This window comes from Macrotis lagotis, chromosome 8, assembly GCF_037893015.1.
Source record: "Macrotis lagotis isolate mMagLag1 chromosome 8, bilby.v1.9.chrom.fasta, whole genome shotgun sequence".
Classification (NCBI taxonomy): domain Eukaryota; kingdom Metazoa; phylum Chordata; class Mammalia; order Peramelemorphia; family Peramelidae; genus Macrotis; species Macrotis lagotis.
Window position 1 is genome coordinate 196,525,327 of NC_133665.1, and position 219,330 is coordinate 196,744,656.

Here is a 219,330-nt window from a genome sequence, read left to right on the forward strand (position 1 = left end):
ATTACTTTTGGCAAGAAAAAAAAATGTTTTAATACTTTTCCCATGCCTAAAGGAGTGTCTTGCACCCCACTTTGGGAGGCCCTTCTGGGACAATGCTGGGGAGGAGAGGGGGAGATTGTAGGTGCTCCCTGTCCCACTGATCCTCCTTGGCCTCCTCTGCAGGTTCATCGGTTGTGGGCAGCTGCATTCTCTTACTCATTCATCTCCCGTGTACAGTGAGGTGTGACTCTCAAATCTGCATCTGCAGCCCTGGCTCTCTCTTCCCTGAGCTGCAGTCCCCATCCCACTGCTGGACATCTCCCCCATGTCCTGTGGGCATCTCCCGCCCCCTCATCACCCATCTTCTATAGCCTAGCACTTCCAGGGGCACCTCACACATCCAGTTCTGCGGAGCCTAATCCTTGCTTCTCATCTCCTCTCTCCTGAAAAAGCTTCGGGGATTGACCATCAACTCCAGTAGCATCCAGAACTTGGTCAGTCTATCTCCCTTCTGATCATGGGCCTCCTCTTTCAGGGTCTCTCCTTCCCTGGCAAACCAGTCAATTGAAGGACAAGAACTCCTCTATCTTCTGGCTCAGGACCCTTCCTGGTTCTCCAAGTTGTTAGCACCTCTTTCCCCAAATCTGGGTTTGTTTTCTATGTAATCTGTAACCCAAAATGCGGATACCCTCACTCTACACAAAGCATGGAAGATGGTCCCTACCCTCCAGGAGCATCCTGGAACCTACTGGCAGAGGCCACATTGAAAGTGGACGGAAGCCATGGCCACTGAGATGGAAGATGGCTGGACTACCAGCAAAAGTTCCTGTCTTCACCAGGGCTGCCTGCCAGGGACAATGGTCCTGAGCATCCTGTTAATTGCTAGTTATTGGACTTGGTTGTTGGCAGAGAAAGTGGGCCCCTTCCCCACAAAGGCTGCTCATTCCATGGCAGCTCGTCATGGGGTTCTTGATATTGTCAAGGCTAATGGGAAAGAGTCCTGCCTGGGCTCTCTCCACTGAGTCCAAGAGTTGATGAAGCTGTCCCCTTTGAAGCAGGGCACAGGGAAATGATGCCGCCTTTTTGCCACATTGGTCTCAAAGGTCATACTCTTTGGGCAGGAAAGATGTAGTTCATAAGACACCACACATAGTTTTAGTCACTACTTGAGGACCGCCCTATGGCCTCAGCATTGGAGAACACCTGGAGCCAAGTGGTGAACCACTCCTCAAGCACCATCCTAAATTTGCCTCCAACTCTAACCAGAATGTAAGATTTCTTATTGAAAGATAGGGCCCTTCTAAGTAGGTAGGGGGAAAAGTGCATTTCAGGACTTTCCCAAATGAGAAACAGGATGTTACCCAATTCCCCCAATACACAGTTGTTCATGGATCTTCCCTATTAGAATGCAAGCTCCCTGAGGGCAGAAACTAATCTTACCCCCTTCACCCCACACTTAGCTCAGGACCAGGAACACGTTTAACAGAAACTTGATGATTAATGAAAATTGAAGGATGAACAAAGAGAAAATGCTTCCAAGTTAACAAGAAATAAGAATTCAATCATACAAGTAAGTAAGAATCTTTTGACTTTTATTTTTAGGGTACAGTCATTGGAACATTTTTATTTCGTCATAATCTCCCCTAAAAGAAAGACATACAATAAAAAATATAATCCAACATCCAACAATGTTTATAATCTGAAAGGAATATGAGGTCCCTGCTGTGGTAAGAAAGGATTGTTTTTTAAAAATATAAATTTTAAGCCAGCAACAAAGCCTAAACATTCCTTTTTTTCTTTAAAAATAGAATTCTTTTCCCATTCATTCCTGAAAGACTCATCTCTCTGCTATATCTGGCCTCAATCTAAAGACTACTTCCCAACCAGCAACAGTATCTGGGATTGTATATTAATTACAAATTACAAATTATAAGATTGTGCCTTGCTTCATTTGCATCTTGTAATACATTATTTTAATATCAATTATATACTGCAAATAAATGAGTTTAGTTTTAAACTGTTCTTAACTTGAAAGAGAAATTTAAAAAATATTTTAGAACGTATTGGACATAATATAAGTAGCAACTCTGCTCTTTAGCAACAAGACCAGAGATTAATGAAGTGATGAGTCTAATAGATAGTAGGGGGCCAAGGGAGGGGATCACCAGAGTGGGTGGAGGACAACATGCTGGGGGATCCATCATAAGGGATAGCAGCTGGGATACAACAACAGAAAGGGCAAACCCACTTAAGCATCAGAGAAGCAACTAATCTGAAGTCTTACTAGTTACTTCCCAGTTAAAGTCCTAAGGAACTACCAACAATTGTCTTAAGAGATCTCCTGTAGAACTAGTAAAATTCCCCCCCCAAACTGGGATAGTACGGACTTTAGAATCCCCCTTCCTAAAAATAAAAAGGGTAACCAGGTGGTACAATGGATACAGCACTGGGCCCGGAGTCAGGAAGATCAAGTTTAAGTCTGACCTCAGACATTTTTCCCAGCTGTGCAACCATGAGCAAGTCATTTAACCCCTATTTGCTCAGCTCCTCATCTGAAAAATGAGGACACACTGGAGAAAGAAATGGTGAAATATCTCCAGCATCCTTGCTGAGAAGATCTCATTTTCACAGGTCACAGCTTTCAACAAGCTGGAAAGGATATTGGAGGCCATCAAGTCTAATGCCTTCATTTTACATAATGACTGGGTCAAGGTCATCTGAATGAATGGCAAGGCCAAATAGAGCTCAAACTCAAACCAAAAGCCTGTTCCCTTTTCCTTTTCTCTAGTAATTAAACAAGTCTAGGATTGACTGGATTTATTGTTAGGGAGAAATGATAAGGATTAGAGTTATTAGGGGGTCTCCCACCAGAGAAGACACTCCAACAGTGTCCCTGATTAATGGAATTCCTTGAAGGTCTAACCAGTTTTTCTCTACCAGAGTGAGCTCAGGGGACCTGGGGGTCCAGAGTGAGCATCATCATTAAAGACCAAGCAGATGCTGCTCACACTGGCCGTGGACAGGCTCTCCTCACAGAGGGGAAGGCCTGCTGTGTCTCTCAAAAGTGGGGAGCAGCAGGGGCAGGGGGCAGCTAGGTGGCACAGTGGATAGAGCACCAGCCTTGGAGTCAGGAGGACTGGAGTTCAAATCCAGCCTCAGACACTTCATAATTGTGTGACATTGGGCAAGTCATTTAACCCCACTGCCTCACAAAAACCCTCCCCCCCCAAAAAAATCACAAGTCAATACTGGAGAGAGTTGGGCCATCAGTCCATCAATGAAGATTACCTCTTCCTAGGTGGTTTTTAAGAAACCCCTTTCTTTTCTCCTTTTCAAGTGAATTTCTAGTTATCCTTCTAAAACATTCTTGGGTAGATGGACTAATGCTGTCAAGTCCTTTTCCATAGCGGTCCCTCACTTGAACTATGACTCTCTAACATAAGAAAACAAACTAGGGAAAGAATTTGGAAGAGTCCCATTGGACATTCCAGTGATGTCCACCGTGGTACTCCCATTCCTTAGTCAGTCACATCCCACTCTGCTGATGCCAAAGCACAGGTAACCTCAAGAGGATTTCTGTATCCCATACAATCCAAGGCTACTGACAGTGATAACAGCATTTTCCCACATTTCCCAGTTAGTCAATATAAACAATCTCTCTGACCAAAAAATACTAAGTACACTTGTGGGCTTTCCAGGAAAATCTGTTCTGCAAAGAGGGATGAGCGGGGACAGTAGGTGGCGCAGTGGATAAAGCACCAGCCCTGGAGTCAGGAGTACGTGGGTTCAAATCCGGTCTCAGACACTTAATAATTACCTAGCTGTGTGGCCTTGGGCAAGCCACTTAACCCCATTTGCCTTGCAAAAAAAAAAAAAAAAAAAGAGGGATTAGCATAAAGTACTTTCCCCGAATCAAGTGAACCAGGGGCATTTGTCCCTGGAAGGACCTCCTTCCTCACCTACAACACTTCCTCTTCCTGCCAGGTCCTACTTTAAGGAGTGCAAAGTGGGCTTTTTTCCTACCAGGAGTGCTCCTGGACCCAGATGCCCAATGGCTAGAGGCAGGAGGCCAGAGGTAGACCTGCTTCCCAAGCTCCCTGCACCCTCACTTGACTCATCTCCTAGGAGGGAGAACAACGAAATTCCTCCTAAAGAAAGAAAAATGAAATAACTGGGTGTTTAATAGTAATTACTTTGTATTGAAAAGTCCTGTCCAAAAAGGGATTCGGGGTTTCCAATGAGTCATAGAAAACTCCAAATGAAAAAAAGGAGCTAAGCAAAGGTCTTTTGATCAAAATCCTAATTTTTCTTCTACACAAAAACAATTCCTTCTAGGATTTGGGGGCCAGTACCTAACCTGTCTGCTTCTCCCTGGGACCCTGCTGCCATGGCCCTCAAGACTTTTGAGAGCTCAATCTTCAATTCTAAAGCATCTCAAATAGCCCTGTAACACACACCCTACTTCTAGGAGGCCTGACCCCCAGCATGGTCAAGGTGGAACCCACAGAACAACAGCAGACCAAGACCAGGCATCACAGCATGAGGAGAATTAATGACAAAGCATAATAAAAACCCAGTTTAGTCATTTATTTTTTTGAAGTTGTAAGATTTACAAGGTTTTGATTATTTCATAAAATAGCATATTGAAAACTAAATCAAAACTGCAACCCCAAAGGAGACCCCATATATCCCTAGTGAAAGTCATCCCACCCCCTCCTCTCCTCATTCACCCCCAGCCTCGAGAAGGAGGCTAAACCAGCTCCAGCTCCGCCTTCCTTTCTCACTCCGCCCCCCCACAAACTGCCAATCAGTTCTAGCCTCGATCCCTTGCAGCAGACCCCAGCAGGACAAAGCGACGGTGCCTCGAAGCACGGACAGGTCCCAAGGACTGCCTGGGACTCGGGGAGCTAATATGTTGAAGACTTATTGCGAGTTTTCCCCTAACCTTAAGCCGAGCTTCCTCTGCGCCGTTCTACTGCTGAGGGTAATGAGGCTGCTGGGGAGCCTGGGGGAACGGGTAGTGAGGCTGCTGAGGTCCCGGGTAGGGTGCTTGTCCGGGGTTCTGAGGGTACACGGGAGGATAAGGCAAGGTGTACTGGCCATACATGTAAGGGTTATAGCCCATAGGCATCGGCATCTGGCAATACCTAGAGAGGACAAAGGGTATCAGTGAGGTGCCGGTGAGCCCAAGAGGCTGAGGATGTTATTCACTGACCCCCACCCATCAGCTCCCATCAGAGGGAGCTCCACAGCAACTCCCAGTCGAGCACCAAGCACCCTGGGAGCATTACCCTGGGTATCCCGGATAGGTGGGGTACGGCGGTCCCTGGGCCTGAGATGGGGTCACACTGGGGGCTGTGCTGGAAGCAGGGACTCCAGGTGTAGGGGACGGAGTTGGAGCAGGGGTCCCGGACACAGTAGAAGCAGACGCAGTACGGCCGGCTGAAATCACTGGAGGCGGAGGGCGGGCAGGGGGCTGGGGTTTAGAAGGCTATAATAAATCACAAATCACTCATCAGTGAACACCCTAAAGATTAAACAGGAAAGAGTCCTTCCCCCTTACTCATGACCACCCAGGGAGAAAGGAACCAAGCCCTCGTTGGAGTCCTGGCCCTCTTTGGGCAGGTCATCTGGGGAAACCTATGGACCGCTCCTCAAAAATTATGTTTGGAAATGCACAAAACCAGAGGATTCCAGGGAAAATGGCTGCACCGAAATCCAGAGATCTGGCACCAAACCCAGGTTGACGGCCCTGGTAGAATCAGTCACTCACCAACATGGTCCTGGGTGCTGGCGTAGGAGGGGGTGCATTTCCCCCCGTCGGAGGAGAGGTTTGATAAGCAGGGGCGGGGAGAGATGGGGCACTGGGCTCCCGGGCGATGCTCTGCTGCAAATCCCTTTGAGAGAAGAAAAGAATCAGATGCTCGAAGGAGGAGAGGACCAGATGCTTGAACGACCCCCTGTGCCGCAGGTCTAAAATGCCCCAAAAGGAGAAATCTGGCACCTGGGTCTGGGGAGGGAGGCTGGCCTCTAAGGGCCAGTGTGGCCATGGCCTCAAGGAAGGCCTCCAGCCAATCAGTCATCCGCAGGCAGGGAATAGCCCAGGGGGTCCTGCCAAACCCCAGAGGGCTAAATGCAGCTCACCCTGACCTGAACAAAAAAGTGCAGTTGACGGACAGCCAAGCGACAGCCTGGAGGGCAATTTCAAAGGAGGGCACCCAGGAAGCCGAGGAGGAGCTGAGGCAGCGCCATGGGGCCAAGCCAAGATGGCAGCCCCAAGCTTTTGTAGGGCCACAGACCCCACCCAAAGAGATACCCTGGAAGAGCTGCAAACAAGTCAGTCTCTTCTGGGGTGAAATGGTGAAGGGGTACCCAGGCCTAGACTAGGCAAGAGAGCATGGAAGCAGAGGGAAGCTCCCAACCCCAAAATAGTCCAAGTCTGGGGAAAACTGGGGCCACATCAAAGAGGAAATGATAAAAGCGCACTAGAGGTCTCAATGGGTGGCGGCCAGCCTCAGGCAAAACAGTCCCAGAGCAGGGAGAAAAGCGGTTCCAGGTCTAGGCCGAGGAAGGGGCCAAAGGTCAAAGCAGGGGGTTAGAAAGAGGCGGGATATGAGGAGGGCTGCAATGTGAAAGGGAAAAAGACTCCTGGGAGGCAAAACCAAGGATGCAGGGGTCCTGCCAAGGTCTGACCATCAGAGCAGCTGGTTCTGCTACAGACTCACACTCGGCCCCAGGGCCATGTGGGGATCCAAAGGTAAGAGTGATGTGACACGCATGTGTGCCCACAACCCAAACAGACACATTACACACGCACACTACACCACATACACACAATACTGCACACATGTACACACTATATGCATGCAAACATGCCCCCACAACTACATGCCTGTGCCTACACCCATGCTGGCACACATACTTGTGCACTCACTTTACCCACACATGCGCACTACACTCACACTAAACATACAATACTACAGACACCCATGTGTCACACATGTGTGCATGCATGCTGCACATCCATGCTCACACCCACACATACACACACTATACCCACACTAAACACATGCTATACCAGCACACTACACATATGCACACATGACACATCCACACACTGCACACATACCATACTACACACACACACACACACACACACACACACACACACACACAAACTCCCCCTCCCACCAGGTCACATACTTGAGGAGCTCGTCCCTCTCCGTCTTCCGGGCAAACACGATGTCGCTGCATTTGTTCTGGAACTTGAGCAGGATCTCTGTCAGCTCATTATAAAACTAGGAGAGAGGGCAGGAAAGCCAGGTTCACAGTCACCCCCACAGTTCTGGACAGGGGAGCGGCCATGCTCTGGGTCCTGTGGGCAGCTCCTCTCCCCTGATCTTATGACATCTGGGGGCCAGGTGAGCTGGCCCAAGGTCACAGAAACCTGGGGGAGGGGGGTCCTGAGGCCATGCCAGTTGACACACAGCTCTACTCCGCCAGGATCCTCCATCCAAAGTCAGAGGTTCTCCAAGACCCCCTTCTCCAGAGAGGCCCCCACTCCCCCAGTACAAGGCAAGCCCCCTCTCATGGCCCCACTTTCCTACTCAGACAGGGCATCATGAGACCTCCCAGGGAACCTCTTGGTCTCCAGAAAGCAAAGCAGGAAGCCATGAGAAGGGGTTGGGAGGCTTTGACTGGGTAACCCAGGGTAGAGTGGGCCGTGGTCACAGTCTTGGGCAGTGTCCACCAAGCTACCTTTGTGCCTTCTTTCAAATTGGCAACAAGCTCCACGAAGTTGTCATAGGCGGCAGCCAGGTTCTTGAGGACCTCCTCTCGCAGATTGGCTTCGTTGTTGGACTGCTTCATCTTAGAGAATTCCTGGTGTGAAACCTTACCCAAAAAACACAGCAGATGCCATGGGTTTTTATCCAGGCGAGAGCTCTGAGGATGTCATGTGCAGACTGCCTCTTTGAGTCTCTGAGGCAGAGATTGCTGGAGCCCAGGCCCTAGTTGCCCAACAAGAGTGCTTGGAAGCCCCACCTCCAAGGAAGGCAGTGAGGCAGGTGTGTCTGGGGAGGAGCAGAACCCAGGCTCATGGCCCTTCACCACCCAGAGACACCCACTTCAGGTGAGTCTTCCCCAAAGCCATGCTGCCGGGTCTGACACAGGTGGGCCAAACACCATCAGCACCAGATAGCTGCCTCCAGATACACACAAAAAACCAGTTGTGTCCCTTTTATTCACTAACAGCCAGCTTCCGGGCCACACTGTTCGTACCAGGCCAATTCTCCCTGTTTTTACAAGTTAAAAAATGACTATCGTTGCAGAGCTTGGAGACACTGATGATGCAAACTGAGCCCAAGCTGGCACTGGCCCCTTGGTCTCCTTCAAGTTGTTCAGCCACCACCTTTCTTCGCCCCACTGGCCCACATCCCCTCCCATCCACTGGGCCCCTGCAGAAAGAGCCCTCGAGAAACCCACCTGAATACTTTTGAGCAGCTCTTCCTGCCTCTTCAGGGACTCCTGAACTTTGCTGCTGAGGCCCCCATAGATGCGGTCCAATTCCGTCACTGAAAGGGCCTCTTCATTTATAGCACCATCCTGCGCCAATGCCGACAGAAACTTGCTTCTCATGTCAAAGGTCACAGACTTCAGGTCGTTTTCCAAACGCTCTCGTTCCTTCTTCACTTCGTCCAGACTGGCCAGCAGAGATTTTAGCTCATTCACCACCTGAAAGAGATGGACCCCAGGTCACCTTCCCACAGGGCAGAGAGGCCAGGTGGGGGAAGGGAGGAGAGTAGTTTGACTCCTGTCATGGACTCCAAGGGTCCCACAGAAAAATGACCACTGGGGCATTCAACCAGTTTTAAGGGAAGGACGTTCCAGATCTCCTGCCAACAGAAAGGAGCGCACTTCTCTCTTCTCAGCCAAGTCTCCCCAGCTGTCCAGTGCCCTTGGAGAAGAGCCAAACAGGAGAAAATACCCCCAATTCTTTACACCTCATGAGGCACCTGTGCCCTCTGAGGAACCCCCTCCAGAGGAATTCATGACTTGCAGGAAGAATGACAGACCACACACACACACACACACCCATTACCAGTTTGAACAGGGCCAGAGCTCCCATCTTTGGCTTTTCTTTCTTTTATTTTTTTGCAAGGCAATGGGATTAAGTGACTTGCCCAAGGTCACACAGCTAGGTAATTATTAAGCATCTGAAGCCAGATTTGAACTCAGGTCCTGATTCCTATGCCAGTGTTCTACCCACTGCGCCACCTAACTGCCCCATTGGCTTTTCTTTCTAACTAACCCCCAGCCCTTGGCAAGGGGTCCAGTATACAGGAGGGCCATTGCACAGGCCCGGCCCTGCCGTAGGGTCAGGCAGCAGACTAGACACTACAGGACAACTTTTCCAGGAAAGCCACAACATTGTTCATGTCCCTGTGGTCTCTAATCCACCACACATCTGGTGGCAAGGCATGGGCCTTGCCCTGGCCCCGGGCCCACATGGCAGCTAGTGGAGTCAGCCAGGCTTTCTGGCCCCATATATCTCTGCTGTGGGTTCGTGGTCACACAGGCTCTGAGGTTCGTCATCTCCTGTAGGATCTAGTCTGCCACCTAACCCACCTGCAGGGCAGGGAACCCTTGCTAGGCCTGTGCTACGGCTCTTACCCATCATCAGGAGTACTGCTGAGAAGTCTCCAGGACACAAAAATGGGCAAGGACGGTCACTGCTCTTAAGCAGAGGGGCAACTGGGGGGAAGCTAGATAGTCATGGCCACCGACGGCTCAGACTGGTCCTTAGGAGCCTGCGAAATCCTATTTGTGACAAACTAAGCACTAACTACAGGTCTGACAATCAATGGAGATCACAAGGGAGGGTCCCCGGCATGATGGGGTGGAGAAGACCCTTCTTTCAGAGGAGGGAAGAGTGGCCACTGGGCATGATCACTGGCTCAAAGTTTCAGAGAAAGATAGAGAGGGGAAGGGATGAAGGGACAAGAATCATAGAGGAGGATGTGAAAGGAGGTGGGAATTCCAACCAGCTGGCTGGGGTCTAGTCCAGAGAGCCCAAGTGCAGCCAGAAAGCTGTCCCTCCTCCTTCTGTCAAAATCTAAGCTTCAGGATCCAATGATCCATAAGATTTCTGGTGGTGCCTTCAAGGCCACCTCAAGTTCAGCCAGGACACACAATGCTGTCCTGGACTGTTTAGCCAGTCACAGTACCCAAACCTCCTCTCCCCTATGTTCTTCCCTGGACAAAGTGTGTCCCCCACCCCACCCCCAAGCACTCTAGGACTCGCCTCCCTTCAAAGAGCCGGGGCATGTGAGGGCGGACCTGTCTCTGGGCACAGGGTCCTGCCCTAGGGGCAGCAGCCTCACCTCGCTGCCCTGCATCGTCTTGGCCGGGTTGGCCGAGGGGATGGCCGCATTCAGCTCAGGCTCAGGCTTACACAGCAGGGAGATGGTGTCCCGATGAGCTTGATAGCACTCTCGGACCTGTCCATCAGCCTGGACGGCCTTGTCCAGCACCGCCTGGAAGTTGGCTCCCTCTGAAGAGGAAGAAAGAGCGTGTTCCCAAAATCCTATGTCCTATGGTGGGTGCTCTGGCCTCCAGTCCCACAGGGACCTGGGGGCTTAGGAAGGGGGTCGGGCTCGACTGGGTTAACAGCTGATCTCAGCTGACTGCCAAATGGAGTTTTTAGTGAGGAGGTTGCTTGGCTCCTGGTCAGGGTCTCACTCTGGCCTGGCTGAACTAAGAAAACAGCTCATGACCTCCAGGGTAAACTCCAAACTAACCCTAACCCCAATCCCTGTGGAAAACATAACTCACCCCTAAAAAGCATCTTACCAAATCACCCACTGCTGAAATCTGCTCAGACTCAGACCCTCTGGTCCTTCCTGCCTTCCTGCACCACCCCCCTCCATTTGCATTTGCATTGCCACCCTCCTTATACCATGGACTTGAGGGGAGGAGAGCCTCCACCAGGCCAGGCAGGTACAAAGTCTCTGACCCATCCAACAGATTTGGACATAGCCTCCTCTCTCAAGATCCAAGACAGAGTGCAGGGTCAGCGTTCAGACCAATCTAAAACCCTCCATCTGTCACAGATAGCACTGGCACCCTCAGTTCCACAAGTACACAGCTGCTCTATCTGATTTTAAGGGGGCAACACCTTCCCAAAGCTCCCTAAGGTCATCAACCCTTGACAACCAAATAACCCCCCCCCCCGTTCTGACCCAATGTCACCAAATGGAATGGGGCTCACCTGTCCTCAGGGGCTTGTAGAGCTCAATGGATGGGGTTCTTTGCCAGCGCTCCTTGAATTTTGCTTTCAGCTCGTTATCAGTCGCTTCCTCTTCATTCAACAGTCTTAAGGACTGGATAGAAAACAAGAAATCTGACATGTTCTAGTCTATGAAAGAACCAGGCATCTTTCCATCTGAACCTGCAGCCCCCCTGGTTCCCTAAGAGAAAGCCGCTTTAGCTGACCAAATTCTGGAAGCAACCTTTCAGAAGGAAGGATAACCAAAAGAGGGGTGCCCCAGGAGCTGGTGAGACATGAGCCACCAGAGTTCAGTCCATGGCTCCAGCCGGTCCTCATCCCCTCTACCCCCTCCTCCATCTCCAGGGGCTCCCCTGCAGGATCCAGGACAGAAGGAAGGTCCCAATATCCTTCCCAGCCCCAGAAGCAGTGGCGGTGGTCAGGGTCAAGACGTTTCTCCTAACCTTAAAGCCCTCTCCTGTGGGTGCCTTGTGCTGTATCCCAAGGCCTCCCATTCCTCCTAGATGGATCCTAGGGTGCTGCCTTCCCCCCACCCCCAACCATGACTTCCTCAAGAGCTAGGCCCTGGGCACGACACCACTCTTAGCACCACAGTCCCAGCCTAGTGGGCTTCAGTAGATGCTTGCTGACCGAGCTTCCCAGAGGCCAGGGGACAGAATCATACTGCCAGGCCAAGAGCTTCTGGACTCCACATCTAATCCTCTTGCCCCTCTGCAGCCAAGTCCCCAAAACACAAGTCTCGTGGCCCATCTCAGGGACTTCTGCCAAAAAGCTGGGGCTCTTTCCAACCCCCGGAGTCCATTTCCTGAATTCCTCTCTCTCTCCTCTGACTTTCCTTTGTTCACCCAGTCTCCTCTTCTCAGGGGTCAAGACTCCCCATATTCTATCAGAAAAATTCATGTTCTCTGAGTCAAGGCTATGCCACTTTAGGGCTCTGATCATTCCAGTCAAGGCCCAGAAAAACCCAGACCTGAACTACGGCTTAAGGAAACAATTTCTGCCTAAGCCCAGGATCTTTTCCATCCCTGGAGTTCCAGGGATCACAAGATTTTGTGCCCCTCCACAGGGTGAGGCCTGCATATGGATTAGGGAGCACCTGTAATGGGAAGGGCTCTGGCCAAGGCCTAGCTGGCAGGATCACCCCAAAGGATGGGACAGGTTCAAGGGCTGGCCCAGTCCAAAAAGACATGCTGGACAAAAACATTTATAGCAGCAACTTATGTGGTTGCAAAGAATTGGGAATTGAGGGGATGCCCATTAATCAAGGAATGGTTTCACAAGGTGTGCTCTATAAATGTGATCGAACACTTGTTTAGAGGAAATCAAGAGCAGACAGATTTCAGGAAAACCTGGAAAGACATATGTGACCTACTGCTGAGGGAAGGGAGCAGATCTAGGAACACAGCATTTACACTAACAGCAATGCTGCACAACAATCAACCATGACGGACTTGGTTCCTCTCAGCAATTCTAAGTCCTGTGATAGAAAAGGCCAACCACATCCAGGGGAGGTCCTATGGAATCTGAATGCCAGGCCCTCCCAACCTGTCTCCATTTGCCCCTCCACTGACTGGTCACGTAGTTGGGTGGCTAAGTAGGGGCTCATGGCACTAAGACCCAGAAGGCTGATGCTGTTACTAGAAAGGTGAGGGGGTCAGATCTCATGGGATCAGAGAATCAGAGCTAGAAGATCCCAGAGAGGGTAAATGACAGTGCCATAAAGGCGGGATTGACATGATGCCAAAGGAGCTAAGGGAGCCTTGGGCTGCAGAGAGGACAGTGCTCATCCTCAGCCTCAGACCAGCCAGAGGGTGCAGAGGAGGGTAGCCAGGACGGTGAAGGCCTATGGGGCTAGGCCTATGACCTGGGGGAGGTTGGACATAATGGGGTGGGGGTGGGGGTGGTGAGACATTTCTGGGATAAGAAGGGGGACTTGTAAAACAGAGTCAGAAGAAGTAGGAGCTCCCTGTCCTTGGAGGGCTTCAAGCAAGGCCTGGGCCCAATGTGGGGAAGAGCTTATGAAGTGTGGGGGTGAGGCCCCCCTCTACCTGCAAGCCTGCAATTCCATGATCATGTCTGTGTTAGAGAGGAAAGGCTAAGTGACTTGTCCTCCTGGCTTCAGGTCCAGGATCCTTTAGACCTTCTCCCCCACCCACCCTCATTCCCTCATCCCAGAAGGTCTCAAGCACAATGTCTCAAGGTTTTCCCAACTCACCTCATCAAGAATTTCTCGATTTCTCTGCAGCAGTTCAGGAAGATCTTGGATCAACTGGTCAACTGTGTGGATCCCTCCCTGTTCAATCACAGAAGTTGATTTCCCCAAAATAGACTGGGGAACAGTATCCCCAGATATATCTTCTATTGCTGCAGGCAGATTGAGGGAAGCCAAGACCCTACAAGGAATTCAAAAATCACACACAATGTCAGGGTTTATCATGAGAACCCCATGTTCTTCATGTGAAATCATTCATGACAACACAAGTCTATTAAACCAAAAGCCCAGTTCTGACACAAGTTACCAAAGCCGGACTTCACACCTGCACACAAACACCACAGGATCCTCCAGGCTCAGTCAAGAATGCAGATGAACTCAGACAAGGACAGAGTAAAGAAGATTCAGAAAGGGAAGTAAAGTCAGAAAGCATTTATAGGTCAAATGCCCCAAGTCCACCTCCAAACTCTGCTGCTTCAGGAACACTGCCACCCCACTCCCCACACCACAAATCCAGGGCCCAGTACCCAGGACATCTCCTGCCAGTCCCAGTCACCCAGGGATAAACCCCAACTGCCTCTATTCAAGGTCAGGCGCACACACTCCATGCTAGAGCCAGGAGGTGTTTCTCATCAATCCCTCCTTTTTGGGGTCAGATCAGTCCAGTGAGCATCAATCAACACCAACCAACCAAAAGCAATTCAATGAAACCTAGAGCCTCTCTGTCTAGGAGGGTCCACAGGCCGAGCTCATAGATTGGCATGCTAGTAGGGAAGAGTCAACAGATATGGGAACAGGAAAAGAAAAGGAGGCTGAGGCGACCTGGGTCACAGACAGATGGAAACAAGAGATGAGGGAGCCCAAATGGCAAGCAGAATGACTGCTTAGCAAATGGGATATGTGGAGAAGGGAAGCCGATGGCAAAACTGCCAAGCTAGGAAACCAGATGGAAAAGACTAGGAAGAGAATGAGATCTGTCTAGGAGACTGAGCTTTACAAAGCCGGACATTTCCAAATAAATGACCAGGGGCAGCAGAAATGGTTTGAGAAGGAACTCAAGAAAGAAATCTGGGTCATCTATGGGGAGATGTCAGTTAAATCCACAGGAAAGACAAAGTAACCAAGCAAGAGAGCAGGGAGTCCAGGACTAAGCATTGGGAGGCATGACACAGATGATGAATCAGTGGGCAGAGTAGAAGGAGAAGAGTTGAGAAAGTACCCAGCAAGAAGAAGAGGTTCTGTCCATGGAGGACAAGAGGGAGAAAAATTGGGAAAAGGCCACAGAGGGACCATGGTCAATCCTAGGAGAGAGTGAAGGTGATAACTTTTTTTTTGGGGGGGGGGGGGACACACAAGTGTATAGGCAGCCAGGAAGTACCTAGGAAATGATGACAAGACAGATTAGACAGAGGGGGTGGAAGGGGTGAGGAAGAGATGGGCCAAGAAGGAATTCACCACAAAGCTCGTGGGAAGCCTACAGCCAAGAGAGCCTGAAAGGAGATGCCAGGCAGCAGGCTAGCTGCAGAATCAGAAGAGAATAGGCAGGGGCAGACCAGGTGCCTGGCTGCCCCCAGTGCCAGAGGGCCCTACGAGATTATGGGAAGAGAACTGAAGCATGAAGGGAGAGAGGGTGGAGTACACCAGCATGATCCCCTCAGAGCCAGTTAAATGGCACTCACCCATTGGCCAAGTTGGTGGATTCTCGCATTTGGGCAATTAATCTGTTCACCAAATCTGCTTTCCTCTGATTAGAGCAAGCCAGAGACTGCTGCACAGCCACCGGGACCATCTTCTCAAACAGGTCTGTAAGCAGAAGGCAGCATTTCAACAAGAGGGTCAGCAAGACCAAGCTTGGGTCTTCTTCTAAATCCGCCTGGGCCTGGGTGGCTAGCTCCCATGCTATGGGGTAAAGGCAGGCCCAGGAGGGTGAAGGAAAGTTGGCTGAGTGTGTTTACTGTGGCTCATCAGCCAAGGGAGATTTCTTTGGGGCCGGGGAAGGACACCCAGCACTAGTGATAGATGTGAACAGAGCCAGAGAATGCACTCCACAGTGCCATTCATCAAAGTGAGCTCTGGAGAGGGTGGGCCTCAGACCTTGAGGCTGCTCTGGTATGTAGAAGCGTCTCTGCATGTATGCATGGTTACGTGGGTACACCCTAGCAAAATCTCACCAGCCTAAGAAGCACAGTTACTACCTAGTTCCCTCACGCTACCCTGCCCACAGCTTTACCAAAGCCCAATGAGATCTTGTAGCTGGAGCCACTGAACTGAACACTTCACACACCCTCCTTTGCCACTTGTGTATAAAGTAATAGCTTTTGCCAAGACCACTTTCTAAAAATTAAAATATTTTAAAATGTATTTTCCAGACTCTGTGATCCCTTCCACATCATGGTATTCTCCATCAGTTTATGGGTGGGAATTTGGGGGGAGTTTTACAGAATCCACAAATAATGCAGAGAAAGTTTAGAAACTCAGACCCATTTCTCCCCAATAACTCAGACTGGTACAAGGGGAGGGCCAAAAGTTTTATGAGAATTTTTCAGCTCACAGGGGCAGCAGGCCCATCTCAACCTCTGCATGTGGAAGCAATAACGATCTAATTCACAAATTCGAGACAACTGAAGCTACAGATAGGCTTACCAGTGAATTTCTGACTGAGAGGCACATGAATGGGTGTTGCTTTCACAAGAGTGGCTTTGCCAATAGGCTCCAGGTCTTTAAGGTCTGGAACTCGATCATGATAAATGAAGTCATTGTCCTTCTTGGCTGCTGTAAGGGCCCGGTTGATTTTGTCAGAAAAATCCTTCACGCTGATATACTCATCGTACCGAGATGCCACAGTTTTAATCAACTCCGCGGCATGCTGTCAAAGAAAATGTTCCCACTGAGTTAGTCCACTGAGGACGTGCTGGCCTGCCAGGACTTAACAGGGAACCAAGTCAGAGGTGAGTCCCTGCTTGCTTTATATCTGAGCTTTCAAGGTCCTGCCTGTCAGGGCCCAGGCCAAAGCCCAGGCAACTCTCAAAGACCAGGCAGAAACTGAGGGAAAGAGAGGGGTTGCTCATCTTTACTGAAGTCCACTCCTTGAGCTCTTCTCAAGAAGGAGGTCAACAAGGCACTTGCTGCTTCTGCCCTCTCTCCTTGGCCCTCCCACCTGGACTCCTCTGTCTACTGGTCTAGGAGTCAAGAGAATCCCGACAGCTCCTGTGTGACCCCAGAGAAGGCACTTAACCTCTGGAGCCAAAAGGCCCTTCTCTGGAACATGGGGTAGCCCCATGTTTTTTGTCAAAAACAAAAAGCCTACATAGGGATTCAATGGCCAAGAAGAGGACAAATGACCCAGAATACCTCAGTGTCCAGCTCAGCCTGCTTCTTCATCCACAGGTCAATGGGCAGGGATTTGGAAATAAAAATAAGGCCAAAGCAAGCCAGGTCCTGGCCCCTCGGGGGTCCCCAACCCCCCCCCCCCCAAGGAGGCCAGCTCACCTGCAACCTGGAGATCTCCTCCCCAAACCTCTTCTGCTGCTTAGCCAGAACGGCCTGATGGAACTCCGCATGGGCCTGCATCATGCAGTGCTTGGCAGCCAACACCGGGAACACCTCCTGCAAATATGGACACTGACCAGGGGAGCGTCCATCCCCAGAAAGTGCCACAGACCGCAGGGGAGGCCGAGAGAAAAGGGAGGAAAAGGACATCAGCACGGGCCGGGGAGAGGCCAGAGCGCGAGGTGGACCCAGTGGCTCCAGGGACCACAGGCAGGGGATTCCAGGGTTTTCTGCTTCCAGTGACAAGGGCCTTTTGATAGTTCTCTTGGGCCAGGAGAAACTCAAGTAAGCTAAGAGAGGAAGGAGCCTCCCCAGGCCTTGCAGGAGTAGTCTCCATCCCTTCCATGAGACAGCTGTGACCCACCTCATGAGATTCAAAGATGAGGCAAGAAAACAAAGAGGCTCTGGCTGGGGAAAAAGGCAAACTAAAATCTTCACACACAGACACACACCAACACAGACACACAAACACATAGAGACACAGACACACAGACACAGATACACACATACACCCCAGACAGGGTCTTTTTGGAACCATCTCTCCAAACTCTGAGTCTGAGGCCTGGCTGGGGGCAGGTCCAAGCCTGCAATCCCAGCTCACAATTACACCCCACCACAGAAAGTCACATTTACTGCATTCAAACAAAAAAATCAGACTATCCAAACCTGAATCACTACAAGCTTCCTGGATCATATTTGCAGACATTTCAGTTCTGCCATGACAATCTGAAAAGGCCTCCTGAGCCTTGTGAGCAGAGATAAGGACCCCAGCCAAGCCCAGCCTGAGCTGCAGCCTGCCCCATGGCAGGGTCCTGGCACCCCAAATAGATGTCTCCTCCTTTCCTTTCTGGCTAACCTGCGGTTCAGCATTCAGGGCTACCTGTCCCCCACATGCTGGATTCAATGTCAACCCCATACCCAGGGAGAGGTTCCCAGAAGCTTAGTAAAGTGCAATGCGGCCACTTCTGGGAGACCCATTGCTCATCACTCTGTGACAAATGCTGAGATTTTCCGTCACATAAGACAAGCCCAAGACTCTCCTGACTTAAACAATAGAGTTCAAAGTTTCTCTTGAAGAAGTTCCTTACATTCTTTATCTTCACATTTCAAGCACAAAAGCCCATCTGTCAGGACTCTGCTCCTATATCAGTGTTTGTATCAGACAAAATGACCAAAAGTGGTGACAGCACAAATCCCCTAAATGCTGGGATACATGGCTCAGCACAATCTGCTTAAGAGATGTAGGATTCTAAGAGGCATACAGCCTTCACTCTGGTTCAATTATTAAAAGGCAACTTGGGTTTTTCTTTGGGGCTTAAGGTCTGGGTTTGGTACATTTCAGTATGGTCATAAATGTGCATTCATCAACATGGCAAGAATTCCTGCTTTGGCCAACCTCCTACAATTCCTTAATCTGACAGACACAGATCCAGAGAAGTTTCCAGGAAAGAATAAGTTTGAGCTTAGCAAAGAAGGTTAGGGCAGAGTTAAAAGAGAAAGGTAAGCCTTAAACCCAAATCAAAAAGATCCATCTATACCCTAACAGCAACATGGGAGTGATGATCAACCTTAATGGACTTGCTCAAACCAACAGGGCAAGTCATGCACAATTTTGCAGTATCTGCAATGGAGAATACCATCTGTATCCAGAGAAAAAACTGTGGAGGTTGAACAAAGACCAAAGACTATTACTTTTTTTTTTAGGTTTTTGCAAGGCAAATGGGGTTAAGTGACTTGCCTAAGGCCACACAGCTAAGTAATTATTATGTGTCTGAGGCCAGATTTGACCTCAGGTACTCCTGATTCCAGGGCCAGTGCTCTATCCACTGTGCTCTATCCACTGCACCACCTAGCCACCCCAACTATTACCTTTAATTAAAAAAAATTATTTTATTATGTAATTTTGCTATCTTTTATACTTTATTTTCTTCCTTAAGGATATGATTTCTCTATCACATTCAACTCTTAGATCAATGTTTACCATGGAAACAATATAAAGACTAACACACTGCCTACTGTGGGGGTGGGGGGAGGGAAGCAAGATTGAGGGGAAAATTGTGAAACTCAAAATAAATAAAATCTTTCTAAAATTAAAAAATGTCTTTGGAATACAAAATAAATAAATGAATGGATGGATGAATGAATAAATAAATGAAAAGATCCACCTTCAAAGAGACATTTAGTCTGCAGAACCCTAAGGACAAAGCTGATCTCCATACCACCATCCCTCGGCCCAGTCTTCAGGGCCATGGGCAGGCCAAGACACTAGGGCCTCCAACACTAGCAACAAGAAGAACTAACCTTGGGAAGGGTGTCCTTGTACTGACACTGCTTGAAGACATCTCCATAGTAGTCGGCAGCTTGGTTGGCCAATTTGGCTATGATGGCATCTTTCATTTTATCTGAAATGAGACCACAGAAAAGAACCACTGAATTAAAAAAAGATAGGGCTCAGTAAGCATCTTTAAGCCCACATGAGCCCACAGACATGCACACGACCTGTTGAATAACACTATGCTTAGGACAATCATAAGTTATTCTAGTCTTCCTTGCCAAAGAGATGCCGCAGAGGGCTAGCTGTCTATTCCCATCCACTCACTGGCCCCTAGTTTCACAAGATTTAGAAGCCTAGGTGACTCTGGGAGCAACCTGGATTGGTGAGTGCACATTCTCAGGTAATGACAATTGGGTGGCACCCCTCAGAGAAAGCTTGGCCAAAGCACAGGTGTGCAAGCTCCCCAAGAGCTCCCCATCTTCTCTTCCCCAGTTTGGAAGACTGAACCCTAACTGATGATGTCATGGTTTTCTTCACCCCTAAGCTCCAGCTCTCCTAAGCATCTGTGCCCAAACAGTGCCCAGGAAGTTCAACCCAGAACCCACCCTTGGCCCTGCACAGGATGGCTTTCACAGGGAGCCCTGGATATCCTATAGTATCCTTACCCTGCCGCAGCCCAAAACTTCCAGGGTCCCATTTCAAATCCCACCTCCCACCCTTCCACTCCACCCTCAAGCCCTTGGTCGTCCATCTCCCTCTGAGCTTTGTTTCTTACCCTCTACATCCCCTCCTACTCTGCCCTCCCTCAAATCCCTACCTTCACATCAAAAGCCCCAGTTTCCTTGAAAGCTCCCTCTGACAGGAAGCCCTTTTAGATTCCCCCCCCCCCCAGAACCTTGGTCTCTCTGGGGTATGGTAGAAGGTCAGGAGACATCTGAAGACTGACTGACAGCTCTCCCCCACACAGAGCCCAGACCAAATTTTCCATCACCTCTTGTGGCCTTGAGAAAGAACACTTCCTGGGCTTGGGCCAGCATGATGAGACTCAAAGTTCCTGTGGTGTCTGGAGCGATGTCGGAGGTAGGTTCCCGATTCAATGCAGACAAAACCGTCTCCTTGATGTGCAAGAAGGCACCACTAGCAAACTGCAAAAGAAGATCTTTTGTGGGTGCCCAGACATGCATAGGGACAGCAAGATATCCACAAAAGCCAAACACGACAACAAGAACCACAGCAAAGGTGAAGACCATTTAATGGGACAGAGTGTCTATCCTCCACAAAGCCCAGCCTGGACAGGGTGTCACCAGGGGCCCTGGCTGCTTCCCTGGAGCCCAGTCCATGTCAGAACATCTGAGACTGGCCAGATGAAACTGGACCACGTGGGCCTCCTCATGTCTGCCCCCACTGGTCAGTTCCCTCTTTGGGGCTGCCATCAGGGGACAGAAAGGGCAAGCTCTGAAAGAGATCTCTGGAGGGGCAGGTGTGACAAGCAGGGCTCAAGGTTCCTCATGGCTGCCAGGCCGAGTCTCACAAGGGCATGGAGTAGAAGGGGAAGAGGGGCTGCTTCTGCTGCCCTGGGGAGCTCTTGAGACAGGAGGAAGGTAGCTTCTAGAAAGCTAGACCAAAAGCCAATGAGCGCCAAAGAGCTGGGCCCACTGGGAATCCTCCCTTCCATTGGTCCCAAGTGTCTTATCTGACCAAGAAGACAGCCTGCTGAACAGAATGGCTCCAGAAAGAGGAACTTTCCCCAATGGAGATGGGATACCAAAATGAACCCTTGCAGCAGGTCATAAACCTCCCTAAGAGATAGAGACAGACACACTTCAGTGGCTTGGAAACCTCAATGGAAACCAGACTTAGGAAAAGGAACCACATATCAGAGGTGTGCTATGACTTAAGTTCAGGAGGATGAAGAGTTAAAACTATACTTCAAATTCCTGAGAATTCAGTGCCATCAAGAAGCAGATTCTGCAAAAGGACAAGATGAATGTTAAACTTCCTCCAAAGACATAAAAAGCTGTGCAGTTTTTTACTGTCTGAGTAGATAGATGATGTTCCTTAACATCAGTTCTATCACAACTGTGTTGACAAACTTGATGGTCTTTTCCTCAGTCTTCAGCCTTCTTTCCTGACCTCCCTACAGCCTCTGATGCTGTCAGATTGATATCCCATAGGCTGATGAGAAACTCCAGGACATTCCTTGGCTGGGGAGGGCCTTCCAGACTCTGCTTCAGGTCCTCCAGGGACCTTTCTCTCCCATCTCGCTTTTCCCAACCCTACTCTCTCCTGGCCTCCTCCTGACCTCTTTCTCAGTCTCACTGGTTGAATCTTCATCCAGTTAACTCCCCTGGGGGACCCCTCCCTAAGATTCTGTCCTTGACTCTCTCGTCTTCATCAGATCTATCAGGTCTATCCATCCAATCCTAGTCTTTCTTCTGAGATCCAGGGCAACATCAACAATTGACTCTTAAGACATTTCAGAGTGCATAATACATCCAAAACAGAATTTGTGACTTTCCCCCTTCAGCCTACCCAATTTCAGTTGAAGGCATCACTCTCCTTCCAGTCTCCACTTTCATGATCTGATCATTAGTCTCAGCCCCTCATTTCCCCTCATTAACATCCTCAATTAATTGCCCAATGTTGCTGTTTTATCTACATTCACCATAGTGACTCCCTTTGGTCAGATCCTAATGATCTCTCAACAAGATTACTACAAGGGTCTCGTAACTGGTTTCCCTGCCAGAAGTCTCTACCCACCATCACCTGGGCCACAGGGACTAAATCCAAGCTCCTGTGAGTGGCCTTCAAGAGTGGCCTCCACCTCCATCTCCTGCTCATCATTTCCTTGGCCCATCTGTCTTCCCCGTTAGAGGGCCATCTCCTGGCTCCACTTTTTGGTGTGTGACCTCCCCCCTGTTCCTGCTCAGCTCGGCCTCCCACTGTATGCAGCTGCCTTCTATCTGACATCTATCTGCGTGTGGGTGCAAACACACACACACACACACACACACACACACACACACACACACACACACGCGCGCGCTTCTTGCAAGCAGAGACTGTCGCCCTGTGCCAAGCAGTGTGTGGCACTGGATGGATGGATCCAAGATGAAAGTACAGAGAGAAAGCCTGAGTGACCTTGGGCCTTCCCCAGTCATGCTACCTCCTTTCCAGGAGAGTAAGGAACTGAGCACTGACTCAAATCCAGCCAGTGTGACTGTCCATCTGGGTGACACCGAGGCCAAGAAGAAAAAGGTTAAGGAATTGAGAAGGCTGAGGCACAGGGAAGTCACTTCATGGAGACTGTCAAGTCCCAATGTAGGAAGGTAGGGCTAAAGGGTTTAAAGAAGATTATGCTCCAGGGCTGGATTTCCTGACCAGGGAGAAATGTTCACCCCACACCTCTGCCACTTTGTGACTCTGGTAAAGTAAAAACTTCTCTGAGATCCCACTTTTTAATTTATAAAACTTCCAATTTGGAATCTGTAAAAAAAATCATCAATTTCAATGACATCATATTTACAAGCAATGAACAGATTCAATCACTGTGGCTAGGAGAAGAGACTTACTTGGGGGAATCAATGCAACAGATACTTCTGATGAAAAATCTGACATCCAACAGACTCAGAAAAATGGACACAAATGTCAAAAACCAATAGTCAATCCAGTCATGTCTTAAAGAGACAGTTTCGGGGTGGCTATGTGGTGCAGTGGACAAAGCACCGGCCCTGGAGTCAGGAGTACCTGAGTTCAAATCTGGTCTCAGACACTTAATAATTACCTAGCTGTGTGGCCTTGGGCAAGCCACTTAACCCTATTTGCCTTGCAAAAACCTAATAAATAGATAGATAGACAGATAGTTAGATAGATAGATAGATAGATAGATAGATAGATAGATAAAAAAATAAAGAGACAGTTTCCAAAAGAAAAAACGATGACTTTTACAGACCACTTGAAAAAAAGTTTCAACCCACTAAGAGAAATGAAATGATGCCAACTCACATCCAGTCAACTGCTCAAGATGACCAAAAGGGGCCGAGCTGGGAAGTGGAAATGCCACTACTGGGTACTAACCCAACAGGACAAAGGCCGAAAGGTCCTATATGTCCTGCACATTCTATGACAAAAGAATGTGACCAACTGTTAATGACTGGGCAGGGGAAAGAGCCCCATACGGATTTGTAAGGATTGGCATGCTAGGAAATAAGCAGGGTTAGGCACCAACAGGCCAAGACCTTGGTCCTGAGAAGTGATGGGAGAGGCCACTCTGCTACTGGCCAAGAATAAAGGAACTGTGGGGGAGGGGGCACTCCCTCAGTTGCTCTTTCCTGGTTTTTGTTAGGCTTACTTTTGTTACAAGGTGTGATGCTGGGATGGGGAAAATCGATTAATGTAAAAATAAAGGTATCACTTAAGTTTTGTTTTTTAAAGGGAAGATGAGCTAGAGGCCCATAGATGCCTGGGGTATCTAGACCAGAGGATCTAGATTCCAGAGAGATGCAGAGGACCTCACTGGAGGACAGGCTTTTGAGGAAGACTGAGGACTATCCCAATTGGTTTCCCCCTCCCATCCCAAGAACAGATGGCATGGGAGAGGGAAGTCAGAATGGCACAGTCTTATGAAAGGAACCAGACAGAAAAAAGAGAGAAGGTGGGATGGTCAAGTAGAAAGCAGGGTGTTCAGAGGGCAAAGGAGGATCCAAACTGGGCTGGGGAAAGGCTGCAGTGGGGACCAGACAAGGACTGCAGGAAGGAGTAAGAGAATGTCACCTGCCTCATGATCTCATCATACCACTGCTAAGCCTTCCCCATCCGAAGGAGAACAAATAAACAAGTTAAGAATTCATCACTACAGACTTAACTGTAGCATTTGTAGAGAGTGTCACAGAAGCCTGGGCAGACTTAGGCAAGAGAACACTCTCTACTGAACTAGGCACACTCTAAAAATGCCTCAAGGAGCCAGCCCCCTGATCAGGGACCAGGTGGCCCCAAAGGACCAGTGAGGAAGTATGCTCCCACCACCTCAGAAAGGGCAGCAGGAGAAAACATATTTGAAAGGAATTTACTTGGCATGGTGAGGCACATTTGTTACAAAGGCTTTGTTTTGTTTTGTTTTTTTATCTCAGTACAAGAAGGGAGAGAGCAAAGAAATGTTTGCTGAGGGAAGAAATCTACATTTTTTAAATGAAAACTTAAAAAAGAAAGGGAAGCAATGCTTTGACCCTGAGTCTGTGAGGACATAGCTATGGACTTGGCAGCACCCAGCTGGCAAGGGTCTCATGACCTCAGCGAGTTGAGGGGAACTCTTGTGTTCCCCTCAGGTGGGTTTGGGGAGCCAACCTCAGAGCCTTGGCTCAGATGGTCCAGGCTGAGGGGCAAAATGGGATGCCTGGGATTCCCCCTCATCAGAGGACTTGCAATGAAAGCCTGGCTAACCACTAGTCAGGGTCAGCAAAGATAGGCACCTGTTCAGGGAGGAGTAGATTGGGGAGGGGTATGAAATCCCTTCCCCTAGCATCCCCACTCACACCCTCCCCCAAAGGCATTTCCAATACAAGTATATTTACAGAATTCTGATGGAGGGGAGCCCTAGATTGTAAGGGGTAGAAAATGGATCTCAGAAACATGTGAATCCTTTTCCAGGACATCCAAACCTCACAATGCCATGTCCTACCTGATAATGCTTAGCAGCAACTTTCAATCCTTCATCGTTATCCAGATTCTGGTCTGCTGCAATCTGGCTTGCTAATGCCGCACAGTTGAATAACACACATGTCTTTTCATAACCTAAACTTGCAAGAGCTGTTTAAAAAACAAGAACAAAAAATTGAGAAGAAAAAGTTCAACCCACTGTGTCCTCCAATGAAGTTTCCCTAGATTTTATTTATTAAGGTCTTTGACATTATCTCTCATGATGTTTGTGTAGAAAGAGAAATGTGAGCTGGACTCTAAGAACGCTGAATGGCGAGAAGCAATTGACATTTTGGCAGGAAGTCTCCAGTGAAGTGCCCAAGGGATCTGCCATTAGCCCCATGCAGCCATTTTAAACTACAACTTAGAGAATGGCACAAGCAGCATCCCAGTACAATTTGCAGATGACCCAAAGCTGGAATGAGGTGTTACCAAACTGGTCTGTCAAAAAAAAGTCTTTACCAAATGCTGACTGGAGATGTGCCAGATAGATACAGACTCAAAGCAAAGCAAACAGGCCAAGTTCCTGCTCTCAAAGAGACAACAAAGACAAAGGATAAAGAACCCAGGCCAGAAGGGAAGACACTAGGAGGCATAATTCGGGAGGCAGCAGGTGAGCAGGTGACAGGAGGCTAGAGCAGGAAGAAGCCCAGGTCTCTTCAAAGCCGAGCAGCTCAGCATCAAGACAGCCAAAACAAAGCCAAGCAAGTGTAAGGTGATACAGAACAGAGAGAAAGTCAAATCTCAAACACTCAGGTTCAAAAAGAACAAACTAGAACCTGTACTGTGGACATCACCATGTATAGCGCGGGTTCTAACTGGTCGGGCCCTTCCCTAACTCTCTACATGTGTGCACATGTATGTGTGCACACTGGGGGTAGGGAAGGCCTGTGACTTCCCTGAGAGAACTCCTAGGGAGGAAAACATTCTCTCCCAGTGCCAGTCAGCGAGCCCTCTGCAAGTTGCCTAGCACAGAGTTCTGTGAGGATCAGGGATTATCCAGGCCAAGCCAGCCAGGACAGGCTGTCTCTCTGAAGCAGTGCAGCTCAGCTCATAAAAATGTAGGCCTAATAAGTACAATGACAGAACTAGACACTCATATTACACAAATATTATCTGTGCTACATCTCTCACTCTTGAATGAAGGGCTACAGATGTGGCCCACTCGAGAAAGCCTCATGGGGCAGAGAATGTGGGTCAGACTTGAGTTGAGGATGCAAAGAAAGATCCAAGCAGGAATGGCAGCAAGAAAAAAAAAGCAGCAGAGGGATTCACTAGTGGACATGCAGCGGCAACGACAGCAGCATCTCTGATCTTGCCATCTGAGGGGTGGTCGATGATCCCCTGGCTAGGAAACTGAACAAGGTACACACTCAAACCCCACCCCTCCTAAAGATGACTATGGGGGCCTGTCCATCCACCTTTCCCAATGACTAATCAACCTGTAGTCCAGGAAGACCAACGAGAGGCTTGGGGAAAACTTTGTTGAAATGATGCAAACTAAAACCCATCCAATTAACACTAAACCTTGTAAATGGGCAGGAGATGGGGGAACAGTCTGTGATTTCACTGGCTTCCCAGATCAGTGACAGGGGCCAGGAACCCACCAGTTCCCTCTCCTCCACACCACAGCGAGTGGAAAGGAAAAGCAAAGCCCTGACCAAGCCTGACTCACAGAGATGAAAAACCACTTTTTGTGCTCCTCTTTGCTGAGTTTGAGCATGAGGGTGCCAAGGAATGCCCACCACGTCAGACTCAGGGAGGTGCTGGCTAATTTTGCAGAACTGAATTTCCTTCTCTTTTTCATTCTTTGTTACAGGAAGATAGTTCTCTCTCAGCAGAGGAAGAGGCAGGGGATAATGGGAAATAAAAGAAACTTTAAAAAGTTTAAAAAACTATATGGGGGATGGAGGACAAGAATCTTCTGGGGGGGATGGGATTGAACTTTTTTTAAATACATTAATAAATAGTTTGGAGGGATGGGAATAACTAAAGACATTTCCTCTCACTCTTGGCTATTTTTCCCTACAATAACCAGCTAAGTGCTGCTGGAACAGACCAATGTAAAAGACACAGACGATAGTATTAGAAGGGAGAGGGGATTCAAAGTGCCATCAGAAAGCAAAGTCACCAGAAGCAAGCAATGGGCAACAGCCCAAAGAAAGGGAGGTGAGCCACAAGATCATGCAGACATAAAGCAGATGGAGAAGGAAGCACAGAAACCAGGAGAGAATCATTGGAAACTAGACCTGACTTCAAGATTCCCCTGGAAACTCATGAGGCAAGTCCCAAGAGCTTTCTGGGTCACCCACATTTCCTGAGGTGGTGGGCCCTACTAAAGGACAGATGAAAGGGTTGCTTTCCAGTTAACAAGGGATCCCTACTAACAGACTCTGTCTGGAAAGTAACAAGAATTTACACCAAATTTCCTAGCCTTTATTTTTATTAAAAATTACCTACCCAGTTTTACGGATCCTCCAAAAAGCGATCCTTTGTCAAAAGCATCCTTCCAGGTAAAGGTCAAGCAGATCTACATTGAGGAAGAAGGGAAAAGCAATCCCTGAAGGTGATGTGGCCCATGGCTGGAGGGAGTGGGGGAGGGGAATGGAGGAGGAGGAAGTGGGGTTCAGAACACACTCTAATGAAAGGGAATAGGCTAAGAAAATCATCAGACCCAAATCCAAATAGAGAAATGCCCTCCTGCCCACAGCAAATGTCAAGAGTGAGGCCTCCTCCCCATTCCAGGAAAAAAAATAAATAAACCACACTCAATTCAGCAATCAACCTCACTGGCAACCTGAGTGGTCTAACTGAAGACATACTGAGTCCCCAAAACATAAGAATAAAAATGCTTTTGACATGGTCAATGTTCAAGATGTCCTTGGAGAAGGAAATGATGCTGAGCTCTTGGCAGAGTCTGAAATGACTCATTCTGTTTCTCTTTCATACTTAAGAAAACACACCCAAGAAAACTACACCCCATATGAAATCATGCTCTATAATTCCTTCTGTGTTAAGGAAAGAAATTCAGAGACTTTTTGTGGGACAGGCAGAAGCCAAGGGACACAAATGAGCCCCAGATTTCACCAATCACAGAGTTCTAAGTGAGCTGATTTTCAGGAGAAAGGAGGCACTTGCAATCCAAATCAGGATCCATAAAAAATCATCCCTAAGGATGGTTCCCTCTCCCAAAATATTAATAATATGTGCCCCCCTAACCCCCCACTTTCAGCTCTCTATCCCATAGGTGGAAGCTAGGAGATGATTTCACAAGCCATAGTTTTTAAACAAACTAAAATAAGTCTTTACCTGATTTTCAGAAAATGGGAATTTTGGCTCAATGGAACAAATCTGATCATAATACCTAAAAAAGCAAAATCAAAATGAGTAACCACCATAGTGAGATGCTGTACATCATTTCCAACCCATTCTGTACAATTCAAAGCCAATATTCTCCTCAGCAGTTAATTTACCCCTTGACCTCTTAATAGAAAAGTCAATGGGTTCCATGATCTCCCTGGGGGCAGGGTTGGGGGGAGAGACCATCCTCAACTGTCTTCTCCAAGAAGATCCTACCCAAAGTGTTGCGAGCCTTTGGCTTCCCATGACATCCCTAGAACACTGAAGGGAGATCTTGGGCACTGCCACTGGCATCTTCCTTTTCCATCCATTTTTTGAATGATAGCCTTTGCTCAGATTCTTCTAAACAAGGCCTGGGTTCAAAGCCCATTCACACTCACCATGCACTTCTCCAATGTGCTAGGAGTCCAGGGTCATATTCAATCAAAATTCCTTGACCACTATCACACACTCAGTGACTCACAACCACACAATCCCAGCACACCACAGATAATCAATGGACAGATGGGTCTCCACTTCAGGGACAGTGTAAGGTCAGTTACTAAAGCTCTGTGATCTCCCACTGACAATGTTAACACAACCAACCAAATTAAGTCATCACATGAAGTGACTGATGTCAACAGGTAAAGATTAATCCCATAGTCTCCCTTCCCCTAAAAAATTCATGTATTGCAGACTATAAAAGTATTTTGGGGTAATGCTCCAAAGGCAGGCAATTCTCCTTCCTGGGAATATCCTCAGCTCCAGGTCAACCTAGGACACGGTCCTGGGTCTTGTCTTTTGTTACTTTTCAGCTCACATAACTCCCACATTACCACCTGTCTGGTAAATATTTCACACTGCATAGTCCTGAAGACATCATAATCTCAGCACATCCAAAACTTTGTTCCTCAATTTCCCCCTGTCTCCAAATTGCCCAATTTCTACGGAAGAAACCCTATCATCCCTCCAGTCTCCCAGATCTGTAACCTCAACATTAGCTTGGACTCCTCATTTGTCTTCACCCCACATATTCAAACCATTGCCAAATCTTAACACTTCTAACTTCACAGCATACCATCTTACACCCAGTCCTTTTCACAGATAAAATTACAAGTCTAATTTTTTTTGGAGAATCTGAGACAAATTAAAATAGCAAAAACGTTCATTTGTTCCTAGAGGCAACAGAAAGTTTTGATCAGGGGAGTGGTCTGGTCAAAGTATCTATGCTTTAAGATAGCAAAAGTAGAGGAAATATAGGAGAAAATTGAAGCTTGAGATAATAAACAAAAGCTCATATCTTAGGTATTTGCAGTATTATGAAGATTAAAATAAAAGAACTTCCCAGAGAGAAATAAATATTCCAATACTCCTATATTCATATGACAATATGGGCATGTGGTGCAGAGGAAAAAGCATGAGCCCTGGAGTCAGGAGGACCCAAGTTCAAATGTGACCTCAGACTCTTGGGCAAGTCACTTAACTCTGACTGCCTGGCATCCAGGGCCAACTCCAGTTGTTCTGATTCATGTCTGCCCACTGGACCCAGACAATTCTAGAAGAGAAAGTAAGGCTGGGGACTTAGCACAGCACCCTCTCATTCCAATCCAATTCACTTGCTTGTCATGGCATCACCTCCCTGATGTCATGGTCTTCTTCAAGGAGGAACAAACATCATGTGAAAATCAAGTGTCAAGTGTGTTAGACCCAGAGGAGACAAACACACAAAAAAGGAATACACCCTTCCCTCCCAAACCTTACATTCAACCAGAGTAGACACCAAGTAGAAAAGTAGACATAAACAAAAGAAAAATAATTTGAGGGTGAGAGGTGGGCCCTTCTGGCCTCTTGGAAAAAGAAATTGGCTCTAAAACCATCCTTTTAGTAAACCAGACAGTCTAAGACTGGAGAGAGGGGACACTGAGGCAGGGAGACTGCTGCAATAGTTCAGGCAACATATAAGGCCCTAAAATGACATAGTCCATAGTGATCCCCAGGAGGCTAGCCCCCATGTTGTGACTAGGGAAAAGGTATGTTGTGAATAATCCTTGGCAACTCATCTGACATATGTTGGGAAGTGGGCTCCCCAAGACCATGGACCCAAGTGACTAGAGAATAGTGGTATCCTCAACAAAGACAAGAAGGTTCAAGAGAGAGATGATTGTGGAGAAAAGATAATGGTCCCTAAGGGGCGGCTATGTGGCACAGTGGATAGAGCACTGGCCCTGGAGTCAGGAGTATCTGAGTTCAAATCTGGCCTCAGACACTTAATAATTACCTAGCCGTGTAGCCTTGGACAAGCCACTTAACCCCATTGCCTTGCCAAAAAAACTAAAAAAAAAAATAAAATGAAATAAAAAAAGATAATGGTTCCTTCTGGACATACAGAACATGAAATTAAAACGTCCCATCCACAAAACTTGGAGAACAGGAGAGAACCTGGGGCTGCATATATCCAGAACCGAAACAAGGGGAGGGAAGAAGGAAAAAGAACCAAGAAAGAAGAAAACCCAGAGAGTAGAGAATGAAGGAGAAAGCATACCTTAAGTAAATACCATGTGCTGAGAGAAAAGCAAAATAGGCCCTGCCATTACAAAGAGAAGTCCTCAGGAAAAGGAAAGCTGGTGTGAGGCCACTTTCATTGTCTCATCCACTAAACCCTCTGTTGGGGTCGAGAGATTTTCTTGATCTTGAGGAGCTGAGGTTCTAGAGAAATTATCCAGAGGACAGACTGGTTGTCAAGAGGGTCAAATACTGAATACTGCAAAGAAAAAGAGTAGGATGAGGACTGATGTGGCCATTAAGAGAACCCAGGTAACTTTGGAGAAACATGTAACAAGCTACCCAGCTTCTTCTGTCAAAGTCAGGCTGGAAAACCAAGGTGGATAAAAGAGGAGAAAGGTCAATGGATGCCAAAATATGCAAAGCCTGGAGAAGTGCCAGAGACTAGAAGTGCGATGGACTAGGAGGTGGCAAGGCAGTTAAGAGTAATGCTGATCAGGGCAGCTAGGTAGTGCAGGGAATAGGACACTGGTCCTGGAGTCAGGAGGGCCTGAGTTCAAATCTCTGCCTCAGGCACTTAATAACTGCCTAGCTATGTGACCTTGGGCAAGTCACTTAAGCCTTAAATAAAAAAAAATTTTAAATTCTAAAAAAAAGTAGTGCTAATCATGAAGCAGAACATTAGATACACTAACATTAGGGGCTGATGTCAACCAAGATGGACTTGCTCATGTCAGTGTCACAACAGTCAAAGACAATTTTAAGGGACTTGTAATGGAAAATACCATTTGTATCAGAAAAGAAACTGTGAAGTTGAAATGAAGACCAAAGTTTATTATTTTCAATTTTTAAAATCTGTCTTCTGTACTGTGTCATTTTGTTCTAATGGTTTTTTTTTTCCTTTTGGATCTGATTTTTCTCTCACAATACTCAGTATCCATGTTTAGCATAGTTACAAATGCAAAGCCTTCATCAGATTGCTTTCTGTTAGGGAGGAGGAGGGAGGGAAGGGGGGGAAAGAAAAACTGTAAAACTCAAAACCTTGCCAAAAAAAAATTGGTAAAAACTACCTTTGTATGTAGAGTAGTGCTATTCATGAAACATCATCATTCAAAGACTCAACTCTGTGGGTGACTCCTTGAGTGGTGAGTAGAACCCCATGTGAAATAAGGCCAAGAAGGCAGTCAGAACAGGTGGGCAAGCCTGGCTGGTCAGACAGCCTAAGGCTTGATGTGGCCCTTCCACACTTAAACACATCACCTAAGGAAGATGTCACACAGCTTCCTGCCTAAGCCAGGTCCCAGCCCATTCCTGCTCTCACCAGGGACTGTCCCCCAGATTTGAAGAAGGCCTTTTCCAGAGTCTCCCACTGCCTGCATTCACAGAGTTGAGCAGAGGGGCTCCCAGGTCAGCTAATCCTCTACATAGTTAGCAAATGATGACATATTTAAAGTGGACAGCTAGGAAGAGCACTGGTCTTGGGAGTTGGGAGAGAGGGAGTTTGAATTTAGGCTCAGAAACTTAACTAGCTGCATGACCTTGGGCAAGTCACTTAGATAGTCCTGACTCATATCTGGTCCCTAGACCCTGATGGCTCTGGAGGAGAAAGTGAAGTTGGTGACACAGCTCAGCCCCTCTCACTCCAATCCAATTCACGTGATTGTCATGGCAGTGTCTCTCTGAGTCATCTTCTTTGAGAATGAAGGACAAACATGAATTAAATGAAAGAATCAAGGATGGGGGTGGCTAGGTGGCACAGTGGATAAAGCACCGGCCCTGGAGTCAGGAGGACCTGGGTTCAAATCTGATCTCAGATACTTAATATATTATTACCTAGCTGTGTGGCCTTGGCCAAGCCACTTAACCCCATTTGCCTTGCAAAAATCTAAAAAAAGAGAGAGAGAGAGAGAGAGAGAGAGAGAAAGAATCAAGGATGGCTTCCAGGTCTGGTGTGAATGCTCCATGTGGGGTTAAATTAAAGAAAAACACAAGATGAGAAGATGTAAAATGACTGAGATCTTCACAGAAGGAAGACCCATAAGGGAGATTATAGGTGAAAAGAAGCCTTTCCAAAAGTAACCAGATCTCCAAGGAAAAAGGGTTTTCTCCTTTCCTGTTCCTGAAGCGGTTCAAGGTCAGTCTGGATGGGGTCTGGGTAGGACAAAACAAGGAGGAGTCCAGAAAGGCCCAGGATGAGTCCTTCTCTTCCTGGGTTAGCGTGCAGGTGCCAGAGTGAACAACAAAGGTCATCAACACAAAGGAGCCTGGAATCGAGATTTCAAAGGAAGTCTCTAGGAAATGAGGCCAAATTGCTGACCAGACTATGGTCTTTTCATAGTCTCAAGCGAAACACTGAAGAAGTAAGTTAGTAATATGTCCCATGGGGTCTCTTAATGGACCACCCCCAGGGAAACACGGCCCATCAGAGAGGAACAGGAGTTTGCTCTGGGGCTTCTGGCGAAGTCCTAGCTTCAAAATTAAAGGCAGCACCAAGGATCCTAGGGATCAGATTGCATTCACCCCCCAAGACGGTTCCCAACAACAGCGAGGTCCCGCTCGGCAGAGCTGATCAGAGACAAGTGCAGAGAGCCAGCTGCCATCCACATCGCAGGCTCCCCCGCATGGGCATTACTAGGCAGTCCTGGCATCAAAGGGAAGCCTCGCGGCACCTCTCTTGCCCCTTGCCCTCCTCCACACCAGCCCTGCACTCAGGTCAAAGACAACTAACTGTGAGTCACCGTCACCCCCATCCTGGCAGGCAGCCGCCTACCCCCACCCCGGCGCCTGTCCCCTGGGGCCCAACAGCCTTCGGGGCCCAGGCCCGGCCGCGTCCGCCGGATGCGATCCGACCTTCCCTGGGCCCCGCCCCCCCCCGCCCCCCGCCCCCCACTCCCTTCTATCAGATTCCAGAGGCCCGGGTGCCCCCCGGGGCCGGGGTCGCCGGGGGTTAGGCTCCACCCGACACCAGGCTGGGCCGCAGGCGGGCCCGGCCCCCCGAGGAGCCCCGCCCGCCCGGCTGCGGAGAGCGGGGTGCGGCCCAGGAATGCGGAGGGCGGCGGCGGCCCGCGGGGGCCGGGGCCGGGGCCGGGGCCGGGGCCGGGGCCGGGGCCGGGGCCGGGGCCGGGGCGGGCTCCCCTCCCCCCGCCCGGCGGCCCCCGCCCCCCTCACCGCAGCAGCGTGTCCAGCGCCGCGTCGTGGCGGTCCAGCGGGCGGCCCAGCGCGGCCCGGCGCAGGCGGTTCAGCTCCTCCGCGGCCTTGCCGAACTGCGCCGCGTCCTCGCCGCCCGCGGGGTACGTCTGCTGGATGAACTTGCTCAGCGGCCGCGCCACGTCCACCTCGGCCGCCTTCTTCAGCTGCACCGTCACGAACGTCGCCATCGCGACGACACCGAGCGGCCGTCAGCCAGCCGCCGCCGCCGCCGCCGCCGCCGCCGCCGCCCACTCCCCGGCCGTCACTCAGCCCCGCACTTCCGCTCTCGGTCCCGCGCGAGCGCGCGCGGCGACTGCGTCCGGGCGGCCCGGCACAGCTCCGCGCGCATGCGCCCGTGGTCGGCCGGCTTCGGCCCCGCCTCTCCGCGAGGCCACGACCGAGGGGAGGGTGGAGCCCCGAGAAGACGCGCCTGCGCAGACACCTCTCCGCCCTTCCTTGCCCCTCCATGCGGAAGTATGCGAGGGCGCCGGACGGAGGAGCTGGGAAACCAGCAGGGGAAAGGACGCGGATGCGCATGTGCGAGCACTCTCTCTCCGCCCCCCCCCCCCCCCCCCGTTCACTGAACCTCCGAGCTTCGAAGGACTGACGACAGAGCGCGTGCGCGGACTCCTCCGCAGCCCGGAACCCCCGGAACCCCGGGAAGAGCGGCCCCCAATGCGCTTGCGCAAATTCTTAACCCTTCAGCGTCCCAAATTCCGCGGAAGAGTCCTTGAAAATGACCCCGCTTCCGGGTCCGAGGGGCACATTTGAACCCAGGACTCCGAGTCCTAGTTAGGTCTCTGCCCCGCACCCTGCAGAACACCTTTCCTGAGGAGGGTCCGGGTGCCCGCGCCGGGCCGCCCGGGGCAGCCGACAGGAGAGGCGGCCCCCCACCCGGCAGAGACCCCGCCCCGGGGACTTGTTCCCCAGGACCCCGAGCTCCCGGAGCGGGGCCCCCTGGCCCTGCGGCTGCGCCCACGGAGGGAAGCGGCTCCGGGAGTCAGGCCTGGGGGGCCTGGGGGGCCCGGCCCGGCTTCACACACTTGGAGGACGGCGCCGGGTGGGCCCTGAAGGACGAGAGAAAACGGGGCGGCGGGGCCCCGGCACGCGAGGGGCAGCGGCCCCCGAGGCGCCAGCGGCCCAGGCCAGGCCCTCGCTGAGCCGCCAGGGGCGTGGGAAAGGAGCCGGGCAGCGCCCCGGTGTGGCTCGGATTCCTGGCAGAACTCGAGACTGGCCAGCAGGGCCCTGTCCAGACCAGGGTGCCCACGCCGAGGGCCATGAATGCAGTCTTGGCCCAGTGATAATCCACCCGGAAGAGGCTGCAGACCCTGCTTCCCGGTGAATCATGAGGCCGTAGAGCGGAGCGTGCCTTGGAGAAACGCTGGGTCCTGTGTGGACGCCCTGCTACTGCTTCTGCTTGATTTGCCACTTGGGGCCACGGTGAGAGAAGAAAGTTAACCTGCTTCTCTCACCCTCCCTCCCTCTCCTCCCTTCCTCTCACTTTCTTTTTTCTCCATCTCCCTTACTCTCTCCTTCCCCTCTTCTCTCTCAATTATTTTTGCTTATTTCATGAACTATTTCCCAGTTTCATGTAAAAAGAAATTTAGCAATCTTTATTCTTAATTTTGAATGCCAAATTCTCTCCCTCCCTCTGAGAAGACAAACAATTTGATTTCAATTATATACCAGGTCAGGCCAAACCTATTTCCATATTCAACAAAGTTGCAAAAGAAAACACACACACACACACACACACACACACACACAGAGAGAGAGAGAGAGAGAGAGAGAGAGAAAGTGATAAAACTCTTGCTTCTAGCTGCAGTTAGAGTTCCTCAGTTCTCTTTCTGGAAGTAGGGAGCACCTTTCATCATGAGTCCTGTGGAAGTGGGTACGTGGATAGTAAAAATAGAAGTATAAGATAAAAGAATCACAAAGGGAGAAAAATCCTTCTAAAAAACAACTGACATCTTTAGTGAAATCCAAGCTGAATAGGAGACTGTATAAGACTGATGCCCTTGGGCACCTCACACTGACCTCTGCCCTGGTCAGACCTCCTCTGAAGGGTCTTGTTCAGGTCTGGAGTGCTGTAGTATACAGAACACCACACCTGGGGTCAGAAGACCTGAATTCAAATTTGACCTCAGACACTCCCTAGCTGTGTAACCCTAGGCAGGTCCCTTAACCTCTGCCTTCCTCAGTTTTCTCAACTGTAAAATGGGAATTGTCATAGCACTCACCTCCCAGGGTGGTTGTGTGAGGATCCAACAAGATCATCTTTAAAAAGGTTTCAGCACATGCAAAGAATAGAGTCAGGGCTCTAGAAATGTTTATTATGATTAGTCATTTTTTTCTGGCCACAATGGCATCAACTCATTGATAAGAGTAACCAGGAGACAGTCCACGACTTTGTAGGAGAGTCATGGAGGACTGAGACAGCTGTCTTCTAGTATCTGAAGCTCTGTGTTGGGGTGTCATTGCTGACCATTCAGCTCCCCTTCCCCAGGGGAGTTGGGATCATTCCAATAGCCAGCCTCTCCAGACACAGGAGAAGCATTGGACTTCTGACCAGACATTCTTCGGGCCCAAGAACATCCTGCAGGATGGGATAAACACCCCCACTTTGCCAAATCACAATCCAGTTAATGCTACCCTTGCTGTTGAAAAAGGAACGACAAAGAACTTCTCCAGGACTCCAATCTGAATTCCTTGGGCCTCTGTGGCACCAGACTGGAAAAGCCTTGCCTCCAAGGCTTCAGACAACGTCAAGGGCTTCTTCTGGGCCCACCCATCTTCTTAGACTGTTCATTTATTCCACCAAGACCCCTGCCTCCTGCCCACAATACTCCAGCAAAGCCCAAAGGTTCAGTTCTGGGTTATGATACAGTTTGGCCCTAATGTCCAGGCACACCTTCCCTCCTCATCATGGTCTCTGGATCCAGTCAAGGGTCCTGACTTCTTCAGCTACTCTCCCCACCACTACCACTCTAGTGTGTTTTTGTATACAGCTCTCTAAAAGAAGGGTAAGGGGGTGGAGACTGACCCGTGAACCCAGGCCTTGTGAAATCATGAATTGTTTTTTTCCTGCCCTGAACCAGAGCTTTGAGGCATTCAAAAGACACTGGCCCTTTTCCCTCCTTCCTATCTTTGAGTAGGGTCTTAGGGAAAAGAAGATGTAGGCCTTTACTCCCCCAGCCAGTAGCCCTGCAGTTGTTTCTGGCTCTGCCATGCCTATTCTTTTCTGTTCTTAGGTGATCTTGTGAACTGTCAAGAGACCCGGTCAGAGTCTGGAGTCTACCAGTGCAGTCCTGTAGCAGCTGGGACCCCTTCCAGCAGGGGACTGAACCTTCTGCCATAATGCTGTATCCTGTAACAGTTGGGGTCTTAGTCCAAATAGATAAGAAAGATCAAAGTTGAATCACATGCAAAGAGTCAAAAGCAAGGGAACCCACAGGCATCCCACCCTCCACTAGAGCCACCATTTGCAACAATTCAACCCAGGACATATCAAGTGACATGATTGTACAATTGTCTCCCTGTCTCCTTCCATTCATCCTTTTGAACAGGTCCTAATTTTTTTTTGCAGCCACAAAACAATGTAGAGTAGTCAGGGGCTAATTTCTCTTTTGTATCTGGAGAACTTTTGACCTGTCCTTCAAAAGCTTACCTCCTTTTCTTCTCTTCCTAGGCATCCATAGGCACAGCTCATTCCTATGCAACATATCCCAATCTCAACCAAACCTTGAGGTTGAACAAATTAGCAGCAGCCAAAAAGAAACAGCAGCATCCCAGACACCCTAAGACAGAACAGGCAAGAGAGCATAAAATATTAAATCAACAAATCGAACCCAATAGTCCCTCCCTTGAGCTCTCACAGTTCACGCTTCAGACCACATGGTAGGAAGGTTGTCTACCACCTCTACCAGGATCCTTGCCCACAACTTCTAATCCCTCTGGGTGCCCCTCAGCACATAACTCCCGTCTCTTGCCTGCTGCCCCAGGGCTTAGGAAGGGTATTTCCTAGAACAACTCTATTCTTGCAACTCTGAACTTGGTATTCTCAAAGGTGTCTTGCAGGCTCACTTCAGAACAAATCACTCACAAATGTCTTTATAAAGACAAAAGAAATTCAGGCATTCTTGAATTCCACAAGCAGACAGATGCTCTGAGCTAAATCCCTATTCATCTTTCAGTATTACAATCCTGCAAACACGGGGGAGGGAAGTGCCTGGGTCAACACTGGACTTTAGCTAAGATGGAGTCCTGCCCTGGAAAAGAGGGCTGGCTTTCCCAGGAAAATCTCCTGCCTGCACATTGCAGCCAGAATTTGACATTGGAGGCTCTTTTTGGTCTAGGTATCCTCCATACCAGCCGTGTTCATCCCAGACACTTCATAGATATTTATAGAAATGAAGACTACCAAACCAGCTTGTCAAGTAGCTGAGGTCCTTGGGCTTTGCGGCTGACTGGTCATTTTTTTGAGTAGTGAGTCTGGATCAGAAAGCTGGTTGCTGGGGAAGGTGACCAGCGCCAGCTGCTAGAGTGTGACAGAAGCTCCTTTTAGAATTAGAGTTGAATTCAGTATTTGGGGTAAATGTTGAATCACTCACTACTCATTGAGTGTATGAGGACTCTAGCAACACAATCCTCTGGACTGGTTCCCACCTTTTCCTGGCATTTCTCCTGGGTGCTGAACGTCTCTGTGTCTTCCTTCCCATTCGACCTAAGTCTCTCCTTGTGGTCCTGGCTCTGCCGTTCCTGATGGGTCTATCCTGAAGGCAGAGCTTCAGTCTGTCTGGGATCGGCAAATGAAATTGGGTTTGAGTTCATCCTCCCCAGGGACTGAGATACCACAGGGAAGAGTGAACCCTTTGATGTTGGGGAGAAATGCTTATACTTCCGTTCTTGATACATCTTCTCAAATGATTTGTTGTTGCTATTGTACAGTCATGTCCAAGTCTTCCATGACCCAAAGGAGGGTTTTCTCAGCAAAGATACTGGAGTTGTTTGCCCTTTTCTTCTCCAGATCATTTTATAGAGGAGGAAACTGAGGCAAACAGGGTCAAATGACTTTTAGTGTCTGAGGCCAGATTTAAACAGGAAGATGAGTCTTCCTGAGTCCAGGTCTGGCATTCTATCCCCTGGACCACCCTGCTGCCCCTCTGACAAGAATAGCTTTCTATAGCACTTCAATGTTGCAAATCATTTATTTTCCAATCAAAGTAGATGCTTGTAGAATTGAATGACTTGCCCAGGGTCATATAATTAGTGACAAAGGTTGCATTTGAAGCCAAGTCTTCCTAATTCCTCTGCTCTTTCTCCCATGCTAAGTCATCTAGTTTAGCAGAAGAAAAATGTGAAATGTGAAATTTGGAACTTCATTGATAAAATTCCCTCTACCAGTGTCTCTAGCCCCTTTACTCTCTAGTCTGAGATGTTGCTGAGAATACTAAGGTCAAATGTCTTACCCAGGGTCACATAGTATGTATGAACCAGGGTCTTCCTGCTATCCAGGATGCCTGCCTTTCTGATTAAACTGAACATTTTTTCTGTAATGGTATAGAGAACTTTTCAAGGTCTTGTATTTCCTCAGAACCACTATTTTGAGTACTAATTATGGTGGTAACAGTAAAGCAAGTATTAGTAGAGCTCAGTCATGGGCAGAATACTGGATTAAAGATTTTTGTTTGCTTATTATAACTATGTCATGACTAATTAGATTCATCAGTATAGCTTCATTAATGTCATCCTTCTTCCTATCTATTGCCCAAGTTTCAACCTGCTTTTGACTGGATGCTCTGTGGAGCCTGTCTTATGGTAGGGTTGTTGGAAGATGGACAGAGAACTGCAAGAAGAGAAAGGACTGAATCACCTTTACCAAAATGCAAAGCCCATTCACTGACCTAAGTTTCACTACCTTCGGAGTGAAAACATTTGGCCACTGTTGAAATGTGGAAGGGAGAGCAAGTATACCTGAACAGTTAAAGATAAGTATTATGGAGGTGAGGTGTGAGATGGGTGCGTAATGTGCAATGACACAGGAAAGGATATTGCCAAAGAATACTATAACAGGAAAAATGATGGACTCCCCCGGCAAAGGATAGTATGAGTGGTCACCTCTCCATGTGAGGAAGGCTTCCAACACATTAGGCAGGTCCTTACTGGGTTCAAGATGGTGGGAGGGAATTGCTGAATGAATGAAATTAGAGATGGACAGTGGGCTATGTGAGTACTGAGTCCATAATTCTGCCATACAGAGTTTTCCAAAGATGCCCCATGGTGGCCACAGAAGCTTTGAATGCAACACCATGGAGAAATAATCTTAGTTTCCCATCAGCCATACAGAACCAGAAGAAGCCCATGCTCTGGTGCCAACAGAATTTCAACTAGAATCTCCAGCCACCAAAGACTGTGTCTCCTGTTTGAGCTCATTCTGTAGCCAAGGGTTGTTTTTTTCCTTCATGGGGAGGGAGAAGTCTTCTCTTTACAGAAAGGGAAACTGAGGTCATTAAAAGGTAAAATGACCTGTCAAAGTTACCAAGACAAAAAGGAGAAGCCAATTTGGACTGAGATCAGGGGTGTGCTAGAGTTACCTGAGCTACTCTACTTCCACATTATATATTTGCCTCTCATCCAACTCTTCATTTCCCTGACTGCTACCATGGAAACATCAACTAGACCACTGTAATAGCCAGCATCTTTTCCCTGCCCACATCTGACCCTCCAGCTTCCCCAAATCTACACTTCACAAAATCCCTAAAAAAGGGGAAAGCAAGACAAGTTTGAGGCAATTGCTTCCTTGCTCAAGACCTAAGACTCCCTATGACCTGTAACAAAATATTCTCATCCCATTCCCTTAACTTGAGAGGTTATTGAACTTCATTGAAGTCCAAGTTTGGAATCTTGGCATTCAAGACTCTTTGTAAGGTCACTCTGATCTAAATTCCCAGCCCTAGCTCACTCTTTCTTGTTAGCTATCTAACTGAACTCTTTACAGTTCCCTGAATTGTTCTAGACCTTGATTCATATCATCCCTGATGTCTTTTATATGTCTGGGTGCCCTCCCTTTAACTCAGAATTTGTGACTCTTCTCTTTCCTTCCCATCACAAAGAGTTATCCCAGTTATTACGGAAGACTAGCCATGACCTCTACGTGGCTACCTTTCTATTTTGCCAATATCTCATTCCATTAACTAGGTTCTCTCTCTCCCTCTCCCTCTCTCACCTCCTCCCTCCTTAGGTCCTTATCCTAACCATCAGACCACTTCTTTGGTTCCTGCTCATATGATCCCATCCAATTTAGAAATTCTAGGGATAGGGGAAACTGCATGTTCCTCCCTTTGATCTATGCCATCAAGTACTAGAACCAATGGAATCAAAGGCAGGTAGAACAAGTATCTTTTGCCTTTGCTCCTATTACAATGGGTTGCTGGCCAAGTAAAGAAGTCCTGAGAAAAAGAAGTATGGGTGTGGTGGGTCCCCACCATACCTATACAGGCTCTAGCCTTTCTTTCCATTTATATTCCAAACTTCAGGTGCTCTTAGAAACCAGGGAAGTCAGAGATCTGCCTTGGTAACTGGCTAAAAAGACTATGTGGGAACATATGTATGCATCAGAAGACTCCAAATCCTTACCACTTTTCCTGATTTTCTCTTTAACATACTTGTTGCTACTTGTTGATTAAAAAAATGAAAAAGAAAAAAGGTCATTTTTCCTCCATAGAACAAGCTACTAGTCTGGACAGGATAAAATGGCAACCAGTGGATGGAGAGCTTCCAAAGTGCAGACACTGAAGGCTGATCCAAATCTACTAGAAACCAAAGAGAAATGGTGCAAAACAAGGAGTAAAAGGGGAAAGGGTTGGGTACAGTTCAGCTCCTTAAGCAGATAAACCAGCAATGACTCACAGAGAAGGAAGAATGAATCAAAGAATGAAAGAAAGGAATGAACAAAGAGCCTAGAAAGGGACACAACTCAATAAATAGTCTGCAGGGAAGACACAAATTATTGCCTTTACTCCCCAAGTCAACTCTATACCTTCATTTAGGACCTTCATTCTTTTCTATGTCTGAATGTTTCTGAAAATGAGTGTTTCTAAAATCATCATTGCTGGAGTTACTAAGGAATATTAGCCCTTAATAACAAATATTGCATAGAGTCAACAGCATAATTGATAAGGACATTCTTATTAGGAGGCAGCTAGATAGTGGAGTAAGAAGAAGACAGGTCTTGAAGTCAGGAGGACCTGAGTTCAAATCTCAGACACTTATTAACTGGTTGACCTTGGGCAAAACCTGATTGTTACATCAGGGTCATCTCCAGTCATCTTGATTGCTATCTGGTCACTAGACCTAGATGGATCTGAAAGAGAAAGGGAAGCTGGTGACTTAGCACAGCGCCCCCCCCCTTACTCAAAGCCAATTCATATGCATGACTTGGCATCATGATGAGAATGAAGGACAAACATCATCAACAAGTCACTTCTTTTAAAGAAATATCTGATATTCAGATCCTCTTTCCCCATCCTGATTTGCTCCCTCATCCTAAGTTGAGGACTGCTTCTTTGATGGACAAAGTCTTAGATGCAACTTTTCAGATTTCACCTTCTGATATTGATAGAAAAATATTAACAAACATGTATGATAATTAATGTATTTTCAGAAGAAAAGGTTTTTTTGCAGGTTTGGGTATCCCACCCTGGAAAAACAAAAGAAGAAGGGGGCATCTCAGATCTGAGAGAGATCTGAGGTCCATTTCATTAGAGTGCCATTAGCTCAGAGCTTTGCCTCAGACTCTTTTATTTTAGGTGGGACAATTTTAATCACCACAGGGCTCTGAATTAAATAGAATCAGCTCCTTTTAAGAAGAGGTCCAGTCATCTGCCTGCTGGGAATCAGGCATAGTCATCCCATTTTGAGAGAAGGTTAATCTCAAAGACTGAGACAAAGAAGATAAAATAATTTCAGAGGACAGATTCAACCAAGGACCATGACAAATCTGAGCAGGAAGGAGCAGGATAAAGCAGATGCCAAGGTTGTAGAGGAAGGAGAGATGAGAGAGCCTCTGGGGAAGTAAGCCAGGAGAAAGGAAACAATGCCAGTGGGAGAAGCAGGGAGGGAATGGACATGGTCTGAAGAGAGTGATCGGGATGAATAAAGAAACTACCAAAGAACCCAAGTGCCAAGAAGATAAGAGCAGAAGCATGTTGGAAGGGTAGATAACAGGATAAATGCAAAATGGAACTGCTAGAGATGAAGGAATTGTTGGAATGGACTGAGACTGGGGGAGGTAAAGTGTTATCATGGGATGGGGGTATAAAGTGTGTCTCAGTAGTCCTTTGGAGTGAAAGAAGGTCCACAGAGGAAGATAAGGTCATGACTAATGACAAACAAGGTAAAACTGTTCAGATTGCTTTTATTCCCGAAATGACAGAACCCATACAGCTGTAAAGTCATTTGGTCCACATGGATGATCAACTGGTATAGATAATCCCTGAAAGATCAAGGAGAATGGGAGAAGTGCTGAAGGAAGGGAGAGGGGAAATGGACCAATCTTCCAGAAATGGCCAAGAAGGGGACCTGAAGTCTTTGGGCCACGGAGATTAATTTCTGTCCTTGGCAAAAGTCCAGAACCTCATCAAAGAGACAGTTGATGAATATTGAGAAAGAAAGATTGCAAAGCCAGCAAGACTTTGTCAAGAACAGTTCATGTGAACAAAATGGTTGGCAGAGTAATCCAGGTTTCTTTTTTTGGCAAGATGGATAAACTGGTACATCAGAGGAATGCTGCAGATAAATGTTCCTCAGATCTTGGGGTATAAACTAGTAGTGGAATCTCTTGAGTCAAAGGACTTGGGCATTTTAGTCCCAATTTAGGCCAAATTGCTTTTTTAAATGACTGTTAGAAAGCTCAGCTTCACCAACAATGTACGAATGTGTTCATCTTTCTACAGTACCTCTCCATGGACTATTGCCATAGTTTGTCATTTTTGCCAGTTTATAGGACATGTGAAGCGAAACTGCAGATTTGCTTTGATGTGCATTTCTCTTAGTAGTGCTCTTAGAGATGTTAATAGTTTATAATTCTTCTTTCAAGAATTGTTCATTTCTATCAGTTGACCTTTCTTTTTTAAATTGGGTAATGACCTTTGGTCTTCTATGTTAACTGTCTGCACAAGAAATTAAATGGATTTGGTATCATTTAAGAAAGGAGTCTATTTAGTAATCTATCCTAGCCTGCATTACTGACCCATTCTGTATGATCACTTAAGATACATTTTTGTGTCCTTGAGTTGAGCTCAAGAATTCAGTTTTCTCTCTGAGCTAGTTTAAAGATATAATTAAAGGGAAAGTTGCTATCACTTCTCTTTTTTCCCCAAGGCAATGGGATTAAGTGACTTGCCCAAGGTCACACAGCTAGGTAATTAGTGTCTGAGGTCAAATTTGAACTCAGGTTCTCCTGACTCCACTGTGCCACCTAGCCACCCCATCACTTCTCTTAATAGCTCCTCAGACATCCACTTACTTGTCTTTAAGCCCTAACAAACTTGATCTGGTGCCACCCTCCAAAAGTTATGTCCTCTGTTCTTACCTGTCATTATGTATTTAGGGGAGATCTCATTATAAGAGACAAATGGGTGACATGAAACAATTGTCCAGAGGGGTCTAATTAGCTTCACCTGAATGCCAGTCCATTTTTCCTAGTATAACAAATTGTAATATTCCATAATTACCCCACCCCCTTCTTTCTTGTCTGCCAATAAAGAGGAGTCCCACCTTCTCACTCGGGCTGCTGACTTTATTGAGCTGGCAATTTTGTCTCTCTCTGTTAACATCATATGACAGTCAATAAAACAATTTTGCTTAAAGTTTTCCCTGTTTGATGAAATGGAAATACTGGGTAGAAAGCAAATGTTAATTTGTCTTATCTCCCTACAAAATCCATCTTGTGTAACGTAATGCTTTCCTAACATTCCTAAAAATTTTGTGCCCCTCTGAACTGCCTTATGACTGATAGACTATCTTAAAGACTTGTATCTGATCAGAAACTTCAGCATGTAAACATTTCCCCATGCCTGATGTCAAAGTTGTCATGCCCCAAGATATGAACCAGAACCATCTGGCCCACCACTGAGGCACACAAACAACATTATATAACAATGTTAACCAAATAGTGAGCCAACTATCCTCTGCTATTCCCTAAACCACACTTGTGTAGAAAGCATCAACCCCCAAACCCTCCCCAATCTCTCTTAGCTCGCTCTCCTTTTTTTTTTTTTTGCAAGGCAGTAAGGTTAAGTGATTTGCCCAAGATCACACTGTGAGGTAATTATTAAGTATCTGAGGTTGAATCTGAACTCAGGTCCCCCTGCCTTCAGGTCTGGTGCTCTATCCAGTGCACCACCTAACTGCACCCCCCTTTTCTTTTTGTAAAAAAATATTTCCTTTTTCCAACTACATGCAACAGTAGTTTTCAACAATCATTTTTGCAAGGTTTTGAGTTTCACATTTTTCTCCCTCCCTTTCTTTCCTCTCCCCTTCCCCCTGAAAGAAAGCAATCTAATTAGGCTCTACCTGTATAAACATGCTAAATATAGATACATATTAATCAAATTGTGAAAGAAGAATCAAATCAAAGCAGGGATAAAAACCATAATATACAAGACAACTTTTAAAATTGAAAATAGTCAGCTTTGGTCTGCATTTAAATTCCACAGACCCCTCTCTGGGTATGGATGGCATCTTTCATCACGAATCTTTTAGGATTGTCTTTGATTATTGTGTTGCTGAAGTGGTCTTTGATTATTGTGTTGCTGAAGTGAACAAGTCCATCCTGGTGGACCACTGTTTCAATGCTGCTGTTTGTCTATACAATATTCTTCTGGTTCTGCTCACTTGGCATCAATCCGTGCAAGTCTTTTTTTTTATTTTTTTTTTTTAGGTTTTTTGCAAGGCAAATGGGGTTAAGTGGCTTGCCCAAGGCCACACAGCTAGGCAATTACTAAGTGTCTGAGACCGGATTTGAACCCAGGTACTCCTGACTCCAGGGCCGGTGCTTCATCCACCTAAAGGCCCCCATGCAAGTCTTTACAGGCTAATCTGAGTTTCCTTCCTTCGTGATTTCTTATAGAACAATAGTACTCCATCACATTCAGATAAATATTTTTGTACATGTGGGGTTTTTTTTTTTTACTCTTTTTTGCCTTTCCTTTTAAAAGTTCTTCCATCTTTGAAATTTGCTTCGAAACTTGGAAATGTGCAATAAACTGTTATCAATCCCCGTAACACTGGGTTATTGTCTCTGTGAATTCATCACTCTGCTCAAACCCCAAATCATTTATTTCATCAATTTTACCTTTATTAAATTTACTCCTGGGGTGGCTAGGTGGCACAGTAGATAGATCACTGGCCCTGGAGTCAGGAGTACCTGGGTTCAAATCCGGTCTCAGACACTTAGTAATTACCTAGCTGTGTGGCCTTGGGCAAGCCACTTAATCCCATTTGCCTTGCAAAAATCTAAAAAAAAAAAAATTTACTCCTAACAATTGTGTGCCTAAAAACTTTTTAAAATTGGCAAATGCTATAAAGCAGTGCTTAATTCATTGCTTTTTGGATTGTCTGGCCTTAAAATGAAGAAAAATTTTAATGCAGATTAAGCTTAAAAGTATATCACATGTCTTTTTTTTCTTACTTTCTGGAGAGCTGTTGGTTAAATGTTTACCAGCACAGCCACTCCCAAGTCTCACTTAGAGGAATATGATACAAAGATTTTTCCCCCCATTCTACCACTTCCCTTTTTATCCTAGATTCACTGTGCAGCTGCTTTTCAATTTCAAGTAGTTCAAATTATCCATGTTATCTCTTATAATGGCTTCAATCCATTGTTTGGTTAAGAATGAATCTCCTCAAAGCTGTGAGTTATGTGATCTATTCTTCGAATTCTTTAAATAATCTGCTTATTAATACTGAGATCACATGTCCATTTAGAATATCGTATTTTCCCATGTATAAGACACATCCTTTTCTGAAAAATTTGGGGTCTAAAACCTGGGAGCATCTTATATAGTGCAGATATAGTGTAGATTTTTTTTACTTGCATTCCCACTTTTTCATGCTTGTTGTCTTTGTGCTCATTGTTTCACATTTGTTACTGGGGCCTTTTGCTACTTTCTGCCCAGATATGGCTCAGAAAAGATTTTCATCCAGTGAGGAGTTCAAGTTCAAAGTGATCCAGTTTGCCAGAGTGAATAGAAATCATGCTGCTGAATGTCAGTTTGGTCCTCCTCCAAGTGAGAAAACAATCTGAGACTGACTACAGGAAGAAGAAACCTGACTGAAAATGCCTAGGCAGAAGGCGGCCATGAGAGGCAAGGCAGAGGGAATTGAAGAGATGGATGGAAGAGCAAAGGGCCATTGGAGTTCCTGTTTCCAAGCTAGCTCTGCAAGAGGCCAGAAGAATGGCTGATGAACAAAAGTGACTGATTTCCAAGGACACAACTGGTGCTTCAGGTTCAGGAACCAGAATGGACTAAGTATGTGCTCACACACCAGCCTTGCCCAAAAGAAGCATGAAAGCTAGGAGCAAAAGGTCCTTGAATTCCATGAGGAATAAAACTTGAGTTCAATAATTTTAGGTAATATATTTTTTTTTCAAATTTCAGGCCCCAAAATTAATGTGCATTTTATACATGGGGGAAATATGGTATATATCCTGGAGAAAGTGGTAGTCTAAGGCCTTTTTCTGCCAGATGTTTTCTGGTGATCCCAATTCACGTTTTGAAAATCAAATTCTGACCCCTTCATAGTCCAGTTCCCTCCTTCTTTCCTGACTTCTTTTATCTTATTTCCCCACACCTGCTCTTCCTTCCATAGACACTGGCCTCTTCTAAAAATAAATCAAGGGTCCGATATCCTGAAGGGGAAGATTCAGAGGCTTTGGGGAGACCTTAGTAATACCGACATGGTGCAAGGATCCCCAGTGGGCGAGTCCTTCCTCAAGGCTAGTCTTTCTGGGTTTACCACCTAGGACCTCTGTGGCAAGCTCCATCCAAGGGCAGGGCCGCTCCCTGAGGGGCCCTAGGCTGATAGACTTGGATAAGAGCACCTCGCCAAAACTCCGCCATGCCTGTTACCAACTAAATTAGAAAAAGTGTAATGGGTACGTGGGTTCACCTCATTGTGTCTGCGTGGAGGTTGGCACCCCTTTAAGCCCTCAGCTGTGCCCTCCCCTGGGCTGGCTCCCGGCCTCCCACACCCCTCCACAGGGCGCCTTCCCGCCTTGCTCTGTGCACCCCTGTGCAGGTTGCCTCCCCCTCCCCCAGACCGGGAGCCCCTCCAGGGCAGAGGCCTCGGGGGGGGGGGGTCGGGAGGCCCCGAGGAGGCCTGGAGCTTCGATGGACGTCAGGGCCCCCCACCTCGGGGTGGCCCACCCGAGCGGGGCTCCAGCCCCCCGGCGGCGCCCCTCCACTCCCTTCCAGCAGGGCCTCGGTGTGTCGGCCGTAGTGGAGGAGGCCGGCCCGGCAGGGGCCCGCGGGGGCGCGGGCACGGGGCGGCACCGGCCCGGCAGGGGCCCGCGGGGGCGCGGGCACGGGGCGGCACCGGCCCGGCAGGGGCCCGCGAGCCCGGGGAGGAACGGCGCCCAAGGCTTTCGGAGGCGGGGCCGGCGGCCCGAGTGCGGCTGCGCGTGGGACAACGCCTTCGGGGGGGCGGGGCGGCGAGCGAGCGCCTGCGCAGACCTCGCGTTGAACGGCGGACTTTCTTTAAAGGGCAGGGCTCTCCGCCCGCGCGCGCCTGCGCGAGCCGCGGGGCGGGAACGAGGCCGTGTGACGTCACGGGGCGGCACGGCGCAGTGGCGCGTCTGGCGCCGGGCCGCGGCGCGCCCCTTTTAAGTGTTAGGGCTCTGCGGCCTGGGGCGGGGGGGGGGGGGGGGGGGGTATCTCTCTCGGTCCAGGCCGGAAGCGGAAGCGGAGCCGGAAGCGGAACCGGACCGCGGCCGCGCTCTCCTCCGGGCCGCCATGGAGGCCCCCGAGGACGGCGGCGGGAGCGGGGACCCGGGAGGTCTGAGCCTGTCGGAGCTCTGCGCGCAGCTGCTGGGGGCGCGGGACGCGAGCGGCCGGCTGCACGCGGGCCACGAGCTGCTGCGGAGGCTGCGGGCGCCCGGGCCCGGCCCGGGGCCGGAGCAGGAGCTGGACGAGGCCGCGCTAAGCCGGGTGGTGGACGAGCTCGGGGCCTGGCTGCCCGCCAGCCACAGCAAGGTGAGGCGGCAGGGGCGGGGCGGGCACGGCCGGGCCTGCCTCCGGCCCCGCCTCCTCTGCGCCCCGCCCCGCAGGGGTCCCGAGGCCGGAGCCGGGGCCCGGAGAAGGCCCCCGAGGGGGCGCCGGGGTTCACCTCTGCCCGGGCGGCCAGGGCCCCCCAGCACCCTCCGGCCAGGCCGGGCAGCGTGTCCCGGGCTCCCCCGCGGCATGCCTGGGGGGGGGGGCTCCTTGCCCCTTCCGAGGGAGCCTCGGGGGCCTTGCCAGGGGCTGCCCGGGCGCATTGGGAGGGCGCCAGGTGAGCCAGCGGGCAGCACCCCGGGCTGGCGCAGGGAGGCCCGCCTGCTCCTGCTCACTTCTGCCTCGGTTTCTCCTCCTTCCCAGGGCTTTGGGGAGGGCCCGCGGAGCTGTGGCTGTAGAACCCTTAGCCCAGGGGCGGGGGAAGACGGGTTGTCAGTGCAGCCGCTGCTCCCTGGGACCAGCTTTCCCCCACCCGCCCCGGGACTTTGCTCGCCTCGGTGGCCATCCTCCGTTGACCCATTAGAACACTGGACAGGGGAACCTTATGAAACAACCAGGCTTCCAGCTGACCTCATGGGAAAGTGCCTCCTCAGTTGATTCTGTCTCCTAGAGCTGCTGGCCCCAGGCATAATCGCACTCAGGAATAGGATGCCAAGATGGCATCAGAAGAGTGTGGAGAAGCAGTTTTCCATGGCCCTTGTTCTGTTAAGAGTTTAACCCCTCTTGCTCTGGTCACAGAATCTCGGGCCGGTTGTACTAGCATGGGGATGATGATCAATGGTCGTTATTTTTAAGAGTCTTCAGCGAAATGACTCAAGGAAGAATGCTTTAGATGGAAACACAGCCAGTGCAATGAAAAAGAAGCTTGTTACCACATTGGAACAGAAATACAGCATGATTGAACAGAAGCAAGAACTGGGTCATCATAACTCTAAAAGAGGATTTTTATTGGAATTTTCGATGCTGAACTATGGGTAGAGAGGCATCCAAAAGGAAGGCTGTGTCACCCACCTGGTGGCATCCCTCACTGCCATGAGGAGGAGCAGGAGGCACAGTGACAGCAATGGATGTCTTCGCTGTGGTGATCCAAGGCCACCATCGCCCATGCTGCTTTCCAGATAAAGGCTCCGATTTGCTTCCAGTAGTGACGGAAACCAGGATGAGGTGATGGTGTAGATGCATTGGTTGTTCCTTATAAAAGCCGAGCTAGCTGCAGGTGTGGAGTGGAGGTCACTGCCCTTGGAAGCCTGTCCCTTTGGGCAGACTGTGATTGGAGAAAGAAGTAGAAAATGGCGATCTGGGAATGAGTCCCACTCAAGAGAAGAAGCTGCTGAGAATTGAAGGGTGTGCAGATGGAGATGTCCACTCTCTGGGAGCAGTCAGAAGCCAGCATTGCAGTAGGAGGAGTGGTGAGGGCTCAGATTGAGGCTGATGATCCTGATGTCAGAGGGAGCTTTCTGCACCACCCAGTACATGCATGGAGTAAAGAAAGGGAAGGCAGTTCTGGAGAGGCTGCTAACATGCTTTCCACAAACATAACAAGAGTTTTGTCATATCAACAGGTTTTTCTTGGTGTTCAGGATCAGCAATTTTTGAAAAAATTAAGCTTTCACAATTTTGCTTTCTATAACTGCTTCATTACTTTATAATAAATGCAAACAGAAATAATTTTCTTATCTTTTGCTGTTCTATTACATTAATAAACAAAACTTATTAACAATTTTCATTGCATTTTTTCCATTCAAAGTGCAAACCTGAATACATGAGCAACTCCAAGAATTCCTCTTTGCCCCACTTGAAGCTTGCTGGGGTCAGGCATGATGCAGCTATTCCAAACCTTCGGGTCTCTCTTTAAGCCTTGCCTGGCACTCCCTCCATTTGTCCTCACAGCTGATGGCCATTCTCAAATGATTACCCCCCCCACCTAAAGCCTTGCCTTACCCCAGCCTCATCCGATACTCTTCTGGAGGAGAACACAGCCCCCATTGAGTGTAGCAGCTTGGGCAGTGACCACTGTGACCCCTTGTTTGGGACTGGGGTTGTAGGACCCAAACCCAAGCCTTCCTTGCACCAGCCTCCTTCTCCTTTGGGCCCCCTTTCCCATTGATAAGGTCTTCTCAGAGCCTCTGATTTGGAGAAGAGCCTCAGCCAGCCACCTGTTTCTCTAGACTGTGCCTCCACACTGTGCTTGCTCCTTTACCTCTAGTAGACTGGACACTTCCTTAGAAGTGGGCTTGATTTGTCTTCAGGTGTTGTCCCCCAGCACTGAGTAAGAACTGACCCTGCTGTGTACTGGAGGCCTTGCCCCAAACCCCTTGGAATTGCCTGGACCTCTCTCCATCTGGGTCTCTAGCATAGCTTGTGGTGGTCCATCTGTCCCACTCCCTTGGATGTCTCTCCATTGCTCCTGGGTCTGGCACTCTCTGGGGCCTTTGTTCCTGAGAGGTGGGATAGCAAATTACAGCTGTTTCCTCCTCTCTGCTCTGAGCCATTTCTCCAGTGCCAAGGGGTCCCTGGGTTCTGAGAATGTCCCTAGCCCAGCTGACTCTGCCAGATTTGAGTGTCTCTGGTGGGGCTGGAATCAAAGATAGGGGAACCTGGAAGCAGCTTGGCTGTCTAAACTTCCCACTGTTGGGAATTCAGAGAAGAGCCAGGTGGTTGTTTGGGGGAGCCCTGGAGGGGAAGGGGGCAGGGTAGGACCCTCAGGGCAGTGACTAGGCTAACTGCTAACCCTTCCTCCATGGGAGCTTCCCAGGTACCTCAGGATTATGGACTGACTGCAGGGGCAACTTTTATTCTTTGGCCTTTATTTCCTCTGATGAGGGGACAGAAATAAGCAGTGATTAAGCACCGTGTGTGAGGTCAAGTGCTGCACACACAGCTCATTTAATCCAACAACTGAGCAAATATACCTCTGTAGGAGAGGATTCTTAGGCAGCAGTTCAGGGGTCCAATCTGGCAGCAGGAAGACCTTCGTTCAAATCCTACCTTCCTAGGACTGCGACACTGATGATCAAGATCTCGGTTTCCCCATTTGTAAAATGGGGATGATAGTGCCCACCTCCCACAGTGGTTGAGGGGACCAAGTGAGTTAAGATAGAGGATGGGCTTTGCAAACTTTAGATTGTTCTATAAATGTTCCCTGATGTTGGGTTAGAGGAGGAGCCTCTAGGGATAGGCAGGAGATCATGTTTTGAGGTCTGGTCTGGTGGCAGTGGAATAGGAATGGGAGAAACATCAGAAATGGATAATCCTTAGGATTTTGGAGGAGAGGGAGGTTTTTGTTTTAATGAAAGAGCCAGGCAGGGCCACCCTTTGACTTTTTTTGAAGTTTGTCAGTCCTTTGTCAGATCTGAGAATCTGTCCGATCTTAGCAGTTCTCCTTGTATTTTTAGCATTAGTCTTTTTAGGGTTTTTCTGAATCATCTTTTTTTTCCCAAGGCCTTTCTTTTGTTCCTACTCACTTGGAATCTGGAATTTCCTGGGTTTAGGAGTTATGGTTTTGAATGTGTGCCATTGTAAAGGTTCTCTGATCATGAATCTAAGAACAGGCTCTTCTCTATATCATTCTGGATGATTCTTGGCCTGGTTTTTTGTCAGTTCTAGTTGCTAAAAGTTCATTTCATGCATAGAACCTGCGAGCTTGGACAAGTGCCTTCCTCTCTGGGTTCTGGGCAGCTCTCTGATTCCACATGGATGAGGAAGATGACTCAGGCTAGTTTTGAGACAGCAGTTGGAAAATACCTCATTTTGTTCTGAGAACAACCCTGGGAGGGTGAGGCCATTCTGATCCTGCTTCACCTGAAGAATCTGAAGCCACCAGAGGTTATGGCCTGTTTGTTCAGGCAGAGTATGCTTGGGTCTTCCTGCCTCCAGACCCAGTGCTCTGTCCATGGCCTTGATGCAGAGAATTCTCTCAGCTAGAGGAACCACAGGTCCATTTGCTATTTGTTCTAAATTTGTTGCCAGTGATTTTAAGGAATAAAGCTTTCTGTGAACTTGTTCTGTACTCTTTAAGACCCAAAATATCTCCAGAATTAACAAGATCCAGAAAAAGAAAACAAAGAATACAGCCAACCTCTTAAGCTTGTTGGTTCTTGGATGGTTGGTTGTTTCTTTTCCTTCGTTAACAACAAATTAGAGTGTGTCAGACTGTGGGTGAGCTCTGAGTGCTCCACCGCAGGTCGGGCACCCATTGTCCATGTGAACACTTGGGATGTTCATTCTAAACCTGGGAATCTCATGGTTCCTTTGATCTGCTCCCATTCTGCCTTGCTTATAGAGTACAGCCCCATCTGATGAGGTCACGCCATGCTGGGTGGTCCTGGGTCAGGGTCTCCCATGTTGCATAATCAGTTCTAAAGTTCTTAAGAAACCTTCAGGGTTTCCCAATATCACATCTTCTGACTCCCTGGGTGAGTTCTCTTAAGTGAAAACAATGTAGACAGTACTCAGTCACAGCAAGCCAGATAGAGGTCTTGATTGGCACCTTAGCATGTGACCATTCAGGAGCTTCCTTAGGATATTTTTTAAAAAACAATATTCTTTAAATTCCATTTTATCTACCCCCCCCATTGAGATATCATGTACAGCAAAGCCTTTTTTTTCTTTTTAAGTTTTTGCAAGGCAATGGTTTAAGTGACTTGCTCAAGGTGACATAGCTAGGTAATCGTTAAGCATCTGAGGCCAGGTTTGAACTCAGGTACCTCCTGACTCCAGGGCCGGTGCTCTGTCCATTGTGCCACATAGCTACTCCAGCAAAACCTTTTTTTAAAGAAAAAAGGTATTTTTCTTTTTAAGAATCAGCAAAATTGATTAGTACTTTAAAAACCTCTGACACCTGTACTTTCCTACAGTCATGGGGGAAGGAAGAAAATAAGCATTTCCAAAATATCTGTTGTGTGCTGGGCTCTATGCTGTCTTATTTGATCCTCATAACATTTCTGGAGGGGGAAGGTACTGTCATTATCTGCCTTTTCCAGTTGAGGAACCTGAGAATAACCTTCTGATGCCTTCCTCCCCTCCCCGTCCCCCACCCCCAAGGAGTCAGTACAGATATCTTCTTTCTCTTTTTGTGCTTGTGCTTTGTATTTTCACAGCATTTTTGTTTAAATGCTTTGTCGTTGTTTATGTTATTGTATTTAATATGCAAGTTGTTTTCTGGTCTGTTTGCCATTCTATCCACACTTCTCTTTAGTCATCAGGTTTTTTGTTTCTTAAGCACAGTCCTGTGTTCCATTATGTTCATGTGCCAGTTTGTTTAGCCATTCCCCAGTGGATGGCTACCTATTTGTTTCAGAACTGTATTACAGCAAAAAATATAGCTAAAACATGTGTGTGTGTGTGTGTGTGTGTGTATGTGTAGAGGGTTCTTTTTACCATAAACTTCCTTAGGACATATACATATGTCATAGGGTACAGACATTTTAGTTTCTTAATTTTCCTAATTCTAAATTGCTTTTCGGAAAGATTCAGTTCTACCAATAATACATTAGTGGGTTTTTTCCATAGTATCCCCCACCTTTGGTAATTCTTATTTTGTCATCTTTGCCAGTTTGATAAGTGTGAGGCAAATTCTCTGTCTTAGACAATTTTGAAAATATTAAGGCTATTCACCAAGAGTTCTCCTTTTTTTCCTTCTTTTTTTTTAGGTTTTTTCCTTTTTTAGATTTTTCAAGGAAATGGGGTTAAGTGGCTTGCCCAAGGCCACACAGCTAGGTAATTATTAAGTGTCTGAGGTCGGATTTGAACCCAGGTACTCCTGACTCCAAGGCCGGTGCTCTATTCACTGTGACACCTAGCCGCCCCTCTTTTTTCCCTTTTTTTCCTTCTACTTCTCTCTCTCTCTCTCTCTCTCTCTCTCTCTCTCTCTCTCTCTCTCTCTCTCTCCCTCCCTCCCTCTCCCACATGAAGAGGACTCCATGAAGCCATGACTTTAAAGGACCTGATTGCTTTATTTCTAGAAAAAACAAACAAAAATTGCTTAGAACCAGAGGCCAAAGAGAGGATAGAAAAAATTTCCTGGTCCTCTGAAGGGGAACCCCAAAATGAAAACATCCTAGGAATGTCCTCACTTATATCTCTGGCTCTCTGGTACCAGAGAGACCAGTGGTCTTTCCAGAGTCTTCACTGTTATAATAGTGTAAGTAAATAATGTGAATAGAGACAGAAATCTGTGACTTTAAGAATTGTACTTTTCCTCATAATGAACTTATTAAGAATGACAAATGTAGTTTAAAATTAAATTACTAAATACTGCAAACATCCTTTGTAAAGAACCAGTTCAAATACAGCCAGGATCATAGAAGACCAGGTAGCTACCACAGTTCAGGAACAGAAATCTAGGAATATGGTGTTGCCAAAAGTTGCCAAAAGCACAAAAAGAAAAAGAAGGTATCTGTACTGACTCCTGGGGGGTGGGGGTGGGGGGGGGAGGAAGGCATCAGAAGGTTATTCTCAGTTTCCTCAACTGGAAAAGGCAGATAATGACAGTACCTCCCTCCCAGGAATGTTATGAGGATCAAATAAGTTGGCATAGAGCCCATAGAAGCTTTTAACTAAAATTAACTTATGCAAAACTGAGAATATTCCTGTAAGGGAAAAAATGATCTAGAATAAAGGACTTCTAAGCATTTTTGATGAAAAGGCAAGAACTCCTTAGAGTCTTTGAAATGCAAACCCAAGAGTTCAGAGAAGCCTGGAGAGGTTGATCTATTTGAGCAACTGGAAGAATCTGTAGGATGATATAGCGATAACATTTTAATTAAAAGAAAAGCAGGGGACCCTCAGAACCATCATGTCTTCAAATGAGATTGAAGGAGTTAAAGAAGAGAAGCAGAAGTGTAGAGTGGATTCATTCCTTTTTTTTTTTAGTTTCTTATATTTTTAATTTAATTTTTTTTATGGGAATGTGATTAAGTGACTTGGCCAAGGCCATATAGCTAGGCAATTATTAAATGTCTGAGGCTGGATTTGGACTCAGGTCCTCCTGACTCCAGGGCAGGTGCTCTGTCCACTGAGCCACCTAGCTGCCCCGATTCATTCTATTTTGAGGGTTTTACAGCTATTCCTTGTCACTGAAACCCTTCCCTTCTCTTATGGGGCAATAGTGTGAATGGAAGTGTCAAAGGAGGAATGCCTCCGTTTAGAAAGGGGGGGTGGAGCTTGCTCTTTGTTATGAACTGGACTGGGTGAGCTTCCTCTTTGTCCATCCTGTTGACAGGTGCCTAGGAGGTGGGCACAGCTGGGGGAGCAAAGATCACTGGGGGTACATTTATAAGGGGACAAATCACAGGGCTCTCTGGCCCAAGAGTGTAAGAAAAGCCATCAATTTTAATTCACGAGTGACTGCAAAAAAGATTACTGATAAATTCACAGAGTTCTTTAAGGAGGCAACAAGGTTAAAAAAAGAAAACACCTGAAGAAGTGGAGTAAAGTTGAGAAAGGAGAGGAGAGACTTGAACAGTCACAGGGTTGCAGCTAGGGCCGTTGCCTGGCAGAGAGGGGGCAGAGCTTTTCAGGAGGCAGAGCCCACCCTCAGGGCAGGGAGGGACTGGGACCCGGGGCTGAGGTCAGGCATACCCCCTTGGCAGAGCTTGTGGTAGGTGCCCAAAGGGCAAGAGAGGAAGATGGTCAGAGAATTTACATCCCAGCACTGGCTGTGGTGCTGGGGAGGGAGCAATGGGGAGGAAAGCAGGGGCCCACAGGATATACCAGGGAGCATAGATATTATTTCCCTTCATCACATCACAGTCATTTCAGTTCCATAGCCCTCTCTTTGTTCTCTCTCTCCCACTTTTTCTTTATTCTGGTTCTGTGTACTTCAGTTTGCTCTGGTCCATATAAATAACTCATTTATATAAAACTCCACAGACAACTTCTATTTGTTGTTTCTTTATTTACTAATATTTGATTATGTTTGTGTTCCACAATCTGTTTAGTCATTCCCCAATTAGTGGGCATTTACCTCATTTCCAGTTCTTTGTAACCATAAAAGGTGCTGCTATAAAGTAATGGGAACGTATTTGGGGCCTCTCCCTTTTCTCCATTGATTTCCTTGGAGTATGGCCTTGCCTTTGGGCAGTTTAGACCCTTTCTTAGCATAGTTCCTAATGGCTTCTCAGGATGGTCAGATCAGCCAATTGCTGCCTTTCAGGGCCTCTGTCTAGGCTGGGCTTGCTCTTGGCATCTTGTTGCTGCTGCTCACCTTGCCTGCTGCCTTTGGTCATTCCTGCTTGTCTGCTGTTTGAAATGTTGGAGAAGCAAAAAATTCCTTCAGTTCTTGTTTTCTTTCTTAAAATTTTTCCATCTCTTCTTTATTATTGCATATCCATCTTTTGTCCTGTCTGGTTAAGTTCAGTTTTGCAGGATGGGTTGCCCTGGGTTACATTCTATGCCCCAATTGTTCTTTGGAACACATTCTTCCTGTTCCTTCTGTGTTTTCTAGTGGGTGCAAAATAATCTTGCATTATTCAGATATCCTTTCCTTTGTCTTTGAAGGTCGTTTGAGTTTGTTTCTAAAGTGAATTGTCAAATTTAACTCTGTATCTTGGAATTTGCAGCCTTGGATTTTTTTCCTGGAGGCAGTCTGTGAATTCTTTCATTTGGCATTTCATTTTCATTTTCTATTTTCCCCAAGTTCTAGACCAGTCTTTTCCTTTTAAGTTGGGTTGAGACTTGAGGGGACATTGCCCCTTTCAGCTTTTTGCCCTTGGTACTTTTGGCTTGGTGGTTGTCTTGCATTTTGGCTCTTGTTTGTTGGCTTTTCCCCCAATCATTCCTGCAGTTGTGCAGGGGTCTTCTTCATCATTTTCTTCATTCTTGTCCCTCATTTTTTTTGTCTCCCTCATCTGTTGGAATCTATCCACATTAGCATTTGCTGCTAGATCCTCCTCCACCCAGAGGTTTGGAGGTACCACAGACTAAGTGGTGGGCTCCAAGTGCGCTGTCTTTCATCTTGCTGTTCTCTTGAATTCCTTCCCTGTCCTCCCATTCCTTCGGGATTCAGGTGCTGACCTGTCTTGGGATTCCAGCTCAGGTGGAATCTAGGAGCCTCCCCATTTGGTCACTCTTGCTTTTCTGCCTTAGCCTTTGAGCTCCCTTGGAATTGTGGGACTTTTTTTTTCTTAGGGGACAGTTGGTTTTTATTATGGTAAGGTCTCACATGGAATAAGGGCAGACTTGAATCTGAATCTTTGGTACCAGAGACCAGTGGTCTTTTCATAGTCTTCACTGTTATAATAGTGCAAATAAATAATGTAAATAGAGACAGAAATCTGTGACTTTAAGAATTGTACTGTATTTTTCCTCATAATGACATTGCTAAGCATGACAAATGTAGTTTAAAATTACTTGGACTATTGATCTCAGCTTTTGAAACCCCTTGGTGAATGGGGGCAGTTGGATGAATGCAGATCAACAGTTGGATTTTGAATGTGTTCTCTTGGAGTACTTAAGGTTTTCCTTGTAGTCACTCATGCTTTATTTTTTAACAGGTGACATTACTTGGATTAGACATTTTAAGTGCCTTTGTTGACAAATTATCCACAAGATTTAAACCCTACACACCCACGGGTAAGTTACATATTTTTATTGTATTGGGTTTTTTTGGTTTGTTTTTGTAAAAGCATACTTGTAAGTTAGAGTATTGAGCTTTTCTCTGTCAAATATTTAGGGGATTTCTTTTTCAAGGGGACAGTTAGCATGCCTTGGAATGAATAGAATGTCCTGGTTGTCAATGAGCATTAGACCAGTCCTTGAAGGGGAGTGAGGCGAAAGTTGGAACCAGTTAGCATACGTTATAGCTGTGTTTATCTAGAGATGATTGAGACAACCTTCATTTTCAAAGAGGTTCAATGACAGTAGAAGGATGGTGTCCTGACTTGCAAGTGAATTGAATTTAAGTGAGGGGGAGGACTGTGCAGAGTCTCCAACCCCCTTTTTCCTCCAGAGTCAGCTGGGTCCAGTGGCCAGATCTAGATTAGGACCACTGGAGACGGTCCTAGATTCAGGGGGAACCTTGGCCTTTTTAAGCTAAGGTCTTCCCCTGGGGTCAGTTTGTCTGAGGCAATGCCCATTAAGTAATCACAGTGTTTAAAGTCCCAACCCACCTTTCCCACTTTACACTTTAGTCCTCTTCCTTCATCCTCTAGCCCAGCCAGGCTGCCTTTCTTGTTTTACTCACACATGGCTCCATCTCTCCTCTCCACACCTTTGTTGGATTTTCTTCCCTCAACCCTTCTAGCTCTTAAGATCCTGCATTTCCTTCCAGGCCTACCTTTGAGACAAGCCTTTTCTAGCTCCTTTTCTAGCTTGCTATCATTTTCTTGTATTTGTGTGTGTTAATATTTTTTAAATTTTACCTCAAGGACCCAGCACATTACCTGGATCATAGTGCACTCTGAACACATGCTAATTAATTGACTGATTGGAGTGATTGACTAAGAATGTTTACTGGGATACTGAAAATTAAAACCCTTTGTCCAGACTCTCAGAACCAATATACATCAAAGATCAACCTTGAGTGCCGGTCTTTTGGACATTTAAGTCTTGCTCTCTAACCATTAGGCCACAATAGGCAATAGGGTGCCAGGAAGATGTGGTGGGACAGGGGTGAAGGGGAATATGGCAACCGCAAGAAAGTCAGGGTAGAAGGAGCAGAAAGGAGAGAGAGCAGGAAGCGTGGGAGGAGGGCTTGTGGCTGAGGATGAGTGGGAGGCAGAGAAGGCTGGGATGGCTCTGGTGGGTCTTGGCCGGCAAACAGTCTGGTGTAAACCGATGGAAAGGATGGGGGTCCTGAGCGGACATGTTGATGAAGATATTAGCAGACAGAGGCAATAGGCATCATTTGTTGGTGCATTGCGAGGCTTCTGGAGAGGTCTCAGGGTTGGGTCTGAACAGAGATGGGAGTTATGAAGACTTGACTGTAGCCAGGAGGAGAGAGAGTTTGCAGAGAGCATTGAAACATCTAGGGTCCACCACCATGGCCAGACTGTTTGACTGGACTGAGTTAGGAGAGTTGAGTTCAAACTCAGCCTCAGCCACTGACTCCCAGTGTGACCCTAAGCACAGCATTTCCCGTCTGTCTCAGCTTTCTCCACTGTAAACTGTGGAAACCCCCCCCCCCCCAGGGCTGTTGTGAGAATGCCCTGTTTCAGTGTGAGTGGCCACTGTCTGTATCCACATACATAGACAGACACATGCCTACGTCCTGCCAACTCTCCATACCCACATGCACACCCACATAACCCTAAGCCTGGGCATCCTACCCTGTGTCCCTGCCTGGGACCTACCCCCCTCACACGCACATTAGCTGTATTAACTTCTTTTCCTGCTCTAGTTCTTTCTCTCTGTTCAGCCACCAAAGTGATTTTCCCAAAACACCACACGTCTGCCAGTGGCTCCTCCTACTCAGTAAACCCCAGCAGCTCCCCATCACCTCCAGGTGATGTTTGTCTCCAGGAGCCTGGCTTCCCTGCCCCTTGTCCCTCACTACCTGGGCTCCCATCCCCCCGTCTCTCAGCTCTGGACATTCTCTCCGGTTGTCCTCCTCCTATCATCGGAAGCATCGAGGGCACCCAGGGTTCCCTTCCTGTCTTTGTATCCTCTGCACTCAGCGTGTTGCTGAGGCCAGAGTAAATGCTTCCTGGGTGCTCTTTGATGGAGGTGGCTTTGACTGGGGGAGACGAGGCCAGGCCTCTGAGGGAGGGCCTGGAGGTGGGAGGGGCTAAAAGATAGAGAATGTTGTCTGAAGGCCAGAACAGGGACTCCAGGTAGACCGCCAGTGAAGGCCACCCAGGTGGGCATTACCGACTTGGGTGAGAATGCTCTGCGTCATCCTGAAGCTCTTTCTCTGTTTCTCCTCCCCCTCCCCAACACTCAGTCCTAGTGACCTCCCTTCTCAACCCCACCTGCACTGGACACCCTGGCTCCCCCTGCCACCTGTACCCTCTCCTTCTTGGAGGCTCCTCACTTCATGTCTACCCCCTTCTCCAGATTCTGGGAGCTGTGGTCTGCTGACCTTCAGGAGTTTGCTGCCATCTTCCCAGATGCTCTTTCCTACCTTACTTCTGACCTTGTACTTGGGGTATCCCAGTATCCCAGTGCCTCGGGGGCATCCTGGATCTAGTCATCTCCTACTGATGCCTCATTTCATGATATTTCTTGATGGTATGGTGCCATCACTTTATACCATGTCCTCTTTCCCTCCATCTCCTGCTCCCACCAAACCTAAGACCTCAGGGCGTTCCCAAGCTGTACCTGTACACTGACTGCCCTCACTTCCCTGTCCTCCTTTGCTCCCTGCTGAACCAGGTTGATTCCACCACAGCCCCCAAATCCCTTGCCCCTCATTCTTTGTGTCCTCTGAACAGGACCAGAGTACACTGGAAGGCCTTGAGGACTTGGTCCATTCTCTCATCTCTTCACTTTCTATCCTTCCTTTGTGTCTCATTCTCCCCAGCTGCTCTTCCCATCCCGAGTCTCCCTTGACTCCCCTCATGTCCCATGGCCCAGATGTTGTCCACTATCATCATATGAAGTTATCCCTTTCCCCAGGGTTCTCTACAAGAGATTACCCTCTTGATTATCCACCTCCTTTCCTTGCTTGACCTTCAGTGTCTCTTGTCTCCAGACAACAGCCCTCCTTGGATCCATCCCTCCATCCTCCCAGCTGAGCTCCCAGACCTGTCCTTCCTTTGGTGTCCTTTTCTTGATCTCACTCTCTCTCTCTCTCTCCCCCTCTCCCTCCTCTGTTTCCTCTTTCCTGTCTCTCCTCTCTCTCTCTTTGTTTCTGTCTCTGTCTCTCTCTCTCCCTCTCTCTCTCTCTCTCTTTCTCTCTCTCTTTCTCTGTTCCTAAGCCCCCACCCTTTGGCTTCCAGTCATCATTCACCCCAATGGCTCTTTCTAGGGTCAGCATCCCCCTCTGGGCTTGGTTTGCCAGCCTCTCCCTCGTGGCCTCACAACCTGATGCTGGCATTCATTCTTTTCTTGGTGGCCTCTTCCAAGGGTCCTGTGACCCTAGTCTCTCCCTGTTCTTCTGCCTGCCTTTCCCTGTCTCCACTGAGGCGGGGCAGTCAGCATTTCAGCAAGCCTGGACCCAGGCCCAGCATCCTTAGTCCCTGCCTTCATGATGACAAAATAGATGCAGCCTATCTCTGGGTCAGTTCCTGGAGTGGGTGACATTGCAGTTCAGTCATGAAGGAAGCCAGGAAATGGAGACATCCTAGGGATCAGTGGAGGGACATGTGGGGGGAAAACCTGGAAGAGGAGGAAGGGGAAAGGCAAGATCTGGGCCTGACGTCCGGATCATCTCTCAGGGGGGCCCAGGAGAACCTAACCCATCTCCATGAAAAATATGGCTCCTGACTTGGGACTGTTCTGCTCGTCCTTCTTTGGACCTCCTTCCTGAGGAGCAAGGCTGCTGCTTCCCCCTGCAACGCATTGCCTCCAGAGGCAATGGGCATCCTTAGAGCCCTCTGGGAGCAAGAAGAGGGGGTGGGGAAGGGAGGGAATTCCTTTCCAGGTGTGCATCACCTAAGGGCTGGGGACCCTAGGCTCATTTCCCCGCTGCCTGCCACCCTGCCAGGGCAGCCCAAGGGAAGTCACAGATCTGGTCCCTGTCCCTCAGACTGATACAGCTGGCTCATACTCTTCCTTTTCTTCTCTCACCCAAAGCTTTGGTACCTCTTACAAAGGGTCACCAAGATGGAGGCAAGGCAGAGTTGAGGCACTGACCCTCGGTCTTTCCAGTGTGGTCATTGTGGTGAAACTCCTCTCAGTTCTTCTCTTTCTAAAGCCACAGCTATTCCTTGCTGCTGTCCTAGAGGCTGCTTGTCATGGGTTGTCCTTAATTGTTTTGCTTTCTCCAGTCATTTCAGCTTTAATAGATCGGCTGGGAGATTCCAAAGACCAAGTCCGAGAACAAGCGCAGAATCTGATCTTGAAACTCATTGATCGAGCAGCTTCACCTATGGTAGGCTTCCTTCCCTTGGAGGATGGTGCTCTTAGGTGGAGGGGGCGGAAAACCTGTGCAAAGATTAAGATAAAGGCTCTGGAAGACCTGAGGTCAGATCTGGCCAGTGATAACAGCCCCTCCCCTCCTTGCTGGGAGGCTCCAATGAAATCCTATTTGTAAAGCTTTGTGCAGGACAGGGCCTGGTGTGGAGCAGGCCCTGTTTAGCTAGGCCAGCCATTGGTCTTCAGACTTGATAAAAAAAAGTCAGCTACTAACTAGTCACACACTGAACTTGCCAAGGTACTGCAAAAGGCTGCATGATGTTGCTTCCTGGCTTTTTTGTCCCTCTGGTGTTTTGGACTTGATAGGGACTTCATCAGGGCACCAGGGACCCCTGGGGCTGGGAGTTTAGGCCTAGATTTGGATGGGTAAAGGAACTTCTGGCCCCAGTGTAGCACTCCCTCTGAAGGCCTGAAGGAGGCTTTCCTGAGACCAGGTCTGGGGAGGGGTTGGTGGTGTGGACCAGCCTTTTCCTTTGCTTCTAACTCCATTCTTGATGGTCTTTTCTGGCTGGTCAGTTAATGTCATGTGATCTTGATGATACGTGGCCTAATGTTTTAATTGGCCTTTACATGACTGACAGTTGTGAAAAAAATTCAGTGTAAGAGTTTTATTTTGAGAACTTAAGAATATCTTCATTATGGAAATAGATTCTGTGATAGTTTGGGAAAAGGATCACTAAACTAAGCCAGCCTATGGCAGAATCTTTTGTCTCACGGATACAGGAATTGTTTGGACTGTGCGCATGCGCGCGTGTGTGTGTGGGGGGGGCAGGGTAAGGAACAATTCAAAGAGCTGTGAAAATGGGAAGTCTTCGTTCCTTTAGAAGCCGGCATTCTCCTCCTTTGGGGAACCATTTTGGACTGTTGCTTAGTTGTTTCAATGTCTAGTGGACTCTGTCAAAAAAGAAATCAGCTGTTTGTCAGCCCAGGAGTCAGACAGAGATCCTAGTGTTGGGAACCAGGGATGGCCAAGGCCTTTCTCATCACCCTGCAGCTGTTGCCAGGCAACAGTGACCCAATGAAATGTCTCCTGGACCTCAGAGAGTCTTTTGGCTGCATTGCAAGGGAAAGACAGTGGGATCCATTTATTGGAGTTTCTGGGGTAGGCCCTGGGTGGAGGCCCTTAGAGAAAGTGTTGAGAATGTGTTAGGTGTTTCCCAGGGAGGGGCTGCATGCAGGAGAAGAATCCAAATTCAGGGTCTCCATTAACTAGATGACAAAGCAAGGTGATGCAGTTGTGGCTTAGTAGTAGGGGAGGAGACAATCTCTTCAGGAACTGAATGTTAACAAGATTTGGTCAAGTCAGAAGCAGTTCTGGTAAAGGGGATAGATACAAAGTCATTTTGTTTTCAATAATTCATGATTGTTCTTTTTCTTTTTCCCACTAGTATGTTTGGGAGCACTTGACTGTTGGTTTTAAACACAAGAACTATCGGTCCCGGGAAGGTGTCTGTCTGTGTCTTATTGCCACCTTAAACACGTAAGCAGAATAATTTAAAAACATAATGTTCCCTTCTTCCCCACATCCAATCTCCCCACCTTGGCTTCTGAAGCTGCAGAAATGACATGTTTTCATGGGTATTGGAGACCTTTATTTTTCACCAGTGATACCTGTCACTTCTGAGAGACTTTTTTGGCTGTATAGATGTTTTTGGTTTTACATTAAGTTGGGGGGGGCAATATTTGGCCTCAGGGACAAAAAAATCTCTCTTGGGGAGTCTCTTTTATCATCCCTTGTGTTGACCCCTTGGATTAGTTTACCCTGACTTCCTGCTGATTCCTGTGGACCTTGAGATGGAGGAGTCTTGATTTCTGGGCCAATTGTGTTGCCCACTGACTTTCAAGAATGATCATTAGTGGGTGGTGGTGGTTGTCTCTGAGCTCAGGACTGTCTTTGAGAACCTGTCAGGGGAATGATTTTTCTTTCTGATGGTGAGCAGTTGATTCATTTTTAAGGTTCTACATCTTTCAGAGACTGCTCCATTCTCTTCTCAGATGACTTTTCTCCTTTGTCCATGGGGCTTTCCCAGCATGACCGGTCCTTGAAGTCTGGAGGGTATCTTGGAGGACTGCCCTTAAAACATATTTTCTGTGCGTCCCTTTTCTCTCTCTGTTACTTCTGGCCCTTGAGATGATGGAATTGTTTTATAAGTGTTCTAAAACATTAGTGGTGATCTCTGCTCTGCCTATTTCAAGTCTTGGTGGATTTTAAACATTCTCTTGTATCTGGTATTTGGGCTAGTTCCCAGTTCGTTTTGTTTTGCCATGGGGTCTCAGGTGAACTTACCTCCCCATGACCTTCTTCCTCTGACTGTTCTTTGCTTCTGTCTTCCTCTATGTGTGGATCACCCCAGCCCCTCCACACCTTCTTCCTGAATCCTTCTGGTGCTCTTGTTTGGGCCCATCCCCTAGATCTCTGGAGCCTTTGGCTGCCCCTCACCTGCCAACTGTTGATTACAGATTTCTGTGACACCTGGCTCATAGATGGCAGAACATATGTCAGTGGAGAAGTTTCAACAACGTCTAAAGGTTTTTATTTTAAAAGCAAAAAGCATTACATTAAAGATGCTCTTGCCATTGACTCATGCCCAAAACCTGGTGACTGTTGTGGGCAGGGTTACCTTGGGGGTTCAACTCTTGTCTTTGTTTTAGAGAAGACCTGGCCATGTTTGTTGTGCCCAGATGATTAATGGTGTTGATTTTTTTCTAGGAAGTTATATTTCCAAAATTATTAATTTGATACATCCTTTCCTTACTTATTTCATGCAGTGTCCATGATTCTATATGGTCTCTGCTTGTATTTTTTCTCAGTCTTTTTGCCCCACCTTTCTTTCATTATCCTAAATTGAATGATGAGCCTCTTCAGAGGCTAAAGGTAGTGGGCATGATGGCTTAATACATGATTCTGTTATTGTTATACTAAGCTTTTTCTCCCCCTTCCTTTTTTTTTAAAGCTATGGTGCACAATCGTTAGTGCTCAGCAAGTTGGTGCCACATTTGTGCATCTTATTTGGAGATTCCAATGGTCAGGTAAGAAAAGTATTTATGTTCACTGATGAAATTACTGGCTTTCTTTTACCCTTGGAAGTATGCAACCAAGCCCTCCCATACCTTCTTTGAAGTCCCTAAATTTCAGTTAGCAATATTTCCTACTGCTGATTATGCAGCCTTGCCAAGTGTGTTGTTAGATGCGGGTGAGTGAGTCAGAGTTCCCAGCAGGTTCTAGCGTGAGAAGTCCCTGAGCTGTGCGGCTACTCTTGTCATGACTCCTGAGGATGGGAAGAGGGCTGCTCCCCCTCTCTTCTGGCTTCCTCCCCAAAATAAAGTTGCTCTTGTTGCTAGAACATGGTGAGCTTTGGCTTTGGCTGCACACTACTGCCTCGCAGCTCACATTCCTACAGAGGGACTCCATTGGGAGAGGCCCACACTTTACAGAGAGGATAGGATGATCACCCCCCCTATAGATGAGGAAACTCAGGCAAGCAGAGGTGAAGTAATTTCTCCAGAATCATGAATTCAGGTGGCACCAAGCTTCCTCCAGGCTAGCTTGCCTCATTCAAAGTGAATTGAATTGAACTGGCAGGTTCTAACCAAACTTTGTGAGCTTCAAGTATGGACCTAGAAGCATTCTAATTGACTCCCTTTTCCCACATCCTAGCAGTTCTTCCCAACTTCTTCAGCCCTTCTCAAACCTGTGACTCCCTCTCTTCCTGTCCTTTCAGCTAAGATCCTGCCTCCTATTTTACAGGAAAAAATGGAGGCTATTCATTGTGAACTTCTTCTCTTCTCCTCCCATCACCCACTGCCTTTGATTCCTCTCTCCTCCTTTACTCCCAGCTCCTCTAAGGAAGTTGCCCTTCTTCTTGTTCCATCCTCTCTTCCCTCAAAAATTCCTACCCACCCTTCATCTTCCCTGCTCTAGCACTAATTTTCAGTTTCTTCCTGCCTTCTGACTGCTTCCCTCCTGCCTACAATCATGCCCATGTGCTCCCTATTCTGAGAAAACCCTTCAGTGAACCTTCTGTTCCTATTACCTCATATCTCTCTTTTTATGGCCAAACTCCTCAAAAAAGCCATCTATACCTGGATCTGTACTTCTTTCCCTCTCATTATTTTTTAACTCTTGGTGATCTTGCTTTTGCTCACCTTTCAGTTAAGCTGGTCTCTTCAAAGTTGCCAGCAATCTCTTAACAGTGACCTCTCAATGACTAGATCCAGTGGTCTTTTCCCAGTCTTCATCCTCTTTATCCTCTCTTCAGCCTTTGACACTGATGCTCACCTTATTTTCCTTTATATTTTTTTTTTACCCAGGTTTTCATGACACCATTTATTCTCTCCTGCTTTTTCTTGTCTTTCTCTTGACTGTTCTTTCTCAGCCTCCTTTGCTGGATCCTCCTCCTGCCCACACCCTCTAATCATAGGTGTCCCTCAGAGTTCTGTCCTGGACCCTTATCTTTTCTTCTATACTATTTCACTCGGTGTTCTCATCACCTCACATGGATTTAATGATCTTCTTTATACTCACAACTCTCAAATCTACCTTTCCTGCCCAAACCTCTCTGCAGACCTCCAGTCTCATACCTGGCTTTCAAATATCTCAAATATTTTTCTTTTTGGAGGGTTTTTTTTTTTTTGCAAGGCAAATAGGGTTAAGTGCTTGCCCAAGGTCACACAGCTAGGCTATTATTAAGTGTCTGAGGTCGGATTTGAACTCAGGTACTCCTGACTCCAGGGTCGGTGCCCTATCCACTGCTCCACCTAACTGCCCCTTAAATATTTCAAATATTGGATGTGCAGTAATCATCTTGTACTTAATATGTCCAAAACTTCTTGAAAGTTCCTGTCACTTACGTTTTCCTGTCAGGGGCACTTCCATCCCTCTAGAAGGCTTTCAGGCTCACAACCTAGGAATCATGCTGGACCCCTCAGTCTCTCCCCCCACCCCCAACTCTATGTCAAAGCCTAGTACTTGCACCTCTGCCACACCTGCTTCACCTCTGCAGACCCTCCCCATAGGCCTCTTCTCTCCTCTGATCTCATCCTTGCCCTAGCACAGGCCCTTATCACTTTGTGCCGGGACTGCTGCAGTAACTGCTGGAGCAGTCTGCCTGCCTCTAGCCCTTCTCCAATCCATCCTCTATTCATCCACTAAAAGAACTTTCCTAAAGCATAGGACTTCTACTCAATTAACTCTCGCAGTTTCTCCTTACTTTCAGATTCAAATCTAAAATCCTCTGTTCAGCAGTCGGTGTCCTTCCTGCTCTCCCCTGTCTCACTTTTCCAGTTTTTTTTATTCCCTCCAACCTCAATACTTTGGGGTCCGATGACACTAACCTGCTCGTCAAGCATTTTCCCTGACTGTCTCTCTTCACCTTGTACTCCCTCCCTCCTCATCTTTGTTTCCTGGCTTCCCTCATGTCCCACCTTTTGGAGAAACTCTTTACCAACCCATCTCCTCCCCTGCTCTTCTCTCTCATGCTATCTCCCATTTACTCATGCTGTACCTTGTTTATTCATCACTTTTTGCATGTTAGACTGGTAGCTCCTTGAGGGTAGATACTGCTCTTTTGCCTTCCTTTTTCACTCCAGTGTTTAATGCAGTTAATGATTGTTCATTGGCTTACCTATGGACTCTAATTTGCGGAAGGTTATTTTATCATGAAATTTATTATGGCTGGTCCCATAGAGACTGCGGGGTGACGGGGGAGGGTCCATTTTCTCACCTGTCCTCTTCTAGTATCTGGAGAAAGAAGCAAGACCTTGAGGGCCTGGAGTTTCAGATAGATAAGACCTGTTTAGGGGGATAGTATGCATAGAGGCTCCTTAACCAAGCATTTGTTTGAACTGTGGAAATGAGGGCTAGCAAATGGACTCAGCTCTAAGTCAAGTTGGAACATTGGTCTTCCAAAGTCCCAGGCATTGCACTTGCTCTGCCGTCGTTCCTAGTTTTTACTGACAATTCATATGTGGCTGCCCACTTCTCAGGAAGTAGAAAGGGAGGAGAGTTGGCATGGCCAGGCATAACTGGAATATCTGTCTGGTTTTCTTTGAATGAAACTTAATAGACATTAGTGTAAAGTTATACTTTGGGGTATAAAGAAGTGCATGAATCCACAGCAGAATGTGACATAGTGAGCGTTGAAACCCCCCAGCCTCAGATTGCACTCAGGCCAAGGCTTTTCACAAGTGACTCCCTATGACCCTCTGGGGCCCCACCCCATTGACTCTACTGTGAGCTCTGACCACACCCTTGTCCCCCCAGACCATTCATGAGGAAGGAGCAGCTCTTATGGGAGAGAGCTTTCCTGGCACTGCTTTGACCCGCCAGCATCAGGGGACCACCATAGATGATCCTGGTGGGGAGAGGCAGGCCCTTGGATTGCAGCCCCAACCTCCCTCTACCAGAGCTCTAGTCCTGTTATCTTGAAGATTTCTGGTCTGCTGGGACTCAGGCTTGGTGGCCTTTGTGGTCCCTTTCAGCTCTTGGAATTCCTTATTCTTAGGAAAAGTAAGCACCTGTGAGCCCTCAGAGCTCAACTCACACCTGGTGGAAGAAGTTGGGGGATCTCAATAAGGAGTACCTGGTAGAGAGTCAGACTTGAACCTACACAGTCTATCCAGGTGCTTGTAGGTGGAGATGCAGGCTGCCTCCCCCTTATGTCAGGACTAGCACAGGAGGGACTAGCTGGTGTTTTGAAGCCTCTGTCAAAAAGTTGTCCTGCTTCCCAAACTTTCCTCTGCTGGTATTTTCCCAAGCCTCCTCAGGGAGCTCCTTGAGTCACATCCTCAGTAATTAGGCAGGGCTGAGGATCTCTTGTGGGATCCACAGAGACCAGCATTGGCTGGAGAGGGTCCAGTACAGACCCTTCATGATGTGGGGGTGGGTCTTTTGAGCCCCAGCATTAGGTAGCTTCTGTCTTCCCCATGTTCTAGCATTGGAGACAGCTAGGACCCTAAGCCAGAACTTTGTCTGAGGCAGAAGTGATCTGGGAGGCCTGGATATGACCCCACCAGCTTGGTCTTGGTTGAGGCACTGAAACCTCAATGGGAGATCTTACCCCAGGTGCTTAATTGTGTGTGCTTGGTTAGGAGACAGTGATAGAAAATATTTCAATTCTTTTTATCTCCTGATTCCTTTTGACAGGTGAGGGATGCTGCAATACTGGCCATGGTAGAGGTTTATCGACATGTGGGAGAGAAAGTCAGAGTGGACCTCAGCAAGAGAGGCCTCCCTGCTGCCCGGTAAGCCTGATGAGGTTTTTAAACTTCCATATCTCTTAGGTGCCTCAGCTTACCCCCTCTGAGAAGTGTCTCTCACATCTCCAGAACCCCGACCTCTAGTCTTGGGTGGGAACTTGGTCAGCCCTCCACAGAAAGGATGAAAGGGTGGAAGAGCTCCTAGCCACAGCTGGTCACAGGCCCCAAGGTCAAGATCTGCCCAGAGTCATTGCTGGTACTAAAGGGGCGAGGAAGAGGGCACTCAGCGGAGGGAGAAGAGAAGAGAGCCTGGCCCAGGGTCCTGGGGCGTGGAAGCAAATGTTAGTTGAAGAACTGATTCAATAGAGTAGCAGGAAGTCCCACTGAGGGAAGGGTAGCTCATGCCTTCTTTTGTTCCATCAGGGTCTGGGGGGGGGCAGTCAGAAGCATTGGGGTTTTTTGGTTTTTGGTTTTTTTAGGATTTTTGCAAGGCAATGGGGTTAAGTGGCTTGGCCAAGGTCACACAGCTAGGTAATTATAAAGTGTCTGAGGCCAGATTTGAACTCAGGTACTCCTGACTTCAGGACTGGTGCTCTCTCTGCTGTGCCACCTAGCCACCCCCAGAAGTATTGCTTTTTGATAATGCTAGGTTATGAACCAAGAGGCAGTGCCGTGGTGAGCACATTCCCAAACCTAAACAAGAGGAAGCTCTTTGAGGCAGAGGGAGAATCTTTGACCTCCTTAATGCCAGAAAGGGTGATGGGGAGGAGACTGGCAGGGAGATATGTCCAGGGGAATGAGGCAGAGGTTTACAGAGGACCCTGGAACACTGGGGAGTCTCCTGGAAGAGAGCCAGTCTTTCTCAAGAGTCTGCAAGGACCAAGTCCATGAAGCTGGCCTGGAGGAGGCTCTGACTTGAGATAGATCAGAGACAGAGCTCCTTAAGGACCCCTCTTCCTCCCCCACTTCTCCAGGGGAAATAGGCACACAGAGGCTTTGAGTGTGAAGTTCATCAGGGAGAGGACAGAACTTCCCAATGAGGCCACTAGTAAGGTGGGCAGAAGACCCAAGGCAATAGGCAACCTCTTTGGGCTCAGAAGCCTGTCCATGATAGAAACTTCCTCTGCCTTTGAAGGAGGGCTTTCACTAGTAAAGATAGACTTTGCTGCTATTCCCTTCCTGCCTCAATACAGTTTATCACCCTAGGTCTCAGCTGGGGACTTGGTTTTTCACTGAAATCATCAGGTTTTAATTAGTTCTCATTGAGCAAAAACACAAGAAGTAATTCCCCCAAGAAACAACCCTGAGAAAGACTGGGCAGAACCCTGGCTGCAGGTGGATCCCTGGAGCTCAGGGGGAGTCACCTGAATGATTGGCACCCACATGAAAGAGGAGTGAGCAGGTCCAGACCCAACAGTTGTGGGAGTGCTCCTAGCCTGGGCCAGTTTGAGAGATCCAGTCTCACCAACAGAAGCGCTTAGAGAATGGATCTGAGAAATGCTGAAAGTACTCCTGCCCACTTCCATTTACCTGATCTTGGTCCTGGGCCTGGCCATTGAGGGGCTCCTTTTAGTCACCTGGCCAGGCCATGGAGGGGCTTTCTCCTCAGCTCCTGACTCTGCCCTCTCCAAGCTCTCAGTTTTTTGTAGATTTTTTTCCTCCCATGTGAATGTCAGCTTCCTTTTCTTCCTATTTCATAGTATCTGGCTTCCCACTTTCATGTCATTTAACTTCATCTTGGTGATCCTCTTCTTTTTTTGGTGGAATAATAAATTTTATTGAGGGAGTCATTAGAAAAACTGAATTCTTTATCTAATTCTGCTTTCTAGGCAACTTTTGAGGAATTCTGTTCCATTCATCTATTATTTACGGGGGGCTAAGCACTATATCTGATACCTGCACTTGGGTCATAGTTCATTGCCCATAGTCCTCTATCCTAGAGATGCTAATAATTCTGTTCTGTTCATTAGTTGAGTGAGCTTGAGAAAATCACTTTCCCTCATTCCAGACCTCAGTTTCCATGCCTTTCTGAATGTCAACTTCACCTCTGCTTTTCCTATGAAAAAAGAAGGTTTGATTTAGCCGCTAGCAGATGACTAGTCTATTCATTTTCATGATGCTCCTGTGATATATACGCCTGGGGCTTGGGATGACCCAGACATCTGGTCTCCACAGAGGTAGACTGAGGGCTTGTTGGCCTGGCCTCTTATACTGCCTTGAACAAGTGCCATTGGGGGGACAGCATCCTCTTTGGGAGACAAAGAACCTTCTCCAGTGCTTGCTCTCTGTGAGGCCTTAGGGAAGATGTTCATCCTGGCTTTCATTTTCATTTCTCTTGGAATGGAGGGAATTGTATTTGATGACCTCCGAGATTTGTTCCAGCTTAGATCTGGAATCTAATTAGGCACTTTATTTCTCCTTGGCCCAGATGCCTCTCCAGAATTTAAGGGAAAGTATTCACACCTGAAGGGATCCCCTTGTCAGTCAAAAAAGTAGACCTGATCCAGTCCCCTTCCCGTTGATCTTCTCCACTCCAATTTCTTTTCTTTATAAAAATGCAGTAAAGTAGCTGTACTGGGTTGTCCTTTTTAATTTCTTAGTCAGCCCCAAGAGTTAGATAAGCAGCATGCATTGATTTGCCATATGTGTGCATGTCTATCCATAAAGTTGCATTATATGTATGTAATAGGTCTCTAATACATGTTGGCATGTCTATGTCTTTGAGGAAATTTGTGAGTCAGAAAAAAAAAATGAATTCTGCTCTTCCTTTCCAGGTTACACGCAGTGTTTGCCAAATTTGATGAAGTGAGAGACTCAGGCAGCATGATCTTGAGTGTCGTCAATGGTAAGAGAAGTTATTCCATTCCTCTGTCCCTCTATTGAGATCTTCCGACCTACTGTGCCCCAGAGCCTGCAATTGTGCATTCTGGTGGTTGGAGGGGGCTTGATTTCATATCATTCAAAATTGTTTGATGCTATTTGGCTGTTTTTCTGAAGGTGAAAAAGTCATTCTTTAAGTCAGAATGCGAACCCCCAGGGACATCTTTGTTTCTTGTCAGGAAGTGTTTGTGGCTGATGGACTTTGACTCTTTTCTCTTTGCTCTCTGGGTGGGCCAACCTCCTCCCTTGGCTCGCCTGCCCTCCTCTGCTGTCCTGTCATGGTTTGGGGCACTGGAAACTGATGGTTCTGCTAGGACCATGACACAACTGCATTGTCTGCTGACGGATGACCTTTGGTGGTGTTTTTGCTAAGCCCTCTCCTTCTGAAATGTGCCCAGTGACTTCTAACAGTTTGGTCTCCCCATGTCCCCTGGGATGCTGGCGTGGTCAGGCATGTTCACACTGCTTTAAAGCTTTTCCCTACACAAAGTCCTGGATCATTTTCCCTGTAGTTGTACTATTGACTCCATTTCTTTGTGCATCTTATTTTTAGTGATTCCCTGAGAAGAATCTTGCCTTTTCTTTTCAGACCTATGTGAAACACACTAGAGATCCATAAGCACTGTGGCCTTTTACTGTGTCAAAACTTGTTCTAAATCATATTGCTTGGAACCAGGTTCCTCAGGGGGTTGTGTTTCAAAGATCCCTAGACATTCAGTCAATCAGCCAGTCAGCATGCACTGATTCAGTGCACTGGGGACAAGGCACTGCATTAGAGAGATGGACTCAAGGAATAAAAAAGGCTCTAGTATCAAGGCACTTTCTGTGTGTATGATGCCTAATGTTTTAAGCATGTTTTATTTCATTTATATTTATATTTATTTTATTTATATTTTATTTAACTTAAATATTTTAAGCCTACGTAGAATATATACAGCTCTATGTAAGGGGTAGTTAGTGGTTTGGAGGTAGGATCATCTCATGTAGAAGTTATTGTTTGAGAAGGAGGAGTGGAATTCTAGGAGACAAGTGAGGGAGGAGAGCACTCCAACCATGGGGGATTGCTAGGCAAAGACCTGGAGACAGGAGATAGCAGTGTTTGTGTTTGGGTCCCTGGAAGCTGGAGAGAGACTAGCCTGTGAAGGACTTTCAGAGCCAAACCAATGGGCTGAGAGTTCATCCTGGAGACAGCAGGGAGCTCACATAGTGAACATTGAGTATGTTGACTGCACTGGAACTGGCCTGTATCCAGGAAATGACTGATGCCAAACAAAGCAGGCTGGAGACCTAAGAGTCAAGAATCAAAGAGAAGTTGAACTGATTTCTGAGTGAGGAAAAGGCTTCAGGTGACACAGCTCCTCCTCCGAGAAGGAGGGCTTCTGGCTTCTGGCAGAGGGAGAATTTACAGACATGCAATCCACAGTGCAGTCACTCTTTGGACTTGAGTCAGCATTTCCCATGGTTGGCATTTGTTGGGACAATGCAGGTGTTCTTGGGTCCCATGGGAATAGTGTATAAGCATCATGTATAATCATGTATAAGCATCGTTGAGCCTTGAGATCATTCAGTGAGGTTCAGAACCAGAGTTAGCACATTGGAAAGAAGAATATAGTACCTGGTTCAGTTCACTTGGTAGTAACTAAGCACAGTATCTGGGGGTGTGATGGATGGAATTAGACTGCAGCACCTTGGGTGCTTCTGGCTCTCAAAGTCTCTGAGAAATAGTTATTATCTAAATAGTTACTGATTAATAGAAAAGTCATAAATCCTTCTATGAACACCTGATGTCTCCAAATATCTGGATAAGTAATTACCCTAGGCAGATCTGCACCGACAGCTAAGGGGTTAGGGGAAGGGTTAGAGCAGGGAGAGATTCCACAGGCTGTTAGGGTTTAGGGTTAGAGCATGGTGGGCCCCCTGTATATGGCACAGTCAAGAAACAGACCCAAGAGATCATGTCAGTGTCCTCAGTGGTAGGAGAAAGGAAGTCACAGAATCAGAATTTGAAACAGTCCTTGGATGTCTAATCCAGAACAGGGAGGGGGGAGGAGGGGAGGGAAACAGCGGGAATGGGAGAGGAAGAGGGAAAGGAGAGAGAGAGGAAGCAAATGGGAGGAGAAAAGAGAAGAGAAGGGAAGGATAAAAGAGAGAGAAGGAAGGTGGGGCCACATCAAGGGCTTGGCCTTGATCAGAAGTGTGCTACTGTGATCAGGGCCTGGGCTCTCTCCCCAGACTGTTGGCCATATGTCACCAAAGCCAAGCTGCTTTGAGGTTCTGCCATGACACCACCACTAGGGCTCTACCCTGAAGAGAGTGTGCCTCAGTTTCCTCCACTGTAAAATGGTCATCAGTGTAGTGCCTGCTGCCTGTCTGATACTTAGCATGCGGTGCTAGCATAAAGTGGTACTTCGTCAGTGCTTGTTCCCATCTCCACCTTCTTCCCCCTTTTCTGCTCCCCACCCCCAACTATATCTAAGCACCACCCTTTGCCTTGCCCAAGATTTTTGCTGTTGTTCTGGCAGGTACCTCTGGGTCCCCTGTCTGCCCTCTCCATAGGTGAGCTCTAGAAGTTTTATCCTTTGTGGTCCATTGCAAAACAGGGGCAATGGGAGAGGAAGAGGGAAAGGGGGGGAAGAGAGAGAGAGAGCAAATGAGAGGAGAAAAGAGAGGAGAAGGGAAGGATAAGAGAGAGAGAAGGAAGGTAGGGCCACGTCAAGGGCTTGGCCTTGATCAGAAGAGTGCTACTGTGATCAGGACCTGGGCTCTCTCCCCATCTCTGAGATGCTTGCAGCTTCTTGCAGGCCAGACCACCCTGCAAGCTGGGCTGAGGGCAGGGGGTAGGGGGTGGGAGGGCCTTTTAGAGAGTCATGAGACCATTTTTGTCTTGGGGAGTGTGGCAGATGCTGATTAAAGGAGATGCTCCAGGTTAATTCAAAATGGTTTGGGCTAGTGAGGGAAGAGTACCACTAGCCAGCAAAGTCTGTTTGGGGACCTGTGGAACAGGCAGGAGAAGGGAGATGACAGGTGGGGAAACATGGAATGTGGGAGGGGGATTCTTTTCATTTACTTAGCAGCTTTTTTTCCTATGAGATGAAAGTTGGGAACATCAGATTGCTTTGCTTTGGTTGGAAAAATACGCAAATTTCATGAGACAGTAGTGCAGATAGGTGGGATCTCTAGATCATTCAATGTGGTCAGTGTGAATACACACCCCCTGTTCACACCTCTGGGGCAGGGCTCAGAACAACTGGACAGACAGCAGGCTGTCTGGGACTGCCTCCTCACTCAGTGGGTTAGGCCTGTTTTACTGTCTCTGAAGACAGGAGTTAAGGGAGGTCAACCCCGCCCCCCATGATGACTTATGAGACAGGGGTCCCTCCAGAAGAAAGCAGGAACCCCAAAGTGCCTGACCCCAACGAAGTTGCCATCCTCAGGAGATGGATCAAAGCCTTGGGCTCTTCTCACATGCTGTGGTCTCTTCCCAGTCATAGACTGTGGTCTGTGGTTAGCAGCAACCTCAGCAGTGTTATCTCCTTGGGCACTGCCCACGACTTCAGGGCAGTGGTAAGAAACAGCTGAAATTAGGCAATGTGGAAGCCAGATGGAGTTGCTTCATCCTGAAGAATCTCAGGTCTGCCAATGTCTCCACCTGTCTCCACTGCAGAAAGCCTTCCTCAGGAGACCAGGAGATGAGCATGTTTAATTGGAATTCCAGAAGTGCTTTTTGAGGGTGAGACCCAAAAATGGCATAAAGGAGCAATTAAAAAAACACTGGCATTTGTGATAACCACTGGGCTTGGCAGCACCCTTCAAAAAGCTTGGTAGAACAAGTGATCTCAGTTCAAGTTGTGAGCCTGCCATGGGGTCCTGGATGCACTGGCGTGAGATGCCTCCTGGGGCAGAAGCACCATAGATGTCAGCCAGGGGCTAGGATGAGGTGACTGGTGAGGTTCATGCAGATGGGGTCCAGAGACCCCTTTTATCAACCGCGAGGCCAGGAGTCAGAACCATACACAGAGCAGAATGAATGATACTATCCATGAGTTGTTAGAGGCAAAGGGAGAAGAGGAGAAAGAACCCTCAAGGACAGCCACAGCACAGAAGTCTTGGGCTGCACTAATACCAGGAATGCCAGGGGAAGGAGGAAAGGGCAACTTTGGATCACTGGAATCATACCCTTTGGCTCAGATGCCAGCCTAGCCCCACCGTCCTACCTTTCCCTAAGAGGTCCTTCCCCTCAGGGATCAGTCCCTCAGGTGTAAAAACCCTCTGGATACAAGAACCATGTGACTGAGGAACCCAGAGAGGGCACACCCCATGTTTTCTGCTCATCTCCAGGGTGGTGCTGAGCAGCGCTTCTGACGCTGTGCCCCTGTGGCTTTCTCCTATGTGGCCGAAACACCCCTGTGTCTGATGTCTGTGGAAAATGGTTTGCTTCCTCTCTCAAGAAATTGTCATCACCTGGAGAAGGTCTCATGAGGCAAGCAGCTTCTCTTAATGCTGATGATGCTGCCTCGACAACTCTTCCCCACCACTCTCATTTCTTTGGATGAACTGTCATAGGATTGGCTGTTTCTGTGTGCGAGAGTCATGTCCTATTCCCTTGCTCCTTCAGCAAGACTTCTTGTTGGGAAACCTTTCTCCAGCTTTATTGAAATGTCATTTAGTCTCCTTGCACCCCTCAGGAAAAAGAGAGAATTGTTCAGTCCTCCCCATAGCCCTGGAAGGGAGGGACAGTTCTTATCTCCGCTTTATTGGAGAGGAAACTGAGCCTGAGAAAGGCTCCAAACTGGCTCTGCACTGGGTGGGGTGCCTCCCACTAGGACATCCAGGCTGAGGAGGTCCAGACCTATGCTGGCCTCCAGGGCTGGCAGAACTTCAGAAGAGCCTGCAGAGGCTCACACACCATGAGGGGGCAGGCAGCCTCACAGTCACTGTTTACCTGCCTTGACTTTTAGCCCCCTTCCCTCAGTCCCTCATCTTTCAGCCCAGCTTCCTCCCCTCTGAAGGAAAGTAAGGCTGGAATTCTAGGTGCAGAGACTGATATCTTATAGGGTTGGGGGTGGGGTCATTGGAGGATGTCCCTGGAGATTTCTCTCGGGTTCTATGTCCTGATTTTCCAGCACCTTCTCAGTGATCATTGGTAAAAATGACTGGTTGTTGGTGAAGGCTGGCAGAGTGCTTGAGTTGCTATCTCATTTGACTGTCCTCACCACCCTGAGGGTGGCCCATTTTATTGATGAGGAGCCTGAGCCTGAGAGAAGAGGCTAGCTGGCTTGGCTGGGGGCCACTTTGCCACCCATGCTGTGTGGTGGGACAGGCCTGGGGTCCTCTGGCATTTGAGCCAGGGCCTTTGACTTGGCTGGCTCCAGGGAGTTGCACTTTCTTTTTTGCTTCTGTTATTGGAAGTGGCCCACCTTCTGCTTCTTTAGCCCATCTGCTCTTACATTATTGATGGCCTTACTCATTGGTTTTCTGGGAGAAAAGGTGATTTCACCGGCTGGGTACCGGACAGCAGCCATCCTGCCAAGGTCCTCTGGCTCTTGAGATGCCTGTAGCTACCTGTAGTGACTGTGCCTGAACAAGGGCCAGCTGGGAGTCCAATCATTTTTCTTCTGTTTTGTCATCCATAATTGTGTATTTGGCTAAGAAAGAGTGCCCCCCCATATCAGTTTCTATGGGTTACTCTAAGAGAAAAAGTCTTGAGGCTCAGCATCTGGTGTAGCAAGTTCACAGGCCAGAAGTTCTCTAAATGTCTGTGGGGTCCTCAGAAAGTCTGACTGAACCCCACCGCCCCCTCCCCCAGCAGCTTTGTGACTTGGGCAACCCCTGATGCATGCTGATCTGGGACCCAAGCCTGGAGGCTTCCCCTATGCCATGGTGGTCTGGGGAACCAAGGCCTCTGCTGTTGGAGGACCCTGTGCTCAGGGAAAACTAGAGGAGGGGGCCTACTGCTTGGGGTCCTGGTAGTGTGCCCAGCACTAGGACAAGAACAGGACAATCCCAGTGGCTGTGGGTTCTTGTGGCATTGCCTTGTGCAGCTGCATGTTTTGCTCGGGGCCCAGCCTTTGTTCCCAGGATGCAGCTCTCTGCCCACAGAGCCTGCTTTGATGGCAGTTTTGCCAGAAATGCCTCCTGCATAATGAGGGCAGCTGATGGTGGTGAGGGGATCGGCTTCGGAATTCTCCTATTCACAGAAGGGTGCCAATCACCATACAAAGATGAGCCTCTTCCTCTGCCTGGCCGGGAAGCCGGATCCTGGGCCGGCTTGCTCGTCCATTCGTCTGTCTGTGTGGTGGCGAGGTGCTCTCTGGGGTTGCGAGAGGCCTGGGACAGTTCCCGGGTGACCTTCAGGGCCTGCCAGCCTGGCTGGACCCGCAGGCTCTGACAGGCTGGATGCTGTCAAAGCTTCAGCCCAGTCGCTCTTCGGCAGGAGGAGCCTCTCCTGCCAGAGCCAGGACTTGTATTTTGAAATGGCCCAGCAGCTGTTGGCTCTTGCCGTAGCGAGCTGCAGAGCAGCCTGGGCCACACACTGCTCCCTTCATGCTGCACTGGAGCAGGAGCCTGCCTTGGGGTGGCGAGCACTAGGGTGGTGCAGGCTCCCGGGGGCCTGCCTGATCTCCTCGGGGTTCCCTGCGCTCCCCAGAGCCTCCGCAGCACAGCAGGATGGCCGTTGGGGACGGTGAGTGGGATGCTTTGCTTTTGTTTGGGGGCGGGCGTCCATTGACTGCAACGTCTGCTCTCTGCTAGTCAAGGGAGGATGCGTGCGTCTGCCCAACGGAGGCAGGCCCAGGGAGGAGGGGCTGGCGAACTGGAACCCCAGGGCCGAAGCTGGGAAGGCCCATGTCCCAGGGCTGGTGCTGGCTCTGTACTGAGGAGAGTGACAGAGCTTGGCGTAGCGGACTTGACTGGAGGTCTGGCGTGCATTTCAAAGGGTTCCATGTACACTTGGATAAGATAGCCACAGTAGCTGGCATTTAGGTGTAGTACCTACTAGGGGTTTAAACACTTCCCAATTATCATCTCTTTTGCCCACCCCCCTTTTCTAATTGAGGAAACTGAGGCAAACAGGCTAAGTAACTTGCCCCTGGTCACACAGTATATGAGGCTGAATTTGAACTTGGGTCTTCTTGACTCCAAGCCCAGCATTCATTATATGCCTGCTGTGTACACAACCCTGTTGGGTGTATGTAAACTTTGGAAAAGATATAGTTCTTGCAGCAAGGAAGGCATCCCTGAGTTGGGGGTGGGGGACATATATGATGCCTGTGTTAAAGTTGGGCCCGAGGGAGACCCTGGATGTCACCAACTGGGGAGATGAGGAATTGCTTTAGGGAAGCTTCAGCTGGCAGGGAGATGAGCCAGGGCACAAAAGGGATGCAGGGGCCAGCATGAATTAGCTGGAGGAGGAGGAGAGAGAAGTAGGGTGGTGCTGATTTGGAGGGAGTCGGGAGCCCCTGGGAGAAGTGAGATGGGAGACCCCCTCCAACAAGGCCTCTGGAACCAAAGAGCTTCCTGTCTGCTGCAGTCCAACAAAGGGGATTGTGTACTGTCTCCCTTCTTGATGTGTCCCTCTTCTCCTATCTTCGAGATGTGCCACACCATCTATGGGAACCTGTCTTGATTCTCCTCACCTCCAGACTGCCATTGTACATCCCAGCCTCCTCCAGTTACCCCATACTTCAGGGTAGCATTGAAGGGTCTATGTGTCAGGGATCCTTGAAGAGACAAAAGACAGCTCCGGCCCTCAAGGAGCTCACAGTCTAAGAGACCAAGCAAATCCTAGGATTCATTGGACAGCATCCCCAGAGGGAAGACCCAGACATGAAGGAGAGGATTGGGAAAGGCTTCCTGCAAAGGAAGGTATTTTAGTTGGGACAGAAGGAAGGAAGGCCAGGCAGACCTTCAGAGTTGGGAGAGGGAGAATTTTATTGGAGTGTTCCCTAGTGGTACCCCTGTATCACCCAGTACATGACAGGGAGGAAGGTGGGAGAAGCCTGGAAAGAAAGAGTGGGCTGATTACAAAAGGGGCTTTGAATGCCAACCAAAGAATTTTATATCTGAACTTGGAGACGACAGGGAGCCACTGGGGTTTTTTGAGTAGGGTTGATGTGTTTGGAACTGTGTTTTAGGAAAATCACTGGAGTGAGGGAGAAAATTAAGGCAGGGAGACCTCCCATCAGACAATTGCTCTAGTTCAGGCTTGAGGTTGATGAGGGTCTGCACCAGGGTTGGGGTAGTGTGAGAGGAGAGTGGGGAGTGAATTGGAGAGATGGTGCCGAGGTGAAATCATCAGGCCAAGCTTGGCACCATCTTGGATCTGGTGGTGAGAGTGAGGAGCCCAGGATGAGCCCTCCATTTTGAGCCTGAAGGTTTAGGGGGTGGTAATGCCCTTTGGACAGTAATAGGGATGTCACAGTGAGTAATGAAATCAGTTATGAGAAAGTTGGGTTTGCTCTGTCTTTGGGGTATCCAGTTTACTAGGCAGTTGGTGACACAAGGTTGGAGGTTGAGAGGGGATTGTTGGAGCCATGTGACCAGATGAGATTCCCCAAGACAAGTAGTGTAGAGGGAGAGGAGAAGGGGCCCACAGTTCACGGGGGTCACCTGGATGGTGATCCTCCCCTTCTGACTGGCCTTGGTCTAAGCTCCTTGAGAACAGGCGAGTCCTGGCTAGTCTTTGCATTCTTGTCCCTTGTGGTCAGCATGCAGGCAGACTACTCCACAGATACTTGGTGATTAGACCCCAGCCAAGGCTGTAACTGTGAGAATGGAGCATGGTCTTGTGATGGAGGGGGAATAGAAGGATCTGGTGAACGACTGGAGTCCAGATAACAGGGCAAGACCAGAATTGGAAATGCTCCCCAAGTTCCCAGCCCAGACGCACAGCTCAGGGGTCACTGTGTTCCTGTAGGGGAGTTGGGCTGGAAAGCCTGAGTGTTAGGGAACTGGGAAGACAATGGTTTGGACAGAACTTTCCAAGCAGTGTGGCAGTTGAGGAAGAGGTGCAGGAGCAGTGTTAGTGGACCCAGAGTCTGGCCTCGTTATTTCTGGAAGCCAGGGCCAAACCTTGTGAGGGCTTTTAGAGGTCATGTTCTCACAGCATCTCCTGAGGCGACCCTACTTAGGAAACGAAGTCTAAGCTGTGCCATTGCCCCAGGTCAAGTTTTATCAGGTCATTCACTGGTCCAGTCTGCAGGACCCCTTTGCATCAGGACCGTCTTCTCAGCCATCCTTCAGCCCTGTCATCTCTGTGCCCCCCTCAGGACTTGGCCACAAACCAGGGGCAAGTCTCTGAGGAATGCCCTCAGGTGGGACTTCTGCCTGCCTGGTTAGTCGGGCACATCTCTCCAGCTTGTCCTTGACTCAGACTGCCACAGTCAGGGACACATCTAGCTCCCATGGCAAAGTGTCATTCCCTGGAGGTTTGCATCCATTTTGTGACTAAAGGCCCTTCTCTGAGAGTGCTGGGAGAGATGAGTAGTAGGTTCTAGAAGTGGTTGTCTCCTCACTGTTGGCTTTGATAACACATCTGCCATGGACCTGGCACTGTGTTAACTCTGAGAGGGAAAGGTCATTATGAGCTCCATCTTACTAAGGGGAAACCGAGGCAGACACAACTGGTAAATAGGAGACTGAGGCTGGATTTGAATTGGGGCTTTCTGACCCCAAGCCATCACCTATCTAGTTTTGTTTCTGATTTTTTTTTTTAATCACAGTTTTTAAAATCACAAGATCTGTTTGGAAGGAACTCATAATACATCCCATTTCTCCCAAGAAGGTGGAGCCCACCCTGTCTCAGCTTGGAATACCTTTAATTGTAGAATATTTTCCTTATGTGGGTGAATCCTGTATCCCCCTTGGTTCTCATTGAGTTCTCCTTAGTGGATAGACACGATACCACAGAGGAGGTGGGCTTTATTTATGGCCACCAGTTCACTGAGGTGACACATTGAGTCTACTCAGCCCACAAGATCCTTTTTTGCAAGAACTTTTGCTCAGCCATATTTTCTCCTCCTCTACTTGTCAGATTGGACTTTTAAAGCATAAATGAAAAGATTTTGCAAATTGTCCAAGAACTGCCAAGTCATGTCTAGAACTTGAGGAACCACCAAGACCATAGTCAAATATAATTCTAGCTCAGTTCCTGTGCACCTCTTCCTGCCTTGCCCTTCCCTCTCTCTCCCCCCATTTCAACATAAGACCAGAGGTGGACACAAAGCCTTGTCACATAGCATTGGAGACCTTTCTCTGGTCTGCATTCTTTGGCTCCTTCTGTTCATTCAAGGCTGAGCCCTCTTAACCATCTTGACACCCTGGCCTGGGTCAAACTCTGCCATTTTGGCCCAAGAATCAGATGAGAGCCTTGGTAAAGTCAGTCAGCTGCATCCAACCCTGATTCACTTGAATGATGACCATCTTCAGTAAATGGGTTTCATCGAACCATTGGCATAGATCTGGAAGAAATCTTTGAGAAGGCTGCGTTGAGATTGGCTGGGGAGGGTTGAACCCTGAGTTCTCAGGCCTCTAGACTCCCTACTTCCTCCTGGATCACATCAACTTTTTTTTTTAGTTTTTGCAAGGTAATGAGGTTAAGTGACTTGCCCAAGGCCACACAGCTAGGTAAATATTAAGTGTCTGAGGTCCCAGATTTGAACTCAGGTATTCCTGACCCCAAGGCCAGTGATCTATCTACTGTGCCACCTAGCTGCTCCCACATCAACTTTTTGTCGGTCTTTTGTCACTGCTTGCTTTCCAAAGAACCTCTGCTCTTCTCTTCTTCATCTCCTTTCCTTTAGGCTCCTTCTTGGCCTTCTTCAGCTGGGCACGATGCCCCCACTCCCCAGGAGCTCACAGACTGAGAGAAGCAGGTCCTCCTTCAATCCCTGTGCCCTAATCTGCCACCGGCCGGAGGGTTTGGGGATCATCTGCCAGAGGGAGGCCCTAGAGTGAAGGGGGTACCAGGAGGGCTTGAGCAGGTGGCATTGGGCAACCTCACTTCCAGACTCCTTGGGACACAAAATTGCCCTGGGCAAAGAGGCTGCTCTGGAGCCTTTTCTCATTGCTTGTTGACTTCCCTTCGGGTTCCTTGGTCCTCTCTGAGATTTTGTGGCGCAGTTTTCTCCTTCATCAGCTCTCCTGGGCTTAATTATCAGCCTTGCCCAGAGAACTCCCTGCTCCAGATAGCCCACCCCGCAATCTCTCCTGAGGTCTGCTCTCCCATAGGCCCGAGCAGCCAGATGGGAAGGACAAAATCACCATGACCAAAACAGAACTGGCTGCTCTTTCTCCCTGCTCCCCCCACCCCTGCCCCCCACATCTTGACTCAGTCCCACCAGAGACCTCACTTTCCCAGTTTCCATTCAGTTGCTCAGTCTGATTGATTTTTGCTTTTGCTGATCTCTTGTAAAACTCTCCTGTCTTCAGACGCTTGTCACTGGCCTGTTTGCTTCTCATGAATGGAGACTAGTTTCTGTGTCCCTTCATCAGTATTGTTTATTTAACATTTGAGAGACTTCACCTCTAAAGCCATATAGTTCCCCTTCTACACCTTCTCCCCTCACCCCTGCTTTGGTGGAGTCTTTAATTTTTTTTTGGAAATTAAATTAAAATCTTCCATTAATTTGAATAGTTTAAGTATTTTATTAGTATTTCTGTCTTCCTCAAATTTTTGATTTTGCTATAATATAATTATATTTAATAGACTTTGATGATTTTTATTTCTTAGCTGTTGTCTTTTATACTTATTTTGGTAATTTGATTTTCTTGTCTTTTAATCAGGTTTGCTATGGGTTTATGAGTTTTGTAAGCTTAACTTGAATTCAAACAATTAATTAAATTCATTTTATGATATTTTAGTTCCTAATTTGTCTATTTTCTTAAAGCATAATTTTCAACATAATCTCCCTTGTGCTTCTTTTTTTAACTTGAATTTTCCCTCTCAAGTTTTCAACTGCACATTTGGTTCATTCTTAATCTTTTCTATTTCATTAATGTATCTTCTCAGAGAAATAAATTTTCTTTTCTTGGAGACTTGCCATATCCTAGAAACTTTTGTATATAGTCTCATCATCATTATTCTTTTTTACATAATTATTCTTTTTATAGCTATTTCTCTTACCCACTCAATCAGAAGGTTATTGTTAAATGTCAGTTTGGGGATGTATCTTTTGATTTTGTTCCTTGTATTATGTTTTTTGTTGCATTTTTGGTTTATGAAGGACATGTTAAACATTTCTGGGTTTGCCTTTATCATTTATTTGTGCTGTAGCACAAGATCGATTTTGTAGAGGTGCCATATGTTGCTGAGGAATAGATATGTTCTTTAAAATGTTTTCATTTAGAAGATACCACAAATTCTCAAATTCAGATTCCATGTTTTTGTTGATAAGAGTGAAACCTTAACAATGCCCAACAATAGTGGTTGTCTTACAGAATTTGTGGGGCTTCCTGTTCTGCTCTTGAAGCATGATGTTGTTAGTTTTGCTTTGGGGTCTCTTCTCTCCATCAGAGGTTGGGCTCTAGCCTCCTTCTTCATCCTTGGTGAGGTGAGAGATGCCTGTGGCCCCCAGATCCCCTTGCCGCCTCATTTCTCCTCCCTTTGCCTTGGTTGTGTGTCCTCTCAGCTCCCGGTGGCACCAGAGTCATTGGAGAGCCTCTCAGTTCTCCCTCATCTTCCCCCCCCCCCCCAGTATGCACTGCCCCCCCCAACTCCCCCTTCACTCTCCCTTTTCAGCTACTTTTTTTTTTTAGGTTTTTGCAAGGCAAATGGGGTTAAGTGGCTTGCCCAAGGCCATGCAGCTAGGTAATTATTAAGTATCTGAGATCGGATTTGAACCCAGGTCCTCCTGACTCCAGGGCTAGTGCTTTATCCACTGCGCCAGCTAGCCACCCCATCAGCTACTTTTTGTAGGGCCTCAAATCCAGCCTCAGACCCAAACTAGGTGAACCTGGGGCAGGTTACTTGGCCTTTGTGGGCCTCAGTTTCCTTTGCTGTCAAAATGAGGATCAAGCTTCTCAGGTTTATGGTGGGACTCTGATGAGCTCATCTTTGTAAAGAGATGACTCAGAGTCTAGCCCATAGTCAGCTCCCTCTCAGTCCCCCCCCCCTTTTTAATGAGTTGTTGTCCCTCTCATTAGATAGTGAACTCCTTTGCCTTTCTTTGTCCCCAGGGGTTTGGCATAGCACCCACATGGCATGTGTGCTTAAGCTCTATCCAACATTGACCAAAGGCTGTGCCCCAGAATGGGAGGCCCAGACCCTGCCCTGCCCTCTCCATCTCTGAGTATGGGATGCTGGCAGAAATTACGATCCTGGGGCGGCTAGGTGGCTCAGTGGATAAAGCACCGGCCCTGGAGTCAGGAGTACCTGGGTTCAAATCCGGTCTCAGACACTTAATAATTACCTAGCCATGTGGCCTTGGGTAAGCCACTAAACCCCATTTGCCCTTGCAAAAACAAAAAATCCTAAAAAAAAAAATTCTGATCCCTCCTCAGGACTCTCCTAGGCCAGCCCATCATCAGCACCCAAGAGAATGTTCTATAGCAATCTGCCATCCCTCGGAACCAGTCCCTGCCTTCTTCCAGCCCATTTCCCCTTCAACTCAATAGTGAGCCTGGTGGGGCTTCCCCTTCCTGCACCTCTGCACTGCTCCTCCCCCAACTGGACCCCTGCTCCCTCATCCAGGAGCGCTGTGCCTCTTGGCTTCTCCTGACTTTTGTCATCCCTAGAATGCCATGGCCTGTTTTTCATTCTCTTTGGCCCTCTCACCCTCCATCTAGAAACAAGTCATCATGATCAGTGACAGGGTACTCCCTCATGCACCCCTTTTTAAAGGTGAGCCTTGTGGATTGCCTTTTGGGGGTATCTTCTTTCATGGGTCATCAGGAGGCCCCCTTGGGGTCTCCGTTTCTTCCTTTGATTTCAGTACCAGCTGAGTGACTCCAAGTGTTCAGATGGCCTCACTTCTGTAGCCCAAGGGCCGGGTCTTCTGCCTGGAAACCTTTGTGGTTTACACTGAGGTTATCTCGGGGTTTGAACCCTGGTCTGTGAGTTCTTGGGGTGGTCCTCTCCTGGGAGAGTGTTCAGGCACCTTCATTGCCTCTGGTTTTTTTCCTGCCTCTTGTGGTTCATTTATTCCAGTCCTGTCTGACTCTTCATGTCCCCCTTTGGGGTTTTCTTGGCAGAAATACTGGAGTGGTTCCCCCTTTCCTTCTCCAGCTCATTATACAGATGAGGGAACTGAGGGAAACAGGGTGAAGTGAACCTCCCTGAGGTCATGCTCAGACTCTGGTCCCTCCCAATTGACTACATTTTTACTCCTTCAGTATTTTAAGATTCCAAATCTCTTAATCTGTTTTGAATTTCTTTACAGAAATTCTTTAATAATGCAGTTTGTTTTAATTGACTAATTGTTTTTCAGTTCTTCATTAGGTTCTGTTTTCTGCATCTAGCTCTAATGTATAATCTAAAGTCATTCTTTTTTAACTTCCCAGTTTTATTCCTATTTTTAAAACTATTTTGAGTTGCTTGTTTGTTTGTTTGGGGGGGGGGGAGTTCCACAGAATTCTCATCTACTTGCTGGCCCGCTCTCCTCCTCCTGTGGTTCTCAGTCTAGTTTCCCCCTCTCTTTTCTTTTAGACATCAGGCTATGCTGGCAGTGCAGTGGGCTCTTCTTGTCTGCTCTTTGAGGTCTACCTGTTGCCCCAGGCTGCTCACCTGGAGGCACTCCTGCCTATGCAGACTGTCTCGAGGTCCTTCCTCCCTCTCCAGACACTGGCTCATCTACTCTCTGGAGACTTCATCTGCTTCTGCCTTCCTTTGAGCTCTTGGGATTTTGGGGGTGTTTGGTGCAAAGGGATGAGTCTCTATCTTAAACTGGAAGGAACATTTTCAAACTCATGTCTATTTTTCTATCACTTGTAATTTCTGGTGAATAAATAGGAGAGAAAAAAGCAATCTAGCAGAACCAACCAACATTCCCCCCACCTCAGATATGAAGCCACATTCAGCCCCCAGGTGTGCTTCTGCCTTGGTTAGACCCTGGGTCTTCCTGGTCCCTTCCACCTGAGGATATCCCTCTTTGCAGTCAACAGCCTTTTATTTGCCTTTCCTGCCATTATTCTTTCTCCTCATCTTGTCCCACCTGATCACTTTCCTGACTTCTCCCTCCCCAGATCAGCCAAAGGAGCTTCCAGCCCCTCAGCCCCAGCCTCCCCGACCCCTCCCTTGCCCACAGTTGATCCCTCATCCTCCAGAAGCTGATAGGAGTCAGTGACTCTGTTGCACTTCCCATGATCATCATCTATCATCCCTGGCTGTGTCTCCCAAGAGCTGGTGCAGGGGGGCTCTCTCCACCCCATGCCCCCATGTCCTCTGGAGTTCTTGCAGGCTCCAGGTTCGGCCCCAAATTGCTGCCCACAATGTAAAGGGAAGCAGGACAGCCTCTCCTGATCCCCTCTCTGGGAGCACCTCTCCCCTCACTCATCCCAAGTTCTAATCCTATTTGTCTGGCTCTGAAGGGTCGGGCAGTGACAGCCTCCTGAGACCCCAGCCTTTTGGGGAGCCTGACTTCTCTGCTGGGACTGGCACTTAATAAATGTTTATTGGCTATTTTTAGATCTGTTGGGTGGGCAAGTCCTGATGGAAACATCCCAGAACCCTGAGTCTTGGGCACCTACTTCTTTCCAGTCTTCTCCACCGTTGTGGTGAAGGGGCCCCAGTAGGCAGGCCTTGGATCCTGAATCCCCCAGTGTCCTGTCCTGCAACTTGGGCCATATCTGCCTAAGAAGTGGGAATGAAGGCCTTTGTCAGGAAGGCCCTAGCCCCTCGGCCTTCCTCTGTGAGAGTGGCTGTCTCACCTGGGTTTGTGTTTTCTTCAGACGTATCAGTACTTGCTGTGGTCCTGGATGTAAACAGATGAGGTTCCCTTGTAGAAAGGAATCTTCTTGAGGGTGGGGATGACCTCACTGTAGGGCTAAAGTCAGGTGGGCTGCCCATTTCTCTCTGACTCCTACTCCCATCTCCAGGCTGTCTAATTCCCATGCTCTCCTTAGACAGGCCCCTACCCCAATTTTGTTGGAGTGCTATGTTGCTCCTGCTTCCTCTGCTCGAAGAAGAGGAGGAGGAGGAGGAGAGACTGGAGAGGAAGCTGGAGGGCTGATTGGGATGAAGCACTGATCTGCAGACCAGCCCTGAGGGGGTGAGCTGTTTTGGGTCCAGAGGAGCTTTTCTGCCCTTCAGCTAAGTGGGGGCAATGGGAACTGACTGCAGTTGGGTCTGCCCCATCTATGGCTTGGGTCTCCTTGTCTCCCATTCTTCAGATGAGGCTAGAAGGGAGCGCCCCATGAAGGGCCATGTGCCCATGGAGCTTTTGACTTTGGGCTAGCCCCAGTGCCAGGCTGGACTGAGTACTGGGGGAGGAGCTTGGAAGAGAGGGAGGCCAGGGTATGTCTGTGCCTGCTGTAGGCTTCACTTAGCTCCTTGAGGCTGGCTGGGGATGGAGCTGATGATTCCCACAGCCCTGGATTTGGGCCTCCTGTCCTGTTCCCTCTCTTTACTTCTGAAGCTTCAGGATCAGGAGGCAGGAGATTGGGAGGGAGGAAGCCCAGTAAAGGGTTCAAGACTATCTCAGGAGAGGCTCAAACTGCAGAGTCTTACCAGGTGTATAGCCACGGGCAGCTCCTCAGTTTCTTCATCTGTAACATGGGAATGATTCTAGCTAGCATCAAAGACTAATTGCAACCTTTCAGGTGAGCTAGCTTGGAGGGAGGGGAGTGAAGACCCCAACAAAGAAGAATGATGGGAGCTACCTCCCTAGATCCACAATTGTCTTCTGGGGCAGTGTGGGGGGGCATATGGCATTCAGAGACACTTGTTTGTTTAGAGAAGCCCTTATATCAAGGGGTGTCCATGGATCCAGATCTACCAGTATGGGAAAGGAGGAGATTAGAGGTATGACACCTGCTCTGAAGGGCCTTCTGATTCCTTCCCAGTGTCAGGGAGTAGAGAAAGAGAGAAGACCCCTCAGGGGCTGCCACTCCTGGCACCTTGACCTGCTGACCATCCCTCACTAGGCCTGTCTAGGATGCTGATTACACAGCCATCTCTTTAGAGGCTTGATTTTCAAATTGTGCTGGTGTGATTACTGGCCAGTGTGTTTATTTAAACACACTGAACACATTGAATTTTAGGGGGGGAAATTGCTCTCTTTCTTGTCTTAGTATTTCCCCATATCCTCTCTCTAGCTGCCTTAGAGATGATCATACTGTCTGCGCTGAGTAGGGACTGGTGGACTGGACTAACTGACCGGAGGTGGAAGGAAGGTGGGACAAGAGAAGTAGGATCATGTCATTGAGGGAAGTGTTAGAAGGCAGTGACCACCATCCTCTGGAGCTGGCCATCCGTCATGGGTGTAGCTTAGACATCCCTTCTTCCTCCTTCATCTCCAGTCTATGAGGGGTTTCCACATGCTCACCCAGCCAGGGGAGGACACCTCAGAGAGAGGTCACCTGAGCAAGGTCTTCTGTCCAAGAAAGGGGAAAGCAGAGGGAGACAGGGAGCCCTTGGAGGCCAGTGGGCCGAGAGGGGCCGGGGTCTTCTCAGACCTCTGAGCTGTCCCTTGATGGCCAGGTGGTGCCTGGGTTGGACGTGCTCCATCCTGAGTGGGAGGGGAGGGATGTTTAAGACTAAGTAGATCCTACAGGAAAGCTATCTGGGACTTAAGGGTCCAGTCACGACCAGGCCTTCCCCTAGCAGACACAAGGCCAGAGGTCTTCTCCAGGGGGATATGGGAGGTATCTTTCATTGGAACTAGAGATGGCATTCCAACCCTTGGCTCCCAGTGGAAATGATTTTTATTTTCAATGACTGCAGGAAGCCCACCCTTGGACTCTCTTCCATACCAGGGAACCTTATTCTGATTCTTTCTGGCCTTGACAAAAAAGGAAAAGAAATGGTAAACCTAGAATTGGGGGGTGGGGGGTTGTTCCCAAATTTTGTCGGAGTTCAGAGCATTGATGTGGGTGAATCGACTCCAGATTGGGGGTATCTGAAGAGTTAATGATGTTTTAGCCTCGGTATTGGCCTTCCTCTTTCCCTTCATGCCTGTTTCCATGGGAACTGTGGATGCAGGCTGTGTCATGGTTTCAGGGCTTGGTTCCCCCATCCCTTCCCTCGGTCTCTGCCCCTTCTCTCTGGTCTGTGAGGGAGAGAAGTTGGTTAGCATGGAAGATGGCTGGGCTTTCTTGCATCAAGCTATCCCTTGAAGAAACTCCTCTGGCTGGTGGGCCTGGGGAGGGAGGTAGCCAAGCAGCTGCCCAGAGCCCCCTCCCCTTTGGGGTGGCATTGAATGTGGATTTGAATCACACCCGCTTCAGCCCTGGCTACTGTCTCCTGGAAAGGGAACTGTTTTAAAAAGAGAAAGAAAATGGGGTCCGGAAATTTGCATCCCTATACCTCTCATTTGTGATACAAAGCCAGGTGGGCTTCTGCAGGGGCCTCCAGCCCCCTTCCCCGATGCCGCCCAGCAAGGGGGCGCCATGGCTTGGGCAAGGGCCTGGGCATTCTGTCTGACTGTGTTGGGGGGGGCCAGAGTGGAGGGGGTGGTTTGTAGTGGATTTTTAAATTGAGACCCACATAATAGTGCATTTTGTGGCATGCCTGGCAATCTCTCTAGGAAAGGGCATTATCAGTGACCCTGAGAGAAGGCCCATTTTGAGTCTCTTGGACAGGCCAAGGCTGGGGGTGGGTGGGCGTGTGTGTGTGTGTGTGTGTGTGTGTGTGTGTGTGTGTCTGTGTGTCCCCGTATCTGTGTAAGTGCATGTGTTCCAAGCCCGTGCAGGTGGTGAGGATTGTAGGGAGACCCCCCCCCCCCTGCAATCCTGAGAAAGGGCGGCCGATCGGGAGAATTTTCACCTTTCATCAGGCTGGGCTACCAGAAGATGATGTCACCTCACAGCTGATTGGCTGTCGCAGTACCTAGTGCAGGCAGGGAAGAGAAAGGAAGATGCCGGCTGGAGGCTGCCTCCGTGGTGGCGGCTCCCGGCTGGCTCTGGTGGGCTCTGGCCCGCGCCTGTGATTCTGCCCGGCTCGCTGGGGTGGGGCCATGGGAAGTCCTGGGAGCGGCCTTCCGTGAGGGCCTGGCCAGCGGGCGGCTGGAGGCATGAGGCGTCTGATCTGCAAGCGGATCTGTGATTGTAAGTGGCAGCGCCTGGGTGAGAGCCGAGAGCAGCCGGGCTCGGGAGGGAAGCCGGAGAGGAGGCCCTTCCCAGCCCCACCGCCACCACCGAGGAGGGGAGGCCAGGAGCTGGTGTTCAGAGCCATTCTGTTCTGGGCTGGCCATTTCCCACTTTTTGTCCTGGATTTCTCTCCACGGCTTTTGAGCAGGCTGCAGAAAGCTCCGTTCTCATCCATCTTTTCATGTCCTCTTTAGATAAAAGCTTTGATGATGAAGAGTCAGTGGATGGAAACAGGCCGTCATCAGCTGCCTCAGCCTTCAAGGTCCCTGCCCCAAAAACCTCCGGAAACCCTGTCAACAGCGGCCGGAAGCCTGGTTCCTCAGGGGGACCAAAGGCTGCAGGTAACGGGGCTTCCATTCCCAGCTGTACTGGCCAGACTTGGAGATGGGGAGGAGGATGACCACAGCACTGCCCAGAGGGCCCATGTGCTGGGGAAGGGCCTGTGGGACCTCAGGGCGGGGTGCCCGAGCATTCCCCAGCAGCTTCTGGGGTTTTCTCTGAGGTGCTTTATTGGACATGGTATGAAAAGGTGGACCCACCTTCTCCAAAGGGTCATGTCCCCTGGGCACTGGAGAATCTGCCCCAGTGGGGACGATGGGGAGAGAAGGTGCAGGCTGGGTGAGGCAGGGAGCCCCCACCTGGGGCATCTGGGGGTCCAAGGAGGGAGCCTCTCCCAGAATCAGTCTCTCCTGTTCCATCAGGGATGCAAAGTTAGGGTTCTTGGGTGGAGCAAGGATTTGAGGTGTGACCATTTTTGCCCTGTGATTGTCTGTAGACTGAAAGTCTTCCCTTCAAGACTCCATTCATTTTTGAGTATCTGCCTCCGGTCTTCACCTGCAGAGTAGCGGCAAGGAGTCTCTGCATCCAGGGCCACAGACTGCTGGTCTGAGAGACCCCCAGATCCCTTTAGGGAGCGTGGCCAGGCCTTTTGCAGTTCTGTCTCCTTCCTGATGCTGCTCACCAAATGCTAGTGTGTCTAGAGCAGGCTGGCCCGGGAGCCCTGGTGGGAAGTGGGCTGGGCATTTAGCTCTGTCCTGGTCTTGATGCTCGTGGGAGATGAGACAAGCTCCCACAGGGTGGGATGGCAGTCTTGGGAGAGGCAGGGGGGTGTCAGAACGGGGAGAGCAGGTCCCCTGCTCCGCTGGAGGGAGGGGATGGAAGCTGATAGCCAGGTTGGGCATGGTGTGGTCAGACTGATGCTGGAAGCAGGGCTTTGGGTCCTGGGGGTCTCTCCGTTCTGGGCCCCACCTCAGGCCATCCTGTTTTTCCTGCCCCTGTGTTGGGGGATCCCTAGTGCTCAGAGCATCAAGGGGAGCAGGGGGTGGGGGTGGCCAGGTGACCCTTCCTGGTCACCCTCCTGGGATTCCCTCCCCCTTGGGCTGAGAGGCACCTGGCCCCTCTTGGTTCATTAGGGCTTGGGGCAAAGAAAGGCCTTGATGTGACCTCTCCACACACACACACACACACACACACACACACACACACACACACACACACTCCGCCTGCCCCCCTCCCCCCATGGGGCTCTTTGGATCTGCTTTCTTTTTTTTTTTTTTTGAAAGGCATTTTTTGATCAGAACAGGTTTCATTTTTCTTCACTGCTGATATTTCAGAGAGATGCCAGGAGCACTTCTCACTATTAATGATTCACTTTTAAATATATCCTTGGTAAGGAAATTTCTGAATCGTTTTGCAGCATTTCTGTAAACAGCTGTTTCTTGTCCTTGCTGGTTTTGTCTACTAATTAAAGATGATGTGTGTCACCTTCTTGCCAGGTCTAGATGCTGTTACATGACCCAGGTGACCCTCATGTGCACACACGAATTCCAGTTCTAGCTTTAGTCTTGGCAGTGACGAGACTGAACAACTTTATTCAAATACCAGGATCAAGAATTATTCTGTATTAAAACAATTTGTGGCATATGAGATGTCCTAATTTGTTTAGATTTTAGGATCATTTTTACTTCATTAAGCACTTTTTTTGTGCATGGAGGAAAATAATCTGGTTTTAAATAGGAATTATTACAATAAATTTCTTGTTGGGTCTAGGCAAGATCATGTGATTCTGGGATCAGTCAGATGGATCTAGAGAAATCTAGAAAAGCTCTGGGACTTGGGTCTGCCAACCTCAGGGGAGCCTTCTAATTGGGTGCATTCTCCTCCCCTCACCCAGTCTGAGGCCCTTCAGGAGTACTGACCCAGGGCTGTTGGGTCAGGTGCATCTTTCTCCTTTTAAAGCTTGTGAAGCTCTGACTGCCCTTTTCTGCTCCTCTTCGCTTTTAAATTAATTTTCTGGCCTTTCCCTTTTCTGCATTGGCATTTCAGGCAGTCTTCAGTGCCTGTCATGGAGATGGGCATTGACTAGGCAGAGGATGACTTCTCCAGGGTCTTTCTCACATTGGATTCTTTCTTGCTAACTGGGTGACCCTAGACAGGTCACTTCCTGTTTGCCTGTGTCCATTTCCCCAACTACCCAAGGGGCGTGAGGATTAATGGCAAGCCTGGAAGCCCTGTACAGACCCTGGGGTCCAAGGATCCAGAATGAGTGAGTGCTATTGGTGGAACTGATGGGAGTTTTGATCCAGAGAGAGACTAAGGCAAAGCCATAAATGACCCCATAGGAAAGAGGAGCTGAGGGCTGAGACAGACTGCCAGGGGGTACTCTGCACGATCATGACTCTAGAAGACTTGGCCAGCATGTGCCTACCTGCTCTATCACAGTCTCTGCCAGGAGGAGCCTCCTGGTAGGTCTACCCTCCCTGTTCTCCTTGGTTTAGTGGAGAGCACTATGCCCATTGTCCTTCCTCCTCATAGGTCACTGGATTCAGACTCTGGCCAGAGCCTCCCAGGCATGCTGTCCTGTCCCTGGTCTGGCTCATCCTCTTCATTTCATCAGTTCCTGCTTTCATAATGAAGGGGTCCCTTTGTCCTCTGGGCAGGAGCCCTCCACATCCTGGATCTTGTTCTTACAAGCCCCCAGGGTGCTAGTTCCATCCCTCCTTTGGACTCTCTCCAATCCAGCCATCCCAGGAGGCCTCCTTAGAACCGTGTTGGCTTCTTCGGGAAGTCTCCTAGGTGGAGCAGACTAGTGTGGCAACTCCACTTATCTTGGTGGGTCTGAGGAGGGCTACAGGAGAAGTTGTAAGCCAGGGAGCTGCTAGGAGGCTCAGGAACTGAGGAGGGAGGGGCAGATTGAGGGAGTCTTCCCATGGGTGGCTGGGGAAGCCAGAGAATGGGAGAGCCTCTGAATGGAGGCAGAAGAGACGAAGGGGTTGGGGCAAGGGGAGGACCAGACCAATCATCTTTGATGATTGTAGTCTGTTGCCCCTCTCTACTCTCAGGTCAGAGCCATTGTCCTATGGTTAAAGTCCAAAGCCCTTGACATTCTAACTGGTATCTGCTGTCTTTTTAGTTTATCTGGTGGTTTTTGTGGGGGGGGGGGTTTCTTTGTCAAGACAATGGGGTTAAGTGCCCATGGTCACACAGCTGCTAAGTATCATGTGTCTGAGGTCAAATTTGAACTCAGGTCCTCTTCCCTCTAGGACTGGTACTCTATTCACTGTGCCACCTAGCTGCCCTCTAATATTTTTGTTTTTAAGAGCAAATTGTTATTGATAATGTTTGTCTCTTATATTAGCAGGATTTGTCCTAGGCTGCCATACCATATATCAGATTATTTGTCAGAGGGGAGAAGAAACCAAAGAAGAGCCAGTTAGCAGAACTAAGAAGTTTGTGAGAAAAGGTTGGGCCTGCCATCTCTTCTTAGGGTCAGGCCAGGGCCAGGTGATCTTCTTGGAGACTCTATCTGGGAGTTTCTTGGCAGAGACCCCTGAGATGTCCGTCATTTCCTTCTCCAGCTCATTTGACAGAGAAGGAAACTAAGGTCTAGTCATCTACACTGGTGGTTTTCCTTCCTTTGCCGAGTCCTTGTGTGTGTTTTGTCCAAATTGCACTAGAGCCTTTCCAGTTTTCTGTATTCATATTTGTCTTTTCTTTCAGTATAGCAATATTCCATTGTATTCTTGTACCAAAATTTGTTTAGTCATTGCCCAATTGATGAGCATCTACTTTGTCTCTAATTCTCTGCCACCACTACAATTGCTTCTGTGAATATTTTGATGAATATGGAAATTTTATTCTTAAATTTCAATTGGATAGCCTCTTAGTGGAATTTCTGCAAAGAATTTCAAGGTCAGATATTTTAGTCATTTATTTGCATAATTCCAAATTATATTCCACAGTGAATTGACAATTCCACCAAAAATGCACCAAGGATGTCTGTCTTCCCACAAATCCCTTTTCTATCCCTTTTTGTCATCTATGCAGGATATGACCTGAAACCTCAGGATTGTTCTATTTTATATTTCTTTTACTGGAAACTTTATGTTTGTATATAGTTTATATGTTTGTAAATAGTTTATAATTTTGAGAAGTTTTTTTTTGAGTCAGTTCACATTTTGTGATCAATTATTGGCAATAATTTTAAATTTTTTCTACAGATAGTTTTAAAAGTCTTAAATTTTATTGCTTGAACTTTGTACCAAGAATTTTGGAACGTCCTTTTTTTGAGAAATTTAAACCAAAGAATTTTTTCCTTGGTGGGTCATATTTCTTACATGTATTAATTTTGGTTATGCAAAAGATTTTCAGTTTCATGTAATAAATTATTTTGTTTTTCATCATGCCCATTTTTGCATCAAATGGTCCCTTGATAATCTCTGATTGTCTTGAGGAAATCTTTTTCTTCCATTTTTTTGCAGTACTCTGAAGTAATAAGAAAATCTTATCTCTTGCTATTCTCTGAAATTCTGCATTCAGTTACGTTATATCTTTCCTTTTCTGCTATTTGTTTAGCCAGACAGGTTTTTTTTCTTTCTTACTCTTCTTTGGCTTTGCAATATTTTTTTGTTGTTGTTGCTGCCTTCTAAACAATATTAGAACTTCCATCCGTAGTTCTTCAGGCATTTTGTCCAAATCTAGTCATCACCTCCCATTCATATTTATAAAGAATATTATTTGGGTTGTACCTATCTGGTCTCATGGTTTCCCTACTTTCTCCAACTGAAGTCTGTTGTTTGCAATAAGAAGCTCACAGTCTGATCCAGTCAGTCCAAGCTTTGTTTTACCTGACTGCTATGTATAGAGCTGCATCACTTTTGATTGTCAAGTATATAATCCATCTTATGTATATATATTGACCATCTGGTAACGTCTATGAGTCAAGTCCCCTTCTGGTGGCTGTGTTTGCTGTGACCAGTGAGTTATCTTGACAAAAATCTCTGTCCTTTTTCTACTCCAAGGCTGAACGAGCCTGTTATTCCAATTATCTTTTGATTTCCTGCTTTCTAGTAGAAATGTATGTTTGACCCTAGGGAAAGCAGAATTGATGCTTCAGAGTTGTAGTGCTGCGCAAGACTGGAGAGTCCCTTGGACAGCCAGGAGATCAAATCAGTCAGTACTTAGATTAATTCAGGCTATTCACAAGAAGAGAATCTAGTTAGCAGAGTGGATAGAAAGCAAGAATGACTCTGCTGAGTTCTGGCCTCTGCCACTAGCTGTAGGACTTGGAGCCAACCACTCAACCCTGTTTGCCTCAGGTCCTCATCTGTAAAATGAAAGAGAGAGGAAAATGCTACTCCGGTAGCTTTGCCAAGAAAACCTCAAATGGGGTCACCAAGAGTCAGACTTGACTGAAGGTCTATGATAACTTTGTCAGCTGCTCCTCAGCTAATGGGCATCTTCATTTTCAAATCTTTGCCTCCACAAAAGAAGCTGCTAGAAATTTTTTTATACATACAGGTTCTTTTCCCTTTTATTTTTTAATTCTTAGGGATACTGACTGGTAGTGGTAATGCTGGGTCTAAGGGTATAGCAATGTTTTTTTGAAGCATAGTTCCACATTGCTCAATAGGATGGTTAAATCAGTTTATAACTTCACTACAGTGCATTAGTCCCAAATTTCCCACATCTACTGCACATTTGTCATTTTCCTTTTTTGTCATATTAATTAATCTGATAGGTATGGGGTGGTATCTTAAAGTTGTTTTAACTTGTATTTATCTAATCATTGGTGATTTTGTAGCATTTTTTTCATGTAACTATAGATAGGTTTGATTACGTTGTCTGAAAATTGCCTGTTCATATTCTTTGACCATTTATTGATTGGAATGACTCGTATTCTTATTTGATTTTGTTTTCTCTATAAGGCCTTTATCAAATACTTGGTGAAAATTTTTTCACAGTTATGATTATTCTGTATTTTCCTCTATCCTATTCTCCTCATTTATCCTACTCTCTTATCTCCCTTCACCCTGTGTGTTCTCAAAAGTGTTTTATATCTGATGCTCCCCTCCCCCAATCTGGCCTCCCTTCTATCACCTCCCCAATCTCTTAGCCTCTTCCCCTCTTACTTCTCTGTAGGGTAAGATAGATTTCTATTCCCATCTCAGTGGATGTATTATTCCCTTTTTTTTAGCCCTTTCTGATGAGAATAAGGTTCAGGTGCTCCAGATTACCTCCCTCATCTTCTATAATCTCAAAAAGCCTCTTTTATGTGAAGTAATTTAACCCATTTTATCCTTCCTTCTGCCAGTGCATTCCTTTTTCTCTTCCCTTCATTTTATTTTATTTCTTTATATATCATTTCTTTATATTCAGTTTACATCCTTGTCCTCTGTCTGTATATTCCTAAGTGCTCTAATAATGAGAAATTTCTTAGGAACTACAAGTTATCTTTCTGTGAAAGAATTTAAATTGTTTAATTTCATGGTATTTTCTATGTTTTGTCTTCCCTGTTTACCTTTTTATTCCTTCTCTTGAGACTTCTTTTTGAAAGTCAGTTTCAATGTAAAAACTATCAGACTACCTTCTGTGTGGGGGGGGGGGGGTGAAGCAAGAGTAGGGGAAAACTTGTAAAATTCAAAAATAAATAAATTAGAAAAAAAGAAAATCAATTTCTTTTCAACTCTGATCTTTTCATTAGAAATGCTAGAAAGTCCTCTATTTTACTAAACATCGATTTTTATCACCTGAAGGATTAGACTTCATTTTGTAGGATAGTTAATTCTTGAGTGTAATCCTAGCTCCTTTGCCCTTCAGAATATAATATTCCAACTCTTGACCCTCTCATGTAGAAGATACTCTATACTGTATAAGCCTGACTCTGTCTCCTCAATATTGGAATTGTTTCCTTCGGGCTGGGAGCTCTGGAGTTTGGCCTTAATATTCCTGAGAGTTTTCATTTGAAGATCTCTTTCAGGAGGTGATCTTCTGGTCTTATTTTTACCTTGTTTCTAGAAAGCAGGGCAGTTTTCCTTGATAATTTCTTGAAATAGTCAAAGCTATTTTTTTAATCAGCCATTTCAGGTCGTCCATTAATTTTAAAATTATCTCCTCCTGTATCTGTTTTCCAGATTAGTTGCTTTTCCAGTGATATATTTCACATTGTCTCATTTTTTTTTTTCATTCTTTGGGTTTTGTTTCATTGCTTATTGATGACTCCTGTATTCATTCACTTCCACTTGCTCAGTTTTAATTTAAAAGAATTATTTTCTTTGTTGAGTGTTTGTCTTTCTTTTTCCCTTTAACTAATTATACTTTTTGTGGCGTTCTGTACTTCAGTGAATTTTTGTACGTATTTTTCCATTTGGTCAATTCTGTATTTTTAGGCATTCTTTTTTTTTTATCTCTTACTGTTTGATCTGTTCTGTTTTTAAGGTATTATTTTCTTCAGCATTTTTATTTTTGTTGACTCCTTTACCAAATTGATGACTCTCATTATTTTCTTGCATCACTGTAATTTGTTTTCTCAATTTTTTTCTCTATCTGTTGCATTTAAAATTTCTTTCTGAGCTTTTCCAGGAATTCTTTTGTGGGAGCTTGAGATCAGTTCACATTCTTCTTTGAGGCTTTGGATGTAGCGGTTTTGACTTAGTTGTTTTCTTCTGAATTTCTGTTTTGAGTTTCCCTGTCATCATAGTAACTTTTTTATAATCACCATCTTTTTTGAGGTTTGTCTCATTTTCTCAGCCTATTTATTTACTTTTAACTTTATCTTAAAGTTGAATGCTGTTCCCCTGTGGAGGGGCACTCTTGCAGTCTTGAGGTTTTTTTGGTGCAGTTGCTTTCAGAGCTAGTTCAGAGCTTTCAGTTCTTCCCTAGGTGGGATGATTTGGGGAGTGCTATGTTTCCTGCTCTTCTGTCTTGTTCTCTGATCTGGGAGTGACTCCAAGCGCCCCCCCCACCCCCAGAGCTACAGGCTCTCGTGCATTATCATTCCTCCCATCTCTGGAAACTGCAACCAGGATCCGAGGCCTGTCAGTGCCACAAGATCTTGACCCCAATGCCAGCGAAGGGACCTCTGTCAGCTCCTCCTTACCAGTTGTGAGTCCCTGGTCTAAGAGCCCCAGAAAGAGCTCACCCTTCTCCTCTCACCCCAGGGGGATGGAGCTTTCTGTGTTGTCTTAGGTTGGAAAATTGTTTTGCCCTCTCCTTTTGTGAGTTCTGCCACTCCAGAAGTTGTTTTGAGGCATGCTTTTAAGTTGTTTGGAGGGAAATTTGGAAGAGCTCTGCTGAGTCCTGTCTTTTTTTTTTGGCCTAGCCTTTATTTCTTTACAGATTACTTTGTAATTGAAACTATAAAGTAAAAATGGATATTACAGACTTATTACCCAATGTTTCCTACATTTTTATAGTCAATTTAAGTGGGATGTCACTTTCTGTGGGAGCCTCTTAAAAATTTGATGTTACTGTAAGAAAACAACTGATTTTTGTTGGTTTCTTTTGTTACCTGCAACTTTGCTGAAAGTATTTAATATCTCAGTTATTTTTGGCTGGTTCCTAGGATTTCTAAGCAAACTATTATGCCATTAACAAATCTGATAATTTTGTCCTTTTTTTAAACCTGTTTTTATGCCTTTTTCCTTGACTTTCTGCTGTTAACATTGCCTATATCAAACAATAGGGGGGGTTGGGCATCCTTACTTTAGTCCTGTATTGATTGGGAAACTAGTATAACTTTTTGTTTGTTTGTTTTTGTTTTTACAAGGCAATGGGGTTAAGTGACTTTCCCCAGATCACACAGCTAGGTAATTATTAAGTGTCTGAGACCGGATTTGAACCCAGGTACTCCTGACTCCAGGGCCAGTGCTTTATCCACTGCGCCACCTAGCCGCCCCTTAGTATAACTTTTTAATGTAAAGTCTTGTTGATATCTTTTTTTTAAGAAAGATTTTATTTATTTTGAGTTTTACAATTTTTCCCCTAATGTTGCTTCCCTCCCCCCACCCTCCTCAGAAGGCAATCTGTTAGTCTTTACATTGTTTCCATGGTATACACTGATCTCAGTTGAATGTGATAAGAGAGAAATCATATCCTTAAGGAAGAAAAATAAAGTACAAGAGATAACAAAATTACATAATAAGGTAATGGATTTTTTTTTCTAAATTAAAAGTAATAGTCTTTACCCATTCTTTCTCTGGATACAGATGGTATTCTCCATCACAGACAGTCCCAAATTGTCCCGGATTGTTGCACTGATGGAATGAGCAAGTCTATCAAGGTTGATCATTGCTCCCAAGTTGCTGTTAGGGTGTACTGTGTTCTTCTGGTTCTGCTCATCTCTCTCAGCATCAGTTCATGCAAATCCCTCCAGGCTTCCCTGAATTCCCATCCCTCCTGGTTTCTAATAGAACAATAGTCTTCCATGACATACATATACCACAGTTTGCTAAGCCATTCCCCAGTTGAAAGACATTCACTTAATTTCCAGTTCTTTGCCACCAGTGTCCCAGATTTCCCACATGTCCTCCAACATTGATCATTGTCCTTTCTGGTCATATTAGCCTATCTGAGAGGTGTTAGGTGGTACCTCAGAGTTGCTTTAATTTGCATTTCTCTAATAAGTAGTGATTTAGAGAAATTTTTCATATGACTATGGATTGCTTTGATTTCCTCATCCATAAATTGCCTTTGAATATCCTTTGACCATTTGTCAGTTGAGGAATGGATTGTTCTTTTGAAAATTTGACTCAGTTCTCTGTATATTTTAGAAATGAGTCCTTTGTCAGAAATACTAGTTGTAAAAATTGTTTCCTAATTTACTATATTTCTTCTGATCTTGGTTACAGTGGTTTTGTTTGTGCAAAAGCTTTTTAATTATCTAGTTTGTTTTTAATGATGTTCTCCATCTCTTCCTTGGTCATAAGTTGATATCTTTTTTGTCCTCACCTACTGCATTCTTTAATTTTTAATAACAAAAAATAAGAATGAGGGGTAGGGATGGAAGTGCACCAAAACTAAGGAAAGGGTCCCCAAAATTGGATGAAAGTTTTTCCACCCCTATTGTTGCATATAAGGGGGAGGAATGTCTTCTTTCTTCTATTCATTGGCATGATTTTGGCCCTCACCATTTTGAGGCAATCTCCCTTGGCAATTTCATTATGTTATTTTAGTTCTGCTTTTCTAATCTGTTCTTTATTGTTTTATTCTGTCTCCATGCTATTTCATATCCATTCCTAAGAATTTTTCTGTTTACATCATGTTTGTTATCTTATAGACAATCAAATCCCCTGCTATTCAAGGTGTCAAGATTAAAGACATAAAGGTAGTCAAAGAAGGGACAAAGATTAAAGGCATAAAGGTAGTCAAAGAAGGGACAAAAACATCCCTCTTTGCTATACTTGTAAAATTTCAGGGAATCACCAAAGAAATTTAATTGCATCAGCTAATAGCTTCAGCAAAATAGTCATCTCCTAAAACAAACCCTCAGAAATCCACAACTTTTCTGTGTAGTAGACCACTCTAGAAAGGAATAGTCCATAAGCTTAGGCACCAAATGCATGAAAACTGACCATGCCAAGCATTCAGTGCTCATGGTTGGGTTATGCTAATGTAATAAAAATGACACTAGAACCAGAGTTAGTATTCACATTTCATGCTGTACTATTCAGACTAAAACCTATCCAATAAGATACTTGGCAGAATTAAAAATAAAGTAGCAGGACACATTTTGAGGAACAGAAGATCTAATATCTCAGAGAAATTTAAAGTAGCATTGAGGATTTTGTATTGATCAGTTAAAAAGCATTTATTAAGCTTCTCTATGCCAGACCCTCTGCTGAGTGTTGGGAGATAGAAAGGCAAAAAAAAAACCTCAATGCCTGCCCCCATGGGAGTCACAGCCTAAAGGATTCTCAGCAAACATCCAAACCCCTTGGGACCAATCAGAAAACAGAAAAATAGATGAGGGGAGAATCAAAGTGAATAGATTCAATAAGGCAGTGCTCCAGAGATCACAGAAGCCAGAGGTCTGAGGACAGAGCTCTCCAGGAAACCAATCCCACACTCCACATTTCCCCAAGAAATTAAAAATGAAAGGAGATCTTTTCTTTAAGAAAATTAGAAGTAAGTTGGGTCTTGGCCCTTTCCCAGTTGTGGGTGATCATTTGGGCTTTGTACTCCCAAAAGCTCTCATACCAGTGAATTATTGAGGCCAGGAAATAAGAGGGGGCTGCCCCCCAGACACAGAGAACACTCCCTGACAAGACCCCAGCACTGGCCTGTGTCTTCTGGGACAGATCCTCCCTCTGCTCAGCTGCGGAAGAAGGGCAGGTTATGCTACAGAAAGACATGCCCCTCTTCCCCAGCCATAGAGAGATGAAAAGCCCATTCACAAAGAGGAAACAAAACTATCTCTGTTTTCTGAGAATATGGGTTTATTTAGAAAATCCTGGAGAATGTGTAAAGAAGCTAATTAAGACCATAGGCTCAGTAAAGGAGCCAAAGACTGCTTCCCCTTTGCTTCTCCCCCACCCCATTGTTTATATGGAGCCATCCCAGAGTCCAGGAGGTGATAACAGGAAGCACATCTCCTTGATCCTAATTCAAGGTACACAAGATATCAGGGAGTCAGGGGATCTGGGCTAAGCCCTACAATGCACCAGATATTCTGCTAGCTCCTGCCAGTAGTCCTGGCAGGGCAGGGCTGCTCTGATCCAATTCTGTAAAATTGTAAATTCTGTAAAATTGAGGAACCCAAGGCAGGCCCATCACACAGCTCCCGAGTGTCTGAGGCTACATTTGAACTCGAGTCTCAGGCTCTGGGATACCTCTTAGCAACCCAGGAGCTATATAAATTTCATATATAAAACATTCCAGGAATACCTTGAATAATGAGAAGCATCGTCCATCACATAACTTGAATTAATTTGCAGCTTTGGTTGGGTTACTGATAGAGTAGGGAAATGAATGAAATTCATTTGGACAAGCCAAAGCTCTAGAATCCCCAGAGAAACACACACTAGGAGGATTGACTAGTGATGACCAGAACTCTTTCTCGAAGAGAGCGGAGTCAAGATGGTGGCATGGAGTCAGGAATTCCCAGAAGCTCTTCACCCAAAACTCTAAAAGTCATAAAATTATAACCAAATTCTAGAGGGGCAGAACCCACAGAATGACCGAGTGAGACAGTTTTCTAACCCCACAGCTCCAGCCTTCCAGGAACAGCCCGGTGGGGCACCTGCATTCCTGGCAGTGGGTGGGAGTCGTTTCCAGACCTCTCAGCCCAGGGATCACGGGTACTGCCTGGAGAACTCTGCCACACCAGAGTGAGCATGGAGCCCAGGCTAGCTCAGGCTTTAAGGCAACCCTTGCTTCCAGAGATGGTGAGGGGCTGGGGAGAGACTGCGGAGGTCTCGGCTATCCCTGTGGCAGGAGTCTGCTTCTTTGCCCATACTCTGATCCAGGGCCCAGTCTGGGGTTCCATACTACTGTGGAGGAGCAAGGATCCTCCTCAGTTAGGGAGCTGCACTCTCTGAGGAAGGCAGAATGGAAGCAGCTCAAAGGAAAGGTAACATCTGTAAGTCTAGTCCACCCCAGGTGCTCCCATGGATTATTTGTGCCCCACCTGTGGTGGAGCATCCCAAACTCGTTTTAGACACTTTTGTCAGTCTCAAATGAAGCACTGTCATTTTGGTGGTCTTCCATAATGAAGGACAAGAACCAACCAAGCTGAGTGACCTGGGCAAGTCCCTGACTTTCTCTCTACCTCAGTTTCCTCCAGAACATGACAGGGCTGACTTTTCCATACGTAGTTTTATAATGATGAGCATTGAGATAACATTGATAAAGTTTGTAAGGTGTTTGCCTCTGGTACGTAGTCAAGGCTTGATCCATCCATCAGTCCTCCCCTCCTCTCTCAAAGCCTGCCTTGACCAGAATCCCTGGGCCTGTCTCTAGCTTTGGCCCTTCTTCACCTCCTTCTCCCCCTCACAAATCCCACGCAACCAGCCCTGCCGGGCCTCCCATGGGGTCCTGGTTTCCAACCCCTGGCAAGAGGCTTTTATTCAGAACCAGCTGACATAGGGACCTGGCCAGAGGCTGAAGAGAAAAGGAACTGAGGGAGATCCTGGAAGGGGTCCCAGTGGGGTGGGGTCTGGCCAGCTGAGCAGCTCATGGCCTTTCTCTTTACTTGTCTGGCTGTTTTTGAGAGGAAGTTCTTGTGAACTATTTTTTGTCTTACTAGGGATGGGAGAGGTGGGGAGAAGGATACCTGTGTCCACAAAATCTGAAGTTCAGAGATGGCTGATCAGGGAGCAGCCTTGGATTGTTGTTGGCAGCAAGGAAGTCACCCTCCTTGGGGCAGGCAATGGAAGAGGAGATGACTAGGCAAGGGGCTGTCCCCCTGCTTTCTTCAGGCTTCTCTGGGCTGGTTTCTTCCCTTGATTGGATGCCCTGACTCCTTCCCCTTGGCTCCCTTGATCATCCCCCTTCTTCCTTAGGGTTACTTCCCATCTTGATGCTTGTGCTGTGACAGAAGCATATCCTCCTGGTCTTCTTCTCCATCTTCCCAGACCCCTGGAGTCTGCTCTCTGCTTCGCTCCAGGCCTGAGGTACCAGTGTTGCCCCTGCCTGATATGCTTGGTTATCCAGAAGCTCTTACAGGGTTGGATCTGTGACTCCAAAGATCAGCCAGCACACAGGGATTGAATGGAGGTGAGGGTGGGGGACATGAGAGAAGGAGCGAGAGATCATCCCTGGGACCAATTGCTCAGGGAGAACCAAGAAGACAGGGCAGAGCAGAGTCATCTTCTTGAGGCCGGTGGGGCCCTTGCCAGAGGGTCATCTCCATTTCCCAGAATTTCCCTCCCTCTTCCCCCACCTCAGAGCAATGAACAGGTTCCCCTATGGACAAGAGAAGGGGCACTTGTTCCCCACACTGGGGAGGGTTGTGGTGCTGTCTTTGCTCTTTCCATTCTTGTTTTGATTGTCATTGTGAGCCTTTCCTAAGAGCTTTCTGGGGGCCTCAGCCCTGGGGATTCAGAGGGAGAAAAAGGAAGCAGGCCCTGGCACAGCCTCAACATAGGCCCTGACAACATGCCATCAATTCCTAATGGGGAGCCGTGGTGTAGGCCGAGGATGCTGGATGCAGCCCCTGCCCAGGGGCTGGTAGCTCTTAATGTTCTCTTTGTAGTGTGCTTTGGGGCTGTAGAGACAAGAAGCAACTCTTATCCTGGCCCCAGCAAGGATGGAGGTCATGGCTCCAGGAAGGGAGGGTGTGGGCTCAGATGAGCACGGCTATGGGACATCCAGAACTGTAACCATGTGATCTGTCATTCTGTTCATGGTATGTGTTGTGTTGAGTGAGGTCCTGAGAGGAGGACAGAGGTGGCCTTGGAGCCCAGTTGTTCTGACCCCAAGGCTGGCCTTCACTATGTCCCTCTCCTTCCTGCCTTCCCTCTTCCCCCAGATCCAAGATGGTACCAGTGTGGTCTGATTAGAGCATTTCTCCTGGGTCACTACACCCACCTGGGTGCAGGCCCTCATCACCTCTTGTTTGAACTATTGCTCTAGCCTGCTGGGGCTGGGGGTGGGACCTCCCTCCATCTTCTAGTCAGCCTCCAGGAAGCCCCCCTCTCCTTTCCAGGCTCCTGATCCTTTTCTCCCCACCACATGCTCTCCATCCCCCAGGCCTCTCCTCCACCTCCTTGAGGAAGTCTTCCCTCTGGTGCTTCTCTCCCAATTATCCCAGAGAGAGCTTGTTTGTATACCTTTGTTTGCTTGTGGTCTACAGGCTCCTTGAATGAAGGCACCAGCCTTGGTTTCTTTTTGTATCCCTAGAACTTGGTCCATGGGCCTGACGATAGGAGGTGCTTAATCAGTCTTGTTTAATTGGTTTATTGACCCCTCCTCCTACTTGAAACTCTTCTTATGCTCTGGTCATCCTCTGGAGGTACCTGCCAGCATCTACCACATCCTCTTCCTGCAGTTAGATCACGTCCTCAGCCTCTCCCCTCCTCAGGCCTAGCACAGAGCAAGAAATCTTTTCTGGGGAGGTATCTGAAAGAGCCACTGAAGTCCCTAGCAGACCCTGGCTCAGAAAGGGCAGCTGCCAACAAGAGCCAGGCTGGCGGGCTGAACTCTGGCTGTCAACTGGTTTTAAAGACTGTTCACGCTTTCCTCTCCCTAGGTGCATCCAAGGAAGGTGGTGCTGGCGCTGTGGATGAAGAGGACTTTATGAAAGCATTTGCTGAAGTCCCCTCTGTCCAGGTAGGATACCAGGTCTCATTCTCCACCATCTCTGTCTCTTTGGGCAGGGTGGAGCTGTAGGGCTCTGTGGTCCTTTCATGGGCAGTTCTGACCTGGGGCCTGTCATGCTATCCCTGGGCCAGCACCAGCCCAGGAAGGAGTCAGGTGTTTCAGGTCTCAGTCAGATGTTCCACCAGCATCAGAAAGGCCTGACTTCTCCCTCTGGGGAAGATGGTATTGAAATCTAGACCCCCTCCCCCTTCTTTTACAACTCCCTGAAAGGGCTGTACAGGGTCAGAGCCCTTGAAGACTTTCAGATGAGACGGTAGAGCTCAGCTGGGCTTTGTCTCTCCTCTTATGGAGGACCGACTTGCTGGCAATCCAGTGTGGACAGAGATTTTGTTATGTGACTGCTCTCAGGGAGGTCCAGCTGCTCAGTCCAGAACAGACTCCTTTGCTTCCCAGTCCTGGTCACTTCTTGGGCCTTAATGAATCCCATATTGGCTGGTCCTCTGTGTCTGCCTACCTCACTGGCCCTTTGAGGGTCCCTGCCATACTCTGATCAGTACTTGGGATAATTTGCAAATTCTCTCAAGCTCATTTTAAATCATTCTTCCTTGAAAATTCCTCCTCTGATTGCTTCCTATTTCAAGTTGAGCATTCTCTCCTTTATCTTGCCTGCCCCTCTTCCTTTTCAGTTCCATTAATTCTCTTCTGCATTGATTTGTGTGGGGTCACATGTCTCCAGCTCTGGACATGAGTGATCTGAACCAGATATATGGAGTAGTGGAGAGATTGAATGTGGACCAAGGACATGTTGGGAGCACCTTGACTGAGAACTTGAAGTCCACATAGTTGGGCACCTGGAGATCTCTCCCATGCTGCTCCCTCAGCATCAGCTACCAGGAAAAGCCAGGGGGTGGGAGACAGAATGGCTAGAGTGGGTAGAGACCTGATCACTTAGAGAAAGGAAGAGCCAAGTAACCTTAGGAATGTCACTTGATCCACTTCTCTGAGTCCTCAGGAAACTTTCTCAGTGGTGGAGTGAGGGCCAGAATGATTTCTCACTGTGCATTTTTTTAAAAAATTTGATTTATTGAGTTTCACATTTTTCTCCCTGCCCTGACAGAAAAAATTCTAATCTAGGTTATACATGTGTAGTTATGTTAAACATAAATCCATATTAATAATGCTATGAAAGAAGAATCAAATTGATACAGGAAAAAAACACTAGAGAGAAAGAAGTCAAATACATAAGACAATTTTTAAAAAGTGATTTGGTCTGCATTTAAACTCTCTGAAATAAGATGGTCCTTTCTATCACAAGTCTTTCATAATTGTCTCTGAACAAGTCCATCCTGGATGTTCATCACCTGGTGGTGCTGTTCTGGTTCTTCTTTGAGCAGAGAGATGGCAGCTCTGTGTGGTTATTCGTGGAGGTTAGTTGGAGCCCAACTTTGTGAGTTTGGCCCTCTTAGACCCCTCCTGTGGGTGAGGAAGCTAAGACTCAGGCTTGCTGATATCCATGGGTCCACAGCTTTCAGCTCTCAATCTAACCCCTGGGCCTTTCTTGCCTTTCCTGCCACAGTCATAAGGGGCTGACAGGTATCTGTTCTAGCAGGACTAAGTCCCTTCCTGCTCTGTCTTAGACTGACCTCCCAGGGAGATTGTGAGGATCCAATGAAATCTTCATAATAAAGCTCTTTGCATAATCACAGTGCCCTGTTGTGAAGAAGGCTTCTCCTATGGGAACAAGAGTATATTGCATTATAGTTTGAAAACTGAAATGGAAAGGAGGAACAAGGACTCCTGATTTATGTCAGGAGACTGGCATGTGGGGGAAGGAGAAGAAAGGCCCTTGACTAAACGAAGAACAAGACATGGGGTTCTTCCCAGTGCAGGGGAGCTTTGAATGTGGAACTCCTTAGTGGACATGTAAGCATCAGGAGAAGAGACAAGGCAAGATGACAGCTGACTCTGGGCTCAGGGAGAGGAGGCTAACAGATTACTGGCCCCCTGTCCTCCAGAGCTCTTTGGGTACAAAAAGGCTGGCAGAAATTGGGGCAGGATTGAGAACAAGGGCTAATGCCAGAGTTCAGAGGAAAGCAGTTAACATAGTGGCAGCTGGAAAGCAGCATTAGTTTCTTGGACCAGGCCTGGAGGTCCAGTCATCAGTGTTTTCAACAGAAGAGGGATGGGACATAGGGCAGCCAGGAGTAAATAATGCTTTGTCTCCAGTGAATAATGCTTTGTCTCCAGTGTCCAGCAAAAGGTGACAAGAAATGGGACTTGGGTGAGATGAACTAGATATTGCCAAGTAATTGAGACCCACTGGAGGGAGGAGGGGAAAGGGTGACCCACTCTCTGGCATGGCATGTCAGAGGTGGACCAGTAAGAAGAGAATCACAGTAAAAAAGATTCACTCACAATCTGGGAAGAAAAGGTCACTAAGAGGAAGGATGGCCACACAGAAAGGCCTTGCTTAGTATTCCCCAGGAGACATGGTCAGTGCCTGGAGGGAGTGAGAACCTATTCATCCATAAGCCAGGGTGAAAGGGTGGGACTGTGAGATTGCAGGTAAGAGTGTTTGGGTGGGAAGCAGGGGGTTTGGGCTATGAAAAGATGAATGAATAAATGGGATGGTAGGATCCAGTGAAGATTTGACTTGTTCTGAATCGTCAATGAAATTCTGTAGATTGTTCTATACAGTCCAGAGACTGAATCCCTAGAGGTCTACCCACCATGGTGAGTGAAAGTGGGACCCATGACTTTCTCTCCATCATCCTTCACTTGTGTCCTTAACTTGCCAGTTAGATCTTTCACCTGCACAGTTCCTTCAGGTAAGCTTGCTTGTCCCCATCAGGTACTTCTTGTTTTCTCGGCACTTTTCCATATCAGTTCTTTGGTGGATGTACCCATGCGTGATGAATAAACCTCCCTGGACAAAGACTTGGGAGGAAAATGAGTCTTGATTTCAGAGAGAGTCCCTGGGGCTTTCTTAAAGGCAGTCCCAGCACCATTTTCTCCTCAGTGGAATCTAGGCACATAGTACTGAGTTCATTTGCCACGTGTCTTTGTTTTGCTGTCAGCACTTTCATGTCCTAAGGCCTGTGGTATATTCAGACAACTTTATATGATTATTTGGGCATGAGGCTATTTGAGAGGATTTGTTTTTTTCCTCCATTAGGTTGAATTTTTTGAGTGATTAGTGATCTCATTTTAAATGGGCTAAGGCTTAATCAGTTAAGCCAATGCCACTTAGAAATAGGAAAGAAGAGAACTTCATCCTCCACAATAGCGCCTCTTAAGCTGCAGTCTATAAACTTGTTTAAAAATTATTTTTTAAAAGAGTAGAAAGGAAGATGACAGAGCACAGTAGGAACTCAGCTGAATTCTTCCCAAGTTCACCTCCAGACAGCTATAAAATAAATACCACTAAACAAATTCTAGAGCAGCAGAACCAACAAAAAATGAAATAAAACAGTTTTACTCAGAGTGGCAGGAAATGTATGTCTCTGTCTCTGTCTCTGTCTCTGTCTCTGTCTCTCTCTCTCTCTCTCTCTCTCTCTCTCTCTCTCTCTCTCTCTGTCGTAAAAGAGAAATGCAGTCCTGTGCAGGGAGTAGTGGGGCAAGCCAGCAGCAGGCTGCACCCCAGCAAGACATCTGCATGGCCTGTCTCGCAGCAGGTTGGTAGCTTGATCTTGCAACTGAGGCACGGCAAACCCTGTGGCCACTACACAGATTGACTGTTGATGGCCCTTCCCAAAATAGCAGGCCAGCTATGAAGCCCAGCACCCCTGGCACAAGAAGCCTAAATCAGTTCCCCCTCCACTCCAGAAACAGAGCTCAACTTTAAGTCAAGAAATAGGATGAAAAATTGAACAAAAAAGAACCTTAGAAAATTACTTAGAATAACAGGGAAGATCAAAACATAAACTCAGAAGAGGAAAATAGTGTCAAAACTCTCCTATAGGTAAAACCTGAAAGAAAATTGATCTCAGGCCCAAAAAGAAGTTTTAGAAGAGTTCAAAAAAGATTTTAAAAAAATCTAAAAGTAGAAGATAAATTGGGAAACGAAATGAGAGTGACTCAAGAGAATTACGAAAATAGTCAGAAGCTTGGTAAAAGCACAAGAAATGAGGGGAAATATACAAAAACACTGAAGAAAGCAACTTATAAAAGAATTAGTGGAAAAGGAGCTACAAAGGCTCAGTAAGAAAATAATTTCTTAAAAATTAGAATTGGTAAGTAAAAACTAAAGACTCCATGAGACATCAAGAGACAATTTTAAAAATGAAAAGAAAACTTGAGGAAAAATTTAACTATTTCATTGGGAAAATAACTGACCTAAAAATATTTCCTGGAGAGATGATTTTAAAATTCCTGGACTACCTAAAAAACATGATTATAAAAAAAATTAACTAAGGCCTCCTATTTTAAGCAATTATCAAGGAAAACTACCCTGATGATCCTAGAACCAGAGGGTAAACTAGAAATTGAAATACTCTATTGATCACTTCCTGAAAAGAGATGTTAAATGAAAACTGCCAGGAATATTACAGTCAAATTCCAGAACTTCCAGGTCAAAGAGAAAATACTGCAAACAATCGGAAAGAAATGATTCAAATATGAGGAACCACAGAATTTAGCAGCTTCTACATTAAAGGATCAAAGGACTTGAAATATGATATTCTGGAAGGCAAAGGAGCTAGGGACACAACCAGGAATCACCCATCTAGTTAAACTGAGTATAATCCTTCAGGGGATAAAAATGGATGTTCAATAAAAATAGAGAACTTTAAAGCATTCCTGATGAAAACATCAGAGTTGAATAGAAACTAATTTTTTTTTTAGTTTTTTTTAGTTTTTGTTTTTTGCAAGGCAATGGGGTTAAGTGGCTTGCCCAAGACCACACAGCTAGGTAATTAAGTGTCTGAGGCTGGATTTGAACTCAGGTACTCCTGACTCCAGGATCAGTGCTCTATCCACTGCGCCACCTAGCTGCCCCATAAACTCTAATTTTCAAATATAAGATTCAAGAGAAGCATGAAAAGGTTAAGAGGAAAGAAAAAATATAAAGGATTCAATGAGGAATATCCCTCTGTGGGAAAATGATGCTTGTAATTCTTAAGAACTTTATCAGTTAGAAAGAGCCTACATAGGCAGAAGGTTTGGGTAAAAGTTGCTTTTGATGGGAATGTTATTAATAAAAACTCCAAAACAAAATTAAAGAGTGAGAAAGAATATTGCACTGGGAGAAAAGGGAATGGAAAGGCAAGATGGGATGTCTCATACAAAAGAGACATGAAAGAAATACCACAGTGGAAGGAAAGATAGCAGGGATGGGCAGTGTTTGAACCTTGCTCTTGTCAAAATCAGTTAGAAAACAGAATATCATAGATACTCAGATGGGTATAGAAATCTATCTTATGCTATAATTAGGAAGGGAGAGGCTTGGGGGGGGGGAGATAGGGAGAGGCACAAGATTGATAGAAGGAAGATTATGACTAGGGCAGGTGGTGATCAGAAGGAAAACATTTCTGAGGGAGAAAGATGAAGGGGGGTGGGTCAGATAAAGAAGGGGAAAAGTAACATGGAGGGAAATATGTGGGTAGTAATCCTAACTGTGAATGTGAATGGAACAAACTTGCCCCCAAAATGGAAGCAGATAGCAGAGTGGCTTAAAAACCCAACCCCTACACTTTGTTGTTTAGAGGAAACGTTTGAAACAGAAACAGACACGGAGAGTAAAGCTCAGAGGCTGGAGCAGAATCTCTTATTCTTCAGCTGAAATAATGGGGCGGCTAGGTGGTGTAGCAGATAAAGCACCGGCCCTGGAGTCAGGAGTACCTGAGTTCAAATCCAGCCTCAGACACTTAATAATTACCTAGCTGTGTGGCTTTAGGCAAGCCACTTAACCCCATTTGCCTTGAAAAAATCCTTTTAAAAAAAAAGAAAAAATCTTCAGCTGAAATAAAACAACACAGGACTAGCAAGCATGATCTCTGATCAAAAGCAAAATTCGATCTAATTAAGAGATAAGGAAGGAAGCTATATCTTGCCAAAAGGTACCAGAGTAAATGAAATCATATTAATACTAAACATATATTCACCAAATGGCATAGCACCTAATTTTTCAAAGTAGTTAAATGAGTTACAAAAGGAAACAGATAGTAAAACTATACTAATGAGGAACCTCAGCTTTCTGCTCTCAAAATGATAGGGCCTTGGGGTCAGGACTACCTGGGTTCAAATCTGGTCTCAGACACTTAATAATTACCTAGCTGTGTGGCCTTGGGCAAGCCACTTAACCCCATTTGCCTTGCAAAAACCTAAAAAAAAAAGAAAAGAAAAATGTGGAACTCATTGCAAATGGATGAATGTTGAAATCTACCATTACATGTAATTGAAAAAAAAATTTAAATAAAAAATGATTGCTTATGAGTAGGCTGAGCTGATATAATAAGAATGACAATTCTACCTAAATTGATTTTTTTATTCAGCACCATACTAATCAAAGTATCTAAATTTTTTTCATAGAGCTAGAAAAAAACCAATTTATTTGTAAGAGCAAAAAGTCAGAAATATCAAGGGAATTTGACCTAGTAGAATATTTGTTACCAGCTCTCTTCTGGTGGCAGGGAACTAGAGGTTGAGGGAATGCCCAGCGGTTAGGGAATGACTGAACTAATTGTGGTATGTGATGAGATGAAATGCTGCTCTGTCATGGGAAATGATAAACAGAATGATCTCAGTAAAAAATTTACATGAGCAGGTACAATGAGAAGTGTACATTATACAAAGTAAAGAATGCTCTCTATCCCAAAGATGGAACCGATGGTATCTGAATACAGACTGAAGCATACTTTTTTTTCCTTTCACTTTATTTTTCTTGAAGCTTCTCTTTTTTTATTGGGGGGGGTATGTTTACTTTTATAACATAACTATTGTAATGTCTTTCATGGCTATACATTTTTAACCTATACCAAGTAACTTGCTTTCTCAGTGAGGGCAAATGGGGTGTGAGGAAGGGAGAGAATCTGGAATTCAAGGTTTTAGAAGTGAGTGTTGAAACTTGTTTTTGCACATAGCTGAGGGGGGTGGATTTCAAAATAAAATTTAAAACTATCAAGGAATAAAGAGAGAAAAGTGAAGGAAGGTAACCTAATTGAACCAGATCTCAAACTGTAATATAAGTGGTACTGGCTAAGAATTAGAGTGGTAGGTTCATAGAACAGATGAGGTACACAAGACAGTTGTAAATGACCATAGCAATCTAATGTTTGTTAAATCCAAGACCCCAGCTTTGGGGACAAGAACTCACTATTTGATAAAAACTGCTGGGAAAACTGGAAAACAGTGACAAATTTTATCATACACAGCAGGATAATGTCAAAATAGTTACATGATTTCGACATAAAGGTTAGAAGAGCATGGAGTAGGTTACCTGTCAATCTATGAAGAAGGGAAGAATTTATAACTGAACAAGAGATAGAGAGCATTATGAGAAGTAAAATGGATAACTTTGATTATATTAAATTAAAAGGTTTTTACAAATAAAACCAATGCAACCAAGATTAGATGGAAAACAGAAAGATGTGAAACAATTTTTAAAGCCAGAGTCTCTGCTAAAGACCTCATTTCTCAAACATATAAGAATATAAGTCATTCAATATTGCATTTTTGATGGAGTTGTAAACTAATCCAACCATTCTGGAGAGCACTATGGAACTATAACCCAAAGATCAATAAAACTGATTATACCCTTTGACCCAACAATGCCAGGTCTAGACCTATATCCAGGAGAAATAAAAAATGGGCAAATATTCATAGCAGCTTTTTTTGTAGTGGCAAAGAATCGGAAATCAATTGGAGAATAACTGAACAAGTTATGGTATATGAATGTTATGGAATACTATTATTCTATAAGAAACCATGACTGGTCAGAAGCATGGCAAGAATTGCAGGGACTGATGCTGAGCAAGGGGAGCAGAACCAGAGCATTGCACTTATTAATAACAACATTGAGTTGATCAGCTTTGATGGATGCAACTCATCTCAGTTGTTCAGAGAGCCGGGACAATGCCATGCATATTCAGGCAAAGGAAAAAACAAAACAAAAAAAATCAAGCTACAGAATCTGAATGAAAACTTATGTCCAATTTATTTTTTTTAAAGAAAGATTTTATTTTGAGTTTTACAATTTTTTCCCCATTCTTGCTTCCCTTCCCCCACCCCCACATGGAAGGTATTCTGTTAGACTTTACATTGGTTCCATGTTATACATTGATCTCAGTTGAATGTGATGACAGAGAAATTATATCCTTAAGGAACAAAAATAAAGTATGAGATAGTAAAATTACATAATAATAAAACTTTTTTTTTCTGATTTGACAGTAATAGTCTTTGGTCTTTGTTCAAAGTCCATAATTCTTTCTCTGGATACAGATGATATTCTCCATTGCAAATAGCTCAAAATTATCCCTGTTTGTTGCACTGATGGGATGAGCAAGTTTATCAGGGTTGCTCATCACCCCATGTTGCTGTTAGGGTGTACATTGTTCTTCTGGTTTTGCTCATCTCGCTCAGCATCAGTTCATGCAAATCTTTCCAGGCTTCCCTGAATTCCCATCCCTCCTGGTTTCTTTCTCTATTTTTTTTTTAGGTTTTTGCAAGGCAAATGCGGTTAAGTGGTTTGCCGAAGGCCACACAGCTAGATAATTATTAAGTGTCAGAGACTGGATTTGAACCCAGGTACTCCTGACTCCAAGGCCAGTGCTTTATCCACTACGCCACCTAGCCGCCCCTCCCTCCTGGTTTCTAATGGAACAGTAGTGTCCCATGACATACATATACTGCAGTTTGTTAAGCTATTCCCCAATTGAAGGATATTCTGTGTCCAATTTTTAAAATTTTTTTCTCATGATTTTCCTTCCAATCCCATGGTTTTCTTTCTTTTCCCTTATCCTAATTCCTCACACAAAAAATGACTAATATGTAAACATATCAAACACAATGTGTACATGTACAATGTTCACTAGGTTGCTCACTGCTGAAGGAGGAGGAGGGAAGGGAGAGGAGAAGAAAATGAGGTAACATAAATATGCATGTGGATGAATGTCAAAAAACTTTCATAATATGTAATTGGAAAAATTAAATATCAATTAAAAAAGAATGCAAATCACCAATGAATAAATTTTCAGACAAAGAAATCAAAACTTTATAGTCATATGAAAAAATGCTCCATATCACTATGGATTGCAGAAAAACACATTTAAACAACTTTGTTGATACTACCTGACATGTTTCAGATTGACTAAAATGACAAAAATGAAAAATTATAAATTTTGGAGGGGATGTGAGAAAATTGAAACATTAATTAATGAACTGCTCATGAAATTGTGAACTCATCTAATTATTTTGAAAAGCAATTTGAAATTGTGTATGAAAGCTTATAAAACTCTGCATATCCCTTGATCCAGCAATACCACTACTAAGTTTGTATTCCAAAGATTTCTTTTTCTTAGAAAAAGAACCTATTTGTACCAAAATATTTATAGCAGCTCTCTTTGTGGTGGCAAAGGATTGGAAATTAAGAGATATCCATCAATTGAGAAATGACTGAACAAGCTTGTGCTATAAGAAATGATGAACTATATGATTTCAGGAAAAACCTGGAACAACTTACATGAACTGATACAGAGTGAAGTGAGTAGAACCAGGAGACTTGTACACAATTACAGCAATACAAGGATCAGATGCAAACCACTTTGCTCTTTTTAGTATCACAATGATCCAAGAGAATTCCTAAGGACTTAGAAAAAAAATTCTTTCCATCTCCAGAAAGAAAACTAATAGAGTCTGGAAGCTGACTATTTTGCATTTTGTTAATTTTTTTTTTTGTTCTGTGTCTTCACAGCTTGACTAATGTGAAAACATATTTGGCATGATCACACAAGTACAACCTATATCAGATTGTATACTGTTTCCAAGAGGGAGGAAGAGAATTTTGAATTCAGAAATTTATGAAATTAATGTAAATTATTTTTACATGTAATTGGTGGGAAAAAAGAAAATATTTTAAAATATTCTGATAACTTTCACTCTAATTGGCTTCCTTTGAAACTCTTGAAATTTTATCAGTTTGAAGCTTCACTCTAGGAAAGAATCAATAGGCTTTTGCCAAGATGTCTGGCTTGTGTCAGCTTCTTTCCTGATGACTTTCTCCTCTTCCTACATCTTCTTCCACAGTACTTGGGCCTACCTATGTGAGCATTTGTCTCCTAGTCCTGGGTCCCACTCGTCCTAAGAATTCTGTCATTATTTAATCTTGTCCTTGTTATTGCATCTTTCCAGAATCTTGTGCTTTTTTGATTCGGGGGGGGGGGGGGGAAGGGGGTGATCCTGTTACTAAGGAAATGGTTTTTCAAATCCTCTAGTCAAGACAGAGAGGAAACATAGTGACTTCTGCATCCTTCCAGCCCTTTCTCATCCTTTTCCTACCATTACCAATCCAGAATGCTCTGAGGGTCCTGTGCCTTGGAATGAGGAAAAGAGACCCTCAAGAAACCTTCCTCCATAGATGCCAGACCTGCTGTCCAAAGGGATGCTGGAATGGCAAAGTCGTGTCTTGTGCAGACCAAGAGGCATTGGGGCTGTCTGGTTGGGAGAAACAATGGAGCTGGAAACTGGCTCGGAGAGCCTCTCTGGCCCTTCTTCCTCAGCTGAGGCTGCTTGACGCGCCGTCTGGCTTTGTCTGAGCGCTGGGCTGTCCCAAGGCTGGGTTATGGGCCTCGTCTTTGGTTGTCCCTCTGCAAATTGTTCCCGGTGCTGTGACCATCTTGTAGCTTCACCACTAGCTTGTAAGTGTACAGCTGGCTGCTTGGAGACATCTCATCCTTGCAGTGGTACACAACAGATCTTCCCTTTTTTGCCAGCACTCTGCCATTGGCCTTGTCCTCGTCTTCCCTCTCATTCATTTTTCCCAGCCTGCCCCTTCGACCCTACCCTCATTGCCTGGCCAGATGGCTGCTTCCCTGGAACTTGGATCTTCTCAGTCCCACCCCCAGGGCCCTTCCCCAGCTTGTAGAAACCCCCAGAACCTCCACAACCTCCACATCTGTCTCTTGTGAGTGGTCAGCCTGCCACCATTGTGGGCTCCTGGAAGGTGGGGATTGCCCTTTTCATTTTCAAAGAGTAACTCCCAAAGTTTGCTGTCATGCCTTCTCTCCACCCCTATGGGCGGGTCCATGTCATCCTGGGTTTGGGCCTCTGGCTCACCCCAGACTCCCCATTAATGAACCCCCAGAGCCTTCCTGCAGCCACCATCTCCTGGCCTCTTTTTTCCTCTAGCAAACTCCATAGCTGAGTGATATAGTCAGCAAACCTTTATTAAATCCTTTAGGTGTTAGACTCTGGACTGCCGAGACCTAAAATCTTCATTGGCCTTTAAAATATTCCTCTTGTCCTCTGTGTGGACTCTGCAATCTTATGGAGACCTGCTCTGGAGTATCTTATAAATAAATGCATTTTGTTCTAAGGATTGCTGTACTCCTTAGTGTGTTCTCTGGAGGGACAGCTTAGAGTATTTTCCATAGATATGTTTGCTTAAGATTGAGCAAAGCTTGAATCTCTTTGAGGGGAGAAACAGCCCCCCCACCTTTTTTCTTCTGATTCTTTAAGAAAGGATTCTCTTTTTGTTTGAAAAATAGCAGTCCTCTCCCAAGCCTTTAAAAAGAATGACTGAATACTTAAAGTGTTTTAGGAAGCCCTCCCAGCATCCAGGCATTGGGAAGTCTAAGGCAGTCCTTGCTCTCCAAAGCTGAGAAGGGAGGAAAGAGGAAGGGAGAACTAGAGGGATTATTCCACAACTACTGCATTCCAGACTCTGTGCTAATAATGGTGCTTTCTAGAGATTGCCTCTCTTATGAGATCAAAGCCATTGTAGTTATTGCACATTTCCTGTCCTTCTATGGGAATGCCTGTATTGATAATTGATTGGTAGGTACTCCAGAGCTCTCTGTGTGCTAAGCCTGGGGATGTCTAAAAAGACAGGCCAAGCCCTTCAGGAGCTTCCATTTGAATGGAAAGCCACCTCAGACTCCCTAAGGGGAGGAGATGGAAAGGGGAGGAGCTGGAGACAATGCTAAGTTCAACAGTCTAATAAGACTTTTAAAGAAACCCCTAATGATGCTGACTTTTGTTATGACAAATATTTCAATATTCATCAGTATTATTCTTATTTTTTTAGATCTATTCTAGTCGTGAACTTGAAGAAACATTGAATAAAATCAGGGAAATTTTATCTGATGACAAACACGATTGGGATCAGCGCGCAAATGCAGTAAGTTCTTGTCCAACACTTACCCTTATAACTCACCTTTATTGTACACTCACTTTTCCTCTTATTTTATGTGGAAATTGTAGCAAACTTTGTGATGTGAATGAATTCATGGATTGCTTTACTTGGCGCTCTTGGGGTAATTTTACCAGAGAAGGCACATCTCACTTGGCCTTTCTTCTCCAGAGACCCACTGTCTCCATGATGCTGTCTTCTCACTGACAGTCTGGAGATTCCAATGGAGTCTTTGGGGGTGTGTGGGGACAGGGAAGGGTGCTCTGCAGGCCTGGCCCTCCTCACCTCTTTGGGCCTTGATAAGGAATGTTTGTGTCAAAGCTAGTAAGTTGCCATAATAGATAAAGGAGCCATTAACAAAAATGCAGAGTCCTGGGGATGACCCAGGACACAGGCATAGAAGTTGAGTAAATATAGTGGGATGGAAAGCAGGCTGAAGCCATCTGCATGAAGGGAACTGCAATGGGTTGCCAGTGAGAAAGGCATCCTTGGCTAGGCATCTGATCTCAATAACAATCAGAGAAGGAACTGAAGGGGGGCATTCCAGGAAACACTGATTATCAAAGAAAAGGAGGAAAGGAGAGAAGAGGAGTGGGAGGGAAGCAAAGAAGTAAGCATTTATTTACAAAGCAGCATTGGGAGCCTAAATGCTCTCAAGGTACCCCCCCCCAAATGGGCGAGACATCAATCAGATTCCTTTTCTTGGCCACCTTTAGTAACTGTGGCTGCGGAATATCCACAACAGCTTCCTAGGATGTTGGATCAGCTGTCTGTGTCCAGGGCAGAGGAGATGGTCTCCAGACTGGGCATCCTCTAGTTTCCAAGTAGTTCATCCTGTCGACCACTCTCCTGAACCCAAAGAGGACAGAGGAGAATTCATGCTTGGAAATCATTTCCTTCAAGAACTGGAGCCTGGTAGCATTGCCTCTGACTGTGATCATATACTCTGACTGAGTATATGATGACCCAGAGAACCTTCAGAGGATCCAGAGAGGAGAAATGGCATTAAGACCCAGAAGGGAGAGAGAACCTTGTAAGGTGGAGGGATTCCTCGCCAAGAGATGCTGTGGCAATTGGTCAGTAGAGGGACAAGCAGGACAGTGGGAATCACTGCTATTTGCCTATCCTCTCTGGCCCCTGGTCATGGAGCCTTTGCCCTTCCCAGAGACTGTAGATGTGATATCCATTTACAGAGGGACCCCAGTCCCAAGATTGTGGAACCTGCGTGGTGCAGAGCACAAAGCCCTGAGCTCAGGTCCATGAGACCCTGGGCAAGTCCCCTCCTCTCTGAGATTTAATGTCTTCTTCTGTAATTCGCTTCTGTTTCCTGTTCAGGGTTGCTGGGTGTGGTCCAGCCAGAGGCTCAGCACTGGCCACCATTGGTCTTTGACCCTCATGATTATCCTTCTGTTGCAGCTCAAGAAGGTCCGGTCCCTGCTTCTGGCTGGCGCAGCCCAGTATGACTGCTTCTTCCAGCACTTGCGCCTGCTGGATGGCGCCCTGAAACTTTCTGCCAAGGATCTGCGGTCTCAGGTGGTGCGTGAAGCCTGCATCACTGTCGCGTGAGTATCACCTTCCTGCCCCCCCCCCCCCGCGCGCCCCCCCCCCCCCCGGCATTGTGCTCTGGCAGTCGTCCAGATAGTGGGGCTGCTACCTGTCTTTGAAGGGATCCTTTTGGGAGCCTGCAGGGAATCTCTGCATCCTCAGATCCTTCAGGGGCCAAGGGGTTGGGAGCAGGAGTGGTTCTACCACACCTCCTTCAGGTCAGCACAGGAGCCAAAGGGCACATGACTGATGTTGGAGGGATTCTGGACCCTTGGCCCAAGGACGCTCCATGGGCACTCCTGGGATGGCCCCAACTCCTCTGTTTATGGCAGCTTAGAGACTGCTTCTGGCATCTTGAGTCCATGACATGCCAGCCTAGACCAAGATTTCATTCTGTTGTCAGGACCATCCTGACACCTGTCCCTTTTCCCTTCTCCCTGCACACAGACATCTCTCCACGGTCTTGGGCAATAAGTTTGATCATGGTGCCGAAGCCATCGTGCCCACCCTTTTTAACCTGGTCCCCAACAGTGCAAAAGTCATGGCCACGTCGGGCTGTGCCGCCATCCGCTTCATCATCCGGGTATGTCAGGATGGGCTGAGTCACTGTTGCACCCCTGTCTCTCCTGGGTCTGGGGGAGCACCTGATGGGTGGGGCTGCCTGTCATTGATGCCTGGTATGTGCCTGTGCTGCCAGCCTGGCATCGACCCTTGGACAACCAGTTACATCTGGTCAGGAAACATTGAGTGGGTAGTTAGGGAGAGCCCCAGTGGATAGAGCTCAGGCTTGGACACAGTGTGATCCGAGTGCAAATCCAGCCTCAGACATTTCCTGCCTGTGAGACCCTGTCATATGAGCTAGAGAACGAAAAGGCCAGGCTCTCCAGCATCTTTGTCAAGAAATCTCCCATGAGGTCATAGAGAGTCCAGCATGCCAGGTCCCTGCCAGGGCCTGGGGGTACTGAGATACCATTTCTGTATTGCAGCACACACATGTGCCCCGGCTCATCCCCTTGATAACCAGCAACTGTTCTTCAAAGTCAGTGGCAGTGAGGAGGTGAGTGGGTGCCAAGGGGGAGGAGAAGGGCCCATCCTCCTCCAGTCCTTCGGGGGTACCAGCCCTTTCTTCAACATTCACGCTTCTGGCTTTTTTCTTCACAGGCGTTCCTTTGAGTTTTTGGACCTGCTCTTACAAGAGTGGCAGACCCATTCCTTGGAAAGGTTTGTGGAGGGACCCCCAGTCAAAGGGTTCTCCTTGATTAGTGTCAGCATTGGTGGGTGAGTTGGGGTTGGGGGGCTCATAATTGAGGATCCTTGGGAATTGTCCACCTCTCTCCCCTTCACATGAGTCACTAGGCAGAGGAGGACAAAAAACCCCCAAACCCCAAGCCAAGGGATGCCATGGAGCCTCCCTCCTCCCCAACTTCCTCCTCCATCTTCCCTGGAGTAGGGGATAGTTGTCTGTATTGTTGGGTCTGTTCCCCATTCCTTATACCAGGTACCCCATCCTGCAAGTTCAGACTGACCAGTTCTCCCCGCTCCCTTGCAGCCCATTTCCGTCTTTTATTTTTTTAATCTTTGTTCATGCTCAGTGCCACCTTGGGGGACAATTGGAAAATGATCTCCAATAGCCATTTCCTTTTTCTGCTTTGCTGATTGATGTCTCTTATCTGGGGGTGGGGGGGGGGAAGCCTGACAGTGCTCCCTTTGGGAGCCTCAGGAGGACAATGCCTAGACCTGGGTCTAGGGAATGACCAAAGGAGGGCAAGAAGAGTACAGTGTCCATCTGACCACTGAGGGGGAATTGGTCTTTCAGACATGCAGCCGTGTTGGTCGAGACAATTAAGAAGGGAATTCATGATGCAGATGCTGAAGCCAGAGTGGAAGCCAGAAAGTGAGGTTCCCTCGTGTGTGTGTGTGTGGGGGGGGTTCTCTCTCGTCCTCTCTCTGTCCATCTCTGGGTACCCCCCTGAAGGGGCTGCAACTGCTCATTGTTCATTCTCAATGGCTTCTCGGAGGAAATGATCTCGCAATAGTGACTTCCTTTCCTGGTCACCAATTGGTCGGTCTGGCAGTGCCCATGCTCTCCCCATGCACTGAGGAGCCAGGCTTTCAAATAGATCGCTGGACTTTTAAGTTTTCTGAGGCAGAGGGGGGAGAAGTCTATACCCTGGCCCAACCAGGCAACCGTTGCTCTCTTGGTCCTCCTAGGACCTACATGGGCCTCAGAAACCACTTTCCCGGTGAAGCAGAGACCTTGTATAATTCCCTGGAACCTTCCTATCAGCGCAGCCTCCAGACCTACCTTAAGAACTCTGGCAGTGTCACGTCCCTCCCTCCTTCAGACCGATCCTCTTCCAGCTCCCAGGAGAGTCTCAAGTGAGTATGGGAAATGAGATGGATGTGTGAGCTGTTGGGGGGTGGGCACTAGGGGTAGGGAAAGGGCTGCCAGGCCCTATTGGTTCTGTATACAGGGCCCAACAAGATCACCGGCCATAACTGGGGACTTGGGGCCCAACAAGGGGCTCAGCGGTCATGCGTATCATGCTACATGGTTGTGGACCCCAGCCTTCCTGGCCCCTTCATATGTTGCAATTCCCAGTAGCTGCCAAGGGGTACTTTGGGTCTGTAGGCTGAAAAACTCCCTTCAGATCTAGCCCCAGACACTCCCCTGTAGCTGTGGGATTCTGGACAGGTGCTTACTTCAGTTTTCCTCACCTGTCTTAGCATCTCACTCCCAGGGTTGTTGTGATACCACATGGTCTCCTCCTTTGGCACCATCTCCCCTTCCTCATCTCCAGATGCTCAGCCTTTAGGGTCACCCATAGGCTCTCTTGGACTTCCCTAGTTCTTCTTTCCACTCCCATGGACTCTTCCATCTCCCCCAGGAACAACGAGAGGGTCAGGATGGAGCTCTGGTCAATCAGTGCTTGATATTCACTCTTTAGGCTGCCCGAATCCCTCATTCTTTTTATTCAGAAATGGGAGACAGCAGAAAAGAGATTGGTTGAGGGAATAGAAAGTCCCCTGGAGTATTGAGGCGAGGGGCAGGGAGCCCAGGCCATCTAGATTCTTCAGGAATGACTGCCAAGGGGAGGGAGGCACGAGGATCAGGGGAGGATGCTGAGGTCGCATAGGGGCTCATGCCTCCTTGACGAGTCCATCTTCCCTGATGAAAAAGGCTTGTCTTAAAGAGGATGAAGCCAAATCTACGCTGGAGGTAACATCAGGACCTTAACCAGCTGTGTCCTTCACTGTCCACCAAGGATGCCACCCCAGTAGGGCCTGACTCCCCATCATTAGCACCATTGAAGCCTGGCCTCTCTGTTGTGGAGCAGGGCCTAGAGTGGCAGCTTCAGTAGAGGAAGGTTCGGGTCAGGGCTTATCACCAGAGAATCCCAATCCCTCTTTGGCTGTGTAAGGCCTATTTCCACAGCACTTTCCAGAGTTATCTTCATGAGTGTGCCGTCCTGCCCATCTTCGGCAGCCCAGAGCAGGAGGCCTGCCCAGAGATGACAGACTTGCTTTCTATCTTTCAGTCGTCCATTCTCCTCCAAGTGGTCTGCGGGGAGCACCTCAGCTGGCCCTGGGAGAGGTGAGCTGCAGTGAGATTGGAAGGGAAGGGCAGGGGGTTGGCACCAAATTGACTTCATCTCTATTAATGAGCCATTTTTCTTGCTGATTGGAGGGGGGTTAAGGGAAGGGCTTTCCCCTACTTCCTCCCACCAGTTATCATGCTGCTTTGTTCCTTTTCCAGCAGTGTCTTCCAGTAGCAGTAGAACGACGGGGAGCCCTGGAAGTCTTCAGCGGTCCCACAGTGACATTGATGTAAATACCGCTGCAGGGGCCAAGGCCCGCCATGTTGCTGGGCAGGCAGGTGGTGGTAGCAGTGGGCGCCTTGGCCCTGGTACCCTCACTCCTGGGACTTACGCTTCTCTAGGTGAGGGGGGGGAAGAGGAGAAAGAGTGTGAGAGCAAGGGAGGGAAGTGGAGAGACAGACAGAGACAGAGAGAGATGGAGAGAGACAGGAGAAGAGAGATGAGATGAGGGGGGACAGACAGAAAGAGAGGTAGAAAGAGAGAGACAGACACAGAGAGAGAAGAAGAGAGATGAGATAAGGGGAGAGAGACAGACACACACACACACACACACACACACACAGAGAGAAAGAGAGAAACAGAGACAAAGAGTGCAAATGCATTGGGTTGGGTTTTTACAAAGCCCCAGACTGTGTTCCCAGTAGCTATTGTATATTTCTGTGGGCCAGGGAAACAAAAGGAGCTAGTTGTGGCTGTAACATGTCCACTCTTGTCCTCTGCTGCTTCCTTGACTGCCCATGGATTAAGGCTACTGCCCTCAGGCTTCAGAGCCAAGTTGGTACCTACTGCTGCTGGCTGTACTTCTCTCGGGCCAAGGTGTTTTCTGGCTGGAGCATTTTTGGAGCCAGAATTTCAGAAACACTCAACACCCTCAGTACTCAAACAATCTCTCCATGTTCTAACTTTTTTCTCCACTTGTCAGATTGCCTTGACCCTGAGCCTCTCTGGCAAGGCCAAAGGCACCTTTGTGGCCCTTGGGCCAGTTTGTCCCAGGCCCCCAGCCCTGTCCTAGAGACTTGTCCCTGCTCTCTTCCTGTGGCTGACACCCCTCCTCTTGCATTTTCTAGCTGTGTGTGTGTGTGTGTGTGTGTGTGTGTGTACATGTGTGTACGCATGTGCATGCACATGGGTGGGTAGATGGGTGTATGTGTGCTGCTGCTGACAAGGGGGGCATTTTGGCAAATTTCTTTTATTCCCAGTGAACTCATAGCTGAATCACAGATAATTTAAAAACAAATTTTCTCTCAAATTCTTCCCTTAAATGTGTTCATTCTAACTGTTTTCATTGGAATTTTATGTCTGCCATAGCAGACCAGGGGAAAGTTCTTTCTTTTCAAGGTTAGACACCTTGGAATTAAGGCTTACAGACCTCCATCTTTGAGAAGAAATTGATTTTCAGAGTAACACCAGTGCAGGTCTTCCCTGGGCCAGAGGGAAGGGGTTTAGACTAGAAGACAGGAAAGAAATCCCCGAGGTCTTTCAGAGAGAGACAGAGACTGAGGAGAGAGAGACATAGAGAAGAAAAGAATGCAGGTGTGCAAGTGTTGCAGGCTTTGTTTTCATTTCCTTCCCCAGATGCTTCTCTGGTGCCACTTTTGTAGCCTTACTCCTTGCTGAGAGCCCAAAGGTTCTTTACCAATAGGTCCATAAGCCTTAAGCCCTACCTTTCCCTTGGGGAAGAAAGGCCAGTTCAATAGAGGTTTCCAGGAAGAAAATGTTTGACATTTGTCTTGAGCCTTCACCCTTACCCACTGAGTTTTCCTTTGTTCTTTGCTTACTTGTTTGCCAAAGAGGACACATCGGACAAGACAGATGGTAAGAACTTCCTTCTTTTTGAACGTCGAACCTGAGAGCCAGGTATCTTTGTGGAGACTTGATGCTGTCTGTCCCTGCCTCCCAATTCTGGAATGTTCTTTTACTCTCATTGATTGGGAAAAGAGCTCTCTCATTGCCTTCACTGGCTTTCCTGGCCCTTGGTCCTGCCACCATTTTGATTTTCCTTGGTTTTTTTTATACCATGTTAGACCTCATATCAAAGAAGGCAGGTGTTCTTGGGAAAAGTCAAGTTGATGCTGATTGGTCTTTGTCATGACTCCTGCATTTGGCAATTGATCTGAGTCCTTAGAATTGGAAGGACCTTGGGGATCATCTGATCTTCCTCTCTGAGGCCTCAAATGGGTGAGGCATCAGCCCCGTGCTGCCCACCAAGTGAATTCCCAGGTTCCTCAGTCTCGGGCAGCTGATGGCTTGTCCTCTCTAAATTCAGGAGCTTTACAAATGGCCTCTCCCCATCCAGGCTTTATAGCTACTGTGTTGAGAATGGTTGGAATTGTACTTATTTATATCTTGACTTGAAGTCTGAAATTTAGGAAAATGGCAGAACCCTTAAAAATTCATACTTTTTGTGGGCGGCTAGGTGGCGCAGTGGATAGAGCATTGGCCCTGGAGTCAGGAGTACCTGAGTTCAAATCCGGACTCAGACACTTAATAGTTACCTAGCTGTGTGGCCTTGGGCAAGCCACTTAACCCCATTGCCTTGCAAAAACTAAAAAAAGAAAAAAGAAAAAATGAATTCACATTTTGTGCTTCTTAGCTGGTTTTTAAGGCCCCTGAATGTTTCATTTTTATTTTGTAGTCTGAAATGAGAAGTCCTTTGGTTTCTTGATGTCCACTGAATTTGAACCAAGGGCCTTTTAACGTTATTCTCCCTAGCCTGCTGCAGTTGTTCAACATGGCGGGTGGATCATGGCGACCTTGGTGTCACGCTTTGGGGAGTTGAGCCCCTTGATTTGAGACCAAGGAAGCCCTGCAGTCCTCTTTCACCTCTAATGTCCCAGACAGGGAGACATGGCCAGTGAGGGAGGCCACCTTTGGGATTGGGGTCACCATTTACTCCCAGAATCTTTTTGGCTTTTGTTACTGTCCAAAATGCCCCAGGCTTACTTAGTACATGGAGAGGCCAGCCTCTCTTGACCCTGAGTGGTCTTCAATGGCCCAGGAAGGCTGACTGTTTTTTTCTAAGTATCACAGTGCTCTAAGGTATTGAACCCATTCTTTGTAGAGTTGGTTGAAATGTCATTGTTATTTTATTTTTCCTGTTTAGGGACAGCTTCTGAAGATGGTAAGAATTACACTCTGTCTTTAATAGCATAGATAAAACCCTTCATCATAATGTTTCCATTCATCTTAAAATCAAACTAAGATCATCTCAGAGGTTTCAGACTAATTTTCACTGGCTTTTTCACCTGTTCGGTGGGTGCACACATGTATGTATATGTTGGTGTTTAGGCACAGGTTGTGTGTGTGTGTGTGTGTGTGTGTGTGTGTGTGTGTGTGTGTGTGTGTGTGTGTTTCCAGGGGAGGGGCTATCACTTGCCTGTGATTTTCATTTGAAATCATTGGCTGCTCAAGCATCATTGTTTCACCTGTTTAACCATATCAAGTATAAAATTGACAGAATCATTCCTTTTCCAATCAAATACTTAACAATTTGCTTTAATTTTTAATGTCTACATACCTTTGCTGGGGGTGGGGGTGGGAATGCTGCTGTTTGTAATGACCTCACTGAGGAGTAGAAGCACCTCTAGTTTGGATCTCCCTTTCAGAAGCCTAGGGACCCCTGCTCTGGTCCAAGAATTAGGCAGATCAGTGTTTCACTTGAACTGAGGATCCCCACATTGTCCCATCCAGAAACCCAGTCTGTCCTGCTTCTTGAACACATGTTATCGGCTTAGTCTGGGAATCCCTGGGGTGGGACTGTCAAGGATGTCCTTTCTGCTTCCCCTGTGAGTTGGCCCTTTTCTCTGGCTTGTTTCTTTCTTGCTGTCTTACTCTTTCCTCCACCTCTTAGTTCTCCATTTGTCCTTTTTTTCCTCCTTATTTCCTTGGGTCCTGCATGAGCCAGGGACATCCCATGATTCTGTCTCCAAACCAGTGGTCACTGACTAGGAGTCTTGCCAGTGTGATGGTGCTTCCCAGTGATTTTTTTTATAAAGATTTTATTTATTTTGAGTTTTACAATTTTTCCTCTAATCTTACTTCCCTCCCTTAACCCCCCCCCCCCACAGAAGGCAGTTTGCTAGTCTTTACGTTGTTTCCATGGTATACATTGATCCAAATTGAGTGTGATAAGAGAGAAATCATATCCTTAAGGAAGAAACATAAAAAATCTTAAGGAAGAAACATAAAATAAAAGAGATAACAAGATCAGACAATAAGATACCAGATTTTTTCCCCCCAGTGACTTTTGACAAAAAGATAGGGGCTATATTTAGTATCCTAAAAATAGTTCCTCCCCAGCACGCTCCCCTTGGGGGTTCCCACATTTGGTCTAAGCTCCAAGTACAGCCCAAACTCAGTCAGGGTGTATTTGGGAAATACTTTTTAAAATGCATAAAAATGGGATTAAACAGAGATGAGGTGAATAATGTCACTTTCTAAGTTGACATATGACCCCAAGGTAGAGTGTAGTGACCCCCATTACAGCTCACTAAGACTTATGGGCTTTGGGGGGAGGAGGAGGAGAATCAATGACTTGTGTACATTTGAGAAAAGATATCCTTTGTCATCCTTCTGCTAAGAAGGGTCCTGGCCAAGTGGAGCGGTAGCCGATCCCTAGGTCTTCCCAACTTGCCTGCTAGCTCGTGTCTGGTGCCATCTAGTGACAGCCACGATGAGAGGAAGGGAAGAAAATGCATGTGAATTTGAGAAATGGACTTTTTCAGTCATTTCAGTGACAGTTGGTAGGTCTTCCTTGTATCGGTCTCTCCATCATTTTTGCCTTTCAAAGCTTGATCCAGAAGCATCTATCTGGGAAAGCATAATTGGTGTTTGGTTTTGAATCCCAAGGTACGTCAGTGCTAGGCCCCTCCAGCTTCCAGATCTATAGAAAAGTGTCCATCAGCCTTTCTCACAGTCTCAGCAAGAATCATGTGCCCTAATGATGTCTTCTTTTATCAGGTCGAGTGCGATCCAAACTTTCCACGGCAGTTGCAGGCAGTGCCAATTCCAAGGCAGATTCCAGAGGCCGTAGTCGGACGAAGATGGTCTCCCAGTCACAGCGTACGTATTTTTCTCAGTTTTGCCTGCTGGGCTGGGGGCTAGCCAGCCAGGTGTTTGGACACGGCAGAGCTCTTTTCCAAAGAAAGGCCACCTACTGAGTTGTTGTTCTGTGTCTTAGGTTCATCGTCACCCGAAAAAAATGAAGGTACTTTCCCAGTGCGGCTTGGGCTGGTTGTGCATGTGTCAAGCCCTGTTCTGTGATTGCTATGTGTTGTGGGCGTGTTGTTAGGGTTGGGTCGTCGGTGGCCATCCTGTTAGCAGCAGGGCCTCTCCACCTCTCAAGAAGTCCCAAAGATGGTCCCAGCACACATTTCCCTTGGTCCCCCTTCCCTGCCCCCCCCCCCAGAAGGTCCCCTCCTCTTAGTTGATCCATCAGCCACTGACTCGGGTAGAAGGATGAGCACACACAAGGTGATTTCTCCTTGTCCTCCCTCAGAACCTGCTGCCTCAGCACCTTGTTTCTGGTTCGAACTGCAGGCAGGTATGTGCTGCCTCGACTTCTTCACAGGAGGGGGGGAAGGGGAGGGAAAGAAGCATTTATTCTGTGTCTACTGTAAAAAAGGCTGGGCATTTGACAAGTACCCCACCTGAAGAGGTGACCATTTCCATGATGTCCTCGTTTCCTGTAAGCATTGCCACAGCCCTTTCAAATGAATGTATTCGGTCATCATTCACTTGATTAGCACAAGCAGAATCTTCAATCCCCAGGTAAATCAATGACTGATGAGGAGTCTCTTTCGATGCTATTCCTGATTCCTTCTGGTGATAGTGCTTGAGACAGTCTTTTCACTCACTCCCCTCTCTAGGTTTTCCACTGACCCTTCACCTCTGGCATTCAGGGGGAGGTCATCCTGAGGACAGGCTGACCTCCATCCAGGGATGTTTCACCCCATTTGTCTTCTGTTATGAAATGTCGTAAGGAATGACAAAGGATTACAAAAAGGCTGGTTCTATAGAATTTATCACAGTTTTTTAAACAACTAACTGACAGAGACCCTGCTGCAGCCTGAGACTATCTAACTTTATTGAAAAGCTTCTTTTTTTGCAATCTGAAAGGAAAAAATATTAGGAATAAGAATTCAACTTCTAGGTAGCCAGCTGAGACCAACTACTTCATTTAACAGATGAGGAAACTGAGGCCCAATTGCTTCCCCATCGAAAATCTGTACTCGATTTCAGCTTGGTATCATTTGCAATCACATGAGCATAACACAGGTAGAATCTGCTGCCCCGCAGGTCTGCAGAGGCCAGGTGTTAGTAGCACATGTTCACTAAGGCTTGCCCAAGAGAAGCCCCTTTTCAGATGGCCCAGATTCTGGCTTTTACATTCAGTTCCCACCCCTGCCATATATATGTGAAGCCAGAGATGCCCATGGAAAACCAAGCTGGTGACCTTGTGTCTATACAAACATTTTCTGTTCAGAAAATGAGCTCCCCCTGGGTGGCTTCTGCCTCTCACACATTTCCTGACAAATGACATGAAAGAAAGGCACCTGGCCTCTCTAGTTGAAGGAGACTAGAAGGAAAGCCAGGGAAGGGAGCTTCCAGTTCTTCCTTGGCTTTTGGAGCTAGTCTTTATTGACTTCTCCAAACTGTCCCTGGTCTGGGGGTGGGGTTTCATCTTGGCCAGAGGAACTTAGAGAAACTGAGACAAACTCCATTCAGGCTTTGGTCCTGTGAAGCAAACCTTCTGTTTATTGAGCCAAAACATTAAAAACCAGTCCTGCCAAGCCCTGAGGCCAATGGCAGCATGGAAACCTAGGTCATGGAAGTTTTCTAGTTTGCCTGTCTATGTTTGTGCTTCCAAAACTCTCTATGGAATAACCCTGGTTGTGAGCTATATATACATGAGTTTCAGGTCATCTTTTTCTGCTCTTCAGTTATACTGGAGGATAATACTTGGTTTTTCCATATTTTTTTATATCACCATTAAGAAAAATCCCATCAGAACTCTTGGATTAAAGCAGGTGTGTGTTATGATCATTGCCCAAACTAAAGGGGATGGGAGTGAGAAGACTCCCAGGGGGTGAAATTCATCCACAAGCCTCATGATTCCCTTTGTGGTTGGTATGTCCGGATAGCATTGGGTCAGTGATTAACTGTGTCCCCTCTTCTCATTGACGGTGCCTCATTCATTGGGAATGGGCTTTCTCAGTGGTGAATTTTTGAAGCCTCATTTGACTGTGATCTCCATCATACCTAAGAATGAGTCCATCCAGTGCAAGTTGACTGCCTTCATCCTTTCAAGGCTGTTCAGTTTGGCCTATTGAAAAGATGAAGTAGAGAGGCTGGCTTCTGTGGCTTGAACCCACACATCTTCTTAACCTGGCCATGAGCACCTGGGATGCACCATGGGATGGGGACATTGGTGTGAGGTGACTGAAGCGTTCCTATTTCTGTTGGCTATTTGTGTTGAATCTGCTCTGCTTCTGCTCCTTCCCTCTTCACGGATCCTGCCTTTACTCCTGCTAAGGATCCCAGTCGGCTAACCCCCTGGGCGGTAAGAACCCGCAGCTTAGACATGCGCATGCCTTTTTCTGTCACCCATTTGCATCTCCCTTTGAGGGCTCTATTCAGCAGAAGCTCTAGCTTTCCTTCCTCATGACTATCACCTAGCCTCCATCAGGGAAGATCCCCATAAGCACAGGGCTTCTTGATCCTCAGTATGAGGAGCATGCCAAGCTGGTCCAAGGATGGGCTGTGGGCAGAGACCCCCCTCAACCCCATTTTTGATGCTGCCTCTGGCTGGAGATCCTCTCACTGGTGCTTCTGGAACTTGGTAGCCTCACATGGAGAATGGGAGAAATGCCCTCCATATTCCTTCTTTCACAGCTTTCCCCAGTGTGCCCTTCATAATAGTAGTGATGGATGACCTGGGCACTGCCTCCCCACTCTAGGTACACTGCTCCCTCCAGTTTAGAAAGGTGCTGCAAAGCCCAACTAGCTAAGAACGCCCTAGAGTGAGCCTTTGGCTCGCCAATGGGGCAGGACAGACTGGAAAGCACCCCTGGTCGGCCTTCCTTTCCCCTTTATTGTGGGTGGCTAGAGGAAAGAAAGCCTCTGGGTCTATTTGTGAGCCAGGGAAGTGCCCGCGCCCTTACAGGACCAAAGAAAGAGAATGTCTAGACTTCGGTTTGGCTCCTGAAGCTTCTGCCTAGTGGTCTCTGCTGAATAGAGCCATTTATCACCTCTGCCCTGACATCCCACCGTCTTGTACCCATACAGCTCTCATGAGACTCAAATTGTGTGTCTGCGGCAAGGGGGGGAGGTGTGTGGACATGTGTGGTGTGTGTGTGGGGAGTGTGCATACGTGTGTGGTAGGTGTGCACATGTGTGCATATGTGTGTGTGTCTGTGCATGTGCTCCAACACTGCATAGAAGACCCCTGGCTGCCTCCTGCTTGGGGCTGCTCTGTGAAAAAGCCACTGCCAGAAGGAGACACTGTGAGAGGAGCCTTCTCAGAATTGCCGCGTCTAGAGGGCTCTTCTCTTGTGGGGCGGGACATCTTTATCTTCTGCGACTGTAGAATCTCTTGGAAAAGAAACTTCTTTTGTCCTTTCTGAGCCAGTAACATTTTGGGGTAAAGAGTTAGAGAAGCTGAGACCAAGCCTTTGCCATTTACGGCTTTTACAGGGTGGTTTGCATCTTCGCCTGTCATTGATCAGCAATTTAAAAGCTCAGATCTGGAAGATTCTGGTTCTTTCTGCATCCTTGGAAAGGAGAGAAAGAGGGAGAAAACCTGAGTTGATCTTGGAGAAGAGAATCCTGTTGGGGACTGGCCAGTTGGAATGAATGAAGTTGGTCAGATGTTGATGTCAAAGAAAAAATTTACCCCAAAAGAGGAGAAATGACTGAAACTTTGAAGAACACTTTCTCCTGGTTATGAGAGATGTGAGATCTAGGCTGATTACAGAGAGTGGAAAAAGATTGAAGATCAATTTGAGTAGGAGAAGGGAGTTGGCAAGCCCAGAGAAGGGAAGGAAGGGAAGGGGGGGGGGATACAGACTTCTTCAGGGCCCTTCTCTTGAGGGTTGGTTTCCCTCCTGAGGAGCAGGAACGAATTTAAGGGAGAACAGATCCTGGCACAGATAAGGATGGTCTCTGTCTCACTCTGAGAAGATGTTACCAGGAGGGATTTTTAAAAGTGTTTCCATCAGTCAAGATGCCTTGGGCAGTTAGCTGCCCAGGTCCTCAATGAAGGCAAAACCTGTGGAAAAGAGACAAATTTAAGAATGCCTACCAAGGACTGGTATAAACAGATTGGTGGAAAGACCCAGGATAAAGACCTGTCTGCCTATTTCTCTGCCTCATCCCCCCACCTAGGGGACAGAGGGGTCCCTGAGGAGGAGGCAGGACACGAGAGTCACTGAACCCAGTTTCTTGACAAAGACGCCAGTCAACACCATGGCCTCAAGTGTTCCAGAAACAAACAAGAGGTTCTAACACCATGGCATGGGTCTTGGTGGGAGAAGCATCGTGACCGATTGCAGCGCCGAAGGGACATGCTGTCTTCTGGGAGGCAGGTAGTCAGGGAAGGTCACAGAAGGAAGAGATGGGGAAGCTGGACTGGAGGAGGAAAGAGCAGAGAGACAGGACAAGGTGATGGGGGAGGGGTCAGCTGAGGAGTTTCTTCATCCAGAAGGTGGCTAATTGCTTGCTCATGAATGCTGAGTCATCCTGGGGTGTGGAAGAATCTTCCCCCATGGCATTGTTTGGGTGGAAGAAATGAAGCCTTGGTGGAGAGAAGAAGCCACTGCATCCTGGAGCTTTAGGGCAAATGAAGAGGGGCTTGGGCATTCTCAGGGGCCTCTGGTATGGGAAGGTCAGCCTGGGAGGTCCCCAAGAAAAAGATTCCAAAGACACCAATGTGGACATACAGGTGACAGAAGAATAACACAAGAGTTGTTGGATGAAAGAGTCCAAAAGAAGGCTGGGCAGGCAGACTTGGGGCAGCAGAAGAAGGGACTTCTGGGCTCCTCATGGGCTTTGCGTCTGTTTTCTCCATATAAGGGAAAGATCTTGTGAAAAAATAACCAGTGGAAAGTCAATGTCCTACATCAGTAAGGGGATGTGGCATCAGGTACCACCTTCCCTGGTGGGCAAGCCTGGACTTACGATCCTGCCCTTCTAGCTGGGTCCCCCAGAGCCTATCACTTAATGAATACTGCCACCCTCAGTTTCCTCCATCTCGGGCACCCCCACACACACACACACACAGAGCTGGATGGGGATTTGCAGTATGCAGCACAGAGCTGTGGAAACACAGGGAGTTCTTGTCCCCAACATCCATCCTCAAAGAATCCCAAGTTCCCAGCATGTCAGACTCCATCCTCCAGTCCTGAAGGAACCCACTGATTACTGTCATAGAAGACGAGGGGTTTGGAGTGGAGGGGAGGGAGTCTGCAGATTCTGCCTGGGATCTGGATTTGGGTCATTAAGGGGGTAGAGGGTGACTTTTGGCCACACATGCCCATGGGTCCCTTTGGGCAACTTGGCAGAAGGTCCCTTGCAACCCTGGGAAGCTGTGCTAGGCCTGAGGCTCCTTGTTTCTATCATTGAATTGAATCGAGACCAAGGAGGTTGGTGAGTCCAGTTTGCAGATAATCCAAAGTTTGTACAGTTTGAATTCTGAAGACTCTTGACAGCCAAGAGTATGGAGTAGCTGTTGCTCCTTCAGCAGGGCCTGAGGGGCCATCAGCCAAGCCCAGGAGGCTGGCCAGGCAGGGGGTCAGCCCAGAGGCCCCTGATACTGGTGTCTAATTGGCCACTGCATCCAGCTGGACATGAGGTGGCTTTTCAGAGGTGGCCTCAGCAAGGCCTCTGCACTGAAACTCTTCATACCCACAGAGCCCTGGGCCAGCTTGGCCCCGATGGCCAAGGCCACTCTGTGGGCAGCTTCTCATCTCCTCCCATTTAGGTCATCCCAGTCATCCTTACATCGTTTCCATCTTCTTTCAAATACGTCTTCAGATTTTTCTCATCTTATATACCCCACTTCCCCTAATCTTGTGTTTCTTGCTGTTTAGCTGGCAGTCGCTCTGGGTCCCCCGGAAGAGTTCTGACCTCCACGGCACTCTCCACTATGACCTCGGGAGTTCAGAGGATGCTGGTCAGTCCTGCCTCAGCTCAGAAACGAAGCAAGATTCCTCGGAGCCAGGGCTGTAGCCGAGAGGCCAGCCCTTCCCGCCTCTCTGTGGGTAAGAAATGCCCCCGCCCTATGGCCTCTTGGCCTCTGTCCTGCAACCTCCCCAGTCCCTTCAAAGCTCAAACTCTAAAGCATCAGGCTGGCCCAACCAATGACCTCAGCCTTGGCTTGGTCACCTCAAATCTTTGCCTACTGATGTTCAATTTTATTGACAACAGTCCAGTTTTTCCTTTATTGTCCTTTCAAGCCACAGAGGCATTTCCTGACAGTTGTCCAAGTTGGGACGTCAGCCTGTGGCAAGAACCCCTTTTCTGGGCACTCCTCAGATGCCCTGTGGAGGCTGGGGCTGATGCTCAGGGACCCCCATTTTCCACTCACAAGCTAATGACTTTTCTTGTGTCCTCCTGTCCCTCATGCCGGTCCATCGGGGCAGCCCGAGGCAGCCGCATCCCTCGCCCCAGTGTGAGTCAGGGCTGTAGCCGTGAGGCCAGTCGGGAGAGCAGCAGGGATGCCAGTCCAGTCCGCTCTTTCCAGCCCCTGGGTGAGTAGTTGGTGCCTGGCAGCAGCATGACTTCTCCTGCCCTCCCTCACCACGTCTCATCCATCTCCCATCACTTTGTCAGGCTGTGGCCCCATAGGGGTGCTTCTTGTATTGGAGGCCCCCAGCAGGCCAGAGGCCCCTCCCGTTGCCCTGGGGTCTGTGTCTGGGAAGGGAAGCCAGAGTTTTCCGGAATCTTCTCATTTCTTCGTCCTACCCTATGCTGCCCCAGACCCCACTGACTTCCATCTCCTGACCATCCAGAGCATCGCTCCAGGGTAGGCCTTGCATGCCACCCTGCTTCAGCTCTCAGGATGACTTTGAGCATGCCAATGCTCTGGCCTTCACCTGCCCCAGTCAGATTGTGGCTCTGGGCAGGTGGGACAAGAAGGTACTATGTCCCTGGTCCGGGGATCCCTTGCAGATCAAAGGCGCCAGTAGGTTCTGACTTAGTGAGGGTCCTTGCTGTCTCCTCTGCTTGGACCTTGGACTCCATGGGCACATGGAGCTGAACTTGGATCCGATGGGAACCCCCGAAGGGTTGCCTTCCCCCTCCCTGGCCTGTTGATCCCCCTCTCACAGTCAAAGGGGCAAGAGAGCATACTGGCAGACACAAGTCGGGGGACACAACTCCTCTGGGTACAAGCCCTCCCACCTTTGCTGTTTGTGTGACCACCATTCCTCCTGCAGCTCTTCTCCATCCATCCTCCATGTCCTCCTTCCCTCAGTCTGCCCCCCGTTTTTTCAGGGGACCAGATGCTTCCTCTCTCCCCTGTATGCCTCCCCTCCTAAACTTGGATTGGTTCTTTTGGGAAGCCCATGATTTCTGAATTTGGATTGTGATAGAAAGCATTGTTTCCTTGTCCTCTGTTTTCTCTTCCTAAATGAGTGTTGTCAGCAGGATTTGTTGTCCTTCTGGGTGCTCATCTGTTGCAGGAGAGGACTGGTCACCCTTTAGAGCCTCCTAGACTCTGCTGCTTTCTGCCTTATGGATCTGGGGGAGACACCCACTTGGCTCCTTTACTGCTTAGTCTAGATCCCCTGGCCTGAGATCCTCATTGCAGTTGATTGGGATCAAGGACTGGTGTGGGTGGGTTAGGGTTGAGTAGACCCAATCCCAGAAGAGAAGCCTCCCTGAGGCGATGGCAGGTTCCTGGCCACAGTGCCCAAGCCAAGGATTGGCTTCCTCCTGCTAGCCACTTGTCATCCTCATTCAAGAGCCCCCCTGGTGGTCTGCCCAAATGAGGTTAACTGAACCCTTTGGGATGGAGGACCCCATGGTTCCAGGATCCACGACTGGACCCCAGAAAACTGTGATCTGCTGCCCAGCTGCATACTTTTATTGTTCATTCAGTTTTAAATTTGGCCTGCTTAAGCTTAGCATTTTTAAAGTGTCTGATTTTCTTGCCTCACTTGGCCTTTTTGGGGTACAGATTGATGGGAAAACAAAACAATTCCAGCCTTCCTCTTTTTTATGAGGGGAATTGTCGCTGTCTCGGGGTCTGTCTTGCGACTGTTTTTTTTTTGTTTGTTTTTTGTTTTTTTAGGTTTTTGCAAGGCAAATGGGGTTAAGTGGCTTGCCCAAGGCCACACAGCTAGGTCATTATTAAATGTCTGAGACTGGATTTGAACCCAGGTACTCTTGACTCCAAGACCAGTGCTTTATCTACTGCGCCACCTAGCCACCCCTTGTGACTGTTTTTAAAACACATTTTTTTAGGATTGTGGCCAGATCTGTTTCCAGAAACTCCTCTTCTTAAAATAAAACCCCTTTTGGAGGGAGATGTCCACTTTGCCCTTCCTCCACCCAGGGCTCCCCCGGGCTCCTCCAAGCTTACTAGCCAGCTTTCTCCCTCGCTCGTTCCCACGGTAACAGGCCGGCTTTGTGTGGTCCTGTTATTCCAGCCTCCAGGCATCACTCCAGATCGACAGGTGCCCTCTACACCCCTGACGTGTGCGGGGCCGCAGGTGAAGGATGAGTACCCTGGGCTCTAGGCTCGGCCGTCATCTTGCTTTTGTTCTGAGTTTCTGCTGAATCATCTCTCCTCCCCCATTTTTCCAAACCCTGATTGATTTCTTTCCATCAAGTCCTTGCACTGGAGAAAGCCCCCTCTGTAGAGCAATCATTGGAGGAGTAGCCTTCTCGGGGTCCTTCTTCCCCCCGCCTTGTTTTCTGTCCCTGCATGTCGTTTTCTAACGTTGAGATAGGCATTTGTGGTCCATTTCATCTGCTTGCTTTGAACATGCATACACTCCCTTGTTCGCGGCCTCCTCTGGGGGCGCACGGCTTCACTGTGGTCCACAGCACTTCAAATGATATCAGGCCCAGTGCCCACGAGATCACAGGGAGCCAGAGATGTCTGAATGACCTCTTGGCCCATCTGGCCGCCTTAAGCCGAGGGTCCCAGTCTCCCTGGTGTGCATTCCCTACGATCTCCATTTGAATTGCTGTTCCATCTGCCATTTTTACTTTGCTTCTCCATTCCATGGCCTTTCTAACTGCATTCTGATGCTGGGGGCAGAGGTGATGCTTGGCTTCCTTCTGTCATGACAGGCACCGGCTATGGGATCGGTCAGTCCAGCCGCCTGTCGTCCTCTGTCAGTGCTATGCGGGTCCTGAACACTGGCTCTGATGTGGAAGAAGCTGTCGCCGACGCCTTGGTAAGCGCATGCCTCGTCTCCCTTTTTTAGGGACTCCACTCAGGTGTGGCTAGCCATGAAGGTCGATGAGGATGGACCATTCCGGGGTGGGGGGGCAGTTTCAGTTACTTCTAAAGGAAGAAATGAAAATGGCTGAGCTTGTCGGAAAAGGAGGGTGAGGGGGCAAAGGGTCCTTCCTATATATATCCTGTCTCCCAGGCTTCCTCTTGTCCTGGACAGACCCCAGGGGCAGAGGCCCAAAGCAAGAGATGGTAGAGGAGACTCTCATTTCCTCGCAGCCCATCAGTATTTTGTTTGGGACAAGTTTTATTTGGTTTTTTATTGTAACCTCCTTGGCCATCCCGAAGCAGCTCCAAACCCCTTCTCTGTGATGAAAACTGTCTTCTTTGGGAAATGGGCCAAGGTCTTTGGGGGAAATGAGACAATCTCATCTTCTCTCTGTCTCCCCGCCCCCGGCACGTAAAATGGAACGGGCCTGCCAGGCCATGGGAGCCCTCAGAGTTGCTTCCATATCCCTCAGGGAACCCTCTGGGAGGGAAATGTCCTGTCACCCTGGTTGCCAGGTGATGGACCCCTGTCTGGGGTCGGCAGCCATCCCTGCTTTGGCCCGTCCTCCCTGGGGCCTGGCCCTCTGCCCGTGGCACCCAACATTCTGGAATGGTGGGAGGGCTCCCAGGGCACCTTCTCACTGTTCTCCATTTTTCTCTTTGATAATTCACTGCTCTCAGCTCTTAGGAGACATGCGGACCAAGGTAGATAAATCACTCTTTTCTCACCATTTGTGTCCACCCTTCTCTCTCAGTCCCTGACAAAAGAGGAGGAGGGAGGCCTGGTCTGGGGTCGAGTGCCAGGACCCTGTTCCCCCTGCAGACTAGGGCACGTGGAGGGGAAGACCCCTTAGTGACGGGACAATGCAGAGAGAAGTCTGGGAAGGCGTGGTCACTCATTGCCCCTTGGTGGGGTGGAGGGCCAACGTGGTTCTAACAGGAAATTCTCTGTGCTGGGCCAGGATGTCTCGCTAGAACAAGTGACTTGAGCTCCTCCAGCCCTTCTCAGAATGAACAGAGGTTGGGTGCTCAGGTCATTTCTTAGATTGGACTACGGAAATGGTTCAGTCATGAGACCACTCTGCCGTAGAGAGGTCCTCAGCTGCCAGGAACTTCTGGAGCCGGGGTACAAGGAGATGCTGCAGCAGGAAGGGCCTTGGCGTTTGGGGGGCGGTGGGCAGGATGTGGGTGTGGGAGTGAATCCTTCCCTCCATCGTGCTCACCCCTTCTCACACTAACCTTCCATGCCGTGCCCAGAAAAAGCCCGCACGCAGGCGATACGAGCTCTATGGCAGTGGCATGTACTCGGATGACGATGCCAACAGCGATGCCTCGAGCGCCTGTTCAGAACGCTCCTACAGTTCCCGGAATGGCAGCATCCCCACCTACATGCGGCAGACGGAGGATGTGGCCGAAGTGTTGAACCGCTGTGCCAGCTCCAACTGGTCTGAGAGGAAAGAAGGGCTGCTGGGCCTCCAGACCCTGCTCAAGAGCCAGCGCACACTGAGGTAAGGGCTTGGGGCTGCCCAGAGTCAGGGGACAGGCAATGCAACCACAATGCTTGGGGACCAGGAAGTCTCTGGTGTGGCATCCAAGCTTCCACTCTTATCTTCTGTAAAATGGAAAGATTGGTGGAAGCCTTGGACCCAAACTTTCTTCACCTTCCCTCTCCCTCGGGCCAGGGTCCAAGGGCAGTCAGCAAGGAGGGCAAGAGAAGACCTAAGTTGGGGGGGGGGGGCAGGCAGTTGTGGTTGGAGTCCTTGGGATTCCTTCTCAACGGTCTTCTGGGGTTCTCCTTACTAAACTCAGATATTCTGTGTGGCTGTGATGAGTGTGTCTGGGGTGAGTGTGGAGGGTATATGGATGTGTTGTGTGTGGGGGGGTGAGAATATGTGTGTGATTGTGTGTGGGGGTATATGGGTGTGGCATGGGGGAGTGATTGTGTGGTGAGTATATGTGGGGTGTGGTGGGTGTGGGGAGGTGATTGTGTTATGAGAATATGAGTGTGTGGGGGGCTGATTGTTTGGTGCGTATATGTGGTGTGGATGTGGTGAGTGTGGGGTGAGTGTGTGTGTTACACTTATCTCTCTTCCCCCCCCCACCCCATCCCTCGTGGTTTCTCCTCCCTTTGGCCCCACCAGTCTTTTGTCTGGAAGATTCCATGAACAGGGGAACAGGCAGCCTTGGGGAGAGAGCCAATGATCTTCCAAGGATAAATGTCCGTGTGTGTGTGTGTGTGTGTGTGTGTGTGTGTGTGTGTGTATGTGTATGTGTGCCCCCCCCAAGAAATTTGGTGATTTCATCTTAAAATAAATTTTATTCAGTTTTTGAACATCCCTTCCATTTCTTGCCATCCTGTCCAAGAGGGCAGCAGAAAAGGGGGTGCATGTAGCAGGATGAGCCAGCATAGGCCACCTCATGGGCAGTGCTGTGTCCCTGGAAAGTGGCTCCTCCTGCTCTTCTCCATGGGGCCAGGCTAGGCCAGGATAATCTGTTTCCACAGTGTTGGCACTGCTTTCTCCACTCATGGGGTTAAGGTTCTGGAGCATAAGCGCACGGCCAGTCCTTGGGTTTGGGGAATCATGGGGGAGAGGTGTCACCAGCCCTAGTGCTTTCTTTGCCTTTTTCATTTAATGGGGGGAGGGAGGGGGCAGATTTGTAGACCATAAGGTAACTAATAAAATCCCCTGGCCCTCTGGAGCAGTGGTCAGAGGCCACAGCTAGATGGACAGTGCCACCTGTTCCACGCCGCTGATCGGTAGTAATCTGAGGACTAGTGTTGGAACTGCTTTCTCCGCTCATGGAGCTAAGGTTCCGGAGCGTAAGCGCATGGCCAGTCCTTGGGTTTGGGGAATCATGGGGGAGAGGTGTCACCAGCCCTAGTGCTTTCTTTGCCTTTTTCATTTAACGGGGGGAGGGAGGGGGCAGATTTGTAGACCATAAGGTAACTAATAAAATCCCCTGGCCCTCTGGAGCAGTGGTCAGAGGCCACAGCCAGATGGACAGTGCCACCTATTCCACACCGCTGATTGGTAGTAATCTGAGAAGGACAGTCCTGGACCTCTCTCCAGGGAGTCCCAGTGGCCTAACTCCACATAGGAAAGTCAGTAGGAAGAGAGAGTGTGCAGAGCTGGGCCTGCCCAAACCCTCTTGGACCCGGATGCCCCTTCTCTTCCACAGGCTGAAACATTTGGAACAGCCCTTTTGGGGACCACAGAAAACTTGAATAGACATCAGTCAGTTGAGATGTGTGCTGGGTGTGGCCTGAGGAAAATCTCCTTCCCCTGTCTGCCCACCACAATGGGGTGTCTCTGCAGCCCCCTGCCCAGAGGGGCCTTTTTATTGTTCTGTCCCAGAAGGGAGAGGGGGACAGGAAGGGAAAAGCCAGTGGGACAAATGGATTTCTTGCTGAACAGAGATGGACAGGAGGCTCGAATTGTCTGCAGGACAAGGGAGGGGAGTGATGCGACCTCCCCTCCTCCTCCAGCATCCCCACCCCCACCCCTGCACCCCTGACCTGGGCTGCTACAGTTGAGGAAACAGAGGCTGGCATGGCCCCACTTCAAGGAAGTATCTGAAATCGGATTTGAACTCAGGCCTTGTTTTCTCCAGGCCCTGCCCCATGTGCAGGGGGTGTCCCCTGGGGGGGGGGGCGTGTCTTCACTGCATTTTGCAGTCCCTTCTTAACTGTTCACAGATTGTGCCTTCCAGGTATAGTGTGAACTCTTTGAAGGCAGAGCCTGGCCAGACTTCTAGACAGATCCAAACCCCTAGATGGTATTCCAAATGAAGGCTGCCGATTGATGAACTGACCCTGGGGTCAAGGGGTCCTGGCTAGTCCAAGCAATGGGGTGGGGTGGTGGGGGAATCGTGCATAGCACACTAGGGTCCTTAGGATGGATGCTGCCCTTCTCGGCCGGAGCCCCTGCCCACCACTACACCCACACTATCCGCTCCCCAGTGTCTCTGAGACGGCTTCCTGCTGCCACCCTCACTGGGTCTTGTGAACTACAATGCATTCAAATGTCTTCTTGAAACTCTCACTGTTATTAATTCATCACTTTATCATTTTGCCAGTCGTGTCGAGCTGAAAAGATTGTGTGAGATTTTCACCAGGATGTTTGCAGACCCTCACAGCAAGGTAAGTGTGACAATGCAGCCCCTCACCTTCTTAGCTCCTTGTCTTCTTAGCTCATCTGCCTGGGCATGGTGCCCATGTAAGGGGGTGGGGAGAGCCGAGGAAGCCACATCTGTCTCCTGAACCAGACCACGGCCCTCAGGCTGTAGTCGCCCTCCCATCAGCAGAGTGAAACCTGGCTAGCTCCTCCCCCAGGCGGCGGGAGAAGCGCTCCAAGATTTCCCTGGCTGGCCCCTGGCATTCTTCCCTCGCCTTCTTGTTTCACCCACCTGTTGCTTTGTTTTTCTCCTTTTGGGCATGTCCTCTCCAATCCTTGTCTCTGTGATTAGTGCTTTGGGATTAGTGGTCCAGGAAACAGTGGCTGGCACTCTTTGACCAGTCAGTGACCCCCCAGACAGTTTGCTGCTTTCTCTTGAATGCTACTTCCAGAGCTTAGACCTGGGCCTTGCTGAAATGGGGGCTGGGGGGGGGTCTCCCTTCCAGAGAGGAGCCTCTAACCCCAAGAGAATACTGAAGAATCTGGCTTGAAAGGCTGAAATTGGTTTGTTTTAAACCAGGACCAAAAGTTGACTTTCAAGGGGAGATACATTTTCACTTCTTAGATGGGGTTGGAGGTCAAGAGAAAAGAGAGTGATCTCAGCCTGCCCTGACCTCCAGACATCCCAGACTATGTTGTTCCATGAGGAACTAGGTGGCCACACAGGAAAGGGGGAGCAGGGTAGCCAGAGGGCTCCCCCACCTTCTCAGAGACCTTGAGGTCCTGGGGTAAGCTGACCTGGGGAATGAGATTCTCCAAAATGGATCAATCCTGGACCATGCCTGTGCCCTGTGGCCCACCCTGACAAGTTGCTATGAATTTGGGGATGTGGGGGGCATATTCCCCTCCCCTCCTCTTCTGCTGACCACCCACTTCTGCTTCTCTCTTCCCACTCTTTTGGTCCTGTGATGTCATGTCTTCACAAGGAGCCAAAAGGAAGACCCCTTCCCATGGGGCATTTCAAGGAAAGCAGTCACAGTAACAAGCCTTTATGGAACACATCAGCCCCTGGTTGGCTCACCTGAGGCACCTTGTTACAGATGAGGAAACTGAGAAGTAGGGGGTGGTGTACAAGGTTCCACAGCTAGGAAGGGTCAGAGGTGACTTCAGCCCAGCCCTCTGCCTCTGTTCCATCAGCGGACCCCTACAAGGAGTTCTCTTTATCTGGATGTCTCTGTAGAATCATAGGGAATATTGCCCACCAAAGGGTGGCCCACTCTCCTTATTAGAGTGGGGTTACCTCATTGGATGCTCTCAGCAGCCCTGGCAAGGGGCTATTCTCCTTCTCTGGTAGTTGAGGCAGTGAGGCAGGCCGATGGTGGTGGTGGTGAAAGGACTTGGCCAGGGTCATGTGTCTCTGGCAGAATTTGAACTCTGATCTGCTTCCAAGCCTAGACTCCATCCACTGGACCACTTAGCTGCTCCAATAGATACAATATATATTTTTTAAAAAAGAGATTTGTATGTGTTTATGTATATACACACACAGACACCCATGTATGTATGTGTTTGTGTGTCTCTCTTCTACCCCAAGGACCTTCACGAACCCTCTGCCAACCAACTCCTTGGCCCCCTAGCAGCCATGGAGCAACACAACAGGTCTCTATGAACCCTCTGGGGAGCAGCAGCAGGTCCCCTGGGGTTTTCCAAAGTGATTTGGAGGAGGAGAGATGCCTCCTGGCTCTTCTCTGACATGCTCTGCTCCTTCTCCTGCCCACAGCCCACTGTGGATGCTTGGGTGACCAGTGGCATGGGAAAGTTGTGGATTTTTTCTCTGCCTATTGACACAGGGTCTCTGGAGGGGGGGTTGCCACATCTGGCACAGCCCACACTGGGTGTCACAAAACCAGTCTGAAGCAGATGAAAATGTCCCGGTAGGGGGCATCTAGGTGGCACAGTGGATAGAGCACTGACCCTGGAGTCAGGAGGACCTGAGTTCAAATCTGGACTCAGATGCTTAATAATTGCCTAGCTGTGTGACTTTGGGTAAGTCACTCTTAAACCCCATTGCCTTAAATAAATTTTAAAAAATTTCCCAGGAAATGCCAAACAAAATAAATAAAAATAGTGCACAGCAGTGATGCTACCTGTCGGAGACTTGTCCACAATCTGAGGAAAGAGCTGGCTCCCTTTGCAGGTGGAAAGCCTCCCCTGGCCACACCCCACTTCTGTGACCCTGGGCCAGTCGTTCCTCTTTTCCTCTGTTGGGGCTCACTGGCAGCCAATCAGAGGAAGCATCTACTAAGAGTACAGATGGGGAGGAAGGTTTGTGGCTTCCTTTCTTCCTGATGCCTCTTTGGAGAGTTCCCCCAGTCCTCAGGTCCCGCAGGCAGACACCTGTGCCACTGGGAAGCCAAGCTGCCGCCTGGGATAGAGGGATCAGCTCTTCTCCCCCACCATTCCCAGCTCCCGGCAGAAAAGGGACTTGGGTTACTGCTGAACGGCATTTGTCGTCTGATTATCTCTGTGTTTTCTTCCCTACAGGGACTTTGCATTGATGGCAACTAATGTGTGTGTTTTTCTTTTTTTTCCTTTTCTTTTTGCATGCTGTCTCCTGTGTCGGAACTCTCGGTAGAGAGTAAGTTGGTTCAATATTTGTTGGAAAGCTAACTTTGCTGCATGATGATGACATTAACCCTTCTTCTCTCTTCCTTTTTCTCTCCCCAAGATTCATGCAGTGTCAGATCTGTTGCGATTTCTGCAACTCTCTGTACAGTTATGCAAACATGTGGGTCTCTTTGGAGACGTGCTTTTCTCATCTACTAATTAACTGACGTAATTGGGTTCTGTTCTTCTGTCCTCAGTGTGATGATGGCTGGCACCCCTAAAGCCCAACCCCCTGCCCTGTCACCCTCGCAGTCAGCCAGCATGGCCAGAGCTCGTCCGAGAGAGACTTCTGTTCTCCTTGGGTGCTGCTGGGCTGTGGGCCGCTGCCCGCGCTCTGGGCCTTCTGTGTTCCTAAATGATTGAAACCCTCCTCCCACCCCCGTCCCGCCAACTTAGAATCCAGCGTGATGTCAACAACCCGTCGTCATCACTAGACCAAGAATTCTTGGTTTTATCTTAGGAAAGCAAATGTCCTGTCTTGGTTGGCCTCCCTTTTGTGCTGCTGCTTCCTTTGTTGGTGGGCCAGTAACAGCAGGGAAGATTACTCTTCAAGACTAGCAGCGGGGGCAGCTAGGTGGTGCAGTGAATAGAGCACTGGCCTTGGAGTCAGGAGTACCTGGGTTCAAATCCGACCTCAGACACTTAATAATTACCTAGCCATGTGGCCTGGGCAAGCCACTTAACCCCATTGCCTTAAAAAACAAATCTAAAAAAAAACATAAGACTAGCAGCAGGCTGGAGTACAGATTCCGTTAGCATTTCCCTCCTGGCATCGGATGGGTCTGGGTGTTCCCCAGGCAGGGACAGATCTCCCCAGGACCTCCGAAGGACTGAATGTCCCTTTGCTAGCTTGGACACCAGTCCACCCGAAATAGTCCTCATTTCATCATGCAAGAAAATGTCTGAGAAGGCACTTCCGTCTGTCTGCAGATGAGCACACCGGATTAGAGGGTCAGGGTCCAAAACCAACTCAAAGGGATGTTCGAGACAAGCCACCATCCTCCTAGAGCAGCCAAATCGGGTTCAAGTGGACCTGGGGATAATGAGCAAAGTCAAGTCAGGTTGCAGCCCCCTGCAAGAAACCTCCCAGATAGATCAATAGCCCCCTTGATTTGATTCCCCTTGGACCAGAACATTAGGCTGAATCAAAGAGGAAGAAGTCAAGTAGGAATTAGTGGAGAGTCTTGCAATTTTAGAAATACAAAACAGAATGAGATCCTTTGGAAAAGATCTGGACTTTTAATGACCTCCAAGTCCTGGAGGAATAATCAACCTGATAGTCCTCCCCGGGACGTTGCCTTTGACCCCATTCTGTTCCTGTGGTTAGACCTCTTTAGAGAGGTGGGCTTGATGTCAAGAAGGACTTTGAGGATGGGGAAGGACCTGGAGACAGGAAGGATAGCTCAGGAACACTGGGAGGCGGGGCATGCCCTTTCCTGACAAGTGGGGTCCCTTCCTTCTCTTGAATCTTTGGGAGAGTAAATAGGGACCCCAGAGCCCCCTGATGGGGAAGTGTCTCTGGCCTCTGACACTTGACAGTGGGACCCTGGGTGAGTTACTTCACCTCTATCTGCCTTTATGGGAGTCCAAGAGCTCCTTCCTCTTAGGGTGATTGAGAGCAGAAGTACCCCTGGAAGCACCCAGGATGGGGGCAAGGATGGGGTGGAGGATGTGTTCACCTTCCAGACCTGGGCCAACTAGTGCCAGCAGGGGAAGGGATGGAAGCTTGGGGAGGAGGGAGCTTCCCCAGCTCAGATGTCATGTAAGAGAGTCAGGCTCCAGAAGGTCCAGAAGCTCTCAAAGATCCAGTTGTGAGGGCAGAGTGAGCTTTCCAAAAGGATCTCCTTTTCTCCTCCTAATCACCCTGACAGGGAGGTGCCGGGAAGGGTGAGGCAGGTGGCTCTGGCAGCAGAGCAAAAGGCTGCCTGGGTTCTCCTCAGAAAGGGCCTCTGGGCACATGGAGGGAGGGAATCCTCAGCTGAAGCTTTTCTCATTTTAGTATGTTCATGAAAGTTTCCAGCAGAAAGGGGAGTTACTTGGTCAAGGGGAAGAGGTGGGATGCCCACCTTGAGACTGTATGAGATGAATTAACTTCCTCCCAATCCCAAGTGAGGATTGTCCTTCGTTTAGTCTGTGGTCCCAGATGTGCTAAAGAGCAGAGCACGCTCTCGTTCACGTTGACTTCTCTGGAAATGTTCTATTAGTGTGGACTTTTCCTTGTTCTCTGCTACTTCCATTGCTCAGTTGTTCAGCTACATTACCCTATGTTTGTAACGATCACAGCACCTAGAACTAGAAGTAACCCTAATGATTGCTCTGATAATTTTTATAGCATTTTTAAAAGGGGGAACATTTCCTTTACTAGAAATTCATCATGGTGTTGTTTTATCTTGAGTGGTATAATTTTTAATATCATTTTTACCTCATTTATTTGGCTACCCTAGAGACTCTCCAGACATAACTTTGGAACAGTTATAAAAGATAGTAACTTACCTGTCCATGGACAACAAAAATATCACATTGGCCCATTTTCCCTCTTCTCATTGCCCAGGACTAAGATAGTACTTCAATGTCAGCGGTCACCTGGTACAATACTCTTCCTGCCCCACCCAAACCCCTCACCAACTGAATGTGCTTGTCCAGCCCAGATCGCTGCTGTGGCCTCTGACTGGTCAGGTCCTGTCAGGTCTAGTCCCTGTCATCTAGTGACATCATTGGCCAGCTTGGCTCAGCCCCGGTGGCCTTAGGTGTGTCCGCCATCATGGCAGGGTTCCTTTCTCGAGTGATACTGCATGGAGTAGAAGCTAATTGTCAGACTTGTGCCCAAGTCGGGCCTTGTGCCAGGTGTCCTTTTCTAGCGCAGAGCCCAATGAAAAGCAAGACCGATTGTTTTCCTGCTTGGCTGCCAATCACTGCCTCGTCTGCCTCTGATTCCTTTGTTCTTCCTGGTTCCGTTTTGAGTTGCACCCCGAGGGTCAGTGTGTCCTCCTCTCCTGCCCCTTTCTCTCCTCATCGTCCCCATCTCTACCAACTGTAGGTCTTCAGCATGTTTCTGGAGACGCTGGTGGACTTCCTCCAAGTCCATAAAGATGACCTTCAGGATTGGCTCTTTGTGTTGCTGACTCAACTGTTGAAGAAGATGGGCGCAGATTTGCTGGGGTCCGTTCAGGCCAAAGTTCAGAAAGCCCTGGACATCACCAGGTAATGACCTCGAGAGATTACCAACTGGGATCTGGATCCTCTGCTGATTGGGGAGGTGATAGGTGACTTCCAGAATGGGACTGAGACTCAGGTGATCTAGAGACCTCTCGGGGAGAGCAGTGTGTTCTCCAGCAAGTACTTGCTGGGGAGATGCAGGAGAAAGAAGCCCACCACCGGGTAGGTCCTCTTCTCCCAGGTGAGACAATGATGTGCTTCCTTCTGTTGGCCCAGACATGAGTTAGGCTTATGGAAAAATTGGTACAAGATCAGCTCTCAGAGAATAGACTCTGGTGCTGGAGGTGAACCTTAGAGGGAGAGGGGGGAGAAAGCCAGTGTAGCCAGGGTCAGCAGACTGGCTTTCCCAGATAGGAGGGTATGGGCAAGGCAACTTGGGAGCAGAGAGATGGCATGGGATGGAGAAGGGTATGGTGTCTTGACAGTGAAAATTATGTGGTGGTGAGACCCCCCAGGCGGCCCAGATTGCATGCACCAGTTCCCAAGAAGTCCAACTTACTTTCTTCCACTGCTCAGTCCCGAGTGGGTACAAGAATAGCATGGGCAGTTCCCCCATACTTGTACAGTGTAATTTCTGATGACTGGGGAGCAAGAATAGGAAGTGCCCCCAATTGAGGAATCAGGAAATGCCTAGAGTAATTAAGCTTAGCAAAGACAATGGGTCAAGCAGTGATGTACTGATAGGAAATGAGGGTCCCAAAAGGGAGAATCTGTTGAGCCAATAGAAGTGAGATTTCCGATAGATGGTGCCCTCTTCTTATGTTTCTGGTCATTGTTTGGGGGGGGGGGCGTCTATGGCAGGAATGTGAGAACTTCCTAAATGACCTTCATGGCGACTCACGGGAGTCTCAGCCTAATAATCCAGTCCTATTGTCCAAACCACTTGCTACAGAAATAGTCTCCCAGTGCCTGTACTTGGTGCAGGTGGCAATGAGCTGGTCCCAAGACTTTTGAGAAGTTGTAGTTTGTTTTCAGCGAGTCTAAGCTTCTTCCCCATAATCTCTGAAAAATAAAAATGGTGGAGGGTGTGTGGGAAGAGGCTGCTGCTCATGATAAATGGCCAATGTGTAGGGAAGGTGCACCATAAACTCCAAGAGATTGCATGCAGCAAGGAGGTGAATGCCAGAGGTGACTGGGGGGTTTTCAGGGGCCTTGAAGAAACCCCTTGAGGAGAATGTCTGATGGGACTGGGGCAAGCATCCAAGAGAAGCACAGAATTGGAGTGCCTCTGGTCCAGCCTGTGCCCACCAGGATCTCCATTGTAGCATTCCCAGCCAATGATCCCTTGCCTGGTCCCTGCCTGAAGATCTCCAAGGAAGGGACCCCTCTCAAAAAATCAGCTCTTCTGATATACTTTTTGGGACCAAGCAGGAACCTTCCACATGGCAGATCTCCTAAGATGGCCCTCTTGGGGACTTGTATTGAAGGCCATTCACTATCCTGATTGTCTTCCTTGAAAAGCATCCCTCCTAAATGGGTGCCAAGGATGCAATGCCATTGAACAGTATCATCTGACCCAGCCAGAATCCAGAAGAAATCTCCCCACCTCCTTAAGAGCACCCCAGGACCATCAACTCTGGGAAGGCTATGTCATGACATAGTCTGATGGTGACATGTCTTCTTGTGAATACCTGCAGGTCTTTTACAGCTTGAAGCTTTTTGGTTTGTTTTTCCTTTTTTAGATTGAGCAATTTTTGGATTTTAGATTGAGAGTATGCTCTATAGTAATTCTCTGGTTAGGTTTCGTCTTCTTAGATCCAGTCTAGCGCTCCAGCTGGTTTGGCAACTCTTTGGATCCTGACATCATTAGGCAGTGCCAGCTGAGCAGATTGCTGGGGTGCTCCCCAGAGACCTCCTCCCAGGCTGGCCCTCTCATCAGATCCATCTCTCTGACAGGAACTTTTCTAAAGCCTAGGGAAACTTATCTAGACCCATTGACCCAGTGTGAAGGCCAATGTGGGCTTAAGCCACTTTGGAGAGACCAGCTTCCTTCCTCCTGTTGGTCAAGTTGATCCTGCAGCTGTGCCCCTTTGACCCTTCCTCAGGAAACTGTGGAGCCACTGTTTTCTTGCACCAAGTTGTATCCCTTCCCACTGGGGTTCTGTCCTGGTCCATCTGCTCCTGTCCCTGCTTGGAAACTTCTCAAAGTAGGGCATTTTCTTCAGATGACTCAGTTTTTCCTCCTCCACTTTCTTAGAATTTCATGAGTTTCCCATCCTTCTTGGCCATACCACCTCTAAAATTCTGTAAAATTATATTTATCCTTCCTCTCAATCCTTGTAAATCTGCTCACTCAAAATCTTGGGCTCATATCAGACCATGCTTAGCTTTCATAGGGAAGATTTACTCTTCCCTCTCCATCCCCTGCAAGGTTCCCATCATTTTCACCGCAAGAAATTCCTTCTTGTTGGTGAGAATCAGTTAAAGAATAAAGTTTCCCTTACCATTATTATGGTAAGGAGAGAAATTATTCCCTGCTCCTATTTCCCTGCTGTACCACATCTCTGGTACCACCAGACTTGGGTTGTGTTTCCTTAACTTCCAGGTGATTTTTAATATATGTCAATCATTATCACTTCTGTTTCTCCCTCCAATGACTATCACACAGAGCTCCTCCAAGGCTCCCCCTCTCTAGTCAAGAACATGCCCTCATCCCATGCCCCAGATTTTTTTTTAAGATATATCCATTAATAGCAATTGTGCAGGCATACCCTCAGTCTTGGTACTACCTCTGAGATCTTTTGCTTCTATGAATGAGTTGCAATCTTCACCATTGAAGAGAACATCATATTGGCAAGACCAGAGATCCTTGGAAGAGTCCTTGGGGAGAGTCATTTCTTCATGCCTAAACCTCATGGATAGCTGAGTAACTCCATCACTTCAGTTCCCGTGAGAGGAAGATGCTGCCTCTGTGCTCTGGTCTGGACCATGCGTGTTGGTTGCCCATCTCTGTGCTGGTCACAGTGTAAGCATCTACATTCATTGGTGCTGTTGGGGCATCTGGAGATGTTCACCTGCCACATGGGAAGAGTTTTGGAGTTTCCCTGCAGTTGACTTTCTTGGGTCCTGGCTGATCATGAGCTCCCACACTCACATGACCAGATATTTCCCAAGGGTGCAGCTTCTCAGGGTTGATGGGTCTGGGGAAACCTGGCCCACCAACCTCCTGCCTGCCCTCCCAGAGAGGAAGTCCCCACTTGGCTTTAGCTTTGTAGCCATTTATTTCTAATCAGACCAAGAGCTGAGTCTGGTAGCCATCAACCCTTGGGTTAACAGTCAGTTGAGTATGGACCAGAGTTGCTGTAGCTCTGCCCACCATCCATCTGTGTTCGTTGGGGGTGGTTCTCCTCTCACTGGTGCCCTTTTCTTCCAGAGAGTCTTTCCCCAATGACCTTCAGTTCAACATCCTAATGAGGTTCACTGTGGATCAGACCCAGACGCCGAGCTTAAAGGTAAGAGCCCAGAATGAGATGTTCTTGATAAAGAGATTGATCTGTCCACTCACAATACGAAAAGATGTTTCAATGAGTGGATTTTGTTTTTATAAACTTTCAGGCAGTCCAGCCCACCCTGCGGGACCAGCTGCGCTCCTCCCCTGGGAGCTCCAAGGTTTTTGTCTGCATCCCTGCTGCTCCCCTGCCCATTCCCTGAGAAAGTCTGCTTTGCCTGCTAACTAACTTGGCAAAGGACTTTTGAGCATGCGATGTCCGCCATTCCAAGGGCGGTGCATCCTTACCTCATTGGGGAGCACCCACAATTTTCTGTACAGGTGTTCCTGGTGGTCCAGATACAGGAGAAGAGCCATTTCTGTGTGCTCGAGCTGGTCCAGACCAGGCCCCTGACACTTGAATGACATTTCTCTCTTTTGCTTCTTAGAGCCTTTCATGCCTGTGCTTACCTTAGGGGCTGGTGTTCCTGAGTTCATTTACTAATGTCTAACTATAGACCCAGCTTATTCTCTTCTGGTTTCCCCTGCTAATATCTCCTTCAGGAATTAGAGTTTGCCTCTGAGGACCGCTTGGGCTGCATCCTGTGTGTGCTGCATCTAAATTATCATGTCCTTTAATGGAACGTACTCTTTGTGTCATTGGTTCTTGAGCCTAGGCACTATCTCACAAGTCAGTGGGGGAGTAGGGGCAGTGGGGGTTTCTCCTTCTAGACCTCTACTCATCTCTTTCATTTGCATCTTACTCCTTCAGTGGTTTATCTAGGTAAACACCTCATCTCATTCTTCTTTCTCAGTAGACCTTACCCTGTTCCTTCATATCTTGCTTCAAGCCTCTTTTTTTGATTATCATTTGCCCATTTTATTATGATTTACTAAAGGAGTTTCAAAATTACCCATTATTATTAAATTTTGATGAGTTCTTTTTGTAGGTCAGTTACCTCTTTGATCAGGTTAGTTGCTAAGCTTTTCGGGATGTAGATGTTTTAATTCTAGGATTCTCCCTTGTCAGAGACATATCCTAGAGCATGTCATGTTTATCCCTTTTCTCTCTGAACCTTTCCCCTCTGCCTTCACACTTTTGTAACACTGTGCATTCCCCAAAGCTGGTTAAATTACCTTTTGAATACTACGATTACTGCCTTTCTTTTTTTTTTTACAATTACTTTCTTAAGGGGGAGCCTAATGAGGCATTGCTTTTTAAATTGATTCAATAACGATTTTTCTTTGTGAGTTTAAAATGTGAGACTAGAGTCTTGCAGTGGTAGAGGAGGCTTGTGGAGAGCAATGATTGACATCTCCTTTGGAGAGCATCAGAAATCCTGTAGGGGTTCTAAAAGCTGGAATATCCTGAGACTGCCATCCAGAACTTCGAATTCTCCTCCTAGAGATCTCAACAATGAAGAGACAACCCAACTGAAGTCTAGATTGGCCTCCCCCACAGAGGCGCTGAGGATAACTCTCCCTTCTTCGGTTTGGAAATGGAGTATGAAGCACAGCTTTGAAAAGCGATCAAAAGAAGTGATGAAGAGGGGGATTGAGATGTGTCCCAGGAGCTTTGGGGGTGGCCACCTAGCAATCAAAGTAGTATGTTGCACAACTGAAGTGAAGGAACCCACAAAGTGACTTAGGACAGAACAAGCAGCTGCACCTTGTGAGGAGGAAGTGGCTGCTTGGGTATCCTGGGGCATTCAGCAGAGTCAAGTGCCAGGTGGCGACTTCCTGCTAAAGGACCCTGGTCCATGGATTTGCCCAGACACTTGTTCTGAGCCAGCCAGATGAAGATCTTCCCAAGACTTCCAAGACTTAGGGGATAGCTGCCAACCCCTTCTAAAATGGAGCTACTAAGAGGGATTCAGAAGTTTGTGAAGGAGTCCTGAGCCCTTTGGTGCATCAGGCCATAACTCTCAAGAGTCTCCATGTGTTAAAGTTTTCATCCTTACTGACGGACTCCAGAATGTGCAACAGACAGTAACCCTCAGGCTTTCTTTCTCTCCTTCTATTTTGGGATGCTCCAGACATTTGGGTCTGGTTGTTGGTTTGGTCCAGGGAGTCACCCAGTACATGGGAGGTATCCTGACCAAAGAGCCCCCTGGGCCATGTAATCCATATATGATTTTGGTTGTACCACTGGTCCAATGATAGACTCCAGGGATACTGTAATTCACATTGTGGCCATCTGGGAAGGCTGTCCATCTTCTGTCTGCATCTTTGATAGCCTTGACCCTTCCCTCACTCCCTTGATCTTTTCTTCACTCCCAAACCATGCAACCAGTGTTCAGATGATGGTACTCCTTCCCTCCACCCCTACCCCTGACACAGACCCAATTCCCTGACACTGTAATCACCTTGGACTTTTCTGATAGCTAGCTTTGTTCAGGCGCCTACTTCACATCCTAGCCATTACCTTCAAAGATGCTACTTTCTTTTCTCTTGCATCTTGAGAATGTGTCTGGTTTTTTCTTCCATTAGCATATCAGCTTCTTGAGGGAATGGCTTCTTTCCCCATCACTTCACACAATGTCCAGCTCCCATGCTTGTAATAAATGATTTATCATTCATTTGTTCCCAACTGGAAGAACTACAGCTTCACAAGTGTGGCCAAGATGGAAATTATGTGTGACATCAAGAGAAGCTATTAATTTTACCTTAGACAGCTTCATCTAGTCCCTTACCTAGAAGGGAGCTATGTTCTCCCTGATGATCAGCTGTCCCTGGTTGACAGAGAGGATCAGTACACAGAACCATTTTTCTTAAGTATGAAATCCTGTAGTCTCCATGAAACTGCTTTCCACTTCATCAGAGAGGATGTCATTGATATTTCCAAATTCTATATTGACCCATGCTACCATCCTGTGCTCAAGATGATGCTAATACCCTCCTTGGCCCCAAGGACAATGAAAATCAACATCATGTCCCATTTGAATGCAGAACTCCAGTCTCTGTTGAAGGCTCCATCTTGGCCTCCTTATCCACCTGGTCAACTTTTGAGGAGCTTGGTGATTCTAGTTTCTCTCTTGTCTGATGCAGATGCTTCTCTATGATGTTTTGTTGTGGTGGTCAAAGGATGTAGAGACCATTGCTTCTAAAGAGGTGAAGTTAGTTGGACTCCCATTTGTTTTGTTCTGGAGACCTGATTAGTAGTTTTAAAACATTTGCTTGAAGTTGGTGAACAATAAAACTTAAAGAGAAATGTCTCCAAAACTGTACTAGCATCTTCAAGACTTGGATTATTCATTTGTTTTTGCATTGCCATACAGATAATGTATCATGCATGGTTGCAAAACCCAACTTTAAAGGCTGTCTTGCACTGTGGCAAGATCTGATTGGCTAAATCCTGATAAAGGAGGAGAAGAAAGAAGGTCCTAATATGACTTCTATGTAAATTAGATAATAGCAAAAAAAAATTTTTTTTTTTTGTCTTTCACCTGAATCCTTTTTCAGGGAAGAATTGATAAAGGATGGTTGTATGTGGAAAAGGAAAAAAAATCTAGCAACATTTGGCAGTAAATTGGTTATGTCCAGTAAAAGAGAGGGAGGAATCAAGGATAATGCCAGTTTATTAGCTTGGGTGATAAGGAAGATGGCATTGCTCTGGATGGTAAGAGGGAAGAGGATGAGTTCAGTTCTTAAATCAGCTGAGTCTGAGGTGTCCACTGGTGGGAAATGCTAGAGAGGGCATTCTTTTTTTTTTCTGTAGCATTTAAATTTTATTTTAATTTTCTGTTCCACATTCTCTCCCTTTTTCCATCTATCCCCTGAATATCGCCAAATAATGATGACACTTACATAAATGGTCATGTAAAACACATTTCTGCAAACGCCATATTGGAGGGGGTGAAGAAAAGGGGGAAAAAGAAAGGAAGGAAAATATTTGCTTCAAACTCTGCATCCTGAATCAATCAGTTCTTCATCATCTTTGAAGTCGGGAAGACCATTTATTAATCCAAGTGCCTGTCTTTTCCTTATTGTTACAGTCTATTTCATTAGATTCTGTAAAAGAGAATTAATATTTTTTCTTTGTTATATTTGTTTCTGAGGTTTTTGTGCATTTGCATAGGTCAGTTTTGTAGATACCACAGTAATGAGAAATAGGTATACTTCTGTCATCTCCCAAGCTCTAGTATTTCTAACTTTTTAAAAATTCAATCCTAGTCCTTCACTTCTTTTTTCTTTTTTCGGTTGAATTTATCAGGGGAGGGGTATATTGGGTATATTTGAGAGGGATATATTGAGGTGTCACTACTATTAAATTTTTTACTGTCTCTCCTTCACTTAATTTTTCTTTTAAATATTTAGATGTATCATTTGTTACATTAATGAGTAGTATTGATACTAACTCAATGAATGAATAGAATACTTCTTTCAGCAAACTATGCTTCTTTGTTTACTTCTTTTCATTATTTTTGCTGTCTTTTTATCTGTGATCATGATTGCTACCCCTAACTTTTTTTTCAACTGAAGCATAATTGATTTTCCTCCAGCCCTTTCTTTAGATTTCTTACAAAACAATAGTACTCCATAACATTTGTATGGTTGGTTTGTTCTTGTCCTTCATTATCAAAGAAGCCTAAAATGATATCACTGTGTTTGAGACAAATGATAGTGTGTTTAACTGTGGTTGATCAGATGAGCTTGGGATGCTCTACCACAAGTTGGACACATAGTCCATGTGAACATCTGGGGTGTGTGCTCTAAACTTACAGATGTCACATTTCCTTTGAGTTGCTTCAGTTCTGCCTTTCTTATAGAGTGCAGCCCCCTCACTGATGAGGGCATGCCATGCTGGATGGTCCTGTGCCACTGTCTCCCATGCTGTACAATCAGTTCTAAAGTCCTTCAATGATATCTTCAGGGTGTCTCAGTACTGACCCCCTTGTAAGTGCTTGCCCTTTTTTGGCAAGTTTATGTCTGGCATTCTAACACCATGTCCAACCCATCATAGTTGCACTCTCTGTAGTAATGTTGGAATGCTAGGCAGTTTAGCTTTAGAAAGGACCTCAGTGTCCAGCATCTTCTCCTGCCAGGTGGTCTTCAGAACCTTTCTAAGACAATTTCAATGGAAGTGATTGTTTTATGACATGGCATTGGTAGACTGTCCGAGTTTCACGGGCATATAGCAATGAGGTCAGCACAACAGCTCTATAGACCTGTCTAGTGGTCAGACTAATACTTTTCTCCCATACTTTCTTTTGGAGCCTCCCAAATACTGAGTTAGTTCTGGCAGTGCGAGTGCCAGCCTCATAATCACTATATACCTCCCTAGAAAGGACACTGCCAAGATAAGTGAACTTGTCCACAGACCTCAAAAACTTGTCCATTTTCTGTAATTGATGGTTCCACATATGAATGGTGCAGTGCAGGTTGATGGAGCACCTGGGTTTTCTTGGTGTTCATTGTTAAACCAAAATTAGCACAAGCAGCAGAGAATCGTTCCATAGTTTGATACATGCTGCAGAGGCTGCATTGAGCACACAATCATCTGCAAACAGATCATGCACCAACACTCCCTCCACTTTGGTCTTGGCTTGTAGCCTTTCCAAGTTGAAGAATTTGCCATCAGGGCAGTGGCTGATCTTAGGGCCGTGTTCATCCTCATCAAAGGCATTTGATAACATGCCTGAAAACATCAAACTAAAAAGTATGGAGCAAGGACACATCCTTGTTTTACTCCATTGGTCACTGGGAAATCTCAAGAGCATCATCCAGCATCCAGAACAGGCATGCATGCCATCATGAGACTGATGGACAATACTGATGAACTTCTTCAGCAACCAAATTTTGACCTAATTTTTCCATAAAGCCTTATGACTGATGGTATCAAAGGCCTTGATCAAATATACAAATGTTGTATACAGACTTCTGTTCTATTCCTGGCATTTTTTCCTGGAGTTGTCAGGCAGCAAACACCATGTCAGTTGTTCCTCTTCCCTTTCTGAAGCCATGCTGGATCTCAGGAAGTGACCAACTTCCAGGTGAAGGATCAGCCTATTAAGAAGGACTCTGGCAAGAATCTTAACAGCAATGACTAAAAGAGAAATACCCCTGTGATTGTCACCAGACAATCTATTCCCTTTACTCTTTTAGAGATAGACAATGGAAGCATCCTTGGATTCATGGGGGATAACCTATTCATGCCTTATAACCTGGAAAATTCCAGTCAGTTTTTGGATGAGCAATGAATCCTCCCACTTGTAGATCTCAGCTGGAATAGAATCAGCACAAGGTGCTTTGCCACTTGAAAGGAGTCTGATGACATTCAGAACCACTTCTTCAGTTGGAACTTCAATTAGGAAGGACTAAGTGACTTCAACTTGAGGTAAATGTCAATGACTTCTGCATTAGTTGGTGATAATCTGTTAAGAACTATGGAAGTGGGGCAACTAGGTGGCTTAGTGGATAAAGCACCGGCCATGGAGTCAGGAGTACCTGAGTTCAAATCCGGTCTCAGACACTTAATAATTACCTAGTTGTGTGGCCTTGGGAAGCCACTTAACCCCATTTGCCTTGCAAAAACCTAAAAATAAAAAAAAAAGAACTATGGAAGTGTTCAGCCCATCTCTCTAGGATCATGTCCCTATCATTAATCAATCTGCATCCATCAGCATCAAGTAGTTGAGATACACCATTTGTCTTTGACCTATAAATAGCCTTCAGGGCATCACAAAAGTATTTTGGTTTATTACTGTCTACATAAAATTGAATTTCATCAGTTACTGAGCCAAAAGCCTGGCATCTCTCTAAGTTTCACTTGGATTTTCCTTTTAATGGAATTAAATGCTGTCTTCTTAAGAATGGATGAACTATCCTGCTGATCAACCCTGTGGAGTTCTTGTTTTTCATTTAGCAGCTTCTGTATTTCTCCATTTTCATTAAAGTAGTTTTGATGTTTGTGGGTGATCTGGCCCAGTGAGCAAATACAATGCTATTCTCCAGATCTCTGAAAGCTGCCCACTCCTTTTCTGCTCCACTGTTACCAATTGTGTGTTGGCTCAGTTTTCCCACCAAGTTAGCAACAAACTGTTCTGACTCAGAGAGACACTCTAATATCTTGACATTAATTCTTCTAGTATTCATTTTGCCTTGGGGCTGCCGCTTTGGTTAAATATGAATATTCAGTTTGGAGAAGATGAGTATATGATCAGTCCAACACTGCACCACTCATTGTCTTTGTCACTCTTACATCCTGTCTGTCTCTTCTCCTTATGATCACATAGTCGGATAGATGCCAATGTTTGCTACAAGGGTGCATCCAGGAAATTTTATTGTTTTTAGGTAAATGGAAGACAGTGTTTGTGATGAGAAGGTCATGAGATGTGCAAGTCTGCAGGAGTAGGTGACCATTGCTGTTGCTGTTTACAACTCCATTCCTCCCAAGGACTCCCTGCCATGTCTGGTAATCTGAGCTTCTCTAGCCCTGAAGTCATCCAGAATTATAAGCTTGTCTTCTTTTCCTACACTGATGATAAGGGTCTCCAAGGCTTCATAAAATTTTTCTTTAACTTCATCAGTGTTCATAATGGAGGGAGCATAGGCACTGATGATGGTAGCATGGCCTTTTCCTGGAAGTGGCAATCTCATTGTCATGAGCCTGTCATTCACTCCTTTTGGTAGGCATTCAAGAATGTTGACTAAATTAATTTTGATTGTAAAACCTGCCCCAGCTTCATAGCATTCCCTTTCACTACGAGCACTCTAGAAAAATGAATACACTGATGTGAGTGGAATCTTCTTTGCAGTAGATTTTTTTTGTGTCTTGACCACACTGTGGGATCCCCACCTTCTGTAGTAATCAGGCCAAGGTTGGGTAAGCAGAGTTTTTAGGGCACCTTTCCTAGCCCCTTCCTCACATCAGGAGGTGAGCAGTGAAATCCTTAAAAGGGCTGCTTTAAATGGGGACTCTTGAATCTCACTGCTGCTTTTAGTGGAGAAATGATCCTATGGCCCTGGGCCACTTGTGTGCAGGGTAGTGATTACAGCTCCCAGTGTATCAGCACCCTGCTTGATCTCTGTTGTTTGCATAAATTGGATTTAAGTGAGATAGAGCTGCACGAAATCAATTGCCTCACTCTCTCTTCCAAAGTCATCATGATCCAGCATGGCAAGACAGAGTTAAGACAACTGAGGATGGTTTTGGGTACAGTGGATTACCTTGGCATCTTTGAAGTCTAACCAAGCTCTATGTGCTCCATAGCACCTGCTTTACTTGGCTTCATGGCCATTGGAACAAATTGTTCTCTTCCACCCATTCCACCAGTGGAAGACTTCACATCCTTGGGGTGGACACCCCCCCCATTACTCACTGATGAGTCAGGGACTCCCTCAGTTACCCTCAACCTCGTTTAGTCCCCCCCACACCAAAATAGTTTACTAGGGTGTAGCTGCTATGCATGCTGCACTTTGGAGCCTCAGGTGAGAGTTAGGTGGCTTAGGTGAACATCAAAGGTGGAAAGCAGCCCTCATACCAAGGTACTACTCTTTCTTGAGCTTACCCTATACCCCAAACATTTATAATATTTATATATGATAATTTGTTCAATCATTCCCCAATTGATGGACATTCCCTCAATTTTCAATTCTTTACCACCATAAAAAGAGCTGCTATAAATATTTTTGTACATGTAAGGTCTTTTCCCTATTTTTGTGATTTCTTTGGGATACAGACCTAGTAATGGATCAAAAGGATGAACAGTTTTATTGCTTTTTGGGCATAGTTCCAAATTGCTTTCCAGAATGGTTGGATGAGTTCATAACTCTACCACCAATGTATTAAGGTCCCAGTTTTCCCACATTCTCTCTAACACTGATCATTTGCCTTTTTTGTCATGAGGTGTGATGTGGTGCCTCAAAGTTGGGTTTAATTTGCATTTCTCTAATCAATAATGATTTGGAACTTTTTTTTATATGACTAGAGATAGTTTGGATTACTTCATCTGAAAACTGCCTGTTCATATCTTTTGACTGTCAATTGGAAAATAACTTGTATTCTTATAAATTTGATTCAGTTTTCTATATAATTCAGAAATAATTCCTTTATCAGAAACACTAGATGTGAAAATTGTTTCCCAGCTTTCTGCATTCCTTCTACTCTTGCTTTCATTGATTTGCTTTGTGCAAAAACTTTTTAATTTTATTTGGTTGAAATGAACCATTTTGCAATTTATTGTATTCTCTATCTTTTGTTTGGCCATAAACTTCTCCCCTCTCCATAGATCCGACAGATAAACTAGTCTTTGTTCTCCTACCTGGCTTTATATCACCCTTTATGTCTAAAGTCTGTACCCATTTTGATCTTATCTTGGTATAGGGCATGTGATGATCTATGCCTGATTTCTGCCATACTATTTTTCAGTTTTTGCCAAATAGTCTGTATACCAGAAGCTTACAGTCTTTGGGTTTACCAAAAAGTATATGTAACTAATCTATTCTTTATTTCTTTGTCAGTACCAAACAGTTTTGAAGATTGCCACTTTATAATATAGTACAGCTAAGTCATCTTCCTTTACATTTTTTTCATTAATTCTCTTGATATTCTTGACCTTTTATTCCTCCAGATGAATTTTGTTATTTTTTAACTCTGTAAAATAATTTTATAGTAGTTTGTTTGGTATGACACTGAATAAATAATTAATTTAGGTAGAATTGTTGCTTTTATTATATTAATTGGGCCTATCCATGAGCAATTGATATTTTTCCAGTTGTTTAGATCTGATTTTAGTTCCCCACCACCACCAAAATAGTTTACTGGGGTGTAGCTGCTATGCATGCTGCAGTTTGGAGCCTCAGGTGAGAGTTAGGTGGCTTAGGTGGACATCAAAGGTGGAAAGCAGCCCTCATACCAAGGTACTAGTCTTCCTTGAGCTTACCCTATACCCCAAACATTTATCCATGAGCAATTGACATTTTTCCAGTTGTTTAGATCTGATTTTATGTGAAAAGTGTTTTGTAATTGTGTTCATACAATTTCTGGGTCGTCTTGGGAGATAGATTCCCAAGTATATTATGTTATCTGCAATTACAGTAAATGGAATTTCTTTACCTTTTACTGTTAGTTCCAAACCCCTTCTTTTAACTCTGCATATCTCTCTCTTCTTTTTTCAAGTATGCTTCTTGTAAACAACATTTTGTTGAATTCTGCTTTAATTCCTCACCCAGAGTCCAATTATACATTATGCTCCCCCTTTTTTTGGAGGGGAAGGGGACAAAGGAGGTTAAAACCCTTCCTTGAGGTCTATACTCTTTAAGAATTTAGTTAGAGTTAGTTTTGCTTGAACTCATCTCTCCCTTAATTTAACCTCATTTCATTCCTCCCTCTCCCATTTCCATTTTCTCTTTCTCTATTGAGTAAGATGTATTTCTTGGACTCAGCTGTATTTGTGGCATTGTTCTTCCCTCCTTTGGCAAGTTCAGGTGGGAGTGAGCTTCAAGTATCACTTGCTCATTCCTCATCTCTTCCTTCTTATTTGTATAGATTACTACTTGGGCACCAGTTATATAATTTCCTGATGCCTCCTCTCTTTTGTTTTCCTGCTTCCTTTCCATTCTTTTTGTTAGATCATCAAAACATAACAGAATTAATTCTCAAATCTAATTAGGTACTTTCCATGACCCCCAGCGATGATAGAGTTCTAAAGGGACAGTTTAGCCTTGCTATACCTTATGATCTCTCATGTTTACCTTTTTGTACTTCTCTTGACTCCTCTATTTGTACTTAAATTTCTATTCAATTTTGATCTTTTTATTAGTAATGTTTAGAAGTCCTTTATTTCATTGTTATTGTCTAGTCATTTCAGTTGTGTATGACTCTTTCTAACCCCCAAAGGGTTAGATACTTGAGTGACTTGGTATTTCCTTCTCCAGCTCATTTTACAGATGAAGCAACAGGATTGCCCAGTGTCATACAGCTAGAGTTTATGGGTTCAAATTTGAACTCAGGTTTTCCTGACTCTAGCTCAGGAGCTCTTTCCACTGTACTTCTTAGCTGCCATTTTATTAAAGGTTCACTTTTCCCTCCTTAGGTTTATGTTCAATTTTGTTGGATATATTATGCTTAGTTGTAAGCCTTCCTTCCTTTTTTTTCTTTCTTTATTCTTATTTTGTACAAATAATGTCTTTTTATACATTACTAAAATATTCTTCTTTAAGAGTAAACATAATACTCTCTCCCCCCCAAGAAAATATAGACCCACATAAGTGATAAAGTAAAGGGGAGAGAAAAAAATTAAAATTAAAATTAAAAAAAATAATAAAAAATAAATTAATAATAATAATTGTAGGTATGGACAGGTGGCACAGTAGATGGAGCACTGGCCCTGGAGCCAGGAGCACCTGAGCCCAAATCTGGCTGCAGACACCCAACAATCACCCAGCTGTGTGACCCCATCCATGCAAGCCACCCCAACCCCATTGCCCTACAAAACCCTCCCCCCTCAAAAAAGACCCAAAATAAAATAAAATGGTAATAATAATAGTAGGGGTGGCTGGGTGGCAGAGAGATCACTGGTCCTTGAGCCAGGAGCACCCAGGTCCAAATCCGGCTTCAGACATCCAACAATCACCCAGCTGTGCAGCCCCAGGCAGGCCACCCATTCCCATTTGCCCTGCAACACCCCCCAGAAAATAATAATAATAAAAAATATGCTTCAGTCTGTGTTCCAACACCACCAGCTCTGTCACAGGTGGATCACATTCTTTAGGATAAGTCCATCACAAAAGTTACTTCCATATTTTTCCACTGTTGCCATTGCTGATCGCAACTCCCTCCATTCATACTTCTCTACTACCATGAACTATATTTTCTCTCTCCTTTCACTCTGTCTCTGCTATAGGGTAGTTGAGTGGTGCAGCAGACAGATCCCCAGCCCTGGGGCCAAGAGGCCCCGAACCCACATACCACCCCTTACCCAGCATCCACCCAGCCCTATGGTCCCGGACAGGCCATCCAATCCCAGCCCCTTGCAAGAAGTTAAAAAGAAAATGTGTTATTGGACCATTCAACCCCCATGGTCCATCCTCTCCTCCATCACTCACATACCTCCCCCTTCTCCCTGTCTCCCTTCTCTCCTTCTTACTACAGATGTCTATACCCCGTTAAGTATATATGCTGTTTCCTCTCCTAGGCACCTCTGATGAGGGCAAAATTCCCTCATTCCCCCTCGCCTTCCCCCCTTCCATATCATTGCAATAATTCATTGTAATAAAGAAAAATCTTATTATATGAAATATCGTAACCTATTCCTCCTCTCCTTTTTTTTCTCCCATTACATTTCCCTTTTATCTATTGACTCCATTTCTATGCCACAGTATATCTTCAAATTCAGTTTTCTCCTGTACTTGATCTATAAAAGCTCCTTCTACCTGCTCTATTAAATGGGAAGGTTCATATGAGTATTATCAGTATCATTTTTCTATACAGGAATATATCATTAAGTCCCTCATATTTTCCTCTTCTCCACTCTCTATGCTTTGCCTGAGTCCTGTATTTGAAGATCAAATCTTCTGTTCAGTTCTGGCCATTCCAACAGGAACATTTGAAATTCCCCTGGTTCACTGAAAGTCCATCTTTTTCCATGGAAGAGGACATTCAGTTTTGCTGGGTAGTTGATTCTCGGTTGCATTCTAAGCTCTTTTGCCTCCCAGAATATTATATTCCAAGCCCTACAAGCTTTTAATGTAGTTGCTGCTAAGTCCTGTGTGATCCTGACTGAAGCTCCACGATATTTGAGTTATGTCCTTCTGGTTGCTTGTAATATTTTCTCTTTGACCTTGGAGTTCTGGAACTTGGCTATAATATTCCTGGGGTTTGGTTTTTTTTTTTTTTGGATCTCTTTCTTGGGGAGATTGGTGGATTCTCTCCATTTCTATTTTGCCCTCTGCTTCTAGGATATCAGGGCAATTGTCCTGTAATAATTCTTTGAAAATGATGTCAAAGCTCTTTTCCTGGCCATGACTTTCAGGTATTCCAATAATTTTTAAATTATCTTGCCTAAATCTATTTTCCATATCAGTTGTTTTTTGAATGAGATGTTTCACATTTTCTTCTAATTTTTCATTCTTTTGGTTTTGAAGTATTGAGTCCTGATTGCTTGTAAATTCAGCAATCTCCCTGAGTTCTGTTCTTTGTCTGAAGGATTTGTTTTCCTCAGAGAGCTTTCTTATCCCCTTTTCCATCTGGCCACTTCTGCTTTTTAAAGCATTCTTCTCCTCAATAACTTTTTGAACTGTTTTATCCATTTGACCTATGCTGGTTTTTAACATGTTATTTTCTTCAGCATTTTTTTGGATCTCCTTGACTAAGCTGCTGACTTCATGTTTTTACTGCATCTCTCTCATTTCTTTTCCCAATTTTTCCTCTGTCTCCCTCACTTGATTTTCAAAGTCTTTTTTGAGCTCTGTCATAGCCAGAGCCCAATTTCTGTTTTTCTTGGAGTCTTTAGATGCAGGAGCTTGTACCTCCTCATCTTCAGATTGAGTGTTTTGATCCTTCTTGGGATCACAGGCAAAGTATTTCTCAATGTTTTTCTCTTTTTTTTCTCTGCTTACTCATTTTCCCAACCTGAGCCTGGTTTTGGGGTGCTTCCTGAGCTTTTGGGACACCCCCACAAGGAACTCAGTGTATGAGGCTCTGTCCTCCCTCCTGGTCTGTGAATGACCATAAGCAGCCCCCCTCTGCCACGGGGCTGAGGGGGGGGGCCTGCTGTTCTATGTGGGGCCTAGACTGCGATCAGGATCTGAATGTGGGCAGAACCCCAGAGTCCTGTTCCAGGGGCAGAGGACAGAGCTAGGCAGTCTCTTTCTTCACTCCCTTCCCTATTCTCAATGGGCTCGTGCCCTGGGAGCTCCTGCTTACTAGCTCCTCCTGCTTCTGGTTCCTGGATCTGGGCTGCCCCCTGAGGGCTGGGCTTCACCATACTTGCTCTGGCAGAGGTCCCCCGCTGTCCCCCCAAGTTCTGCCTGGTGCTCCCTGGGGTGTAGATCAGGAAACTACTCCCGCAGCTCGGCTCCCAGCACCCTGGGGCTGCTTGAAGTTCCTTCGTTCTGGCGGGCCACCCCTCTGATCCCATGGAGCCGAGCTTTTCCGCTCTTTTCCAGGTTACCTTGGGTTGGAGAATTGCCTCACTGGATCCTTCTGTGGGTTCTGTCTCTCGAAAATGTAGTTAGAGTCCGCAGTTTATAAGTTTTGCTCCAGAGCAACTGAGAGAAGGTCTTCTCCTGTCGCCATCTTGGCTCCACCCCCCCCCCCCCCGTAAGCCTACATTTTAAACATTTTGTTAAAACATATTTCAAGCTGCTACATCTTGAACGATCCTGATTGGCTCTTCCTGATTTGAATTCCTTCTGGCTATTGGCATGAGATTTTCTTTGACCTGGAAGCTGTGATATTCGTGGGAGTTTTCATTAAGTTCATGAAACAAGATGTCTAGGTTTTATTTTACTCATGGTGTCCATGATTGGGTAGTCCAATGATTCTGAAATTTGACTTTCCTAGATCTGTTTTCTTTTTCTGTTATTTTTGTTATGAGACATCTTACACTTTTTTCTATTTTTTCACTTATTTGCCTTTGCCTTCATATTTCTCTTTTGTGCAGTCATTAGCTTCTCTGGTCCTCTTGATTTTCAGAGAGTATGTTTTAGATATTTGTTATCCTCTTTCCAATTCTGTGGCTTTCATTTGTCTTCACATTTCTTCTAGTATTTCATTTGATTTTTAAAATTCAGGAATTCTAGCTGAATTTGGGCCCATCTTGTGTTTCTCCTTGAGTCTTTGCTTGTAGTTGTTTGCAAGTCATTCTCTTCTTTAGGGTTAGGATCTTGAGGGTCCCCCATCATTCTATCTCTTTATGGTAGAATTCTTTTTTTTATTTATTCTCCCAGCCTTTTTCTTGTCTTAGGCCAGCTTCTAGAAACTCCTAGAGGTAAATTCAGGTTTGGTCTTTTTTTTTTTTAATTAAAGCAGGGTTGGTCTTGTTCCTATCTTCTTAGAGCATTGAGGTTAGGTCATTCCAGGGTCTCAGGGACAGCTCAGGCTGGGGGCCCTGCAAGCTTTCAGAGCTCCCCAAGTGAAGTTTGGTGAAGAAATTCAGTAATCTGAGTAGCTTCCAGGCTCTGGGAGATGCAAGGTGGCTCCAGTGGCTCTGGATGAAATGAGGCTCCAAAAAATGCTGCTGAGGATTTCAGTAGGGGCCACAAGGAGCTGGAGAAGAGAGTGGGACTAGACTGTGCACGGAAAAGAGAGGAAGGGAGTTTCACCCAGGGATGATGAGACAGAGTCTAGGGTCAGATAGCTGGGATTCAGGGCTTTTGTGCAGGTCCCTGCCATAAGTCCTCAAGGATCTTCACTCTCCCTCTGGCTTTTAGTTTTTTGGTCAGGGTTGAAATGAGTGTCTGCCACTGTGTTTACATCATCCCTGGCAGTGAGGTATAGGTAGAGAGGGAGCAATGCACTATTGAGGGGATGGAAGCCCTGGAGATGAGAGTTCACAACTGGCCTTGCCCACTCAGGAGCTGGGTGACCTAGGGAAAGTTTTCTCCCCTTTAAAAGGGAGGCAACATCAGCATGAATCTCCCAGGGTTCATGGGTGGATCCGAATGGTCCACTTTGTGAGGTGCCAGCATAGCCCAGGTGGTGGGCACCACACGAATGCCGCTTCTCTCCCTCCTATGTCAGTATCTCTTAGCTTCTTTCTTTTTGGCTATTTTCTATCACCTTTTCTTCTTAAAATTTTTGGAAATCTTGAGTAGAGCTCTGGTCTTTGGAGCAGCGTGGTTGGTTTTCAAGAATCTACCCGAATCTCCATTTTAAATGAACTTCTTTCCAAGCTGTCAAGTTGGAGATCACATGAGTTCAGAAGAAAAGCAGCCTCTTCCCCAGCTTTTGCCAAGGTCTGAAGTTCCTTGGCCAAGCCCTCTCTCTGACTTGTCCTTCGATCATAGGAAATGTTTGGGGGCCGGGTTCTTGGCAGATAAGTCCCTGAGAGGGCACCCAGCTGTCCCCTCCTAGAGTTCAGCCAGAGTGTGCCCAGAGGGGAGACATGATGCATGGTGGGGGGGGGGGGTTCCAAGGAAAGCTGGGGGAGGTCACTTGTCTCACATCCTTTTGTAGCTGTGAGGTTCTTTTAGAGAGATCGGTCTCAGACCATCCACCCTAACTGAATGTCCTTCCCTCCCTCCCTGACTTTGTAGGTGAAAGTTGCCATCCTCAAGTACATTGAGACACTAGCCCAGCAGATGGATCCGGGGGATTTTGTCAACTCCAGTGAAACACGCCTGGCCGTGTCCCGGATCATCACTTGGACCACGGAGCCCAAAAGTTCTGATGTTCGGAAGGTATGTTGATCAGAGGGAACCTTCCAGCACAACGGCACCACTGTGCCTCACATCCTAGGCCTGACCAAGGGGAGATGGTGGACAAAGCCTTCGACCCTGCCTGCTTCTGTTTTCCCTCCCCAAAATGGGGATCAAACAAGATCCCATTGGTAAAGTGCTTTGCCAACCTTAGGCACTGTGTAGATGCATGTTTCCATTTTAGAAATGGAATATACAAGACCCCCTAAGGTGAGTGTACAGGTTGACCAGGGGGATCCTGGGTGGGTCTGGTGCAGGGTCATCAGGGACTTTGAGGACACTCCCAGACACACTCAGACACACTGACTCCCTTCTTTCTCAGCACCCCCTTCAAGAAAGATGCCAGAGAAACCTAAATGGCAAAGCTAGACTTTGATCATTCACATGGCCAGTTCAGGGGCAATGGAGAGGGTGGTAGAAGCTGAAAAAGGAGGTGGGGGGCTTCTGAGGGGGGAGCTAGCATGAGCTACACATTGACCTTGAGATCATTCAGGGAGGGGGCCCATCTGCCATGAGAGGAACCAGATAGCCAGATGATAAACCCGGGGCAGTATCATGGGAGGTAATAGAGCAGAGAAATGATTTAATCTAAGGAGAGGTTGGAGGCAGTGAGATTGGGGGTATCCCTGGCCTCTTCAGAAGGTGATCTGGGCATGTGTCAGGGACAGCTTCTCTGTTTGGTGTTCACTTGATAAAAGTTTCTGTGTTATTCTATTTTCTGTAGAGGTGGGTCTAGGTTTCTGTCCTTGAGACAGCCACACTCCTATGATAGGCCCCCACCCAGATTCTGCAAGGCCCCTGTAGAGAAAGGGAGGATCTCTCTGTGGTCTCAGTCACTGCTCTCTTTTTATCATTGTGCTCCAGGAGTAGGGAAATAGGCCATGGAACTGTTGACTGCCCACCTGGAGCTACCCTTTTGTTCTGTCTGTCATTGGATTAGAATAGCTTTGAAGTTGTGTGTGTGATTGGAGAGTAAGTCTGTCTGCAGAGGGGTCTGTGTGGGTTAAGCTCTCTGTGTCTTCATGGCACTCCTTTTTGGCATGGTAGGACTCCTCCTGGCATTGCACTCTGGTGCTCTCTTTGTAATGTCCAGAGAGGAGAGTTGCCTGTGGTTGTATTTGGTGTGCTGCTGGCCCAGATAAGAGTCCATTGGGGATAAACTCCAGTGGCAAGAACTGAGCCCAAGTAGATACTGGCATGGAGCTCATGGGCGTATGTCTTGGGAAAAATCAGGTATTTCTCCAAGAATCCTCCACAGGAGCCAGTTTGACCCATAGTCTACTTAGTCTTTGCTGAGTCACTGAATTTTCCTTCTCAGTCTTTTGGGCAGCTCCTTGGGAATTTGGGAGGGGGTAGGCAAGAGAGGCGAGGGAGCACCCTATGTTGGTAGAGAGCAAGTCTTTGTAATACCATCATCAGTGTTCTACCACCCTAGGGTCTCTCCAGTCTTCTTCTCCACACCAGGCTTCCTCTGATGCTTCAGAGGCTCACTTGGGGACGGGAGCTGTTGTGGTGACTGCCCACAGTGTACCTGGGCTTCTCTCTCACCTGATGCTGAGGCTCTGCCTGTGTCCTGTGGCTGGGAGGCTGGGAGGTGCCCCACTGGCCGCCCTGTGCTCCCCATGGCTGCCGGACATGCCCACTCTGTTCGGCGTTCGCATTTTCTCTTCTCTACTTCCCTTCACCTTCAACCTTTTCACCTGTGTCTTGCACTACTCAGCCAGAAGCTGGTCAGTGGGCGTCATTAGAGTCCCAGTTCTCCCAGAGCCCTAACCCCCATGGAGGTCCCATGTCTGCCCTCCAGGGTCAGGAGCCCAGGGGAGTAAGGAGCTGCTGGAGACAGGCCTTCCAAAGAAGGCTCTGTGGGACCTGTGCCTCCATGGCCTGGGCACAGAGAGGCAGGGCCTGCTTCTGTCGTCAGGAACCCTTGGGAAAGACAGGGAAGGGAAGGCCTTTGATGAAGCCCTGCTCTGGCACTCAGAGTGAGGAGCCACCTACAAACATAGAGTGGCCATGACATCCACAAGCACCATGGACAGGGCTGAGGGTCTACGTGTTTCCCCAAGAGATAGGCCTGAGGCTGTGGCAACAGCTTTGCAAGGAGCCATCGTCCTTGGACTCCTCAGCTTTCTGCTCCCTCACAGCCCTTGGCACAAAGTATTCCCTGAGAGTCAGATGCTGCTCCAAGCCTGGGGCCATACCCCTGGGTGAGCTGGTGCAGGGAGGGTCTTCCGGACTGGGTCCCCCTTCCCTGAGTTGAGTTCTCTGAGTGGTGAGTTCTTGGATGGCTCGGGCCTGGGATCCCAGGAGGGAGAGCCCTGATCTCCAACATAGGCCAACCCTGCCCTGCACAGCATCTCCAGGGTCAGACAAGAAGTGATATTTGTTTCTTCCAAAGCGAGTTCTGCATTTAATCCTTACCCAGAGTCTGTCCAGGGAGAGGAATTTAAGTGATGGATGTGAGGGGATATGTGTGGGTTTGCAAACCTCCACACACTCAGAGAACCACCTGGATAGAGGCCAAGATAGAGGGGTCCTGCACCACAGCCCTGTGCGGGGAAGGTGTTCTCTGGGCCCCATCCCTGTGTGCTCGTGAGACTCAGCCTTGGGCCCCTCTCCCCACAGGCAGCGCAGGCGGTGCTCATCTCCTTATTTGAGCTCAATACTCCGGAGTTTACAATGCTGCTGGGAGCTTTACCAAAAACCTTTCAGGATGGTGCTACCAAACTCCTTCACAATCACCTCCGGAACACAGGAGGCGGCAGCCAGGTAATGCCATGAGGACCCTGGCCCTAATGGGAATGCCAACTTGGGGAGGTGGCTTCACGAAGGGATGAAAAGCAGCCACAGAGGGAGGGGGCAGTGAGCCTAGCCAGGGACTGTGGGGGGGAGGGCCTGAGGAAGGGTCTGGGGGAACTCATCTTTCTGCATGATATAAAGGCAAAAGAGGACATGATGTGGGAGTGGGTGTGGGGGCCCTGGATTGGAGAGAAGCATAAGGATTAGACTTGTTTCAATATGGCAGATATGGTCTTCTTTCCCCTTTAGGGTTCAGTGGGGAGTCCCTTGACAAGGCCCACTCCACGCTCACCAGCCAATTGGTCCAGTCCTCTTACATCCCCCACAACTACCGCCCAGAACACTTTGCTACCCAGGTAAGAAGATGGCCCGAGGTGGGAACCCCAGGGTGTTTCATCTGTAATACAGTGGGCCTTTGTGGGGATCCACCGTGCACCAGGCCTCACTGGGCTGCCTGGCCATTGCAGGAAGGTCATCGGGACCCCCCCCCCCAATATGATCTTTTACCTCCAAGAACATCCAGAAGAGGGAGGAGGAGGAAGCAGATTCAGCTGGGGGGGGGCCTCTCTTGAGTGGGGGGGATCTTAGTGTGCCCAGCCACACAGGCAGCTGTGAGGGGGCGCCTGGGTCAGGAATTCATTATTCATCATCCCTCCCAATGGAAGCCCCTCGGTCACACAGTCATTCTGCATTCAAGCAAACTAAATGTTTTGGTCTTTTCCAAATTATCTGAGCTGCCTCTTGCCCCATTTCTCCCTAAAGTGTATCCCTTTCCTCAGGGATTGCCCCCTCTTCCCAGCATGAGCAAGTCCTGCTGTCTCCCAGGCAGCAGGCTCTGACCCAAGCTGTCTTTGGCAGTGCTTTTGACTATGACACAGAGAACATGAATTCCGAGGACATCTACAGCTCCCTTCGCGGTGTCACCGAAGCCATCCAGAATTTCAGCTTCCGCAGCCAGGAGGACATGAACGAGCCAGTCAAGAGGGAGCCCAAGAGGGAGAGTGAGGGTGAACCGGTGAGTGGTCACAGACTACTGTCTGTGAAAAAGAGAAAAAGAGAAAAGCTTGGAGGGGGGGTCCTCGGTTCCCAGACTGCATCCCCACCCCCCAGATCTTTGCAAAGAAGATCAGAGAGGGGCATCCCCACTACAATCTCCCCCGTTTTCTGAGGGGTCAGCAACCTCCCGGGAGCCTCCTGCCCACACCTTGGCTCCATAGGTTTGGTGATGAGTGGATAACTCAGTCCTCGGGGGTCTCATCCTCATCACAATTTGGGAGAAGAAGAAGAAGGTCAGGGATTTGTGGTATTGGGAGGGACCTTGGCAGTCATCTTGCCCAGCCTTGCTACTTTTCAGAGGTGTCATTTGGGGCCCCATGAAGAACAGGACGTTGGTCGGATTCTGTCTAGGGCAGGAGCCAGGGTTTGTAAACTGCCCTCTCTCTCCCACCCATTCAGATGGGCAGCGACCTCCGCGCCGGGGGGGATGCCCCCGACAACAAGTCCTCGATGCTCAACACAATGCCCCCACATGCCTCCCCACGCTCTCGGGACTACAACCCATACAACTACTGTGACGGCATCAGCAACTTCAATAAGTCCGCCTTGAAGGAAGCCATGTTTGATGACGACGCAGACCAGTTTCCTGATGGTGAGTCCTGAGCCAGGGCCAAACTGGGCGTGGCAAGATCAGACAGAAGGGCAGGACTGGGCCGGAAAAGGCGGGTCTGCAGGCCTGGACCAGGCAGTTCAGCAGGGTCAGCTTCAATGATTGACAGTGTGTTGTTTGCTGGGACTTGGGACAGTTTTGTGCCAGGTCCCACAGCCCCCTTGCTGGGCCCTCTCCCCCTCCTCCCGCAGACCTGTCTCTGGACCACTCGGATCTGGTGGCTGAACTGCTGAAGGAGCTGTCCAACCACAATGAGCGCGTAGAGGAGAGGAAAAATGCCCTTTGTGAGCTCCTGAAGCTGACCCAGGAAGATGTTTTCGGGGTCTGGGACGAGCACTTCAAAACCATCCTGCTCCTGCTGCTCGAGACACTCGGGGACAGAGAGGTGACCGGGGCCCCATCTCCTCGCCATGAGACCCATTAGACTTTCTAGTGGTCACTGTGACTGGCAACAAGCAGCCCCATGCTGAGGAGCGCCCCTGCCCCCACTGACCAGAAGGGTGGCCTCCAGCCATAGACGGCGGTCCCCTCCGATCGGCCCGACCTCTCCACTCGGGCCAGCATCACTCGCATCTCCCGCAGGCTCTTCAGAGTCAGGTGGTGTTGGGGGTCCCGCATCTCAGCACAGGCAAAGCTATGCCCAGAGATGGGAGAGGCTGCGTGCTTCCCCACCCTGCTAGGAGAGTCCTTATGGGGGCTTCCCCCAAATAACTCTTAAACATTTCTTCTCAGCACTCAGTCAGAGCTTTGGCCCTCAGAGTTTTAAGAGAAATCTTAAGGAACCAACCAGCCAGATTTAAAAACTATGCCGAGCTAACCATCATGAAGACCCTCGAGGCCCATAAGGATCCGCATAAAGAGGTAAGTCCTGGCCACCAACCATCAGAGTTGGGCCTGGGCACATGCCTGCCCTCAGATGCTGACAGGTGTGGTGAGGAGCCTTTCTGAACCAGACATCAGTCAGACAAGGGATTGCGCTGGACAATCCCTTCACCATTCCCATCTGGGTGGCCTCCCCAGAGGCTCATCTCTGCTGACGCTGAGTGAGCCATCACTGCCAAGACGACTGTGTTCTGAAGGCACTGTCCCATGCAGGGAAGCCGGCCCACCTGCCTCCCCCATTGTGGTCCTCAGAGAAGTTTGGATAGGAAAGGGAAATGAGCCCCAGGGTCAGAGAACTGGAGAGTAAGGAGGGCAGTAGAGGGGGCTCAGAGGTGGGCATCCTGAGAGCGAGGAGAGGCCACCGAGGGAAAGGGAGGTGGGGGGACGGCCATGATGATGGTAGTGATGGCAGTGGCTGGGAGAGACAGGAGAGGGTCTCTCTGGGATCAGGAAGGCAGCCATTCTCTGCCAGGTGTCATCCTCTTCTTGGTTCTCAACTCTGTGTCCTCAATCTCAGGGACACAGAGGTGGAAGGGGAACTGGGAGGGGAGTGTGGGACTGAAGCACCCTTGGCTCCCCCGTCTCTCCCTCTCCCCAAAGAGCGCAGTCCAGCAGAGCTGGAGAACCCAAGCTCTCGGCCTCCCTGCTGCCATCCCATGTGCTCTCTGAGCATTGCGCCAAGGAAAAGATGGGGAGCCACCTCCTCCACTCAGCCACATGGGAAAAGCTGGTTTTGGATTCTCTCTCTCTCTTGTCATTTAGGTGGTAAGGTCCGCTGAAGAAGCAGCATCCATGCTGGCCACCTCCATTAGCCCAGAACAGTGCATCAAAGTGCTTTGTCCCATCATCCAGACAGCAGACTATCCCATCAACCTGGCCGCCATCAAGATGCAGACCAAGGTGATTGAAAGGGTGTCCAAAGAGACTCTGGCCCAGCTGCTCCCAGAAATTGTGCCAGGCCTCATCCAGGTAAGGGAAGCTCCAGCCAGCCACGTGTTGAAGCTGACCTCTGGGTCAATGAAAGACTGGGCTGGTCAGTCCTGCGATCCCCCCAAGAGGGAGGGTAGCTGGTAGGAAATGGAAACCAGTCCTGTGTCCATCCCTAGTGATGGTAGCACGTCCAAAGGGCTAGGGGGCCTGCCCTCCTGACCCCCAGGGACTGCAGATGGTCCTCCTCCCACCATGCCTGTCATTTTGTGGGCCTCCTGACCCACATCCCTGGTGGCTCAGCTGTTGTGCTGCCGAGAAGCACACCAGTGCCCATGAGCCCACGTTAGGAAGTCAATGCTTCCAAACATCTTATCATCCTTAGAGAGGCAGCATCAGAAGGCACTGAGCATAGTGGGGCTGGAGCTCCTCCCTACCACACCCCTCTGGGAACCCCACAGAAGGATCTTGGCAAGAAGATCTTCCCCCAGAGGACTTGGGGTCAGGCAAAAGTGGAAGAATCATGGCACTGTCCCTGCCACCATATGTGTCCGTTGTGAGAGAAGCTGGAAGTCTTCCCGAAGCAGACCAGGGAGGAAGCGTGAGGCTATATAGCAGTGTCATCTCCCTGCTCCCCAAGGCCTCCTGCACATGTGGATGTGCAGCCAGAGGGGCTTGCCACCACCACCCTGGAAACCCATCCTCAGATAATTCATGCAAGTGGAAGGAAGACAAGACGTTGCTGGGTTCATGGACAATTTTAGAAAAGCACTTGACTGAACAGGGAGGGCCACCCTCGGACAGGAGCCTAGCCTGTGTGTGGGGAGAGGGGCCACAGTATCCCTCTGGTTGTCTGCCAGTCAGCCAGCTGGGGCCAAGAGGAAGGAATTTCCCGGTAGACTTGCTTGTTCTAGTGTTTTTCACTTAAGACATTAAAAAAATGTTGCCCATCTTTTTTGAAATTTCAAGTTCCAGATTCTCTCCTGACCTCTCCTCCTTTTTGAGATGTTGATGATAATGTGAAGTTGTGTTCCAAAAGAAAACAGACAAAATACAAAACAAGAATAAGGTTTTTACAAAGTCCGCTTTGACCAGTTCAGGATAGTCATGGATCACCATGTTACCAAGAAGAGCATGACGTCACCGCATTGCTCAGCTTCCGTTTGTACAAGTCTTTCCAGGCTTTTGGAAGTCCAGCCACTCAGGAGTTCTTCCCTCACCACTCAGTTCTTCCTGCACATTTGTGCTCCATCACATTTCCCATAAGATTGGCATCCCCTCATTGTCCAGTTGTCTGTATGGGCCTTTCCCCCTTTTTGATGATCCCTATGGAACCCAGACCTCAATGGGATATTGCTGACCCAGAGGGTGCGCACCCTTCAAGAGTGTTGAAGCTGTTCACAGTTCCATCAGTTTTCCCACGCCCTGTCACATTAGCCAGTAACTGGGAGGAGTTTTTAATTTCCTTTCCCTAAGCAGTAATGATTTTAGAGTAGATTTTCATAGATGGCTTGGATTATTTCAACAAACTTAGAAAATCTCTACCATCATTTAGGGGATGGATGGGGTGCTTCCCTCAGTGGCCGTGGCAATACACTGTGGCACAGCTCATCCACCTTTTCCATTTCTAGTGTTCCTGATGATCTCCTGTCTCTTGCTTGGGGTGGTTCTTTTTAGGGTTTTTGTTTTTGTTTTTGTTTTTTGCAAGGCAAATGGGGTTAAGTGGCTTGCCCAAGGCCACACAGAGAGGTAATTATTAAGTATGAGGCTGGATTTGAACTCAGGTACTCCTGACTCCAGGGCCAGTGCTCTATCCACCCTGCTGCCATGCCCCACCTTTGACCTCAAGGCTCCTTTCCCATCTACCTGGACTCCTCAGGTAGTCTGTCAGGAAAAGGCAACATCTTCAATGACACAGAACTCACCGAGAGTGTTATTAGGTCATGAGATTCATTGGAACAAAAGGTACCCTAAAAACTTGCTCCTCTGACGTGGTGCCTTCCCCATTTATCAGACCATCAGGATTCCCTGAAAAATAGGAATGAGCATCTGTGGCCCCTGATTGCAGAGAACAGCAGAGAACCTTGCTTGTCAAAGGGTTTCCCATATAAGGGGGAACCCAGTGCTGATGACCTTGACTCCAAACACACAGAGACTCCTGCAGGAGAGCCATTGCCACAGGCCTTTGTCCAGGCGACCCTCGGGGGCCCCTGGGCCTCAGCTTGGCCTTGCTAGCCTCCTGCCCCGGCCATGTGACCGTGATATGTGGATTGCGTGATCGCTTGCCATCCTGAGCAGGCCAGACCCTGGGCCTCTGCCGATACTCTGGGTCTGGAGGGGCCTGGAGAGAGAGACTCTGGTCCTAGTTCTCTTCTCACTCTCCTCCTAGGGTTATGACAACTCAGAGAGCAGCGTTCGGAAAGCTTGTGTCTTCTGTCTTGTGGCCATCCACGCCGTCATTGGCGATGAGCTGAAGCCCCACCTTAGCCAGCTTACAGGGAGCAAAGTAAGTGCAGAGCTAGGCCCTTTGGGGGTGGGAAGCTGACTGTCCAGGTCAGGGTCTCTGGCCTCTTTCCCCACCCCCTCACCTGATCTCTAAGGAGTCACTCTGTTTATCCCCCAACAAACACCCACAGTGAAAGGAGGAGGGGGAGCAGTCTGAGGCTTTTCTGGAGGGCCAGGGCTTAGGGAACTCAGAGCAGAGAAATGCCCTTTCTGGGTTCATGGTTTAACTTTTGAGGGGCCAATATCATCCTTCATAATGTGTCTGGGTACTGAGGGGCCCATGGAGAGAATGGTCAGTCAGCAGGCTTTGATTAAGGGCCTGCTGTATGCGAGGCTCAGGGTGTACACCATAGCTCATCAGCAGAGGAAGGAGCCCCTTCTTATAGGAAGTGGGGTCTTAGCTGGGACATGAGGGAGGCTCTCCCAGAGGTGCAGATATAGAGGGAGAGCCTTCCAGACCTGGGGTTCACCAGAGAAAATACCCCAAGTCAGGTGAGGAGGAGGAGCACAGGAGGAAGACTGAAAAAAGAGGTAGGGGCCCGGGAGAGAAGCCACTCCCTGGGGAGTTTGCAGTACCCCTTCCAGGGAAGGCCCAAGCAAAGGATGCCACCCCCTCTTGTGGCAGTACTCATGGCCCAGTCAAAGAAAGGGGAGAACAACATTGGGGGGCCATGTAGAACCTTGACCTCAGCCTTTGCTGCCAAGGACCTCCCCACCTTTCTAGTCTCTTCCTCGTGACTTTTCACTTCTCTGGGTCCCCAGCACATAGCCCGGGGCCTGGCCATTCATCATCTTGTGCTCCATGAAAGGCCAGAGAGGATTTTGGGATCTGGGTGTGCTGCCCCCTCTGCCATGGCTGCGCTGCTGCCATGGGGGACAAGAGGTGTCTGCCCTCATGGCCAGTGTCTCCAGGCCAGCCAGTGAAGCGCGCTGTCTCTGTTCCCTCCACAGATGAAGCTGTTAAATCTATACATCAAGCGGGCACAGACAGGCTCTGGCGGGAGCGACCCTACCGCGGCCACTGACTTGCCAGCGCAGAGCTAGCAAGCACGAGGCTAAGCAGGACAACGGGGGGAGGGTGGGTGCTCTCAGGCCCGTGTTTGGACTCTGCCTTTTCCTCATTCTTGTTTTCTTTAACAGGCGGCTGGCTTCAGCCTGCATGTGCCCGTCGCAGTAGAGTGGTTCCAGATTCAAGGAAAACAGTATTAATATCGGTTAATGAATACAAAATAATTTTTAAACAATCCTAATTCGTTGTTTTACCAGTCCTCACTCCTGTCTTCCCATTAACTTTTGCCAGTGTTACGATTGTATAAATTTTTTAAATTGCTGATTAAACAGGAATGCTTTGAGCTTCACAAGTTTAAAATCTAAACCTTTTTACCTTTATTCAGCTGCAGAATATTTCTGTTACAACTCTTGAGTTCTGTTGACTATCATGTCCTTTGCTAGAAACATGAAATGATGTGGAGAAAAAGCAAGACCCTTCCCAGCCGCCACTGGACCCTGTGGAGGTCACTCCTCAGTTTGTCCAGGGCTGGGGGAGGGGGGAGCCTCCAGACACTACTGACACTGGTGGACACAATCTGCCCTCGCAGGGCCTGCCTGGATCACGGGGCTGCAACTCACCCAGATGCTGTTGGGCATCCTGCAGGCCGAGACCGGGGGAGCCCAGGGAAGGGCCAGAGCTCTGTCCACCTCACCTCCCTTTGCTGACTGCTCCACACACCTTGCACAACATTCTGGACAAAGGCCTGTCCTAAATAAGAAAGACTAGAGTGCTTTTTGGGTCTGGCCCGGCAGCACGCTCCTTCGCTCTCCCCTCTGTAGGCAGGTGCACTCTTGGGGGGCTGAGGAGAGAAAGCTGGTCCCCCGTCCTCGGCCATCACCTTCTCTACCTCTGCAGGGCTCGCTCTTCTCACCGAGCTGGCGCCCACACTGTCTGTCGTCCCGTGTTTGTGTCTGTGACTGTGCCAGACGCCACAGGGTCAGACAGCTCCCCAAGCAGCCTGCCACCACCACCATGGCAGCTGAGTCAATATTAGAACTGGACGGAGAAACTCCTGAAAGCAGGAAGAATGTCCTGTCCTTTTTTCTTGCAACTCCATCAGGAAAGCACCTCACCCCCCCAACCCGACCCCTTCCCCGGCACATCACTTTCTTTTTAACTGTTAATGACATCGTGTATTTATAGTTCCGTGCTCTCCATTGTGCATCCCTGGCAATAAAGTTGTACATAACATTACTTGAAACTAGAAAGTGGTGTTTGTGTGTCCTTGTGTTTGAAAGGGGAAAGAGGGCCTGTCTGGTATCCGGGGGACCAAAAAGCCTTCGGCCAGCCAGCTTAGCTTCAGTATTTAACTACTGGGTGGGTTGGAAGTTGTGGCTGGTGTCAGCACAGTGCAGGATGGACAAAGGAGGCAGTATGTGGGGAAAGAACAAAGGAAAACGGAACAAAGTATTGACCAGGTAGCCAAAGAAAATACCTGGGACTTCCCTTGTCCCACCCACCCCTGCCCTTGGGGGCCAAGGGAACAGGCTGAATCAAGAACTTGAGGGGGCTCAGTCTGTGTTCCCTCCAAAGCCCACCCTCCCCCCCACCCCGCTCTGGAGCATCCGCATCCAGATCCTTCTTCCAGGGTGGTTCCCAGAACTGACCAGTCCTCAGCACAGTGCCTTTCTCATCTCAGTGATAAAGAAAACCCCCTTAGGTCCAGGGATGCTAGGGAGCTGGCCAGAAGCCCCACCTGGAGCCACGGGTTGGACAAGCCCTGGACAAGCCACAGAGCAGCACCCCTGCAGGGCCCTTCCCACTCTTCATCCATCATATTTCTTCCTCTTACCGAGCATCAAAAGACTCTGGATGTTGCAAGATGGAAACCTCTGGACCAGTGACCAAGGGAGCAGCAGTGACTATCACCGGACCCGGCCCCTCCTAAGGGAGCGGAGGCATCCCACTACTGGAGGGGCCACAATCCAGCTCCCCTCGGACACTCGCTGGGCCTCTTTACCTGGAAAAGGAACATTGAACCTGGCAGTGCCCAGGGCAGGGTCTTAGGGTCGGCCGTTCATCCTCATTTTGACCAACCCCAGGTACTCTAGGATATCTAGGGCTTTACAAGCCAAGTAGACAACCCAAACTTCTTGAAGAAAAAGGTAATTTTAAATCAAATTAGAAAATGCTAAATGAAAGTCCATTTACAAAGAAACGATCAAGAGGAGAGAGGATGTAAAGCATCCAAGTAAGCACAAGATTCCACAGAATGTCCCCAAGGTTCACAAATTATTAACTCGCATTAAATGAGTGCTGCTCAGAGTGAGAAGGATGAGTCTATGCCTGGAGAGGGGCCCGAGGGGAGGGTCCTCTGGTGCCTTCTGCTCTGGTCAAGCTAGAGTGCAGAACAGTGCTGAGGCCTGGTGATCGTCACTGCTGCTCCCTTGGGTCACTGGTCCAGAGGTTTCCATCTTGCAACATACAAAGTCTTTTGATGCTCGGTAAGAGGAAGAAATACGATGATAGAAGAGTGGGAAGGGCCCTGCAGGGACGCCGCTCTGTGGCTTGCCAGGGCTTGTCAGAGCCGTGGCCCCAGGCAGGGCTTCTGGCCAGCTCCCTAGCGTTCCTGGTCTTAAGGGAATTTTCTTCATCTCTGAGATGACAAGGGCACCATCCTGAGTTCAGGGGACATGGGAGGCATAGGTCAGTCCCAGGCTGAGCCAGAGAGGCGGGTAATTTGGGAGTGGCCCCACTTAGCCCTTCTGGAGAAAGTGAGGTTCAGACTGAGGCTCGAAGGAAGCCCAGCAGTGGAGAAGAGAACATGGCGCCTGGGGAACCACTAATCAGGAGATGCTGGGAGTGTTGAGGGCCTGGAGTGATAACCTGGAGGCGAGAAGTGACTTCAGGAATATCAATTTGGCAGGTGAGCGGACAAGGGAGGCAGGCGACTCCCCCCCACCCCTGATTTCAGTTGTTCATGCTGGGGGGGTGGGGAGGGGTCTGCCCCAGTGGCACAAAAGGGGGAGTATCTCCCTGTGCTCCTTCGATCTTTGGCCTGATGCTCTGGGTTGCAGCCTCAGACAGTCTTCTGCTCCTTAAGGACAGAGGTCAAGCTGGCTGGAAAGAGGGAGAGAGTCTGGTGTCCAGTGGACGTATTGGAAAAGGGGAGATTTGATTTGTTTTGTACCTTATTTTGGATGCTGAACGTCCTAGACTGAGGAAGCAGTTGAAGTTGTTTTATCTTTGGTACATAATTTCCATTTCGAGGTTTGTCTAGTCCACTATCTTGTTGCTCACATGACACAAAAATCCTAGGAGAATTTTTAAATAAACTTTTGACAAACCTAGGTCTACAATTTCATTGGGATGAAGACCCCTCCTCAGAAGGTGGCAAGTTGACAACTTCTCTAATCTATCATTTTAGTTGCCTGGAGCAGGTTAGGTGACTAATGTTAGATAGTGAATAAGAGTAGCAACCCTAAAGTCAAGAGGACCTGAGTTCAAATCCAGCCTCAGATTCATGACACCTACTTAGCTGGGTGACCTTGGGCAAATCACTTAACCAAGGTCATTTCTAGTTGTCCTGATTCATATCTGGCCACTGGACCCAGATGACTCTGGAGGAGAAAGTGAAGCTGCTAACCCCTCCCCTCCATTCAAATCCAATTCACTTGCTTATCATGGCATCACTTCCAGGGTGTCATGGTCTTCTTTGACAATGAAGGACAGGGGCAGCTAGGTGGCTCAGTTGATAGAGCACCAGCCCTGGAGTCAGGAGGATCTGAGTTCAAATCCAACTTCAGATACTTAATAATTACCTAGCTGTGTAGCTTTGGGCAAGTTACTTTGATGCAGAGAATTATGAATGGAGATGTCTACCTGGTCTGGGTCACTTAAGGGGGGAGGGATTTCTTCTTTTGCCCTCCATGCCCAGATTGGGCAAAGCTATAAAATCTGGGCTGTATCTCCACTGGGGCATCCAATCAGCTCTCCCTGGCTGTCTTCCTCCCTTTATTTCCCTCTCTCTGTCTCCATCTCCCAAGCAACCACGCCTAGCCTTTTGTTATCCACCCAGTCCTAAAGTGCTTGTTGACACTCCAGAAGAAAGAAAACTTTTAACCTGTTTACTTAAGTTATAGTCTGTAATGAAATCCTGAGCAGTTTTAAAATCCCAGGGAGCATGTGAATTCCTTCATCTTTCAGGAACCAACGGGTTTCTATCTAACCCAAAATCCCAGCGGCTACAATTTAACTCCATTGCGTAACAAAAATTAAAAATAAAAAATTGCAAATGGTTAATAACCATAGGGGGAAATGCTCCAAATTGATGACAGAAAAGGGGCCTTAAATTCTTGGGGTTAGTTCTAAGTGATAAAGTCACAGGCTGACCCCAGAGGTACAAAAAGGTTAGGACTACTTCACAAACCTGCAAACAGTTCACCTATTAAACTCAACTAGAGGCAGACTGAATAACAAAAATTGAAGCTAAAAAGGCTTGAGGGGAAAGAGGAAAGAATTGGGGTGGGGGCCTGAAGTGCCTGAGCTTGGACCCATGGAGACCCAGCATGTAACTGGGCCCATATTGGGAGTGACAAGCCCAGAAAGAAAAGCCCAGCCCAGAATTTCCAGTGCTGGACACTGGAGGTAAAGAAAGACTCTCCACAACCAGGCCCATGGAGCAGGATTGGAGCTTGGGGGGCCACCCCCACCCAGGGAATAGCTGAGCACACTGCGATCCAGGGGCTCAAAGAGGCAATCTCTGCACTGAAGGCTGAGAAGTGTTCATGCAGGATGACTACATGGAAAGATTTACAAAAGGTGCTACGGGGGCAGCTAGAGCGCTGGCCCCAGAGAAAGGAGGACCCGAGTTCAAATCCTGCCTCGGACCCTTAACCATTGCTTAACTCTGTGACCTTGGGTAAGTGACTCAAACCTTGCTGCCTTAAATAAATAAAAATTAAAAAAAAAATTGGCCACGGACAATGACATCCCCATCCAGAGGAAGAAAAACAAAAACAAAAGCAAAAAATCCCTTCAGAATCTGATGAAGACTATTTCTCACTTCTTATGTACTTCTTTGCCAGAGATGAATGAAGAACGCGTGGGGAGACCGGAACACGGCGGAATGGCAGGCGGCCAGCACGGTGTGGCGGCCGGCTCCCGCGCGGGGGGCCGGGGGGTGCCCCCGCGTGGCGTCCCCGCAGCCGGCTGTCGGGCCGGCTCCTGCCGCCTCTGGGGCTCAGCGCCACGCGCTCCTCGCCTCCCTCCGGCTCGGCGAGGAGGGGGGCTCCCAGACCCGAGGGTCCCCCAGGCCCCCTCCCCTATCCCGGGGGCGCTGCCCTGCGAGGACCCGTCGGGGAACGGAAGCTCCTCCCGAGCACGGGCGGCCTTCGGCCCCGCCCGGCGGGCACTGCCCCCTTCCAGCTCCCGTGCCCAGAGTCCAGCCCGGAGTTCACCGGTGGCGCGTGCGGCGTGGGGGGGAGGGGAGGGGAAGAAAGCCAGGCTCTTCCCGCCCCGCCCTCCGGCCGCCCAATGGCTCGCGCGCTAGCCCGGAAGGAGAGCTTCATTGGCCGGCTCTGCAGAACAGATGCGGGTTGGCTCCCCCCCCCACGGCACGCATGGCGTCCGCTCATTTCCGCCTTCCGTCAGCCGGCGGAAACTCCCTTACGTAGCCCGCCCCACCTGGAGAACTTTACTGGTCCGTTCCTCTGTCAATCTAGGAGAGGGAGGGGGAGGGGCGGCCTTCTCCAGGGGCGCGGGCCGTCCGTGAATAATCTGCCTAGGGAGCCCCGGGAGGCTCCGCCCCGCCTTCTAGGGGCTCTGCGCGTGCGCAGGCTGCGGAGGTGGGTGGGACTAGCCGGAGCAGCGCGCAGGCGGAAGCGGAAGCGGCGGCGGCGGCGGCAGAGGCGGCGGCGGCCCAGTCCGAGGCGGCTCTCCGGGGGGCGGCTGGGGGCGCTGCCGGGGCCGGGGCTGAGGGCTGAGGCGGCCGGCGCCCCGCACGGGGCTCCGCCATGCGCGCGGCGGGCCGGACCGGGCCCGGGGCCGGCGGCGGGCGGGCCGGGGCCGGGCGGGCGGCATGAGCGGGGCTGCGGCCCGCGGGCTGGGGGCGTCCGTGCCGCCGCGCCCCGCCCGGCCCCGCTGACCCCCGCCCGGCCGCCGCCGCCGCCGCCGCCATGGCCTGGGTGCTGAAGATGGACGAGGCGGTGGAGGCGGGCCTGGTGCACGACTTCGACGCCAGCCTGTCGGGCATCGGGCAGGAGCTGGGCGCCGGCGCCTACAGCATGAGGTGCGGGGGGCGCGGGGCACCCCGCGAGGCCCGGCCCCTCCCCCCGAATCCGTCTCTTCTGTCGGGGGGGAAGGACCCCGAGCCCCCCCCCCCCCCAGCCGGGAGGAGAGGAGGCTGGGGTCGGGCAGCCGGGCGTGGGGCGGCCTCTGGGGGGGGGGGGGGAGTCGGATGCGGCAGAAAAGGGGCTTCGCGTGGTGGTGCCCATGACAGGCTGGTGGTGCCCATGGCAGGCTGGTGCGTCCCGCCGGCCCGAGCCTGCAGCGCCTGGGCTTTGCCTCCGAATTCCCCGGGCTGCAGAAGAAAACAGCCCCCCATAAAGGAGATTAAAAACTGCACTGGGCCTCCTTTAGATGCCATCAGCGCTTGCCCGAAGGCGGCTGCCCTTCTCTCTGTAGCTCCAAATGCTGGCTTTTATTGGTAGAATGGGCTCTGTGTGGCCCATGCGGACCCAGAGCACAGGAGCCGGGAAGACACCTGCCAGCTGCATGACCTTACTCTTGTTTGCCTCAGTTTCCACTCCTGTAAAGTAACCTCGAAAAGTAAATGTCAGGCCACTCCGAGGTCTTTGCCAAGAAAATTACTAATAGGATCACAGAGGCAGACAGGACTGCCTGTCAAATAAGAATGGTCTCATCTCTAGGGAAAGTGACCCTGTTGTTTCCTCTTTGCCTTTACCCCTCCATTTTTTCCTTTTCTTGCTGTTGTAGCTCTCTGTAATTAGTAATGAGGATGATGAACGAGGAAGGAGCAGAGCAAACATTTTAAGTGCTTGCCAAATGTCAGGTGCTGTATAGACATAACTTACTTGAGCCTCCCCGTAGTCTCCAGGAGGTAGGTGGTGATGTTCCTATTTTACAGTGGGAAAACAGAGTGAGGTAGGTGAGTGGACTTGCCTCAAACTACATGGCTAGTAAGTGCCTGAGGCCAGGTTTGCAGTCTCCCTCACTCCAGTCCCAGTGCTTTCTAAACACTGGACCACTTCACTTCCTCCTGCCACCCACCTCACTGCCACTTTTGTTCTTAGTTTCATTAGCATATGCTTGGGCAAAATAGTTTCTATTGATTTTCTTGATTGCTTCTTCATTTGCTATATGTTCTGCTTTTTTCATACAATTATGATACACGATTTGGTTTTCTCATTTTTACAATCTGGTTGGTTGTTAGGGTTTTTCCCATTTTTGTTGATCAGTTGGGTGACTTTTTTGCTTTCACTTTTATTAAACCACTTTAATTTGCAGCATTCCTCTTTACTTAGTTGAGGATTTTTGTTTGCTTAGTTTTTATGTTTGTTTTGTTGTTTTGGTTGTTAGCAAGGCAATGAGGTTAAGTGACTTGCCCAAGGCCTCACAGCTAGGTAATTATTAAGTGTCTGAGGTCAGATTTGAACTCAGGTCCTCCTGACTCCAGAGCTGGTGCTTTATCAGCTGTGCCACCTAGCCACCCCTATTTGCTCAGTTGATTTGTAGTTGTAAACTTAATTCATTAGTTCATTCATTGTGTGGATGAAAGTATTTAGAGAAATAATTTCCCTTTAGAAGTGCTTCGGGTGTATCCCATAAGTTTTGGTATATTATCTTATCTCATTGATGTCATAAATTAGTTATATGATTTGTTCTTTGACTTAGCAGTTCCTTAGAATTGATATTCAGTCATCAGTTTCTTTCGGAGTTTTTCTTTAAAATGCTTTTATTGCATTAAAATTGGTGAAAAAGTTCTGTTCAGTCCTTAACTTCTCTCTTGTTTTGGTAAGGTTTTTCTGGGTCTGAAAGGCATACATTAGTTACTAGCTGTATTATCTACTTCTCCAATTCAGTTAACTTATTGAGAGTTAAATGCTTTTGAGTGGTCAGAATGCCTTACTTCCCAGATGAGAAATTTAAAGGATACTTGGGTCGAAGTTCCCCCCTTCAGATCAGCTTTATTCTGATTCCCAAATTTGTCTTCCCCCTCCTTCCTTCTAAAAGTGCAGTGAGTAATCCATTTGTGCTTTGGTGTGCCTTGTGTTTCTATGAATTCTTTAGGTCAGATGCTTTTTTACTAAAAGTCTGGTTCCACTGGGTAAGGGTCAGCCACCTGGAACGAAAAACAATATTGGAAGCTTCTAAAAGATGGTCCTGAAGGACCTGCTAACCACAGTCCCCATCCACCCACCCAGCAGGGAAGTGATGGGGAGGCTGGTGGAGACCTGTTCCTAGCATCTTTTGACATAAAGCAAATAGAATTCAGCAGCCAGTCAACAAGAAAACATAGTGGACCTGGGCTTCTTTCTTTGAAAAGAAGTTCTGGAAAGATCCAGCCAACCGGAAATAGACGCCACAGACAAGTAGGTCAGAGGGGGGAAGGTATTTCTAGTCTAAAGTCCCACGAAGGGGATTCTGCAGGGATGTATCAATTGCATGACCAAGGTCATAATTATTAGCAGTCTAGTGGGGGAAATCCTGTATTGGAATTGGTTTTGAATGTTGTCAAGGCCACTTATTAATGATAATAGCTGACATTTACATAGTGGATAGAGCACTAGGCCTGGAGTCCAGAAGGCCTGAGTTCAAATGCAGCCTCAGACACTTTATAGCTCTGGGACCCTGGAGAAACCACTCTGAAGAGGGAAATGGCAAGCCCTTCCAGTATTTTTATCCCCCCACCCCACCCTGAAAAACCTCACGGAGGCAAACAGTGTCACAGAGCTAGTAAATGTCTGAGACTGAATTTGAACTCAGATCTTCCTAACTCCAGGCCCATCATTCTGTGTACTCCCCCTGGCTGCCCCTTTATTACCTGAGGCAGTAAGTAGTATTGAACTTTTATTTCCTCTTTAAAATGAGGGGGCTGGACGTTAATGCTTTTCTATAGTTTTTAATCTGTGCTCCTGTTAACTTGTGCAGATGTTAAACCACTTAGGAAATTTCGTTGTCCTTAAGCTACTGGGTCCTTCCAGGCTGATCACTTCACAGAAGGGGGAAAAAAATGTTAACAGGAGATATTCCCTATTGTTCTTCTGTGTGCTCTGCCACCGTGAGAAGATCCCCAGATCTTGTTGGATGTCCTCCATCCCTGGCCAAGAACTAGTTAGTTCTTCCTGCACCTTAAATCCTTCTCTTCTGTAACCCCTTTTGTCAGCAATGCTTTGGGGTTCCTATTGGGGGTCTTTTTGATTCCTGCATGTGTCCCTTTCTCATCTCTAAAGTTGAACCACAATTGGGCAATGACTTTATGTGGCAATTCTTCTGCCCCTTCTTCCTTGGTATGTCATTTCTGAATTCACTGTTTTCATAATTCCATTTGATGCTCAAGATCCAACTTAGTGTCATTGATGAATAAAATTCTTTTCTTTTTAGTGATGTGTTGGCCCTACCCATTTTCAAGGAGGAAGACTCTGGCCTTCCTTTGGACGGTGACCCCAAACAGCCACCCTTTCAGTATATCCTGTGTGCTGCCACATCCCCTGCAGTCAAATTGCACGATGAGAGCCTCACTTACTTGAACCAAGGTGAGAGGTGGGATGGTGAGGTGGGCTCTGCAAGGGCCTGCTTGGCCGGCCATGCCTTGGGGAGGAAGAAATTCATGCATGCAACAAATGTCTCAGGGAGAAAGATGACTTTTTTACTCTCAGAAAATTGTTTGTTTGTTTTAATTGGTACCAATACTTGTTCTTCAGGATTAGCCCAAAGGGACCTTGAAAAATGTTTTTCTTCCTTTAAAAAATTGTTTTGCTTTTTTTTCTTTATTGTGTTTTTTTTTTTGCAAGACAGTGGGGTTAAGTGACTTGCCCAAAGTCACACAGGTAGGCAATTATTAAGTGTTTGAGGCCGGTTTTGAACTCAGGTTCTCCTGACTCTCGGACCAGTGCTCTATCCATTGCTCTACCTAGCTTCCCCATCTATTTTTTTTTTTACATCGCTATAATTTTTCTGTCGACTGTTCTGTGTAACGAGTAGAATTCTTTTAGGACAAAAAAAAATCAGCATAATTGATGAGTGCACCCTCAAAGACAGAGTGAGCAACAAGCAGCTCTTGTTGACCTTCTCCCTCATTATCTCTTCTTTGGCCTCAAGGGGAAGGCCTGTATTTGGAGAACCTCACAGCATTTGGAGTTCTTCAGGCTTGTTCTTCGTGATCATTCTGCGTGTTCTTTTTTTGATGTTGATCTTGTCATTAACTTTTATATTTATCTTGCCTGTTTTCTTGACTCTGCCTCAGGTCACAGAGCTCCTCCCAGGCTTCTCTGGCTTCATCCTCCTTGAAAGTTGAAGGGCAGACCTATTGAGGCACTCTTAGGAGGTTTTTCCAGGTGTCCCTGGGAGACTTCTCAAGGGCTTCCCCTAGATGGGTAGCAAAAGCAAGGAAGAAGAACTGGTTCTTATAGCTCAAAAAGAGTTCATTCCATTCAGGCATCACAGTTTATTTAGTCACGTGCTTGGGGGACCTTTGTGTTACTTCCAGTTCTTGGCTACTAGTGCATAAAAAATGTTGCCATGAATATTTTGGTGTCTTTGAGAGCTTCCTTCTCAGCGGCCTCCTTTTGGTATGTGTTTGGCCATAAAAATCTCTGGATCAGGGGCGGCTAGGTGGCACAGTGGATAAAGCACCGGCCCTGGAGTCAGGAGTACCTGGGTTCAAATCCTCTCTCAGATACTTAATAATTACCTAGCTGTGTGGCCTTGGGCAAGCCACTTAACCCCATTCGCCTTGGAAAAAGCCAAAAAAAAAAATCTCTGGATCAGAAGGTATGGATGTGTTAGTTTATTTGCATAATTCTAAATTGCTCTCCACAGTGGTCATACTGAGCTGCAGCTCCACCATCAATGTCTCCTCACATCCTCCACAATCGACTTGTCCCACGTTTTGTCAGCTGGTTTGTGGGCTATACCATAAAGCATTTCTCAGGAGTGGTTTGGGGCTTGCCTGTCTTAAAGTGATCAGTAGTTTTCAGTAGTTTGACTTCTCATATTCCTATCCTTTGGCTCCTTCTGTCTCTCCTCTGAGATACACTTGACCTTGTTTGGCCATTAGGTGATCCCACTTGACCTAGGCATGGGTCCCTGAGAATTGGGTAGGATGGGAAGTGCTTCATCTGGTGAGAAGCCACCGAAAAGCCACAAAGAGGAGAAATGTGTGATGGGGGCTGAGTTGCCCAATTCGGGAAGAACCTTCTAGGAGACCAACCATGTCTTCAGATATGCTTGGAAGGCCTCAAAGAGAAGGCCTGTACTTGGAGAACCTCACAGCATTTGGAGATCTTCCCCAGACTCATGCCATTGTATTTAGGTGACTTTTGCCCCCCTGCCTTGCCCTTTTTAGAGGACTTCCTGTGTGGTTTGCACTGAGTTAGAAGCATCCCAGCCAGACCGGAAGCTTCTATTGGAGATTTGTACCAGAGCCATAGGACATCTTGGGATCAAAACCATCTTAATTTCAAGACCAGAAATCTGTATTCAGTAGCTCCTGGCACCATCTAGTCACTGGGCTACAAATGTCAAGCAGAACATGAACTAAATATCCTCAGAGGAAAGGAGGGCTCCAGACAGAGAGTCCTGGGAAGGGGTCAGAGAAGAGGTGCCCCCAAAGCTGGGCTTTCCAGGGAAAGAGAGAGACCCAGAAGGCATGGTAGAAAGGACTGTGCAGAAAGTTGAGAAAAGGGGGCTTAAATGCCAGGCTGGCAAGTTGGTGTTTCCTCCTTGAAAGTTTAGGGGCAGACCTATTGAGACACTCTTAGGAAGTTTTTCAAGGTGTCCCTGGGAGACTTCTCAAGGGCTTCCCCTAGATTGGTAGCAAAAGCAAGGAACAAGAACTGGAACTTTATTTTAACCTCCTTAACATGTAGGAATCATGTCAAATCTTTAATTTTAGAGTTGAAAAGGCTGCAGATACTCATTTGACTAAGTCCACTAATGATGGAATACAGAAGTGATTTGAGCATCATAAGAAGTGGGTGAGCACTACTGACATCCTCCTGTCCACAAAGAGGATAGGCTTCACTGCTTTGTCTTTCCTGGGTTGCCACAAGACACCGAAGGTGCACCGGGCTGGTCCCGGAGAATGCCCGGGTCAGATTTGGGCTGGAGCCTGAGGCCTGCAGCCTTTGTGTGAGGTCTCCATGGAGCTCCCTCCTTCTCTAGGGAAGGACACCGAGCTGCCTGAAGACCTGCAGTAGGTTAGTGACTGATAGGGTCTTCACAGGAAACTGGGCTTCTGCCATGGGGATCTTCGTGTCCTAAGTCCCAGAACATGCTTTTATGGATTATTTTAAGTCTTCCCTTGAATATTGCTCTCTCCAAAAAAAAAAAAAAACCAAACCCCAACAACAGAAATGTTGCCTTGTGCCTGGGAAGGAGAGGAAGTCCCCAAAGTGTGCCTGGGCTGGTGTTTTCCTTTTGCTTGTGGCCTTATCCTGGACCCTGGCTTCATACCATCCTGGATTCACATCTTACTTCACCCGCCTGGTCCCAGGCATGCCAAACCCTCTTCTCCACTCCAGCCTTCCCCCATCTTTCTATTGGGCTCCCTAAGTAACAGACAATTCTCTCTGACCTCTTGCTCAGCCTGGCTTCTTTCAGGGTGCCCCTTCTCCTGCGGTTGAGCGCCCCCCCCCCTTGGCCTCCTTTGCTGCTGAAGCATGGCACAGGGTCAGACTGATCCTTAGTAGGAGCTTAGTCAGAGCTTGGGGGCTTGCACAGGACTCCTTGCCATATTTGCTTTACATTTTCCAATAACCTAAAGTTTACACCAAGTACTGTCTTTAATTTTGGTATCTTTTGTGACGTGCTGTGGAGTCAAACAGAGGCTAGGACTCCAACCCTTTACTGGTGGGTGTCCTTGGGTGCTTATCCTGGGTGATGGGTGCTATCTGAGTCTGGATGTGGGGTTGCTTCAGTAGCCTTCCTTTTTGGTGGAGACCATAGCTAGGTGTAGTGTTCCTTATCCAGCACTGATCACTGGGAAAGAAAGACCTGGGCCATTTTTTTCTGGTCCTGTGGGCTCTACTTGGAGGGCTGGTGGATCTCATTGGCTCTCTCTTGTTCGAGAGGGACAAGTTGTCCTCTGAAGTCCTGTCTAATATTGAGAATCAGTGGTTCAGCCTGACTTGTGCTGGGACCTCTAACCCTTTCTTGAAGTCCACAAGGATCCTCCTAAGACAGAAGGACCCTAAGAAACTGATGGAGGAGGGGGTATCCCTGGTCACTCAGGAAAGTGACTGCCTGGACATTAAGGCTTCTGGAGGTCACCTCGGGTCTGAAACAATCTGGTGGTCTTATGGTTTGTTCGGTTTTAGGCCCATGGGAAGATTGCCTGTTTATCTGGATCTCCACCTGATTGTAGTTTATTTGATTTATCTTGAGCATTTGTCCTTTGAGTAGCCAGAGGTCAGTTGGGAACTGCCAAGATGTCCTACCTTTGCCCTTCCTGTAAAGAGGGCATAGTACCTCCCACACCAGGGATTGGAGGCAGCAGCATCCTGAGCCTCTGCCCGGTGGCAGTACCCTGGCCTGTCCTCAGAAGGCAGCTTTGGCTTTCTTTGCCGTGTAACCTGCACTCCCCAGTTATACTGTTAGCCATAAAGCCCCACAAACCTCCCCCCTCCCCCAGTGCCACCTTTTCAAAACAACTGGTTGGAAGTCACAGGGGTTTTTCAGTCTAAACAAACTTGTCAGGGAAGCCCATCTTTCTTTCATTTCCAGAAAATGCATAATTTTGAAGAACAGGAGAAAGACAGAACAGATTTAAAAAATAATGGCTTTTGGAAAAAAATTGAGAAGGGTTTTTTCGAGCTCATCCAGCAGCAGATTAAGTTTGATCGTTAGAGGTGTCATCTGGCAACAGCTGCAATAAGATTGGTTGTTGTCGATGCTCCATGAAAGAGTCCCTGGGAGTGGAGGGTATGGGCCCAGAGTTTTAGCCACTGGCCAGTTGAGGGACTTCTTAGAGATCTGAAGGGCAATCTTCCAGGTAACATTACTTGACTGAGCTCACTCTTACTCTTTTTTGTGGACAATCCTTCATGAGCAGAGCTGGCCAAGCACCTCTGACATGACAGTGCCTCCAAAGGCAGCAAGAAATGGGACCCTGGGTTTGGGTCCCAGTCTGTGTCTGCAGTGAGGATGGCTCTGGTGGGGTGGGTGCTGCTATGACCATGGAGGAGGGTCCCCAATTCTGCCTTTCTGCCTCAATCCCTGGGCAGTCTGTCAGTATAGAGTAGTAGCTCCCAGGGTATGGTACAACACAGACCAACCACCAGAAAGTATCACTACTGACTTCTGGAGACAGTTTTGTCTTTGACCTTTTCTTCAATAGGCTCTTAAGACCAATTTTCCTTCTCAGATTTAGCAGCTGGTGCATTATCAAAACAAACTCACAAAACAAGCCATATGGAAAGAGATGGCCCTTTATTAAAACTGAGGGCTTGCATTTCTTTGTGGAGTTTGTAATGGTACAAAACTCTGACATCTCTTTGAAACAGGTCAGTCCTATGAAATCCGGATGCTGGATAATCGGAAAGTGGGAGAGGTGCCTGAGATCAGTGGAAAGTTGGTGAAGGTGAGGGATGGCCTGTGGCTTCCTAACCAGTGCACGCTCTCTTCTGAGGCTCTCCTTCAAAGTCCCAAACCTTCAGACCCATCTCTGGATCCCTTACCCCACCACCTGCCTACCCCATGCCAGGGCACTGCATTCTTTCTCTGCTTAACATACAGCTTGTTCACACATTCTTCCTCTAGACCCAAACTTGTTACACTTTTCTTAAACTGGGGTCCCAATCTCAGATGATGGCCACTGGGTGATAAGATGTCAGCCCTTTGTGAAAGAGCTTTAGTGGAGCCTTTTTCCTCAAGTGCCAGGGTGACTGTGAGCACCAGCAAGAGACACTTGCATCCCAGTCTAGACTCCAGAGTCCATCAGGCCCCACTGGTTCCCTTCCTTGGGTGGCAGGTGGTGTGGGACCTGGACCCAACAGGGCTTCTCTTGTTAGAATCTTGCTTTACTCTTTGCAACACTCTGCCTGAAGTGCATGTCCAGCCTCAGTTTCCTCAGATCCGTCTTGGAGACTCTTTTCTAGGCCCTTGGGTGGCTTTAACACCAAATGGGAATGGGGACCCTCTCTTTGGGGTTCCGGAGCTTTAAGGGAGGTCAGGGAGAGGACAGGAGGAGCCACACTTGGCCTATCTCCCTGGATTGACCTTATCCTGCAGCAGGATCAGTAGTGGAGAAGGAAGTTGTCTTTCGGGTTAGTTTCAATCCTGCAACTACTTCCAACTTCCAGGGTCACCTCAGGTAAAGTCCTGTCCCTTCTCTTCCCGGGGCCCAAGTTTTCTCATCTCTAAAGTGGGTGAGTTGGACTCAGTGGTCTGTCTCTAAGGACCCCTTTAGCCACAACTACGGGTTCCTAGATGGCATGATAGAGTCACTTTCTTCTGTGTGGACTTGAAAAGAGACCCACCTACTGGCTGAGATTTCCTGCTCAGTGAGGATGCCCCAACCTTGTGATCAGAAAAGAGAGGGTCCTCTGTCCTTCGGCCAGCCCTTCTGCTTGGGGCTGTGTTAGAGCAGAAGTTATTGTAGATTTATAAAATCTCTTGCAGTGGGGGCCCTTGATAGTTCTTCCCTGGCCATTCTCTTTTAAGTCCAGTCAGAAGGTCACTGCACACTGTCCCAAGCAATGGGGCCTGGTGCATCGTGCTCTGGGATACTTCGGGGTGGGGGGGCGTGTTCCTTAATTTCTATTTTTAGCTTTTAGGTGTTCGTTAGTAAATAAATGAACAAAAAGTCAAGGTACTTTGGAGGAGGTGGCCATTGTGTCCTCCCAGCCTGGCCATTGAACAGAAGTATTTCTTCCCTTATTCTCCCTGTAGAGCATCATCAGAGTTGTGTTCCATGACCGACGGCTCCAATACACAGAGCACCAGCAGCTGGAAGGCTGGAAGTGGAATCGCCCTGGGGACCGGTTGCTTGATCTTGGTGCGTTGGATAGGTTGGAGATGATAGTTCAAGAACTTTCACCCACTAGTAACTGGACAGTGGTCAGAGTTTGCCAAAGTTGCTGTGCTCCCTGACAGGGCAGGTTGTACAGCTGGGGCTTGGTTAATTAAGTCAAAGAAAAAGCTCGCTCTGCTATTTAGACATTTGATTGGCTATAGGCTCTCATCTCTAGAATTTATGAGAAAACTGCATTTAAATTTTAAAAAACCAGAAATAGACAATATGAGTTTTGTTTTAAAATTCAAGATAGTAATGTAACTTTGTTTTTAAAAAACCACAGATATTCCAATGTCTGTTGGAGTCATTGACATAAGGACAAATCCAGACCAGCTGAATGCAGTTGAGTTTCTCTGGGACCCTGCAAAACGCACATCTGTATTTATTCAGGTTTGGACTTTTGCATTATTAGAAGTGAACTGGTTTAGTCATTCGCAATGTCATATAGTTGTGGAGTATAATTTGATTTCTCTAGACTCTCCTCTTGAAAATTTTGTTTTTCTTTTCTTCATACACACAAATTTGGTTCAGTTGGCTGGTAACATTAATGATTTCTTTTGTTTCTCTAGAGTGGTTCATTTTAAAATCTTGTTAACTTTTCCTATTAGATGAGACAAATAAAAGTTCCTGGTTAGTTTGGGCTTTGTTATAGGTTAGGACTAAAGCCCAAAGTTTCTGTTTCTAGAATATTGAAATCCTGGATCCTGCTACCAGAGAATTGGGAGGGAGGTGGGGTAGGCAGAGCTGGGAGAGTAGAGAATGAGTATAACCCATGAGCTGACAGAGGAGGTTTAACCTCCTGGGATAACCCTGTGGACCACCAATGGCCTGGGGCCAATAAGAAGCTGCACCTCCCAAAGGCTGCTAGAATTCTTGATAGTTGCTTTAAAAGCAGCGTTAACTTTGTTTGGGAGGCAGGATTGAAGTAGGTTGTGGAGAGAGAGAAGGATAGTGGACTGAACGGGGTAGGGTCCTGATTATGGAATCACTTTGAAGGCCAGCATGATCCATTCAGGGGGATATAAATGGTGAGGTTGCTGTTGGAGGTTTCAGGATGTGACTTGTGACCCCTGATGCTGGTGTCATCTTAATGGGAAGGGGGTGACCAAGGGCTGGTGGCATGGAAGAAAGGGCCATGGCTTGGGGTACTTTGTATTTTATACAGGTCCACTGCATTAGTACAGAGTTCACGCCACGTAAACACGGCGGGGAGAAGGGGGTTCCTTTCAGAGTTCAAGTGGACACTTTTAAACAAAATGAAAATGGTGACTATGCGGATCACCTGCACTCAGCCAGCTGCCAGATCAAAGTTTTTAAGGTGAGAGACAGAAGTGAGGCTTCGGTGGGAAACCCTCCCTCCTCTTCTCTGGACTTGGCTGCAGGGCACAGCCTGGCACTAAGGCCTGGGTCTCCTGGGAGTGAGGGGCACCTATCTCTTGTACACATACACTCATCCTTTGGGGAGGGCCCTTGCACGCTGGCATTTCCTCCAAAGGTACCTTGGTTGCCTACTCTGTTGATTTGTTGATTTTTTTTTTTCTTTTAGCCTAAAGGAGCAGACAGAAAACAGAAAACAGACCGAGAAAAGATGGAGAAGCGGACGGCCCATGAGAAAGACAAGTACCAGCCTTCGTATGACACGACCATTCTCAGCGAGGTAATGTGGTAGAGTGGGCTCACTGCCCAGCACCAGATGTGCAGGCTGAGCGGCACGGGAGGGATATGGACAGCACAGGGGGAAAGAACTGACCCTTGGGGGGTTACCGAGCACAGAGGCTTCCCGGGGACCCCTCGCGACCACCCATGCTGGCCAGGCCTCCCCTCCCCTCCCAGAGGCATTAACACCCTTGAATGCAATCAGTGAATCCTGGAGCTGTGTTGGCCCTGAGTAGACATGAACTAGGGGAGTAGATCTTTCCTCATTGTCTAATGAAAAGCCATTGACCCCCCTCTTTGGTGTTTGTCCAGATGAGGCTTGAGCCTATAATGGAAGCTGCAATTGAACATGAGCAGAAAAGGTCCAGCAAGCGGACTTTGCCAGCAGACTGCGGCGATTCTCTGGCAAAGCGAGGCAGTGTAAGGGACTTCGGCTTACTTTTCCTTGTGCAGGATGCTCTGGGCAGTGTTAGATCTAGGACAGACTTCCTTGGCTTTGTGCCTGTGCCTCAGGGGAAAGCTTCCTAAATCTAACACTTGAAGCCTGAGCAAAGAGTGTGCAGTGTGACCCTAACTGGGGAGTGTGGGAGGGGGAGCCCCAGCCACACCCCCACTCACCAGCTTCCCCATTCAGAAAGGAGCCCCACAATTCCCTTAATGCCAGTAGTAACCACAGCTTTCATTCCTGCCTATTGTTGCTTTTTCGTCTATTTCTGGTAGCGGGTGGATCGCATTAATGTTAAAGACATGACGGTAGAGAGTATAAAAGGCCTCCTGTCCACCTGCACACCTCTTGTGCCAGTCTCAGTGGAGCCAGAGCCTTGAACCAGCTCAGCTCCTCCGAGACCCATGGAGCCAAGGTTCCCTGGCTCCTTCAGCGACCCACAGAGCCTCCAGCATGGCTTCACTTCTGGATTCTAGATGCTTTTTGAGAAATACTTTGCACATTCTACCACATTTCTCTGGAACATATAGTTATATATAACTTGTCAAGCTTTCTATGATTTTCTTGATGGGGCTGCTGCCTTTACTGATGCAAGACATCACCGTACTCCAGCTTGGAAACGTCTTCAAGATGACAAGGCCAAAAACCTACCCATTGCCTTTTGATCAACCTGGTAGGAAACCTCAGAACCTGACTGGACTGGTGCCCCATTGGCTGAGCTTCTGAAGGTCAGCCCTTCTCCCAGGAGGGGGCATCCATCAAAAAAGGAAGAAGAGACACTCCTCCCTGGACCAATGAGCAAACAAAAGCAGACCTCATGTTCCTTCCCTGGGTGGCGAGTGTCTGAAGGAGATTGAGCTGACTAGTCCAAGGGTTGGGCCTTTGGGCACCAGTCTCATTAGAGTACCCAACATCCCCTTCTCTTAACAGGATGAGGATGAGGGACTGGAGCAAAGAGTTTGGGAGATTTTACTATGAGCAGCAAAGGAAATATAACTCTTCTTTGTTTACTTGTCAGCCCCAGAGGCCTTAGTTCTTCAAAGAATCTAGAACTTGATAGGGAATGGATTTTGTTATTGGTTGAAGAGCCCATATAAATCTGTTGTATCATGAGTCTGTGACTGTGTGTAATGCATGTGTGTCTTTGAAACTTGTGCTTTTCTTGGCTCTGTGAAGGTTTTTTGGTTTATCTTAGCCTGGGGAAAAGAGTATTAAGTAGCATTCAAGAGGCAGTTCTGGCCCTGAAGATTTCTGGGAATTTTTTGGGCTCTGGCCCTTGGGCATTGAGCTGTCTTCTGTGAAAATAAAGTCTGGGCAGTTCTTTGAGGCACCTGACAGCCCTTCCCTAGGGAAGGAGTGAAGGAAGCCCTTGGATGGTATCTTCCAGATGTGGAACCTCATCCAGAGGCCCTTAGTTTTCCACTTTTCTCCATGGAAAGAATGTGGACCTGGATAGACTCGAGGATGAAATACATGCTGGCACCCCAAGGCCATAACCAGGTTTTTTTCTTTGTGAAACAAAGGAGTCCTTGCCAGAACTATAGTGTCGGAACTTCAAAAGTGTTCTCTTGCTTGCCATGATGGCTCTGCAGATCCTTGTCTAGATAGGTGACAGAGAGCGCTAGACCTCTCCCCAAACCAGTTGCAGCCATTGCTGACCACTAGGAAGTCGCTCGTGCTCTCAGCCAAACCAAAGAGGTTTGGTTCTGTGGTCATGGGGTAGGCAGACAATCTTAATGATCTTCAGGATAGTGAAGTTGCTCTTCGTGGATTTAGAAGTCCAGTTTGCTCCCAGCTTGGAAGGGGCCTTGTTGGCCAGTGTGAACCTTGATATGCACATATGTTCTCTTTTTTCCCATCTTAAGGAAATTTCAAGACCTTGGCAATAATTTTTGTCTTTCAACCTCTGCAAAAGTAAACAATTATTCCCTGTAATTCCTAATCTAAGGATGATCAGATTGCTGAAAAGAAGTTGGGAGTGGGTGATAAAGTCCAGGGAGGTTGTGTGAAGGGGGCCTGAAATGGACAGAACCCCCCCCCCCCCCCCCCCCAGCAAGCTCCAGCCAATGCCTAAGCTGACTCCCTCTCAGTAGCCTGCAGCCCATGGAGGCGGTTTGGTTCAAGGAAAATCCTGACTTCTAAACCCCGATCTCCCGCCACCCACTGACTCTGCACCTCAGCTTCTTCACTGTGAGAGAGAGCCAGTTGGACCAGAACACCGCTAAGATCGCCTTAGGAAACCCTCGTGAACAGCCTTCTCTCCATCGATTGTGCCCTTGTCCTCATGGACTCAGGAAGCCTGAGCAGTGGGTCTCCTCAGTGACAGGCCCTAAGCACCTTCCTGATCTGCCTGCACCTATGCAGGCCCTGGCCTAGGAGCCTGCTGAAGAAGAAACAAGGATTCATCCTGTTCAGGAGACTTCAGGCTTCTTAGATGTTCTTTGTGACCAAGTGCTGAGACATGGATGCAGACACTGATCTGTTACCCCATTTTCTTTGTCTGGTTTTCTGTACAGAATAGATATTCCAACATTTGCTGAATTGAATTGTTCCTTGATTGTATTTATCAGCAGTAACCTTACCTGAGAAACATTTCTTGGTGTGTGTGTGTGTGTGTGTGTGTGTGTGTGTGTGTGTGTGTGTACGCGCGCATCTAGCATAGCTTTTTCAGGAATATCTTTTGGTTTGCATTTTGCTCTCTTTGGAGGCCCTCCTTGCCTAGTTCCCAAGGCTGCTGGGAGCTCTTCTGAAAACCAAGCAAGCACCAGTGGTGGATCTGGCCTCCTAATTATTTAAGGATTAATGTGCTTTTCCCTTAAAGTGGAAGTCTTCTTGGAGCCTCTTTTATTTATTTCTCCAGGGGTCCCTAATTACCCAGTTGCAGAGTTGAGAGTCTCAATTCTGGGGTAAGTGCTAAGGATGATTCTTGTTAACTCTTTGATGGTGTTAATTAAATCCTGGTCAAGTTCTCTCTGTGTCAGACTCGAACTCAGTGCAGTCTCTTCCTGACCACTTACAAGTGAGCTTGTGAGCTGGGGACCTCAGGCCTCTTGTCCATTTTGTCAGCCTAGGTCAGAACTAATTCTTCTCAGCCCCAAAGAGAGGCTACCGAATGGGTACTCACTCAATGGCAAGGACTCTTCTGTACCTGCAGAAGAGCAGCCTTGCTAAGGCTGCTTCCTGGAAGGGACAGAGAAGATCTGGGGTGCTTTCATGTCAACTACCATCACTTTCTAGTTCCTCTGAGTCTTCAGTGTCCTTGAGCTGTGGACCAACATAGAAGTTTATGAACAGAGTTGTTAAACCAGGCCCCATGGCCTGGGGGGGGGGGGTGGCTACCTTAAAGGCCCAGTCTCCATTGCCTTACTTCGTAAAGCCATATTTGTACCTCCCAAATTTTCCTGGCTTTCCTAAAGGAGTATAATTGGATCATAGTACTCTGGCACTTAAGTCGAAATAAGCTTTTTTCTGTCCCTTACGGGGTTGGCATGAAGAACCCATGGAACTTCTTCACCCCCATTTTACTGGAGACTGTACTGTCTCTGATTTCTACCTCAGGTCATTTCCTGTTTTCTTGTTGCTTTAAAAGAGGAAGAACCCCCTCAGCAGGTGCTAGTCACTGATTCCACCTGCACAGTGGTTGATCTGGTCTGTCTTGGTTCATTGATACCCTTAGTGGCCACACATCCCACTGATCATGTCCCTGATTCATGGAGCCCTTGCTAGACCATGATCTCCTACACTTCTGTTGGAACTTGACCAAAATTGTCAAATGTACCTGAAAATTCTCCTTACCCTGACTCATGATGTGAGCCATAAATTCCTTCTAATGGGGGGGGGGGGTGCTCTCTTTTTCTCTTGGACTCCTTATGGCACATCTTAAAGGAGTAGGGGAAATGTGAACTTCAGAGCATGGTTGGAGTAACTCAGTCCTGCTCCTCCTCTACCCTGCCTTGGTGGAGCGGGCTGAATCTCCCAAGAATTCTGCCATGTAACTACTGATCCAGTACCTTCTGTGTGGGTTTCTCGAGGAAGCAGAGATTGAGGCAAGTGATGGGCTAGAACATTTACCCTTTCCAATTCTGATGACCTTTTGTTGGTGTGGCCATCCTTGCTCCTCCTCCCCAAGCTAGGAAAGAACTGTTGGGTGACATTCAGAAACCCAGTTTCTCTTGGCTGGACTCAAGTCAAGAATTCATTTATCAATGAAGGACTGAAAGATTAAGAAATTACTTCCCTTTGTTTTGCGAGCACTTAGTGATTAATGTATTGGATCTTCTTTCTCCCCAGTGTTCCCCATGGCCTGTCACCGTCACAAGTGCAACCTATGTCAGTGACAGCCCCGCACCAGCTCCCACCTTCACCTCTGCTCAGCACAGCACCTACAGCATCCCCAAGAGGTATGTGACTGGTGGTAGCACCCCACAGCTTGGAGGGTCAAGCTAGGGATGTCATCATTGGTGAATCACAAAGTCACTGACCAAGCAACTTCTCCAGTCTCTCTCCCTCTTCCCATTTTCCTCCCCTTTATTCCTCTCAGCTATGATTAGGGGTCGGCTTTATTCCAGGAGGTTTGGCACACTCTTCATTGACCTCAGAGCTTTGTCAACACTGTCCTAAGAGTGAGGCAGTAGACCTGAGATCAGTTCATTCCTGGGTCTCAGAACTCCAGGTGCTGCTCTGCAGGATGTCTGTAGATGGTGAAAGCTCCCTGACTCTGAAAAAATCGGGCCAGTTCCCTAGGAAAGAACCATTTAACTGTGGGCCAGAATCCAGGCCACAAACTGCTGATATCTCCAGAGATGAAAAAAAAATCATTTCAGGCCTCAGATTTGGATTTACTTTCTGTTTTCTCTTGGCTAATATTCCCTATGAGGAACTCTCTCCTCCCCCTGCTTTCTCTCCTGTGGCTTGCCAGTGGGAACTCGGCATTTGAGGCAGCGTCTTGTGGGTAGCTGAGGACACCAGAGTTTTGGTGGCCTCTAAACTTGGCCATCCTGTTTGGAGGCCAGAGATACATGCAGGGCTGGTATTCAGGGATGTTCTCTGATTCTTGTTCTACTATTTTGGGGAGTTTTCCCTTTCTGCTAGATCAGGGCATGTATTTAAGGGACTGAGTGCTCAAAAGAACCCTTGCCCCCCCCACATCCCTCACAAGTGATCATAGACAATGCCCTGCCTCCCAGGGCAGCCCATCCCCTACTTACTGATTGATGGCAAACCCCAATGGGTCTCTTTGTACCATCATCCCATAGTCCCTGGTTCAACTCATTCCAACCTCCCCCCCCCCCCATAAATAAGCCCTACAGGTACTTGAAGACCTTTCTTTGTGTCTCCCACAGTGTGCTCTCATTCAGATGAAACATCCCCAATTCCTTCTGCTTACTCTCCTATGACCTGAACTGCCTGCCCCTTCCCATATGGGGATGTTGGTAGAGAGCATTGCTCAGGCTTGCACACTGACCTCCAGATGATGTTCTAGCACCTTCCTCAGGGAGCCCTAAGGTTGAGGTCACTCCTTCAGCTGGTGTCTCACACCCACTGACTCGGGCAGAACTTCTTGTATCTTGCCATAGATGATGTACTGCAGAACTTTCTCTTCAAGTGGGATGAGTTCCAGCTTTTTTTAAGGTCAAGATTTTGTTGGTTGGGTTTATGAGGGCCTCTCCTTTCCCTGGATCCCTAACCTCAGTTTCTGTATGTGGCAGAGTTAAAAATAAGTAGACCCACGACAATTTTGTTCTTGACCTTGGGACTTCTTTCACAACTTTCCCTCTGACAGTGGAGTCCCACCTTGTGTCATATGAACTAAAAAAAGCTGTTCATAAGCCTGGCTTAGCAGGAAGCATTTGGACTTGGGTGGGGCCTTGGAGGGACCCTCTTATCTGTCCCACTCAGTTTGGGGGAGAGGAAGTGTTGTCCAGTCAGTAGTAGGGCCCTCATCTCATGAGCTCAAGGCCAGGGCCTTTTCTTGGAGATCCTCCTCCAGGTCTTGGGGGGGTCCCCTCCTGAATTTGTCCTTTGGTTTCTGGTAAACTTCAATCACATCTTGGTTCACCAGATTGATGAGAATGACACAGTATAAAAACCCCCTCTCCCTTTGCTTCCTTCTCCCTAGCAATTCTTCCTCTCCAAACCATCAAGGAGATGGAACTTCCCAAGGCTCCAGTGAAGTGAGTATCGCCCCAACACTTGGTGGAGAGACAGAACCAGCCCCCGCCTGTCTTGTGTGGGTGTTGGTGTTGGGGGGGGGGGGGAGAACAGCATGAGCTGCAGGGGTCAGCTTCAGGTGGGCTCTAGACACTGCTCTCCCCCTTCCCCAGCAACTTCATCCATCAGCCACAATCCAGGAAGCCCAGCAGTGGCTGCTCAGGCACAGGTTCTCCAGCTACGCACGGCTCTTCGCCAATTTCTCAGGTATGGCCCAAATGGGATCAAAGTAGAGGGTCTGGGCTGTCAGGGGCAGCTGGAGCTAGTTGCCGGACCTTTGGATTCGGTGTAACCCCATGGCACATGAGACCTTGATAATTCATGCCCTTTGAGAGAATTTAGACATGGCAGCATGATCAGTGGGTGTTTTTGTTTTCTCCTGGGCATCTCTATCTTTTGCAAACTGAAGTCCCATTTGCAGGATCAGTTTGGATGTAGGTCATTTGCCTTTTTATTGTGCCAGAACTCTAAAAGGTCTGTATGTAAGAAAGAACTTGGGAAATTAGAAAGTGGGGAAGAGCTGCTTTTTGAACTTGTATTGGCATGTCCTTTGCCATTCTACATCGAAGGGTTTCTACAGGCTCTCTGTATTCCTGAGATGAGTGTAGATTGGGGAAAGGTGCTTCATTCTGTGTCCTTGGGGTGCAGAGAGGTGAGTTGGTAGCCGGGTCTGCTTGTCATCCAGAGAGCACACCGCATCCCAAACAACTTGACTTTTGATGCCTGTCTTAGTGGGGCATAGGACCAGGGATGTTCTCACTGCCATCACACCTTTGGAAAAAGAAAGGCAGAGGGAAGCTTGACTTGTGACAAGGGACAATGAATCCCAGTTTCATTGAGCTTCCTGAGGCATTAGTTTGGGAAAGTTGGAAATCCCAAAGAAAACTAGTTGGTTAGTTAGAATGTATTTAATCTTTTCTAAAGAAAATAAGCTTCAAGGTGTGAGGTGTGCCTGTTGTGGTTGTTGAAGAATATAGTTAAAGGAAGATGCCCTCTGCCTCTGCTGCTCTGTGGGTGAGGAAGGAGGAAGGGCTACCCATGGGATCACTCAGGATCAGTTTGAAGCTTTCAGGGGCAGTCCTCTGGCATTCTCTTTCAGGTGCAGATTTATTAAAGTTAACAAGAGAGGACCTCGTTCAAATCTGTGGCCCAGCAGATGGAATTCGGCTCCATAATGCACTGAAGTCAAGGTAGAAGAGACTCTGGGCTTTCAGGGGTCAGGTTGGGGTGGGCCAGATGCTCCCAGCTTGGGGAGGGGCCAGGGCTTGGGTCTCCAAGATCAGTGGAGTAGCCTTGGGCCTGAATTGGGCACCAGCATCTTCTCAGTGAGAGTTTGGAGTTCAGAGCATCAGATTCAGGATCTGGGGCCATTTTGGGGGGCTCAGGAGGGACCTGACTAGTCAGGAAGATCTCCACTTATACATCTTGTTAGAGCCAAGGCATACTCTGCCACATCTTTCCTGAGAAAGGTATCCAAATGCCATACTATGCAGCCTTCCAAGCCCCACACATGTTTGTGATTCCATTCATGTTTTTTTAAATAGTCCTCCTGTAAGGAAATGGGCCTGCAGGGAGATGGGGTGAACTGCCTCTCACTCGTGGCATCTTGTGTCTGCAGGACGATTAGGCCTCGTCTCACCATCTACGTCTGCCAGGAGCAGCCCAGGGGCACCCAGCTGGAAAGGCAGCCCGATGCAGGCCAGGGAGATCCCAGCAACGGGGCAGTATATGGTATGCATGCTGGGGCGCAAGAGAAACTGCTGTGTAGTTGCTCACCTAGTAGCTAGACATCTTTTTAGACGGGGCTCAGAGTTTACAGGGAGCCCACTGGGACCTGCTTTCTGCCTGCTTCGATTGGAAGCTTCTTGAGGGCAGGCATTGTTTCCCTTTGGTATTTGTAACCCCAAGGCCTCGCACACTGTCATTCCTGAGAAATGAGCTTGTGTCAGACAGAGGGACTACAAGCATATAGAAAACTTAACCAACAGCTAAGTAAATGTTAAGTATCTGAGGACGGATTTGAACTCAGGGCCCGTGCTCTGCCCATTGTGTCACCTAGATGCTCCTATTATGGGTTTGTATTTTTTAAATTCAAAGTATATATAGGTAAGTGAAGGCAGAAGACATTTAGTTTCTGTCATTTCCCAAGCCTAGGGAGATAGAGAGACAAACAATAGTCTCTGCTCTCAAGGGGCTCCCTGTCTAATGAGAAAGAAAACCTGCTGAGAATGGCAAACAAGGCCAGTGGGACTATCCCTTGGAGGTCGTAGAGGAGAGGCATTATTATTAAAGGAGCTTGAGAAACACTCCGGGGGGAGGTAAGAAGTGGAAGCCAGGAAGCTGAGAGGAGCAGGGAGACAGTTCAAGGGGGAGGGGCAGCCAGAGGCTGGCATCGCTCATCTTGGAGTATGGAGAGAGCTGGAGGTTGTGGAGAGGTATTTGATCCTGGACAAGTCAGAAGCTGAAAGAAGGATGGACTGGATTGGGGAGAGAGTAGGTCATGGTAGTGGGCCAGGTGAGAAATGAGTAAGGTCTGCCTGGATGTGAGGGCGAATCGGGGGGGGGGGGGGGGGTGATGCTCCAGAGGTGAAAGCAGCAGACTTCAGCAACATTGCAGCCTATTTTCTTTGCTCTGGTTGTAGAAATGCAATAGCAGTGGAACAGGAGAAAGAGAAGTCGTCAGTGTAGCCTTTTGTGTGGTGCCACAACAGCTGCCTGGTGGCCACCTAAGGCCACCAAATGAAAACCTGCTAGAGAAACAACTAGTACCATCCCAAAAGACAGACAGTCCCTTAAAGGAATTTTTTCAGAATAGCTCCAGGTTGCATAGGATATTTGAGTATTGATGAACCAGAGCACTCCCAATAATTAGACAACTTCAATTATAAAATAGTTCTTCAGTAAAAACCTTAATAACTAAGGCTCCTAATGAGGCTGGGTCAGAGCCAGTAAAAATGACAACTGCTCACGGCTGTTGACAGTTAATGTTCTCCAAATTTCTCTATGAAAGGGATGTTTTATAGAACTAAATAAAGAAAATAGTAAAAAAAAATTTGGAGAGGAACTAAAAATCAGAATTGTGAATATTTATTTATTTACTTTTTAAAAAATTAGGCTGGAAGTTCCTTAAACTGTTTAAAGAGCTGCCATCTAAGCCATTTGGTATTGGTTAAAAACTAGAAAAGTACAAAAATGGAATAGATTTGACAAGGGAGAATCAGAAATAAATCAGGAGACAGAAAAATCACTTTGGAAAGAATTCCCTACTGGAAATGCACTGCTGAGGAAGGGAAAGCATCCTTTAGCCAGCCATACCAGTGGTCATAAAGTCTAATCATTCACATTGTCAGGCAGTTTGACCCAACACCATTCTCTGTGGACCCCTTGCCATTTGCAGAGGAGGCAGATTTGACAAAAAAGGGAGAGACAGCTTTTACAGATGATCACAATGCATTCTCTAGATTTCTTGAAATTGAAAAGGTTTTGAACAAAGAGTTCCTTTGGGATAAGATAGATTTTAGTATCCAAGACGGAGAGCCAGATAATTGTAATATGAAGGACCAAAAACTATTGTACCAAGTAGTTCGAGGATTTCTGCTGTCTTTATTCAAGCTCCTTTCCTATTTTGATGGAGAGATGGAAAGGGAGAAGGGAAGGACATCATAGCAGAGGACATAGGTCCAACCCTGATGTCAGCAAAGCCCCAGTTTTGTTTCATTTCAGTGATCTGAGTCAAGTCAGACAAGCAGATTCATTACCAAACTCTGCTGAGTCCTGGGGATAAAATAAAGACCAAAAGAGTCCCTGCCCTCCAGTAGCTCCCATCATCCTAATTGTAGCAGGGGTGGGGGAGCTGCCCCCCATGGGGGCCCACAGGGAGTGTGCAATGTGCAGGCTCTTGGCCATGTAAGAAGGGGGTAACTGAAAGGGAAAGGCACTGGATGGGTGGGGGAAAGTTAGAAAGGCCCCCTGCAGGAGTGAGGTGTGTTCTGAGAGCTGGAGGGAAAATGACAAATCCTTCAAAGCCAGTGTGCTTGAATTGTAGGGTATGTGGTAGTCATAGGGCATCCCTGGAGGCAAGAGTGGGATTATAGTTGAGGGAAATTACTTTGGCAGCACAACAGAAGGTGAAATGGGGGGGGGGGCAGAAACTGGAAGCAGTGAAACCAAGCAGAAGAGGAACTCTCAACCTTTCTTTATGTCATGGCCTGGGTTGGCATCTTAGTGAATCCTTGAATTCTTTATCAGTAGACTAGTGCTTTTAGCTGCATAGAATAAAATGTGTAGGATTGGAAGACTCCACTAGACTTCAAATCCAGCCCCAGAGCCTTCTTAGCTGGGAGACCCTCATCAAGTCACTGAAACCTGCTTGCCTCAGTTCCTCATTTGTCCAGTGAACAGGAGGAGGAAATAGCCCACCACTCAGGTCTGATAAGAAAGCCCCATGTGAGATCTCGTAGGTAAAAGGCCACAAGCCCCTGAACTCAAATGTGTGCTTGGTGAGTATAGAGTTTACGTGGAGCATCAGAAATGTGAAGATGAAAACATGATCTGACAGTCTGGCCTTGGAATGGCGAATGTGAGTGAGGACCAGGTGCCCCTGGAGGTGACAGAGCCAGGTCTCTGGTTCAGGAGGAAGGGGAGGCCTTGGGAGGAAAAATGATTGAGTTGTATTTCAGACATTCTGATTTGGCACTCCCTTGGGCCAATCCACCAGTGATGTGGGAGGAGAGCTGGGGTCAAGACCTTGTCTCTGGTGAGGGAGTCGTTGGGTTTCTGGGGTGAGCCAGTGGGTGGGAAAGAGAAGGGTGGAGCCTTGGGGGAAGGTCTGCCAGAGGAATGGTCAGGAAGGAAAGCCAGGACAGAATAGAGATCTCATGCCCGGGGCTGGATGAAGGAGGGAAGATTCCAGTGAGTGCACCCAGTGTTGGGGAGCCAAGGTGAAAAGTGAGACAGCCTTGTGAGAGCCCAGTTCCAAATTAACTTCCACCCCCCCAATCATCAAGAAGACAATTAGTAATTTGTAGTCATGCAAAGCTAAATGTGTATCTGAGACCTGTATTACGTCTAGAGGACTCCTCTAGGGGGGCTGTAAGTTTCTGCAGAAGCAAGGCCAGGCCACAGGCCCCCCCACACACACACAATGGTGGCCAAGGGAGCCAGGCTGGAAGCCAAGCTGTTGTCATGACTCTCGGATTCCCACTGGATGCTGCTGGGACCCTCCCTCCTTCCAGCTAGTTGTATGACTCAATTAGGAGTGTTTGACCCCAGGTTTCTTGCCTTCCTGCTCTCTGAGTTTGGTCTGAAGGAGGTGACTGCCCCCAGGGCTTTGCAACATATCACAACATGTGTTCTCCTGGGCCTTTGAATTAAGTCTTCAGTCCCATTTTATGGTTGGAGAAACTGAGGACTCCACCTGTCTTGTCGTGGTGCCAACCCTGCGCTGCCTCTGTGGAAGGCCATCTTGGACCCCACTGCCTCCTAAATGGCCTTGGGCTTTACCCAGCAGGGGTGCACCAGGGGATGGGGAGCTGCTCACAGTCACGAATCCATTTTGGTATTTCTCCTCCCAGTTTATCACGCAATCTATCTGGAAGAGATGGCAGCCTCAGAAGTCACACGGAAATTGGCTTCAGCATTTAACGTTCCTTTGCACCAGATTAACCAGGTTTACAGACAGGGTCCCACCGGGATTCATGTTCTCCTTAGTGACCAGGTAAGGGAGCTGGCCTGCCCTGGAGGTGCTAGTGTCTACCTACTAACTGCTGGACCAGTGTGGCTCCCCCTTTTTTCAGAGCCTCCTTGAGCAAGCCCAGGTTTTAATGAGGCTTAGGCAAAGACTAGAGAAGGATGCTTGTTCTTTTGTCACGAGCAGATTCAGTTCCATCCCCCAAGTCTGCCACCTACACTGTGGCCAAGAGCTAGGAACAACAGCTTCCAGGTGGAGTGGGTAGGATGGCTGAGACCTCAGAACCACTTGGTGTAGCTGGGGCCAAGTGGACCACCGGCTCTTGGCATGGTCTCTTCAGGAAAGAGATAAGGACCTAGTGACAGTTGATCATCCACATGTACCCCTTTCTCAACCAGAGACCTCACCTCCTTGGGAGGGTCCCAAGGGAAAAGACCAAGGTCCAGCTGTGTTTCTGAGTGGTTATTTTGAGAGTCAGATGTCACTTATGGGAACAGCATAGACTGTGAGAGGAGTCTCTTCTCCCCAGAACCTCCTGCCGCTCTTTTGATGATCAAGGCAGGAAGATGGGGATTAATTGTGCTGCTTCCCCTTTGCTTCATTCTTCTAGGTGGTTCAAAACTTTCAAGATGAGAGTTGTTTCTTATTCGCCACCATAAAAGGTATCTCGTGTGCTTGGGAGTGGGAGAGCTGAGTCAGGGTGTTGGGTCACATTCCTCACCGGGGAGAGCCATGGAGGTTCTCAGAGAGTCTCCCCAAGAATGGCTGAGAGGTGCCCTGATAAACAGAGAACCTTCTGGTTGATTTTTAAGACAGTGCCTTCTACCATCATCCCACAGAAGCCTGTCAGGATCCCCCTCTTCCTGGACCTGAGGCTGCTGGGGAGGGTGGGTAGTGATCAGGCTCCTGGTCAATAGGTCACTCTCTGCAGGATTGTAAGGGGGAGGGATGGAGAAAGGAGCCCAGAAATGAGTTTGGTGCATCTTGCTGTGGGTCACACTCTGACCACTATGGTCTGACTGCTTTTCTGTCCACCAGCGGAAAATGGTGAAGGATTCCATATCATTTTGAAATGAAGCCAGGTGTGTGCTGGCCTTGCCTTGGTACACATCGAAGCCTCACTTCACCTTCTGCATATGGAGACTGGACCCGAGGGATGCCAGGGTTGGACTTCACCGCTTACAAATGTTTCATATTGAAAACATGAGGGTGACCCTTGTGATGAACTGCCCAAGAGGTGGACTCGTTTCTTGTCATGGTCCTCACCACAAGTCCTGAGCCGTGGGGAAGTGTGGAGATGGATGCAGAGTGCTGTGGGGCCACTCACCCTCGGCCGGGCTGGGAGCCACCTCACTCGCTGTGACACTGTCAGTCTGGAAACGAATGTAACCCCTTCTGTGCCAGCTCATCTGTCCCCACTAGAAACCCACCCCCCCCACCCCCGATGACCTCAGGGAGGCCTGGGGACAGGAGCAAGAAGCCTGGAAATCTGTGGAGACTTGTCAGGCGCGTAGTGGGTCAGGCCCTGCTCTGAGTGCATGGGAGTGTGTGAGGCATGGGGGACTCGGACGTGTCCCAGGGCCACATGGGCATTGGACCTTGTTAAATACAGAACCATTGGAGGGGCTCCCTTCCCAGCATCCTCATTTCCTTTTTTGGGGAAAACTCTGCTCATGTCAACTTTTTTTCCTGTTTTTCTTTGTTTTTTACTCCCTCTTTTTTAAAAAAAAAAAATGTTGAACCCTTGGCCTAGATACCAGAGAGAAGTAATCTATCAGAAAGCAGAAATATCTCCTGGCGGTAAGAGCTTGGGATTCCTTTTCGGAAGGTCTTGGTGGGCCACATGCAGGGGTCTGTCCCTCACTCACGCCCATCCCCCAGACAGGACCGCCCTTGGCCTTAGTATCAAGATGGGTGGACCTTCATCTTCCCCTCCCAATTCAGGAAGCCATGTTTGGACCGATTCCCTTGATGCCATTTTCATCTTTGGAGCCAACTAGTCACAAAGGTAAAATCTAGGATCATTTTGGAGCTCCTCAGTCACGCCTAGTGCTAAAGATGCACACAGTGGCTTTTGTCCCCTGACAGTTCTAACCTTGGGTCATATGTATGTACGTGCATGCATGGCTGGGCTTGGGTTGGAGGGGGCCAGGGTCTGTATCTTCTTTCCTTCCTGGGCCAGGGTCTGAAGTGTATCTGTGGGGACACTAAGGAGAACTGATCCCCACCAAAGGGATCCTCCCAGAGAGGAGCCTTTACATGACCAAATAGCTCGTTCCCTGGTAATCAGTGGGGTCCAGTTCAGGGGCTGGGGGTTTGTTCCATTGCAATGATCACGACCTTGGACCTTCCTTCCATATGGTCTGAGGGCTGGGAAATCGCCCACTTGAATCTATCAAACCTCAGATTTCACAGAGGAAAGAAGTCCACCAATTTAGCCCAGACACCTGGAATTAAATTATAAAACCAGCAAATTGCTGTTTTAAAAAGTGGGGTGTGCACATTTTAGTTTTAATGATAATAAATGGTTTCTGAACATTTTGCAAAGGTGTTTGTTTTCCTGCTTTGTCACGGGACCCTCTGGGAGCCTCTCTGGCCAGTTGGCTTCTTGCTCCTCTGTTGTTGGATTGCTCAGCAGAGCTTTGGGCTCGCCCACTAAGGTCATTGTGTCCCCTGTGCCAGGCCCGGGAAGAAAAGGAGCCACACTGACCCAGCAAGCAGTGTTCCCTCCCTCAGACCCTTCTGGCCAAGTCTCTGACCAGTCATCTCTGTTTTTGAGGAGACTAGGTAGGTCTTTGAGAACACAGAGCCCCTTGTTGATAGTGCCGTCAGGACCAGGGGTCCTGGGGCATTACTGTTCCTGGCACATGCCCCTTCTGCATCATATGGTTGATGGCTGCTCAGAAGCCTTGGAAGTGGCGGGCCTCCCTTCAAGCTGTCATGGCAAGATGGTGTGTTCTGTTCCTGTCATCATTTAAAGAATTGTGTGTGTGTGTGTGTGTGTGTGTGTGTGTGTGTTCATTCACTTTGCTCAGAGACATGCGTCCTTGGAGAGCCCAGCAGTAAGCTCCCTGGCCTTCATGTCTCTGACAGGGCCATGACAGATCCACTGAGATAAGGGCCCAAGTGGTTTTGTTGGTGATGAAGTGGAGATTGCCAGGAGGGGAACTGGTCACTGTGCAGACTGTCCCCTGGATGGGGAGGGAAGATCTCTTGCCTTATACCATGGGTGCATTTGTCAGGGTTTCTATGCTTTTTAAATAAACTTGCAGATAAAAAGTTCTCATTCTGTCTTCTCTGAACTTTTATAGTGGGTAACCAAGGGCCTTTTGATTCAGTTGGTTGGTTTTTAGTGTACCCAGAGCTGATTAAAAATTCTCCAGCTATCCACAGGATGAACTTTGAAGAAGACTGGGGCCTGACCTTGTCAGCAGGGACTGTTGACAGTTGTTTTCAAAAAGCAGGAAGACAGCAAGAAAAAAAGTGTAAGATAAATGTGGAAGTGATGGTGGAGAAGAGGAGGAGGAAGGGCTTAAGGAATCCTCACAAGGGCTTCACCTGGCCTGACCAGGATCAGATTGCACTGGATCTGAACCCCATCTGAAAGGAAAAGGGGACTCAAGATGGCACTCAGCTAAGAAAGGAGAGGTTCATGATTACGTTTTGGAGAAAGGGAGAATCGCTGCACAGGGGAGATGTAGTCAGTCAACATTATCCATTCTCTACACCTCAAAAGTGTTGAGGATGTGGGGGAAAGAATTGTGCCTCCAGACAAGTCTAGATCACATCTAGGTAATAAAAAAAAGGATGGTGCTAAGGCCAGCAAGCTACTGAATGAACATTTTATCAAGGAAAATGGAAATTGTCATGGAGGAGCAAGGGAGCAAGAATCCCAAGAGTAATAAAAAAAAAGTCTTAAGAGTTTCCAGTTCCATATGGTGCTAAAGGTGACTTCTTTTGAACCCCACAATAATGCTGGGAGAGAGATACAGATGAAGAAACATGTATAGGCAGGCAAAGTGATTAGCCCAGAATAGCAAACAACTAATAATGCAATCTTAACTCCTGGATGGATTCTGATCTGTCAGTCACAGAGATCAATCCTGAAGAAGAGAGATTGATGAGTAGAGTAAGATCAATCCACCGAATATACAGAGTGTTTGACGAAGCCAAAGATCCCAGGTACTGGAAGTATCCACTCCAGAATTTGATAAAAACAGAAAGTGGGAGGGGGCCAATATGGCAGAAATTTAGACCAACACTTCCCACCACTTACTGAAGAGAGTCTTCAGATGGCAACCTCACCAAGATGTAAAAAGTCACACTAACTTTTTTTTTTAAATTGAAGGAGCAAGAAAACATAATTTTCAGGTCTATGGGTAGGGCCCTAGAGTTCATGACTAGGTGACAAGGTCAAGATAAAATGAACAGTTTTGATTCCATAAAATTAGTTTTTGCAAGGACATCTAATGTACTTAAATAAGAGAAATGGGCAAATGGAGAAGAGTCTTTGCAGCAAGTCTCTGAACAAGGTGTTCCAATCAAACTATGTGAGTGATTGAGAATTCCCAAACTGAGATCAGGGGATAAATGTGGGCAGGGATTGTTCAAAGGAAGAAATCCCAGCTATCAACATCCATACGGAGAAAGTACATTGAAGCAGCACATCCAGAGAGAGAGAGAGTGTGTGTCTGTGTGTCTGTGTGTCTGTGTGTGTTTATTCATCTTTAAAGCAGTGATAAATCATCCCTGAGATCCTGCTGGGTGCATCCCAAAGGAGACTAGGCATTCCCTTGGCTGGAAGGGATTCCCCCAGTGGTTTTATCTGCTCACCAAGCCCCCTCCCCTTCACAGAAGTTGCCTTCTTGGCCTTTGGGAGGCCTTTCCCCAACTGGCTGCCAGATTGTATCCCTGGAAGGCTGGCTACGTTTTCCCTCTGGTTCTGGGGATAACCACAATGTCAAAGGGTTGGGGGTGTCCTGATGCTGATGTAATTGACTAAAGCCCCCATTCTAGTGTGCTCACCTCCCTTCATACCAATCTCACTATCAAAGAAATAGTCATTCCTGGCATGCATGAGGACCTCTCTCCCTGTCCAAGTAGCTGCTCAAAGGATTTGGTGGGCACTGCCCATGCCCCCAGGTTGTTTCAGTGTTGCCTCCATCTTGTTATGTGGCATTGGTCTTGTCCAGATATGGTCACTACTGAGTTGGATCCTACCTCATCTAGTCCTGCTCAGTCACCAAAGAACAGAAGCAGTGAGACCCACTGTCATGTGGAAATTTTCTTGACTTTGCTTTTTTTTGGGGGGGTAGGGGGTGGTGGAGATAAAAATGAATTTTTGCCCATTGAAAAATTAAACATTTAAATGACGCATCCAAACGACTGCCTGGTGTGCTTGGGGCTTCAGTTTACACCTTACAACAGGAAAGAGAAGTGATTTGACTGGTTGTGGTCTTCCCTGCTCAGCACAAACCATGTCACCAGTCACTTCCAAAGGCAGACAGCCAGCTTTCCTCTTGTGGGCCAGCAGCAGGCAAAAAGCCCTGAGCATCCTCTGAGGATGAGGGGACCATTGGTCAGACCCCCCCCCCCAGGATCAGACTACTACCAGACCAGGACCTAAAGGCCACCTCCCCAGAGGCAGACAGGAAACAGCCCTGGTGGTGCTCCTGGTCTTTTCCTCTTCACAGGTCACTTCTGGTCTGGGCTGTGTGGGCTTGTGGGAACAGGACGCACAGTGACTCCTAAGTCTCAAACTCATCCCATCCAAAGCTCTGACCCTTTCAGAGGGTTCCCTCTCCCTTCTGGCCACTAGCACGACTCCTTGGAGGTCACCCACTTTTATAGCAACCTCTGCACTCGAGGTCCAACATCTGGACCTTGGGCCCCACTCCCTCTGAATCTTGGGGGATTTTCCTCTAAAGGAGACGGAATAGGTTTGTCTACACCAGGACACCTTTCTGGTGTCTCCCCCTTGGCCCCCTTGAGTCATGTTCCTGCTGGTCCTGCCAGGCCCCCTCATTCTGGGGAAAGCAGGAAGGGGGACAGGACCCTTACAAAATCATCTTTGTGGTCCCCCAGACCATCCCCTTTCCTGGTGGTCCCCTCCTCCTCAGTGCACAATCTCTCCCTGTTAGAATGGAAGACCCTTGAAGGGGATAAATCTCTCTGATATCTCGCAATAGGTGCTCAGGGTTTGTGGATGCATGAAGGGCATGCAGCCTGCGCTCTGTGCTCCGCAGGGCCACTCCTCTTCCTCTTTCCTTCTTGCTTTGGGTGGACCCCACATGGATTCCCATTCTAGCTTCTAAAGCTAGGAATGCAATCCAACAAAAAGAAGATGGAGAATTTTTTGAGAACTTTTCTTTTTTTCACCGTCAGAGACCTAGGCAAAGCCTTGTTTTCAGGGGTTAGAAAGATCTCTCCAGGTTTCCTTGCCTGCTTCCTTCACCTTTGTCCCGATCCCACTTTCTGTTGTGGCTACAGGTGCTCTCCAGGGGCCCTGTCCTCAGAGATGAAGGGCCCCTGAGCTGTGGTGGTCTGCTGCAAGGGGCTTCTCCCATAGTGTCCCCCAGCTCTCTATGAAGGCTTCTGCCCTCTGCATAGCCACCGTTAGTGAAGATGTTCTGAATGCTACAGAATGGATGACTCCTCATGCTCATGAGAATGTTTGGGGGCTGGCTCACATGGGCCACAGGATGAGAAGCCTGGGGTTCAGAAAATCAAGTAACCTCCCTGAAGAGGCCATCGAACTAGCATGGGGACCAGTGCCCTGCCCAAGGTCTTCGGGCTGTAGATTAAGCATCCTTCCCATTTTTCAGACATTTCTGACTCTTCACAACCCCATTAGGAGTTTTTGCCATGTCCTTCTCCAGCTCATTTTACAGGAGAGGAAACTGAGGCAAACAGTGAAGTGACTTGTCCAGAGTCTCACAGCTACCAAGGATCTGAGGTTGGATTTGAATTTAAGTCTTAGGGAATGGCTAGGTGGCATAGTGGATAAAGCACCAGCCTTGGAGTCAGGAGTACCTGACCATGTGGCCTTGGGCAAGCCACTTAACCCCGTTTGCCTTGCAAAAACCTAAAAAAAAAAAAAAAAGAATTTAAGTCTTTCTGATTCCAGGTCTTGTGCTCTATGGCCTCTGGCACTCCCTGGCTGCTCAAAGGCTTCCTAGAGGAGCCAGATTAGTAAACTGAGGATCAGAGAGAGTGAGGGACCTAGGCAGGGCAAGGGAGAGCAAGAATTAGGATCCCAGCCAAACTCCCACCCACCATGTTGGTCATTTCATTGATATTTGGGCCTCTTGACTCCTCAACATTAAGAGTAGGTCTGAGTATTACTCATCTTATTGTACATCCTGGGACTTAGGACAAATTCTGGGAAGGGGGAAAAGGCTCCTCTTCCATCTGTTTTTAGAGACAATGATAGAGACAATGATATTTGTGCAACTCCATTGGCTTTTGCTTTCATGGGAGGCCTTTGTGTTGCACAGAGAAGAAATTTCACTAGAACTAATTCTTTTGGGTATTGTTTTTAAAAGTTGAATTAATATTTTATCAATGCTCTGTTAATATTTTATTTAGCATTTTTCATTTATGGTCTTTAGGGAAATTGGTTGACAATGTTTTTAGGGTTATTTTTTCAGGTTTTTTTTGGGGGGCGTTGTTTTGTTTTGTTTTTTAGTTTTTGCAAGGCAATGGGGTTAAGTGGTTTTCCCAAGGCCACACAGCTAGGTAATTCTTAAGTGTCTGAGATCAGATTTAACTCAGGTACTCCTGACTCCAGGGCCAGTGGTCTATCCACTGTGCCACCTAGATGCCCCCTATTTTTCCAGGTTTTAGCACAAATGCTACATGTTTCACAAAAGTCATTCTATTTTCACTAATCTGTGGAATACAGGAATAATTTATTCTTGGAAGATTTAAAGTAATTTCACAGTGAAACTAGGCCATGATCTTTTTGCGAAGGTAACTTTGGTGACATAGTTTTCCCTTCAAGTTTGGTCTATAGGTTACCAATTCCTATTGTAACCATGGGAATGAATCGAATTGTATGGTAATCACCTATTTACTTCAGCTTCTTGAAGAGCCACAAATTGGAGGGAATCAATAAAGAATGCCTAAAAAGGTAAAATGGAGGAAGTAGAAAGTAGAATGATAAGGAGATGGAGAGATGATGCTGGGGGTGATAGAGATAGAGGGATTGTGGTAGGGATGGAGAGGGAGTATAGAGAAGGGAGGGTGGGGATGAAGGTGGATGATGGAGATAGAAAGGATGGCAGGATGAAGGGAAGATAGTGGGAATAGAGGGGGTTGGCGAGATGGAGGAGCGATGATAGGGATGGAGGGGTGTGAATGACAGGAGGGAAGTTAAGTCTTGTCTTCTAGGATCAGGAAAGGTCCGAGCTCTCTTCCCCTTCCTGGGAATGACACCTGTCACTAGCACCATCTCGTGGCCTTGCAGGAAATGGCAAGGTGGACCTCTTGAGCATCTCTAAGACAGAATCCATCCCCATCCCAGAATCCTGGACCTCTGCCTCAACCCTTCAGAGGGAGTAGAAAGGGGGCAGTGGTTCTCAGCTGCTCCAGGAAGCCTCTCCTGATCTGCAGCCCACCCAAGCCTGCCCCGCTTTGCTACCACCCCTGACTGCTTCTGGTTCTACAGGACAAGGTAAAGTCTTCCAGTCCAATGGGCATCACCTTTTTGAAATGTCCCTCTGCATCCCCACTCCCTTCAAGGGATCATCAGCAAGTATTGACCTTCTCTTGGGGTTTACACAGCTAGTGAGGGACAGAGGTAGGATTCAAGTTTGTTCTTCCTGCCACCATGTCAAAGTCTCCATCCACTGCACCAGGAGGCTCCCAGCCTGCCCTCTATTCCTGTGGCCAGGCCATTGCTCTGTTAGGAACCCCCACAACAGACCACAGATGCTTTCCCAAGTAGAGGGGCTCCCAGACCTGCCAAGGCAGGACCACACCTTCTTGGTAACTCAGGGTCTGAGAGCCGATAAGGATGCTGACTGGTCATCCAGGGTGAGTCAGAGGTATAGGACCTGACCCTGGGCCTCTCCTGGGTTTAAATCACTGGGAAATCCCAGGAGAAACTTCCCTTCGGGCAGATAGCAGCTCATTTGTGATGACTCGGGGCTGAGCAGCCCATGCGTGCAGAGACTCACGTAAAACTAAACCAGGGAGGGCACTGGGGTGGGGGGGGGGGAGTCATGGGAGGAAAGAGGCGGGAGATATCTGTCCTAGAAGCATCCAAGTGGCAGCTCTGGGGTGGGTGGGGGGGGACAGAGTGGAGAGAAGAAAGGCTGGAGGCAGGAAGACTGGCTAGCCAACTGGTGGCGAGGCAGCCATCCAGGTGAGCAGCCAGTGGGGCTTGACGCAGGCCAAGGGAGTGGAAGAG

The 219,330-nt window shown here is 47.7% G+C and overlaps 3 protein-coding genes across 27 annotated transcripts; 2 read left to right on the forward strand and 1 right to left on the reverse strand.

Moving 5' to 3' along the window:
• Positions 1-4,552: 4,552 nt before the first annotated feature.
• On the reverse strand, positions 4,553-34,303 carry PDCD6IP (programmed cell death 6 interacting protein). 2 transcript variants are annotated; one of them, XM_074199334.1, is made up of 18 exons: positions 34,006-34,303; positions 28,306-28,360; positions 27,457-27,526; positions 24,980-25,107; positions 20,294-20,447; positions 19,329-19,429; positions 16,968-17,099; positions 16,122-16,344; positions 15,158-15,281; positions 13,482-13,659; positions 11,249-11,360; positions 10,362-10,531; positions 8,464-8,712; positions 7,738-7,872; positions 7,183-7,277; positions 5,753-5,876; positions 5,271-5,470; positions 4,553-5,126 (listed from the first exon to the last, which is right to left on the reverse strand). In XM_074199334.1, the coding sequence occupies exons 1-18, from the start codon at positions 34,212-34,214 to the stop codon at positions 4,952-4,954; spliced, it is 2,634 nt and encodes an 877-aa protein (XP_074055435.1). In that variant the 5' UTR covers positions 34,215-34,303; the 3' UTR covers positions 4,553-4,951. The 2 variants fall into 2 exon arrangements, with proteins under 2 accessions (XP_074055435.1, XP_074055436.1); XM_074199335.1 differs by having other exon boundaries at positions 16,968-17,084; positions 34,006-34,302.
• Positions 34,304-34,665: 362 nt separating this feature from the next.
• On the forward strand, positions 34,666-180,942 carry CLASP2 (cytoplasmic linker associated protein 2). 20 transcript variants are annotated; one of them, XM_074199343.1, is made up of 42 exons: positions 34,666-35,466; positions 58,793-58,871; positions 63,167-63,270; positions 64,703-64,794; positions 66,269-66,344; positions 70,459-70,556; positions 73,286-73,356; positions 92,825-92,971; positions 108,097-108,176; positions 120,406-120,498; positions 121,927-122,072; positions 122,503-122,638; positions 123,042-123,112; positions 123,217-123,276; positions 123,872-123,949; positions 124,267-124,434; positions 125,595-125,650; positions 125,813-125,995; positions 127,446-127,469; positions 128,758-128,775; positions 130,614-130,715; positions 130,834-130,860; positions 131,152-131,196; positions 136,742-136,912; positions 137,294-137,401; positions 139,304-139,366; positions 139,953-140,059; positions 141,364-141,614; positions 144,184-144,247; positions 149,926-150,089; positions 153,478-153,556; positions 153,660-153,713; positions 169,732-169,875; positions 172,519-172,662; positions 172,942-173,048; positions 173,551-173,707; positions 174,148-174,340; positions 174,550-174,743; positions 175,091-175,219; positions 176,003-176,209; positions 178,557-178,673; positions 179,624-180,942. In XM_074199343.1, the coding sequence occupies exons 1-42, from the start codon at positions 35,308-35,310 to the stop codon at positions 179,714-179,716; spliced, it is 4,659 nt and encodes a 1,552-aa protein (XP_074055444.1). In that variant the 5' UTR covers positions 34,666-35,307; the 3' UTR covers positions 179,717-180,942. The 20 variants fall into 20 exon arrangements, with proteins under 20 accessions (XP_074055444.1, XP_074055437.1, XP_074055441.1 ...); XM_074199336.1 differs by lacking the exon at positions 34,666-35,466 and adding an exon at positions 48,982-49,280; XM_074199337.1 differs by lacking the exon at positions 34,666-35,466 and adding an exon at positions 48,995-49,280 and having other exon boundaries at positions 125,816-125,995.
• A 4,872-nt stretch (positions 180,943-185,814) lies between these two features.
• Positions 185,815-212,937, forward strand: UBP1 (upstream binding protein 1). 5 transcript variants are annotated; one of them, XM_074199357.1, is made up of 16 exons: positions 185,815-185,952; positions 189,288-189,439; positions 194,408-194,484; positions 195,795-195,900; positions 196,202-196,308; positions 197,084-197,236; positions 197,465-197,575; positions 197,887-197,994; positions 202,310-202,419; positions 204,138-204,192; positions 204,343-204,436; positions 205,329-205,419; positions 205,848-205,960; positions 209,803-209,945; positions 210,529-210,580; positions 210,957-212,937. In XM_074199357.1, exons 1-16 carry the CDS (start codon positions 185,840-185,842, stop codon positions 210,992-210,994), a joined length of 1,623 nt encoding a protein of 540 aa, XP_074055458.1. In that variant the 5' UTR covers positions 185,815-185,839; the 3' UTR covers positions 210,995-212,937. The 5 variants fall into 5 exon arrangements, with proteins under 5 accessions (XP_074055458.1, XP_074055461.1, XP_074055462.1 ...); XM_074199358.1 differs by lacking the exon at positions 185,815-185,952 and adding an exon at positions 186,205-189,017; XM_074199360.1 differs by lacking the exon at positions 209,803-209,945.
• Positions 212,938-219,330: the final 6,393 nt, after the last annotated feature.

Excerpts from the sequence above, each read along its gene's own strand:
- PDCD6IP (XM_074199334.1), bottom strand. The coding sequence starts at position 34,214 with ATGGCGACGTTCGTGACGGTGCAGCTGAAGAAGGCGGCCGAGGTGGAC. Across the intron at positions 17,100-19,328 it reads ACAAGGACACCCTTCCCAAG|TGTCCATATTTGCAGGAGGT; the intron begins GTTAGTTCTTCT and ends TCCCCTGGTCAG. Across the intron at positions 15,282-16,121 it reads TCTCAGTCAGAAATTCACTG|ACCTGTTTGAGAAGATGGTC; the intron begins GTAAGCCTATCT and ends TTCTGCTTACAG.
- CLASP2 (XM_074199336.1), top strand. The coding sequence starts at position 49,041 with ATGGAGGCCCCCGAGGACGGCGGCGGGAGCGGGGACCCGGGAGGTCTG. Across the intron at positions 66,345-70,458 it reads TTGGAGATTCCAATGGTCAG|GTGAGGGATGCTGCAATACT; the intron begins GTAAGAAAAGTA and ends TCCTTTTGACAG. Across the intron at positions 123,113-123,216 it reads AAGTCAGTGGCAGTGAGGAG|GCGTTCCTTTGAGTTTTTGG; the intron begins GTGAGTGGGTGC and ends TTTTCTTCACAG.
- UBP1 (XM_074199357.1), top strand. The coding sequence starts at position 185,840 with ATGGCCTGGGTGCTGAAGATGGACGAGGCGGTGGAGGCGGGCCTGGTG. Across the intron at positions 205,961-209,802 it reads CAGCAACGGGGCAGTATATG|TTTATCACGCAATCTATCTG; the intron begins GTATGCATGCTG and ends TTCTCCTCCCAG. Across the intron at positions 210,581-210,956 it reads CTTATTCGCCACCATAAAAG|CGGAAAATGGTGAAGGATTC; the intron begins GTATCTCGTGTG and ends TCTGTCCACCAG.